At 46.1% G+C, this 288358-nt stretch overlaps 1 protein-coding gene across 1 annotated transcript; it reads right to left on the bottom strand.

Annotated features, from left to right (window-relative positions):
- Positions 1 to 59752: 59752 nt before the first annotated feature.
- FBXO2 (F-box protein 2) lies at positions 59753 to 273922 on the bottom strand. Its single transcript, XM_086921312.1, has 6 exons — positions 273643 to 273922; positions 117609 to 117873; positions 86617 to 86743; positions 84954 to 85049; positions 69748 to 69886; positions 59753 to 60322 (listed from the first exon to the last, which is right to left on the bottom strand). The coding sequence occupies exons 2-6, from the start codon at positions 117856 to 117858 to the stop codon at positions 60188 to 60190; spliced, it is 747 nt and encodes a 248-aa protein (XP_086777438.1). The 5' UTR covers positions 117859 to 117873; positions 273643 to 273922; the 3' UTR covers positions 59753 to 60187.
- Between the last annotated feature and the right edge of the window lie 14436 nt (positions 273923 to 288358).

Below are 288358 nucleotides of genomic sequence, written 5' to 3'. Positions count from 1 at the left end.
CCACGTTACTACCTCTCCTTTTCTGCTAAATATGGATGAAATTTAAATTGGCCAAAAGGAAAGGGACAGGTAAGATGACTAAGGTTCCCTAAATTTGACCCACAGTCAGGGAGCTATTTGTCAGTGGCTTCTATGATAAAAATGTGTCTGTGGTAATGCGACCTTCCCCATTCCAAATTGTCTCCATACCCCAAGCAGTAAGAAATGATCGAGACACCCCCGTCTTCCCAAAATGCCCCCAGTTTGGTATCAGCTGCCCTGAACGAGAATCTGAAAAACGCCCCTTGCTCCAATTCGCTGTGTTCCTATCGTTTTCCATAAGATCCCACCCGCCCCAAGGATAAGTTTAATAATGATCACAAGCACCCCCGAGTTTTTGTAGTAACCAGGTTGCGAGAATTTATATAGAAAGTTAGAAAGATGTGTGCAAAGTTAAAATTAGATCGAAAACCGAAAGAACTTGTTGCAGTAAACCTTGTTGAAAATAGGATGTTTTGATGTAATGGAGAGTCGTTTAGCCTATGTTCATCCCTCAGAAGGATGCCTATCAGACTATGGTGAATAGCACGTTGCACTTTTTCGTAAGATACAAAGCCCTGAAGACCGGCCTAGCCTTGCAAGACTCGTACTAGGGAAATGGGTCTCTACCAGAAGAACTGACATCTACTGTAGTAGACGAATGCAATGAATGGGTACCAGACCTCATACCACGACAAATGAATGTGATAACCAACAAAACGCCAAAGAATTAGCCACAAAGGGAAGTTGTAGGAAATCCAGCAAACCCATCATCAATTGTTTATACGTTGACTGCAAATCTCAAATGTAGCGGGTGTTTACCCCAGTTGCTTGGTGTTGGGAGAGAAATAGATTTATGTAATTACCTTCTTCTGCAAAATCTCTAAAGACTGTCTTTTCAAACTCATTTAAGGGTACCACTGTCGGAGGAGAAAAGAGACCGGATGTGGGAGCACGCGGCCTGACTGCGGATCGTGGAACCTCAGCGACGGAGGCCAAGGCGAGAACACAGCAGTAAAGAGTCGCAGGATGAGGCACTGTTTCAGACAAAGCTAAGGAAAGGGCTGACCTGAAGCCCCTGCCCTATGATCGACGTGTGCCAAAAAGTCCCCGCTCTCTGAACCTGGTTATGGACCCGCCTGTCTCAAATTCTCCGTCCCCCTGATCTGTTCCCGACTTGGCCCTGCTCCATCCCCTCCTCCTCCGACCTACCATAAGGACTGTTCACACACACACCTCTCCACCTGAACTTCCAAGTTCCTCCAAATCCTACTGAGCTATCCAGAGAAGGGTATTCCCTGCGTCAAAAGGGAGGGAGCTCCGACTAAGTAGACCACGAACTATGTTAATCTCAGAACGGTGACCTAGAACTCCACCAAGGGTCGCCCCTAAAGAGAAGATGAACGAAGTATGTGGTTCTACCCGCTGCTGAACGCCTCGATGATGATGGAAGCAACAGGAAATACCCACCACAGAGACTCAAGAAACAAACAGACCCCACAACTCAAAGACAATTGCACTTTTCATCACAATCCTTCCTCTGCCTCCTAATAACTATGCTCTGGGTCACGGAAGAAAATGCACCTGCTCCAAAACCGTAACGCATTTCTCCTATGAGGTCCGGCGAAACAAAACAAAATGTACCCCTGCCCGCAGACCTCCAACGGCTCAATCCACATGAACATTCCTGTTGACAGAACGAATTGTAATCCGGGTGCTTAACAGTGCCAACAGAAGACGACAAAGACACTGTGAACTCTGATTTTTATTTTTATTATATCTCATTTCTCTCCCAACCACCATTGGACTGACTATGCTCTCGCCGAGTACAAAAAGGACTTACTTATATGATAACTTACCAGTTCCTATTCCAAATGACTATAAGTATCTATGATCTGTACCCAACGCCCTCGCTACATAATTCTAGTCTGATATTGCATTACGATGACTTTTTCTGCAACCAACTTAACGATGAACCCACCTACTAGACGATGTGATGGTTATAATGTGATGTTTATGTACAGTTCATTTGCCTAAGTCCCCTCTCCCTTATTTATGACCGCTGCAATAGGTATAGATAAGAAATAGGCCAGCAAGATGTCTTGGAAATGTTAAAGGGAGGACTGTGGAAAATTAATACAATTTTGGTGAACATTATCTACTCCATCTTGCCTTTCTCCGATGCCACACTTTCCGTCATGCACATCTGCCATATTTTAGCCGTCACGATCAGAATCACCCTCACGTAAGACCCCCCCACACCGGTCATTCCCACTCTCACATGCCTTGCGCATAGGCAGCAGACATTTTTGAGCATCATGGTCTCCCGGCCCCTCGCTGATAGCCAGCGCGTCTCTCTCTCTCTCTCTCTCTCTCTCTCTCTCTCTCTCTCCTAAACCTCGCAAACATCCCCCGCACGTTGACAACCCCCGCTCTCTCATGCCTTGGGTCATAAACCCCTCTTCAGCGCAGCTCCGCCACAGAATCCCATCCTGTCCCCAGCGCGACACCTCCCTTCATTCCTTTCATGGTCTCAGATCCTTTTGATGCAAACCCCCTTTTCCTGTGTCCCCGTTTGTCTTCCTTATTCCCAGGCCGCCACCTGGTCCTGCGGATACTGTTTATTACCCCGTACAGTAGGAAGCTTCCCCTCCCCATCAAAAGACCCTCGAGCCGATCAAAGCCCCCACCCTATGAGATCCGATCAACCCCATGCATTCCGTGAATCGGCGGAATGCCCTGCTGCGTGACAATCATCACCTGTTGTGACCGGGGTGGGGAATTCAACTGTAAATGTATGTGGGAACGGGCCTGTAGGGGAGATTCCGAGGATGTTCTTTCAAATATCAAAGTGTTGCGAGAATGTGTTACGTGCAATAAAGGTCATAAACCCTAGTATAAGAGGCCAGGCCTCAGAAATGTGGTTAGAGCACCTCGTGACGATACTTGCTGTCTGAATTGATGTGTTCTCCTCCGGAGAGAATAAAATCCTCGTTTCCTGCCTTCCAGTCTCCAGCGCCTGCTTCTTCATTGATTAATATTGGTGGGTCATAGAGGCGACACCGCCGGGCAACAGAAAAGGGTCTTTGGTTACTGGTTGTCTTTGAACCCCTTTTTACAATGCCCGAAATGCATTGGATTAAAAATAATGCCGCAGTTTGTAAAATGAATTGAATAGACTGCAAATGAACAAAAAATAGACATTTATTTGAGAAGAGTATAAAAGAAAGTTGAACTGATAATATGTGAATAAAATATGGAAAACATTTAACTAACATGGTGACAAGAATCCTCATTTCGCACTGAGGAGTGAAAGGTGTGCCCACGGGGATGCTTCTAGTGTTCCATTAGAAGCACGTTCTTTTCTTTATCAATTCAAGCGCCTCAGGACGTCAGGCGCCTCCTACGGAGCACCCAAACATTAAACAAAATATTCCACAAGTTTGGGAAACCACAAAGTGGTGCACTTGCCTCAAATATTCATTGTACATTCCCAGATTCACCATTAGGGGTAGACCTGGTAATGCGTCTAAATGCTACGCCTCCCCAGGTGAGGCGTAACGTGGAGAAAAATCTTTCTTGGTGTGCTGCATTCTGCAGCACAAGCAGAAAGAGGAAATTGCCTCTCAGTATTGTTTTTGTGCAGGTCGGTGTACCTTCCTGCACAAACATAATCCGGGCACCCTTGCACCATGACACAAGAGTTCCTGCGTTGGCGCTAGGCAGCTAGGAAAGGACAGGAATGCACTGTTTTTTAGGTTAATGTGGCACAGTTCTGCCATTTCACACAGTGCAGTGCAGCAAGGTGGCTTGCAGCTTTGCGCTACGTGAGAAAATGATAAAAATGGGCCACTGTGTTTAGAAATACACTATTTGGTTATAATGTTTACAAAATCTTCCTGTGGGGATTAACAGCGTGCTCTCGAACTTCACTCCTTCGCTCAAACTGGCTTTGGGCATTTTCGTGCACATACCCTTAGCTGGCCATTAACTTAATTGGGTTAATGTGAACTTTTTAGTTAGTCCCCTGCTGGTTTCAAACTGCTTTGCTGTAGTTATTCTCATTTATTTCTCATTAGCATTTCTGAGGTAAACACTTTAGGTGCCACAGCATTTCATTCACATCAACCTTTTAATTAAAAGGCTGGCACCTGTGTGCCGCTCTTACAGTGTGAGGCACATCCTTGCAAGGACCCTGAGACTTTACAGCCTTGGCTCACACCTTTCTAATTGCCAGAGTGCTATTGTTTACTTTGAGCCCCATTAAATTGTCAATCACACCTCTAGTGGTCCATGTGATGTATATTGAGCACCTCTGATCTACACAAACATAAATTCTTGATCCAGGCCTCCCAGTGCTTAATATCAGCCGGTGAGGTGCCACCAGCACTCATTTTTGGAATTCAGCATTTTGTCAGATCAAGAGAGGGAAAAACAGCCAATTGGAAAGACGAAGACTAGAAAGATGGAAAAACCGCCGCAAGGGGAGAAAATAGGAACCTGCAAGAGCAAGATAGAGGGGCAGGGAGTCTCTGGTAGTGGATTAAAGAGGCATAAGGTGGATTGAAGACTATGCAGACATATATTACGGCCGGCTGCTGGCTTTTGAGCAGAGCTTTGGGCACTGGCACTCATTCTTTTTCAAATGAAGAACTGGGGTCTCCTATAAAAAGAAAATAGACCCCTCACCCACACTAGGTGGCATGCTTCACCATAGGACATAGGTCTTCAAAGTGTGGGGTGCACCCCCCATGGGGGTGCCGAAATCACCCCCCGTTGGGGGTGCCGAAATCACCCCCCGTTGGGGGTGATTTCATTTCACCTTCCATTGTAGCTTCCCACATTGGAAGTACGTTTGCTGCCTGTGTTGTAGATCCCCATCTCGAGTGAGGGCTCTCTCTGATTGGAGTAGTCATTCAGAACAGCCAATCAACATGTAGTTCCCGCAGCACTGACATCAGCACTGATGTTCCTCCAATGAAAGGGCCAGCATTACAGATGCTAGGAAGTGCTGCAAATGTTCCATACATAAAGCTGCAAAATGCTTCTACTTTGCTGATAAGGCAGTGCTTCTTCACTGCTGCCTTTTGCCTCCTGGTTGCTGAATTTCATATCCGGTTGCTGCCTTTAGCCATGGTGTGGAAGCCTTACCTCTCAAGGTTATCGTGGTTTGCAACCTCGTAGCTCCTGCCTTTCACTGCAAGGATTTGACAACAGGTGCATTCTTCATGAGGATTAATTCACTAGCAGGTAAGTGTGAAGAGTTTTTTAGATTTTTAAAGTCTCCCTCCTATGTCTTTCTTCCCAACACTAGTGGAAATGTGGGTTCTTTTGAAGAGGAGGATGTAGCATTAATGCCAGAGCTGCTGACTTTGGTTTTGGGAATCTGGGTTTGAGTCCCGCCCTCAGCTCAACATCATGTGATCCTCTGCAAAATCACTTGATGTAAGGAAAATAAATGTGGCCTTGATTAAAGTCACTGGTGCTTGTTTAAAGTGACCCAATATTTTAGAGCGGAGTAAATAAGCGTGATATAGCAAATGTCATGAAATATGCCATCTGTCCTCACTTTTTTCGTAGGGCAAATATAAATGCTTTCTTGTGCAGCTGGTTCTAAATCTTTGGACTGCTATCTTATTTATAAACCAACTATGTTAACAATGTTAACAATGGAATGGCTCTTGATGCTGCTAGAAATAAAAGGCATATATCCTCTTGAATCACTTATATCACATATGGGTCTGATGTAGATGTCCCCTAGGCCTTCTTGAAAAACTGTGGATGGCCTTCTACTGGCGACACTCCACATACTCACTGATCCTTTAATTTATGTCAGAAAGCATGTTTTGTGGGACCCTTTTCCTGATATCTTATCTGGGGCAATGATGTGGTGCAACAGCCAGACCTGCTAACTTTTGGAGCTGGGGAACCAGGTTCAGTTCTTGGGCATCTGCTCAACGTCCTGTGGTTCTGGGCAAATCACTTATTCTCCCCGTTCTTATAAAAATTAATGTTTCCTTGTGTAACGTGAAATATGCTCCTGTAAACTGTGTCAATACCTTTTGGGTCATGTTTGTGGTATATAAAGTTGCCCTAAAATACATTGCAAAATGTTGTGAGCACTCTGGTTTCTTTGTACCACTCAAAAATGGAAGTGGAGCCTAACCTTAGGATGGCAGTAGCAAGAATCCACCGACATACTGACCATCTATCTCTTTTGAAAAAAAACAGGCACACCCGTCACATTAGTTTAAAATTGTTTTTATTAATCTATGCAACATTTTTCTTGGAGACTTTTCATTTGAACATATTAATAAGTATCTGTTACGTAACCACAGGCAGTATAAGATCTTCAACCTACTGAACACTCTTACTTTAATATTATTTGCAATATACGACCTGGACTCTGCAGGTGGGAATGGCCAGCAATGATGCAGAGTACCCACTTCCAGAATGTTTTGTCAGGTGGTGGTGGGAGAGGGGCGGGCACGACGTCTAAAAAAGTTTAAATGAGGGGGCTCAGCCTGAAGAAAGTTTGAAGGCCTCTGCCATAGGGATTGCTCCTCACCAGAAAGCAAATTCCTTGCAGGGCTAACACAGAGCTCATAGATATGTACTATTCTCAGTAAAGTTGGATGTGTACATCCTATCCTGGTCACCTACTCAATAAAATTGTATCTGGGGATCCTACATCGTAGATTTGATTTCTTAGTTCACTAGTACAAGATCAAAAACTAGCATGAAGGAAAGGCAGTAAATTACGTAACCACCCTCCTCACTCTTCAATGGTAGATATTTTTCTGTACCCATTGGCCTAGCTTAACGGTCACAGGCCTTCATCAGGACCAATGGGACCTCTTGCCATAAGTCTGTCACAACATCTAACTTCTTTATGTAACGTATAATACAGTGATAGAAAACAAGGTAGAGGAGAACAGTAAACCTGCCTGCCACGGTATAACAGAGTCCCTCTTGCAATCTACTCCTCGAACTACTGAGTTGGTGATGCAGCGAGCGCAAGGTAAATAGGTTTATTTATTCATTTACTTACTTTACTCCCGGCCGTCGTATGTCCGACCCCACCCTGCCCCTTCCCTGCCTGCTCCCCCGCCCTACCGCCCGCAGTACTCCCTCTGCGAGCCGCCACTGCTGTCATCCACATTCAAATAAACCAAGAGATATGAACTAGGAAGAACTCGGAGAGGACTTTTGAGGCCTTCCATAAGACACAGCTAAGGTAGGAGCCCTGAGCGAAGATGGAAACACTGCTTTTTGGCGGTCTGTGAGAAATGACGTAGTTCAGTCAAGAGCTGTTCAATTCACAGCAATGTTCTCAAGTCTGGCTAGCAGTGTGCAAGGATTCACTGTATGAAAGCCCACAGAGATACCCAATAGATCAACACGACCACACGCCCGCTATCCACAGAGAGATGTAGTTGACATTGGAGGGCAAACAACACAGACTCCAGTCCCCTCATATGAGGGTGTCTAGCCTAAGTCTGATATCTCGCTTTTCTAGAAAAACCAATAGCTGCTCAGCAGCATGCTTTTCAGTGACCTAAGAGCAGAGTAGAGACTCAGGGAAAGGTGATAGCGTTCTTCTACTTATGTGGAATAGGCTACAATGTCATCATTAAGAGTGCCTGCATTTTGGATGGTAATCCTGCACATGCAAAAAAAGTGATACCTCAGGGTGGGCCATTTACCAAGTACAGTATTACCACTCCTGTCGAGTTATTCGCCTTGGCTGCACATTCTCAGAATGTTGCAGTGTTTCTAAGCATGGGCGAATTTTGCGGATCTCGCGTTCGCGAATTTTGCGGATTTGCGAACTCGCAATCCGCAAAATCCGCGAATTCCCGCGAATTTGCGGATTTTTTTTTTTTGTGTGTTCGCAATTGTTTCTGCCAGTTCGCGAGGATTTGGTACTAGTTCGCAATTGCGAACTTACTTGTCGGCTCGCAACGGTCGCGACTATGTTGTTTCTACGTCTGGTTCATCATCACAGCCTCCCAGCACCCTCTGTTTTACCACTGGCACCCTCTCTTTGACCCATGCCACCCTCTGTTACATCAATGCCACCCTCTTGTTCATCATCACTGTAGAAGATGGGGGGGAAAAGCAAGCCCACCTGCCCTGCTTGAACTGACATGAATTAATTTGGGGTTAGTTTATTAACAACACCTGCCCTGCCCCAACTGACAATAATGAATTAGGGGCTAATTAATGTGTCACTGAAAGAATTTAAAGTTCCAGCCTGGCACCTGCTTGTCTGCTCCTTTAGCTGTAAATCAGGACCTTTGTGGCATACAGTTAAGGTCAGAGCAGGGTCACACAATAGTTGCAAGCAGGCAACCGAATTCTGGAGGGCCCCCTCAGGAAGCACTACAAAGAATCGTTACAAATCATGAGGTTGACCTTTTGCACCTGCTCATTGCTTTTGCTTTTGCTGAAATCGTTTTTCGTTTTTTTTCGCGCTATTCGCGGGGCGCGGCGTCGTGCGAAACCGACCGCGGAAGCCGCCAATTCGTGCGAATGAGCATTTTATTTTTTTGCGGCTTGTTGTTTCGCGAGTTTTTTTGCAGTATTCGCGAGCCGCTTGCAGCGCAACACGCGAATTTACCCCAAGGTCGAGTACGGGCGCGGCCATTTTGTTTGCGTGACGTATTTCCGTTTCCGCCGGCTATGTATAATCTCGCGCAGTAAGCGCATTGCGAGTAGAGGTTCGCACGAGATCGCGCGGGAAATCTAGAGGTTCGCACGAGATCGCGAGGAAAATCTCGCGCGAACTTACTTTCGCGCTCGTGAACGGGCGCCGGCCATCTTGTTTTTCATTCATTTCCTGTGTCTGGGCATGGTGTTTAATCCTCTTGGTATCTTTGCCATCCTTTGCTTGTTTTCAGTTTTTTTTTTACGATTTTGCTTCTTATCTATCCCTCTCTTTTCCTAGCTGTATATTTTTGTCTTTTCTGCTATTTTTCTTTACTTTTAAACTACTTTTTTAAACTCTTTTCTTTTCTTCTTCCCTATCCTATTCTTTCTTAATTTTCTACTTCTTCCTACCTTACCTGCCCAGACCATGGTCAAGCCAGGCGCCGTGAAGCTGCCCAGGCACTTGAGGGCCGCAGCGGCGGCGGGGAGTAGTGCTGGACCCAGTGGCAGGACAGCATGCGGGAGATTGAGGGGGGAGCAGGTGACGCGACGGGAGATATTCAGCCCGGAGGAAGTGGGCGCGCTGGTCTACTTCGTCCAGCGCCGCCTGCCCAGGACCATCGCGGGAGGCGGCAGGATCGCGGCCGGCGGCTACAACATGCGGGAGCGCCGGAAGCGGTGGGAGAAGGTGTGCTGGGCCATATCCCACCTCTACGGGGTCCAGCGCACCTACAGCCAGGTCACCCATCGCTGGACGGACCTCCTGGACCGCGAGCGCGACCTGCTGGACCAGCTCGGCTTGGAGATCCCCGGGCTTGGTGAGTAGTAGTAGCCATTTAATCACTCACTACTATGATGTTTTCTCCTGCTCTGTGTTGTTGTGTTGCAAATATTTGTTTTTTACATGGAGCAAGCCAATAATGCCGCTGATGACGATTACATTGTAGTTAAATTATATTTCAAAATCTTCTGTGCATTTCAGGTGCACTGCTCTCCTTCTCAGTGGCGTTGCTACTATGCTTATTTGTTTTCTATTTCGTGGTCTCATTGGCCTGAGTAACTATTATGTATGAGTGTACTTTACAGAACTGCGTAATGCTAGACACTAGGGGGCAGATTACATTTACAAGCCCCTTGCGCCACGTTTACGTTGCCTTGCGTGACGCAACAGCGGCTTAAACGTGCCGCATCCCTGCGAGTCATTTACAGCATGACGCATCTAGGGAGATGCGTCACGTTATAAAGCCATGGGCCTGCACCACAATGGGTGCGTTCCTAGTACGCAGGGTGGGCGGTCCAGCGGCTGTGCGCCTCGCAAAATTGCCTGCGTGAAATGTACAAGATTTAACGCAGGCACTTCTGCGACGCTGCTACGTCAATTCAATTCCTTATATCTGCTCGAAGCAGGCGAAAGGACTGACACAGCATGTTAAGTATTGGGTGGCCCTGAGCATTACTGGAGTTGCATTGCGTTGGCGACGTGACTCCAGCGATGCGCCGCTCTTACGTGACGAGATGCGTCACGCAAGTGCCTACCCTTGCGCCAGGGCGCGCCGCATTGTAAATGAGGCACATCTGCCGTGTCGCAAGGGTAGTTTTGCGTGACGCATTTGATCTGGCGCATCTCTGGAGATGCGCCAGAACGCGTAAGTAAGTATGCCCCTAAGGGGCAGAATTGCAATTACCGTCGCATCCCTGCAAAGTAGCAGGGATGCGCCATTAATTGTGCGGCCCGCTACCACCACCAAACATGGTGCGCCGTATTTGCAATGCGGCGCACCATGGGCCCAAAACGTCACCGAAGCTTTACTGCTGTAGTTGCGTCGCAACAATGGCGCAGCTCCATCAATGCTCTGGGGTACCCTATCTCCCCAATGCTGGGTCAAGCCGTACGTCTGCTTCAAGCAGGTGCAGGGTTTGTGTGACGCATCATTGTCCTAAAGGTGACTGATTGATATTTTGTAGATTTCCCTCAGCCACTATTAGGATGTGTTCCAGCGCAGGAATGCCCTCCCTTGCGCCGGAACGCCCCCTGATGGCGCAGGGCTTTATAACGGGATGCATCTCCCAAATGCGTCACGTTGTTATAATATTATACGCCGCACCATGGCGCCCTTTTTTGTTTAGCTGCTGCGTCACAAAAGTCACGCAAGAACGGCGCAAAAGAGCCGCAAGGGCTTAAATCTGCCCCTTCCTTTGTACCCCTGACAATAAGAAAAATAGTGGCGGTGGATTGATAGTTTGACTATTTAAATGACTGGTAATGTAGCAGGCAACTGTTAGTGTTGTCACTGATCTGACTGAAATCACAATGGAGTTTGTCTGTCACTTTGCGTCTTGCCTGCGGACTGCTGCCTGCCAGTCCTAGGTGAACGTTTCAGTACTTTGTTTAGTGAGTTACGTGACTTTCGAAGTCACAGGTCCGCAAATAAATGAAAAGTAACCATAATCAATATAATTTCGCAGAAATATTTTGTTATTGTTCTTTTGAAATGTTTGATTTGGTTGACATTGACAAGCAACAATCATCCATGTTTTCTGTTCTTTCTTTCATGTTGTACGTCAGCTCCCCCCAGGGGCGAGAGGAGGACACAGGAGCAGCAGGCGGCGGATGCTGTTCAACAGGGCCACGATCGGGCAGGCGAGGGCTCCTCTGCTGGCCCCAGTAAGTTTTCATTTTAGACTAGTACCTATTTTTCCTAGCGTTCCTCATTTGACTTTTTTCAAAATTGTCTTTGCTCTTCTTGTAGACTGTATCTAAATTCTTATCCTGCCTCTACTATGACTCCCTGTGGTATTACTATATTATTCTTATTAGTCTGTCTGTGTAGCTAACTAAGATTGCACGGTTGGCGAAACTCCCATGATTCCAGTCAGCAATAGCTCTATCAACTTAGTGCAGTCCTCTGGGATTGTCCATAATGTCTTTTGAAGTGTTCTATCTGGACTCATGCTTGCAAAAATTGCAAAACCTTTCGCTCAGTCACTCTAGTCTGGACCAAAAAACACAGATTGTATTTAAGTTTAAAAGCTTTATTAAAAGTAAACACATTTATTAAAATGAAGTCATAATAAAACTAAACGTTTAACTGATAATGGAAAAGTGGTTAGTGCTGACGATTAATTGAAGACATTTCTTGTGGTCGAGCCGAGCTCTCACCTGGTTTCAACTTGATCTTGTTGTTAGAAGTCCATCTTCTGTCTGTGTGGAGAAAAATGGTGCGTGTTAAAAAAACAGCCTTCATCAGTTGTGCCAAAAAGTGCAGCAAGACAACCTTCCCTGGAAAAAGGGACATTTTTTTTAACTTTCACGTAGACAGTCACAAATTACATTGTTTTCACATGTCTTCATTCCTAGACCAAAGACTAGTGACTAGTGAGTGCTTTATTCTAACATTCTTAAATGTACTTTGTAGGTGGAACATCTGGTGGCGGGCCAGTGTGGAGGTGGTGGTGCTCGACACGGAGGCGGAGGGCGATTCTTCAGGGGAGGAGGCGGCGGCTGTGAGAGTTGAGACGGTGGTGGTGGCGGCCAGAGGTAAGCTCTTATATATTCCTTACTTATTGAGATTGAAGACTAGCTGGGAAGGCAAGAATATGAGATGCATGGCTGGGTGAATGATGAAGCAATGATGGGTGGAAGGACAACAGCCTGGGTGGGTGACACAGAAACTGTATGTGTCCATATACCTGGATCATGCTACTATCTGACTCTTAGATAGCATATGTGTATCTAGAGCAGGGGTACTCCTAGTACGGCCCGCGGGCCGGTGGTGGCCCGGCAAGCCTTCCTTGGCGGTGCGCAGACCTTGCAGACAATCACTGCTCCCCCGGCCCCCACAGAGCAGAGGCTTTTTTGTATTTCACCTGTTAGCGCCCCTGCATCTCCACTCTGACAATCACTGCTCCCCCGGCCCCCACAGAGCAGAGTGGAGATGCAAGGCCACAAAGAGGTGAAATAGAACAAAGCCTCTGCTCTGTGGGGCCGGGCAAGCAGTGATTGTCAGGGTGGAGAAGCAGGGGCGCTACAACAAACAAAGCCTCAATAATATGTTAATGGTCTTTTAAAGACCTGTTAAGTACTTTGGTGTTGTTGTCTGTGTGTGCGCGTTGAGGAAGCGGTCTCAACCCGGGCTGAAGGCTGACACAGATAGACACACACACAGTGAGATGACAGAGGGGGAGGGAGAGGGAGGGCAGGAGGGAGAGAGAGATGGAGGGAGGGCAGGAGGGAGAGCAGGAGGGAGAGAGATGTATGTAAATGCTGGGTCTGGTGGCTCAGTGGATGAGGGCATCTGCTGCAGGGACCTGTGTGCAACCTCATGGTCACAAGTTATCGTTTTGCTTTAGCCCCGCCCCCTCTGACTCCGCCCCCACCAGTGCGGCCCTCGGCCCCAAACTACACTGTAAATGTAGCCCCTGAGAGAAAGTTTGTGAGTACCCATGATCTAGAGAGAGTAGACGGTCAGTGGATGAACTAAGTGTAACTTTGAAGAGCATGTAACACTGCACCCGCACGTCCGTTCCAGTGTAGGAAAGGCAAGGAAAAGAACTTTTAATTTTGTCCAAATACTACCATAAATAGTAGCAGTAGTTTGTATTGCAAGCACTGCATAGATCCGGTTATTATGGTGGCCACTCCCTACCTCTCTTAATAAGTTTAGTAGTACTCAGTCATTCATGTGTGGATGTATCACTGGTCACTCAATAAAAAGCAAAGCACCTAAAGTCATCCCATATATAAGCAAAAACATCCCATGTGAAGTGATAGATAATCAGATTATTTATCTTCTTCAATTTTCCATTTCTAGTACTCATTTCCACTGTAGGGTGAAAGTTAAATTAATTAAGCAGTAGCCCTTGAGTTGTAACAGAGTATTCTCAGTGCCACCCGTAATAGAAAAGTAAGAGCTTCACCACCTGCATGTACTGGACGGGTACAGTAACGCAACGGCAACGCAAGTCTAGGTCACTCCTCATGGCGTGCGTCTCTTTTTCTCGGGTGCAAGTTTACTGCGCTGGCATTATGCCGGCTTGCAGAAAATAACGTACCAATTTTCCAAAACAAGAGATAAGAAGAAGAATAAGACTGGTGTACTTTCATAGTCGACTCCAATGGAAGTCCACAGTGCTCGTAGAATTTGTTCCTTAAACTCCCACTAATGTTAGAGCAAGGATGAAGAAGTGTGAGGTTAGATAGATACTGGCCTCAATAGTTATGTAATGCGCTTGCAAGTTGCTAGTTGTAGTGCAACACAAATTTCTGCTGAATGATTGAGTTAATCTTAAAGAGCATTGGTTACAGACTATGTCTTTCTTTCTTCATATAGGTTCTCCTTCCAAACGAACAAGGAGGAAGGAGCTGGCTAGAGCGGCCCGGCAACGGAGGATCGAGGCCACTGTTGCGGAATATCGGCGGCTGGTGGCCCTGGAGGACGAGGAAAGTGTGCAGTCGACAACAACAACAACGTCGTCTGCATCGGCCTCCGTGGCCCCACGGGCTGCCACCCAGCACAGTGGTCCACCCAGACTGAGCCGGGCTGCCAAAGGCAAACGCCACCGCCGAGCAGCAAGGCCAACAGCTGCCTCTCACAGGCATTGCACCTGCAAGGCAGTGAAGGCACGCCTGCGCCGCACTACCCTGATGGTGTCCCGCCTTCAGCAGGAGCTCGCCTTGCTCCGCGAGGAGCATGATGCCCTGGCCCAAAAAGTTAACAGCATCCACCCATAGTGTCCCTTGCCCCTTTTTTAGAGACTTTTGGGGGGTGGGAATTGGGAGTTGGGTTTTTGGGGACTTTTGAAGGACAATCGTTGGGGTTAGGGAGGGTCTTGCGGGAGATTATTTTGTTAGGGATATAAATATACTTTTTCAAACTTTATCTGAGCATACCTGTTTTTTACTGCTTGCCTGGTGGGTGGGGGTAACCTGACAGAAGGTATAGTAGATAGAAAAGGAGAAATTGCTTTTTACCTGAAGACGCGTGAAGTCCGTCTACCGCCAAGGACAGAACACGGAAGCGCTCCCCACTGAGCCTCAGGGGGGGGGGGGGGGAGGTGATAGTCCACAGGAGACACGATAGAAAAGCATGCAGAGCGTCCGCTCTCATGCCGGTGCAGAACAGAAACCAGAATAACGCGCAACAGGAAGCGCGTCTGTTCCCCAGATAAACTTCCTGCAAGTCTCCCGCCTACTCATGGGAAATGTAGTTTCATAGTACGGTAGGCGCTTAGGGGCTGCGTAACCTGACAGAAGGTATAGTAGATAGAAAAGGAGAAATTGCTTTTTTTCTAGGTGTCCCCTCACTCACCAGGGTTGCCCCTTGGTGACATGCTTCATCATTGGGGCCATCCCAGTCCTCTACGGCCTGGGGCGTGCTGCGACTTGCGAATTACGTAGGAGCACTTACAAATGACTATGTGTGGTGCAGATGTGATAGTGGAGTGGACTAAGTGATGTGTTAAGGGATCAATGTAGAAGCCGAGAGAGAGCCAAGAAATGCAGTCACAGTCAGAGAAAAAGGCAAGGGATACTGTATCTATGTGGTTGTAGTGGTCCTGTTGGAAGTGGTAAGTAAGTTGCCTGCAGAAAAAAAATCCTACTATTAGCGGCACTCCTCCATTGCAGCCGACGCTTCGTCCGACGATGTTGGTCACCAGAAGACACCCTGTCCACTGCCTGCCTGATGCTGAATTGTGGCTCGCTACTGTGAAGCCTGACTCCATCCTTTTTTCCCCATTGCAGAGACTGAAACCCGGCCTGTAATTATTCAACGAAAAACAGGAAGTGATATAATATTACAACACCACTGATAAATAAATATAAGGTATGTAGGCTGTGGAGTGCAAAAAGTCACAATTTGATTTTCCTAGTAGACAGTACAATATTTTTGAAAGTGCGTACTCTGAGTCACCTTTTGAAGGATAAATAAGTATGGGCAAATTAATGTAGCGGATCTTGCCCCTCAAGCTAGGTGTACTGTAAACTGTGTTTTAGAACAAAATTAGATCTTCCTAGCAGTGCTCCCACCCAGACCCTTACTAAAGCCAGTCGCAAAAATGTAGAAGACCCCCAATCAAATCTCAAAAAACGAGGCCTAGCAGAAAACTGGTGACAAAACTTACTTTGAAAGTAAAAGTAGGCCGAAGTACCCCCTTCCTAATTACCCATTACCCACCGTGGATTGCATTCAAACCACTTGCAAGCAACCAAGCAAAAGTAGCCATAGCCAGCATCGCTCCAAGACTCGAAATCCCCCCCACTCAAACACATGCAATAGAAATACTGCTAACCCTAACGAACCCTAAGTTAAGAATAGTGGCAAAGGCTTTCTTTAACTATGCCAAATCCCCCCTTTCCCACCATGGATTTTCTTCAAATGACTTGCAACCAAAATTCTCACGAGTGCTCTAAGACCCCAGAACTCAGTTGGAAAAATCTAGAACACCCCGAAACACATGCAATCCTGCTGCTAGGGCTAACCCTAACGAACCCTAAGTTACAAAAAGTGCCAAAACTAAAGGCTTTTCCGCGCGGATTTTGTCCCAACCACTTCTACCCGGTATTAGACCTTCCCAGGAATGCCCCAAGACCCGGCAACCCACCCGCCAAGAAGCATAACACCCCCAAACAGGCCAAAAGCAAAATCTCATACTTGCAATATTTCTGGGCCTTCGGTCCAAACGCGCTGCGTAGCTAGGCCATAAGTCGGGGTTGGCACAACGGATTTCCTGAAAAGCAAATGCAATCAAGATTAGAGTGTCCCAGCAATGCTCCCAGACCACGAAACTCACCCACAAACAGACGGAACCCCCCCTAAGAGCACCTCAAAGGCAAGCAAGTCATCAAAAACACAAAAAAAATTCTGCCTGGGATTTGGTCCAAAACACTTTTATCCGGTATTAGAGCTTCCCAGCAATGGCCCCAGAGCCGTCAACCCAGGAGAAAACAAGTAGAAGACCCCCAAACAGCCAAAGAGCAAAAGTACAAAAATGGGGACTTAGTCAATTTTTCACAAATTTCCCAAATCACTCCGCGCGCGCTCTGCAGCTAGGCCCTAAGTCCCCTCTGCCACCATGGATTTGCTTCAAACCTCTTGCAAAGTAAAGTATATATAGCCAGCAGTGCTCCCAGACCACGAAACTCACCCACAAACACCAGGAAGCCCCCCAAACAGGCCCCCGAAAACGCTACATAGAGCAAAATGTCAGAAATAGCCCAAAAAAAAATCGGCCTGGATTTTGTCCCAACCACTTCTACCCGGTATTAGACCTTCCCAGGAATGCCCCAAGACCCGGCAACCCACCCGCCAAGAAGCATAACACCCCCAAACAGGCCAAAAGCAAAATCTCATACTTGCAATATTTCTGGGCCTTCGGTCCAAACGCGCTGCGTAGCTAGGCCATAAGTCGGGGTTGCCACGACGGATTTCCTGAAAAGCAAATGCAATCAAGATTAGAGTGTCCCAGCAGTGCTCCCAGACCACGAAACTCACCCACAAACACCAGGAAGCCCCCCAAACAGGCCCCCGAAAACGCTACATAGAGCAAAATGTCAGAAATAGCCCAAAAAAAAATCGGCCTGGATTTTGTCCCAACCACTTCTACCCGGTATTAGACCTTCCCAGGAATGCCCCAAGACCCGGCAACCCACCCGCCAAGAAGCATAACACCCCCAAACAGGCCAAAAGCAAAATCTCATACTTGCAATATTTCTGGGCCTTCGGTCCAAACGCGCTGCGTAGCTAGGCCATAAGTCGGGGTTGGCACGACGGATTTCCTGAAAAGCAAATGCAATCAAGATTAGAGTGTCCCAGCAGTGCTCCCAGACCACGAAACTCACCCACAAACACCAGGAAGCCCCCCAAACAGGCCCCCGAAAACGCTACATAGAGCAAAATGTCAGAAATAGCCCCAAAAAAAATCGGCCTGGATTTTGTCCCAACCACTTCTACCCGGTATTAGACCTTCCCAGGAATGCCCCAAGACCCGGCAACCCACCCGCCAAGAAGCATAACACCCCCAAACAGGCCAAAAGCAAAATCTCATACTTGCAATATTTCTGGGCCTTCGGTCCAAACGCGCTGCGTAGCTAGGCCATAAGTCGGGGTTGGCACGACGGATTTCCTGAAAAGCAAATGCAATCAAGATTAGAGTGTCCCAGCAGTGCTCCCAGACCACGAAACTCACCCACAAACACCAGGAAGCCCCCCAAACAGGCCCCCGAAAACGCTACATAGAGCAAAATGTCAGAAATAGCCCCAAAAAAAATCGGCCTGGATTTTGTCCCAACCACTTCTACCCGGTATTAGACCTTCCCAGGAATGCCCCAAGACCCGGCAACCCACCCGCCAAGAAGCATAACACCCCCAAACAGGCCAAAAGCAAAATCTCATACTTGCAATATTTCTGGGCCTTCGGTCCAAACGCGCTGCGTAGCTAGGCCATAAGTCGGGGTTGCCACGACGGATTTCCTGAAAAGCAAATGCAATCAAGATTAGAGTGTCCCAGCAGTGCTCCCAGACCACGAAACTCACCCACAAACACCAGGAAGCCCCCCAAACAGGCCCCTGAAAACGCTACATAGAGCAAAATGTCAGAAATAGCCCCAAAAAAAAATCGGCCTGGATTTTGTCCCAACCACTTCTACCCGGTATTAGACCTTCCCAGGAATGCCCCAAGACCCGGCAACCCACCCGCCAAGAAGCATAACACCCCCAAACAGGCCAAAAGCAAAATGTCATACTTGCAATATTTCTGGGCCTTCGGTCCAAACGCGCTGCGTAGCTAGGCCATAAGTCGGGGTTGCCACGACGGATTTCCTGAAAAGCAAATGCAATCAAGATTAGAGTGTCCCAGCAATGCTCCCAGACCACGAAACTCACCCACAAACAGACGGAACCCCCCCTAAGAGCACCTCAAAGGCAAGCAAGTCATCAAAAACACAAAAAAATTTCCGCCTCGGATTTGGTCCAAACCACTTTTAGTGCTTCCCAGCAATGGCCCCAGACCCGTCAACTCACCTGCAAAGAGGTAGAACAACACCCCCACAAGTGCTGAGTCTTTCTTCATTGGGCGTAAACCAGCCCTCTGCTTTGATGGAAATAGGAGTCTGGAGGAGGAGGATAGAGGAGCATGTTCTTCTGAACTTGTGAACCTGAGGAATGCAGACTGCGGCACCTTCAAATCAATTAGCAAACAAGTGAAGACAGTTCTGCTGATGGGCTTGTTTTTGTGATTATCTGATTAAAGTTTGAATTATATTAACTGTGCACAACAAAGAAAGACAGACACAAAGGAATAAAAGTGAATAAGGATGAAAAAGAAAGTTATTGATTTGTTGTCTCATTTTCAGGGCTCGGTATCACGGTCCAGGAATAAGAATAAGGCTTCGTCATCATACTCTGCGAATTCACGCAGGGTGAGCTCAGTGTCACCTGACAGAGTAGAAATTCCCTCATCTATGTTGCTGCCCACCTCCTCTTCATCCGGCACGCTCTCTCGTACTCTGAAATCTGGTGGTATGAGGTGCTGATTCATCTTGATCATTGTTAACCTCTCCACATTTTTGGGCGAGAGGCGGCTCCGTTTGGGAGTTACAATCCCACCAGCCGCACTGAAAACCCGTTCAGAAGACACGCTTGCGAGTGGGCAAGACAAGTAGTTTAAAGCCAGGTTGGTGAGCTGTGGCCACAATTCTTTTTTCCCATGCCAATACGCCAATGGGTCAGAATTAACATAGACCTCTGTTGAGTCATTCAGATAGTCCTTCACCATCGACTCAAGGTCCTCATCCAAGGTTCCTCCACTTTGCTTAGCTCTTGCTGTGCCTCTGACCTTTTGAGAACCAAACCCACGCAGAGCTAGCCAATCCTCTTCAGCCTCCAATGTTTCTGTTGTCTTTCGTGCAGATGATCCGGTTGCCGGTGTCTTTAACGGCTGAGAGGTCACTTGTGCCACAGCCACAGGTGCAGAAGTGGATTGTTTTGACTGGGGATGGCCTGCTGATGTACTGCCATTTCCTTCAATTTCCAGCCGTTCTGTTTCAAACTTCTTGGCTGACAAGGCTAGCCAACGTTTGTACTTTGGAACATGTTCATCATCAAAAGGAAAGAATGCTTGGCCTGCCAGCGCCTTTTTGTAGCGTGGATCCAGAATAGTAGCACAAATGTAATGCTGTTCTGAGTGGATCTTTTTAAGACGTTCATCACCTTGTAGGAGCTCTAATAATTGCTCAGCCAGAAGCAAAGAGTCTTGGTTTTTATCTTTTCGAAACACAGAACACACCTCCTTCAGTTGGTCCTCCAGCATGTACAACAATGGGATAGCTTTTCCCAAATTAGAGTCCTCCTTGCTGACTGCACGCGTGAAGAACTCAAAAGGACGAAGCATGCGTGTCAGGCTTTCAACTATGTTCCATTGCGGCCCACCCATCCTCAGCTCCTCTGCTGTACCCTCTTTAAGGAAATATTGATTGAGTTCCGCATACTGCTCATACAGACGCTCAAGCATGTAGAAGGTTGAGTTCCAACGTGTTACCACCTCCTGGATGAGTGCTTTCACTGGCATTTGATGTTGATATAGCAGGCTCCTCAGCTGCTTCCGGGCCTTAAAAGAATGGCTGAAATGCTTGCACATTTTTCGGCAGGTGTCCAATACACTGTACGCTGCACTGCCTTTATTACCCAAGAATTTTTGGACAACCAGGTTTATACAGTGCGCCAAACACGGCACTCTGAAAGAGTAACCGTCCCTCATGGCCTTAACTATATTGGCGCCATTGTCCGTGGAAACATAACCAACCTTGCGTTTTAGTGGGGACAGCCAGTTAAGGACCTTTGTGTTAAAGACATCCAAAATGTTTTCTGCTGTGTGACGTTTCTCCAAACCAAACATGGCTAGTGTTGCATGTTTCCGAGCAGCTTTAAAAACAATGTTCGTGTCAACACCTGCGTTTAGCTTTGATTTAGCCCCTGAAAAAGAGACCCAGTGTGCAGTGATGCACATGTAATCAGCGCCTGCGCCACTGGTCCACATGTCTGTTGTCAGATGTATAGTGTGAACAGCACTCTTCTGCAAAGCTGCCCCAATCACCTTCAGAACATCTTCATGTAGTGCTGGAACCGCAACTCGGGCAAAATAGAACCGGCTAGGAACCTTCCATTTAGGGCAGAGCGCTGTCACTAATTCTAGAAAACCAACCCCTTCTACAAAAGAAAAAGGGAGAAGGTCCAGAGCTAGCATTTTAGCCAGCTTAGTGTTATACAGACGGGTCATTGGGTGGTTGCGTTCATATTGCGCTTCTGTAAACAACATCTTTTTAATGTTGCCCTGGACCAATGATTTACGGGATGATGATGATCTCTTCGACCCAGTTACGCTCGCTGATGAACTTTTCCGCATTGATGTCTCACTCTCTCCCACACTCTTAGTGTGGCTCCCATGGGGTGTGCTGCTGACATGGGAACTGGGTGTAAGTGAAGTGTTTGAATCGTCTTCTTCTACCTCCTCGTCATCAGCAGATGAAAAATCAACGTTTTCATTACGTGCAATTCCGGCTTTCTTGACCGCCTCTAGGTGCGGAAACCATTGGACAGCATGCCTTCTCTCAAGATGACCTCTCTGGCCTCCGGTACCATAGTTAGAACCAAGCTTACCACGACTAAATCGAAGCTTACAAAGGCTACAAATGGCTACGTTTTCCATTTTTGGGCAAACACTAAAGAAGTCCCAAACTGGAGACTTGAAATGTCTTCGGGGGCCGGAGGAGGCGGCGATACTGGTGGTGGTGGTCCTGCTGCTAATGCCAGATGAAGTGGAGGATGTGGATTGCCGAACTTCAGTACGTTTTGCACTTTCACCACCACGAATTGAGGTCGAGGACGAGGTGGGTACCTTCTTGCGAAGAAATATGGAAGCGGTAGGTTTTGGTGTACTACTTAACTCCAAATCTAATGATTCCATTTCCATTGCCTCCTCGCCGACATCATCATCACGCTCAGCAGCTTCTCGGGATAGGGTCAAAATGTCTCTTTGCTGCATGCCCGGTGGGGCTGCAGTGACCTTTGTGATGACTGGCTCGTCGTCATCGTGAGAGGCTTCATCACCAGCAGTATCTGTCACTTCTTGTTGAGCCTCATCACACTCCATAGGTTTGAGTTTTTGGACGACCTTCCTTTTACGCTTAGGTACCGGTGTCAGATCATGGTGTGCCTCACTGTCAGACCGCAGTTGTGGTTCCCAAGACAGATCACTTGCATCAGAACGAGGTGGGCTTGAAGAAGATGTAGACACCCCCCTTGATCTTTTCCTTGCTAGGGATGTGGAAGACAATGAATGATCATCAGGAGGAGTGGCTTCCAATGATACCTCGGCTTCATTGTCGATTTCCTGATGTGCCCCTACTTCGGGAGGAACAACTATTGTGGGCACTTGTGAACCTCCATGCACCTTTGCTTGCGCATCTCCTTTTGCTGCCTCTCCTTCCACATGTACTTGGGCGTGTACTTGCACATGGTGTTGTTGTTGCGGCTGTGGTTGTTCAACACTTGTCAGATGAGTTACAACAACCTGTGTTGATTCAGGGACATTGCTGCTACTTTCTTGCGATGAGCCAACATCACTGGTCGATGGTGATTGGAGAAGTACACTGACTGCCTCTGAAGCACTCAAGGGCTTTGACTTAAGTTGGCGTGGTGGTGGAGGCACTGAACCCAATGGAGCAGGGGTGCTGCTCCCAGCTTGGTCCCCAGCAGATCCTGCTGCTGCAGGCGTACTTTTTTTTTTGCTCCCAAAAAACGTGGCGGGTGGCACACCAGCCTCCTTGGTAACTTGCTTCTTCTGCTCCTTACTAGCAACTTTCTTGCTAGAGGAGCTACGGAGAACTTTCTTTGGGGGCGGGGCCATCTTCTTCAGAGCAGGTCAGACAGCAGGCCGCAGTTGCACGAATTGTAGAGTTGTCTGAGGCCAGACGTGACGTCGCGTGACGTTATGCTGCACACACACACCGCTGCAGGACTTCTTCCTGGCACTGGTGGTTCTCTTGAGTCTTGTGCACCTAAAAAAAATGGAAGACAGAGGAACATCAGTTCAGTTATAGAGCACAAAAAAATCGAAAAACACTGCAAAATCAGCACAATCCCAATCCATCCATGCCCTCCATAATGTTTAAATTCAAGACAACCCACAGAAAGACTAGGCCCATGCAAGACTCACTACCCCTGGGCATAAATAAAGGTTGAAAAGTAGGCAAAATGGTTGGAGGCCTAACAACAAAGCCTGCATTCAAAATGGCCACTTGCCTGCCAGCACATGGCCAGTGCCTGTAGCTGCACTCAAAATGGCCACCAGCCACATGGCATGTCCCTCCCCATGAACACCCCCAAAAATCGAAAAACACTGCAAAATCAGCACAATCCCATTCCATCTATGCCCTCCATGATGTTTAAATTCAAGACAACCCACAGAAATACTAGGCCCATGCAAGACTCTCTACCCCTGGGCATAAATAAAGGTTGAAAAGTAGGCAAAATGGTTGGAGGCCTAACAACAAAGCCTGCATTCAAAATGGCCACTTGCCTGCCAGCACATGGCCAGTGCCTGTAGCTGCACTCAAAATGGCCACCAGCCACATGGCATGTCCCTCCCCATGAACACCCCCAAAAATCGAAAAACACTGCAAAATCAGCACAATCCCATTCCATCCATGGCCTCCATGATGTTTAAATTCAAGACAGCCCACAGAAAGACTAGGCCCATGCTAGACTCAAATACCCCTGGTGAAAAGGCCACAAGTACAGGCCCAAAAAACGAAAATCACTGAAAAATCTGCACAATCCCATTCCATCCATGGCCTCCATGATGTTTAAATTCAAGACAACCCACAGAAAGACTAGGCCCATGCAAGACTCACTACCCCTGGGCATAAATAAAGGTTGAAAAGTAGGCAAAATGGTTGGAGGCCTAACAACAAAGCCTGCATTCAAAATGGCCACTTGCCTGCCAGCACATGGCCAGTGCCTGTAGCTGCACTCAAAATGGCCACCAGCCACATGGCATGTCCCTCCCCATGAACACCCCCAAAAATCGAAAAACACTGCAAAATCAGCACAATCCCATTCAATCCATGGCCTCCATGATGTTTAAATTCAAGACAACCCACAGAAAGACTAGGCCCATGCAAGACTCACTACCCCTGGGCATAAATAAAGGTTGAAAAGTAGGCAAAATGGTTGGAGGCCTAACAACAAAGCCTGCATTCAAAATGGCCACTTGCCTGCCAGCACATGGCCAGTGCCTGTAGCTGCACTCAAAATGGCCACCAGCCACATGGCATGTCCCTCCCCATGAACACCCCCAAAAATCGAAAAACACTGCAAAATCAGCACAATCCCATTCCATCCATGGCCTCCATGATGTTTAAATTCAAGACAGCCCACAGAAAGACTAGGCCCATGCTAGACTCAAATACCCCTGGTGAAAAGGCCACAAGTACAGGCCCAAAAAACGAAAATCACTGAAAAATCTGCACAATCCCATTCCATCCATGGCCTCCATGATGTTTAAATTCAAGACAACCCACAGAAAGACTAGGCCCATGCAAGACTCACTACCCCTGGTCATAAATAAAGGTTGAAAAGTAGGCAAAATGGTTGGAGGCCTAACAACAAAGCCTGCATTCAAAATGGCCACTTGCCTGCCAGCACATGGCCAGTGCCTGTAGCTGCACTCAAAATGGCCACCAGCCACATGGCATGTCCCTCCCCATGAACACCCCCAAAAATCGAAAAACACTGCAAAATCAGCACAATCCCATTCAATCCATGGCCTCCATGATGTTTAAATTCAAGACAACCCACAGAAATACTAGGCCCATGCAAGACTCACTACCCCTGGGCATAAATAAAGGTTGAAAAGTAGGCAAAATGGTTGGAGGCCTAACAACAAAGCCTGCATTCAAAATGGCCACTTGCCTGCCAGCACATGGCCAGTGCCTGTAGCTGCACTCAAAATGGCCACCAGCCACATGGCATGTCCCTCCCCATGAACACCCCCAAAAATCGAAAAACACTGCAAAATCAGCACAATCCCATTCCATCCATGGCCTCCATGATGTTTAAATTCAAGACAGCCCACAGAAAGACTAGGCCCATGCTAGACTCAAATACCCCTGGTGAAAAGGCCACAAGTACAGGCCCAAAAAACGAAAATCACTGAAAAATCTGCACAATCCCATTCCATCCATGGCCTCCATGATGTTTAAATTCAAGACAACCCACAGAAAGACTAGGCCCATGCAAGACTCACTACCCCTGGGCATAAATAAAGGTTGAAAAGTAGGCAAAATGGTTGGAGGCCTAACAACAAAGCCTGCATTCAAAATGGCCACTTGCCTGCCAGCACATGGCCAGTGCCTGTAGCTGCACTCAAAATGGCCACCAGCCACATGGCATGTCCCTCCCCATGAACACCCCCAAAAATCGAAAAACACTGCAAAATCAGCACAATCCCATTCCATCCATGCCCTCCATGATGTTTAAATTCAAGACAGCCCACAGAAAGACTAGGCCCATGCACCACTCACTACCCCTGGTCAAGGCCCCAACAACAGGTCAAAAATCGAAAAACACAGAAAAATCAGCACAATCCCATTCCATCTATGCCCTCCATGATGTTTAAGTTCAAGACAGCCCACAGAAAGACTAGGCCCATGCACCACTCACTACCCCTGGTCAAGGCCCCAACAACAGGTCAAAAATCGAAAAACACAGAAAAATCAGCACAATCCCAATTCATCTATGGCCTCCATGATGTTTAAGTTCAAGACAACCCACAGAAAGACTCAGTCCACCCACCACTGAGTACCCCTGGGCAAAAGGCCCCAAAACAGCCCAAAAATCGAAAATTCCAAAATTTTAGTTGCAGCAACTGTAATGCCCCAAACAAACTTACTTGTAAAATTTCTAATCCAACAGTGATCCAAAGAAAGTCAAAAAGGCCTCAAATCCAAAGATCCAGCAGCATCCACAAAAAGTAATCCTTCCAGCTCCACATCCAAATGAAAAGTGACCAGGAGATGGACAAAGCACTGGGAGGAGCCTGCTGAACAGGAACAGGAAGTTGAAGACTGTGGGGCACTTCCTTCCTCCCACCCCCCTGCCCCCCTCCCCAAAATGGACTCCTCGCTAAAAAAGTGCAGGCAAATGTCAAACTAAGGAGTTATTCACATAAAAATCATCATTTCTAGAAGGTTTATGCTGCTTGCTGGTGGATTTCTTGTGCAGAATTGCAAATTTATATTTTCGCTCGCCGCATCTCAAATCTCGCAATTGCGAAGTACCGCGAGACGTGATCTCGCCGTACTCGCGTTGACAAACTATCGCTGGCAAGCCGCGATGACGTAATCGCGCTCGCCAATTCCCGCGGGATCACACAGCAAGATCCAAAATGGCGCAGCACTCGCAAACTATCGAAAAAAACAACTCGGCAAACGATGATAAACGCCGCGCGCCGCAAAAATTGTATCACCAACGCCGCGCGCCGCCAAAAAAATCCGCTGCGTGCGAATTTGCGGATTTTGCGGGAAATCCGCAAATCTCGCGGATTGCGGATTTCCCGAAAATCCGCAAAATCCGCGAGCGTAACGGATTTTCCGCCCATGCTTAAGTGTTTCCCGTATACATTTCATCAGGATTTGAGTGGCGAAATTTGTGAGGGGAAAAGTGTGGTATTGTCACACTACTAATCCTGATTCTGACACAAGCTCCAATTAACACCCAAACCATAACTATCACAGTACTGATAACGAGGTTCTAAATTGTTTTAAAGAGATATTTGGAATAGTGCAACATTTTGTTAGGCAGAATATTTCGAATTTTGAAATGGAAGGAGCATGATGACTCCTCACAGGTATCTGGGATGCTGGAACACTGCTCTCTTTCGGTGCTGTAACACCTTTCACTATATCAAAACATTGTCAGTACGAAGGTTCCATAGCGATTCTCCAGAAATCGCTATTCAGGAAATGCAAATTGGTATGTACATGATTTACAATCCCCTAATAGCGATTCCTATGGAGTAGGAATCGCTATTAGGAAATCCTAAACCATTTGTTCCTATGAAACTGAAGGCCCATAGGTACGAATGGTTTTGCATTTCCAGGTACGAATGGTTTTGCATTTACTGAATTGCGATTTCCTAATAGAAAAATTTCAATTTAGGTAATCCAAACCCAAGAGTGCCTCTGGCCTTAAGCCCCCTCCTGGAGGCACCCCAAAATTCGTAATACACATGTAAATGCATATATGTCCTAAGGGCTTATGTGCGTTTCATGTCACATAAAAAAAATGCATTTATAAATGCATTTTTTAAATTTTGCTCATGGTTACCATCGGTTTTGAGTTGATGGTAATAGCATTACCTAAATGTCTAATTCACATTTAGGAAATGCTTTGTACATGTGCTTTAGGAATTGCAAATAGGTAATCCATATTAGTGATTCCAAAATCGCGTTCGCAATTTGTGGTTTCTAGCAGGAAGAAGTCGCAAATTGCGACTGATTGTGAGCCTTTGAATATATGAAAAGGCTATTTAGCATTTCTTAATGGGCCAAAATTGTGATTCGGCCCATTACGAAACGCTAAATGGGTTCGTACATCTGGTCCATATTTTCTGCCTAAGATGCTAGAGACATTTCTGGCCCTCAACGGAGCAGTGCATGGTACTACTGACACATCTCATCCTAATTTCTGGAAATAGTGGTGATGCTCAGCAGACGGCCAATAGGTGGTAACCAGATTACCAGACATGTTAAATTTTCTAGAGGATTACCACAATGTTTGGAATGAACGTACAACATGGTACTGGAAGTAGCACTGTGTGCGGAAAAGGCATAGGATCAGGTGAGATTAAACACTTACTGCTCTCAAAGTTTTTGGCGTGTTTATTTATCTAACTATTCGCATTTTATGCAGTGAAGACTACAGTCAGTAGGGACAGAGGACTACACATTGGATCAAAGCTACAAGAGCAATAATACTATTAATACAGATAGAAGATATACTTTCTAAGGCATTTTTACGCAAGTACCAAATTATATGCATTTGGATGTCCTAATGGGAATAAAATAAAGAGAACACTCAGTGTAAACAAGTACATACTTGTGATAATAGTATTATAGGTTAAATAAGAAAATCCCAGACTAAATCAAGGCCCTCACAGGAGGAAGTGATGTAGGAACAACACACATTTCTGCCCTTTTTTTGAAGGTTTTATAGAAAGGGGTTCTCCTGGTCTGTGGTGAGCTTGAGCTCCATGAAAAAGTTTGTATTAGAGTTCTTCTTTGTAACGGACTTTCAAGAAAAAGAGTTTCAGGGCTCCCATGATGGTGTTGATAGCCTGATAAGACCAATTCATTGACAAGATTGTTTTGTGTTCCTAAGTATATAGCTAATGGAGACAAGTTTAACATTACTTCAAGCCTCAAAATTATGTAATTTAACTGTAAGCTGAATTGCTTTGATGTGCCATTTGAAAAATGAAGAAGGAGCCTTTTGAAACTGCCACTAATTCATTTAATTTCTTTATTTATTTGAAAAGTTTTATACAGCGCGAACATGACCCGTACGGGTATCAGAGCGCTGTACAAATGAACGGAAGCGAAGGGAGGTAAAAACATGAGTACAACACAAAGGAACTTAAAACAAGAACAAGCAACAACCCATCTCGTGGTACATGTGAGGTATGAGGTGAAGCAACAGGTCTTATTGGGCACTTGGAAGACACACATATCAGCATTTGGAGAACCGGGCCTTTAAACCCAGCAGCGTCAGGGTCACGCCTGCAATCTCCGGATTCACCTGCCTTGGTATACAGAGACACGGAATACTTCTGGGTGGCGTCAGAGACCAAGTTTATTAGCTGCAGCTGGTTACAGTGGTCCTAGAAGTACAACACGGTGTAAGTTCTCAGGAGACTGCTCACTTTACTAAGGTGAGACGTCTCTTTTTATGCAGAAAAATCACATTATAAATGCACACCCACTGCCCAAAATTCTGACCAATCGGTAACATGTTAAAACAAAGTATGACAGCAAAAACTCAACTTACAGTAACCCAACCCAAAAGTTAATTATTAGGAATGTCTTAAATTCATTTTCCAAAAGCTGAACAAACCCATAATTGAAAGCATGACCCATGTAATTGAAGAAACATAGGAAAGAACAGTTATAACTGATGAACAAGATAAGGCAGATTGCAAGGGAACTAAAAGTTACCGATGTCCTGAACATTGATTGGCAGTTTCAAACCGAGATCGATCAGGGAAATTGGCTTTGCGATGTCAGTTTCAGGTGAAGAGGTCAGTTTCTATAGTTCACTCCAGTGTCAGAAGAAAACTTAGTTAATGTGTACATGAACCAAGGAGGCCAGGTCACTTTGTTCGTCAGGCTGCCTTCGTGAGCCTACGTGAGGGCAACACAAATTGACAGCCACTACAAAATGGAACCCATATTTTAAAATGAAGTCGTGCAGTCTATTGTCACAGAACCTCAGACCCTCCTTTTGCCATTACGTAGGCAATAACCTAATACTCACTTTAATCTGAATCTAGATCCATATTGATGTTCATTAGGTCATCAAGGTGTCGCTGTAGCATCATCTTATTATTCTCTACTTCTCTCGGGACAGGTCTCCAAACACACATAGTAGCACAAAGACTACAAATGGCGGGACCACACTGGATGCAAAGGCAACAAGAGAAGAGAATAGCTAAAACCATACCAAGGAATGTCAGGATCTTCCATCCCCATTTGAACAGTAGTCCCCAAAACCATCCTGTCAATGACCAGTCTCCTTCGTCTACGTGAATAGACTCAGAGATCCTATGCAATCTAGAAATGGCCTGGTACAATGTTGGGGCATTATCTGGTATGTATACACAGCAACTAGATCTGATCAATTTGCATACTCCTCCTCGATCTGCAAGTATAATGTCTAAAACCATACGGTTCTGCAGAGTCATAAGGCAGTCCGCTTGAAACTCCGCTGTAATATTACTTAACGCTCCAACTGTCTCGTTAATGGTAGCTTCAACAACGCGGACAAGCTGTCGAATATGCCCACTATTCACCATAGGACCCCAGAAGGGCAGGAAACCCTCAAAGAAGTCTCCTACTTCCTGTGCAGCAGTATCTTCCTGATCGAAGACACCTCTACCATATCGCGTTCTATGAAAGTCTGAGGAGGCAGTATATGTCGGGGAAGCAGAAACGCCACATAACACGTTCCTAAACAATCAGGTGGCAACCATGTGTAGGCTCCGTTGTGACAAACAAAATGTGTACCTTTAGCTGGTACAAACGGTGGAGAAGTCCGGGATGGATAAATATAGGTTTGAGCACACACACTCTTACCTAGCTGAGCTCTCGGATTCCTGCCATTACCTTGCAGGCAAAACTGACCTTGATGGGGCACAATCCAAATAGGAGGAGACCTTTTTCGTCTCTCCTTCTCTGTCAAACTAGCACTGTATCCAGTCACGTTCCAACCAACATAAGCTTGCACCTCATCCTTAGGAATAGCATTATATGCATCAATATCTCGAATCATATCTACTATTCCTCTGATCAGGGCACTATTGTTCGGATTGTCTTTAGAGGAACGTAAGGGGTATACCTCATTTGCATAGATGAACATAGTCTGGAAAGCCCACACAGACCCATTAAAAGAAAAAGGCAAAACCAAATATGGCATACCTTTATCTGTCGTATGAGGCATAAGGCCACAAACCCAACAGTTAGTGGTATTCACTACCAACTGATGCTGATGCAACAACTGTATGAACGAGTTGTTGACAAATTCTGATCTCCTTATCTGTTCATGTTCAGGCAAAGTATGAAACTGGTGCAAAGAAACAGTAGTGAAAGAAAGCATAGGTTGGGAAGTAGGTGCAGACGTCAATTGTGTAGCAGAAACAATCCAACCCACACAAGCTAATATGACACTTAAAAACACTAAAATACACATTGCTATAAAGCAGTTATGTAATAATACATCACATTTTGATCTAGGTTTCAACTTAGAAAAACTCCTTCTCTCAACAACAGACTCCATCCTCTAACCGTGCTGTTCGCGGCAGTTGTTCCTCTTCACTCAAGTGTGCGTCTGTAAGTCCAGGGAATGCCCTAGAACAAACCAGAACCGCTGACCTTGCGTCCACACGGCTCACAACCTTAAGTCTTTATACCGCGACCCGACAGCTGAACCCGGATGGTGGTTCGAAAAAGCAGCAAACAAAAAAAGTCTGTGTTTGGAAGAAGTAAAAAACCATAAAAACTCAAATGTATTTGTACTTATTAGATCTGAGGTTATAGCGGTCTTTGCCAGGCACAGTTTGATCACGAAACAATAGTTCAGGTTCTGTAGTGTCCAATCTCAAATGTGGAGGCACAGCTGCTTGTAAAACATCATAGTCCTCTCGTTCAGACCGAGTCCATCAAGCTGTGCATCACTAAAAGGCACAAATCTAGGCACTTTCTCAGTCTCAGAATCGCCAAGGCCTTCACGAACCCACTGGTCGTATGGTAGGGGTAAAGGTACCCTCTTACAGTGTACGCCGCGGATCCAGTTCTTCTTGCCCAACACCTTCACAGCTGTCCGGGTGGTGAGAAGAACTTGATACGGTCCGTTCCAGCGGGGCTGAACGTTCTTGGTCCATTGAAAATTTCAGACGAGCACCCAATCACCTGGGTTGATAGCGTGGCCTGGGTCTACAGATGCTGATGCGAGTTTATCATGAACCTGTTGGTGAAGGACACGCAGTTTAACAGTCAAAGCGTGTAAGTAATCAATTAACATAGGATGTTCAATGTTGCTATACTCTCTGGGTCTAGGGACACCCCAGACGTTAGCGGGGCGTCCAAACACGATCTCATATGGGCTAAGTCCCACACGAGAATGTACTGTAGTGCTTGTTGTCCAAAAGTGCCAACGGCAAAGCGTCAGACCATGTAAGGCCAGTGCTTGCTTGCACTTTTGCTTGCTTCAGCTTCAGAGTGCCATTATTGCACTCAACCAGGCCTGCTGACTGGGGGTGATTCGCAGCATGACATTTCTGTTTGATACCCAATCCCGCACACACTTTCTGCATAACCTGACCCACAAATTCACTTCCGTTGTCACCCCATACAATTCTCGGCATTCCATACCTAGGGAAGAATTCTTTGTGCAAAACCTTGGCTGTAGACAAGGCAGTATTATCTTTTGGGGGTAGGCCTCTATCCATCTGGAAAAGGCACAAACAACCACAAGGACATACTTCAAGTTATTGCATCTTTCCATGTGAATGTAGTCTATTTGCAACACCTCGAACGGATACTTAGGAGGAGCAAAATGACCTGTAGGAGTTGGGGTTCCCTTTCCAGGATTATGCATCAGACAAATCATGCAATGCTTAACCAAATTCTCAGCACACTTAATAATCCCACTATTCTACCATACCGGAGCCAACAACTTGCATATCCCTTTCGAACTAATGTGAGCCAACCCATGAGCCATAGTAACAACCGGAAGCACATACGCATCTGGTAACAACTATCGCTGGTGTTCTGACAACTCAATCCAACATCCTGTAGAATCTAACATTCCCCATACTCTCTCTCTCCACGTACTCAATTCTTTCTCAGTGGCTTCTGCCTGAATCATCTTCACACTTTCTATTGTGTCTTCACACATACCACCTTCCGCGATCCAATTAGCAGGGCCTGCAACATACATTCGACTCGTCACATCTCTCGCTGTTTCTTTCGCAACCTCATCCGCAAACGCATTTCCTCGACCCACATCATCCGTAACTCTCTTGTGTGTGCTACACTTCACAATCGCAACTTGTGTAGGCAAAGTAAGTGACTCAAGTAGTTCATTCACCAACTGTCCATGCTGAATCTTAGCAGCATGCAAAGTCAAAAATCCTCTTTCTTTTCACAAACGACCAAAACTGTGAGCCACGCCAAATGCATACTGACTATCCGTATAAACATTCACTCTCTTTCCTTTCGACAACACACACGCTCTGGTCAAGGCAATCAATTCTGCTGCTTGCGCTGAATTCTGCACGATACATGCTGTTTCAACCACTGTTCGCAAAGTCGTAACCGCATATGCTGCAGTCGTTTCACCATTCGGCAACCTAAAGCATGATCCATCCACCCACAAAGTACCATCAGGATCCACGAGTGTAGTGTCCTTCAGATCCACTCTACCCTTAGTTTCTGCCTCTGTCCTAAAAACACAATCATGCTGTTCTTGATCATCCATCTCAACTGAAATCGGTAACAACGTAGCTGGATTCAATGTGTTGCACCGCTTAATGTGCACATGGCTAGCCAAAAGCGTCAACTCGTAACCTGACAAACGCTCACTAGTAAGATGCTGAGTTTTCGTTCGATTCAATAGGGTATCCACTGCATGTGGAACCATCACAATCAATGTATTATCCAATACCAAACCAGCAGACTGTCGGATAGAAACAGCCGCTGCCGCTGTAGCTCTCTACAACTAGGCAATGCTCTAGCTACCGGATCTAAAGTAGACGAAAAATACGCACATGGGCGTTGCTTATCTCCAAATTGTTGTGTCAACACTGACAACGCACAACCTTCTCTCTCGTGCACATAAAGCGTAAAAGGCTTACTGTAGTCAGGGGTACCCAACACAGGAACAGAACATAATGCATCACGCAATTCAATAAAACTCTTCTGACATTCGTCAGACCAAGGAAGAGGGTGTGGTGTATCCTTACGAGTAAGTGCCAACAAAGGTTTCGCTAGCAGAGAAAAATTCGGAATCCATTGTCTACAATACGACGTAATACCCAAGAAAGCATGCACTTCTCTCTGCGTACGTGGCACAATCATTTGAGCAATTGCTTGAATACGCTCTGGGGTCAATCGTCTTCCCTCCTTCGACAAGAGATGACCTAAGTAGGTCACTTCTTGGCGGCAATACTGCAACTTCGAAGGTGACACTTTGTGATGAAGGTCAGACAAGTGTTGCAACAGAGAAAGAGTAGCTTCTTTACAAATCTCTTCATCATCAGCAGCAACCAACAGATCATCAACATACTGGATAAGAGTGGCACCAGAAGGCAAGTAAAAGGTATCAAGCTGAGTTTTCAACGCCTGACTATAGATAGAGGGACTCTCACAATAACCTTGAGGAGCGCGTTTGAACCGGAAGCTTCGGCATCCTAAAGAGAAGCCAAAAATATCCCTACTCTCCTCAGCAATCGGAATACTGAAGAAAGCATTCTTCAGATCAATGACAGAAAACCAGGCAGCTGAGGCAGGAATCATAGTCAGTAAAGCAGTAATGTCCGGAACAACAGGAAATTGTGGCACAACAATCTTATTGACCTCTCGAAGGTCGATCACAAACCGATACACAGGTGGCTGGGAAGAGTCAGTACGCTTAAGGACAGGCAGAACAGGGCTGTTACACACATTACCTCTAGTTTCTTCAACCACACCTTTCTGGACCAAATCATAGATAATCGCTAAAAGAGCTCTTTCGCCATCACTAGAGATCTTGTACTGAGGAATGCGAGGTAACTTAGCATTCGACTTGAGGGTAACAACGTAGGGTGGAATCTGCAAGAGACCAACATCTTGGGACCTGTAGCCCAAAGTGTATCAGGAATAGAACGCAATTCAGGTGGAAGCCGATCCTTAGACAAATACATTGGAGAAATCACTTTCTTACCAACTGTAAGATGTACTCCTGAGATAGAACAATGTAATGTCGCATGCAATCTTTTCAACAAGTCCAAACCCAACAGATTCTCACCACAACCAGTCGTTAGAATAAGGGGAGCTTCCAAATCACAAGGGCCAATAGAAAGGGGCAAAGGACAAGAAACCGGATTACGAACTGGGGCGCCAGAGAATCCTACCGAAACATTCGTCAAGCCAGACAAAGGTGCGCCAGGGAGTTTAGAGAGCATAATAGAACTCTTCGCCGCACCAGTATGCACAAGAAAAGGTTCTGTCACACTAAGCATGGGCGGAAAATCCATTCCGCGAGATTCAACTAATTTCCAGCAAAATCCGCGAGCGGAACGGATTGGGTCAAAAGTTGAAGCTGACTTTTGTAACTATTTTAGAATGGCGCCGGCAAGCTGCCAGAGCCATTCTAAAATAGTTACAAAAGTCAGCTTCAACAGGAAGCACTAATAGATAAAGTAAAGCAGGTGCTCGAATTGAAGCTCAAATTCAGTTACACAATAATTAATCACCCCAAACTTGGGGTGATTAATGATTGTGTAACTTAATTTGACCTTGTACCAGTACCGCTTATAGCTAGCCGGCGGGCGGCCGGCTAGCTACAAGCGTTTCTCTGGGGGCGACCAATGTGTGCGGCTCAGAGGAGAAGGAGGGGGCAGGATGCGGGCGGCCCAGCGAAGCGGCGCGGCTCAGGGGAGAGCGGCGCGGCTCGAGGCTTGGACGGGCGGCTGGACACGAGCTGCCGAGGAGAGTGAGTGAGGCACACTTCAGCGAGGCCCCAGTGGTCCAGGGAGATCAGACAAGTCCCAGCAATTTGTCAGGGAAGGCACAATAGAGTCCACTGGTCCTGGGACTCTGGTCAGGGGGCGAGCTCAGTATCAAGCCCTTGGAATATCACTTAGAACATAACATAGAAATCCCCTGTAGCACAAAATAGCACACAACCAGTCACTATTGGTAATCAGGTAAGTACCACCTACGCAATCCTAACCACCTTAGGAACAGGTCACGCAGGGAACCAGGACCTCACTAGCACCACCTGTACTAGCAAGAACAACCACCTAAGTATCACAATACCTGTAGGGGTATAAGCATATCACACATGATGTATCACAACACATTCAGAGGTGTAGGGAAGGAAAACACATGATGCAGAAACCTACATTCAGCGGTGTAAGGAACACATGACGCATCAACACACGTTCAGCGGTGTAAGGAACAAGGCACATGATGCATCAACAACACATTCAGAGGTGCAGAACACAGGGTGCTCAAAACATACAACACGCAGTACATTTCCTAACACCCAAAAGCAATAGGACATAGATCATAACAGCATCTAAACCACAGTTAGCGCAGGAATCATAATAGCACATGAATCACTTTAAAGTCCAGGTTGCGCCACTGCGCCAACACCTAAACGTAGCAACTGCCCACTACTTGCTGGGCAGCTGAGGGACAGAACAGGGCCTAAACGCTGCAGCTGGCACTAAGTGCTGCGCAGCGGGGGAAGGCCAGGGTAGGGAGGAAGGAGTGCGACTCACTCCTAAGTCCAGAACATGTCCCTAGAAAAGAAAGACCTAAACGGTGCAGCTGCCCACTACTTGCTGGGCAGCTGGAAAGAATCTGTGACAGGGGGCCCTCACTGGCCCTCTGTAGAAAAGACTGCGCACATTGGGAGCCCTCTGGGCTCATAGACATGACTGTGAGTATGGGAGCACTCTGGCTCCTTGAAGAAATCAATGCCCCCATCGTTGGAGCCATGGGGCTCAGCACGGGCTCCTCAGGCCCTTTAACTCGAGGCTGGCACTGGGAAATCATTAGGGAAACATTTGGGCGGCCCTCTACCATCCGGGGCCGCCCTTAAGGCACCTCTCACATGGGGGAGCGCACGTACTCCTGAAGACAACGTTATGCCCCCACCGAGCCCTCTAGGCTCGAAAAACAGCAACTGTGGGCCGTGGGAGCGGCCCTCTGTCAAGTGGGGCCGCTCAGCGTTGCCAGGGAATCCTTCACGCACTCTCACCACCCCGGGGGCAGCCCTACTCACCGGCTGCTCTCCGGAGGCGGTGGGGGACGCAGTCGTCGGGTAGCAGTCTGCCGGGGCTCTCCCTCACCTCATGGCAGCCCCGCCCGCTCTCTTTCTCATCTTCACCCGGTCCCCCATCGTTGGGACAGGGACTCAAGGGGGAGCTGCAAGGCTCCGGACCAAACTCCTCTTCCGGGCGGTGCTGGCCAATCACAGCGTGGCGGCGGGCAGGACTTCCTCCGGTAAACCGGAAGTCCCGTCCTGTTTTACGGCGCGAGGGCCGCGGCGGTGAAAACTTGGAACAATAGCGAGGGGTGGGCACCCTCGAGGCGAAAAATAAACGTAGCAGCGAGGTGGGCACTCGCTACCCTGATAAGCGGGGTGAGCACCCGCAGTACAAATACTGAAAATGGGGCATAAGGCAGGGTAGCACCTGCGAGGAGCACGACCAGGACAGAAGCAGCTCCACGCTGCCAAGCTCAAGTAAAGTGCTCCCAGAGGGGGACAAAGCGCAGGGACAGCTAGGTTCATGGAAAATTAAAAGTCAGCACCCTCAAGGTGCAGAGGCAGCCCCCAAAGTCTCCTCAAGGTCCTGGGAATACTCCTGCCAGGCAAAAGGGGTCCAAAAGAGTCCTCCAGCATCCAGGGGCTGGGCAGGGCCCAGGGAGGCAAGCCTTCCCTCGGGCCCCAGCAGCAGCATGCCCCTGGTCAGATTCAAGTTGGGAACAAGAACCTTTTCATGGGGTCACAGCCCCTCTTTTATACACCTTTTCCCTTTGTCTTTAGGTGCAGGGTGGGGGGGGGGGAACCAGTCGCAGCTGGTTTTGGAGCACCCTTGATGGCTCAACCACCCCTTTCATTCACCGGGCAGGCTAGGGTCATCAGTCGCACCACAGGGGGTGGAGCCAGCATTGTGTGGGGAAAACCCAGCCTCATTCAGGACACAGGTGCAGCCCCTCCCTCACATCAGCATGCTAATCTCTCCATTCACCATCGGGGCAGACCCACACAGACTTATGGAGCCTGGCATCCCAGCCAGCTCCAGCCAATCACACGCCAGGCATATTTTACACTAATATGCCAACTCCTAGAAGTGGCATTTCCGCACAAGACACAATCATGCCACATACATCATTGCGAAGCATTCAACCACACGAGTTTGCACATACCAAACTCGACCATGCACACCTCACGCATCAGGAACTACCAGGGACACAGACATTCCCCATGCATTCCTATGGGAGGGCAGGCCAATCTCACACACGCACTCAGGGAGCGCATGCACTTTACACTGCGCCACAGTGTCAAAGTGCGCAAAGACCAGAAATCACTATAACTATTTATTAACACCAGGCAAAAAGTTCAGTGGTGAACCTGCCAGAACGGCCAAGTCCAACACCTAGTGAAGAAATCAGACACACTCTCGTCTTTCTTTTGTTTGCATGCTGCTAACTTGTCCCAATTCACTCGCAAAGCAGGCATCATGGTCTTCATCAATGTGATTATCCTACCAGGTAATTCCGTAATCAAGGGTTCAGGTTTGGCACCTCCTACCTGTCTACCATCCACAGCAGTAATATTAACCCATGAGTCGCCTAACTCTTGCGCATGATCCTCGTGACGGATCTTCGCCCACAAAGGTTGAGGGACTACATTACCCAGTAACATATCTATGTCAGCTAAATTCATAACACACACATCAACTGTCTGAGACAACTCCTTGTAATAACCAGCAGGATTTTTACGGGGGTCCGGCAAAGTCTGCTTAAGAGCCAGGACCTCAGCTCTCTTCCAAGGGACATGTACCCACACTCGCTGAAAATGAGCCGGTGCAGCCACAATACCATGAGCAGCATCAGCCACAACTGCCTCTCTCCATACAGGGGGAACCTCTCTCATGGGATACTGCTTCACTCTTCTCCTAACAGAAGGATCAGGGTCGAACAATGACTGGGAAGGAAGACCAGTCCTAAAAGTAAGGAGCGGCTGTACCGCTTCATCAACATCAGAACCCACTATCGTCCCTTTAGCAAATTCAGTCTGAATTTTAAGCAATCCCATAGGGACTGACTCCAACTCATTATCTTCCCATTCCTCACGGAGAAAGGTACACATGGTATCAAACACATACCTTTGTTTTAGTTCCTCCCACTGTAAAAAAGTATCTAGGACCACTTGTGGACTATACTTAGAGGCATTCAAAACCCATCTACGAGCAAGAAGATCCAACACTGCCCGTTCCTCGGGACCAGGAACCTGACTACGTCTTTGTTTTCGTTTAGAAGCAGGGGTCATAACTAGCGACCCAAGTAAAGGAGCCAGAAAACTAGTGACAGAATCAGTCATTCGCTGACGAGTAGAAGGAGAAGCAGACATAAGAACAGGAGAAAAACTGTTTTGGGGCGAAAGAGGCGTAGAGGCAGACACAGAAGTAGTTGAAGATAAAGGGGTGTAAAGCAAAGGAGCTTGAGGCAAAGGAGTGTGAGGCAAAGCCGGCGGCCCTAGAAGGGGCGGTGCCGGAGGAGCAAGAACCAACTGTGGAACAACGGGTGGCTGAACAACAACAGGAGACTGAACAACAGCAGGGGGTTGAACAACTGGAGGTAACAGAGGTGCAGTAGCACCCTGCACATAAGGGGGAGGTAATCTCAATAAATGAGACATCAAAGGATCCTTTTCAGGGTCTTCAGTCACATTTGAAAGGGGAGGTGGCAAAGTCGGATAACATTTGTCAATGGCCATGCAATGTTGTCTATCTGACACTTCAATCGCATGATCTTCTTCATCTTCCTTAAACTCCCTAGCAGCTTGCATTACCGATATATTCCTTTCCTTCCTATCTCTCTTAGCTTGCTTAATTTCTCGCTGTTTGGCTTCCCTACGCCAAAGGCGGGAAGAGTCAAACATTGCCGGCCGGGCTTTCTTCTTAAATAGCTTAACTTCTAGATTATCTAAAACATCTGTCTGAAAACTACCATTTTGGGGCCATCGCAAAACACCATCTTTCCTGGTGTAGCTTCATTAAAGGTAATAGGACCCACACCATGCTTTGAATAGAGCTCATAAGTTGGAGTTTCAACCGGAGGTATCGGACATGAGTCCTCCAATCGGAAATCCCTGTTACAACCAAGACAAAAAATTTTCCAAATTTGCGAAGACCAGGCATTTTAAGCTCACTAGTCTCGCTTCAAACTTCAAGGGGTTATCTCTATTGATACACCCGCAAAGATACGAGCCCCTCGGCTTTGACTATTGCAATGGCCGAATCAAAACCAAGAAACCAAACAAAGTAGTGGGAGCGACCCACTTATACTTAACCAAGATGTCTGTCACGCCACCAGAAGACAGCCTAGCGTCTCGCCTTACAAATCGTCACAAAAGGGTCCAAGACAGGGCGACAGTCAGAGCAGCAGTCCTTCGTAGCCATCAGAAGGGGGAAGCCTCGCAGAAAAGACCTTCGGTCCACGTGGACATGCAGGGGTCGATGAAGTGGCGGCCTTCCTCCAGAATTTCCTCACGAAGCTCCTCGCGATCTTCGGGCTTGGACCTCTACCGCTGAAGTCGCCCCACGTTGGGCGCCAGTTGGAGAACCGGGCCTTTAAACCCAGCGGCGTCAGGGCCACGCCTGCAATCTCCGGATTCACCTGCCTTGGTATACAGAGACACGGAATACTTCTGGGTGGCGTCAGAGACCAAGTTTATTAGCTGCAGCTGGTTACAGTGGTCCTAGAAGTACAACACGGTGTAAGTTCTCAGGAGACAGCTCACTTTACTAAGGCGATACGTCTCTTTTTATGCAGAAAAATCACATTATAAATGCACACCCACTGCACAAAATTCTGACCAATCGGTAACATTTTAAAACAAAGTATGACACAGCAAAAACTCAATTTACAGTAACCCAACCCAAAAGTAAATTATTAGGAATGTCTTAAATTCATTTTCCAAAAGCTGAACAAACCCATAATTGAAAGCATGACCCATGTAATTGAAGCAACATAGGAAAGAACAGTTATAGTTGATGAACAAAATAAGGCAGATTGCAAGGGAACTAAAAGTTAACGATGTTCTGAACATTGATTGGCAATTTCAAACTGAGATCGATCAGGGAAATTGGCTTTGCGAGGTCAGTTTCAGGTGAAGAGGTCAGTTTCTATAGTTCACTCCAGTGTCAGAAGGAAACTTAGTTAATGTGTACATGAACCAAGGAGGCCAGGTCACTTTGTTCGTCAGGCTGCCTTCATGAGCCTACGTGAGGGCAACACAAACTGACAGCCACTACAAAATGGAACCCATATTTTAAAATGGAGTCATGCAATCTATTGTCACAGAACCTCACTTTGAACAAAGGTAACAACCCATCTTGTGGGACAAGTAAAGAACCAGAAGAGCAGCGAATCTAAAGGTCACATAGAGAGATAAAAATTAAAACTTATAAACAGAGGTATAAAAGATTGTCAACAGGAAATAAAAGTTAGTGAAGATGGCTTCAGGCCTTTGGTGTGGATGGTCATTCATGAGTAACCATTTGACTTGTTTCTTGAATGAGGAGGGAGAGGGGTTTGATTGATCTCGGGAGGAAGAGCGTTCCATATTCTTGGTGCAAGACCAGAGAATGCACAATTGTAGGTTATTTTCTTTTTTAATTTGGGGGGTTTTAACAGTAGGGAGTTAGAGCTTCTTAGGGTCCGATTTGAACTTGACAGTTCAAGTGTTTTAGCCAGTTAGACTGGGGTGTTGTAATGTATATATTTGTGCGTCAGGCAGGCAATCTTTAAATGGATCCTTGCTTCGATAGACAACCAGTTTCCTGGAATCAGTGATGAGTCTGCAGGGGGCGTGGCTTGGACGCCGATGGCGATGGTCGCCTGAGAGCTCGGCTCCGAGACTGAGCCTGCATTTATCCTGAATTCCGAGGGTTTTTGGGCGCCCCGATCCCCACAAATCGAAGATCAAGTTGAAGCCAACTTGGTGAGGCACCTGAGTAAACCCGAAAATCGACTGTTCTTGTCGAAAAGCGAAGTTGCGGAGGGAGCGGAGCGGAACTCAATATGGCGCCCGGACCTGCTCGATAGACCTGCCGAGACCCTCGGCCCGGAAGAGCCTGCCAGCTCTGCACGTGCCTTCTCCACGTCTCCTCTTTCGGAGAGACGACTATCCACCAGACGACCTGGGAGTGTCTGGACACCGTAGACATCCCCGGAAGATTGATAGTCGATTTTTCGGCGTCGAGTGGACCCCGGCGACCGGAGGTCTTGGCCGGAAAAGCGGAGCCACCCGAGACGATCAGCTGTACTCCGCTGAGATCCTGTAATCATCAGGCCCCGAGGAACTTTATAGGTGACACTACAACATTGCCCTGTGGGAGACCCGGCTGTACTGGTGACCGCAGTCCGAGGCCTCACTTGATCCTACGGGTCCACGTCGATTGGCGGTGACCGCCCCCACTTACCCCCTAGTGGCCTCCGGGGACTCAGCGGTGGTTCATCCCGAGAGATCGGAGTAGTGGCAGAACTCTGCGCCACTGCGTTGGGAACGATTGAAGGCCCACACCACCGCGGCCGATCACCGGGAAATCAACAGCCGACGCCCATATTTGGCGGGTCGCCTGCCGAGCTTCATACTGCAGGACACGTCCGCCATGGGGAAACCAAGAGGACCTAAGGGGACCACTCCGGCCGCCTCGGATACGGAGGCACCGGATAAGGACGATCGACATGACCCGGAGAGTTCTGGAGGCCCTCACCTACAGCAACAATTCGATAGGATCCTGGAGGCGATCGCAGATACGCGATCGGCCCTACAACAAGACATCGCCCAGGTTGCGACAGGCCTAGGCCTCCTCAGGGCGGACCATGGTAAGCTCGCGGACAGAGTCAAAGAGGTAGACAGCTCGGTGAAGGTCCTAGAGCCGGCGCAAAAGACTCTGGCCGCTGCGATGAAGGATGCCCTGACCCGGATCGGTGACTTGGAAAGACGGGCGGAGGAGGCTGAAGGGCGTAATAGGAGGAACAATATTCGTGTAGTGGGCCTACCGGAAAAAATCGAAAATGGTGACATGGTGGCCTATCTAGAATCTTGGCTCCGAACTGTAGTGGCGCCGGAGGGTCTGTCCTCCTTCTATACCCTGGAGCGAGCACACAGGGTACCGGCCAGACCTCCTCAACAAGGCTGCTCCCCGCGCCCGGTGGTGGCGCGATTATTGCATTTCCGAGACAGGGATCTGCTTCTCAATGCCGCCAGACACAATGGCCCATACCAGGTGGAGAACAGCCAAGTGAACATTTTCCCGGACTATACCTATGAGACCCAACGTAAGCGGACCTCCTTCCTAGCGGTCAAACGTGAGCTGCGGAGCGAGGGTATACAGTACTCCCTCCTCTTTCCAGCGAGACTCCGCATCATCCTTGATGATACGACTCAATTTTTTGAAACCCCGGAGGACGTTTGCAATTGGCTTGAACTGTACAGGGCTGGCAAAGATGGCCGATGATCCTCCTTCATGGGGACGTCGGAGCCTGGACAGCAGCGGCGATCCAAAAGACTTCGGAGCCGCTGCGGTAAACCGGGCAAGCCCTCGACGGTAGAGACTTTGGCTGAGTGGCGAGGAGTGTTGGAAATGGTTTCCAACTTATCTGGCTCCCAGGGCGGTCCCATCGTCGAAGAATCGGAACCTGGCGGAGAGGGGGCCCACTCGGACACTGAGGACTCAGAGACTGATAGTGTAAATTTACCAGTGGTTACTCCGGACTCGGCAGAGGGCATGCTGGATGGGCAGGGATGAACTCGGGTGAGCTGACTCCATTTGGGCGGGGGAATGTCGCGGGGGGTGAGGAGGTTGTGGGAGTTGTTGCTAGACCATGTATCACAGGTGGGATTGGGGGGCCTTGCTTTGCCTGATACTTATGATTTGGTGCTCGGTCTAGTCTCGGTAGCCTGAGACTCGGTGGCCCGTTGCTGGCGCCCGGCCCGCGCTCGGCCCTTAAGGCATACCTACGGTGGCTACCATAGGATCAGTTGGGGGAAGGGAGTTTACTGAGGGTACAGTTTGGATGGGAACTGGATGGTGCTATTTGGGTCCTATTCTGGGGTGGGTGGGAGGGGGTTTGTTTCAGGGGGAAGTTTTGTTGTTTCTGGGGGGGGTGGCCGCCATTGGTGCTGAATCGAATATTGAACGATCCATGACTGAGCATTGCTGGGGGAACCTGGATGTGACAATTTGGGACAATGGCTGAGATCACTAATGTAAAATGCGTCACTTGGAATGTGCGGGGCCGTCACACTATGTCCAGACGGCACAAAATTCACGCTTATCTGGTGCGTAGAGGGGTGCAGATAGCGTTGCTACAGGAGACACATCTTACTAAGGCGGAAGGGGCAGCGCTACAGCGTAAGTGGAGAGGGCAGGTTTACTACACCACATATTCAGCTTATGCGAGAGGGGTGTTGATCTGGATAAGGGCTGGGATACCCCTACAGGTTTCCAAATCTGTGGTGGGTCCGGAGGGTCGCTACGTGGCTATCTCTGGCACATTGGGGGGTAGGGCACTGAATATTTGTTGCATTTATGCGCCTAACGTGGACCAGCTCGCCTTCCTGTCCGGGTTGTCGGGCTCTTTGGCCCATTTCCTGTCGGGGACCCTCCTGCTGGGACGAGATTTTAACTCGGTGGTGGATGTTGACACCGATCGTTCAGGCAGGAAGGACTGGCATCCTCAATGGGGGCTGACAGACATTTGGCATGCGCAGCACCCCTATACTAGAGATTATTCGTACTTTTCTGGTATGCACGAATTACATGTAAGACTGGATGGGTTTCTGGGGTCGACGGAATTGGTGTCCGCGACTGTGCGATCTGAATATTTGGCTAGGACCATCTCGGATCACAACCCCCTATTAGTGGATTTCAGATGGTTTCCCGGGGTCCCCAGCGTACCCACTTGGAAACTGCGCCCCGAGATATTGGAGGATATAGTCTTCAATGCGGACCTAGAGGATAAAATTACTGACTATTTTGCGACCAATGGGGGCACTGCTGGGTCGAGGGCCTCGGAGTGGGATGCTTTTAAGGTGGTGGTCAGGGGCTATTGCATATCCAAGAAAGTGGGAATGCGACGTGTCATCCTTGATGACCTGGCCAACGCGGACCGGAAGCTCCGCGAGATGGAGCTTCGCCGCCCCGGCCACTCAGAACTTCAGGAACGTACCGCTGCAGCGAGAGAGGCAGTGGCGGCGGAGGTCGAACGATTGCGATGTTTTGATTATAAGGCCTATGTCGCCAGATCGCTCACGGAAGGGGACAGGTCGGGCGCGCTCTTAGCTTGGCTGGCCAACCCCATGCGCCGGGCCTCCCCGACGGTGTCCATGCACACCGCGGAGGGACTTGAGGTGCATACCCAACCAGAGATACTCGATTGCTACTTGCGCTACTATGAAAGGCTATACCGTAGTAGACTGACCCGTGATCCTACCTGATCGACGATTATTTACAATCCTTAGAGATTCCCGCACTGGAACCTGACATAGCGAAGGCCTTGGGTACAGATATAGAAATTGGGGAAATCCGTAGCGCCATAAAAGGGATGGCGAGAAACAAAACCCCGGGCCTCGATGGGCTCCCGGTCGAATTCTACTCCACCTACGTGGATCTATTGGCACCCCGGCTATTAGTAGTCTACAAGGAAGCAAAACGCTTGGGACGCCTCCCCGGCTCGATGTGTGAAGCCTTGGTAGTCCCCCTCCTCAAACCTGGTAGGGAGTCCGATGACCCGGCGTCCTATCGACCGTTATCAATGCTAACGGTCGATTATAAGATTCTGAGCAGCATATTGGCGTCGAGACTGCTGGGGCACATGCGTTCCTTAGTACATGAGGATCAGGCAGGATTTATCCCTAAACGCAATACAACTATGAATATTTGTCGCTTATTCCGTCTACTAGAGGAACCACACACGGAGGCCCTGTGCCCCTTGGTCCTTTCGGTTAACCTGGAAAACGCCTTTGACAGCCTGGAATGGGAATATTTACGTAGAGTACTACTGCGTTTCGGTCTGGGGGAGGGATTTGTCAGATGGACCATGGTACTCTATGCCTCGGCGGCGGCCAGGGTGAGGGCGGGCCCGCTGGTCTCTCAACAATACCCAGTGGAACGAGGCACGAGACAAGGATGCTCATTATCCCCTCTGCTTTTCGCGCTCGCGGTGGAACCACTAGCGTTATCGGTCCGGACCGGAGCCCACTTCGGCGGACTACGGACTTTATCAGGACAGCAATACATCTCTCTGTATGCCGATGACCTGCTGCTCTTCCTTAAGGACTCGAGTAATGCTCTGGATGGGGCTGAAGAGGCTCTCACGGCATTCGGAGAGATCTCGGGCCTTAAGGTGAATTGGGCCAAGACTTGCCTATTCCCGGTTCGAAAGGGGGAGCCCAAACCAGACACCGCTAGAGAGATTAGATGGGAACCTAGCTGCCTCAAGTACCTGGGGTGTATGTGTACCATGACCCTGCCGATCTTTTGGACGGCAATATAGCCCGCTGTATTCGCGCACTGCGAGGCAGCATGGACTTCTGGGCCACCTTGCCGCTTTCGGTGGCTGGGCGTATAGCACTGCTAAAAATGGTGGCATTACCCCGGCTGATATATTATTTTAGGGCGCTCCCGATTTGGGTTCTGCCGGCCACCTTCCGGCTCTTGAGATCTATGGTGGTGGGGTTCCTCTGGGGGTCAGGCCGCCGAAGGGTGGCACTCAAGACCCTGATGAGACCAAAATCGGAGGGCGGCCTAGCGGTGCCGGATTTCGAAAAATACTATCTAGCGGCTCAATTGCAAACCTTCACCCAGGAGATAGCGAGAGAGTTCCGAGGCCCGGAGGATGGGAGAGGCAGGGGAATGCCCAGACACGTTATCTCCTACGTAGCATTACGCCAGCGCTTAGCTCTGCAAGACCTTATGCTCGAGGAACGGACTATACGGCTGTGCTGAAATCACACCCACGCCCGGGGGGAGCTGAAACTCCCATATGCTCCGAAGATTCCATTGGGGATGTTAACGGCCTTGCCGCACGGTGGAGACTGGTCGCGCTTAAGGCATTGGGAAGATGCAGGGTTGCAGTTAGTGGGAGATCTTTATGAAGATGGGGTGTTACTGCCCTTCCAGGAGATTCTGGACCGCTTTGACGTTCCCCAAGGCGACTTCCTCCTTCATACAGCTATAATTAGAGCAATTCAGACGCACTGGAAGAGGGGTATGGAGGAACCACCAATATCATCGGTGTGCCAATATGTTATGATGTCCTCGGGGACGGTCAAGGCGGTCACGTGTTTATATAATAGATTAATTAATGAGGGTCTGCCCCCGCTTGACGTACTGCGGAACCGCTGGGAAGCCGACATAGGGAAAGATATACCGGAAACGACGTGGGTGCAACTATTGCGTCGAGCCTGGAAAGGCACGCGCCACGCCTGGTTTCAATTGGTTCACTTTTATGTACTTCACAGGGCCTACCTGACTCCGGCGAAAATCCAACAATACTTCGCCACAGACACAGCGGCTTGTCCCAGATGCCGAGCACCGCGGCGGACCTCATACATATGCTGTGGTCCTGCCCAGCGCTGTCCTCCTACTGGCTCCTGATAGAGGACACCCTCAACGGGGTCACTGGGAGAGCCTTGACTTTTGACGCGGCGGTGGGGATCCTACACTGGTTCCCTCATACCCCTAAAAACAAAATCTCTAGTACATTTATTGACCTGGGGCTCATTCTCGCAAAAAGGGAGAGAACCAGGCATTGGAAGGCACGAGCTGGTCCAACGGGAGCTAAATGGCACAACGAACTCCTGAAGTGGGCCACGGGGGAGAGCACCCTGCGATACCAGCTGGCGAGGCGACAGCAGAATGAGAGGGCGCTGGAAGTTGCATTGGAATGGGAGACGTCAGTGCAGGCCCTGCGAGATTACAGCGCTTCCAGCGATTCCGAGAGTGATGACGCAGCACAAACTGAGTCCCGTTAGGTGCCCATAACACTGATCTCTACGCAGATAATTAAGGTCTCTTTCCACGAGCTCTTCTTACACATACAACACACTGATGGCGGGGCTGGGCGGGGGGAGGGGTTGGGTTGAGTGGGTGTTGGGGTTTTTTTTCTTTTAGGATGATTTAGAAAAGCAGATGAAGATCGCTCGTTTATCTGGATCAACCTCAGCAATATGCCGGATCCCCATATGCGACTTTATAGCAGACGCCGCCCGACCCTTGGGTTGTGGGCTGAATGGCTGTGTATAGAAGGTGTTTCCTCATGGGGGATCTGTTGTTTTTCTTTTCCACTGAAGTTAGGTCGCTGATCTGTCATGTAACTTTGGCTAATTCCTGCAATAAAAATATATTTAAAAAAAAAAAAAATCAGTGATGAGTCTGCCGCTGATTTCAGAGTGGCTCTTAGAGGTACCAAACTAGTTTTAGGTAACCCCGCCAGGGTCACCATTCCATACTCCAAGCGTGAGATAACTAGGAATTGGACTGCAGACTGAATATTCTCAGAAGTCAAGAACGGCTTTGTTTTCCTTAATATGCTGAGCTGATAATTGGCTCCCCTTGTAGTTGCACTGATGTGATCTTGCATATTCAGGTATTTGTCCAGAGTTATGCCTAAAGATCTTGCAGAGTCAACAACACGAGGGATGCAGTTGAAGGCTGTAAGTTGTTTTAACCAGTCTTGAGTGGACGCAGAGTGATTGCGAGGGGCAATCAGGAGGAATCCTGTCTTGAGAGTATTTAGCATAAGATGATTATGAGTTAACCCTTGTTCATTTTTTTGTAGCGCACAGTTTAGAGTTTTTATGTCATCTGGCGAGGAAATTTTCAAATACAATTGATGTCATCGGAATTCCTGTGGTATTGAATGTTAGAGCGGTTCAGAATTTCAGAGAGGGGTTCCATGAAAAGGTTGAAAAGCATGGGGGAGAGTGTGGTGCCTTGAGGCACTCCAATAGAGATCAGGGTTCTGGTTGCAAGGGAGTAGTTATCTTTGATTCTATGTGTTATGTTTTGTAGGAAAGAGGCAAACCAATTTAACCCCTTCGGTGCTCATGACGAGCTAAGCTCGTCATGAGGCACAGGGCTCGTGTGCTCATGACGAGCTGAGCTCATCATGACCACACCCATTTCTATTAGGGCCCAGCACAGGAGAGGAATCTCTCAAGCAGCCAAGGTGTTAAGACAGGGCCTGATAGCCCCATTCTTTTTGAAGTAGACCAATCAGGTTTTCATGTTTGATTGTGTCAAACGCTAAAGAAAGATCAAGAAGGATCAGTAGACAGGGAACATTCTGGTCAAGGGATCACAAGGCATCATCATCGATGTGTGGTAGGGCAGTTTCAGTACTGTGACCCGCTCTGAAGCCTGACTGGTATAGGTCAAGGAGCTGAAACTTTTCAATGTGGTTGCTTAGCTGTGTGTGAACACATTTCTCAAGCAATTTTGCCAATGTCATGATGTTGGTAATTGAACAGCAATTGTTAGGATCCGCTAAGTCTGCATTTGGCTTTTTTGAGATGGGAGTAACTTGACCCATCTTGAGGCAATCAGGAATTCTACCTTATACGAGAGATTCAAGAATAATGGTGGACCAGAGGTGAAGAATAGCCGGTTTGAGTTTTTTTAAAAACTTGGCCGGTAGCAGATCGTTGAAGTGATTGGAAGGTTTTAAAGAAACCATAGATTGGAGCAGCTCCCCATCATATGTGAGTAGAAAGGAATTCCAGGATGCATTGCTTTTTGGAGGGTAATCTTTGGGGTAGGAAGTATGTGCTCTCGCTACCTTTGGCCAAGATGATGGTGAGAGGCAAATCAGAGGTATCAGATTAGGTGAGGCACGTTGCAGTTCAAGTTCAATTTTTCTAGCCGCATTTGTGAAGTGTGCTGAGAAGTCCTTCCCACTAGGGAAAGAGATCTTGGGTGCAGAGAGTTGGTTTGAGGGGTGGTTAGCTTGTTGTTTGATGATTTTAAATAGTTTTTTGGTCTGTTTTTAGCGCTGTCAAGCTGTGCCATGAGGTGATCAGCTTTGGCACTAAGCATATTCATATTATATGCACTTCTAGTCATCCTCAACTGTTTGAGTTTTGTGATGGAGGGTGAGTTTCTCCAAAGTCTCTCCATAAGCCTTAGTTTGCAACATTCTTCATTACGTGAACCATTGAACCAGGGTTTAGACTGTTTGATTGGTATCCTTCTGAGTTGCTTCGGTGCAATTGTGTCGAAGATATTTGTCATGGTGTGTATGTAATGATCCATAAGGTGATACTCCTTCAGCTTCACTCGATCAAAGACAGGTATGTCCTTTTGCCCACCTATGCAAATGTCCAAGGAGCAGGTCCCATTCTTCAGGACCTTTGGACTAATGTAACAGGACTGTTGCATTGGATAGTGACATTCCCCATGCAGCTCACACCAAGTTGTTGCTCTATGGTATAAACAACCATTTGAAAAATAACTGATACTTCTCTACAATAATGCTATGGCCATTGGCACCTGCCTACGTTAGTGTGTGAGCTGTTTTTGTGGATGTTTGTGGGCCTGTTTTATGGACTGCTGGACTAGTTTTTACTGTCAATTTCCCTGATATTAAAAGGAACTTGTGCAGCAAACTCAGATCTGTGCAGTCTTCCATAACTTGCAAAGCACTTATACAGCGTGTCTTTACAAATTAAAAACTGCCCCTTATTTCATAACATGGGCCACATTTTTAGCTTCCTAATTCACTAATAGCAGCAACTTTTATTGAGGTGCACAAGCCTATTTATTGTCCCAGTCTGACTCTGCACACCAGGATATATGTGAGAAAATATATGTATAACAGGAGTTTTTCAATGGGGTGGGCACATTTTTGTTTCCTGCCCTAGAGCCCCCTAACAACAAGCTGGAAAATGTCCTGATGGGTGAATTTTATCAGGATGAACTTTCAGACTACCATTTATTGATGTGACATATTTAACTGTCTCTGTGAGTTCCAGTGTCTTATATGTAATGTTTTGTAGTTAATGTTTCATATTTTTTTCAAACCACTTTGATGTTCATTCAGTAGTGAATGATTGGTAACCAGTTGAAATTCAATATGGATAAAACTGAAGTTATCATAACTAAAATAGCCTTCAATACAGGACTGAGTCATTTTGGCCTGTCCAGTTAGGAGTTCAACCCTCGCCAAGGACTAAGGTAAAAAGCCTTGGAATCACAGATTTCTCTCTGATACCTCAAAATGGATCAGTCATATCATCTTCTTTTCTAATGCTTCGGAGAATAAAGAAAATTGCCAAATTTCCTACCTTTGTGGCTCTTGTCCAGGCTTATATTGCCCTGGTGCTGTCAAGATTAGATCATGCTAATTCTTTATAATCTGGCCATTTTAAAGGCATTATTATAAAACTGCACAAAGTCGAGAATCCAGTGGCTCGTCTATTCTATAAACAACCTAACTATTGTCATCTCACCCCCATGTTGAAGAATCTTCATTGGTTACCTATTGAACAAAGAATAACTTTTTAAGGTTGGCTACCTCATTTTTAAATCTTTGTATTGTAAGTGACCATCCTTCATTTGTTCTCGGATTCAGAAGTACACTCCTTTACGTTTCTTACGTTCTGCCAATTTGAGCTTGCTATCAGTTTCCAAATTCAAGAGCAAGTGTTTGAGCCTGGCAAGATTCTCAGTAGTTGCTCCAAAACTATGGAACACCTTTCCTTAAGAGATAAGATCTGCTAACAGATATCCATCTTTCAGGAAAGCACTGAAAACCTGCTATTCAGGCAAGCTTACAACAATTAGGTTCTGGCTAGTTTATGTCTCCTTGGGTTCCTCTAAGCATCATGAAACCATCGATATACGAGCGCTATCTAAATTACAGTAACAGAACAGTAACACAACATTGTCCATTGGAAGAAAGGTGGTAGGCGTGTCGACAATTGGGAAGGAGCTGTATAGAGGAAAGTCTAGCCTAGCACACTATCCCTGGTCCTCAAACTTGCAAGCAGTATGTATGCCTGGTAAATGAAGATGCAGTGTATCCACTAGTATACATGAAACAGAATGCGGGTTCATCTCATGTTAGTAGACTTGGGTTACAGGTAGAAGATGGTGGTAGAAAACCAGGAAGGCCCCACTGGGAGCAGCATCCTTGCTGCTCAGTCCATGCATTCCAACTGACACTCACTCAAAACATGCACACATCAGCAGTCTATATCTCACACTGGCTAAGCAGCAGGGGAAATATAATTAAGGAGAGAATGCATGGCATAGACATGAAGATACCACAGTATGTTATTCTTTTCCAAACTAGGCTTTTTGATCTAATGATGGATTTCAGAGATATAGTCCAATTGAATTGGGCTCCGGTGAGAACGTTTTGATGGTTCCTTTTTATTATGAAAACCAGAAAAGTAATAAGAACATTTAAAGCAAGCATTGGCAAAGTCAATAGGTTTGACACTTGCACTCGAACAGAACGCTGACAAAAGCAATGAAAATAAGCCTTCTTTGGATTCAATCCATGGACGAGATAAAGAATTAAGAACCTGATTTAGCATTTGATGAGAGTACTCGGTCCGTCAAGGTGGTGAAGGACATTAACGCCACCGTCCTGATGAACTATTGTCTGTCAAATTTAGAGCTGACTTGGCCCAGCTCTAATTGCAATTACTTTAAAAGTACAAAATGTTTCGTGAACAGCTGCTGTTGATTTTGAAAGCCATTCGCTAAAAGTTTAATATTTTTTAGTTTTTCAGAAACTCCCAAAGCATGAGTTCAATCAATCAATCTGAATTTATAGCGCACAGCTACCTCAGCAGAGTTTTCCGGCGCTAAGTTGCTGATGACCAGTTTTGGGGCATCACCCCTCATCAGTCAGGCTAGCTTCAGAAATACAAAAAACTCATGAGCCTTCACACTATGAGCATAAACTCCTAGGGCATGGGAAGGTCATTGTTTATATCCCTCACTGTCAGGTTTTTCCTGATGGGGACAAACAGGAATAAATTCATCTTGACCATCCACCCTTAATAGGACGGGTGGTGTAATAGCTTTCCTTCAATGGCTCCTACTCCGGTCCGTCTTCGGAAATTCCATCGACAGAAAACCTAATGTCCACCCATCTCCAAATAAGGGGGGAAGACCAAAGGTTTGACAGACAGGGTACTCCCTTGTGTTTGAGATGGAACATCATGTTTGCAAAAATCTAAATCAAACCTGAAATCTGTGATGACAGAGAGTACTATTCGGATCTAAAATAGCCCATCATGCATTACAATCAAGGTGTGAGAAGACACACAACAGTCAGTAGAAACAATGTGAGAGTAAAATACTCCAACTGGCTGATCCAAGATGTGATTGACAATGCCTAAAGTCAATGGAGGAAAGTTCCTGAGCCAAAGAAGTCAATGGCGAAAGAAAGCTGAACCAAAGCTGATGAGAGTATGTATAGAACGCAATATGTTTGTGTTGAATAGTAAAGACCCTTTTACAAGTCAAACTTAAACAAGCATTTGCAATGCAATAGATCTCGCATTAGGAAAGTTTGAGCTATTGGTATTGTAAATGACATTTTTTTTATTTATGTGTTGGTTTTGAAAATAGCGAAATTAATAGCTTTGTCATTTACAATGCCAATAGTTTTAACTTTTGCAAATGTGACACCTATAGCATTTGTAATGCAATATGTGTTGTATTTACGTTACTTAGATGTATTGATATTACAAATAACAATGGCTTTTATTTTTTTTATAATTAATACTTAAATAAAAGTTATTGTAATTTATAATGGCAATAGCTTAAACTTTTGTAAATAACTTTTGTGAAGATTATGTTCAGTGTATTTTATTGTGACAAAAATCCAAGAACAGAAGTGAAATATGAACATATTTTTGTGACATTTGTAATAAAACTTGAAACATTGAGAGAACATATTTGTTTTTTTAAACACATTTTGTCAAAACGCTCATATATTGCATAGCTCCGGAATCCGGAGTCAGCTGCAAACATTAATGGAACGACAAAAGCATCTTAGACTTTTACAGAAAAAACAAACGCCAACCCCCCCAACCCCTCCCCCCGTTTGCGCTACTGCTGCCACTGATTTACAATAGAATATTTGAAAAAGACATGCCAAGTCTATCGAAACACTCCGCAGTCATTGCCAATGATCCATCTGTCAAATTGTCGGGAGGGCGGCCCTCTCATGTGTAGGGTCCAAGTCCAGCCCACGGTAGTCGGCTCACCTCTTCCAGATCTAAAAAAAAATTGTGGGGGCACCCACTGGCCATGAATATAGGTTGCTCAAGACCCATGCAAAAGTCCAGGCGGTCAATGGTGGAGCTTGAGGTGCCTTCCAAGCTTTGGCAATGTCTTGTTTGGCCAAACACTACCTCTTTAGCACTAATTTAAGAGATTTTGACTCTACCCTACTTTCTAATGTAGCGCATTTGCCTATGCATCACTTGCTTAGCTAAGCACTTGATTGTCAGGAGCAAAAATGCCTCTCTCTTCTATTGGCATGTGTGTCAAATTGATTGCTTCAAGAACAATGAAGTCTTATGCTATCTATTTTCCCATAGTATGGAAAGCAGTTGTGCAAGTGATCAAAGCTTGGGGGACAGATATGTACTATTGGTCATGACCACTCTTTGTAGTGCTGTCCAATGCATGGGGTTGCTCCTATGCAAGACCCTCCATTGTTTGGTACCACCTCAGGTATAGTGCTATGGGCAATCTTTTTGATCCAAGTAGGCAGAGATCAGAATCCTGCTCTAATGTGAGTGGGATGATTCACCACTGGCAAACCCATCCTGAGTCAAACATGCCTATGCCTTGGTTTCTCCAGAAGCATAAGATTGATGCGTAGTACCAACTAATGTTTGCTTCTTTCTCTGCCATATGCTGATAGCAAAGTTTAGTTATGCCCACTAGTGAGATAAAACTATCTCAGACAGCTGTTCTAAAAATTGTGATAAATATAAAGCCTATGTGCAGTTAACACAATCAAGTTATATAAGTCTACACACTAACATTGGGGAGTAAAAAAGGAATACATGTTGATTGAGCACTGGAGGCATACATGAACTGGAAGAAATGTACACACACATATCTGGTCAATTGAGGTCATTGCTGGAAGTTGGGCCAGTTGTTCAGATAAGGGCATGAGCTGCGTTCAAGCCAAAATGGAATTAGTTAGCAAGTGAGAGGGGTATCCTGCCTTAATTGCACGAAAGGTACGTCTCTATACCCTGGACGTGCTCGACAAAAATGCCAGAGGTAGGTGTTCTGTAATGGGCGTCACATAATTTGACCCCAATGACAAAACAGAAGGTGCCTCAAATGTCAAAAGTGTCAAAAGTGAATACTAATTCTACCACAGAAATTGCACACAAGATGATGCCTACTTGGCACATAATTTAGCAAATCACATCGCATAATTTGGGCCTCCATTGCTTCATAATGTCAATGGCCTGCATAGAGGGCATTAAAACCTCATGTAAGCAAACAGAAAATATCACACATAAGCAAAGCGAATGTATGGCACTATAAGGGAACACTATTGCAAATGAAACTAATAAATAAAATAAAGCGGCCCTCCCGAAGTACGTGCTAAAGTGCCAGGTCACCCAAAATTAATGCAGCCCAGGAAATCGGGTCACACCAATTAAACAATACTGCACAAATCGCAAAGCTCTTACTCGTGAAAGCCTTTCAAGTGGCCATCGAACTGTCATTTTATTTTGAAAAATGAATGTAGGTTTGGCGTTTTTGTGTACGTTTACCCAAAATTACAATATTACTGGAGATGGGCGAGGTGTTGACCTAACGGCTAGGGCGCACGACCTCGGACCTGGGGATCGGGGTTCGAGTCTCTGTAACGACGCCAAACATGCTGTGATTCAGAGCAAATCACATATCTCCCTGTGCCTAACAAATACAAGTCAATGTTAACTAGAAATAAAAACTTTCCTTCAATAAAAAAAGCTATCCACCCTGAGCTAAATAGGTTCAGGTCGGGTTTAAGTACATTAATATTAGCCTTTAATGTGGGGACTGAATACATAGAGGAGAAATGAGTAACCCAACCTCTAGCGAAAGTAGCGTTTTAATAATGCGATCACTAGATTAAACCAGGGAGGTGTCGTTTTTGCAGGTAGACGACACTGAGCATCCGAATACAGAATTAATGAGTAAAAGGCTTTGTGAATCGGGCTCAGAGAAATTAGAGGAAGTTCTTCTGTTTACAAGCAAAGTATGCAGAGGCAATTGTTAGTGTACACTGATGTGTTTTAAGCCAGGCCCTTAATTACACTGGCCACGCCCCTTTGAGAGGTCCCCCTATTTTTTTCATCCCACTTAAAGCCCTGCTCCTGAGGGTATTCATACTTAAGGTATGATTTGGTGAACTTGGATTGCCCCAGAGATAGGGAAAATCAGTGCTTAGTCAGTTAGTATAGTGTATGGTAGAGTCACCGTCATTCTGTTACAGACTATGTGGGTTGACAAAAACTGCCATGGGAAAAACAATTAAAACTGTGTTGCTGTAAGGGCGGACGTAACTTACCCAAGCGTGTTGTAGTCTGCGGAAGGAACGGACGCAAAACAGAGAGTAAAAAGTCTAATATGGTCCTTACCCTATAATTAACAGTAAGTGATTGTACAGGTGTACAGTGAATTGTGGCAATCTAACCTGAAGGTGCAGAGAACACGCACAAAAAGTGCTGCGAGATAGAGAAGAAAGGTAGGGAGTGCAAAACGAAACGTGAAAATCTAATGTTGTCAGAGAGATTGTAACTCCTAATGCATCCTGTCTGCGTGAGTGCTTTCTTTACAGAAGTGCTTCCGAATGTCGTGAAAATGAAATTGTTTCAAACAGTAGATATTAAAATTAAAACTGGGAAATAGTGGTGGCAGGGCGGCCTTCATGTAAGGATGGTTGGTGTAGTAGTGCATCCTTGAGATTTTGGTGTGCGATGAAGTTAGCCTAGACTGGGCCCGAGAAAAACTTCCTGTTGTGGTTTGTATCTATCCAAGATACGGGAACGGTCTCTGCTGTTGTATTTATAAAGTAGTGAACACGTCTCATGGTGCATATAAATAATAATGTCTACGATCAAACCCAGAAACGAGGGGCCTGGCATGGTATGAAAGAAGTCATATTTAAGACAAAGGGAGTTGCTGTGTGTGAAAGTCGTGTTGGAGACGGGGGATTGGGTGAGACCGAGTGGTTGTATGGGTGTAGCATGAATCATGACACAGGAGTTGGCCAGGTGCGTCATCGGTCATGAGTGAAGGGCTGGCTGTGGCAGGAGTCGTGGCACAGGAGCTGGCTGAGTGTGGCAAAGGTCACGACAGAGGGGCTATTTGGTATTGGAAGACGTGATGAGGGGTGGGGTGTGGCACAAGGCATGAGAGGGGCTGTGGTGTGGCAGGTGCAATGAAACAGAGGGGCTATCTGTGCATGGCAAAAGTCATGAGAGAGCAGGCATGGTGTAGTTGGAGTCATGACAAAGACGGGCTGCGCATGTCTTGGGTGAGGAGGATAGTATGCAGGCTCGTGGGGTGGATGAGCTGGTGCGGGGGGGTGGATGAGCTGGTGGGGGGGTGGATGAGCTGGTGGGGGGGTGGATGAGCTGGCGCGGGGGGGTGGATGAGCTGGTGCGGGGGGGTGGATGAGCTGGCGCGGGGAGGTGGATGAGCTGGCAGGGGGGTGGATGAGCTGGCGGGGGGGGGGTGGTGGATGAGCTGGCACGGGGGGTTGGAGGTGGATGAGCAGGCGCGGGGAGGCATTCACAACTTTCAAAAAATACTTATAAGGTCCCAAAAGCGAGACCTATTGGCTATGCCAATACGTGTTCTTTATGCTCCTGAGTGTAAGCATAACACCCTGTTAAACACAATAAACAACAAACAAAAAAATTGCACATCCTGGCAACTAGAAGCATGACCTCAAGTTGCTTCTCCAGCTGTTAAAACTGAGCTCTGCACTTCGGTGCAACATGCATCATGCATGTTAAATGCCCCATCCCGGCACATATACACACACCCACTTCCCTTCCTGAAACACTGAGCCAAGTGATGCATATTCTGACCAACGACTGAAGGGTTTATGTAAGGGCACCAATAATTGGATAGAGCTTACGATCCAAGAGTAGGAAAGTTGCCATAAAGGTAACATTTATCCTAGCCCTCACCTTGTCTGAATTAGTGTGTAGATTCCATGGAAAATGAAAATAAGAAAGAAAGATAGCTCTGGACAGCCAAGATGTATCTTGCATCACAGCATCGAGTGTGTATGTAGTGCTGGCAGAAAGCTTGTGTGTACAGTCCATGCAAGTGCTGTTATGTGCCTCCGACAGGTAAATACCTGGTTTTGATTTGGAACTCCCGCTGCAGTGGAGGAACAGAGTGGTGAGATTTATGGGTATGAAAGATGAGGCATCCTGTGATTCTAGGCAAATCACTTAATCTCTCGGCCTTAAAAATGTGAAATGCTGTTCGGTGCTCGGTTAAGGTGCTATATAAATCTGAAACAAAAAAATGATAAATATGGGTTCGCAGTATACAGAGAGATGGTGAATGGGAATTATGGGTCTGTGATTCCCGTCAATAAGGGGACATACACCACTGATCAGTATAGTGCTGCTGCCTCAGCTTCTGGGTATGTTTATTAATATTCCAATATTGCCGACACACACATGCTATGGGCAGCCCATACAGTTAATGTAAACAACAAAGCGTAAACTGGGGAGGCACACTCACGGTGTCTTACCGGGTTTGGGCGGGGAAAGCGGCACTGGCAAGTAGCACTGTCAGTAGTGTGTGCTCATTTTTAGTGTCTTTCTGCTGTTCCGCTGCCGCTTGTGGAGGTGGACAGACAGAAATGAATATTACACTGAATACAGTCTTGTCTCATCCTGTTCCCAGAATCGAACAGTATATAAATACAGAAGCATGCCCAAAGTGGGCCTCATACCGCTTGTCGGTGGGAGGGAGGGGGGATGCACTGACCTGTCCTCTCCATAGCTGGGTTTGTGAAAGAGCACCTACGTGCCCCAAAGGCAGAACCCACAGCGCACCAGCAGCTGGTGAAACCCGAACGTCCATAATTACTAGAGCTCAGTAGTTTCCAGATGCCCGCCTGGGATGAAAGGGCTCTGTGTCCGGTGTCAATGCTCCCCCCCCATCGGGGGCTCCCGGAAGCAGAGGCATGCAGGTATCACAGGCAGAGCTCGGGTTGTGCGTGCTGCGGACAGTGCACGTGCTGCCAGAGAAACGGCATTCATGGAAGCACTGCACAGGAGACTGTATTCAATATAATGCTAGTGAGGGAGGCAGCAGAAGGGTGCCATACTTCTAAAACAAAAGGCGCATGGCCACCGCGCTGGAACAAGAAGTGTGGCGGCCATGCCGCTTTCTTTTAGCAACAGGGCGCCCGCTTCACACAGAGCAATGGAGAACAAACGGAACAGAGGCCCGGCGAAACAAACAGGCATGCAGGGGCAGCTGAGGGGGGGGGGCGGCAACATGTGAGGAGGTGGCAGCTACGGGCACCGAAGGGCAAACCGTATCACACGCTGAGCCAGGGACACAATGTTCAGGAACTTAAAAAAACAAGCCGTGAGCGTGCACTCTCCCGAACTTCCGGTCTCGGGATGTGCACGCTCACGGCAGTCGTGGGGCGGGACTTCCGTCTTTTGGAGAAGCCCGCGCCCACTCTCACAAAGTGGATGGTAGCAGAAGTCAGGAGAGGCGGCTCAGGCGGTAAGTGGGGCTTGGGGGGCTTTGCACCTGTGTGTCAGCGTGTGTGTATGCAGTGTGTGTGTGTGCGCGTGCGTGTATGCAGTGTGTGTGTGTGCGCGTGCGTGTATGCAGTGTGTGTGCGCGTGTGACTGGAGAGGCATGGCTGACCCTGGCAATCGGCTTCTGGAGATGTGCACGGCTCGGGGGGGGGCGGGGCATGCGCGTCCACGCTGTGAAATCGCCGCGCGTGCCCCTGCCAACGTCCCTTGAGAGCTGACTTAATCACAATAGGTCTCGAGCGAGACCTAAAAAAGGAACAAGATAGGCATGATAGAGACTTTAGAGTAAGCACAACAGGTAAATGTGAAAAAGGCATGACAGACACAAGACAGAAACCAGCAGAGAAATGTGATGCAACCATAAGAAAGCCGTTTACAAGAGACTTTACTGTCCAACATAATAGAGACATGAGAGGAGGCCTAGAATACAGATACAAAAAAAACAAGTGAAAAACCTATGAGGCGGGAAACACACGAAGCAGGTTTATTTAGTTTTGTTGGACAGAGGCAGCTTCTGAAGTAACATGTGTTAAGTGCCCAGTGGGCTAGCAGGAATGGAAGCCTCAGCCCCCTCGTAGCAAGCCAGCACACACATCAGCAGGCACTTCATCGGTAGTGAAGGCTGGAGCATTCCTTCAGGACCCTTATGCAGGCATCTCCTGGGCACTGCAGCATCTGGAGGGATCAAAGCGTGCAGAGGGATTCAGGCAAGGCCCAATTCATCCACAGGACATTGGAATATTCACAGGGACCTGTTCACTGCAAGAACCAAAGGTAAGGAGGGCTAAAGGAGTGAGAGCTTGGTGAGCAATGCACCCCAGCACTGGAGGTAGGTAGGGCAGCCCCTATAGCAGCAAGCATTAGTACCTTGCCTGAGTTCCCATCTGGGAAGTCTATGGTTCAATAGTCACGCTGCTGTTAGTGATGCGGACTCCAAACCATCCTTTCCAGTACAGCGAGTCCTGGCCCCCATGCTGGAATCGAACAAAGCGCACTCCAGGGCCATAACCGGAGAAAGTGTGTGAGATCTGATGGGGAGAAAAGACAGAATACACTGTTAATCCCAGCAGCATTAAAACCCTGAGCTCAAATATGCAGGTAATACCAGCACCGTCGGATCCCAAAGCACACCCTTACATGAAATTGGTGGCGCCGTAAAGCTAACATGATCCAAAGTCTGAATCGGAATAAGCATGTTATGCCACCAGCACTTTCTTCTTAACCATGAATGGTGGCCAAGCTACATGCACAGTAGCTGTTGTAACCTCAGTCAAATTGTGACAGCCAATACAACATAATGAATGGGGAGTCTCCGACAATGCATCATCTCACTGAAAAGCGAAAACAGTGTTTACTTTAGGGACAGGTTATGGGAATGGCTTACCCGGGTAGTCCTTCTAAGCCTTAGCTTCTCGCTCCGAACCTCTATATCCCATGCCCTGAAATTTGAAACCTCCCCTCATCCACACACTGAATGCATTTCTCCCTCTTCTTTTAAGATGTGACTTCTTCCTCTTCACCTCTTATTTTCCTTAGTAACACATTTCAAGGCTTGGCTCCACACTTCCAAACTTGCATGTCCCTCTCCAACATATTTCAAGGCTTGGCTCCTCTCTCTCTATTCCTCACCAACACCCAGAGCTTTAAGTGGGCCGGGTCTCACCGGTGCTGAGTGTGGCATCTTGAGCATCTTGGTTATGCAGCCTGTTGCCAGGTTGCCACATGCATTAGAATGCTCTGTACAGATTCTGTAGTGGTGATGTTTAGAGTATCTAGGCAGTTGAGCTTGGACCTTGCTACTGGTGACTCTTTATCCTGTGGATGGGATCCTATTCTACAATAAATACTTATTTCATCTATAATCCACGTTTGAACTTCTTTACACTGAGCACCGGCAGTTTTTTAAGGGGGCTTCGAAGCGGGTCTCTATCAGTCTCTGTTTTGTGCCCTTGCAGAGGGGGTTCGCTTGTTTCCTGACTGCAGGAACAGCAGGCACATCGATGTGCACAGCTCACACTGCTCACCTCCATTAGTGGAGAAGTTACGGCATGACGTCATGCCAGGTGAACGTTGTAGAAGGGAAATCTTTTCTCTCTGGATTTCCCTTCTCTTTTTAAAACTCATGAGCAGCAACATTGTCGGGTTGTCACCAGGGCTTTAAGTGCACGCTTTTTCAATATCATATGCAAGCCATAGTTGCTGCTTATTTAACTTACGCAACTAACAGCCATTGACGAAGCCAATAGTCCTGGCTTGTTGTACGTATGATGTTACTTGTGCCCTATATCTGGATGCAATGACAGAAACAGCAAAATACAAGTCGAGCGACATACTATGCTAAGCACAGATTTTTAACTTGCGTGTTTTTAAGCCACGCCCTTAATTACATTGGTGACACCCCTTTGAGAGACCCCACAGTTTTTCCATCCCACGTAAAGCCCTGCCTACACCTGCTACTGCTTGGCGCCTTACTCCTAACCCTGAATATTTCAACAGGCCCCCCGCTAAGGCTTGACTCTTTACTCGCATCCTTGAATATTTCTTACCAACACCTACCAAGCCTTGGCTCCTCTCTCCTAACACTTTACATCTCTCACAAATACTTGCCAACGCTTGGCTCCTCACCTGGGCCAGCAGGTGCAGCGGCACTGGGTGCTCACCTGGATGGGGGCACTGACTTCACGGGGTGGGTGGGGGCACTGTGTTTGTCACTAACTTGTGATTTAAGGTACGATTTAAAAGCACCTGCTGCCGAGTTCCTCCTGTACAGCTTTCAGGCAGCAATTAAAATGTCAAGATAATTCTTATGATTAATGTTCCTGCTACAGAGTTTTGTCTAGGGTTAACAGGGCTGCTACAAAGAACAAATCTGTATTTTATGTGGATAGCTGAGTGGATTAGTAAAACCAGCCTTTAACCAGTGCTTTTTGCTTTTAAACAAATAAAATGTATGTGAGAAAGGGGTTATGGAGAGATGAGGGGCACATTTGCCAGGTGGTAGTGAGGAAATCTGAGGAGGATATCATAGGGGTGGGGGCGCCAAAATAAGATTGTTGTACCAGGCCCATCAGTGCTAAAGCCAGCCCTACTCCTCACTGCCACCTTCTACTTTGAACTGAAACTGCTCATTCTGGAGTATGTAGAAATTATTTTTCCAGGTGTGTATCTCCGTTGAATACAAATTATGCAAAAAAACTGAAATGCTGCAAAATGTAAGACACACCGAGCAGAGATACACAGCAGCATAATATGATTGCTATCCTTGTGCACTAATTGCTATGCCTTCCACATATTTTTGTTGTCAGTTTGTAAGCACTACTTTGTATGCTTCTGCTATGGCCCTTTGTATGATGGGGTTCAGTTTGTGCCAAGCCAGGTTTTAGGCATGAATAGTATGTCTATGCAAGCTGTGCTGAGTAGCTCTTCCAAGATGCGTTTGTTTAGCAAAGGATAGTATGTTAATAAGTATGCATGCAATGCAGTTGTGTTGTGTGCTTGAGTGGAGGAATGTAGGAGGTTGTTTGCATGTGTACTGGCTGCTGATTGTATGCACAGGTTTTTGGAATGTGGTGCAGTCATAACTCTAAGTTGAACGGATGCATGTGTATTTATTATTCATCTTCTTTCTGGAGATGTGTTGCTTCAGATATTGGAATGTCTAAGGGGGGAGGTGTGGCACTCTGTAGGTAAATTGCGGTTAGCAATGCTTCTAGTCTCTTAGGTGCTGGCCGGTTAGTTCCCTCTGACCTTAAGGGAGTTCTCAATAATAACAAGTGAATGCTGCCAAGCTTGACAGGTTATCCAGTCGCACTCTTCTGGGGAAATCAATCCCTTGTCAACATAGTTCAACTAAAATAGGTAATAATAATAACCATATGCCAAGGTAAACTTTCGGTTGCACGTATTTATTCACTTGTAGTTTGGATGCTCTATCCTTCTTTCAAGGTGAAGCTGTTACATCACAGCCATATATCATTTCAATATTTCTCAATACACGATTATTCATCCACAAAATCAACCTTGGACCCAATGCATTTCGTGCTCGACAGCACTTCATCAGGGGAAATACATTTCTGTGGGGTAAAGCCAAAGGTGAGGTGTAATCAATGATAGGGAAGCAGCCCACAGTCATATTACAAAAAACATACAAATGGTAAGAACAATAATTATCGGGAAATTTCTTTGCAAGCATGCCATCTCATTAAAACGTGGTGAAAAGGGGTGCAGGTTCCAGGAGAAAATAAATGAACATCAAGATAGTAAACTCGTTTAGTGAAAAGTCCAATCTCATGCAAATGTGAATGAAGTATTAAAATGCTGGCGTCGCGTAACCCAATACGTTAAAGGTGTAACAAACACGGATTTCTCAAAGCTCGTAAAGTTATCAATAAAGTGCTCGGGTGCGGATAGCCAGTGAACTTTTAACTTCCATCAGACCGGTAAGACTCAGTGAGCTCTTGACTCGTATTGCATGTAAACAGGCGTTCCTTATACGCGCGCTTTTATCGGATGCTCGTGAGCTTTGAGACACACGCCCTTGTGGCGCTTTAACCGCACGAAATAAGTTAAAAGTTCACTGGCTATCCGCACCCGAGCACTTTATTGATAACTTTACGAGCTTTGAGAAATCCGTGTTTGTCACACCTTTAACGTATTGGGTTACGCGACGCCAGCATTTTAATACTTCATTCACATTTGCATGAGATTGGACTTTTCACTAAACGAGTTTACTATCTTGATGTTCATTTATTTTCTCCTGGAACCTGCACCCCTTTTCACCACGTTTTAACGAGATGGCATGCTTGCAAAGAAATTTCCCGATAATTATTGTTCTTACCATTTGTATGTTTTTTGTAATATGACTGTGGGCTGCTTCCCTATCATTGATTACACCTCACCTTTGGCTTTACCCCACAGAAATGTATTTCCCCTGATGAAGTGCTGTCGAGCACGAAATGCATTGGGTCCAAGGTTGATTTTGTGGATGAATAATCGTGTATTGAGAAATATTGAAATGATATATGGCTGTGATGTAACAGCTTCACCTTGAAAGAAGGATAGAGCATCCAAACTACAAGTGAATAAATACGTGCAACCGAAAGTTTACCTTGGCATATGGTTATTATTATTACCTATTTTAGTTGAACTATGTTGACAAGGGATTGATTTCCCCAGAAGAGTGCGACTGGATAACCTGTCAAGCTTGGCAGCATTCACTTGCTTCAGATATTGGGCCACATGCATCATTGTAAGGTTTTGCGATTCCTTATTTGCGATTTTTAGGGAATCGCAAATAAGGAATCGCAAAATGGGATGCATGATTTTATTCGCATAACATTTGCGATTCGGTAAAAATCACAATTTTTACTGAATCGCAAATATTATGCGAATTCCTAATTGCGATTTCGCAAATACCATTGATTCCTATGGGCCAAAAGGTCCATAGGAGTCAATGGGAAGGCATTTACAAAATGCGAATTTGAAAATGTGATTCGCAATTTGTTAATGCATTCCAAGGGTGCAGAGGGGGGTCGAAAAGCCCCCCCCTGCACCCCTGAAATGTATTTTAAAGTGCATGTTTCACACACACATGTCCTAAGGACATGTGTGTCTGTAACATGAAAGTTAAAAAATTGCATTTTTGTGCATTTTCATAACTTTTCGCAAATTACCACGAGGTTCAACCTCCTGGTAATTTGCACCCCCTAATTGCTAATTCACAATTTCAAAAACAATCATGCATTGCTTTTAAGGAATCGCAAATTTGCGATTCCTTAAAAGCAATCGCATTTTTGGAAATTGCTAAAAATAGCGAATTTCACAAAAATGTATGATGCATCCCAAAAACTTATTTAGGAATCGCAAACGGACGAATTTACCGATTCGCACAGTTTGCACTTCCTAAATAGGTTGATGCATGTGGCCCTATATGCTGTACCTTCAGAATAACTGTGTATTCCACAATCAGTGGTAGGTTATTGGCTCACAGATGTGAATATTAAGTGGGGTATTGCTCTGTGTGTTTGTTGTTGTGTAACGTGACTGATGTTGTTAGAAATAGGGTCTCTACTTGACAGTGATTTGTATCCTGTCCAAAGAGGGACCCTTACTCTAGTCAGGGTAAGAAAGTTACATCCTCAGGCTAACCCATACTCACTCCATTGATAGCTTGGCAAGAGGAGTCAGGATTATCCTCAGAGGAAATGTGTATAGTATTTGTACATACACAAAGTAATACAGAAAGTTCTCTACAACCTTTTATAGAAGTAGTCAATATTAATCTGATTAAAACATCCAACATCCACAAGTTAAGATACTACATTTCAAGGTAAAATAAAGTTATAACTCTTAGAAATCAATGGTTGGCCTTGACTAGGACAATGTACTTTGATGCATCAAAAATCAAAGATGATGCATGGTACAGGGGAGGTGAGGAATCATTAAAGCTGGTGACACGTCGGTACCTTACTGCTACACAGGTCATTGGCAGGTAGGCGCTCGGTGAAGGTGCGCTGCACAAATGTGGTGATGCATTGCTTGTAATGACTAATGCATCAGTTCCTGGACGTGGTGCAGGGTCATTTAGTTGCTAACGCCCTGTGACGATGTGAGAAGTGGGGGGTGATGCATTGATTGCGAGTGTGATACCTCAGTTCCTGAAGGCTAAGTGGTGTTAGTGATGCGTCGATGTCACAGCACGATGTGTCGATCTTGCGGCATCGATCTCAAACCACAGGCATGGCTTTGGAGCTGTGAATCACGGATGTTGGTGATGCGGTTCTCTAGATTCATGCAGCGATGATTCGTCGGGCCCTGTGGCAAAGTCAGAGCTTGCATAAACGGGGACCATAGCTTCGGTATAGGCAGTGCTAATGTGGCGATTCTTGCAGGGGTGCAACAATGTCGAAGTGACGCTTAGAGGTGATGCATGGTTTTATTCTTTTAGCATCAAAACTCACTTCCAAGGGCCCAGAACTGGAATTGACACCACTATGCAGAGCAGGACTCTCAACAGAGGAGCCCAGGTGCTGGCAGAGGAAGTCTTTGGTGGCCCTGAGACTTCCAACAGGAGGCTAGCTCAACTCAAGCCCTTGGAGAAACTTGGAAAGCAGGATGTAGAGAGCAGAGTCCAGTCCTGTCACTTCCAAGCAAGAAGCAGCAGGCGGCAGGCCAACACAGCAGAGCAAACAGCAAAGTAGCAGTCCCTCCTGGCACAACAATAGCTCTTCTTCTTGGCAGAATGTCCTCAGTGCAGAAGTGTTCTGAGTATATGATGTCAGAGGTCCAGTACTTATACCCATTTCAGCCTTTGAAGTAGGCAAACTTCAAAGAGAAATCTTTGTAGTGCACAAGACCTTGCCTTTCATGGCCCAGGAGCTGGAGACTTCTTTGTGCGTGGGCAGGCACAGCCATATTCAGGTGTCTGTGTCAACTCCTCCCACCACTCTAGCTCAAAAAGGCCCATCAGCCTGGTGATAGGCCATCAGGATATGCAGGGCACTCGTAGCTCCCTTTGTGTGACAGTCTAGAGTCAATGCACAACAGCCTATCTGACACGCTGACCCAGACATGTATTCAGAGACAGGTGAAGTGTCCCTGTGTCCCAACACTTTCCTTCAAACCAAATAAATGTCCCGGTTTTTGGATAGTGGCTGAGATGACCACAGAATGTCCCGGATTTGGATAGTGTCTGGGGTGCGCACAGAAATGTCCAAGTTGTGACTGTATGCCACTGTTGTTAAAAAGATGTGCGCATATTCACTTTTTACTACTGCAGATGTTACCATGCAACATCCCTCCAGATGAGGTTGTTGTGGGAAGGGAAATCCTTTAAAGAAGGACATTTTCTCTCTGTATTTCCCTTCTCTTTCTACAAAATATCAAGAATGTCCTTATGCCAGCCATCGGGGCAACAGCGTGTCCGAACCACCAGCATGACCCTGCTCACTGGAGTTAGAGGACACTGCCTGCAACAAGATCCAGCCAGCCACCAGTGTAAACTGTAGTCCTACTTTTACCTTTATGACCAGTCCCGTTTTTTTGTTTTGTGAATCTGGCCACCCTACAGAGACACCAAATTTCAATTTTCCATCTGCTCCCAATGGGAAATTATACTTAAAAGATGTTTCAAGGTAATCCACATGTGTATCTATTGGAGAGATAGGCCTTACCATAGTGAAATATGAAGTTGGCAGTTTTTCACTACCAGGACATGTATAACATAACTGTACATGTCCTACCTTTAAAATACACTGCACCCTGCTCATGGGGCTGCTTTGGGCCTACCTTAGGGGTGATGTATATGTAATAAGAGGGAAAGTTTGGACCTGGCAAGTGGGTATACTTGCCCGGTCGACATGGCAGTTTAAAACTGCACATACACGCTCTGCAGTGGCAGGTCTGAGACAAGTTTGCAGGGCTACTGATGTGGGTGGCACAATCGATGCTACAGGCCCACTAGTAGCATGTGACTTACAGGCCCTGGGCACACCTGGTGCACTGTACTAGAGACACACTAGTAAATCAAATAGGCCAATCATGGATTAACCAAATACCAATACATTTTTGACATAGAGCATTTGAACTTTAGAACAACAGTGGTAAAGTGTCCAGAGTCCAAACACCAGCAAAAACGAATTTGAGCACACAGTCAAAAACAGGAGATCAGAAGCAAAAAGACAGGGGAAATCACACTAAAAGATGACAGGTCTAAGAGCTGTTGAATCAGCTGGTAATTTGTCTGTCGTGCACTGAGTTTCAATCTGTAGATCAAAACTACAGGCAGGTAAAGCTGTTGTCAGATTGTTTATGTGTTTTTATGTGTTGTTTGGCTGATGTTCTGGGTTGACAAGTATACTGTGTGTATTGCTTCTGCTTTGGACAAGTGTAACGGAGCATGAAAATGTTGATTGCCATAGTCAGTTTGTTGTGAAAGGTGGTGTGTTTTTGCAATTGGCCTGACTATTGAGGTCGCTTGTAGGGATGTAAATGGTCTTGGATTTGATGATTGAGACACACTGTTTAGCTTTAGCTGTTTAGCAGTTCAGCTTTAGCTCTCTAGAAGACTTCATGTCATCAATTCTTTAACAAAGTTCGATAATAAGTACACAGAGAGACAGCAGGCTTTTGGTCGGCCCCTATCAGCCCTTGGCTTTCATGCATTTTTCATAATTTGACAGGGCTTGAGTGTGTGGATGGGGTGTCCATCAAGGACATGGTATTTTGAGGATGGTTACTTTGCCCCATTTTTGCACCCATTCGATTTTGATGTTAGGGCACAAGTAGTACTTTTGTAGACTGTAAATGCTAGATTACAAGTAGCCTGTAACTAAAAGCCAGTATGTGTTCTTTGAAGGATTCACTTTGCTGATCAAACATTAATATTGCTGATTTATGGGGTTTTGCTTAAGGAAATACTGCAGTTATGATGCCTTTGCACTCACCCTTGCACGGTTATTTTACTTTAGGTACTTTGCATGATAACATATTGTTGTATGTTCTGCTTTTGTTACCTCGCAGAAGAAAGACATCTACACACAGGCTTTCTTAAAGATACAATGAAATTACTGACCCTTTGTTGAGCCTATATCTCAACCCTGTTAATGCAGTGTGTTGAGCAAAGCTTACTCCCACTGTCCTATTATTGGAGCCTATGATGTAAATTCAGTATAGGATCTTATATCCAGGGAATCTGGGACAACGACAGCTATTACCAAGCATGTCTCTTTAAAAAAATCCAGAGCTTTTGTCTTTGCCTGTGCTTTTTTTCATTCATTTGCAGTGATATTTGCGTGTAGGTGGTGTTGGACGTGACTGTCGGTGATCGACCCAGGAACCACTTTTTACCCATCTAAGACTGTTCTTGATTTGTGTACTGTTCCTATGTGTTAGAAAAATCCCTTTAGTCTTAATGCAAGTAAACCAATGTGTTTTTTTGTTTTTTTTTATATTCAAAGCTTGCAGAACTCTAGGGGCCCAATTCACAAAGGTAAACTAAAACCAAAGTCTAACTTTACGACTTTCGGTATTCACAAAGTGCATTTACTAGTAGTAAAGTTAGACTCTTGTCTCAGTTTAACTTAAGTTTTGGTCTTAAGTTTAACTGAGACCAAAAGTCTAGCCTGAGTTAAACTTGAGACCAAAACTTTAGTCAAACGGAGACAAAAGTCTAACTTTAATACTAGTAAATGCCCTTTGTGAATACCCAAATGTCTTAACGTTAGATCTCGTTTCTGTTTATCTTTGTGAGTTGGGCCCTTGGTTTCCCTGTTTCATGGCGTAAGGCTGTTGTGTACCATGGATCTATTGTATGCATTGTCTCTCTGCTTCTGTGCTGCCAGAGCATAATGAGAACTAAAAGTGTCCTTGGGGGATTCTTTTCGGTAAGTATGGAGAAAGTGTAAACTCTCTGGTGATGTGCTTGCTGGCTCTGCTGATGACCTATTTTGCTTACCTTATTCCAGCTGCCGTCGCTGAATTGTTCGATGGTGATGGGCCCATCGGGCCTGAATTCTGCCAGGACATCGTGATTCTCTCCCAGCAGCTGCACACACAGCTCATACAGGCAACCCGCGTCAGTCCGAGCCGCATACCTGCGAATACAGCAGCACCGGTATGTACATACAGCACGGGGAACCATGTCACTATGTATGCAACGACAAGTTGATCACACATCACACTGCTTCGTCACTGCGCACACAGCCACATTGTGATCAGAAATCACCCAACGCCAGGTAACTGCACTCACACCAACATTCTGACCCTACAGAGCCTGGTAGGTGCAAAAACACTACAAACAGTGATATCATCAATGTCTGACCATCATGCTCTTCGGTGCCTCACCCACGCATTGCTAAGGTACGACATTAAATGGAGAACTTACATGTGCAGGGTTAAGTAGTTCTGTAGTGCAACCATAACTATAAATCAATGGAGAGTTGTTTTGCAGTGGGAGGAAGGATACAATAAACATGAAGAAAGTCACTTCACAAAAGTGTACTGAAGCCATAATTGCCATTACAGAGCGCAACGTGCACACTCTGATCTATTGCTACTAGTCGCAAGGGTAAGGGGGCAGCCAAAGGCTTTCCTTCCCCCAGGCGAATCGCTGAGTCTTGCATGAAAGCTTCTGACCATTTTTGCAGTCACAAAGCATGGAATGGTTGGCACCTGCCAATGGCAGGCAGCAACCAATCGCAAAGTGAAAGCTGTCGGTATTTGTGCGCTCTGGGAACACCGGTAGGAGCAGACGGCAGTCCAATAGACCTCGCTCCTCATTGTCAAAATCATAATATTCTGCATCAGGTGGCATTGTGACCCATGTGCTCTTAAGGGATATGGAACACACATAAAGCATGAAAAGAACACAAATTAATTTTTTTTCGCGTAAAGTCTGGTCCAGACTAAGGCTTTGCACGAAAAAAGACATTCATTTAAGCCGCAGTCATACATTTTTGGTTTCTGGCCTTCTATTTCCCTTGTACATATTTTAGTCACTTTGTACATAATACGCACCACTTCTGTATCACTGAGCACAATATGTCACTTGGTCTCACATCACATTATATTTCACCTTGTGTTTGACAGCTTTTAAATTCACTTTGGGTATTTATAAATGACACAATTTATATAAAATAACTCAATACCTACCAATTTGTGTTCTTTGCATTCTTTATGTGTGTTTCTTGTATTTAAAGTGATTTAAAGTGGAGTAGTTTGATGAATAACTCACTGAATTGTTCCATTTTTAAGAAATAGTTTTTATAACTGACAGAACTACTGTTTTCTTTACATATCCATGCCCAGGTTCTAAGGGACAATGGATTGCCCCATTGCTAACTAACTTAAGGGATATGAATCACAATACAGACAAATGTAAAATCTAGGATGGAGGTCTGATGTCCCATGCAAGCGTCCGTCCCAGCATTCGTAGGTGTTTGCTATGAGTCGCAAGCTGATTCCCACCCCAGGGGCAGCTCCTCCGATGAGGTGGAGGAGTGTTGCTCCACTAGTTAAAATGCCCCCACTGAAAAATAAAATGGTAATAAACATTATTACATTGTTATTTTTCATTGACTCTGCAAACCCCTGTCTCGAGCTGAGGCTCAGGATGGGGGTGCGACTGCTGCTGACTGGAAGCAGCAGAAAGGAGTATATGGCAGGGCACCTTAAAGTGCGCATTTCCTTTTGGCTGGCCAGATATGCTCACTTTAAACCTCTTAACTCAGCTGGGTTGAGCCCGAGCTCTTTGGAGCGCTGAGAGAATCTGCTCCATCCAATCCTGTCACTGCTCTCACAGCATGAGAGCTGCGCCACGGTTGGTTAGGGGACTTGGCTGGGGCTCGCTGGATGAAAGAAGAACACCGGGACCGGAGCAAGTGATTTTTAATTCCTTTTTTTTTCCCAATGTGTTTTTTGTCTGCATGTATCCATAAATCGCCGACATACATTACATTACTGTTTTAAAGTTAAACATTTTAACTTGAAAACTATAATGTAATACATGTGTGCGTGAAGTTAATGTAGTTCACTGTTTTGCCCACCCCACCACTCTCCCTCGCAGGCAGCCGTCACTGTCCCGCCCCATTAATAGTAACGAGAGGGGCAGTTTTTGAAAACAATTCTGTTGCTCCACAAGGGCATGAGACTCCCTCAAGTCACAAAGCTTGGGTGTGGTCAGAGTATAATGTATAGAATTGCACTGGATCCAGACTGTGTATCAGGCCCATGATGTTTGTTAAAGACTTGAATCTTTTGTTCCTTCTGAATGTGGTTGAGGGAACACTATTGTTGACTGTGCATCGGGCTGGTGCATAGTGAAAAGAGAAGTGATGTCCTCAAGTCTTGTGCTTCTTGCACATTTGTGTGACTCACGCTTGCTGATTTTGTTGTTGCACCTATTGTTTAGATCTCTGGAAGTCATGCTCTGGCTTGTCAGGTATAATGGCATATTTAAGTTTACAGTCCTGAACAGGATGCTGTAGCTCTTGAAGGCGATGTAGGTGTGATGAGGAAGTAAGCAATGTCTCTTGAAACGGAGGGGTTGATTCCATCATATTTCTGAGTCACATGTGGGTCATGCCATTATCTGAAGCATGCTCTTTAGGGCAGGTACGTGGCAGTCTAGGATGCCAGCAAGCAAGGCGTGGCTTGCAAAGCGCAAAGCATGTCGTCCTACATGACATACAGAAATTACTCCCTTAGATACCAAACCATGGACAAAAACCCCAATAACCACATTTCCCCGTGAGGGCTGTCACCCTGCTCAGTGTCACAGCTTCAAGGTACTGTGTAATACTGTCCAAAATTATGTACTTGTTCTGTGAGATTGTGGGTTAGTCTGTGTGTCCCATGTTGTCCATCAATACCTTCTGAAAGATAAGATGGTTACTGTAATAATGCTCTTATATCATTTGAAGCTTTGCAAACAAAATGTATTTGACCTCCTTCTGATTTTTATATAATTCTATTTTAGATTAATTTCCTCATAATATTCCTTCTAATGTTAAATCAGATTCAACAATTCATATTCAAACAGTCTCATCTCAATCTCATGGAGTTTCTGTATTATATAAAAAAAAGTCTATCTCTCAAGGATCTAATATTAATATGATCTCAACATTTTGGAGTAATGAACTTTCAACCTCTTTTTCAATTGATATATGGAAAGTTATTTGGCTTAATGGTATTTCTGGTTGGTTTCCTGTTTCGCTCTATCAAACAAATTCAAACATTGTGTATAACTGTGGACTCCACTACGTTTATTTCAAGCAAAACTCCTGCTGTCTTCAATTTGTTGGCACTGTAATCTACTTACCGGTTCGTTACAACAATTGCTTTATGTTTGTCCTATAGTTTTTAAATTTTGGACCGATGTTTGGGATGTTATAAAAAAAAAGTTCTTCATATTCATGATGATATTTCACTCAAACTGTTAATCTGTAAATCTGTTGTTCTCTCACAAAAAGTAAATAAATTAGAAGGTAAACTTTTTGATTTTTTACTATCAGCAGCTTTTAAATCAATTACAGCATGTTGGAAAGATGTATCATTATTATCTGTTCATGTTTGGTGGTCATGGGTTATCTTTACTAGAAAGGGAGCTCAGTTATCTTTAAATGGTATTAATTATAATTCTATTCCATATCATTCCTTTTGGAAACCTGTTGATTTATATTTATCTTCTTAAATATGTATTTATTCCAGTTATTGTTATTACAATAATCTAGTCGGTATATTATAGTAGCTTCGATAAATTTTCTCATTATTATATAGCTTCATTCTTTGCTCCTTTCCCTCACTTTTTGTTTTTCTAGGAATATTATGTTCAATGTTTTTACCTATTGTAATTTAATGACTGCTCTTTTATTATCTCTTAATTGTAATTGGGTATTTTTTCGGTTCTATTTTTCGTATTGTCTCTTGTTTATTGTATATTATGAAAACTCAATAAACTATTTTGAACACATACCTTCTGATAGAAGTCCCCCACCTAAAGACATTATAACAAAGGGACTCTACTTGCTTCAGCCAGAGGAAAAGGGGTTATCAGCAGTGGCTGGCTAGCATTATTGGGGTCTGCAAGGACTTGAGGGCTTGTCAGAGGCTGGAACTGTGCCCAGATCCTCTGAATCTTCTCACGGGGCACCTTCAGAGCTCTTTCTAGCAGATGAACAGAAGCTCAAGGAGGAGCGGTCAGCTTCACTAAACCCATGTTTCAGATTTCGAGGGCAGAGTGTTTTTTATGTGTTCCTCTGTTGGCATGGATCTGAAAACAGCTTCCCTAATCTCCATTACTGGGCCAATGAAAGCAGCCCTCCAAAGGTGTATGGTTAGCCTTTATAAGATGTGCTGCTGTGTTTTTTGGGGACTGGCTATAAGATCCTCAAAAGACACACAATTGATGGACGGAATGCAGAACAAATCAAAACATTCACCCCCAGTCAAGAGATCTGGGTTAAATCCATCATTCTTTTGCTCACCATGCCACCCCACTTTAGACTGGTCATATGCAAATCAGCCTTGACCCTGTGCCTCATGGGAACAGTCCAGCCCGAACTGCCAAGCTAGGTCTTCCCTGGACCGGAAACAAGCCTCCTAGGACCGGTTTCGGGGTTTCAACCCTCTTCAGCCAGGATAGCTTGCTTCCAGTGGCACAGTGAGCCCAGGACCCACGTCTGGGCATACCTGGCGCACTTAGGGCGAGAAAGCAAAAGACACACAATTGATGGACGGAATGCAGAACAAATCAAAACATTCACCCGCAGTCAAGAGATCTGGGTTAAATCCATCATTCTTTTGCTCACCATGCCACCACAGTTTAGACCTGGCCATGTGCAAATCAGTCTTGAGCAAGTGGCACCGTGAGCCCAGGACCCACGTCTGGGCATACCTGGCGCACAAAGGGGGAGAAAGCAAAAGACACACAATTGATGGATGGAATGCAGAACAAATGAAAACATTCACCCCCTGTCAAGAGATCTGGGTTAAATCCATCGTTCTTTTTCTCACCATGCCAACCTAGTTATGCAAATCAGTCTTGACCCTGTGCCTCATGGGAACAGTCCAGCCGGAACTGCCAAGCCAGATACTCCCTGGACCAGAAACAAGCATCCTAGGGCCGGTTTTGGGGTTTCACTTCTATTCAGCCAGAATAGCTTGATTCCAGTGGCACAGTGAGCCCAGGACCCACATCTGGGCATACCTAGCGCACTTATGGCGAGAAAGCAAAAGACACACAATTGATGGACGGAATGCATAACAAATCAAAACATTCACCCCCAGTCAAGAGGTCTGGGTTAAATCCATAATTCTTTTGCTCACCATGCCACCCCAGTTTAGACTTGGCCATATGCAAATCAGTCTTGACCCTGTGCCTCATGGGAACAGTCCAATCCCAACTGCCAAGCTAGGTCCTTCCTGGATCGGAAACAAGCATCCTAGGACCGGATTTTGGGTTTCACCCCTCTTTAGCCAGGACAGCTTGATTCCAGTGGCACAGTGAGCCCAGGACACAGTGGGACACAGGTATTTTCTGCATTCGCAGCACTGAGCCTACATGACACGCTTTTAGCGCATTTTGATCGCGTTAGACGCGCTTTTTAAAAAATTGCTTGTTGCCTTTTTAAAAATCGTTATTTTATTATTTTCACATTTAGCGCTCACTCGCATTATAAATTGTAAACTCACCGCTACTTCGGGCGGGTCACTTAGTGCCACAGACTTCCTCAGCCATCTTGGTTGAGGCAGGGACACATCGCAGCGCCATTTCGGTGAGCGCTCTAGTCTTTAGGCGGGCTGAACACGGCCCTATTTAAACCTGCCATTGTTAACGCGCAGCGGTTAAGCGCAGCGGTTACGCGCAGCGGGCAAGGCGGACTCACGCCGGAGTCCAGCCAGAGTCCTGCCCGCCTGCGCTCGTCCGCGCTAGAACGGGCCCAGGGGCCATGACCCCAACATTTAGCTCCTGTACTAGCCCCCTTCCATCAGTAGCCTACTCATATACTGGTGAGGTTCTAAAATCCTTACACCCTATTCCACATCTTAACTGTGATCCCTGTTCTCTACCGATTCATAATTTTCAATGCAATGGATGTATTTCCATACTGGCAAAATGTCTAACTGTAAGGCAATGCGTCAGGTCCGCACACGAGGTAGGCGGACGAGAACCACTACAAAATCTCCTAACTGCTCTATACTTCAGTTTTAGAGTATTAATTGTAGATCTCTTTCAAAGCACAAACAAAATATCTATGATTTTCTTGTTGACGAGCAGCCCGACGCTCTGTTTCTCACCGAGACCTGGCTTCATGAAAGCTCCGGTCCTGACATTGCTACTGCAATTCCTATAAATTATGTCATAGTGAGGTTGGACAGAGCCTCTGGAAAAGGGAGAGGTAATCTTTAAGTCTACTTACACTTGTAGGCTTGAATCCTTTCCCCTGCCCGGAAGTGAAACTGCTCTATTCAAATTAATAATTAATCCTCAGTTCACCTTATCGGGCCTATTGGTCTATCGCCCCCCTTGGTAATTCTCTCACTTGGATATCTTCATTTGCTGAGAGCATAGCTCCCCTACTTCTTAGGGCAGCAAATTTCACCATCTTGGTGATCTCAATTTACATCTAGAAGATCCCTTGTGTACTACCAGCAAGCGTTTTCTATCGGATCTGGAGACTCTCAACCTTTCGTTGTGTAATTCTGGACCCACTCACTCTGCTGGACATCAATTGGATCCTATTCTTTCCAATCTTCTGTTTGATTGTTCACAGAGTGCCCGCCCGCTGGAATGGTCCGACCATTTTGCTGTCCACTTCTCCTTATCCTACAATAAGAATTTGGTTGTGAGTGGCTGTGGTAAGGGCGAATGAATTAATCGGTGGGGTAAACTTGATATTACAAAGTTGAACCAGCACCTTTTGAATACCCGCCCCGAAGACAGTGATGCTTCAGTTACGGAATTGAATATGGTCGTGTCTCATTGGCTCACCAATGCTGTAACCGCCCTCCTTCCTTTAACCCCGAAACACTCTAGGTCACATCGTTCCCCGGCTCCTTGGTTTTCTCCTGACTTGAAGGTCTTATGAACTGAATGTAAGGCCCTAGAAAGGAAATGGAGGCACTCTTATTCAGATTCACAGAAGACTGTCTATAAAGAGGCCCTAAAGCGATATCACTCACAATGCAGAAATGCAAAAGCTGCCTACACTGTGAATACTGTGACGCAAGCTCAAAATTGCCCACGTACTCTCTTCTCCGTTGTTAAAAAACTGACAGGAGCGGATACTGTTCCGACACCCCCAGCTTTGGACGAAGTTCAATGCAATTCTATTGCGGAATTCTTTATTGCCAAGGTTGAGCGCATATACGATTCCATGAGCGCTCCCTCAACTGTTAATGAACATCAGTCGGAACTGGCAGAAGGGATGGAACAATCACTCCCAACGGCGAAGGTTACTAATTGGCAATTGTTTGACGATGTTTCGTTCCTTTCTAGTCTGAACAGTATAAGATCGGGTTCTCCTCGTGATCCTGTACCAGCCAAAATCTTAAAGTTACTGGATCCTGAACCACGACGGGTCCTTATGAGACTTTTAAATGCATCCCTAACCGAGTGCCTTATGCCCCAGGATTGGAAGCACGCAATGGTTGTTCCTCTTCAAAAAAAGGCCGGAGCCGATAGGTCAAACCTTGCGAATTTTTGACCCATATCCTTGCTACCTGTTCTCTCAAAAGTGTTGGAAAGACACGTTAATACTCAGTTAAACCATCTTGTGGAAAGTTCGGGATTTTTACACTCTTCCCAGTATGGCTTTCGTGCGCACTACTCCACCGAGACGGCCCTACTGGGGGTGACGGAGAGTTTGCAGCACGGTATCGACCGCGGGGAAACATCAGCACTCATCCTTTTGGATTTGAGCGCGGCGTTCGATACCGTGTCCCACTCCATTCTTTTGAGCTCTCTCCGGTCCCTGGGAGTGGATGGTCCTGCGCTAGCCTGGATTGCCTCCTTTTTAAGTGAGTGCACTTTCCAGGTCTTTTCTACAAAAGCCTCATCTGACATCTGTCTATGGGCGTATGGTGTCCCGCAGGGGTCCATACTCAGCCCCCTATTGTTCAACATCTATGTCAGACCCCTGGCTACTATTGCGGAGGATACTGGGCTGACTTTTTTTTCATACGCCGATGACACCCAAGTGGTTTTCTCCCTTTCCAGCAGTGAGAGTAACAGTGTATCGACCCTGAAGTCCGGATTGTCTGGTATGGCTGAGTGGATGCAGAGGCATTTGCTCAAGCTAAATGGTGACAAAACCGAGGTTATCATCCTGGGGAAGCATAAAGATCTCTGGGGTCCACAACACTGGCCCAGTGATATGGGACCCCTTCCCCAGCCAACATCTGTGGTTCGAAACCTCGGATTTCTTATAGATGATAAACTCTCCATGAGGCAGCAGGCCACTAAGGTGGCCGCCATCTGCTTTGCCACCCTGCGTTGGCTCCAGAAAATTCTATGGATGCTGCCCCATGCCACCAGGAGAACCGTAGTCCAGGCGTTAGTAACCTCTCGCCTGGACTATGAAAATGTCCTCTACCTCGGTGCAGACGTAGCAACGATTAATAAGCTTCAGGTTGTACAAAACTCGTCGGCCGGACTTCTTCTTAACATCCCGAGGAAATCATCGGCCCCTCAGGCTCTCCGAGATTTACACTGGCTTAGGGTCTCTAGCCGTATAAAATTTAAAGCCCTGTGCTATCTCTTTAAAATCAAACAGGGCACGGCCCCAAAATACTTGCAGAGTCTTGTTCAACCTTACAAGCCTAGTCGCACATTAAGATCTTCCGCAGATTGCGACTTTGTTGTTCCAAGATTCAAACTTGCAAGGATGGGGGGGGGTCGAGCCTTTTTCCATCTAGGTCCCAAATTTTGGAACGCGCTTCCAATTGCTCTGAAATCTGAAACCAACCTATTTTGTTTCCGGAAAAAAATGAAAATTATGCTTTTTTTAATAAATATATAAGTTGCTGCTTTTGTTCCTTGGTACTGTTGCGCTGTCCTTTTTCTTCTTCAGTCTTTCCCTTGCGCCGGGAAACCCACTGTGGGTAGCTTTTGCGCATTATAAATTCAAATTTAAAAAAAAAAAAAAAAAAAAGGACTCACGTCTGGGCATACCTGCCGCACTTAGGGCGAGAAAGCAAAAGACACACAATTGATGAACGGAATGCAGAATGCATCAAAACATTCACCCCCAGTCACGGGATCTGGGTTAAATCCATAATTCTTTTGCTCACCATGCCACCCCAGTTTAGACCTGGCCATATGCAAATCAGTCTTGACCCTGTGCCTCATGGGAACAGTCCAGCCCGAACTGCCAAGCCAGGTCCTCCCTGGACCGGAAACAAGCATCCTAGGACCGGTTTCGGGGTTTCCCCCCTCTTCAGCCAGGATAGCTTGAATCCAGTGGCGACAGTGAGCCCAGGACCCACGTCTGGGCATACCTGGCGCACAAAGCGCGAGAAAGCAAAAGACACACAATTGATGGACGGAATGCAGAACAAATCAAAACATTCACCCCAGTCAAGAGATCTGGGTTAGATCAATCATTCTTTTGCTCATCATGCCACCCTAGTTATGCAAATCAGTCTTGGCCCTGTGGCTCATGTGAACAGTCCAGCCCGAATAGCCGAGCCAGGTTCTCCCTGGACCGGAAACAAGCATCCTAGGACCGGTTTCGGGGTTTCACCCCTCTTCAGCCAGAATAGCTTGATTCCAGTGGCACAGTGAGCCCAGGACCCACGTCTGGGCATACCTAGCGCACTTATGCCGAGAAAACAAAAGACACACAATTGATAGACGGAATGCAGAACAATTCAAAACATTCACCCCCAGTCAAGAGATCTGGGTTAAATCCATCATTCTTTTGCCCACCATGCCACCCCAGTTTAGACCTGTCCATATGCAAATCAGTCTTGACCCTGTGCATCATTGGAACAGTCCAACCCCAACTGCCAAGCCAGGTCCCCCCTGGACCGGAAACAAGCATCACCCCTCTTCAGCCGTGATAGCTTGATTCCAGTGGCACAGTGAGCCCAGGACCCACGTCTGGGCATACCTGGCACACTGAGGGCGTGAAAGCAAAAGACACACAATTGATGGACGGAATGCAGAACAAATCAAAACATTCACCCCCAGTCAAGAGATCTGGGGTAAATCCATCATTCTTTTGCTCACCATGTCACCCCAGTTGGCAGGGTTTGCCCAGATGTGGGTCCCTTGCTCACTTTGCCACTAGATTCAAGCTAGCCTGGCTGATGACAGCTGATTAGCCAGAAACCGGTCCCAGGATGGTTTGACAGTTCGGGCTGGACTGTTCCCATGAGGCACAGGTTCAGACTGAATTGCATTTGGCCAAGTCTGAACTGGGGTGGTGGAGTGAGCTAAAGAATGATAATGGATTAAACCCAGATCAGCTGACTGGGGGTTAGTGCTTTCAATGTTCAACACTCTGTCCATCACCCCCTTTGGTTTTGCTTTGTTCGCACATAGTTGGCAGGGTCTGCCCAGACGTGGGTCCCTTGCTCACTTTGCCACTGGATTCAAGCTAGCCTGGCTGATGATGGCTGATTAGCCAGAAACCAATCCCAGGATGCTTGTTTCCCATTCAAAAAAGACATGGTTTGGCAGTCCAGGCTGGACTATTCCCATGAGGCACAGGGTCAGACTGATTTGTATATGGCCTTGTCTGAACTGGGGTGGCAGAGTGAGCTAAAGGATGATGATGGATTAAACCCAGATCAGTTGACTGGGGGTGAGTGCTTGCAATGTTCAACACTCCGTCAATCATCCCCTTTGGTTTTTCTATAAGATCCTCAAAGACTGTCATCAATGATTGGCCTTTTCTTCACGTCCTGGGGTGGAAAAAGAGTATAGAAAGTAACAGTGTTTTTGAAAAAAAAACATTTTATTTTTTTATCCAGGAAACAACAAAAAGTGAACCGTTGAGTAGGTACGTTTACAAAAATAATTACAGTCAGGGGATTCACTGTGAGTTTATCTCTAAAAGCAGAAAGATTAGGCAGTATTATCCCACCCCTTCATTACCGGAGGGCAACATTCTGAGACACCCATAACCCTTTATGATGTCCCTATTATCTCAAAGGTAACATAACTATATAGGTCAAGTTATGGAACGCACGCCATAAATTTCAAAATTGCAGGGATGTTCCCCACTTTTGTAAAATACTCATTTAATCACCATGCGCTTGTGAGATTTTTAACAATGGCTGCAATTGATATACCCTAAACTACTTTCATCCAGGCACGGCCAGTTAAGGTAAGAGCCGTGGGGCAGGGCAGGGGCGGTTCAGGCCGGGCGGGGAAGATGTCGACATAGGTCAGGATAGGGAAAATAAAAGAAATATATAAATAAAGCCACTTACCTAGCGCTTGCAACATCGCCAAGTTGGCAATGCCTTGAGTGCAACGTAAATGGTTTTATTTATGTATTTTATTTTCCCTATCCTATTGTCAGTTTACTTGCCCATCTGCCCCACCCCATTCCTCTTACCTGTACTGGCCGCACCTGCTTCCATCATCAAAGTAAACAGTGTCATCGGGTGAACTGGCAGATCCCAGTAATATGAATAACTTCCCAGGGTTGCTATTTTGCAAACGGAACATACGTTTAATCTGGCCCCCCAGTTTTTTAGGATAATATAGTTTTTCTATTTACAATGCACATTTTCACAAACATAGATTTGCACCAGTTTTTTACACCAAATCGGCTCGATTTTAGCAGTCATTTTACTAATAAAGATATAGTTATATCGTTACAAGGTACGCTCGCACTTTTTTCCTTCACCTATCCCTAATGGAATGGTATGAAGCAGTCTTTGTAATTGCAATATTGTTATGGATTTAATTAACTGAAACAATAAAGCATTGGATTGAATTTCCATGCACCAATCTATATTCTTCTGCCACACAGCAAGTCCTGTGAAAGCTCACACCCTTGCACAGCTGGGCAACCCTTCTCTTTACCAGAATTATACCAATACCAAGCACGTTTTCTTGCAGGTATTGCATCACCCCAAAACCCTAGCAATTCAATCTTGGGGAAATATTCCTTAGTCACCCAACACCATCACCGAATAAGGCAGTGTTGCCTTTAGAGGGCATTGCCATATAATGTGATAAAAGGAGCCCTCTTGTCCACATTTCTTCAAACACAGTGAATCATACACCCACGGTATATGATTAAATGTATTACATTTTATTAAATTTAATTTATATAAATTTAGTGAATCAATCAATCAATCAATCAATCAATCAATCAATCAATCAGTGACACTTATATAGCGCGCTAACTACCCGGTCTCAAGGCGCTGGGGGGGGGGGGGGGGGGGGGGGGTGCCGCTACTGCTCGAACAGCCAGGTCTTCAGCTTCTTCCTGAAGGAGAGGTGGTCTTGGGTCAGGCGCAGGTCGGGAGGGAGGGAGTTCCAGGTCTTGGCGGCCAGGTAGGAGAAGGACTTTCCTCCCGTAGTCGCTCTTCGGATGCGGGGGACGGCGGCGAGGGCGTGGTTGGCTGATCGGAGGTGGCGATTGGGAGCGTAGAAGTTGATTCGGCTGTTGAGGTAGCTCGGGCCCTGGTCGTGTAGGGCTTTGTGTGCGTGGGTGAGGAGGCGGAAGGTGATTCTTTTGTTGACGGGGAGCCAGTGGAGGTCTCTCAGATGTCCGGTGATGTGGCTGGTTCGTGGGATGTCGAGGATGAGTCTGGCTGAGGCGTTCTGGATCCGCTGGAGTCTCTTCTGGAGCTTGGCGGTGGTACCGGCGTAGAGGGCGTTGCCGTAGTCCAGTCGGCTGGTGACGAGGGCCTGGGTGACGGTCTTCCTGGTCTCGGAGGGGATCCACCAGAAGATCTTTCGTAGCATGCGTAGGATGTTGAAGCACGCCGAGGAGACGTTGTTGACTTGCCTGGTCATGGAGAGGGAGGAGTCCAGGATGAAGCCCAGGTTGCGTGCATGGTCTGTCGGTTTGGGTGCGGTGCCCAGGGCGGGAGGCCACCAGGAGTCGTTCCAGGCGGAGGGTGAAGAGCCCAGGATGAGGACCTCCGTCTTGTCAGAGTTCAGTTTCAGGCGGCTGGTCGTCATCCACTCGGCTACCTCTTTCATCCCTTCGTGCAGGTTGGCTCTGGCGGAGGCGGGGTCGTTGGTCAGGGAGAGGATCAGCTGGGTGTCGTCGGCGTAGGAGATTATGCTGAGGTTGTGTTTGCGTACGATGGCCGCGAGGGGGCTCATGTAGACGTTGAAGAGGGTGGGGCTCAGAGATGACCCTTGAGGGACGCCGCAGATGACTTCGGAGGCCTCTGACTTGAATCATACATACGCCGCCGCCACTACCTACCCACCTCAGCCACATAACAACCCTCTGGTTCTACCCATGTATTTCCATATGAAAATTGAGCAAAGTTGCTAAAGAGAGTCTCCCTGCCCTCGATACTGCAGTAAAGCCTCTATGAGTCAATATTGTGTGATGTAGTAAGTCCTATAAACCCACCTCTGTTGCCAACGGGATGGGCCTCCTAAGGAACAGCACAGGCAGTGTATATCCTGGGTCCTGTATCTCTGGATTGCCTGGAACATACCTCTTTCAGTCTTACTTCCAGCTCACTGACATTCCATGTTAGGATTTTAAGAAGATCACGTTGCCTTTGTGTCTACTTGCCTTTCGCCTCCAGCATCCTGAGGCATAGATCGACAAACCATTTATGCATATTGTGCATATTTGTCGAAATATTTAAAAAGTAACCATTCCATTTGTTTCTCTAGACTTGGTAGAGCAGTTTAAGTTTACAACTAGTGTTTGAAAATCTGAATTTAATGTGTGAGATGCGTTAATACATATATTCGTCATTTAAAAAATAAGTAGATCAACAATTATTAATTTGAAGGGTTGCAGTGTCCTTTATAATATTTTTAAGTCTTGAAAAATAATTAGTTGCAAAACAGGCAACAGCTGATTTTAATTTTATCAGCCACTGAAAACAGATGTTTTTATCTAATGGGGTGAGTGTCTGGACGCATTACTTGCTAAAACTGGGAGACACAATGTAAAATAGAAACAGGTATTCAATTATCGATGCCCTTTTCTTTCTTTCATTTGTTTTGGGCTGTGACAGTCTTTGGTACTGACATTATCTTTATTGTGCCAAGTCACAGGGTGCTGTTCTTGCAAAGGTTTATAAAGTCTCCCTAAAGTTCCTTGACTCACCAGCTGTAGCTATGGCCGAGCAGTCAAGCCTTACTCAATGAGTTAGTAATAGGTTTCGATGAAGGTATAACATAACAGAAGGCAGCACCCTCAAGAAAGATGCAAGTCGGCCAAATCCATGTCTTTGATAATGATTCTTTAAAATAAAAATAACAAAATAACGCAGTTAAACCTAACTAAAAAGTTAAAATCTGAAGTGATGTGCACCTATGGTTAAGGAGACACCCAGGGTGATCCGATAGCTAAACTTAGAGGACACAACACATACCTAGTAGTTGCCAGGCGCTCATGTCAACAAGTCACTACATTGTGCATTACAAAACCAGCAGACAATAAATGAATAGAAGGTCTCGCTAGGTAATCATGCCTCCGTGTTGGTCCCAAGGAGGACTCACGGACTCACAACCAATGAAGCCAGAGGCAGACAGGTGTCGCCTTTTATTCCATGCAGCACAGATGTCAAGCGCGGGCGCTCTACGTGCTGAGGCGCCTGCAAGGCTGGACTCTGAAGGAGGGCTCTACTTTGAGTTCAAGGATCTCAATGACAGAGCTGGCACCAATAGTGAACAACTTGATACTGCGGGAGATCTTCCCTTCATGTGGTGTCTCGCCATCGAGGAGTGCAGCACCGTTCAATGTTTTGTGAGTAATCAACATTCAATGATTGTGAGAATGTCACCAATGGTGCCACAAGCCTGAGATCACCGAGAGTGTTGGGTGGAGGTCCAGGGGCGCTAGGAGGTTCACAGGGTGCCAGGTAGATGGAAGAGACCTCCCCTAATGCTTAGGCCGGACTGGTACCACATACTCACACACGCACCTGCACACACGCACACACACACATTCACACGCACACCCTCTTTTCCAGGCACACAAACCTGGCTGTACTCACCAATCCTCTACCACAATTTTAGGCTGAGTGTTGTCCATCAGCTCTTCCCAGAAACCCTCAGCCAGGAGATCTATGGTCTGCGATTTGCTGCAGTTTCTGAAATGCAAGAAGAAGCTGGTTATACTCTCCAGAACTAGCAGAAGGCTTAAGAGTGGAGAAAATAAAGCAGGTTTTATTACAACTCACAAGGTGAAGGAGAGACCTACCTCACAAAAAAAGGTGTGCTAGCAGGTGGTTGAACCTCCTCTCAGGATAGAGAGAGACGTGTGTCTGGTGGCATTACTCAGAATGAGCAGGCTTGGGGTATGCTCACAGTCAGAAGATACGGTCAATCTTGTGAGTAGAGTGTGAACTTAGGGCATCATAAGGATGGCGGGCAGACGGTGAAAGGGACCACCCGCCATAAGGGCGGGGGTCCCGTGGGGGCAATTACCACAGTGGCGGGTGAATCCTGCATTCCTGGCATTGTGGCAGACGGTGCACTCAGCACCGCCCCCCACAATGCCAGGAAGGCATGTTGTGCACGGAACTGCTGGGGGGTACCATAGGTACCCCCATGTGCTCCCGCCACCCCACAGAGTACCTGGGGGCCCACAACGGGCCCCCGCAGTCCATTACCACATGCCTTGCTGTCACGGAAAGGCCTCTCTCCGCACCCATGCTAATGTGGATGGCGGTGTCTAGCATCCACCGCCACCATATTAAACCCTTTTCCACCCAGTCAACTTGTTGACCGGATGGAAAAGCGGCGGACGGTCTTTCCGTCCGCCGCGGTCCCCCCGCCATGGTAATATGGTGGGGGGAAATGGGTGGCGGGCGGGGTCGGATCACGGGCGGATCGCCACCGCCATGCGGGCGGTGGCGATCCACCCATGATCCTAATGGGAACCTTAGTCTCCGAGACTGAAGACATTGTTTTATTCCAAGTGAGGGCAGCTGTGAGAATCTTAATTCCATGTGGGGAGAAGTTTACCCCTCGACGTCTTAAGGTGAGGGGTAAACTATGCTCTCGGCAGTAGGGACATGGGCATTGCTTCCAGCAGGCACAGACATGCCATTCTTACACTGAGTGTAGGATATAACCAAGAGTGCAGGCATCGGGTAACTGTAGGTGAATCCTTACTCATGGAGGGTGGGCATGGGATTTACACTCAGAGAATGGGGACATTAGAGGTTATTTTCAAAGTGCAAGCATGGGTGAATCATGCTAATTCAGGAATTAATTTATTGGGCTTCGACTGTGCTCCACACATATTACAGAAAGAATTCAAATTTTCAAGGTGCAATTACATAATTACAACTACATGATTATATACAATTGATCCAGAGTCAATGTTGCACATAAAACATCAGTTGCAAAGCCTGAGTTATGATATACTCAAGAGTTACCTACATATCAATGTTTTGTAGACAGCAGTGTGCAGGTGGTACTCCGGGCACTACTACAATACTTTTCAGAAGTAAATACGGATAAATCTTGGTTTCATGAAGTGTGACCATAGGAAAAACCCTAAATTCAGGGACAGGGAGTCCATGTGTTCAGGCACGGGTAACATAACTTTCTTTGCCTGTTGGGATGGGGAGAGGCTATTTCTAGGGCGCACAGACGAAACAAGACAGAGGTGATGTGCTCCTTGCTATAGACACATGAATTCAGTCTTACTCGAAGGATGTGGCAAAGTATTTCTGGACTCCACCACTCGGAAATTCAACCCCGTTGTCTCCTGGAAGATCTTCAATTTTCCAGCAATCTCCTCCTTCATCCTCTATGGTCCAGAACTCAAACTCCTCTACAATGTTTGAAAAACAGAAACAGATAAAACAATAATATTACTATTTGGCTGTTCTCCAACATGGGTTTTATTTCTAGTATTCTTTCTACACAAATTTTCCAAAAGTAAATTAGCCAGAAATTGAATTAACATAGATATACAAATACATATATAAGTCGGGGCGTAACAAAGGCCTCCGCAGCAACCGCGGTGCAGGCTTACCCATACTGGAGGGGACCCCCTCAGCTCCTACTGATATATATATATCATATTAGCATGAGAATATTACCAAATCAGAGACGCATTTAGGTCATTATACAGGTATATGCCACCTGATAATACCTTTTGGTGGTTTTAAACAAGCCTTGGATACCACCTGAACAAAGGATACTTTTGTGGTTTATCCTAAGGCTTTTTCAACCAACCAAAAAAATGTATCCAAATACTTTATCCACAAAAAGTAAATAATTTCTAAGAACTCCCTCAGGCTAGCCCACCCACCCTCCCCCTCAAGGTTGAGTCCACCCTGGTAGTACCAACTTTCCAGTGTGGCACGAGGTGGCAAGCGATAAAGTAGGTCACATTCTCTAAGTGAGCCTATCTCCTCCAACTCTTGGAATTGCCCCAGCTCTGGGATTTAGTATTTAGTAGATAGCGAAAAAGAAATTAGGGATTTTTTTCTGCTCGTGACCAAATAGGTTTGGAGCTAAAGGGGGGGAAACATTGTTTACAACACATAGGTTACAACGCGTGTCATTACAACAAATGTTTTACAACACAAAATCCATTACAATGCATGTCATTACATTATTATTATTATTATTATTATTATGTTTGCACTTGTAAAGCGCGCTGCTACCTGGAGGTTTCCTGGCGCTGTGCAACGCTGGGGAACCCGTCCTGGCTTTCCCTGTGGGATGGTCCCTGCTGGGAGTCCCCAGGGTGGAGCCAGGCATCCCCGGCGTTGGGGGGGGGCCGTTGTGGAGATTAGGCAAGCTAATGCCCAGAGTTGCCGAGTGGGACCTCAGATTAGAGTAGGCACCGAAGCGAGAATTATCGAGTCCGCTGACCCAAGTCCACGACCCTGCCGCGTCGGGAATTGAACCCTGGTCCCGGCCGACTTCTGCTCCCGGGTCTGCCGCCTCTAACTGGTGAGCCACACCACTCCACTGAGCCAATGCATTACAATTAAAATGGTAGCACACCCAAAGTATATACATCATAGGGTCCAAGGACCTTATATAGTGGTGCTTGTTCAATGATTATTTAATAAGCTCGTACCTTGTGAACGAGGCAGTCCTGATCACACTGGTTGCTACCACTTGCAGTAACTCAGTGCTTCTTGCCTGCTCATGGCTCCCTCCCTGCTAGGATGCTCTGCCTATGTCTCCGCAGCAGTGTCTGCAGATAGAGCGACAACAAGATCTCTTAACAGAGCAGTGAAAAGGATCTCCTAGTTGGCGCCAGCGCTCGGCCTCCACAGCGCTGCTGCTCATCTGACTGGTGGCGGCAGGGCCACTGAGGATTCCTGGAAGCAATTTAGCCACTCCCCAGTTCTGGCCCATTGGACCCGGGAGCGCGGCAGGCAGGACACACAGCTCAAAGCCACCAACAAGAATTCTGGGTGACCACTTACCGGAATTCCAAAGCCGGCCTCTGCATATTCAGGCACAGCTGCTAAGGGTATGGTGGTATGATTCAAAGCATAGGGCATACTGAACATGTTTCACACTGTGGGTTATAGTCAGTAGACTGCAGTAAATGCAGTTGAAACTGCACCCGCACGGGCCCCACCGTTCCCCCCAAACAACACCACTGTTGTAGTGGTAGGTCTCTTACCAGGATTGGACCAGATTACATCAGCTCTGCAACAAGTACATGAACCCACTGCACATTCTCTCAATTATTTAAACTGAAACAGGAGACTCAGAAAAGTGGTCCATGTTATCGGGTTTGAAAGCTGGGACCTGCTTGGTACACACAGATCTCTGCAATAGCTGCCTTCCTGCGGGGAGCTATCGAGATTGATCATCTACAATGGACATTGTATCTAGTCCTAGATGTGTCGGTGACAGCCTGGTGCCTTCTTGCTTTTGAAATTTTGTTCCATTGAACAAATTAGATTAACACACATGAAATCAATGATTTGTAGGTGATGGTCACTACGGGTCTGATTTAGAATTTTGCAGATGGGTACTCAATCACAAAAGGGAAGAGTATCCCATCCGCCTTATTACCAGTGCCATAGGATATAATGTACTTTTAATCAGGTGGGCGGAATATCTGGGATTAACTGGTCAAGCAAGCTCTAATTCAGACACCAACGTTGTTAGGCATGGGCCACACTGCTACCTCGCCAATAAATATTATGTTCACATTTGATGCAGTGGTTCTCCCTCCGTGGGATTGCTCTTATGTTTTTATGCTATACTGATATTTCAGTTTATTTGTGCAATGCAGCATAGCACAGGTTCATGGGATCATGTGCCACCAAATAAATATGCCTCCATCCCCTGTTTTGATGATAACATCCATACACTAACTTGGGCAAACTGGGTCTATGGACATATGTGGCTCAGTGCCACTGCACCTACAGCACTATTGATAGCCTCCCAGTGTTAGAGCTCTGGTTAGGTTTTAGCAAAGCTAGAAATCCCGGCATGCATAGTGCAGCAGAGAATGTATGAACAGCTCGTTTCTCAGAAGGGACACCTTGATATCCTAGAGGAGGAAACATCAAACAAAGTGTTGGAAAGTGTGTTCATAAATTGATGAAGAGTCACCATACCAATTTAAAAAAATCTTGTGAGGGTACATCACAGTTCACTGAGAAACACTTCTCAACCCTGGAAACTAAGCCACGATCAAATGAAGATTTCTCAGAGAAGTGCATGACAGGTTTAAGACGCTTGCCCCACTTCTGTGTAGAGACACATGCTTGAGACACAAATAAACAAAAGAACAGGAAGGGTATGGGGCAATGATGACTGCACCTATCATATAATAGGGTGATCATTTTGTTCAGGGTGCCAGGGATCTGAGGCTCAATACCCTTAAACCCCCTAGGAGGCACAATCCTACAATTTAAACAATACAATGTGATCCGGCACTCAATGAAAGGACCACGCAACGAGAGCACATTGCATTATTTATAAATCATAATAGGCTTACGCCGTTATCCTCTCAGAAAGTGATGAAGGAAACTGGATCCCCTACACATAGGGATATCGATATTTAGAAAAAACATCTTCTGAAATGTACAAGGAGACTATTCTGGGAGGGAGTGTCTGATCTTGAGTACTTTGTGATAAATTGAAAGAAAGATTCCACACACTATATTTGCCCTGAAGAAGTCCTTAGGGAAGAAACGCGTTGGCTACGGTTGTTTTTTATGAAGATTGAAAATAAAGAGAATAGACTCGAGACCTGCTTAATGGACTTTTAATTTTGTTATACTGAATACCAGATTGATGGACATGTTTTAGACACTTCTGTCACAATGACCTCCCTTTGACATTTCAATATCAAAAGGCAGGCTGTCTCTCTTGTTCTTTGTTTCAATATGTGTTTCTGTTGCATCTTAAATACCTCATCCCAGCTAAGTGGTCAGCGATTGCCCCACGACAATATTTCACCTTTTAGAGGTTGGTGTATTATTTCTTGGCAGCACACATCTTCAAACCTTACTGGGATAAAAAAAAAATACTGCCACTGGAGGGGGACAGTACGATTTCTAAACGCTACATTCCTGCTACATATATCCCAAAATCTAGTTTCATCACTGAAGTAGACTTTTAAGCAGATTTCTAGCATTTTCTTGAAATGGAAAAAGGAAACTGGAAAAATAGGCTATTATTAACAAACAGGCCTTAGATTCACTTTATCCAGTGACGTACATGATGTGGGAGCTGTTTACTGCAGGAACATACTTTTATTTATTATTTAACATGTTCAACTTTTAAACATTAGGCACACTACCCTATGTGTGCACATGGTATACCTAGGAGTGACATAGCTAATTTTTAAAAGTAGTTTGCTCTCCATGGCAGGGCACTTTTCCCTGACATGTGTTACTGTAGGGGTTTAAGCTGCAGCCGACCATGTCACAGTGGTGCCTTGCATTTTGATACCTGTGGGTGGTTTAAATGAACACTACAGCCCATATTTAAATTGCAGGGAACTTTTTTTATTTCATGCACCAATTTACATTGGCCTAACTGGAAAGTTAAATAAACCAATTAGATGTAACCAATTTTTCCTTACTGCAACACAGAAAATGCACCACAATGTAACAGCGCATAGAGCCACATTTGTCAAAAACGAATCCATAAAGGTGCAAAAATCTAGGGAGACAATGCAGTAAAGGCAATACTGGTACACAGCGAATAAGGATACAACGACGCAACACGTATGAAAGTTATTCAAGTAGAAATAGGAGCTAAGCCAATGAAAAGCAGAGCCGGTTTGACACCAACAGATGCATAAACTGTAGCTTAAAGCGGGTTGAGAAATATTGTGGACTCGTGATTTTCCTGAAATTGGGTTACCTTTATTATTTTAAATTGTCACTATGTGTTCTTTGTTGTGACAGACATGAATAAAAAGATACTTTTTGTGCTGAAATAGCAACAACACAGGACTACTGAGGTTAATTAGAAATTGCTTTCATTTCTGAGCAGCAGCGCTGAGGCTGATTAAAACCAAGATACCAAAGAGGTTTTGCTTTTGAAACAATATGTAGATGGCAGCTCTGGGTGCAAATCCAATTTGAGATTAATGAAGTGCTGATCTGAAATCAAGATTATGTTTTGAAACAGGTTTTTGAAAATGTATTTTCAGTGGTGTAGTTAAATGCATCACCTTAGTACAAATCTATTTGCAGATACATGTGATGTTCTGAGTGTGTTTATTGTCCTTGTTCTTCATAGCTCAGTTACATGGGTATGTTGATATTTAAGCATCACTAAATATGCAGACCGAGTCACAAAGGTATTTATGAGTTCAGGAAGTAGTACTACTGGCAGGGGCGACTCGTCCACAATGGCAGAGGAGCGCTGCCCCACTGCCTGGCTCTGAGACAGCTTGTGCAAGGAGGGGCGGGACACAGGAGGAGGAGTGTGTGTGCACTCCCTAAATGTGCATATGTGTTTAGCCGACCATCTCAGGCTGACCAAAACACACATGCGCACTTAGGTTCCTCCAGCCCGGTTGCATTGAACAGCTGGGCTGAAGAAACCCCCACAGACTCCCTGGCTTGAGCGGAGCATCTTTTCAGCCCACTCAGGCCATTCCCCGGGCTGGTAAGTTGTTAAAATGTATTTATATATTTATATTTTCTCATCCCACCCCCGTGTTAATGCCCCCTTGTGCTCCCCCTTCTGCGTTCCCTCCATCCCTCCATCCCCCCACTACCCGTCTTTGTGGCGGCCGCCACTGACTACTGGAGAACTCTTATATATTGCTACATACCTCTCTATTCAGCCCCAAAAAGTCCAACTCTCATTTGGTAAATATGCAAAAGAGGAACGTCATTTCTATTTGAGTAATTGTATAGGAATATTCCAGGGACATTCCCATTTTATTCTCATTTTAGTTATTTTGGGACCAATTCACTAAGCACAAAGGCAAGTATGAGTATGTAAAAGAGTACTACAGGAATACTACATGCCATACTCCAAAAATGCCTTTGTAACTAGGCCTCTCTCTTGGTAACTAAATGCTGCCATAGTTAGTTTTTTTCATTTTCCATTTTGTGGCATAGCTTATTAGTCACAATAGGGAATTTTGAATACTATATGACTGAAACGTGTAACCCTACACAGTATTGTAATTTGCAATCCTGGAACCTGGTAACAACTGTTTACGTCTTAATATTGCATTTTATTACTTCCCACTAAAACATTAGGCTCAATTTCAATATATGTTTTACAACTGACTTACAAAATAATCAAACCTATGCATCGTTGCAGAACTGAACATATGGTTTGACAACCATAACATGTCTGATTCCAGAACAATCCTCAGTGGCCTAGGCACACTCAGCCTACAAAAGGTAATTGCCTAACTCATTTGCATTGCAGGACACACCTTAGATACCATTTTTGGCAACCCAGACCTGGTCTCATTCCAAAGGATTACACCGGTCATGAGGTCAGACCACCACTTGGTTGTCTTCCAACATAAAACATCTCGACTCACCCCAGCCTACTCAATTTGCATGCACCCACTTAGTTCATTAACCCTATAGTTGTCTCCATAAAGCTTCTGATATTTTAATCCCGCAAAAAAACATTAAACAATAACAAACAGCATGCTTGAATCCAGATTTAAAAAAGATAAAAAACAAATCTTCAATGCATATGGCTCAAAACTAACAAAACTCAAAACTAAATACACTCCCACAGATAAAACATGTTGTACAAGTTAACAATCAAAAAAGCTAATAAAGCATACGACTCATGCAGAATCTAGCATGCTAAATACTTCAATAAAGAATTTCGCAAACTAGTCACAGAATTTTACAATTGGTGAAACCCTTTTTACAAGAATTTTGTCACAAACTGGAAATTCATAATACAACAAAGCACACAAGTTATAATTGACACACAAAACAGCAGCAATACCCCTTTTCCAACAAGCCTCTCTAGTGGAAGGCCAACAGAGCCTCTGCACTCCTTCAAAGAGCTTTCATCAACTGACTTTCTGGAACTTGTCAAAGACAGCAGACCAGCTAGATGCCCCTCTGATCCTAATTATTCACATATATTAGAAAAACATTCTGCTAACAACCTCATTACAATCAGAACACTCAAATTCCTCAACAATAGGACATGTTCCAGAATTTCCAGAAGGCTTACAAAAGGCATACATACACCCATTATTCAAGAACAGAAACCTGGAGCACAAGGACCGACAATTGGAGACCTATAGCAATTTAACATTCCTGAGCAAACTTACCGAAAGATCAGCCTTCACTAAGATGTCACAACTAATTGAAGAAAACACCCTACTTTCCGACTTCCAAACAGGATTTCACTCAGAATGAGGAGTTGAATTCGCCCTAATCTCAATCTGGGATGACCTTAATAACATAGTAGGCCAGAAAAGGTTTGCTGTGCTACTTTTCTTGGACCATTCAGCTGCTTTCGACACAGCTGATTATGGCATACTAATCCTTAAATTCAAGGAAGCTGGCATAAAGGGTACCGCTCTTGCTTGGATCACATCTCACCTACACAATATAACAAATATAATCAATATACCTCCTTTCTCATCCAAACCCTATAGCATAAAAGGAGGAGTTCCTCGAGGCCCTATCACCTCATCCCTTCTCTTTAACATCTACATAAAATCATTACTAGAACTGGTAATGTTTTTGAGATCACCTGCTATAACTACACAGAAGACACATAGATTCTTCCTAAATTGGAAAGCCCAAAGTACATGGAAAATTCCAAATTCTTCAGTTGCCTCTGGGCCATTGAACAGTGAACGACATTGAGCCACTTCAAATTGAATGCCTAAAAAAATTATATATTCACCAATAGCAACAAGAAAGCTTAATACTTTCTCTTCGCCTTGAATGATGATCTAGGACCACCACCAAAATTATCGAAAGAGGTAAGAAACCTTGGAGTTACTATGAACTCCAATCTGTCCATGAATGCCTAAATGGATAAAATATCCAGATCAAGATTTCTAACCATAAAAATGCTGCAACAGATATTCCCTCGCCTAGGATTCTCCAAGAAGGTACAAGAGACAATATCTTTTGTCTTATCAACACTAGATTAAGCGAATGATCCATAGCATGGCTCACCTTTATCAACTATAAGATGATTACAGCAAATTCAGAATTCTGCTGCCATAATTCCACTACATGTAAAGCCACAAGCCCAATCTCCCCTGCCACAATACCCCTCCATTGGTTACCAGTTGCCAGAAGAACCTCTTTCAAACTGCTTTGTGTCACCCACAAGGCAATTCATGGCAACCAACCACTTGTCATCACGAAAACAAATCATAAAATTCATCCAACAAAAAACCTATGCACTACACATGCACCCCAACTCCAAATCACATATTTGAAGAAAAAAACATGGATTGAACATCTTTCTCTGAGAAAGCAGCTTAACTATGGAATTCGTTACTCCCAAAAATAAGATTAACTGAAAAACATCTCCGTCTCAGAAGATCTGGGTAATGGGAATTGAAAGTCCCCAGGGTTGACATATTTAGAAAGGTAAGGGTCCGCACTCCCCATCCAACAGCCTTTTAAGGCCGTATGAACCCCATCACCTGAGACCAATATTTAAATAAAGGAGGAGGCGGATGTGCGGACTCTCGACAAGCTGTTTTTGGTCCCAGAGACTACAGCCCCAGGGACCTGGAAAATTATTGAAAAGGGAGGGTCACATGGCCCTACACCCAGAGCTTGCTAAGGCTTCAGGGACCTCATCCCTGGGCCTGTCTCAATGGCTGTGTCCCAGGGAGCCCACCCACGATATACAGTTATTTCCCTGCCTTTAGGAGCACGTGCAGGGAAAACTGTGTGATCCCACCCAATGGGAGCTTTATAAATGCTCCCTCTGGGTGAGAGCTGACTTGTGTGGCAGAGAAACTTCTATGCTCCAGACCCAGTCAAAGCTTTAAAAAAATCTCCAACTGGGTGGCAGCAGTCATGTGTTTCTCTGCCAGTTTTCATGCAGGCAGGGAAGTTCAGATTGCTCCGGCCGGGCAGGAGTAATTCTGGCTTCCACTTTACCTCAGATGGGTGCATGCGGGGAGCCAGCAGGACTGCGTGGGCCATGGGACTGGCCCCATGGCCTCCAGACGTGTGTTCTGTGGGTGTACGCCGAGGCATCCACATTAGATTTTGGCAGATGGGTCCCCAGGGGCCCTACAGTACTAGAGGGCCGTGTGTCCCCCTCTAAACAATAGGAAAACTACCCCAGGGGATGCGAGTTCCTTAAGATGTAAAGGTTGGGGGAGGAGGGCAGCATGCCCCTTCCACTTTGAGAAACATAGCCCTGGGACTGGGGTCCCAGGTGCCAGTAGAGACTCAGGGAGGGGTGCTGCAAATAAAACGGCCACAGGGGATAGAGTTAATTTAAATTCATGTTTAAAAAAAAATACATTTATTTTTAAACAAATTAGGTTATCAAAATATTTTACCATGAAATAATGTTTGTATTCATTTTTTAACATTACAATAAATGTATATAATAACTTTATTTAAAGTTGAAATAAATTAACTTGTTTTAATATTCTTTCCTATGGGATTCTATTTTAAGTCCCTGCCTCCTTTATCTTCTAAGGGAGGGTGTTGCAGTACCAGTGGTTTGCCACTTACTCCAGGTCCGAGTTGGAATATTTTATTTATTTTATTTTATTTAATGCGATTTTATATAGCGCGAACTTTACCCGAAGGTGTCAGAGCGCTTTACATAAGAACCAGTTGAAAAATATAAGGACTTAGGATTACATGCGTCACATAACAGATACACACAGAAAAAATTGCAAATGTACAAGATGTAAAGTCACACAAGGAGGAGATACAAACAAAAAGAAAAATTGCAAATGTACAAGTAGTAAAGTCACTCAAGGAAGAGATACAAATGGATATACTCTAAGAGTCACATGGAATGGTAGATAGTCCAAAGGTCTACTGCATATACTAGTTATTAGAGTTATCTCTAAATACCTAAGGAAGGGATATGACTGGATATACTCTAAGAGTCACTTAGGAATGGTAGATAGTACAAAGGTCTACTGCATAGACCAGTGATTAGAGTTTTCTCTATATACATATATACACAAAGAAGATTTCCTAAGGTCAAGCCCCCCTCCCCCCCCCCCCCCCCCCCAAAAAAAAGCACGAGAGCAGAGTTCCATTGAGTGGGGTCGGAGGATCGTCAAGGGGGAAACGAGGGAAAAGGGTAAAGGACGAGGGAATGGACAAGATGGCAGGTCATAGTCCAGAGAAAAGCGGCCAAGAGCAGCAGCAAAATGGCGGCCAGGACAAAAGAAAAATTAAAGAGTTCCATGAGAGTCCTTTATGGTTTGTTGACTGTTACACTAACTACTGTTTTGTGTCCTTTTTGGTAAAGTAACTTTAGAAGTACAGTTAGCAAATAGCAATGTGTGAACTCTGCTGTGGTGTCTGTCCCTACAGAAACTCACCTTTAACCCTCCCTGAACCACTTCTTACTCCTCCCTAAGCTCTTCCCATTTATTAATAGATATAACCCATTTTCCCGCTATATCCTCTGCTCCTCCCATATTTGCTACTACGGGGGCCAATTACGATGCGGTAGGAAATGGCTCCCACCCTTGGTAGGAGCCATTCCTACGGCATTGTACTCTCCTGTTTGGATTCATTTCCGACCGACCAATTTTGATGGTGCCTGTCACAGGATGCAGGGATGAACTGCACCACAGTTCTTTACAAGGACAGCATGCTGTCCGGTCCGAATGCATGCTCCCATTGTAAAGAACAGGACTGCGACCGAACAGAGTACGGTCGCATCCTACATGTTGGGTTGGAACCGCCGACAGGAGGATGGTCGGTCCCAGTTCCAGATCGATGTTGGATGGACTCGGGTCCGTCGGACATCGACATCGGCCCCTAAGTAGTAAGCTTTGCAGGTGTGAGGATCTCTCCATAGAAATATAGGAGAGGTGGATATTTCCACCTGTAGGTTTCTGAATTGCATTTTGTAGTAAGTAATACTAATGACATACTTAGTTATGTACTACAAAATTAATTATGAATCAGCACTGCAATCTTTTTTAATGAATGAATGTTCTGCAAACAGTTCTGTTTAGAACTATCCATTAGCAAAGCCTTCACTGCACAAAACGGCAAACTTTGCACACGCAACCCCAAGTCTTAATTTTCAAAAAAGGCATTGCAACTCACAAATGAATTCATTTTGAGTCCCAGTTAGCCTCAAGAAAAGCGTGGTTGGGGCATTCTCCTCTGCTCCGTGCAACTTGTATGGAACTGTAGCAGTGCTTTGCAACTTCATTCACAAGCCTTCAACAGTTATCAGGTAAAGATGACAGTCAGTAACCGATTACACCGTGGAGTCTGTTTGTGGCAGACATATTCAAGGGTGTGACAGGCAGCTGAGAACACCTGTAGACCTCTGCGTGCCTCACAATGTCCTTTTGCCATATACCACTTAGTTTGCCAAAATGATCCCTGCTATTTGGGTAATGGGGATGCAATGCCGAACCACTACGAGAGCGAATTGAGAGACGGGCATCTGATGTACCTTACATATCTGCATCACTACTATCATTCCTGTTCATATAATGGCTGTAGAAAATGTAGGAAAAAAGGGGCACCCCTGAATGAGTTTCCTAAATCAGGACGAATAAGCAGTGTGTGCAAATAAACATTTAGGAAACGGATAAAACAGTAGACCTATGCTATATAGTAACAATATGTGACCAGGAAAATGGCTATTATTCCGAAATACAATCTTTTATTGTGGATATTCTGATATATATATACATATATATATATATATATATATATATATATTTGTATAATATATATTTTATAACATCATAATTCATGGATAAATAGACAGAAATGTGTGTAAAGAATACAATGCGAAACCTACAAAAGCAATTTATTTTTACCAATGACAGGTTTGATGCAAATGTTCTACCCACAACATCATTATGGATAAAATGTTCAAAATCAAGAATTTGCACACACATATAATGGCTTTATGTCAGAAGATTGAGCACAAAAATATGGAACTACGAAAATGTGTGATGAAAATAGGGACCACCAAAATATTTTGAAGGCCTCTATGTACAGCTAAGTATAGATTTACTATTCTTAACTCACCATCTATTTAGCTTGATAAACATATGTATTGTTCATCGATATGGAGCTCAGTAAAGTACACCTATATTCTGATCACCGTATTTTTGTAATTCGATATTTAAACCTTGATATTGATGTGTCAAACGTCACATTGAGGCGCAGATGCAAATGCCACCAGACAAATATTAATGATGCAAGATTGGTGCAGCTTACTGCAAACAGCACCTATGATCCGAGCTTAATTGCTACCCCCAGGACTGCATAAATACCTGGCCAGGTGGCAGCACCGGATAACCTGCCCAGATCACACATAGCTGACCGTGAATGGAATAGCTCAGTGCCCCTCTCTAGACTGGCCTTTCTGTATCAGCTCAGCCTCCTTTTCTTTGGCTAATGGAGTTTGCAGATTGTATCGGAATTAAATTACAAAACTACACTGTGGGTTCCACACAGCAAGCACAAAAGGAAACGAAATCCATTTAAGAGGCACTAAATTTAGCAGCAGGCGTTTTAAATTCCGCTAACACAGCAGGAGAGCAAATGCGCTGTACTCGGGGTAAATAGAAGTCAATGAAAGGTTAATAAGTAGAGAAATGCTTTGTTGCTGAAACTGAACCAGCATTACCTAGGCTTGATCCTTTGGGGGTGGCTGCTGATATGTGCTCTAAGGGTCAATTAAAAAGAATATTTATTTTATTCTGTTATTTTTGACGTTTCTTGCAGGCATACATTCACTTCGAGGAGTACAGCGTACAACAGGTTAAATCCCTTATTGTCATGACTGTGATCTATTACTTACATCCATACTAAATGGGAAAACACCCGTGTAAGAAATTGGATAATTGATTTGGAGAGCGGTGGTAGCCCTACACAAACAACAACCAACATGATTGTCAGGATGACACACAGAGTCATCTATATGAACCTGTGCTTAACCCTTTGGCAGCTAGACACAAAAGCTTCACTTAGAGGGAACTTGTAAAGTATTTATGCAGCACACAACCTTTAATAAAGTTAAAATACAATACAAGAAAAATCCCAAGTCAATTTAGAAAAATAAAGTACATTTTATTAAATAAAATAATACCAGAGCAACCAGAGATATTCAATTTTAAAGTTTTCTGTAAAATGGTTGCACTAGAGCGTGGGAAAGTCACAAGTTCTGGCTGACTGCGATGGAGTGTGGGTTAGATACAGGCACCAGGTTAGTCCCACTGAAAAGTTACCTTCTGAGACCAGTGCAAAAAGTTCCATTTGCAATGGAAAAGGACACGAAGAGGAGACTGAGCGCCTCGGCTGGTCATTCTTGTAGCTTGAACAGCAGATCGGCATAGTGGACAGTCTTTGCTATAGCTTCACGTTGGGAGTCATCTTGGGCTGTTGTTGCTGTAGCGTGAAGTTTATCCCTCAGGTTGCCAGTCATCGCTAACGGTCGATGGTGGCGCGAAGAGCATAACTCAACGGAACTTTGCATTGTTGGACAGAGCGTGAACTGGCCTGTTTGAGGTTGTGAAGAGCCCAATCTTCAGGATTGTAACCTTTTCTTTAGGAGGAGTACACTCTGATTCCAGCCAAGGGTCCAGGCTCTGGAGAGGCACCTCTTGAGGATCAGGACTCTCACCAAGAGGTATCTCCCTAGGTTCTGTACCAGCAGAGGTCAGCAGGGCTGATGCCGTTCCAGTTGGAGGTGCAGGCAAGCCCAGTTGCATCAAATCAGCTGGATAGCTACAAGGAGGCCTCTGAAGAGTGTTGTGTCCCTGTGGCTTACATAGGAAGTCAGCCAACAGATCATTGGAGTCAATTTGGGTAGCCTGGAATGAAGACAAGCAGGTCCAACGTTGCTTCCAAGACAGCAAGACAGTCCTTCAAGCTTCAGAGCTCTCCTCGGGCAACAGGACATTCCTTCTGTAGCTTGCACAGGTCCAGGAATATTTTGATGAGTGCCCCTGAGGGTCCAATATGTATAACTGATGGCAGTCTTTGTGTGGAGGAACTCCCTGTTCTACTACCACATCTGGTTCTGGGAACTTCTCTTCCCCTCCCCCTGGCAAGGCTCCAAACTGTCTGTGGTGATCAAATGAAGGGCATACCTGGTTTCAGGTTCCTTTGTGTGTGTAGGAGGCAAAGCCCTTTGAAGTGTAAGCAGGGCTGGGTACAGCCCGTCACCAGTAATCCTGCCAGGATGGTCCATCCTGTCCACACCTAAGCCCCCTTTGTGTTAATCTCTTGAAGCAATACACAAACCCAAACAGCAGAGTCATTCACAGTCATGTGACCCAGGACACTGGCAAAATGCACAAATGGTTGGGACAAGACAACATCAACCTTTTAAAAGTGGTATTGTAACAAGTGTGACTTAACATCCGACTTTACCATTTTGACATTACAATTCATTTGAGTGTAAACTGCATAACTCTATCTGCTCTATATCTAAAGTTAGCACTTATTAAATGTAATAAGGTAAACCAATGTTGGTCACTGGGAGACATGCAACAGTGGAAAAAACTAGACGTTTTTCACCACTAGGACATGTAAAACGTAAGTACATATGTCCTACGTTTGAAATACAACGCACCGTGCTGAAAGAGCCTTAAGGACCTTTCTTATGAGTGACTTATAAGTACTAAAAAGGTAGGTTTAGGCCTACCAACGATTATTTTGCCAGGTCTAAATGACACTTTAAAACTGCACTGCAGCATGCGGTGGCAGGCCTGAGACATGTTTTAAAAGGCTTTTTTAGTGGGTGGCACAATGAGGTCTGCAGACCCACTTGTAGAATTTAATTTATAGCAATTGGGTATACGTAGTACCATTTTCTAGGGACTAGCAAGGAACTGAAATGCACCAACCAGGTAGATGGCAATTATACCACGTTTTAGGAAGAGAGCACAAGCACTTTAGCACTGGTTAGCACCGCACATGCTTCAAATTTGCAGTAAAAAAAGTTGGAACTTCAAGTTGACCTTCTTCAATCCTTAGCAGTATATGTCTCTCTAACAGACACAAGATTGGAACTTAGATCGGGTGTTCAGGGAGTGCCAAAAGCAGATGAAATCTTGGGCTCTCCTCCCTTTGTCCATTCTGGGGAGGGTTAATATAGTAAAAATGTCCATCTTGCCTAAGTTTACATTTCTCTTTAATAGTATCCCTCTGGCTTTCGACATCAAGCAAATAGAGAAATGCCAACGGGAATGAAACTCTTTCATCTGGAAATTTAAAACAACAAGACTTGCGTGGAAGAAGCTCAGGCCGAGGAGGGAAAAGGGAGGTTTGGCTTTGCCGGACCTACAATATTATGTATGGGCCTTTCAGCTCTCGCATTCGTGAATGCTCCTAAAGGTACCTACTAATAAATCAGGCGGAGAATTGTTTCGGGCCATGTTGAAGGGAGAAGGCCTACCGGAAGAAGTTTTTTTGTTTACATTTGGAGATCACATTTTTTTTTTAAAGTTACGTTAAAAATTCAACACTCATTAGCCAAAAGTTGGGCATCTATAAGAAAGAAAGTTGGGCTTAGCTATTTTTTAAACTTTGTACCAATATGGGATTCCCCTGGCATACCCCTTTGTTTTCAGGATAACTTGATTATCCCGGTGAGGGATTCGGGTATCTATAACTGGAGAGATGTGCTGCGTGGACAATCTATTTTGCCCTGGGAAGATCTACGGGGATTAGTGGGCCAGTTCTTTCCAGGTTCAAATATATTCAGATGAAGAGTTGGGCACAGGCACAATTTAGGAAAGATAATCTTTTGGGTAAAGATAGTAACATTGAGGAACTCCTTGTGCTTAGGCCCGGGGGTACGAAGGAGGTTGGCACTTTGGTATTGAGCAATTGAGGAGGAGGCAGAAGGTGACTTCAAACTCGCTGACGAATTATGGGGAGATCAGATAAGCTTACAGTGTAAGGAGGTTTGGGTGGAGTCCTTTAGTCTCCTACAAAAAATAGTAAAACCTGCCTAGCTGAAACGTAACCATCTTTTTACTGCGCATAGGGCATATTTTTCCCCCCTAAAACTATCAAAATTTCAGCCTGGGAAAGCTTGCAATAAATTTAGCCTCCCCGAAGCATCGGATGTTCATATGTTCAAGGATTGTCCGCTAATCAGCTCTTTTTGGGCTGAGGTGAAGAAAACTCTGGATTCTATTTTGAAGACTTCGCTGATCTTCACTCTCCCTTTAATCACCTTCGGTATCGATGACAATGTTATAGGCCAAGCTAGGTCTCTTCTTTTCTACGCAATTCTTATGGCCAGTAATATGTCAATTCTGGGTAGATCGTGTTGCCCCATCTCATTCAGGCTGGCTGACTTCACTACACGGAGTGTCTAGGATGGATCTGGCTAGATCCTGTAGCAGGAAAACATTTGCTTTTTGGGATCTCCTGATATGTTGAAAGTAGGATTTCCGTTTTTTTTTTCCTCGGGTCCTCTGATTATGCCTTTCTTTAGCTCCATGGGCCAGTTCCGTAGGTCTAAACAGTATGGTCCGCAGGTTGCAAAATACCTAGGTGAGTAATATCTTCTACCCTCTCTCTGTGGATGTTCCTCCCGCCGCTTATTCCATTGTATCTTGGTCCAATCTTAACATCCATATAAAAATCCCTGAAATTGTTCAGGATAGATACGCATGGTGGTTGGCGCTTCCTAAAGAGGGCTAAGGCAAATGAGGACAAAAAAAAAAAGATTGGAGCTTTTGAATGAGTTGATTCACTAGGATAAAGAGGAAGCAGACTTGCTTCCTATTAAGTGCACATGTTCTCTAGTTATTAAAAAAATATCTTAGTTATCTAGTGCATTACAATAAATAGTTACAGGAAGAAAACGTTTGAAGGATAGCCAGAATTCACCCTGGATCATAATGCAGATAAAATCAGGTGCATAAATTCATCCACTTTGACATCCTCACACAAGTCCTAAGGAAAATAGCAAAGGGGGCGGGGTTCTAGTTAGCATATGAAAACCACATTGATATCACAGGAAGTGACATCACAATAAGTAATGTTATGCCCTTTTAATATTCTTCAAATACGTGGGGCGCAACTATTTTACAAAAACAAGTTAGCATATAATAATGCTAAAATGTGTAAAAAACATGTTTTGTTTTGTTTTAGTTTTTATAAATAAAATGCATGTCTTCCATATTTCAGTGTGTAATTGAACTTGGAAGGGGCTGAGAAGGACACTATTTGTAAGTAAATAACTGGAACTCAGGATTAAATTTGAAACTGCAGCTAGAGAGTAAACAAAATGACCTCCGTGTATTATTACGTCTCACCTATCTGATAGGGTAAGCTGTCTGTTTGTAGATAAAAAGAAAAAAAAGAACATGTGTCATTTTGTAAGTGCATGCAGGCATTGTGCACTCGCCTATAAAATGACGTGACCGCAGCATCATAGTGCCTTTTCTTTTTATGTTCAGCTTTAGCCATGCTGCACATCATTAGGGATGTTCTAGAGCATTGCAAACATCCATTGGCGAGTCCTATTGGCTTTACCAATGCTTGGTTTAAACTGACATATTTGCTGTTCATGTATGTTCATTTGCTGCTGGTTTCCTGTATCCTGCTACAAAGCACAAAAACACTGCACATTTTCTTATCTTTAGGCAATATAAGGATTAATGGTGTGAAGTTCCTTGTTACTTCTTGGCGGGACTGGGAACTGAAACCAGCCCTGGCAAACTGCTCACCCTGCCCCCCTGGGTGGGGAGGGGGGTTGCGGCCGAGCTGCTTGCTGGTATGATATTGACGGCGGCCCCTAGTAGCAAAAAATGGCCCCCAGGGGCCAAAAAACCGGCCACCCACCCTGGCGGCCACCGCGGAAACGCCCGGTGCCCGCTACGGTTAGTCCAGCCCTGCTTCTTGGATAGGACATTTAAAAATACCCCCTGCTGGGCCTCCCTCACAAATAAAGGGGATGCTACCAGCGGTAAAGAGAGATCCCTGAGGTCAGGTTCCATACACACAGTGGGGCAGATTTACAAGCCCCTTGCGTCACTTTTAACATGGGAAAAGTGAAGCAAAAGTGACGCAAGGGGCTAGTAAATCTGCCCCAGTGTTTGTAAATGCAAGCAGCTGCATTTACGGGGCACAAGGTAATACCTCTCAATGTCCTTTGTCTCTGGTAAAGGGAAAAAAAGTCCTCTGGCTAAAAATAATGGGGGGACTCCAGACACCTACGTCCACCCCGAACTTCTACCCAGCCCTTACAACCTCTGGACCCTGATATACACAAATACAGCAGGCTGCACTGGTCCATACATGTCTGCAATCATTTTAAGCAATAATATCATTATCAGAAATCACAGATTCAATACTTTGTGCAGATTTATTAGAAACTGTGGATGGACATGATATGCATGAGCGGGGTGAGGAACTTATCCTGACTTCATTTAAAAGGAATAGAAAGAAATTTCAACAAAATGAATAATACATTGAAAGAGGAGAGACTGCATGTGAAGCAGAATACGATTCAAAAGCTTCAATCAAAAAAGATCACTTCTGTATTGCTAGGTAAAACGTCAACCCAATCTCTAAAGAAATTGCAATAGCAGGATAGTCAAGATGCCAATTGAACACTCCAGGCAGACCCCCAGGATATAGCGGCATAAAAGTGCAAATTTTGCGGCACAAAAATGTACATTTAGCTGCATTATTGCAGCACTTTATTTTACTCATAGAGTCATTCCTTTTCAGCCATAAATCAATGGAACCTGTTTTAGCATAGTATTCCTCTTTGAAATAGGCATGTTTAAAGTTTCTGCAGCTCTACAGAAGCACAGCTCCAATCTACTAACATTGTGGGAGTGAATGTATTTCTCCCTGGGATTTTCTAGCGCGAATGAGTGCACCCTTGCCGGGGCACCACTTTCACTGCTCCCTGGGTGCAGTCGCACAGCTCCCCTTTTCTCCATGGGTGCAGTCACACAGCCCCCATTTGCTCCTTTGGTGCAGTCACACAGACCCCCATCGCTCCCTGGGTGCAGAGATACAGCCTCCTCTTGTGTTGCGTGCACTGACTCCCTTTTATGGGTAGTGCTGACAGGGCAGACATCTCGCAATAATCATCCTTCAGAACCCGGTTCCCCAGTTCCAAATTCAGTAGGTCTGACCATGGTGTCACATCCTCTCCCCCACTAAACACCATACCGCCTACTGAGAGAAACTCGCACTGCCTCAACCATAACCCAATTGTGCCTGCTATAAACACCTGGATGCGGCTCAATTTAAATTACGCACTAGATAAGAGCAATATGCTGTGTACAAAAAAAGTAACATCATCCTAGAAAAAGCAAATACTCATAGGGAATACAAAATTAAGTAAAGCATGTGAATTGTAAGCAGGAAAAACATGGTTTCTGTAACGCTTTTACACTCACTATTCAGAAATCAATCAGTGCTTTTACCTGAAAAGTTAAGGACATGACTACAGGGCACGGAATGGACCCATTTCAATGTCCATTGCTTATATCCTTACAGAATGTAAGCAGTAGAGTAAAAAGACCAATTCCCTGAACACCGAGATGCAGTACCTCCAGCACTGGTACACTAGTTCCCCCGCCCGGGGGAAAAAAACGCTATTCAAAGAAAGACAAGTAAACAAAAGTAGAGCTTCACTGGCAAACTCTGTAGAGTGGTGCAAATGTGTTTGGGTATGAATAAATTCAATATGCCCACTTTGCTATCACCCTATTTGGCTTTATTTAGTTATCTTTCATGTTTTGAACCTTTTATTCCCACGGCTACACTTTGGAACATTGCTTTCATTGGGCCGGTACTGTCCAGTACGCACTTTTCAGAAACAAGCAAGTACTCTGTTACAGAGTACCTGCACTTCTATTTATCCATTTCAAGCACTGCTTTGGAATTGTAAAATATCACAAAAAGACGTCAATTACAATATGTTTTTCTTTTTTGGATCCATTTCACATGGGAACAAATCAACGAACGAAGAAAAGAGAGGGGAGAACGTTTCTGAAGTCAGGGTTTTCAGTAAGAGAGAAGCTGCTAGACAAAGAGAGAAGAAAAGGGAGGAAGAAAGAAAGTGGGGAAGGCAGTTGAAGCGGCAGAGCAGACACAGTCAGTGTATTCTGTGTAGAAGAAGGAAAAGACTGTAATTTTCCTTATCTTCGCCCCTCCCTTCCCGGGGCAGGAATACTAATTTTTGACATTATTTCCAGTCGAGCCTGCAAGCTGGAGAGAAGAGAAGCGATACTTTGCTTTTCTCGCTCCTCTTTCATAACTATTGTAAATAATCGAGGAAGCAGGCAGCTAATATGGCTGTAAAGCGCCATTTCACGGGGTGACGTATAAGCGCACGGCCAATAAAATGGCATCATTTTTTCATGCCTACCGGGAGAGTTTTTTTCGCGGGCAGTTTGGTTAATATTGCGCCCGTTGCGCTTGCCATCTGATTTAGCGATTTTTTCGTGAATCGCGAAATGCTGGATGGTCTGTCCAGGTAACAAACAAAGCCATCACTACTAAGCCGGTGGTATTAACACACCAGCAAAAAGACATATATAATTGTACTATTGGCAACTTGCAACATTCACATGTAAAATGCCTACCTGATTAGTATTTTTCACTGCCAAAAAAAACTAGTACAAAGCGGTATTCATCATCAGCTTATGATGACTTGTCTGGGCCAACTCCACTGTTGAGCACTCAATACTGTATCCGGATACTTTGATGTTAGGTGTCTGACCAAGAAACCGCATGACTCCCTGTGAGAAACTTTCTTGGTAAGTGCTCTGCTGACAATAGATTATTCTCATGTTTACTTCACACTGATTTTCACTCAAAACAACAGCAAGCTCTCGTATAAGAGTGGCAAACCCCCAGTAACAGGTCCTAATCATAAAATGAGTATGTGGGTTCTTGACCTTGTTGTGTCCTGAAGAAGCCTTTGTACATAGGCCGAAACACCTTTGTATAGGAGCAGAACACTCTACCCTGGAGGATATAAAGGATAACAAGTCTGAAGTATATCTTGTTGCGACATTTGGGCGTTCGTTCACCTTCAGGACTGATTGCTGTGCTTCCTATAAGGCTGCCCCACATGTAGAAATTGTGTAGTGGAGGCCTTTGCAATTAAATTATTGAGCAACATGGCTAAAGGGCACTTAGAGTAATATTTTATATTATGGAAACTTTGAATAATACATTTGCTAGAAAGCAGTGTTGGTAACATGCTGTATGTAGACAAATGTTTTGATGTATGGGTGAAACAACGACTTTGGCTGAATCACATTGTCTTTCAAAAAAGATGGTATTATTGCTGACTAAGTAACATTTGAAACTATCCAGATGAAGAATCCTCTTTGTTGAAGTAACTAATATTCATTAGGCAGGTTGGTCTGCAACTCACTACGATTCGTAATTTTGCTAACTTGCCGATTAGCACATAGGTCAGTTTGCAAAGTCAGATTGGATTTGCTAAAAGTTGGAGCTCATGTTGGGACCACTTCTTGTAAATCCAGTCTTCCTACATCTGGCCCTCTGTAACTACAGAAAGGAGGCTCTTATGTATAAACACATTCTGCATAGCACAGAATACGCAAAACCCTTTGATACATCAGGACTGAAATCATAGCCACTTTCTTTAGGCTAGCTCATCTCTTTGATAAGAGGGTAAAATGTAGCCACATTAATTTATTTAGCTATTTTCCGCCCCCCCCCCCCCCCCCCCTCCAGAATTATTAAGTTCATAGAGGTCGCCTCAGCGCAGTGAAATCAACATGATAAACACCAGAAAATGAGTAATAAAAAAAAAACTACGGTTTTGTTTCTGTAAGGCAGGCCCAGGGTGTCTTTGCTGAAGCTGATCATCTAGATGGCCACTGGCTATTATCAGTATGATTGTATTTTCAATTTAAAGTTTGAAATGGCCTCAGCGCTCCCTGTTGTGCACCAGAGGAAGGTTGTGTAATTTAAATTTTTGAAATTCCTATATTTGTCATAAGGCACTCAAGGCCTCATTTATCGGAATGTCACTTTTTGTGACGTTCCGTGGCGCAGGAGCCTGCTCCATATTTCCCAGGCAGCACTAAGCTACTTTTTCTGGCTTAGTGCTGCTTCGCAAATATTGTTCCCATTAATGCAGTTTTCTGCATTAAAGGGGCTTGCAATGGGTGTTGTTGGGGGCGTTCCCAGCAACACCATGGCATTTTGACACAGCCCCAGATTTATGAGAAATCGTAAATCTGAGGCAGTACCAAAAACTTACGCCTTCCCAGGTGAGGCATAAGGGAGGCACAATGAGGAGAAATATCTTTATTTCTCCTTGTTTTTCATTTTTCTGTGGGTGCTGCATGCTTCCCTTCCTGTACAAAAACAATCATCCCCGCAACGCAGGATCCCTTGCACCATGGTGCAAAAGACCCTGCGCTGGTGCACGGCAGACCATTGTGCACCGGGGCAGGGAAAAAAGACAGGAATGCGCCGTATCTCATAGATACTGTGCATTCCTGCCCTTTTCTTTTGCCGTAGGGCAGCACAGAATGAAGGCCTGCGGCGCTGCCCCAAGGCAAAAATAGATAAATGAGGTAGTAGGGGAGGCCCTTTGCAGACAATGATATGTTTTATAATTTATGGAAGTCGACATAGAGCAGCATGCCCAGGACAGCATTAGTACAGAGAAGGATTCCTGCTTAAGTAGGTGACTGTTGTTATCAAGGGCACAACTATCAACAGTTCAGCAGGTGCAGTGGCACTGGGGCCCATAGGTGTGAGCAACCCAATTCAGCCAATAAGTAGCTGTTTTTCTCTACCGAACCGGGGATAGTGGGACCAGTTCCCTTCCTTGAATTAGAGCCCACTGCGCCCTAGCTATGCCATTGGTTGTTAATATTGCTTTAATAGCACTTAAGCCTTACATTATTGTATATCTGTAATATATACGTGCTTTCATTTCAGTACTACAGGTAGCCTTGACGAGGTCTAGATCTGGCTGCAGGTGGTGCCCCTCCCCAGGCTTATATGAATGCCAAAATAATGGATAGAATTAAGGGTCGGTGAAGTTGTCAGAGTACCACTATGCGGAATTCTACAGAGTTGAAAAAAACCCTGTGACACTCCACAACTCTGTTCCATCTCATCCCAATTAATAAACCAAAAACCTTGCATACCTTTGGTAAAACAACAATTAACTCTATCTTTACATGCTAAAATGCATACAGTCATTTCACAAACATGAAAATGAAAATATTGCAAGCAGTGAGAGAGGTTATGATTTTGAGGTACTCCCTAACCTAGAGAGAGAACCAAGCAGATGCCTTGAACACAAAGAGCACATCATGCTGAATGATTCGGTGGTGGTCCCATCCTTCTAGGAACACCCCAAGCACAGTTATGGGCAAAAATACAATCCCAACCAAAGGCCCTGCAAAGCTTTATGGGACGAGATTCTAGAAGGCAGTGAATAATATAGTATTCAATATCAAAACATTCCTCAAGGGGCAGCAGCTCTCCCGGCTGAGCTGCGAGCTAATACTATCTTATTCACTGCACTCTAGAATCTCGCCCCATAATGCTTTGCTGGGCTATTAGTTGGCATTGTATTTTTGCTCATAACTTTGCGTGGGGTGGTCCTAGGAGAATGGGGCCACCACTGAATCGTTCAGCCTGATATGCTCTTTCTGTTCAAGGCATCTGCTTGGTCCTCCCTCTAGGTTAGGGAGGACCCCAAAATCAATGATCATCACCTCTCTCATTGCCTGATAAATATTTCAAAGCACACTTTTGTGAACTGGCTATATGCTTATTAGCATGTAAAGGTAAAGTTGTTTTATTGAAGGGTTGTGGGTGCAGTAGCTAACTCCACTGCATGGTGGAGTTTTTACATGAATTCCATGTTCTCAATGTAATGCCTAGTTAGCAAATCACTCAGATAAAAATCAGTTTTAGCACTTCTCTAATAGTGATAGACCAATCCTAATTTCAAGTCCATGCACTCGCTGGTCAGGGATATAAGCAACTGTTTCAACCTTGTTGACCCTCATTAGGGAGAAGCACCTTGGATGTTTTGACACCATGAGCCCAAATCTGGATGCACCCCTTGCACTTTAGGTTATACACTGAAAAGATCAAAAACTGATGGTTGAATGCTTGAATTAATATAAATCACTGGTAATTACTGTGGACTGGAACGTGGCCCAGATCCATTCTTTTTGTCCTTTGCTATTATTTTATGATCCATAAGAACAACGGTCCTTGACAGAGAATTGGTACACAAACAAAATTCATATAGACTCAAATCAGTGCTATATTGCTGCTGTCCAGCCAGCCAGTCAAATGTAATGATTTAAAGTTCAAGATAAGAGAAAAAAGTAAATTGGGACACAGTCCTGCGTCCTACACATTACAATAAACATAGAGAAACGAAAACAAACATTCAGGCAGGGCAAATAGCTTGTATGAAGTGCAAAAAATCAGACAAGCAGAATGAAACAACACTGTTACACTTAAATATCAGATTAAATTGTGTATACAGTGTAAAGTGAGTCGACGACATTTCGATCTCTTTGAAGAAATAATGCGATCATCATCAGAACAAAATTAATGCGTGCCTGAGAACCCACCAGAACTTCTACCAGTGGTAACTAATACCCACGAGATCAGACAGAATTCTCTGAAAATACCCATCTTAACCTCTCTAAGCACATTCTAGCTGACCAAGAACAATCACTTCTTAGCAAAGGCCTTTCTTTTGTCCCCACCATCCACCCCATTTTTTTTAACTACAGACTGAATTACTCAGGTTTTGCCGGTGCATTCACCTGCATGCCTACTTTCTTCTTAATCCTGCACCGGTTAGTTCTTCCAACACACATTCACACCCTCCATCCACCTTTTCCCCAACTTCAAATTTGATTAACCCTCTCATAGTGTGTGCATCGGGGCTACGTGGAGGGCCACGGAGTTGGAAACAAACTCTGTGGAACTCCGTGGAGCTCCACTACGCCGCCCGCCTCCACCCCCTATTAAGATATAAGTTACCAGTAATTTGCAAAAACTAAAACCACTTACCTGTTTACCGCTGTGTCCCCGGGCTGCCCTCCACCTCTTCCTCGTCATACGGGTACTGCTCGAGAAAACTGTGCATGCGCACCCACGTCCACGCATGCGCATTTTGAAATGCGTGGACGTGCGCACGCGCATGAGCAGTTTTCTCAAGCAGAACCCGTATGGCGAGGAAGAGGAGGAGGGCAACCTGGGGACACTGCGGTAAAGAGGTAAGTGGTTTTCAGTTATTTTTATTACTGGTAACTTATATCTTAATAGAGAGGTGGAGGTGGGCGGCGGGCCAACTCCTCTCTGCTGTGGAGTGTGCAGAGATTTGCGTTCTCTGCGGAACGTGGAGTAGGCAAATCTCTGCACACTCTGCGAGGGGGACAGAGATCTCCGTCCGCGGTTAAGTATGATCCCTGGAGAAATTCTAACTTTTGAAAAAATGGTCCATTAAGATGTCTCTCAACTTGAAAGTACCAGGCAATATATCCCATACAATATATCACTACAAGAGAAAAAGGCTGTTACCACACTGAAAAACAATGACTCTCTAATCATCAAATCTGCCGACAAAGGTGGAGGGATAATTCTACAAGAGAGAGAACTATACAAATCAGAAATATTATGGCAATTGTCTAATACATACCATTACTGTAAGCTGCCTACCAATCCCACTAAGGAACTCCAACAACCGATCCTTCAAATTACTACTGACACCAAGACACAAGGCTTTCTGAGCCAGAAGGAATTTTTGTTCCTCAATGTTAAATCACCATGTACCCCTGTGATATACACACTTCCCAAAATCCACCCAAATCCCACAGACCCTCCAGGATGCCCTATAGTGTCACGGAGTGGCTCTATCTTAGCTTAGAGCCACTAGGCCAATATGTTTATTATTTGATAGAGGACGTGGTCCCTAAAACAGAATCTATGTCAGAGACAGTATGGCTATGATTAATTTAGTAGAACATTATGCCTTCAATAACGATTCGGACATCCTTTGTACAATGGATGTTGAATCCCTTTATACTAATATCCCTCAGGTGAACCCACTATTAGTTATTGAACATATGCTTAACTCAAGACCACGCCCCCATGCTGTACAAACCATTTTCATTCTACAACTTCTTGAAATATGCTCGACTAGAAACCTTTTTGTTTTCAATGACCAATATTAATAACAGGTCGAAGGCACATCGATGGGTGCTGTCTTCGCCCCCAATCTAGACATATTCTTCATGGACCACTTGGAAAAGACCAAAATCCTCTCCATAAGTAACCCCTTCCTCACAGTGATTACTTTATGAAGACGATATATTGATGACATTTTCATGATTTGGCATGAAAATGAAGACACCCTCTAACAATTCTTGCATTGGCTCAACAATAACTGCTAAGGACTTAATTTACCCTTGTATGTAACAGAACCTCCATCCCGTTCCTTGATCTCACCATTCATCACGCTAACGGTGAATTAATCACAAGTGAATACAGGAAACCCACTGAGCGTAACACTCTTCTCAGATATGACAGCAATCACCCACGCGCCTCCACGACTCTCTACCCTACTCACAATTCCTGAGGATCAGACATAATTGTTCCCTTAAAGAAGACTATTTCCAAGAAGCAGCTTTCCTTTCTAACAAACTTCAGCCTCACAGATATCCCCGCAGACTTGTACACTCTGCACTAAAAAGAGCTTGGTACTGCCCTAAGGATATTCTCTTATTCCCCCAAACCCAAGTCTAATCAAAACTACTTTTTCATCTGTTTCTCACACAGTACGTAAATGTATCCTCAAGCACTGGGGAATCCTTAACGCAGGAATCCTGAAAATTGATCGCCTGCTTTTGGCATTCCGTAAGAGTCAAAACATAAAGGACCACCTTGTTAGAGCAGCTCTTCCCAACCCTAAATTAGCTACCACACTGGATGAACACTGGGGCCTAGATCCCCTCACAAGACATGAAAAATGTGGCAACTGCAGTGTTTGTGATTTGACTGTTGAAGGAAAAGAATTCACTTTTAATAATATCAAAATAAAATCAAAATGTTTCCCAAACTGTTATACCTGTAACATGATTCATGTGATCCTGTGCCCATGTAACAAAGTCTACATTAGACAAACCATTCAAAAAGTGAGAATCTGGATCTGCCAATATCGCAGCCGTATCCGTTGCAAAACTCCCAACGCCCCTCTCGTGGAACACTTCTCTTCTGCAGGCCACAGCTCAGCAACAACAAATCTGGTGAATATCACGAGATTTAAAAGATCTAGGACAGGAGGTAGAGCTTTCAGTCCTGCAGCCTCACAGCTGTGGAACGCTCTCCCCCTAAATATCAGACAAACTCAGGATCTGCTTCAATTTAAGAAGATGAAAGCGTGGCTGTTCCCTAGGGAGGAATAACACAAAAATGCTGATGTGATATGGATTTCTTCAGATGCCTTCTTTTCACTTTCTTCTTTACGTGCCCTTTCTAGTCTTGGGGATAGTCGTCTCTCATTTTGGCACACTGACATCCCAGTAACTCGCAGCGCCAGGATACCCTTTGGGTGACAGTTGCGCTATATAAATACTGTTTACATTACATTACATTTATCAGTGTGGTCAACGCCCCGCCGAGAGGTGCAGACATTGGACAACTCCTATACAAGGAAGAACTTAAATGGATCCTTCACACTGGAAGCATCAGAAATTGACTTAATAGGAATGAGGACTGGACAACTCTACTATAAAGGCAGTTAATGTCTTCCACATAACAAAGTTAATTGATCGCACCAATTCTGTTTTTAAACTGCACCTTCTCACTGCTTTCACTCTTCTTTTTTTTTTCTTCAATGTTTTGCAATTGTCTAAAACCAGTCACCATGCCTTTCTACAAATTAGCGTAATATCATTAAGCATATTAAGTCCCATGTATGAAGTGTCTCTCCCGATTTTTATGCTAATCGTTCTTGAGATCCTCAGTGGGTCTGTCCACTTGTTTTATGCCTCTCTTTTTTATATACTCCTTCCTGTTAGAGCATAACTATCGTTCCTAGATGGTCACCACTTTTACGGTCCTCTTTACCTAAGCTAGTATAATCACTTGGTCTACCACTTCGGTATAGCTCCACTCTTTTGCATGTAAAGTTATGATTTCATGACGCGAGTTTGCATTTTCACCTTGTTCAATCTCAGCTCATTCCATATGAGCAGCCTGAGTTATTTCCCTTAGAACTTGTATTTTTACCACGCTAGCTTAAATCTACCATGCACTGCCACACTACTCCAATATGGCCGCTACCATTTCGACATAGTCAATTGCACCATGTGGCGCTCCATGTGGTATTTAAACCCCATTAGCCGTCATCCACCGCGATACGAGCACCCAGCGATCGAGCCACACTCTGCGTTATCGCACCACAGGTAAGACGTCCATCACCACCCCAGCGTGGGCACTTTAACGCTACTCACTTTCCTTGCATTATCCCCCTCCTTCACCCTTCTGCCCTTGATTATCGAGCCTCTACCACTGGTCATGCATCCGCGGACCAGGTTCACTTTCTCCTCCTGCATTGCAGGTAAGCGGCGTACTTTTCCCGGGCACTTCCCGAGTCCTTTGCCCCCCTTCATAATTAATTCCTCCCTGGTTCCTTTACAGGTCCTTGAATGCCAATCCCCGGCCAAACTCTCATTATCAACATATCGATCCAGCACAAGTGACCCATTATCAATAATCCCACTCCATACAGCTTAGCCTTCATGAGTAACCCTCCCCTCCATTCTCACTTGCTGTAGTACTCATGCACCTATCCCAGCTCATACCCTTCCCTCCCTCCATAGGCTACTGTGCCCTTGGCGCCCCACAGCCACAAATCCTGCTGGCCAACCCAGACCACCACTCTTGTTGCGGTAAGTTCTATCACAATAGTTTCCTCTCAGCTCGGGCACTCAATGCCTTTAATAATTGCCTAATTTAACCCTAGGGACTGTCTGCTTCCCTAGCAATTTTAATTCACCTCCAGCTTCTGTTTAGGCTAGAATTGTATTGGGTATTAACTCACTCACTCACTACTAGTGCTTACTTTGCCCTTTTCACTTTTCGTAAGTTTTGATCCCTAGCACTGTAGTCTTCTACTCACCGCTCGTCGCTCACATAATGCTAATAAGGAAATGTCTTGTACATTGTTTTATTCTTACTCCTTTTTTCCTTCTGACCTTTTTCCCTATTTTTCCATGGTTTTGCAGGCCATATGGTTCTCAGGCCTCCCAGGTGATATGTGAACAGAGGGCACTCATGATTTTTATCCGTTGCAAATATATTGATTTAAGGAAATCCCTACTATTTGGATACTGACCAAGGAATCATCTAATTAATTTCTCCCGAGATGTCTACTTGGATCTTGCTTTTCACTTTCAGATGAAAAGTTACAGGAAAAATGGGATACGATATCAGCCAGTCCTCCTCTGGACAGGTTGTATATCACTATATCAAAGTTAATAATGTTGACCTACAAAAATACTGCATTTACCACACTGCCTACCACAACATCTTCAAAGTAGGTATATACTGACTATTCTTAATGCCACATCTATATAGCAAGACTTACGTTGAAATTAAATGTTTAGGCCGATGTATTGGGTACAATATTTTTGTCAAGCAATATTCTTCATGTGATATGGCAAGAGCTGTCATAGTCGTTTTCAAGAGCGATGAGATATAGTAGCATGGTCTACATTTTTTATGCTGTCAAGAGGAGCCACATGGATGTCTAGATGCCTCTGAAGCCACCATGTGACATCTGATGTCTCAGCAATGAAGTGAGAAATTGTCTGCCTCAGAGTTTCCACTCTCTATGGTGGAAGACAAGACTTTACTGAAGAATTATTGAGCAGGGATCCTGTAAATGAGTAAATAACTGTGTAAACCTAGCGTCTGTAAATTTGTGATGCTCAAAACTACTCCTTCCACGGAGCCATATCTTTTGTGGCCTTTGTCGGCCCAAGAGCGGTTTCTATTGACCAGGTTTCGTATGGATTATTTCCATCTTTTACTTGCTGTTCCGAAGATGAGTCATAGAGGCCAGGTGCTAGCACCCTGTGGCTGCGACAGAGTGTCTCCACAGGAGTTGCTGCACTTTATGTTTTTCTGTAACCTCTATGAAGCTCCCAGGAGGTTCTTTTTAAAACCACTTTTAAAAAAGCTGAATTGTATCCAGGTTCGCCCCGCCCTTTGCTTTCTACAAATGTTGAAGCCAGAATGTATCCCATTTGTGGTTGGTTTTCTGAAATCTTCACTGAGGTCCAGAATCTGTATGGAGAACTGATATATCCCCATATTACAGCTGGCATCTTACTTGCTTTCCCCAATGAGTTTACATGTTTTTTAATGGTGGTTGATTTTAGTCCCATCATTTTTACTACTTATTCTGATGTATATATACTCCTTTGTACTTATAAGCATGGATATCTGTGTACTGTGATCAAGAAATGTATATATGTGCTTTTTCAAATTTTTACAGGAGACTTGTAACTTTTATGTTTTTTTGCTTTTAAAACCGAATAAAGTATTTTGAAATTGAGTAAATAACAGAATGGATAAATGAGGGCAAGATACTGGTGATGGGACCACTAACTAATCATGTAATATGACAGAATCTTCCTGGAAGTTGTCTCCAGTCTTGTCTCCAATTCAGGCATACCCAGCCAGGTGGCAAGTAGGGGCATCCAAACTCATCTGTCTCACATACAGCAAATACTCCAATCACATCACACCAAATAAAGTGACTGCTTTGTTCAGTGTTCTCCAGAACGATAGCATCTCTAGGGTCCCTCAAAATATATGTCAAAGAAAACATCCTCAAACTATAAACTATGTACACCCATGGTCATTGCACACTTTGTTCTACATTGGTCCTCTCCTAGGGCATGTGATTTGAGCCCTATGCAAAGCGGGCAAGAGTGAATACCCCCTAGGGCCATTTCCGCAACAACCCTAGTGGCTGGTCCTAACCCCAGGGAAGAGTTGAGCCTTTATCACCTTCTCCACATGGATTCTTGAGGAGATTCCTCTTCTTTTTGTTCAGGAAGTAACAGGTTTTCCAGTTTCCTGCTTCCAACTCGGAGTCTGAGGCTTCGAACCCTTCTTGCTGACATTTCATTTCCCACACAGCGTCACCATCCACCACGTCCTTCCACTGGTGGCATACTAGACGGCAGACCACGACCAAGTCCTCAGCCGGAACTAAGGCCAGAGTGCGTGTTAGTAAAGGATCTGGAAAGGATTCCATTGGCCCTTGAAGAATCTACAACAACAACAAAAACAAGAATCATATGTGAGTATGTTTCTGCTCACTCAAACTCATAATCTTGTCTATGCACACTACCTGTGAAATAATCTAGTACCTCTGGATCTGCATGGATTTTAGCTATAGATACATGGACAATACATGCATGTGTTGGTGCGCTGCTAACTGGTGTCTGCAAATAGTTTCAGATTCTTAAGTTTCATCTATACCTTTTAGGTCTGTTTAGGACAGCATAGCTGTCGAAATGACCCATTGTTAACTATATACATAGAGTTGTTTTGGGTCTCCCTATTTCGACCACTGGCTTTCTTTGACCAGCTTCTTTCTTGAGAGTTTGTCAATTACATCTTGGCTCAGCAGAGTGGATTATTTATCTCTCAACTAATCCTATTGGTTGCTTGGGTGCACCCTTCAGCCTTCATTTGAATGTTTGCGCTGAACTACTTGAGGGACTAATTTACAACTACAGACCACTCAGTCCACTCCTGCTGGTTCATGGATGTGTTAGCACATTAAATCCAGACCTATTGGCTGTCACAGTGATTGTTTGCCACAGGTTGTTGGTACAAATGTGACCTGGCGAGCCTGTCTTTAGTACCTATGTAATTAATTTAAATCAACAACAGGGCCAAAGGGTGATAGCGGAACAGTGCCAGTTGTGCCAGAAGTAGCTTTAAACAGGCAATGGAAGGTTACTAGAATGAAGGAAGAAAGATATAGAGAGATAGACAGAGAGTACAGTCAAAGAGAGAGAAACTGAGAGCTAAAGAGTGTGGGGGATTGTGATAGATGAGCACATTGGCATCACTGTGGGAACTCGGTTAACAATGTAATTTAATGAAAATATATATTTTTGGTACTTAATATCAGAACCAAAAGCACAGTATTTTTTAAAGTATGTGTGTGTTTGTTTGTGTGTCTGTGGGAATTTCTGTCTGCGTGAGCCTGTATGTTAGGCTGCTGTTGACAGAAGTCATTGTGTATACATTTTGATTCAACAGACTGGAAGAGACAGCTCGAGGCACCATCCATTAAAGATTCAGGCTGGATGGATTAGAGTGTTTGTCGAGCAGCTGCTGTATTAATGGTCACATCTGTGGACTTTCAGAAGGGCTGGATGTGAACACCCAACCACGCTAACAACCTTTCCTCTAAAAGTATCACTTGTACTGTACTGGGTCCTCTCTCCCTGCCTCCCATAATGCTCTTTGTCTCCTGATGTGCCTTGGTCATCCTCGCACCCCCTCCCTAAACCCCTTCATGGAGGACTCCCCCAAACCTTTATCCTGGGCACTCGCGCTTTGTCCTCAGGCACCAACGCCATTGTTGGTATTATCTCCCTCCTTCACAGCCTCCATCTTTCTGAAGAGGATAATACACTGATCTTCTTACTCTTTCTACCATACACCACCCATCTTCAAACTAGAATTTCAGATTCCGTCACCGCCATTTTACATTGTATTGTCCTTTGCTCACTCATTTCATTCATTAGTGTCAACAGCTCCAAATAGTGGAAAATACTTATCAAGAGGAGGGATGGGCCAAGGTAAACCTTTTGATTGTGACCTTGTAAATCTCTCCTTATCAAAGCTGTGGGAACCTTTACAATGTCACCACTTGACTGAGACAAAGCTTCACCACCCACAGCTGGAACACTTAGCCAGGCAAACTGTAACTCGAAAACGTATTGAAATTTGTGATGGGGGTTGGACTGGGGCCTGGATGTTGAACTAGATGGGGGAGGTGGCAATTTTGCAAAGGGACATTGCCGGAAATGTTAGTGCAGACGTAGGGGCTTTTGCCCAGATGGACAACTGTTTTTAGTGTCCGCAAACAGAGATTTGGTCCGTTTGCGACTGCAAAAACGGCTTTTGTAATGTACTAAGCCTATTTTGTGAGTTGGTAACCTAATACCGATTTACAAAATAGGGTTTGCGAGTCCTTATTAGGAAAGGTCATGCCAAGGGTGTCTATTCCTGATAGCAAGTCTCAGTGGGATGTACAATTGTTTTGCGACCAGAATGCGGTCGCAAAACATTCGCAGTTTATCACCTACTTCAAGTAGGTGGTAAGCTAGTCGCAAACAGGAAGGGACCCCCATGGGACCCCTTCTTCTTTGTGAATGGTAGCGAAAACATTTTTTAGGAGTCCATGAGATCACTGCCTAACCTTAAAAAATGAAACAGAAATATTACATTTTTCTTTTTGAAACTCATCCCGTTTTCCTTTTTTAAGGAAAAAGGGCTGCTTTAAAAAAATTGCTTTATTTAAAAGCAAGTACAGACATGGTGGTCTGCTGTCCACAGCAGGCCACCATCCCTGTGTTATTGCCCATACCAAATGGGTCACAAATTGCGTCCTGCCTCATGAATATTGATGAGGCAGGTCATTTGCGACCCCATTGGTAATACATTTCATTTTGTGAGTCTCTAATTGCGAGTCGCAATTAGAGACTCGCAAAGTGAAATGTTTGTACATCTGGCCCCTTAGATTGAGGATGATTGCAAAGCATTTCCAGTCACCAACTGCACTCCTGACCACTGTTACAATTGCCAATTTCCAGCAATTAAACATCACAAAGATCTGCAGTCACATCTCTTTTCTAGGAACTCAAATCAAAATGTAGCCACTAAGTCATATGCACGCGGACTTACTGGGACTCCCGCAGTATTCCTTCTGCCCCTTGGACAAAGTAATCCACTGTTCTCTCTATTACCTTCTCAGACACACACCTGCTTCTCAGGCTGGCTGGTTGTCAGCCATGGGGAGTGGACAGCTGTTAAAATAATGAAAGATCCGTAGTCCATAGGTGTAATTCAGGATCATAGCTTTATTCTTCAGTTTAGATCCATAGTATAAAGATGTAATGTAGAGACCCCACCAGGAGCAGTTAACCACTGCTCAGCCCTTCATACCAACTGACTCCTTCTTACCATTCAACCCTCTCAACATTCCGATGACATCATGTAGGCCAAGCAGTAGAGCAGGGGCAAGCATAGGGAGGATGCATAACACTTGCTATATTATAACACATCCCCCTTTCATCAAAATCACAAAGGAAACATATGAATCATAATGCACGCATACACTATAATACACAATATGTACATGTGCCGAGATGAAACAGCACAACAAGAATGTCAAGAAGCTTCAGAAATAAAATGAAGGTCAAATAACATTATAATTCAACCTCCAAAGTCCTAAAACTTCAAACATTCTAAATCTATTTATAAAAAAGTTTGACAACACTTGGACACACACAAAGGTCCTAATGTATATCCAGAAAAAGTCAGGGACTAGATTTATCCTCACCCAACAATGAGAAAACACATACTCTCGAAACAACCATAGAATAAAGGCAGACATTGCCTACGGGGCGACTAACCTATGTCAACCCACAACCAGATGAGAGAAAAAGATACTCTCAAAACAACCATAGGATAAAGGCAGACATTGCCTACGGGGCGACTAACCTATGTCAACCCACAACCAAATGAGAAAACACCACTCTCAAAACAACCACAGGGGTAAAGACAGGCTTAGTCTACGGGGCGACTACATTGGCAGAAATAACCAATGGGGTGACAGACTTATGTCACCCACAACCAAGAACAGCGGCAGGACTTGGGATAAACCCTCTACTGGATACGCTTGCAGGACTGGGAACACTACATACCCACACTCCCCCTTCTGCATACACTAACTGGGGTAGGGACACCACACACTCCCCCTTCTGCATACACTAACAGGACTAGGGACACCACACACTCCCCCTTCTGCATACACCACTGATACTGACACACACACTTCCCCTTTTCCATACATAAGCAAAACTAAAGAAAAACTTACTCCTAACAGTGTACAAAAACAACACATCAGAGAAGTAAAAACATTCACTCATCCAGAATGCTATCAAATCCAATAACAGGCAGAAAAACAATAAATGTAAAACAGTAATAAAAAAATATATATATATACAATCCACAGAAAAATTATGCTAAAAATAGCTGGTTGACAAGGAGTGAAAACCTTGAGGAGACATGTTTGTAGAGTTTTAGAAAATCCGACGTTCGATTCACCATCCCAAAGTGAAATAATCATTCCCTACCAAACTGGGATGTCGATGTGCCCCAAAACCACTAGATGGCACTGTTGATCCATTTCCAAAATAACCAATGTTGCTCCAACGATGCTCTGAATGAGTTCTGCCATATCGCTGCTGCTGGAAAGATGCCACTGACAAACTTGAGAAAAGTGCGATGTCCCAGAGAATAACGTAGCAGCACATTTTGAAAACGTAGAATCAGACACAATATCCAGCAATCCAATCCAAAATGGTGGCACGTGAGTGACGGCGCGAGTCGGGTGGCTCTTGGCATGCTTCCGCTGCAAAACGTGAATCGGCAGTAATGAACAAGCATTTACAATGCAATAGGTCTCGCAGCATTAAAGTTTGAGTTATTGGCATTGTGTATGACAATGCCAATAGCTATAACATTTGCAAATGTGACACCTATAGCATTTGTAATGCAATATGAGTTGTATTTACATGACTTAGATGTATTGATATTACAAATAACAATGGCTTTTCATTTTTTTAATACTTAAATAAAAGTTATTGTAATTGAGTTGGTGGAAGGGTGAAGTGGGTTGTGTCCCCGAGTGATGTGGTGGTGTCCCGTGTGATGTGGTGGTGTCCCCGAGTGATGCCCCCGAGTGATGCCCCCGAGTGATGTGGTGGTGTCCACGAGTGAAGTGGTGGTGTCCCCAAGTGATGTGGTGGTGTCCCCGATTGATGTGGCGGTGTTCCCGAGTGATGTGGTGGTGTCCCCAGAGTGATGTGGTGGTGTCCCTGAGTGATGTGGTGGTGTTCCCGAGTGATGTGGTCGTGTCCCCAGAGTGATGTGGTGGTGTCCCTGAGTGATGTGGTGGTGCCCCCAGAGTAATGTGGTGGTGCCCCCAGAGTGATGTGGCGGTGCCCCCAGAGTGATGTGGCGGTGACCCTGAGTGATGTGGCGGTGCCCCTGAGTGATGTGGCGGTGCCCCTGAGTGATGTGGTGCATGGCAGTGGTGGTGTCTGTGTGTGCATGGCAGTGGTGGTGTCCGTGTGTGCATGGCAGTGGTGGTGTCCGTGTGTGCATGGCAGTGGTGGTGTCCGTGTGTGCATGGCAGTGGTGGTGTCCGTGTGTGCATGGCAGTGGTGGTGCCCGTGTGTGCATGGCAGTGGTGGTGTCCCTAACTGCATAGGGTCGGTGGAGATGAGAGTAAGTTTGTGGAGGAGGAGGATAGCAACTTCAATATTTCGAGATTAAATGTACAAATCTTTATTAAACAAAATGTATAACTCTTAATGTACAAACACGTTGCCTTCCAGGCTTAGCCAGGTGTGAGGAAAGGCCACAAATAGCTCAGAAATCAGAATACTTCCATAAAACATAATTCACATTAAATCTAACCAACCAAAATTATCAATAAAAAATTAGCATTTTTTCAGAGAAATTTGGCACTATAGCTATTGACTAATATTGCTCAGATCACATACTAAATATATATATATTTTTTTTTTTAAAGGACCGCCAGAGAATAACATCTATTAGAAATTATTAGAACTGAATAAAGAACAAAATGATGCATCCATCCATCGACTATTTTAAAATCATGGACACATTTTTACTCAAAGGTGATGAAGAACCCGAAACACACAAACTATACACTCAAACATACTGGGAAAAAACAAATGTAGCAACAGTACCACAAAGCTCTCAACACATACAACAAAAGCAAGCTAGACGATTTAACTTACCAAAATAAAAATCATGAACGCAAGAAAAACAGCCTCACATCACATTCAGAACAACACAAAAGGTCTACCAGATGAAACCTCTCACAAAGCCAAATGTATCACTCCTCAATAAGTGATGCCTTTACCAACAGTGCTTGTAAATACATCCCGACATATTACCACAACAGCATCCAGTAATCCACCAATGTGCCTTAATTTCACAACTAAACAAACTATTTAGAATTCAGCCACTGACTTCAAAGAAAACGAAAACGGGAAGGGTGTGTGTGTGGGGGGGGGGGGGTGATAGATATAGATAGATATGCATATATCCACAGCCCGAGTCTGGAAAAACAGCATTTATTATCAATAGTGCAGACAGGAGAAGTGATGGCCTTGAAGAGGTTCGACAAACTGCCTTTTTCAAACATAAAGCATCACTTGTGCCGTGTCCCAGGTGATTTAAATAACATACAAGTCACATACCTGCAAGCCACACTACAATTCCCATAATGCACCTCAAGTGTGCAGCGCATTGTCTGTATTGTCCCAGTGATGTTTTGTAACATTGCACACTCCAGCATGGTGTTAAACGTTAAGTACGGCTTGCCAGGAAGAACTGGTGCACCAAAAAGGCTCCTTACTGTGCCCACACAATCTCAAATGTGCGCAGTGTAAGGATCCTGCCAAGGGAAGGAGGTATCAACCTCCCTCGGCTTTCTTTCTCACATCCTGCCACAGCTGTCGCCGGTAAATCCAAAAGCTTGCGGCGGGGCGAGTGGGTCATGCCCCCTCGTTAAACAATCCAAATCAACCGCTGTAGTCGGGGGCCCCCAACCCTGCAGGGCGGCCGTGGCTACGGGAGACAGCACTTCCCATTATTGGCAATGCAACAATATAGCAACCCCCTCCCCCCTCACACTCTAGGGCCACATTTGCTTTACCAAAGTCTGTGAGGAGTGGCACCAGCTTAGAGAAACTAGGAGCGGAATGGCCCGAGAAACTATGACAAGGGCAGTCGGTGTTTTGTTGGAGATAAGGAAGTTCCAATAGCTGACAAAATGGCCAGACCAACCCCTACTACAGGAGGCTGCTATTAAAATGCCCCCGGAATCCCGCCGCGGCCGCCCGGGAGGTCAGGCACGGTCGCCTGTGACGGGGGCGGGGCCACGTCCAGACCGGAAGAGGAGGCAGGCGGAGTCAATGCGTCTCGCGGCCCGGGGCTCCTGTGAGCGGTGTAGAGCCCCGGGGCCGCGCCAGCAGGAGGTTGGGCGCCGCGTGCTAAGAGCAGAGTCCCCGACATTGGCCAGGTAAGTTCCAAAAGGCTGGGGGGGGCTTGGTGCACTTGTGTGTGTGTGTGTGTGTGTGTGTGTATGTTCGTGTGTGTATGTATGTGTGCGACGGTGACGGCGGAGGAGGGGGGCCTCGGTCCACTTGTGTGTGTGCGCGCGCGCGTGTGTGTATGTGTGAGGGGGGGTGTCTCTGTATGTATGTATGCGCATGCGTGCATGGGCGCTTCTGTGTGTGTCTGTGTGTATGCGCATGCGTGTGTGGTGCTTGAGCTTCCCAGGAGACAGAGCCTGGCCACAGCGCGCGTTCCAGTTTCAAATCGCCTCCAAGGCGATGCGCGCGGCCGGCACTGTCTCCTGGGAAGCACAGTCGGCAACAAAAGATCTCTGGCGAGACACAGCGCTGAAGAGCTGTGTTTTCGCTACGAGACCTAAAAACGTCACAGAAGAATCACAGAAGACAGTCTGACATAAGCGCGTGAAAGAGTGAGTAGCCCTTGTTCCCTTGAATTTTTAAATGCTTGCGTAGTCGTTAAATTTATAAAGTCTGCGCTTTCGTTCATCATTAAAGTTGAAATACAAAGTAGACCCAGCCCAATAAATTTACCGCAACAGCACTCCTCCGATGTCACAGCAAGGTACCATGAACAGGAAATCGTCCCACAAAACGTTACATGAGTTATAAGTAGTGCTCCTTTGCTTGCACACTGTCCCTTTCCACACGTCCATGAAGACTTCCCTAGAGTGTGGCAGGTGCTCAAACCCACAGCCAAAAATTAACGAGCATTACATCAATAAGCATTTGGAAATGGCTTTGTTGATTTTGTAGGTGCTGTTAACCAAACATGTGAGGCGCAGCAAACCAAACACTTGACTCGTTTTACTTTTTCCTTCCGATTTGAACAGAGAGACAAACAGTCGATTGTGCCATCCCACAACACCATGACTTGTTGTTGTTTTCTCTTCTCTAGATTTATACAGAGTCAAATTCCTGACACGAAAAGATTGCAGATGTGATACAGTGAGGCAGGCCAGAAATGAAAACCACACGCTCTTTTCTATTGAGTACTGGGCTCAAATTTTCACGTCGCTCCCTTTCCTCTGGAGCAGCAGGGAGCACACTCTCAGCATTAAACACAGCACCCACTCTCCAAACAGCTTGTAGTAAATTACAACAGACCAATGTTGTTAAGTAAAGTCAGTGAAACAGAAACTGGCACTTACATGAAAGGGCGACCGATGATTTGGTCACTGGTGAGGTCTTTGCAGTGCCAGGTTTCTTCAAATCCATAGGTTGTAGTCCTTTAGTTTCTTCAAATCCAGATTTACTTGAGGTTCCTTTAGTTTTTGAAAGTCCATGTCCACAGAAATAGTATGCAGGTTCTTTAAAATCGTCGCCAGTGTTAAAATAATGAAAGATCCGTAGTCCATAGGTGTAATTCAGTATCATAGCTTTATTCTTCAGTTTAGATCCATAGTATAAAGATGTAATGTAGAGATCCCACCAGGAGCAGTTAACCACAGCTCAGCCCTTCATACCAAGTGACTCCTTCTTACCATTCAACCCTCTCAACATTCCGATGATATCATGTAGGCCAAGCAATAGAGCAGGGGCAAGCATAGGGAGGATGCATAACACTTGCTATATTAGAACACAACAGCACAGACTCCTGACTGTGGTTATCAAGGCAGGTCAGGGCACCTCCCCTTTCTGCTTCTCCTAAAATCTTTCATAATGGGGTCCATTCCCAACCTCATGCTCTGCCGACTACATCTTGTAACTGCTCCCAAACTACCCTGCACTCCACTCAGATTCAGATCCTTCGGTTTTTTCGCTTGTCCTTTGAGACATGCGCCCTATCATGCTGCGAGGAAACTCCTCAGCGTTGGTTTCAGACTACCTGCCCCCCATCCCACTCATTGAAAGTTTGTCTGCCCTGTGAACCTCCCCAGACAGGGTCCGACAGGGAGTCTCCCGGTCTCACCATGCAGTCCCTATTGTGAACTGCACTAGGACTTTCCAAGCCAGGAAAACTGTGCCAACTGAAAAGTACTGTAGGTCCACGAGCAGGTGCTGAACTTCTGCTGCTGGAGAAGAGGCGCAACGTTGCCCGCTATAGTGGAGCCCGTGGGCCTGGGATATAAAAACAGCCGAGGTCATATCACAGCAGACTAACGAGCCCAAAGCAGTAGCAGCTCCAGGAGGGAATGCTGCTGGGCAGTGACGCAAGGCGGGGGAGGTGCAGGGTGGGGGATAGTAAACTCCGGATGTAGGGAGAGGTGTGGCGCCCCGGCCAGGGCGACTGACGCTGGAATCTGGGGATCACGGTTCCATCCCCAGTGCCGGCGGCAGATTAGCCCAGCAGCATGTGACTCTGGGCAATAGCTTGCTTAATCTTCCTGACGGCCCCCAGCGCCTGGAGACCCTTACAGGTGATTGTTCGTGCTTTACAAATGTGAATTATGATTATTATTATAATGAGAACCATTGATCTGACTTGAACATGTAACCAGTAAGGGTAAATGGGTTTAAACATGAAGTAATCTGCACCTCTGCCTATTTCATCGTAACCTGGATTAAAACCCTGTCATTTCTATTTCAGTTGGACTGTGCAGTATTTAGCTACTGTGTGACAAAGTATTTTCTTTTTACATAAAATATAAGGACTGGTCTGGACATTATGTAGTTCGAGCTCTGAGCTCTTGACTCCAATACTACCTCCCTGAGAAGCCTGTAACTGCTCACTCTCGCTACACCTAAGAGACAGGTGCAGAAAGGGTTTGCGTTTACCCACTTTGTACAGCCACAGTACATACCCCAGGGCACAGGTGACACATGACTTTAACAACCAGGGTTGGGACCCAGTAGCCCCTGTCTGCCCAGTGGGGGCAGTAGCCCCTGTGTGCCTGTGTACCCAGTAGCCCCTGCATGCCCATGGACCCAGTAGCCCCTGCGTGCCCATGGATCCAGTAGCCACTGTCTGCCCTGTGGACCCAGTAGCCCCTGTGTGCCCTGTGGACACAGTAGCCCTGTGGGCCCATGGACCCAGTAGCCCATGTGTGCCCTGTGTACCTAGTAGCCCCTGTCTGCCCTGTGGACCCAGTAGCCCCGGTCCGCCCTGTGGACCCAGTAGCCCCTGTGTGCCCTGTGGACCCAGTAGCCCCTGTGGGCCCAGTATCCCCTGTATTTCCATGTGTACCTAGTAGCCCCTGTGTGCCCATGGACCCAGTAGCCCCTGTCTGCCCTATGGACCCAGTAGCCCCTGTGTGCCCATGAACCCAGTAGCTCCTGTCTGACCTGTGGACCCAGTAGCCCCTGTGTGCCCATGGACCCAGTAGCCCCTGCCTGCCCTGTGGACCCAGTAGCCTCTGCCTGCCCTGTGGACCCAGTAGCCCCGGTCTGCCCTGTGGACCCAGTAGCCCCTGTCTGCCTGTGGGCCCAGTAGCCCCTGTGTGCCCTGTGGATCCAGTAGCCCCTGTCTGACTGTGGGCCCAGTAGCCTCTGTGTGCCCGTGTACCTAGTAGCCCCTGCCTGCCCTGTGGACCCAGTAGCCCCTGCCTGCCCTGTGGACCCAGTAGCCCCTGCCTGCCCTGTGGACCCAGTAGCCCCTGTGTGCCCGTGTACCTAGTAGCTCCTGTGTGCCCTGTGGACCCAGTAGCCCCTGCCTACGCGTGGACCCAGTAGCCCCTGTCTGCCCCGTGGACCCAGTAGCCCCTGTCTGCCCTGTGGACCCACTAGCCCCTTTCTGTCCTGTATACCCAGTAGCCCCTGTCAGCCCTGTGGACCCAGTAGCCCCTGTGTTTCCCTGTGTACCTAGTAGCCCTTCTGTGCCCGTGTACCCAGTAGCCCCTTGTGCCCATGGACACAGTAGCCCCTGTGTGCCCTGTGGGCCCAGTAGCCCCTGTGTTTCCATGTGTACCTAGTAGCCGCTGTGTGCCCATGGACCCAGTAGCCCCTGTCTGCCCTATGGACCCAATAGCCCCTGTGTGCCCATGGACCCAATAGCCCCTGCCTGCCCTGTGGACCTAGTAGCTGCTGCCTGCCCTGTGGACCCAGTAACCCCTGTGTGCCCTGTGTATCTAGTAGCCCTTGTGTGCCCATGGACCCAGTAGCTCCTGCCTGCCCTGTGGACCCAGTAGCCCCTGTGTTTCCCTGTGTACCTAGTAGCCCTTGTGTGCCCATGGACCCAGTAGCCCCTGCCTGCCCTGTGGACCCAGTAGCCCCTGTGTGCCTGTGGACCCAGCAGCCCCTGCCTGCCCTGTGGACCCAGTAGCCCCTGTGTGCCAGTGGACCCAGTAGCCCCTGTCTGCCCTGTGGACCCAGTAGCCCCTGCCTGCCCTGTGGACTCAGTAGCCCCTGCCTGCCCTGTGGACCCAGTAGCCCCTGTGTGCCCGTGGACCCAGTAGCCCCTGTCTGCCCTATGGACCCAGTAGCCCCTGTGTGCCCATGAACCCAGTAGCTCCTGTCTGACCTGTGGACCCAGTAGCCCCTGTGTGCCCATGGACCCAGAAGCCCCTGCCTGCCCTGTGGACCCAGTAGCCGCTGCCTGCCCTGTGGACCCAGTAGCCGCTGCCTGCCCTGTGGACCCAGTAACCCCTGTGTGTCCTGTGTACCTAGTAGCCCTTGTGTGCCCATGGACCCAGTAGCTCCTGCCTGCCCTGTGGACCCAGTAGCCCCTGTGTTTCCCTGTGTACCTAGTAGCCCTTGTGTGCCCATGGACCCAGTAGCCCCTGCCTGCCCTGTGGACCCAGTAGCCCCTGCCTGCCCTGTGGACCCAGTAGCCCCTGTGTGCCCGTGGACCCAGTAGCCCCTGTCTGCCCTGTGGACCCAGTATCCCCTGCCTGCCCTGTGGACCCAGTAGCCACTGCCTGCCCTGTGGACCCAGTAGCCCCTGTGTTTCCCTGTGTACCTAGTAGCCCCTGTGTGCCCTGTGGACCCAATAGCCCCTGTGTGCCCATGGACCCAGTAGCCCCAGTGTGCCCGTGTACCCAGTAGCCCCTGTGTGCCCATGGACCCAGTAGCCCCAGTGTGCCAATGGACCCAGTAGCCCCTATGTGCCCATGTACCCAGTAGCCCCTGTGTGCCCATGGACCCAGTAGCCTCTGTGTGCCCATGTACCCAGTAGCCCCTTTGTGCCCATGGACCCAGTAGCCCCTGGGTGCCCGTGTACCCAGTAGCTCCAGTGTGGCCTGTGGGCCCAGTAGCCCCTGTCTGCCCATGGACCCAGTAGCCCCTGTCTGCCCGTGGACCCAGTAGCCCCTGTGTGCCCGTGGACCCAGTAGCTCCTGTGTGCCCTCGGAGACCCAGTAGCCCCTATTTGTGTGGAGTTCAATTTCCTAGAATTTTCACCTAGATTGTGAAAATCAGGCAGAGCAGGGGAAGCCAGGGCGATAAGAAGGTGGAAAGAACAGAAACAAGGAAGGCATTTAATCATTTTATAAAACCAGATGGCACTACTTGATCCAAGTCTCACGGTGTGTGCAACTCTATCACTTAATAACATCGTTTTGCCAACTTGAAATATTGTATGTAAAACTATGTCTTCTCTGCTGTGTTTTTTCTCAGGCTATATTGACTCAGTGTGACACTTTCAGTCAGACCTGGCTTTCAAACAACAACTTGTTTGCATGCTTGGAGTGTTTAGTCCAAAAGCTATAACCATCGGGAGAGGGTAGAAAAGCCGTTTGATGCTGAAATGACTACGACGCAAAGACAATAACATTGCACAATTTTGGTTTTCTACGTGCTTTTATTAAAATCCCCTCAAAAAAAGAATTGTAAAAAAAAAGCTCTAAACATCTTTTCTTTAACCAAGCACTAGTCGGATTAGTTAAACTAAACCATAATGGTTGTAAAGCAGTGTGTTCAGGGGTTGCACATGGACAGCTTTACAACCTTGGTGGTTTTGACCAGCCGACCCTCTTTACCAAGATTATCGATTCTTCCTTCCCAAGGTTCGAAATCAGTTTGGGATATTTAAAGTGTTTTTGAGCATTTCACGTGATGTTTATATAACGGCCAATCCACAGATTATAATCAATCTGAGGCCGCTCTGCTCGTGGTTTCATGAAGCCTATAAGCTGGAAAATGGTTAGGGGGTGTGGCGTAATGGTCTGAGCAACATGTTGAAGAAAAAAAGTCTATTTGGGAGCAGAGTTCACAGAGATGCACACTGCTTCGGCAACCAGAAGAACCCAACTGACAGTCAATCAATCAGGTTTTTAACAAAGCGCGACTACTCACCCTTAAGGGTCCCAAGGTGCTGAGTAGGGGTGGAGGGGGTGACTGTAGATCAGTTAAATTCCATCAGAACATGCAGCAAAGAGGCAACAGATCAAACAACACTTTTAAGAAGAAACATTCAGTGCAAAGAAGAGTATTGAAAAGGAGCAAAGGTAAACACACAGTGCAGGCAACTAAAAGGGGCAGATGAGGAAAGTACCAACACAGATGCCTCATAAAAAGATTGCCTTGTGCTTCCAAACATGTTTTTTACCCACTAGGATAGTGAGAAAGGCGAAGAGGAGAAGGTCAGCATGAACTGGACTACATGGCCCTAATCTTCCCTACAAGCAGTCTGGTAAGTGTAAGCAGGTCAAAGCAGGAGGCATGTGGTGACCTGGTTACTTCAGAAAGAACTTACTAAATCAGACCTCTGGGAAATCAGAAAAATGGAAAATTGTAGGCACCTTTTATCCTCCCTTTCTCACCTTCCCTGTCCCCTCCCCTCTATGCTCCATTTATTTTGCCCTCCATGTTATTAAATGTTTCCCATTGAGACTTAGCTATTTGGCCAAAGCCTGGTGGAGCTACCTGATAGCTATAGAGGAGATGGGTTTTGGGACTTCCCCCTCGACCTTCACCTACCCAGCCGGACTTTGAGCATACCTTCATTCGTCTTTCTGTCATATCTCCCTCCCACCCTGTTTTTTTCTGTGAACCTCTTCCCTTGACTCTAGAAACTGAACTACTTTGTCTGATGCCCAATGGAGCTACCTGGTTTAGCTATAGGGGAGATGGACCGTGGATTCCCTCCGGGTCGTCACCTACACAGTCGGTCTTTAGACAGACTTCCTTTTGTCTTTCAACCTTGTCTCTTTCCTTATCCTCTCTTTCTCACCTCCCCTATCCCCCACTTCTTTCTCTCTCCTTTCTCTCCTCTCCTAATTGCTGATTGTTTAATGTAATGTGTAATTGTTGATCTTTTTCTGTTATATTGTTGAACCACATTGTTGCACTTCCTTTTGTCGCTCTTGTCGTCTCCTACCACACCCTCCCGCTATTTATGTCTCTCCTTCTCCCCTCTCTCAATGTATTGAGACAGAAATTTTCTGTCTGATGCCCGATGGAGCTACCTGGTTTAGCTATAGGGAAGATGGGCCATGGATTCCCTCCTTGGTCATCACCTACCCAGTCGGTCTTTAGACAGACTTCTTTTCGTCTCTCCGTATTGTCTCTTACCTTATCCTCCCTTTCTCACCTCCCCTGCCCCTTCACTACTTTTCTCTCTCCTTTCTCTCTTCTCCTAATTCTATTGCCTATTTTTGGGGATTTATTGTGTAATTGTTGAACTTTTTCTGTTGCATTGTTGATTCTCATGTAAAGCGCTCTGATACCTCTGGGTCTAGCCAGCGCTATATAAAACTCTTGAAATAAATAAATAAATAAATAAATACATTTATGAGGACTGGTCCTTTCATTGTTGGTGGGGGCAGGCAGCTGCCCTTTTCTCGGCACTTTGTGAAACTCTGGTTTTGAAAGCAGGGTGATCGGGCACATTAGTGCATACCACTAGACAGTATGCCATTTTCCTTTAAGAAGATGCAGGGGAGATGTTAAACTATATCCTAGGAGAAAACACTTTCTTATTATAAAATTTGTCATGCTTAGCGCCCCCTGCTTAAGTGGAAGTTGTTGCGTCGGTCGCTTGTGGTGGTGGGGGTTAGCCACGCTTCCTTAAAAAGGATGAGATATAGATTAAACATAAGGTGGTACATATCAGTGGTGTCTGCACACTCAGCTTCCCCTACCTCACGCAGCACTGGCACAGCACAGAGAGCCACGTGACAGCTTTAACCTACACATAAAGCCCAGAGAGCAACAGTACCGGACACAGGCACAATTTCACCGGGGTAAGCACAGGGTCATTTGCTGTTTTTGCTGCATCCTTTTCTTTAATCCTGGCATGGTCTCTTAATAATACTTAGTAATATTTCGTACTTGCTCGATTTTGTTCTGTTTTATTTGTTGTAACTCTGCCTTGAAGATTCACTTGACTGAATGTTGTAAAGGTAAAAAAATAGATGAGCCACATAACAAGTACAACACAGGCAGAAATCTGATTTTCCACTTTTTAAGGAAAAGTTCTATCAGACAACATATGGGAAAGCTGGCCTCACAGTACATAGACACACAGACACACAGACACACAGACACACAGACATACACAGACATACAGGCAGACAGACACACACACACACACACACCCACACACACGCACACACGCACACACAAGACACAGACACACACACACACACACACTCTCTCTCTCCACAGGCGCACTCAGGTGCAAGAGTAGCACAGTATGTAGTGTCCTGTGGTAGAAAAGTAACTCAATGTCATGGTGATTTCTGTGTTCGAATGAGGACTCTTGATATGAATGCATTTATATGACAAGGCCATAAAAGCATTAATACGTAAAACAGCACCTTTTTAGCTTCTGGCTACGGACAGCCTTATCTGTCTGTCAAGCTCATAAATTCCATAGAGAACGGGGCCGGGATATGGCAGAAATATATACTACTATTCACTGGGCATTTCATCGTTAGTGATAGTGCTCGGTTATTTTCAACTTCATAACATCAGATGGATGGCATTCTGCTGCCACCATGTGTGTACTATTCATATTACAGACGTGCAAGCCGGACGCATTTGTTGGCATGTTAATGATTGCTGATTTTTTTATATGGAAATCCTCCAACTGTTTTACAAACGTATTAATCATTATAATAAATTCAGTAAAAATGCTAAATAGTGTATTGGGTACACAACACCATAAGTAGCATCATAATAGTTGCTGGTATGCATACAGTAAGGAACGCATGGTACATTTTCTGACTCTTTACCTGCAAGAATGCCATACACTCACGACTGGAGGCTAAATAAACAAGTTAAAGTAATTCTGATTGTAATTAGGTGGCTTTTTAGCTTTGCTTTTATTAGTGTTTTTCAAACTTCCAATGCACTGCTGATTACGTCACATATTACATCACTCATGACATGGTCAGTGACATCACTCATGACATCACTGATGACACCATCCTTGTGACAGAGTGACAGACCTCCTTTCAGTGTAATGTAACCCTTGAAACATATATTCAAAAATAGAAACTAAACTTTTCAAAAAAATGGAGATACCCATACCAGTTACAACAACCAATTCAGTAATTTCACCATCTATATACACATCATATGTAGTGAAACACCTATACATCCTGTTACACACCGACAGTCATCCAAAAGTTACTCACACACATACTCACACATGCAAATAAACTATAGAACATCCATTTATTTGCATATACAACTATACACACACTACTGATGGAGCAGATTTCATCTGCAGTCAGGCATTGTTTTATTTTTTGTGCTTCAGACAGACTGCATTTAAATTGCCACGCACATTTTGGTGCAAGTTAAAAACATGGCACATAAAAAAACATGAAAGTGAGGCCTATTTAGTCTGAAATGCTTCTGCTGAATTAACATGTGTTTTTGCAATGTAGAGAAAAGTGGCCTTTTTAGCTTTGAAGATTAATAGAATATGTTTCTCTCTTCCCAGCTCATCCCATGCAATCTACATTCACTATTTCTGCCTTAAAAGACTTTGACTTGTTGCATATTTTGATAAATATTTTCAGTTAATAACACCTCTTTTTCTTTGTTGTACATTGCACATTTATTTTGCATATTGTACATAAATAATAGAAAAGCTGGTTTACACTAGTAGCTTGGCTAGGTAAACATTTATAAGGAGTATTAGTATGAAGTTGGGAAACATAATGGGCTGATTTACATGAAATTAACATTATCTTTTTGTTTATTTTATTTTTGGGGCCTACCATTAAATGGCTGCCTGTGAAACCATCAAAAGCTATGGCTTGCTTTGAATGAGAAGGGAGCATGCGCAGACTGTGGCAGCTTTCCTCATGCCAAGAAGTGAAGGACAGCTTGAACTGTACATTCTTCTGATTGTGCCAATGTACCAGCTAACTAAAGTATCCGTCCTACTGCGCTGAGAAAAGGAAGGAAGAATTAAAATGAAACATTTTCCCTAGTAAATGTTGCAAATGTTTATAAATGTATTAATCATGTATGCTTCTTTTTGTTAAAACTGTTTTTTTTAATGCGTCAGGAAAGTGCAAACTCATGCCATCATAACTGACCAATCAACATACAGGTTTTCCTGAAATGCAACATTTTGTGTAGTCTGCCAAAATTTTGTGTATAAAAACTGACAGGGGCTGGCTTTTTCAGCTCAGCTGGCTTCTTGCTCATTTTGGCTTAGGCTTCTATGGGTTAGGTACGAGAAACGTCCCGGGAGATTGCTGAAGGGAGGGTTTGCGTCCGAGGAGTATCAGGGGGAGGTTTCTTGCTTCCACGTCATATCTTGGCCACATTCCTTTGAGGTCTCGTGAAGGGCGGGCTATCTCACTCCCTGCTTGCTCTTTAGACACAGACAGATGCAGAAGAACAGCTGATTAAATAGAATTAGATGCTAAACTTCAGTTATGCTTTGGCTAATTAATTAGGTCTGAAAAGATTTTTTTGGACTTATGCATTTATTTCTCTTAATGGGAGATTTTTGCAAACTATTTGATTTTTGATTAGCCTTGCAAGACTATTTTTTCTTAGAAACTCCTTAAGAATTTTGAATGACATTTTGCGCCACATTTTCTATCCTATATGTAATAATTATATGCAGACTGTAAAATGTTCTGTATTAATGCTATTTTTTCTGTTTTCCAAATTCTGTAACCTGATTGATATCTTACTAATGAATAAAGGGTCAGAGAAAAACTTAACTTTTGACTAGAAAATAAAACCCTTTAAATACTCAACAACTCTCTTTATTGGCTTAAAATAATAATTGCATTTTTTACTGTTCATGATTAATAAAGTCTCCTGAAGGTAATACATGGTGTGAAGGGCCCAACACCTTTTGAGCGGTAAATTAGAGGTAGCATGAGGGTTTTGCATTGAGAAATTACCAGAAGAAATTACCGCTCCATCACTTTTTGGTAGCAGAGGATGGTTATTATTGATTAGTTTGGTGATTAATGAATATTGATTTCACCATCAACTACTCAACTAATGGATCATTGACCTTAAGAAGGGAAATAAAATAATTGCCCAAGTTAGATAAATGTCCAAGTCCTGATTCCTGACTCCAATGCTCAGAACCTGAAGACTGGCAAAGCAGTATACTGGAAGGTGATGCAAGAAGTGGTGTGAGTATGAATAGGGTTGTGAAATGTTGTTAATATGCTAGCATGTATGTATTTTTGAAGTGTTGAAAATAGTAAGGGTTTTTACTGTTGGTGACATTTTGCTCATTTTGAATTAATGGTGTTATTGATTATATTGGTAATTTCATAGGACATAATTTTTGGTTATTGATTACATGTTTTAACTCTTCATGTTAAGTTAGTGTCTTGTTCTATGTTGTTTGAAACACGCAGGTATGCACACCTGTGGAATCCCGGGAAGGAATAGCGGGTGGTAAATGGAAGCCACACTGCAGTGAGGTTACTCGTCTGTTGGAATAACACTGAGAAGCTAGGTAGGGCTGGCAGTGTTAAATTAGGGACTATTTTCTGTGTGAGTGATTGTAGCAAAGAGTTCGCTGGTGAAACTTTGGTCTGATATCACCTAGAAAGGGTCACACCAAAGGAGTAGCAGGTTCTTCTGAGCTTGAGTGACAGCAAAAGGGTTCGCTGGTGAAACTTTGGACTAAGATATATCCTGAAGGATAAGTCCAAAGGAGTAGCAGGTTCTTCTGAGCTTGTGTGACAGGGAAGCGGAAGGGATTTACCTTTAGTGTTTGAAGAGTAAACGGAAGGTCTTACTTTGTGAAGGGTAAGCGGAATGTGTTACTCGCAGTGAATATAAATCTATCCTTTATTTAGCACAACAGACAGAGTAGCGAATGTATTTATGTTGTTACTAATAGAGGTATTGATTCAGAGAAATATTGCAGTAAGATTTTGTGGAGGTTCAGTAGTAGGAGTGAAACTGACTAAAATTGAGATTGACAGCTTTGGAGAAAAGAAATTGCATTGAACTATTGCAAAAATGAAATTGTTTGAAGGCTTAAAGAAGCTGTTAGGAGGTAAAGTGAAAAATTCGTTTTTTATTGGTGATGCTCCTGAAGGAACACCTGTGCATTTTATGTCTACCAATTTGGGACAAAATACATGTATGTGGGTTCACCAATGGTGCAAGATTACTGAAAAAGAGGGTGTTTTGAGGTTTCCAAAAGATGGTACTTTTGAATTGCAAATTATTGACAAATTAAGGGAAGTGTTATGTGAAATAAATACACCATCTAAAGCTGCACAATTTGAGGCCTTAAGCATATGTGAAAAGGTAGCAAGAGAGAAAGCAAGTGAGGATAAAAAGGTAAAGCACCAAATGCAGGAGAAGAGAATTAATGATAAAGAGCTTCAAATAAATAATGATTCAGGGGATGAAATAATGGATGCATTGTTAACTGAGTGTCCACCACTTTATGTGGTTCCCATTAAAATACTGAAAATAGTGTACTAGTAAGCACTACAGTGGCTACTGCTTCTGTTGAACAGAGAAAATCACAGATTGAGAAAACTGTGCAAACATTTTATATTGACCCATTACCTGTTGATTCAGCACTGACAGTGATACCTCCAGGTGTTACTGCTTCAAATGTGCCCGATTCAGTCCAAGAATTGCTAACTGCAGATGCACAGATAATGCATAGAAAAATTATGACTGTCCCAATTAATATGGTCCCTACTGAAAAGGTTCAAAGAACTGCAGAAGGAGTGATTATGGCAGAGTTTATTTCAGAAACTCAGAATTCACAGGTTATTGAACAGAAATTACCCCAAGCACTGAAAGGTGAGGGACAAATGGCCTTTAAAAGATCTGCAGCCCAGGATAAAATAAATATATTTGAAAATGGGATTTCTCAAACCTGCTTTGAGGAAGCAGCAGTGATTAAAAAGATAGAAAACATGGGAGAACATATTAACACAGGCCCTGAAAAAGAGAAACAGCTTAGTGTTTTAAATTCAGCACTTGAACATGTAGAAAATAACAGTCCATGCTGTTTAAATAATGAAAATGTGAACCAGTGTCAGGAAAAAGAATTAATTTCCCTGAGTAAAGAAACAGTTGCATGTGCATTAACTACACATAATGGCCTGACAGATTTGGCTCAAAAATATGAAACTGATGTTTCAGGAAGTTTTCCATCTCAGAAAAGTTTTAGGGTACATATGGATGATGAAGCAAATGAGAAAATATGTTCTTCAGAAATGAAATTGCACATTGCAGAAATAAAGTATGTTTTTAAATGCAATGGGTTTGAGAAATTAGGAGACAAATGGGCAAGAAAACATGAGAAGAAAAAGAAACCACCAGACCTTGCATTGAAACTGGATAAGGAAAAGAAGCCACCAGATTTAGTTGAGAAAAATAATAAGTAGAATGAGGGAGAAGCTTTTGCTTACTCATTGAGAGAAAAGGTGGGAGAAGTGCATGTTCCTATGCTACAGAATAAAAGTGAACTTGCAGCATTTCTGAACACAATCCGACAATTGAGAGACAGAATTATGCTGTGGTACCCACAAATTGATGGATTTGATGACATTTTAAAAGAGTTGTGCATTAATTTGGAAATGTTCTTTTACATTGTCATGCAGACTGAATTGTGGTTTGAATCTAAAGTTTTGCAAAGGCCAGGTGAGGAGACAGTGAAAAGGGTTTGCATGAATGCACCATCATTTTCTGTTGTTATGGAGGAAAATATAGCAGTGCTTATTTTCCTGAAGGGTGGAGTGCCAGCAAAGGATGTTGCTTGGGTACAGATTAAAAGAACACAGGATGGAAGTAAAGTTGGTTTGGTTTGTGAAAATTCAGGTATGGATGTTGTACTGCTGGAAAATGTGTCCTTTTGCCATCTTTCTAGCAGATTTGAGCATTGGAAGAAGAAATATAAATTTAAACTTGATGCACAAAAACATGGAGAAATGCAGATGCAAAATATGCAAGCTAAGCAAATGCAAATGTCAGTTCAGAAACAGGTACCTATGGCAGGAATTTTCCAAGCAAAGATGGTCCCACAAAATATGGAAAAAGCTCAAATTAATTTAAATGAGGTGTCCAGAGCAAGAGTGAATTATTTCCAGAGACAAAATCAGAGCCCAGTCCAACAGGTTGCTGTGTTTGAAAATGAGAGTTTTAACCCTCACAATTCAGAATTTACCATGTGCACTGTGAAGGCAGAGGAAAGTCCAGATTTAAATGCAGGAGTTTTAAACAAAGAAATTACAAACCCAGTTTTAGAAGAATTTGAACCAAAATTAGGCCCATTTGAGGAAGATTGCAAAACTGTTGTCTGTGATTCAGGCCTAGCAGAAAAACAATTGTTTTGCAAATTAAACAGCACAGAATACTGTACACCAGATAATGTTATTTTTCAGATTCCTGATGACGATGTACATTTTAAAATGGCCCAACAAGAAACAGCTGTAGCATTATTTTCAGAAAAGACAGTTGAAAAATTACCTTCTGTTTTTGAAAGAATAATAAACACAGAAATAAGAGAGTTCAAAGGGAAGGATGCCAAATTAATAAAATGTGCAGAACATGTCTTATTAAAATTAGAACCAGATGACATGTATTCAGGAACACCATCAGTTGCAGAAATGTTACCAATAAAAGGATTTTTGATGGAATTGATTAGAAGTTTGTGTAACTTTCTGATCACAGTTTCACAGAAAATAAATGAAAAGAACAGAATAGTGCAGGAGATTAAAAGCATATTTTTTTCATGTTGTCCTGTGGTACCGAATCCAGCCAATATATTTTTTCACATTCCATGTGCTGAAGAATGGCTTACTTTTATTGATTTTTGCAAAGTCCATGTAACAGTGCCATTGCATGAGAATAGTCAGGAGTACTGTCAAAAAGAAGATGAATACCTGGGACACAAAATTGGAAAGGGAGGTAGAAAGGTGTCACCAGAGAGGGTGGAAATGTTTTCCAAGAAAAATCCACCTCAAATTCAGAAAGAAGTCAGGACATTTTTGGGAGTGGTTAGCTGCTGTAGAGAGTGGTTACTAAACCTTTCCCTAGTGGCTAAGCCTTTACTGAGGCTGACACACAAAGGTGTGTCTGATCCGCTTCCATTGGACAACAATTGCACAAAAACATTCCTAGAGTTGAAAAAGAAAGAATGTTGCGCCCCAGCACTAGGAATGAAAGTTTATTTAAAAGAAAATATACCAATTTGCAGTGAGAGGGAGGGCTGCACTCTCTCATTGCCTATTCAAAAAGATGACTGTGTTCAAAGGTCTGTGATGTATTGCCCAATGACCTTTGACCCTAACTTCACAGAAATGTCAGCAAATGATTTGGTTTGTGATGAAACTGAATATGAGTGTCTAAATATCATGAAAATATGCATAAAGCCAAATTCAGACTTTAATGATGAATGTCTGAGTCAGCCCAACAATGTCCATTTTGTAGATGGCCCATGTTTGAAAGGTGACACATCAAAAGCAGCACATGCTGTGCTCCTTGTACATTATGTTGTCAAAGCTTCATGGCTTTCAGTAGTTGCCCCAGTCCAAAATTCGAAATTGATTGCCCTTACCATAACATGCAGTATATCTGCTCAAATGAGAGTCACGGTTGTCATGGGAGAGAGAAATGCTAATTCAGTTGCACACATTTGTGTTTTGTTAGCATGTACATTCTATGGAATCTTCACAGGTGAATTAAAAGAGGCTCAAGAAAATGTTTTTGAAACAGCACAACAGGGTTTTATCAGAACTGTTTTTGAGAAAAGTGACAACTGCATAGTGGTAAAAGTGTTATTGCAAAGACTGATGCCCAGGTATAGATTGCCAGTTTCTCTGAAATCAGATTATAATGAGGTCTTAAAGCTAATGAGTGCAGAACAACAGATTGGACAAGGAATGGATTGCAGCTATCTGCCTGAAGTGTCAAGCATAATAAAGCGACACAGTGGCAGCACTGAGTTACCTTTTGCAAAAGACGGTGTCTCACCAACACCAAAGTGGCTTGAAAATGCATATGCAAATGCACTTGTGGAAAACACTGAGGAGAACACTAGCCATGGCTGTGTAGGTCTGGTTGATGTACAGTGTGCAGTTTCTCACCAGATTGCAGCTGCTACACAAGATCTGCATAATGGATGGTGCAACGGCTTTGATCTGAGAGATGGTGTGGTGAATCATCTGAATCTGATCAAAGTGAAAATAAGAGTGAAAGGCATTGGTTGAAAAAGTGCCAAGGATTGATGGTGCTCTGTCCGAGTTTCTCAGCACCTAAGTAGTCTAATTTGCATTGAAAAAGGTACAGAATGCCAATGAGCCATTCTGATGGCAAGCTGATGACAAAGAGAAAAGAAATGCTGAAACTGTCCTGTTGAATTCCTTTTTTATTATTTTAGTTACTTATTTTAAAGAAGACTAACTGTTTCAAGAAGCTACTTACAGAACTCTGCACTAAAACATTTGAGCTTGGCTATATATGATCTGATTACAGATAGGCTTGTGTTTGCCTTAGAAATAGAAGTACAATTGTTATATGCTCAGCTTTTGCAATTTAAAAAAATTGTCACTTGTGAAAATGAAATATATGTGATGAATTATAAATCATTTTATTATGATTTGAATTATCAGAAGGGTGGATTGATGGAGCAGATTTCATCTGCAGTCAGGCATTGTTTTATTTTTTGTGCTTCAGACAGACTGCATTTAAATTGCCACGCACATTTTGGTGCAAGTTAAAAACATGGCACATAAAAAAACATGAAAGTGAGGCCTATTCAGTCTGAAATGCTTCTGCTGAATTAACATGTGTTTTTGCAATGTAGAGAAAAGTGGCCTTTTTAGCTTTGAAGATTAATAGAATATGTTTCTCTCTTCCCAGCTCATCCCATGCAATCTACATTCACTATTTCTGCCTTAAAAGACTTTGACTTGTTGCATATTTTGATACATATTTTCAGTTAATAACACCTCTTTTTCTTTGTTGTACATTGCACATTTATTTTGCATATTGTACATAAATAATAGAAAAGCTGGTTTACACTAGTAGCTTGGCTAGGTAAACATTTATAAGGAGTATTAGTATGAAGTTGGGAAACATAATGGGCTGATTTACATGAAATTAACATTATCTTTTTGTTTATTTTATTTTTGGGGCCTACCATTAAATGGCTGCCTGTGAAACCATCAAAAGCTATGGCTTGCTTTGAATGAGAAGGGAGCATGCGCAGACTGTGGCAGCTTTCCTCATGCCAAGAAGTGAAGGACAGCTTGAACTGTACATTCTTCTGATTGTGCCAATGTACCAGCTAACTAAAGTATCCGTCCTACTGCGCTGAGAAAAGGAAGGAAGAATTAAAATGTAACATTTTCCCTAGTAAATGTTGCAAATGTTTATAAATGTATTATTCATGTATGCTTCTTTTTGTTAAAACTGTTTTTTTTAATGCGTCAGGAAAGTGCAAACTCATGCCATCATAACTGACCAATCAACATACAGGTTTTCCTGAAATGCAACATTTTGTGTAGTCTGCCAAAATTTTGTGTATAAAAACTGACAGGGGCTGGCTTTTTCAGCTCAGCTGGCTTCTTGCTCATTTTGGCTTAGGCTTCTATGGGTTAGGTACGAGAAACGTCCCGGGAGATTGCTGAAGGGAGGGTTTGCGTCCGAGGAGTATCAGGGGGAGGTTTCTTGCTTCCACGTCATATCTTGGCCACATTCCTTTGAGGTCTCGTGAAGGGCGGGCTATCTCACTACCTGCTTGCTCTTTAGACACAGACAGATGCAGAAGAACAGCTGATTAAATAGAATTAGATGCTAAACTTCAGTTATGCTTTGGCTAATTAATTAGGTCTGAAAAGATTTTTTTTTGATTTATGCATTTATTTCTCTTAATGGGAGATTTTTGCAAACTATTTGATTTTTGATTAGCCTTGCAAGACTATTTTTTCTTAGAAACTCCTTAAGAATTTTGAATGACATTTTGCGCCACATTTTCTATCCTATATGTAATGATTATATGCAGACTGTAAAATGTTCTGTATTAATGCTATTTTTTCTGTTTTCCATATTCTGTAACCTGATTGATATTTTACTAATGAATAAAGGGTCAGAGAAAAACTTAACTTTTGACTAGAAAATAAAACCCTTTAAATACTCAACAACTCTCTTTATTGGCTTAAAATAATAATTGCATTTTTGACTGTTCATGATTAATAAAGTCTCCTGAAGGTAATACATGGTGTGAAGGGCCCAACACCTTTTGAGCGGTAAATTAGAGGTAGCATGAGGGTTTTGCATTGAGAAATTACCAGAAGAAATTACCGCTCCATCACTACCACCTTATTTCTAAGGAAACTTACACATACTTACTCTCTTAAACAATCACTTATAGAAACACATACTTATTTAAACAGGAACTCTTTCAATCTCTCACTCTCACATATACTCACTTATATACATCAATACTCACATATACTAGATTAAAACATATGTAGTTACTGATAAAGACACTAGTGAGGCAGGCATTCACTCACTAACACACACATATGCACACTCATCCACCCATACAGACCTGCACATATGCTGTCTTCAAAACACATACAAACAGTGAGTCAGTCATTGATGCATCTATGTGCCAAGTAACACCCCCACCAAACCATACAGACACTCATGCAGATACAAAAAAAACATCTAATAACCCATATACATACACATGTAGGTTATCACCAACCCATGCAGCCACTTATACAAAAAGTGAAACACTGATACATATATTTAAATATTTAAACATTATTCGCTAATACATGTATTCACTAAGATACACTTAATAAGCCAGTTATCCAATCAAATTTTTTTTTTTTTAAAACATCCATTAAGACACTTATTTAAACATTTATTCTTCCATCGACCTTTACATATACATATATAAAACATATTTATTTTTCAGAAAGACACACATTCACTGGATGGTGTCATCAGTGATGTCATGAGTGATGTCACTGACCATGTCATGAGTGATATAATATGTGACATCATCAGCAGTGCATTGCAGGCGCAAGTTATAGTGAGTCCAACTAACTATAACGTGGGAATTTCAATGGTTTTATGTCAGTAAAATTTCCAGCTAACTATAACTAGTGTCAAACCTATGGTTTTTTCAGTGAATTTAATAGGTTTTTAAATGCTAATTCCTAACTATAACTGGTGTGAAACCTATATTTTTTCAGTGAATTTCAAAGGTTTTTTAATAGCAAATTTCTATAGGTATGAAATGTAATATTTTTTATAACGAATTTTATATTGTATAATTGTGTAATAGTTTTAAAAAAATTATTTATTTTTTGCCCCGGAGCGCTCCCGGGGCGCGTGCCGAAGCACTGCGGGTACCGGTGAGCGTCCCGTTAGCGATATTCCCGCGAACGAAAACAACACCGTGACGTATCACGTAGCCGCGTGATGCGTCATATGACGCACTGCGTAAGCGCACCCGGAAGCACCCAAGCGCATACGATCGCGCAACGTAAGCGCCGCCGGGCCCCGGGGCGCACCCCCGGGCACGCACCGGGGCGCGTAGCGTAAGTGTGTCAGGTCATTTGACCTGAAAATAACACTTTTGATTGGTTCGGAACACTTTTAGTTTCCAAATGATGAGAAAGCCCAGGTCATGAGACCTGAAAATAACACTTTTGATTGGTTCACAACAGTTTTATTTTCCAAATGATGAAAGACCCCACCTTTTTTCCTCATTTTCACTTTGTTGTTTGAGTGAAGAAGATCTGCATTCATTCTGTTAGAAATGGCTTCACTAGTAGCAGCTGCAGGTGCATCTGCACCACCACCACCACAAGGACCACCACAAGACCACATTAGTGGTCAAGAAGAAGAGGAGGACGAAGAGGAGCAGGAGGAGATGCAATTTCTGCCTGAGGGCAATCCCCCATACAGACCCAAGAAACATTTTATTTGGGAGTTTTACAAGATGCCAAGAGGTGGAAAAAAAGTGAATGCAGCTAAGGTGACTTGCCTCATCTGTCGCGAACAACTGTCAAGAGGGAACCCAAACAAGAAGTACTCTTTTGGGAACCACACTATGATTAGACATATGCAGAGGAAGCACCCAAACAATTATCCGGCAGCAGGGAACTGACCAAGAACCCTCCCCATCCTTATTCTTCAAGCACCTCCAATCAACCCACTCTATCGGGTGCAGAGGCTAGGGAGATGGTCCCTAATGTACAAACCAGGTTTGCAAAATTAAAATTTCTTTGCATATATTGCAACAAAACAATTTCATATGGTGAGCAAAGCATCACATTACTCAATTCGAGCTGCAGACAACAATCACTGCAGCAAGCAACTTTAATTTTTTTCTATTTTTTTTGCTCCAGTTGAGCTGTTTGCAATTCCCTGTGTTTTGTTTGACCCCAGAAAAACTACAAAAAAAATATAAAATTGTTCAGAAAAGCCAAAAAAATAAAAAATGTTCAAAAAAACAATAAAACAAATATAAAACAACAAAAAGAATTAAAAAAACAGTTCTTTTCAGAACTACCTCCAATTTATATAAAAATGCTACATTTTAAAAAAACTGTCTTTCTTTTTTTCTCCAGGGTACGTGTACCGGTACCGGTACGTGTACCGGGGCGCGCACCCCCCAAAAAAAGAAAAAAAATAATGAGTGTGTGTGTGTGGTGTGTCTGGGTTTTCCCCATGGTACGCTCCCCGGTGCGCGTACCAGGCGCACCCCCCGCGCAAATCGAAAAAAAAATTAAATTAAATATTTTTTTGGGGCCCCACGGGGCCCTTTTATGGCCCCCACATCAAACCTAGGGGGTCAGGGGGGGTCTACTCTGCCCCCTTATGGTCTTTTCCCCCTTTTATTTTTGGCACCTCTTGTGTCTCGATCCTACCGAGACACAAGATGGCGGCCGCTCCAGACTGTTTGGAATGTTTACAGACACCCGAGAGCCAATCAGCTTTCCGCGCGCGAACTCGCGTAGCGCGCTGGAGCGCGCCCCGGTGCGCGTACCGGGGCGGGCTTATAGATATATATATTTTTTTAACCTAAATTACTCAAAATCCACTGGAGCACATATCTTGAGACATAGCAAAGGCACATCGGGCTACCAGTCCCTACAATTTTGCCAAGTTTGGTGGAAATCCATTCAGCCGTTCGGGCTAAAAGTGAGTCCAACCGCCCTATGGAAATTAACATGGGGAAAACACGTTTTGGGACCCCCCTTTTATTTCGGCCCCGCTTGACGAATTCATTTTCAGGGAAGGAGCGGAGCGGAGCGGAGCGGAGCGGGCCATCTTCTTTGAGAAATTCGCAAAGATTCGTCCACTGGCGCCAAAGTTATTCCCAATAGAATGTTGCGGATTTCCTATGGAAAGTAGATCCTAACTATAACTACCTACTGGCAACCGCCAGTAGGTAATATATATATATATATATATATATATATATATATATATATATATATATATATATATATATATATATATATATATATATATATATATATATATATATATATATATATATATATATGTAGAGAGAAGTAGAGAGGTAGAGAGGCAGAGGTAGAGAGGTATGTAGAGAGTAGAAGGAGGTAGAGAGAAGTAAAGAGTAGAGAGTGATTAGTAGAGTGAGTAGTAGAGAGTGAGTAGTAGAGAGTAGAGGGAGTAGTAGAGAGTGAGTAGTAGGGAGTGAGTAGTAAAGAGTAGTAGAGACTAATAGAGAGTGGGTAGTAGAGATTAGTTAAGAGTAGTAGAGAGTAAGTGTAGAGAGTGAGTAGTAGAGAGTAAGTAATAGAGTAGTAGAGAGTAGTAGAGAGTGAGTAGTAGAGATAGAGAGTGAGTGGTAGAGAGTAGTAGAGAATGAGTAGTAGAGAGTGAGTAGTAGGGCATGAGTAGTAGAGAGTGAGTAGTAGAGAGTAGTAGAGTAGTAGAGAGTAGTAAAGAGTAGTAGAGAGTGAGTAGTAGAAAGTGAGTGGTAGAGAGTAGTAGAGAGTGAGTAGTAGAGAGTGAGTAGTAGAATAGTAGAGTGAGTAGTAGAGAGTGAGTAGTAGAGAGTAGGAAAGAGTAGTAGAGAGTGAGTAGTAGAAAGTAGTAGAGTAGTAGAGAGTGAGTAGTAGAGAGTAGTAAAGAGTAGGAGAGAGAGTAGTAGAGAGTGAGTAGTAGAGAGTAGAGTGAGTAGTAGAGAGTGAGTAGTAAAGAGTAGTAGAGACTATTAGAGAGTGGGTAGTAGAGAGTGAATAGTAGAGAGTAGTAGAGTAGTAGAGAGTGAGTAGTAGAGAGTAGTAGAGAGTGAGTAGTAGAGAGTAGTAGAATGAGTAGTAGAGAGTGAGTAGTAGAGAGTAGTAGACAGTGAGTAGTAGAGAGTAGTAAAGAGTAGTAGAGAGTAAGTTTAGAGAGTGAGTAGTGGAGAGTGAGTAGTAGAGTGGTAGAGAGTGAGTAGTAGAGATAGAAAGTGAGTGGTAGAGATAGAAAGTGAGTGGTAGAGAGTAGTAGAGAATGAGTAGTAGACAGTGAGTAGTAGGGAGTGAGTAGTAGAGTAGTAGCGAGTGAGTAGTAGAGAGTAGTAAAGAGTAGTAGAGAGTGAGTAGTAGAAAGTGAGTGGTAGAGAGTAGTAGAGAGTGAGTAGTAGAGAGTAGTAGAGTAGTAGAGAGTGAGTAGTAGAGCGTAGTAGAGAGTTAGTAGTAGAGAGTAGTAAAGAGTAGTAGAGAGTGAGCAGTAGAGAGTGTGATAGAGGGTAGTAGAGAGTGAGTAGTAGGGAGTAGTAGAGAGTGAGTAGTAGGGAGTGAGTAGTAGAGAGTAGTAGGGAGTGAGTAGTAGAGAGTGAGTAATAGAGAGTAGTCAAGAGTAGGAGAGAGAGTAGTAGAGAGTGAGTAGTAGAGAGTGAGTAGTAGAGAGTAAGTAGTAGAGAGTAGTAGATAGAGAGAGTGAGTAGTAGAGAGTAGTAAAGAGTAGTAGAGAGTGAGTATTAGAGAGTGAGTGGTAGAGAGTAGTTGAGAGTGAGTAGTAGAGAGTAGTAGAGTGAGTAGTAACGTAGTAGAGAGTGAGTAGTAGAGAGAGTAGTAGAGAGTGAGTGGTAGAGAGTAGTAGAGAGTGAGTAGTAGCGAGAGTAGTAGAGAGTGATTAGTAGAGAGTAGTAGAGAGTAGTAGAGAGTAGTGGAGAGTAATTGTAGAGAGTGAGTAGTAAAGAGTGGTAGTAGAGAGTAGTAAAGAGTGGTAGAGAGTAGTAGAGAATGAGTAGTAGAGAGTGAGTAGTAGAGAGTAGTAGAGAGTGAGTATTAGAGAGCAGTAAAGAGTAGTAGAGAGTGAGTAGTAGAAAGTGAGTGGTTGAGAGTAGTAGAGAGTGAGTAGTAGAGAGTGGGTAGTAGAGAGTAGTAGAGAGTGAGTAGTAGGAGTAGTAGAGTGAGTAGTAGAGAGTAGTAAAGAGTAGTAGAGAGTGAGTAGTAGAGAGTGAGTGATAGAGAGTAGTAGAGAGTAAGTAGTAGAGTGGTAGAGTAGTAGAGAGTGAGTAGTAGAGAGTAGTAAAGAGTAGTAGAGAGAGTAGTAGAGAGTGAGTAGTAGAGATTGAGTAGTAGAGATTAAGTAGTAGAGAGTAAGTAGTAGAGAGTAGTAGAGAGAGAGTAGTAGAGAGTGAGTGGTAGAGAGTAGTTGAGAGTGAGTAGTAGAGAGTAGTAGAGTGAGTAGTAGAAAGTGAGTAGTAAAGTAGTAGAGTAGTAGAGAGTGAGTAGTAGAAAGAGTAGTAGAGAGTGAGTAGTAGAGAGTAGTAGAGAGTGAGCGGTAGAGAGTAGTAGAGAGTGAGTAGTAGCGAGAGTAGTAGAGAGTAAGTTTAGAGAGTGAGTAGTAGAGATTGAGTAGTAGAGTAGTAGAGAATGGGTCTCCTGGACCGCGTACTAGGCAGGAAAACAGCGCACTTCTCAGCCGCCATCTTGGGAAGGTCGGTCGGCGCTCTAGTGTTGTGGGCGAGTTAGGCCCTCACACTACATATAGGGCGGATTGTCAGGCAGACTCACTGACAGAATTCACGACTCCTGAGGCGGAAGCCGGGAGCCAAGAGCTTTAGTTTAAAATTGTTTGAATTGATACTGCGTGTGACCTATTTTAACTTGTTTGACATTTACCCTGAACGCTGTGTGTGTGACACAGTTTTTAAAAAGCAACCTGATCGCTGTGTGAGTGAGACACAGTTTTTAAAAGCACCCTGATCGCTGTGTGAGTAAGACACAGTTTTAATATAACAAAGCTGATTCATACCGCCAACCTCCTTGTGACTCCCCGATACCCCGCGCTCCAAAGGTGGCCGATTGTGGATCTCCTGGACCGCGTACTAGGCAGGAAAACAGCGCACTTCTCAGCCGCCATCTTGGGAAGGTCGGTCGGCGCTCTAGTGTTGGGTGCGAGTTAGGCCCTCACACTACAAAATGACCCCTCCCCGCCGGACGCGCAGCGGACGAGCGCAGCGGGCACGCTGTTGGCGCGTCGGAGGTAAGCCAGTCTGCGCCCGTCCGCGCCAGGACGGGCCTAGGGACAGGCACCATGGAAGCCTCCCATCAAATGAGGCTATCTTATTCCAGGGAATCCTTGTGCCAACTAAATCAGCCCCTGAGGTCCCCATGCACTCATTCTATTAGAGGTGAATCTCCGTGCACTCACTGTCTCCATTGTCCATTCAAACTCACCCCCGCCAAGATCGGGCATTTTCCCCTGACGGTCATCAACATGGCCCTGATCAATTGCAGATCCCTGCCCAAACATGCCCAAGAAATTCATATGCTCTTTGAAGAGCATCAACTGGAGATTCTGTTTCTAACTGAGACATGTCTCGCCCCGGATTCAGACTCAGATATTGTAAAGGCATTGCCTCAAGGCTTCCTTATACAACACCTGGATCGACCCAAGGGAAGGGGAGGTGGGATAGCTGTTATTTACAGAGATCATTTCTTGTGCAGATTTCACGACAGCCCCCTATCGGACTGCGAAAATGTGCACTTTACCATCCAAATATCCCCATTTATCTCCCTATCAGGAGTTCTTATCTATCGCCCACCAGGAGCTTTGGGTCAGTTCTGTAGTTCACTCCTGGAATTCTCCCTGGCCATGTCCAGTACCCTGCCTAATTTCCTAATCTTAGGAGACCTTAATGTCCACTTAGATAATAGTAAGGACAATAATGCCTCAGAACTGCTCTTAGAGCTGGCAGCCCATCAACTTCATCTACAAAATGACCAACCGACGCATACTCGTGGGCACTTGCTTGATCCCATGTTCTGCAACATTCCTGACATCAAAGTTAGAGCACCCATTCCAGTGCCATGGTCCGATCACCTGCTTATCCCCTTTAGCTGGTGGATCCCGACCACTCTACCTCCCAACCAAGCTCCGGGTAGACCCTCTCGTACCTGGGCCAAACTAGATATCGGCAGTTGGAAGCAGGTCCTGGAGCGTTCTAGGCCTAAACATGAAACCGACCCCGATATAGCGGATGTTGAGTTTTCTTCCTGGATTGAAAACTCCATTGATACTGTCCTCCCCAAGAAAGCCGTATCTAAAACCTAGGAAAAAACCCACCTCTCCTTGGTTTAAACTCAAGGTCTGACTCCTAAAAAAACTCTGCAAGAGATCTGAAAGAGTGTGGAGGAAAGACTTTGACCTTAATAGCAAGTGTCCTTACAAACTGGCAATCCTCAAGTACAAAAAAAGCTCTAAAAACTGCACCGACAGTTTACTTCCATGAAAAAATTAGTACGGCATCCAGCTCGTCCAGAGAAACTTTCCAAATTGTAAAAAAACTCTTAAAAACCCCAGAGCCTATTTGCACGAGTGACCTTTCGGACAATCATTGCAATGAGCTAGCCACCTTCTTTGATCAAAAAATTCAAAATATCCTCCGTCAACTCCCCCCTCTCACCTATGTGGACCCTCCACACCTCTGTCTGATGCAGGCCCATAACATGAATACAGGACTTGACACGTTCACCCTCATCAGTGAGGACACTCTACTTCCTATCCTCCAATCACTTAAAAGTGGCTCTCCGCATGACCCAGCCCCAGTCAAATACTTAAAACAGGTAGCACCCATCACCCTCGCCTCAATGGTGAACCTGATCAATGCCTCACTAGCAAACGGAACGGTACCCCCGAGCTGGAAGAAGGCGGTGGTCAGGGCCTTACTTAAAAAACCTAACCTGGACCCCCGAAACTTGGCTAACTTTAGGCCGATCTCCCTCCTTCCTTGCATCAGCAAGATGGCTGAAAAATGTATTAACGGCCAGCTGTCCAACTACCTGGAAACCAATGAACTGCTTAAACCCTCACAGACAGGTTTCCGCCAGGGTATGGAAACAGCGATGGTGGTGGTTGTCGAAGAGGCCAGGAAAATCATCGATGCAGGTGGATCAGTGGCAGTGATCCTTCTGGATCTTAGTGCGGCCTTTGACACCGTCAACCACCATATCTTGGCTCAGCGGCTCAGAGACCTTGGCATCTCAGGGTCTTCCCTGTCGTGGCTAAAATCCTTCCATCACAATCACTCCTTCCAGGTGGCGGAGGGTGATTACATCTCTAGGGAGACCCCTATACATTGCGGAGTGCCGCAGGGCTCTTAGTTGAGCCCGACGCTCTTCAACATATACATGTCTCCCCTTGAGAAAATTGTCACCTCCCACTGAATTAAACTTCTGACATACGCGGATGACACTCAACTGGTTGTCTCCCTCAGTCAGCAGGAAAATCCTACCACCGATTTGTACTCCTGCCTGGGGGATATAGTCAGCTGGATGGATAAGTCCCACTTGAAACTTAACAGTGATAAAACGGAGATACTGGTGATGGGCAACCAGTCTCACTTCCGTCGGGAGACCCTGTGGCCGCCGTGCATGGGCCCACCCCCAACCCCCAAAGCAGACATCAAAAGCCTTGGGACCTGGCTTGATCAAAACCTCACCTTGAACACCCAAGCAAGGATAACGGCAGGTGTCTGCTATGGACTCTTACGAACCGCCCGTAAGATTCTCCCTTTGCTCCCTTTTCAGTCAAAAAAGCTCCTCATACAGAGCCTCATTCTGTCCAGGCTGGACTACGGAAACGCCCTGTATCTTTGTGCTCCAAAGAAAGTGACAACAAAGCTCCAGGCAGTGCAAAACGCTGCCGCCCGGATCCTTACTGGCACCAAGAACCGTTGTACGGACAAACAAGCCATCAGAGCACTGCAATGGTTGCCCGTTCTGCAAAGAGTGCAGTTCAAGGCCCTCTGCCTGACCCACAAAATCCTCCAAGGAAAAGCTCCCCCTATTCTTAAGGACCTTATTGCCCCCTACACCACCTCTAGGACCCTTCGTTCCTCCAATGCCCACCTAACCCTGCCTTCCAGGATCAAGAAAGCACGCTCCGGAGGCCGGCGCTTTTCTTACAACGCCTCCAAACTGTGGAATGCTCTCCCTCCTGACCTCCGTGCCCAACCTAATCCCTTGCCTTTCCGGAAGCTTCTAAAGACTTGCCTGTTCCTGTAACCTTACTCTCCTGCCTTCGCTTGACCTTCTGTCAGCGCTGGGACGCTCCCGGGCAGCCATGCGCTTTAGAAATCTTTTTTTTAACATTTAGTAGTAGAAAGTGAGTGGTAGAGAGTAGTAGAGAGTGAGTAGTAGAGAGTAGTAGAGTAGTAGAGAGTGAGTAGTAGAGAGTAGTAGAGAGTGAGTGGTAGAGAGTAGTAGAGAGTGAGTAGTAGCGAGAGTAGTAGAGAGTGATTAGAAGAGAGTAGTAGAGAGTAGTAGAGAATAGTAGAGAGTAGTAGAGAGTAGTAAAGAGTAGTGGAGAGTAATTGTAGAGAGTGAGTAGTAGAGTAGTAAAGAGTGGTAGTAGAGAGTAGTGTGGTTCCGTGATTCTGAACCCGTTCAATAAAGGTCGTCAGATATAGACGATTTTGGTATCAGCAGACCGCAAATGACGCGTGCAGCATGTACGAGTGTTTTCGTCATATTCGATCAATGGAAACACTGCGTATACATGGATTTAGTTCGAACCTTTGGGTTCCATTTTGTGTACGGCAGCCATTTTGTATGGTTGCCCTCACATAGGCTGATGACTACGGCCGAACGAGTCTTTGGGACACGTACACCTTTAGCTAACTTTTGTGTGACCTGAACGAACTGACTCCCTTGCCCGAGGCTGACCTCGTTGAGCCAGTTCCTTGTTAGGCAGCTGGTCAGATAGAGATGTAAGAGCAGGACATTGCTGAGTTTATGGTACATGCACACACCCTTCTATCTTGCTTGTCATCTGCTTCTGTTCTTTCCTTTATGGCTTAATCATTGATATGGGTTGAGGTCTTTTATGACGGGTCCGTCCGACCTGTTCGAGCAAGAATGTTGGATTTTGCCTAGTCATTTCTGGTGGGCTGGACAACGGAGAGTGGGACTGTTGTCATGCGATATGTTTGAAATGTCACTGCTCGATTGGTCAGTTTGTATGTAATTGATGCTAGCCAGGAATGTGATTTTTAGCATAAAAGACAATGCGCCACTCAATGAATTTGTGCAGTATCTAGTGAACCACCTGTGTTGTGCTTCGTAGACCTCTGTTCCTGGTTGCAGCCAATAAATTTGGTCTTTGACGTCACCAAGAAGTGTCCTGTGTCTCTGTTTGCCAAGGCAGGGGAACTCGAAGACATCGGGCGTTTTCCCTGGCACCGCTGGGTTCTAAAACCCGGTTCTTCAGTTGGCGCCCAACGTGGAGCGACTTCAGCGGTACCGGTCCAAGCCTGACGATCGTGAGGAGCTTCGTGTGAAAATTCTGGAGGAAGGCCTGCCACTTCATCGACCCCTGTATGTCGTCGTGGTCCGAAAGTCTTTGCTGCGAGGTTCCCCGCTTTCCAACGGCTACGAAGGATTTTGCCCTGACTGTTGCCCTGTCTTGGAGCCTTTTTGATGATTTGTAGAGCGAGACGATAGACGGGTCTTCTGGTGACGCCATCAACATTTCAGCTAAGTATGAGTGGAGCGTCTCCCAGTCCTCAGTTTGTTTTGGTATCCTTCGGGATCGCTTTGATTTGGTACCTGCAGGCCCCAAAGCCGAGGGACTCGTGTATTCACGAGACTATCGTTTTTTACATTCCCTTGAAGTTTGAAGCTAGACTAGTGAGCGAAGATGCCTGGTCTTAGCAGATTTGGAAAGATATTTGGTTGTGGTTGTATTAGGGATTCCCGATTGGAGGATTCGTGTCCGGTTCCTCCAATTGGAACTCCGACCTATGAGCTCTACGTAAAGCATGGAGTGGGCCCCATTACGTATAATGAAGTATGGATTAATTATACCAGGAAAGACGATGTCCTACAGTGGCCCCGTTATGGTAGCTTTGAAACTGAGATTTTAGACAATCTCGAAGTTAAACTGTTCAAGAAGAAAGCCCAGCCGGCGATGTTTGACTCTTTCCGCTTATGGCGAAAGGAAGCCAAACAGAAAGAAATTAAGTTAGCGAAGCGCAATAAACGAGAACGAGGTATGTCAATGGTGCAAGCTGCTATACAGTTTAGGGATAACGAAGAAGAACAAGAAAATGAACAGATGCTTAGGCAACGTAAATTGGTGGTAGACAAGTGCTATCCAGCTTTGCCGCCTCAACAGCCAGAAGAAAAGAAAGATCTTGGCAGAGATCCTTCAATGTTGCATTTATTGAGTTCGCCACCCCCTTATGTGCAGAGTGCTACAGCGCCTCCACAAGCTATAGTTGCGCAACCTCCGGTTGCTTTGCCACCTGCGATTCCTCAACAGCCAGCTCCTCTTCAGTTGGCTCCTACTCCTTTGGCGCAGCCTTCTCAAGGGCGGCCGATTTTGCTACCTTCTTCGTCTGCTACTCCTACGCCTGTATTGTCTACTCCTTCTGTTACTGCTTCTATGCATGTTTCTACTCATCCTGTTTTTCCTCCTGTTCTTTTGTCAACTTCTCCTTCTGTTCGACAGAGAATGACCGATACTGTTACTGATCTCTTTTCTCTTCTTCTTGGTTCATTGGGTATATCTCCTGTTGCAGAGCGTAAGCAATTGCGTAACCAATTGCCCGGTTCTGATGAACGGATAGTGTTGGATCACTTAGCGCGTAAATGGGTTACGTATCCTTTGCATTACGATCTCAAGTGTATTATGGATGTTTTCCGACAATGGGAAGCACCGAAACAGAGATACGTTTTTGATATGATGTGTTTTTTCCTTCATGAAGAATGGGAAAATGGTGATTTAGGACGAGCTCCGCCTGAATTGTTCAGTATACGGTCTGAGTTTGTGAAAGGGACTGTTGTGGGTCTTGGCGTTGAGAAAGAAGTTACGACGTTGTTGTCATTTAGGAGTGAATCTCCTTCTCAGCGATTGTTTGAGCCTGATTCTTCAGTTAGGAGAAAGGCGCGACAATACCCGATGCAAGAGGTTCCCCCAGTTTGGAGACCCGGTGATGCACAAGCTAATCCACCTGTTCAGCCACACTTTCAGCATGTCTGGGTACATGTTCAATGGAAGCGTGCTGAAGTTTTAGCCCTTAACCACATAGCTGCTGTGGTTATTTTTCTCCTGTGCTGGATATTGCCATTTCCCATTGTTCATGACGAGCTGGGCTCGTCATCAGTGTTTGAGGAGGCTACACCATGACGAGCCCAGCTCGTCATCAGCCTCGAAGGGGTTAAGCAGACTTTGCCTGATCCACGTAAAAATCCTGCAGGGTATTATAAGGAATTGTCTCAGACTGCAGATTCATGTATTATGAATCTAGCTGATATAGACATGTTGTTTGGGAATGTTGTTCCACAGCCTATATGGGGATTGATTCGTCATACGGATCATGCACAAGAATTAGGTGATACATGGAATAATCTTAGAGCCGCAGATAATAGACAAGTAGGTGGTGCTAAACCTGAGGATGTAATTGCTGATCTCCCTGGTAGGATTATTGATTATATGAAGACTTTGATCCCTGCTGTGCGCGTTAATTGGGCTAAATTGTCTGCGTGCAAGCAGAAGAAAGACAAAAATGTGTCTGACTTTTTCACTAGGTTCGAAGAGACGTTTACTGACCATAGTGGTCAGGACATGAGTACGGAAGGTGGTCAACGGTTGTTCGTTGACAAGTTTGTCCATAATTTGCTTCCCGAATTGTGCAGTAAGTTGAAGGATTCTGAAAGTGCTTGGGCTGTTTCTACGTCGGCGCAGATCTTGGCTACTGCCCAGTACTATGAGAATAGAAATAAGGATGAGATAGATAAAGCGGATAGGAAGACTAAGGAATTGAAGACTAAAGTTCTTCTACAGCAAGCTTATCCGCCTCGTAGTAATCAGCGCGATTATCAGCAACCTCAGCAATATCAGAGAAACTCACAAAGTTTTGAGTCTTCTCAAAAGCGTTTTCCCATAGGCCCTAATCAGTGTGCGTATTGCAAAGAAGAGGGTCATTTCAAGAGTAGTTGTCCGGTTTAGTTACAGCGCACGAAGGGTGTTTCTGGTGTGAGAGGTCGAGGTGTTCAGCAAGCTCCTAGAGGTAGAGGACGTGGTGTGTTTCCTCAGAATGCACGTTCTTTGCCTCCACAGAATTCTATGAATGGTTTTGATCAGCAGAATGGTGCGTCTAGTAGGACGGCACAGTATTATGCGGACAATTACTATGTTGAAGGTGGAAACGCCGACAGTAATGATTGCTAGGACAGCCATAGACAAAGGGAGGGAGTTGTTTCAGTTCCAGTAGATCAGGGTGGACCTTATGTTGAAGTAATTGCATCAGGTGTGTCAGAGCCTTTTCTGTTGGACACTGGGGCTGCAAAGAGTTCTATTATGCACTCTAAACTCCCTGGCGCACCTTTGTCTGGCTTGACGAATGTATCAGTAGGTTTTTCTGGCGCCCCGGTTAGTAATCCGATTTCTAGTCCTTTGTCTCTTTCTGTTGGACCTTGTGATTTTGAAGCACCCGTCATTCTGACGACAGGTTGTGGTGAGAACTTGTTGGGATTGGACTAATTGAAGAGATTGTATGCAACGCTGTATTGTTCTCCTTCAGGAGTACAGCTTACATTAGGTAAGAGAGTGATCTCTCCGATGTATTTATCGAAGGATCGACTTCCACCTGAATTGTCTTCTCTCCCTGATTCTCTTTGGGCTACTGGTCCTAATGATGTGGGTTTCTTGGAGATTACGCCATATGTTGTGACGTTGAAAGCGAATGCTAGATTGCCTCGTATTCCGCAATATCGACTCTCCAGTGACGGTGAAAGAGCACTTTTGACGATCATCTAATATCTGATTGAGAAAGGTGTGATTGAGGAAACGAGAGGTAATGTGTGTAATAGTCCTGTTTTGCCTGTTCTGAAACGAACTGATTCTTCACAACCTCTTGTATATAAGTTTGTGATTGATCTTCGCGAGGTGAATAAGATTGTGGTTCCGCAATTTCCGGTTGTACCTGATATCACCGCTTTACTGACTTTGATTCCGGCTACAGCCACGTGGTTTTCGGTGATTGACTTGAAGAATGCTTTCTTCAGCATCCCGATTGCCGTGGAGAGTAGAGATATCTTTGGCTTCTCTTTAGGAACCGAAGTTTCGGGTTTAAGCGCGCTCCCCAAGGCTATTGTGAGAGTACATCGATCTATAGTCAGGCCTTAAAGACACAACTCGATTTGCTTGTTTTACCTGATGGTGCTGCTCTTATTCAGTACGTTGACGATCTGTTAGTTGCTACTGACAATGAAGAAATTTGTAGAGAGGCTACTTTGTCGTTGTTACGTCACTTGTCTGATTTCCATCATAAGGTGTCTCTTTCGAAGTTGCAATATTGTCGACAAGAAGTTACCTATTTAGGTCACCTCTTATCGAAGGAGGGAAGGAAATTGACCCCAGAAAGAATTCAAGCGATTGCGAAAATGAGTGTGCCTACGACACAGAGAGAAGTACCTGCTTTCTTGGGTATTATGTCGTACTGTAGACAGTGGATCCCTAATTTCTCGTTGCTTGCGCAGCCTTTGATAGCTCATACGGTTAAGGATATTCCTAATCCTATTCCTTGGACTGACGAATTTCAGAAGAGTTTTTCAGAATTGCGTGAAGCGTTGTGTTCGGCTCCTGTGTTGGGTACTCCCGACTACAGTAAGCCTTTTACATTGTATGTCCATGAGAGATAGGGATGTGCATTGTCAGTCTTGACTCAACAGTTTGGCGATAAGAAGCGTCCATGTGCGTATTTTTCGTCGACTTTGGATCCGGTAGCTAAAGCATTGCCGAGTTGTCTGAGAGCTACAGCAGCAGCGGCTGTTTCGATTCGACAGTCTGCTGGTTTGGTGATGGACAATACATTGATTGTGATGGTCCCACTTGCAGTGTAGACCTTGTTGAATCGCACCAAGACACAGCACTTAACTAGTGCTCAGTTGTCGGGTTACGAATTGACACTCTTAGCGAGTCATGTGCATATAAAGAGATGCAACACATTGAATCCAGCCACGTTGTTGCCGATTTCAGTTGAGACAGATATTGTTGAACAGCATGATGGCTTCCTTAGGACAGAGGAAGAAACGAAAGGGAGAATAGACCTTAGGGATACTCCTCTTCCAGAGTGTGATGGCACCTTATGGGTTAATGGTTCGTGCTTCAAGCTTCCGAATGGTGATACGACTGCGGCATATGCTGTTACGACTTTGCATACGATTGTTGAAGCTGCACGTATCCCACACAATTCAGCACAAGCAGCGGAGTTGATTGCATTAACGTGTGTTGGCCAAAGGAAAACGAATGACTGTGTATACCAATAGCCAGTATGCGTTTGGTGTGGATCATAGTTTTGGACGTTTGTAGAAGGAGCGTGGGTTCCTGACTTAAATGGGACTAAGATCCAGCATGGTCAGTTGGTGAATGAACTTCTTGAATCACTTACTTTGACGTTGCAAGTCGCGATTGTGAAATGCAGTGCGCATAAGAAAGTTACTGATGATGTTGTTCGGGGTAATGCGTTTGCAGATGAAGTCGCAAAAGAAACTGCGAGAGATGTGATGAGTCGAATGTATGTTGCGGGTCCGGCGAGATGGGTTCCGGATAGAAGTATGTGTGAAGATACGATTGAGAGTGTGAAATCCATCCAAGCTGAGGCTACAGAGAATGAGTTGAATGAATGGAGAGAAAGCAAGGGTAAATTGGATCCGAATGGTTGTTGGATTGAATTGTCAGAGCATCAGAGATGGTTGTTACCCGATGCGTATGTACTACCAGTATTTACGATGGCTCATGGATTGGCTCATATTAGTGTGAAAGGGATTTGTAAGTTGTTGGCTCCAGTATGGCAGAATGCTGGTATTCCTAAGTGTGCAGAGAATCTGGTTAAGAATTGTATGGTGTGTTTGATGTACAATCCTGGTAAGGGAACTCCAACTCCAGCTGGTCATTTTTCTCCTCCAACGTATCCGTTCGAGGCTTTGCAGCTAGATTTCATCCACTTGGAGAGGTGCAACAACCTGAAATATGTCTTAGTGGTTGTTTGCTCTTTTTCTAGATGGGTGGAAGCCTACCCTTTGAAAGATAACACTGCCTTGTCCACAGCGAAAGCCCTTATTAAGGAATTTTTCCCTAGGTATGGTTTGCCGAGAGTGGTCTGGAGTGACAATGGGAGTGAGTTTGTGGGTCAAGAGATGAAGAGAGTATGTGATGGATTAGGAATCCGGCAGAAGTTCCACGCTGCAAATCATCCCCAATCAGCTGGTCTGGTAGAATGCTATAACGGCACCCTTAAGCTTAAATTGGCCAAAATTCAGGCGAGCTCTGGTTTACAATGGCCAGATGCCTTGCCATAAGCCCTTTCATCCACTAGAATGACTGTGCATTCACGACTGGGTCTGAGTCCGTATGAGGTCATTTTTGGTTGCCCGGCAAATGTTTGGGGAGTGCAGCGGCCGACAAAAATTCAGCGAGATAGAACACCCTGTATTGCTTGACTACCTGTACGAATTGACGGCTAAATTGCGTGTTTTACATCAACAGGTTCACGATACACTGCCACAAGCTTCTGAAGATCCAGGACATGGTATCGAACCTGGATCCTAGTCAAGAATTTCCAGCAGGCCAAGAACGATCAGCCCCGCTGGACCGGCCCCTATCTGGTTTTATTGGCCACCCGTTCTGCAGTCGGAGTGCATGGTAAAAAGAACAAGATCCACGGCGTACATTGTAAGAGAGCCCCTTTGCCTCTGCCGTACGACCGGTGGGTCCAGAAAGGACTTCCTGATTCTGAGACCGTGCCTCGGTTTTTGCCCTTTAGCGATGGCCGTTTGATTGGAACGAACACTGAGCGAGAAAGCGACGATCTCCTTCAAGAAGCTGTGCCTCTGTTGAATCATTTGAACACTGTTGAACCTGAGCTACTATTTCGGAAACAGACATTGCCTGGCAAAAAGCGTTATAATTTGTGGCCAAGAGTCGCGGGACAAATAAAGTGAAATTCTTTCTTTTCTGATTTTTAAGGTTAGCTCTCCTCCGAGGAACTATTTTGATTTTTGTTTTTCGAACCACCTTCCGGGTTCAGCTGTAGGGTCGGGGTGTCAAGTCTTTGGAGTGCAAGCCGAAGACGTTAGGTCGACGGTTTTGGTTGGTCTAAGGGAGTTGCCCTGGACTGACAGACGCGTTCCTTAGCACAGAACACCCTACCGCCGCGAGCAGCAATTATAGAGGATGGAGTTTTTCAAGATTGAGAGACCTGTTGAAAGAATAAGCTTTAAGAGAAAAATATGTATTGTAATAAGCAGAAAACGTTTTTTAATATTGTGTTTGTTTATGTGGTTTAGCTTAATGATGTTTTTAATTGGATATGTGACATTCTCTTTTCAAATGATGTTTGCACCCACTATACAACCTATATCTTCTTCCACTGTTTCCTCGCATTCTTTTCACCCTCTGTCTGAACATGAGTCCATTAGGAGAATGGAATTCGCTAATAATTCCTTTGTTCAGCTTTTGCACCAACACCAGCTAGTAATGAACACGACTAATTGTTGGGTGTGTGGTCTTATGCCCCATACTATTGATAAAAGTATTCCTTACTTGGTCCTGCCATTCAGCTACAATGGTTCTGTGTGGGCATACAGAACGATGTTCATCTATGCTTGTGAAGTCTACCCCCTACGTTCTGTGAAAGATAATCCAAAGAATAGTGCTCTAGTTAAGGGAATAGTAGATATGATTAGAGGAATAGATTCCTATGAGACTATCCCGAAAGATGAGACGCTAGCGTATATTGGATGGAACGTTACTGGATATGGAGTTAGTCTGAGTGGGAACCAGCGAGCGAAAAGATCCTCTCCGATTTGGATAGTGCCCCATCAGGGTCATTACTGTCTGCAAGGTAATGGCAAGAATCCAAGAGCTCAGTTAGGAAAGAGCGTCTGCACTGAGACTTATGTATTTGCGTCTCAGACTTCTCCAGCATTCCTAGCAGCTAAGGGTACCTATTTTGTCTGTTACGATAGAGCGTACACATGGTTGCCCCCTGACTTCTCGGGCACATGTTTTGTCTCGTTCCTGTTGCCTCCGACTTTTTCAGCTGCGGCAGATTACCACAAGACGAGAGTTGCTAGAGGTGTCTTCAGTGAGGAATATACCGCAGGACAAGAATTGGGAGATTTTTTGAAGGGTTTTCTGCCGTTTTGGGGACCTATGGTTAACAGCAGGAACATACGACAATTGACGAGAGTGGTTGAGTCCACCATAGTTGAAACTGCCGGTGCCCTTAGTAACTTGACTGCTGAGCTCCAGTCGGATCGCCTTATGACTCTTTAGAACAGAGTTGCGTTAGATGTCATACTTGAAGATAGAGGAGGGGTATGTAAATTGATTCAATCGAGCTGCTGCGTTCTCATTCCAGACAACGCTCCGACAGTGTACCAAGCCATTTCCAAGCTACATAAGATCTCCGAGTCTGTGCATGTGGACAGAGGAGATTGGTCGTTGTTGGGATGGTTTTGGGGATTGTTATCCACGTGGGGATGGAAGATTCTGATGGTCATTGGGATGATTTTAGCTATCCTTTTTCTGTTCTGTCTTTACGAAGTGTGCTCCTGCTATATGTGGCCTTTGTGCTACTTCATGTTCGAGAAGACCTATCCAGAGAGAGTTACTAAGAACTAGGATGATGCTACAGCAACATCTTGATGATCTGATGAATATAGACCTGGATTCAGACTGACATGATTTTGGGTTATTGCCTATGTAAGGGCAAAAGGAGGGTCTGTGGTTCCGTGATTCTGAACCCGTTCAATAAAGGTCGTCAGATATAGACAATTTTGGTATCAGCAGACCGCAAATGACGAGTGCGGCATGTACGAGTGTTTTCGTCATAATCGATCAATGGAAACACTGTGTATCCATGGATTTCGTTCGAACCTTTGGGTTCCATTTTGTGTACGGCAGCCATTTTGTATGGTTGCCCTCACATAGGCTGATGACTATGGCCGAACGAGTCTTTGGGACACTTACACCTTTAGCTGACTTTTGTGTGCCTGAACGAACTGACTCCCTTGCCCGAGGCTGACCTCGTTGAGCCAGTTCCTTGTTAGGCAGCTGGTCAGATAGAGATCTAAGAGCAGGACATTGCTGAGTTAATGGTACATGCACACACCCTTCTATCTTGCTTGTCATCTGCTTCTGTTCTTTCCTTTATGGCTTAATCATTGATATGGGTTGAGGTCTTTTATTATGGGTCCGTCCGACCTGTTCGAGCAAGAATGTTGGATTTTGCCTAGTCATTTCTGGTGGGCTGGACAACGGAAAGTGGGACTGTCGTCATGCGATATGTTTGAAATGTCACTGTTCAATTGGTCAGTTTGTATGTAATTGATGCTAGCCAGGAATGTGATTTTTAGCATAAAAGACAATGCTCCACTCAATGAATTTGTGCAGTCTCTAGCGAACCACCCGTGTTGTGCTTCGTAGACCTCTGTTCCTGGTTGCAGCCAATAAATGTGGTCTTTGATGTCACCAAGAAGTGTCCCGTTTCTCTGTTTGCCAAGGCAGGGGAACTCGAAGACATCAGGCGTTTTCCCTGGCGCCACTGGGTTCTAAAACCCGGTTCTTCAGTAGTAGAGAGTGAGTAGTAGAGATAGAGAGTGGTAGAGAGTAGTAGAGAATGAGTAGTAGAGAGTGAGTAGTAGAGAGTAGTAGAGTAGTAGAGAGTGAGTAGTAGAGAGCATTACAGAGTAGTAGAGAGTGAGTAGTAGAAAGTGAGTGGTTGAGAGTAGTAGAGAGTGAGTAGTAGAGAGTGAGTAGTAGGAGTAGTAGAGTGAGTAGTAGAGTAGTAAAGAGTAGTAGAGAGTGAGTAGTAGAGAGTGAGTGATAGAGAGTAGTAGAGAGTAAGTAGTAAAGAGTGGTAGAGTAGTAGAGAGTGAGTAGTAGAGAGAGGTAAAGAGTAGTAGAGAGAGTAGTAGAGAGTGAGTAGTAGAGATTAAGTAGTAGAGCATAAGTAGTAGAGAGTAGTAAAGAGTAGCAGAGAGTGAGTGGTAGAGAGTAGTTGAGAGTGAGTATTAGAGTGAGTAGTAGAAAGTGAGTAGTAAAGTAGTAGAGTAGTAGAGAGTGAGTAGTAGAAAGAGTAGTAGAGAGTGAGTTGTAGAGAGTAGTAGAGAGTGAGTGGTAGAGAGTAGTAGAGAGTGAGTAGTAGCGAGAGTAGTAGAGAGTGATTAGTAGAGAGTAGTAGAGAATGAGTAGTAGAGAGTGAGTAGTAGATAGTGAGTAGTAGTGAGTAGCAGAGAGTAGTAAAGAGCAGTGGAGAATGAGTAGTAGAGAGTGAGTGGTAGAGAGTAGTAGAGAGTGAGTAATAGAGAGTAGTGGAGTGAGTAGTAGAAAGAGAATAGCAGAGAGTGAGTAGTATTCCTTTTTACATCAAAATTCTCATGGTTTTTGCAGCACTGGGGCAGGTGGTAGTGGTGATGAGGGGTGTGCAGCTGTCTCACCCGCCCCTCCCTCTGCCTGTCCCGGCTACCGTCTCCCGGAACAGGAAGTGCCCGGAATAAGAAGGTATTTTGGGATTTGCTAATTACAGCTCCTGGATTTCTGACCTGGGGTGTCACAGAATGAGCAAGGATTGATGGGAGAGAGAATTGCGGGTGCTTAATGTGACCTGCCTCCTCTTCCCACCTCATTTCCTGTACTTGTTCCACGGCCTCCCTTGTGCCTGTGGTTATTCTTCCAAATACGTATGCAGAGGTCGCCGCCGTGCCTGTATTTAGTTCTAAAGTATACCCTCAGCAGAACTCCCCTGTTCATGTTCCTCCTCTGTAATGTGGCTTCCGCTGTACCCATAACTGGCTTGTCGGTGCAGGTCTTTCTGGTCTGTAAGTGTGCCTGGTCCTTTCCTGTACCATGCCGCTCCTTGCCTCTTCTCTGTACCTGTGCTGTTGTCCACCTCCATACCGGTGTCTTATTATCTGCTGCGTCACGGTCTTCCTCAATGCAATGCCAAACTATCCTGTGCGCCTGTGTCTGAGCCTCCTCTGTAACCTAGCGGCCTTCGGTGTGCCCATGCTGAGCACTCCGTGCACCTATGCCAGCCGTCTGGCATGCGCTTTGAATCTGTGCCGGAGAGTCCCTGTACATCTATGCCAGCTCCCCGCCTCCTTGTGCCAACGCCAGCGCCCACCAAGTCCCTGAGTCCGGCCCTCTAATGTGCCGATACTAGGGGCGGTGCTAGCAGTGAAGAGAGTACGGGTCAGAGCTTTTAATCCCTGAGGTCCTGTCTTCGACTTTTCTTTTCCCGCGCCATCAGGGGTTTTACCCGAGTGAAAGGCAGAGATCTCCGAGCTGCTGCTGGCTATGGGGTGTCTCAGAGGAAGTGGCCTGCCTGCCTGTCATGGTTAAAGGCAATCCTGTCTGGTTTGTGGCGGTCCATCAAGTACCTGGGGTGCAGCCTTTTCTCTAAACAAGCTGGTGTAGTTCCCATAATCGTGCCTTTCTTTCTCCCATCCCTGATCAGTACACAGCTGAGGGCCTGTTAGAGGAAAGAATGCCTGAACAAGCCTCGATCTCTTGTCTTTATGGGGCCATGTGTTTAAAATACATGGCCCCATAAAGATAATAAAGCTTTTGCGATGGGAGGAAGGCAGGTGAGGCCGTCCCAGTGAGACGGCCAAAAAAGAGAAAAGTATACATCAGACAAACTTCTTTCCCAATGGCTAGCCGCCGTTTAGCATAAACGGAGACGCAGGCCAATGGGAAAGAGGGGTGGGGCTTAAAGCCCTTTACAGAATGCCCCTCTAAATCATTAAATCTCTGCAGTGAGACTGTGCAATGGCGCAGCGCACGCCAGCTGAGACCCAATAGACTAAGGGCTTGATTTAGAGTTTGATGGCCTTGAAACTCCATTGCAACGCCAACAGAGTACCCCGTCCACCAAACTCTCAGTCCGCTGACCCAGTTTTGAGGGATGGACCACCAGGTTTATGCCAATGGAGTAAAATGGCTAACATTTACTAAACGTTAAATCTTTCTCCAATGTCCCGAGGGAGAACAGGGGGTTGGAGATACGCCATCCAACCCTCCACCCTGTTTTGAGTGGAACGGTATAATTACTATTTTTTTTTTTTTTTACTGTCCTTCACTGTCAGTAATATCCTGGAGCGGGGGAAAGTAAAAATAAAAACATGACCCACACACAATGGGAGAAAACTGCCATGAAGTTGGGGGACAGTATTTTTTACTTTCCCAAACCCAAACTCCACTTTGGGAGCTTGTTTTCAGACAGTAAAATCTTTTAAAAGTTTGGTTTAAGTGTTTGTCCTAGGTGACAGACGCATACCAAACTTTGAAATGGCTGTGTATGAACTGCTGTGACAGCGGTTCATACAAACCTAAAGAGCTCACTGCAGGACTGAAGGTGACCCTTAAATTGGGCGGGTGAAGTTAAGGCAGAGTGGCATACATAAAATGTCCTCCGCCACCCTGACTGACTTGACTCTGTCCGTCAACTGCTAAATTTGACCATAAGCCATGTTTCACTAGACTCCACTGTGTTACATGCATTACCCTCAGATAATAAGAGAATAGTGGGACAAATTATCAGAAAATTTGAAAATGTATTATTTTTATGAGCTCACAAGGGATTTTTTCTTCATTCCAGTTTACGGTAATGCAGAAGATGTGCTCTGACCAGTACGACTAGATGATTAACGTATAAATAATACGTGTATTTGCTCTTTCTTGATGTGGATACTGATACTTTAATTTGTAGGTTAATGATAGTGTACTGACTTTATGGAGCCTTGAAAATACTATTAGCATAATTGCCCCAAACCAGAACTGGTAGATATCCTTAAGCCACTGATTTGGGTAAATCAGCCTGTTATCATGTGGAGACATAATAAAGTCAGCCTCTAGGGGACCATTTCTAACATGATACGTAGCAAAGTGTGTATTTGAGAGTGATGCAAAGTAAAACAACACATGCTCAAGTTAATACAAAAAATGGCATGAACTGCAGCTATTACTTCAAAACCCCCAATGCACCTTAGTACACACCTGAGCTTACAGCTAAAAAGTGCCACTGAAAGGTTTTGCCAGGCATAGTCGGCACAGGTAACAGCTGTGGGGCAGTCAGGCGGGGAAGAGAGGGAATGTGGAACAAACAATGGGCTAGTTAAATAAAAGAAAAAAATTCAATTACAGCATGTATGGAGATGATTTCTATGTCAGGACAGGAGGCTCCGATTATGCTTTCTCATTTCTTTAATGAAATGCTCAGCAGCCAATAAAAAACAAAACTACATTTCCCATGAACACCAGGGAATGACCATAGAGATGATGCTATAAAAGGTCCAAACATTAGTCTTTCTTCCTCTTTCTTTGCTGCTCCGCAGCCAGTTAAGTCTCTTTAACTTTATTCTGCTTCGATTGCTGTTATTGCTATTGCTTAATGCTGTTATTCCTACACTTGCCTTGTCTTGCGCAGCTTTGATTTTAGTGCGCGTTGCTTGTGTACGGTTCTGGTCCCGGTTCCTCCTGCGGTGTGTACCGGTGTTTGTTTCGTCCGTTAAGCGGCGTGTTTCTTGGGAGCGTGGGTTCACCTCCCTGCACCTGGCCGTTTGTGCCCGGTTGCTGTTTGTGGAGCGGGAGCAGGGGTCGCCAGCTCACACGAGGAGCGCGAGCGCTCTCGAGCCGGTGTTCAGTAGCGGCAGTGTCGCGCATGCGCACTGCATTATTTCCGGTTTGAGGCTCTTTTTCCTCACGCTGGTTGAGTGAAGGACCGCTTTGACAGCGCTCACGCCCACAGCTCTGAACTTTCGACCCCGTTCGACGCCAGAGCACAGGAAAGTGTTTTGGTTGTTACTTGTGCATAGGCTCTGCCTAGAGTGATATTTTGTGGCAGGCTTGTCTCCCTCCACGTGTACTTGTTTTTCCTTGAGTTTTACCTCAAGTTAGCCTGCCTAGGGTGTTCACTCCCCCTTACTTGTATCTTCGATACTCCATATTGTTCCAGTCATCTAGTGGGCTCTGAATATCTGCACACCTGTGCAATGGCGGAATATTATGAGGATGACGATGAATGCTTCTATCATGAGGAAGAGGAGGACACTCTTGAATATGATCTGGTGGAGGAGTTTGATAAGGGTGTGCAGTTGTCTGTCAACAAGGCTCTGGTCAGGGCTATCAATCCCCTGAAGCGCCACCTCAACCAGTATGCAGTGCAACAGGGTTGGTTGCCTCCTTCGCAAAAGACCGCGAAGTCTCCACATAATCCTCACAAGACGGACTTTCAGAGACTGGCGAAGACTTTGAATGCGGAAGCGTCCAAATCTTCCGTTTCTCGTCTTGAGGACTCCGACCATGCTCAAGCCTCTTCTGGTACGGACTCTCCTCCCAAGAAGCGACTCCGCAAGGAGCATTTTGTCGACGCGCCTGAGCGTCCCATCGTTTTGAATTTTGAACCTGAGGACATTGTTCACCCGAACTCCTCGTCATGGTTGCCTGCTCCGGCAGTAGCCGCTTATTTGGAGGCTCATGTTCGTCAGCCTTTTGATGCGTCGGTTCGGGCCAGGCTCCGTTCCGAATGCCCTCGCCCTGACCTTGTGGACCACCTGGCCGAGACCCCTGAGGTGGATCCGATGATGGTCACTTACCTCAAGAAGTATGCGAAGGATCCGAAGAAGGGTCTGGACTGTTCCTGGCGGTCCGTCCAGGATAAATTGCTTGACTTACTTGGTCCCCTGTCCAAGATTCTGGATTTAGGTTTCAAGGCGAAGGGAGCTTCGGCTCTCGTAGACCCGGATGAACTCATAGAGTGGGCGCAGAGGGCAGTCTGCCAGCTGGGAAATGTTAACTGCACAGTTTCTGCGGAACGGCGTAGGTCCATTCTTCTCAAATTGGACCCAAAGTTGGCGGAGTTGGCGACTTCGGAGGCGGGTCCTGAGGCACAGGGCCTTTTGTTTGGTCAGCCGTTCCTGAAGGAACTAACGAAGTTTGTGTCCGCTTTCAGCGGCATTGATAAAGCCCAAGCCTCCTTACGCCGGGCCATGCGTCCGTTTTTTACCAAGGCCGGACGACAACGGGGACGATCGTTCGGCCGTGGGTCGCAGCAGCAGTCCCAGAGAGGAGCCTCACAACAGCGAGGGGGCCACTATGAGTCTGGATACTCCACTCGTGCCAATTTCTACCCGTCACGGAAAGGAAAAGGCCAATACGGAAAGGGACGATCTGGCTGACAACAGGGCCATTACCAAGATGCCGGCACTACAGGTGAGCCTAATTCAAGCATGCGATGTAATGCTGGGGGGGAGAGTGCAGTTTTTCCTAAACAATTGGCGCTTGATCTCCACAGATGCCTGGGTGCTAGAAACCGTACAAGGTTTCAAAATAGAATTCTATCACCCAGTACATCAGACCCGTCTTCCCCGTCCTATTCTTTTTTCCCGTCCCGCTCAGGTTTGTCTCTCAGAGGAAATCGAGGCTCTCCTCAAAAAGGGAGCGATTGTTCCAACCGAACGCCATCCGAAGGGCTTTGTCAGTTCAGTCTTTCTGGTCGAGAAGAAGGGAGGCGGGTCTCGCCTGGTTCTCAACCTGAAAGACTTCAACAGCGGGGTAGTGTATAGGCACTTCAAGATGGAAGGCATCCATCTCTTACGGGATCTCCTTCGGGAAGGGGACTGGATGGTCCGTCTGGACTTGAAGGATGCGTACCTTTCAATCCCGATTTACAAGCCTCATCGTCGATTCCTCCAGTTTCAATGGCTGGGGCAGTGGTACGAGTACCAGGTTCTCCCATTCGGCCTTTCGTCAGCACCATGGTGCTTCACGAAATTACTCAGACCAGTTGTGGAACATCTACGTTCACGGGGAGTCAGAATGATCATATATCTGGACGACATTCTCCTTATGGCGGATTGCCCTCTCAGGCTTCTGCAGCATCTGGAGTTGTCCATCGAGCTCTTACAGTCGCTAGGTTTTCTAGTCAATGTTCCGAAGTCGGTTTTGACCCCCCTCTCAATCCATAGATTTTCTGGGCTTTCGGATAGACTCTGTGACTTGCCAACTTCTCTTGCCAAATCAGAAGCTTTGCTACATCAAGAGGGAATTGACTCTGTTATTTCCAAACAGACTGTGTCGTTGAAGTCATTGGCTCGTGTGGTGGGCCTTCTAGCGTCCTCCGTTCAGGCGATTTTTCCGGGTCCTCTGCATTACAGAGCGATGCAGCGCCTGAAGATTCAGCATCTCCGCAAAGGTCTCCGCTATTCAGATCAGATTCCTCTTTCGGAGGAGGTGCGGGGGGAGATGCAATGGTGGCTAGACCACATGGAGGCCTGGAAGGGTCGAGCCCTGTTCGGTTCATCTCCGGAACTAGTGATCGAATCCGACGCCAGTCAATGGGGTTGGGGAGCCCGTTGCGGTCCTGTCTCGACGGGGGGACGTTGGTCACCCCAGGAATTGTCTCTCCATATAAATTGTCTGGAACTCCTTGCGGGTTCCTTTGCGATAAGGTGTTTCTCTCCCCTTCAGACGAATTGTTGCATTCTTCTTCAGATGGACAATGTGTCTGCGGTCCGCTATGTCAACAAGCTGGGCGGGACTCGGTCCAAGGTGTTGGCGGAGATAGCCAAGGATTTTTGGCATTTTTGCCTCCAACGGAAGATCACGGTTATTGCAGAGTATCTTCCGGGGCGCAACAATCAGATTGCGGATTGGCATTCCAGACATCTTCGGAATTTCAGCGACTGGAGGCTTCATCCTCGAGTCTTCCGTGCCATTCTTCGGCTATGGGGCCAGTGTCACTTGGATCTGTTTGCCTCTCGCCTCAACGCGCAACTTCCCCGGTTTTTCAGTTGGAGACCGGATCCCCTGGCTCTGGCCACGGATGCTTTCCTGCAACAGTGGCCATCGACGCTCTGTTATGCATTTCCCCCATTCCTGATGCTTCCCAGGGTGTTGGCTTACACCAAACGGTTTCGGTCAGAGTTGATTCTGATTGCTCCTCTGTGGAGGGCTCAGGCGTGGTTCCCAGTTCTCCTGGAGATGTGTTGCGCGCCTCCACTCCTTCTTCCCCTGAAGTGGAATCTGTTGCGGGATCCTCTCGGGGAACCGCATCCCCTCATTCTGGCCGGCTCTCTCCGGTTGCTAGCATGGCGAATCTCGGGGATCGCTGGTCGATCCCGGGCATTTCTGGCGACGCTGCCAACTTCATTAATAACGCCTGGTCTCCCAATACTCACAAGCGATATCGAGGGGCCTGGAAACGCTGGTGTGATTGGTGTGTTCAACGGGAGGTTGATCCCGTTTCAGCGGATGTCAGTATGATTATTAATTTCTTGACCTCTTTGGCCACTTCGGGTCTAGCCTATCAAACGGTGAGTAGTTTTCGTTCTGCTATTTCTGCTGGACACGTCCATATTGATGGTAAGCCTGTTGGTGAACATCATTTACTTTCAAAACTGCTTAAAGGGATTCGTCTGGCGAAACCTCCTACTTCTAAATATGTTTCTTTATGGGATGTTTCTGTTGTCCTGAGGTTTTTGGAAGCCTGGCCTTCGAATCTTTTACTGTCTCGTAAACAATTATCTGCGAAATTGGCCATGTTACTGTGTCTAGTGTCTTGCAAGCGCGTTTCTGATATCCGCGCCTTAGACCTTGCGGGTCGCAGTTTCACCCCCGAGGGTGTTACGTTCACCCTCTCTAGGAGGACTAAGTCTAATACTTCCTCCATTACGTATCCTTCTTTTCCTGATCATCCCAATCTTTGTGTTGTCCAGTGTTTGAAGGATTATGAGGTGAGTACCGCTTCTTTGCGTACGGACATGCAGGGTCAATTGTTGATTGCCTTGCAGAAGCCTTTTCGCCCCGTTACGCCAGCCACTCTGGCTCGCTGGGTGCGCTGGCTTATGTCTGAGGCAGGCATTGATGTTTCTGTGTTCGGGGCACATTCTGCGAGAGGGGCAATGGCCTCTAAGGCTTTTTCCATGGGTGTCACTCTATTTGATATTATGAAAGCTGCAGATTGGTCTACAGACTCTGTTTTCAAAAAGTTTTATTATAAACCTATTGTTAGTGTTGCTTCTGTTGTGGTGGACCAGCTTTGAACAAGCATAATCGGAGCCTCCTGTCCTGACATAGAATTCAAAATTTGCAAACATTCGTGACAAGAATTTTCAATTCTATTAAGGACTAGGAGGCGAGGATTATCCCACCCATTGTTATGACTCTGTTACATTGCTGTACTGTGTAATATTTGCATACCATTGCAGTTTTATGCCTCTTTGTTTTTTTCCCACCCCTTGATTTGATTTCTCTCCATTATTTGGATGTTACGGCTCTGTATCTTTTTTCAGGTTCAGACCAGAAATGATCTTGTGGATCTTCTTCGGGAGCCTCCGATGTTTCCTGCTTCTCGGACCCGAGATATCTCCTTCCTCTGTTACAAGTTCCTTTGGATTTCGGCAGCGTGCTTGGAACTGTTGTTGCTGCTTTACTTAGGATTGTTTTTCGATGTTGACCTGTTTCCACAAAGAAAGAGGAAGAAAGACTAATGTTTGGACCTTTTATAGCATCATCTCTATGGTAATTACCTGGTGTTCATGGGAAATGTAGTTTTGTTTTTTATTGGCTGCTGAGCATTTCATTAAAGAAATGAGAAAGCACAATCCTCGCCTCCTAGTCCTTAATAGAATTGAAAATTCTTGTCACGAATGTTTGCAAATTTTGAATTGTTTCCTATCTTGACAAGGCAGCATGTAAAATAGCTCACAAAAGGTACTAAGAACTCTTCAGATAGACCTGCTGCTCCTACTACTTAAAAAGGATAGGCCATGCAAATTCTTCCTCAAGGAAACTCTTTGCTATTCTTAAAGAATATCTTTACTCAAAACGATGCAGTAATTCTATTTATAGTTTCTAAAAACTTTGCTCTGAACTTTTTGAGCACTTCTCTGATAACCAGTGCTTAATTTGAGCCTGTGCTTTCCAGTGCTGAGCACCGGCACTTAATTGGTTTCTGGTGTTCTGCACCTAATTGTCAACACCACACTTAGGGCAGTCTGACACATGGTGGCGCTGCTCATGTATTTAGAGATGATCAGTATAACAGTTGTTTAGAAAAACAATAGTCATAAAAAATTGCTAATACCTCCCTTCCCAGCCATTCCTTTAGCTTTGGGGACCTGAAATAATCTGAACTGTCACATTTACATGCAAGAGAGGTGGTTAGTAGTTGTTTTGGCAGCAATGACAAGGGCGGTGGGTGGTGCAAGCTGCAGTGGCCTCATGGTCAGATCCCTGGCACTTAATATTTTACAAATTAAGCACTACTAATAACATTGCTTGTATTCAGCTTAGCAGTGATCCTGAACCTCTTCGCGACTCTCTTGACTTTCTTGTAGTTGATTCTAATGCTCCCAATGGCACCTCCTTGAGGAAATTCAGCCCCATAACGCTGGACAAAGCCTTTAAGGTACTCTGTTCAATCAAATCTTGATACCTCTCTGGACCCCGTCCTACTCTCTTTTACTCTCTAGCTTTGTCCAAACCAAGTCTGCCCTTCCTGTTCTTTGCAACAGGGGCGGCTGGTGACATTTGAAAGTGGTGAGGTGTAAAATAATTGTTGTATTGCACTGCGGCGAGAGAGCATAGCGAGCAAGCTCGAACAATCTATGGAGGGTTCAAGGGGGAATTTTTGAAAAAAGGGTGGACAAATGGAGCATGAAGACTCCTGCCAAGTCAGGCTGAGACAGAAAGTGTATGTCCCTGAGGAGAAAATACTCCATACGTCATAAATGACGGGTAAAACTTAAAATGGCTGAAAAGTTACTCTTCGTCTCTCTGTATTGTGCATGAGGTCTGCTAAACACCTAAGCAGTCTCTAGCCGGAACAAAGAATAGGTTTCATTATTACTGTGGATGGAAAGTGTAGACACACAGCAGGTGCCTGAATACAAGGAAGCAGCTATTCCTCTTGTAAGGACATAATCACAACAACAACCTCACAAAGGCATGAATATTATGAGTTTCTGTCTCAGAGAACCGTGCCCTATCCTTCACCACAGAGAGTTGGGCCCTGACAGCAGATATTATATGGAGAACAAGTGTTCAGGTTCATTAGGAGACTGTGATGGAGATTCAGCCAATGTGCTTTCAAATATGCTACTGCATTGTTTCATCAAGTATACCACCATGAGAAAAGCAGCTGCCCTGTCACTGCCGTTGTAGATAAACCCCCATTTGTGTTCCTTCTACAAGACACCCCCATCTCACTTGCTGACCAGACTAGGATATGTTGCACGGATTTGCAGTTTGTAGATAATAAACCAAGTGTAAATAACAATGCTGGGACCTATATTACCCTGAGGCATGGGCTGTTTCGTACTTATGAATTCTGTCCATTTGAATGAGCTCATCGTTTTCAAAGAGCATTTTCTCAAACTAGTTGTGTACATTGTTTTGGCTCATTTTGTATCTTAAGTCAATTTTGCACTTTTGTAATTTTCTATTAAAAAGTTAACGAAGCTTTTATAACACACGTTTGTCTAAATAAAGCATATACTACTTCTAGTACTACTACATCTACAAAGAGCACATGTTTTAAAAGGCCAATGTGTGCAAATTAATTACAAGACACATCTGGAGCATATAGTACAGTCATATTAACCAAACATCATGCACCCATCAAATGTTAAAGCATTGTTTAAAAACAGGTTTTTTTTAAATAAGGGCCCTGACTCCAGGAATGACACCTTACCTGAATAGGCCACAGCTAACAGAAGCAAGACACCTCACCTCAAAAAAACCCTGGTGATAGTTATCGAATACCTTCCCTCAACCATTGCCTCACAGACACATATTGATGGACACGAAGACCTGCATCCATTTAACACCAATCATTGGCAATATTCTCCATATCACAATAATGTGTTATGCTGCATTTGATTTTTAATGCCTAAGTGTCCGAAACATCCATTCCACGCTACATTTTCCTCCTCAAAACCGAGGTACTGAAGGGATGAATTTATAAGCAAAAAACAGATGTAATATTTTTTCTGCCTAAACCATGTGCCTGCCTTGATGATGAGGGTGTCAAGCTGCTGCGAGGCTCTACTGATATTTCCATTGTGAGTGGGAAAATCACAGGGACATTTTCACTGGCTTTATTATCAGGGAGCCTACTATTCTGCCACAGAATTCTGAGGCATGATTTGGGTCAGTTGGCCGAGAGGCTGGACTTGATTCTCTAGGAGAATATTGCTGCCATGGAATTTGGCCTAAGATGTCAACAACTGTCCCCTTGGCCAGGCATCGACACTGGATCACCAAAATGCCAGGGTAAGCAGAAGTTACATCATTCACTTTTTGCCCCCTGCATTAAGTCAAGAGAATTTCCGAGTTATATAAATGATTAGCTTGCCGATACTTGTTTTTTTTGGGTATGGGGTTGTTTTAGTCTGAAATCACGAACACACAGTTTATTATTGTACTGTCCATAGAAATGTCTCCCTTTGTTTGATGGTCATTTTAGGCGTGAGCTGCTGGTCTCTGCTCAAGAGTGAGGGGAAATGAGCGCGTATTCGTCATTTTTCTAAGGACCGATTTGTCAGAAATGTTTTGCTGCTTTGAGAGCCAAATTGCCGCCCGTCTTCACATACCTTGGCAAGTGATCCTTGATTCGCTAACATGTTAACGCTGGTAGTAAATTATTGTAAATTGTATTTAAGTTTCTTTGTATGATGCGATTTTAAACATTTATACTGCATGTTTGGCAGCTTATATGGACTGCTCTGTCTTATTAAATAAAGTTAAGTTTGGAAATTAGATTACCTGGAAATCTCACGAACGTGGTATCAATAACGAAGTCCAGGCTAATTCAGCGCTTATCCTTGAAAGCTTGATCTGGGTGGCAGCTGTCTGCCACTTTGGCATCTTAGATGTCGGTCTTAGCGGTAGAAGTAAAATGCAGGGGCCCCTCCGTGTGCTGTTAGTTGTCCCTGCTTCTCAAAGTTGTGCAGGTGACTTACAATCCTTCTGCTCGCTCATCCTAGTATCTGATGCTGCTGTATAGTCCCCATGAGTGTAAAAAGTACATGTTTTCTTAAATGTTGCTCAACCCAGTCACAGCGAGTACCCTCGTGAATACCTTAATGTCAAACAGATTGAGAAACCGCACATCCAGGCACGAGTTATTTATGTAGCTATGTTTTCCAGTTGCTGAGGGGCTTGTGCAGTGCAGTGTTTTGGTTTCTTTTCCTGTACGCTGTACTTTTGTGTATTACTCACACTTACGACGAATGCCTCCGACGTCCAGTTATAAGATTAGTACAAAATGTGCCTAAGTTAAATCAAAATGTAAACGGTCCACTTGCATACACTTTTACCGCCACAAAAGAGTCTTTCAATGTGGTCAAATATTTCATTAAGTCATTAGAAACAAAACACACGCGCCCCAAGCTGTCCTCATGACATGTTGCAGACAAGGAACGCGCCCTTTTGAATCCTGAATGTGGCAGTGAGCGTGTGTGAATCATACATTTTTTACATGTTTTCCGAAGCCTCACTTTAGTAGTTGTAAAAATGTGTGAAGGTCAATATTCAAGACTATTTCACCAAAGAGAATATCTTCACCAGTGGTTAGTTCATGCATGCACTATTAGTAAAGCTTTTAAGAATCTAGAAAACTCCTCTGTGGAACTCATGGAAAACCAGCGATTTTTACGAATATGTGTAATTGCAATCTATCAAACTCTTGATTGGCAAACAATACGCCAGTTTATGGTTTAGATGCAAATACACCTTCCGATATTTTCCTTTTTCTTCTCCATATAGAAATTTATTTTGTTATATGTGGAGAATAGCACCCCCCTAGTCCTCGGAAACCATAGCAATGCTAAGGCCTTCTTTTTTCGTAGTTTAATATAGCACCATGACCAACTTGATCCAAAACCGAAAATATCAGGTGGCTTTACACGAGCATCGGTTATGTTACACAAGGACACATTATTTTTTGTTAGGCACGAGGAGATTCAGTGATTTGACCAGAATCACAGGATGTTGAGCTGTCAGCGCCGAGACTCGAACCTGGTCCCTCAGATTTGAATTCCACCGTCCTAGCCGCCAAGCTGCATCCTCTACCCTAAACCGTCCTAGACGTTAAACTTATAGACGTATGTCAGCAATTTATTCACCAATTTCAAGGGTACAACTTTGGTATGCCAATATATGGTAATGTTTGTGAAAAACATAAAAATCATGCCTTTCTCTGTATTCCCCCTTTCCCAAAGGCCCCAGCGACCCTCTCCCATGATCACTTGTGTTGCTGCTCTTTCCCAAATCGTTCAACGGCAGAAATGTTGCCTTATTGAAAAATTCAGAAATTTAGTGTAAGGAATTCCACAAATACCGATTTTGTGAAACAGGAAGGGGAAGTTGTGACCACCATTTCATTTCTATGTTGTGGCAAATGTAATGCTTGAGACAGTTGGGGGTCGCGGGGTGGGGGAAGGGGTCGCGCAGGGGGGGGTCGCGCAGGGGGGGTCGCACAGGGGGGTCGCACAGGGGGGGGGTCACGCAGGGGGGGTCGCGCTGGGGTGGGTGTCAGGGAATTAAATAGGAAAAGTAAAACTTACCTTACAGCCGGTCCACGCCACCTCTGTTCCCCTGGCTTGGCACCTTCACGAATGCCCCTGGAGTGGACTGGCAGCCTCTCAGTCAATCCTGGCGCTTAGGGCACGGTCAATTTTCGCCCGCCGACTGCCCATTGGGAGGCCGAAGGACATGGGCATGCGCAAACAGGTGAAAACACAAGTGCGCATGACTGGGAACAGGCTAAAAATTCGCCCGCCGTCCCCACTCCGTCCCCACTCATGCGCACTTGTGGTGCTGCCTGCTGCCCATAAGACAATCATGTCAGTCAACATGACGCTGGACCGCCCACCGCCTTCAGACTCTGAAGGGGTGGGCAGTCCGACGTCATGCTGACTGACATGATTGTCAGTTCTTCCTCGGCGTCTTTGAACATATGTAAACTGATTCATTTTACTTAAGTCCAAAGACGCTGAGGAAGCTGCGGGGGGGGGGGGGGCTACGCCCCCATGCCCCAATGGACGCACCGCTTTGATGTTTATTTCCTTCCAGCTGGAAGCAAGCAGTTGTTGTTATAATGAATGTAGAAAATGAAAAGGCTCACTCATGTCAATGCAAGCATCAGCAGAAAGAAGTGTACAAATGTCCATGTTAAAGGAGAAATACAGGCCTAAGCTGTCTTCGTTTCAGAATAAAAATCATAAATGGACTCAGGACCTGAGAGCAGAGAAGTAGATACGAGCTTTAGTAGAACAGAGAAATATAATTAGTCACAGCAGGAAAGCAAGGCCACAGACCCGCATTGCAAGAACATGTGTCCCAGAAAATATGTAGATAAACTAGCACAGAGGTGCAGAATAAGTGGAAGGGTAGGCCTGCAGAGCAGTAGACGTGAAGGAAGTAGAGCTCTGCTAGGCTTCAAAGCATGAGATAAGCCATGGACACTGGTAGTGCAGCTGTGGTGTGCAAATGTAACGACAACACATGCACATGAGTTGTATTTCATAAATGTGTGATTAGATGTTTTTGAAGAAAGTATGATCTTTTGAAAGATAATGTTGTGCTTGCATAAATGTTGATTTAATATCAAATGTATGACGTATTTGCAGTTACAAAGGTATCAAAGAAATTGTCCGCCACATTGTAAGTTGAAGTTCAGATTTCAGTTCCCCGTAGCTGACTGACCTTCCGTGCGCTTTTATAAACTCTATGTTATACTGCCAACAGAAGTCGAGTCTGCTTTTTCTTTTGTTGAACACATTGTTCTCCCTCTTCTGAAATAACCCTCTGTGGCCCACTGGACTCCACCAATGATCACCCTATCTCATTTCTGCCTGTGCCTGCCATACTGGTGGAGAAAGCATGGAACAAACAAATTACTAACCACCTCAAATTCAACTCCCTACTTGATCCACCTCAGTCTGGCATCCAAACCTCAGTAAAAACTCTTGGACAACACAGATGATCTCCCTATTATCTGGGACTAGGTAAGATCGACAGCCCTGATCCTATTAGAACCCTCCACCGCCTATGCCGCTTTCCTACTCAATTTTGTTAAGGCATTTATTTGACTATAGCGCCTGCAAGAAAGCTGTACATTTAGGGCCAGATGTAGGTGGCCAAATACCGGTCGGTAACGGCCGATTTCGGCCGTTACCGACTGGTATTTGGAGTTTTAGATGTAGGGGGCCTTAAAAATTACCGATTCGGTAAATATACCGATTCTGTAAATGACTGAATCGGTAAATTTACCGAATCGGTAATATGAGATGTAGGTGGCACTGAAAACAGTGCCACAGGGCTTTAAAGATTTGTTATTTACCACCAACTATTAGTTGGGGGTAAATAACGAATACCTGTATACATGCAAATCTGTGCATGTACACCTGTGCCATGTGGCACACATACATGCCCTAAGGGTGTGTATGTGTGTCACATGGCACACAAGCCTGAATCAGGGGTGTAACAGGGTGTCAAAGTGCCACCCTGCCACCCTTGACTATTCAGTAATTTTACAGAATCGGTATTTACCGATTCGGTAATTGCCATTGATTCCTATGGGCCTCAAGGCCCAAAGGAATCAGTGGCAATTAACCAATCAGTAAATATCAATTCGGTAATTACCGAATCTTAACGATTCGGTAATTGTTACAGAATATTTACCTACATGGCTTTTACCGATTTGTAAATAACGAATCGGTAAAATTCGGTATTTACGAATCGGTAAATGCCATTTACCTACATTTAGCCCTTAGTCATTATCAATCTTCTGCTAGATCCCCCTGCTAGAAAGTACTCTCACTTTAAAACTCACTACTTTACATATAAGGCCTTCTATTAACCTGACCTACCCTAATTGAACCGAAAACTGAAACCTTTCAACCCCAATAGGACCGTTCACTCTGCTACTCTAGATTTTGTCACAGTCCCATCCACCTGTACATACTGTGTCGCTGCCATTCCTATTCGTCAGCCAGGAATTGGATTCTACCTCCTACCTCTATCTGCCTAGAGCCTAACTTAGGGCTGTTTCAAACAAATCTGAAAACGTGGCTATTTCAGTAGTCATATTCCACTGGTTTTCCTCACTTTAAGTGTCCTTCCAGCACCAGGACAACCTTTCTGAGTCACTGCTTATGCTCTACGAAAAAACTAAATAGATGTCTCGAAAGGGGATGACGAGACTTCAATCATTCATTTTGTAAAAAGGCAAGAATCTATGGTGCCCATGCATCAAGCTAGGCAATTGTGATTCCTTAATAGCGATTATTAAGGAATCACTATTAAGGAATTACAATTGCCTATGCATGTAGGTTTCACTAAAATATTAACGATTCCTACATATTCCTTAATTGCGAATCGCAAATTGTGATTCGTAATTAAGGAATGCCTTCCCATTCATTTCTATGGGCCTAGAGGCCCATAGGAATGAATGGGACAGCAGTCGCAATTTGCCAGTACCAAATAGGTACTCACAAATTGTGAATACAATTTCAAGGGTGCTAGGGGATCTAAAGGCCACCCTGATTCACCCCAAAACATGCATGTGTGCACATGTGGCGCGCACACATGCCCTAAGGGCATGTGTGTGCGGCACATGGCACTTAAAAAATGCAATTTTATGTATTTTTCTAAGGAATTGCAAATTACCATCAACTTGAAGTTGATGGTAATTTGCGATTCCAAATTGCGAAAACGCAATTTGTGAATGCATAATGCATCGCATTTAGGGAATCGCAATTTGTGTTTCGCTAAATGCACATTCGCAATTGAGGTAATCACAAAAAATTGTGCTTGCCTAATTTGTGAATGCAATTTGTTTGATGCATCGCAAATTGCATTTTACCAGTCACAAACAGGCCAATTCTGCGCATCGGCCTGTTTGCGACCGGTAAAATGCTAGACACTTGTGCCCCTATGTGATTTAAATCTACATCCCTAAGTAAGAAAGTCCTTGTGCTGAAGAGAAAATATCTGTTACTTGCCTTCCTAGTAGTGCTCTGGCTTTCATTCTGCACACTGACCAACAAAGAAATAGAGACTCTGCTCCAAGAACAGGAGAAACTCAATGATTCACAGGCAACATGGCCCATTATTGAGACTGTTAGAAATGGGATCTCGGGTTGGCTAAGGCTTGCGCCAAAGCCAGGCGGAGACCAGCACTCTAGTCAGGGCAAGGGAGTTACACGCCAAAGATAACCCCTGCTCACCCCCATGGTAGCTTGGCACGAGCAGTCAGGCTTATCCCAGAGGCAATGTGTAAAGCATTTGCGCACGCACGCACCAGCAACAACATCCCAGGCATACTACAAAAGGAACTCCACACAAGGTTATATCAAAAATAGCCTTTGTATTCTCAAAACACATTAGAATAGTAAACACATACTGTACACTGTACCAACTGGCACTGGGCAATATTTACAAGGGATTATGTACATCTGACAGGGCCACATGGACCACTGTCAGAACTATCACAAAGAGAACTTGGTAGAAGTAAAAAATAAATCATAAAAACGTACAACCAGTAAACACTGGTAATCACTGTACCTTGCATCAGACTGTGATATAAACTACATTATGCACAGTATCACACAAGTCTAAATCCATTAGACCCTAACCTCCTAAGTATACTCACATTAGGGGCGTAAATCACACAGTGAAGTATAATCTCACTAACACAAACCATAATCTGCAAAACAACCTCATAATCATAAACCATATTTAGAGTTATCAAATGGGGTGCGTATAACATACTATACACAATACATTTCCTAGCACCAAATTAACACTGGCACATAAATCACATTAGGGCCTGGCGCCCTATAAATGTAACAATCCCCCTGGCCAACTGCCCATCTCAAAATAGGGGGCTCAAATGCCCTATGTCCACAGAGTCAGGGCTGCTGCCTAGGTAGCGAAGGGCCACTGCACAAAACCTAAAGACTCTCAAAGGAAGGCCTAAACGTAGCAGCTGGCACTAAGTGCTGCGCAGCTGTGGAAGGCCTGGCACCTCTGTGCCACTTCTGTCCCTCTCAGGGACTCTCTCAAGAATTGCGCCTAAACGGTGCAGCTGTCACTAACTGCCGCGCAGCTGTAAAAGTTAAAATGCGGCATGGGCTTTCACTGGCAAATGTGCCGCACGTTGGAGCCATCTGGCTCTGAAAATGACTATGCCCATGAAATGTGGCAGCTGCCCTCTAGCAAGCGGGGCAGCTGTAAAGGACACCAGGGAACCGGCACACGGTGCCCTCTGGCCCCACAGGCCTTTTTTAAATAAACTTGTCCCCTCGGTGAAGCCACGTAGGCTCTGAAGACAATGGCACCCCCACGTTGGAGCGGGCCGCTACGGCGGGCCCGCTCAAGAACAAGGGATCCGGCATTGTGCCTTACAAGGCATAACGATGTGTGCAGGGAGCTCCACCCCACCACGGGGACTCCCATCAAGGTTGCCTCCCCATCGGCCCCACTCACCTGGCCTCGGGCAGGACTTCCTGTGATCAGCGCGGAGGGGCAGTCACCGACAATGTGCCTTGCGCCCCCTCCGCAAGACAAAAGGCTGCACTTCTTCACCCGGGCCCCCTCTTAAACATAACATAACATGAGTATTTGTAAAGCGCACGTTCACCACTACGGGCATCTTGGCGCTGAAATAACAGATGTTTATTGTTACCCAACTCAATGGTACTCATTTTATCGACCCCAAATGGATGAAAGGCTGAGTGGACCCGCCGGGATTTGAACCTGTGACCATGAGGTCGAACACAGGCCCCTGCAGTAGACGCATTAGTCCACTGAGCCACCAGACCCGGACCAGGGACTCTTCTCTGCCGGCGGCTGCCACCATAGGGCTCTCCCTCTCTCAGGGGAGCTCCGCATCGCTACCGGCACCGCATTCCTGACTCGCGGGGCTTCCCTTCCGACCCAGAAGCCCCGCCCACAAAGACAAAGACTTTCTCGCCTTCCGGGTCGCTTTCAGCAGCGGCCCGGAGGAGATTGCTCCCGTGGCTCAGACCGCGACGGTGAGACGCAGGGTGGGCACCCGCTGTAAGATACAAATACGGGCAAAGTCGTGGGGTGGGCACCAGCGCACTTAAATATCAAAATAAGCACGGCGGCCATGCGGGGTGGGCACCCGCAATAGACTCAAATAAGCTGGGTGGGCATCCGCATTAATTATAGAATCAAACGAAGACGCAGGGTGGGCACCTGCGCACAAAAATCCACACAAGCAGCCATAATGCAGGGTGGGCACCTGCCACCAAGTATAAACATAAGCGGGGTGGGCACCCGCAAGGCTCACAAGGAGTGGGGGAATCCCTACACTGGGGATTCCCTCCAAAAGGGGGGCTGCATGATCCAGGGCCGGTCCTAGGCATGGGCGGTATGGGCAGCTGCCCAGGGCCTCAAGCTCAGGGGGCCCCCTGCCGGCCCCGCAGAGTAGGGAAAAGCGCACTCTCGCAGGCAGTAAGGCACTTAGAGGGGCCTCACATCTTCCCTTTCGCCCGGGGCCTCAGAAGGCCTCAGAAGGCCTAGGACCGGCTGCATCATCAGGGCTGCACAGCCCACACGCTTTCCTGGGTTAAAAATAAAAGAAAGGCAGCACAGCACTTCTAGGGCGCAAAAGGGGCTACCAAAGTCTTTCCAAGGTCCTGGAAATAGCAAGCAAGGCAAAAAGGGTCCCAGGAAAAGAAGTACTCCAGGCATCCAGGGGCAGGGCGGGGCCCAGGGAGGCAAGCCTTACCCTGGGCCCATGCAGCAGCACACCCTTATTAGTTTCAAGTACAAGAACAGGAACATTTACTTGGGGTCACAGCTCCTTATTTATACAGCTAAATCCCTTTGTGACACAGCACAGGGCTAGGAGAGAACCAGATACAACTGGTTCAGGAGCACTTGAGCACTTTTTAGTGCTCAGCTCCTCTCCTCTATCCACAGGACAGGCCAGGGACATCAGACGCACCACAGGGGGTGGAGCCAGCATTGTGGAAGGGAGTCCCAACCCTATTCAGGTCCCAGGTGCAACTCCTCCCTCCCATCTACACGCAGATCTCCCTATTCACCACCGGGCAGACCCATCCTGGCTCCTGGAGCCAAGAACACCAGCCAGCCCCTGTCAATCAAAAGCCAGACATGCAATTCACATCAGGCAGGCAGACACTGCACACAAGAATGCCAACTTCTAAAAGTGGCACTTCTCCACTAGTCACAATAAATCTGCGCACACCATTGCGCAGCATTAAATCTCACGAGTTCGCACATACCAGACTCGCCCCTGCACTCCTCTCACATCAGGAATTACCATGGACACTCATATCACCCATGCATTCCTATGGGAGGGCAGGCCACTCTCACCACACGCACTCAGAGAGTGCACGCACTTTATACTGGGCTAAAGTGCGCAGAAGCCTAACCTAAAATCACTACCATCAGGTCACATTAAAAGGCAAAAAGTTCAAGGGTGAACCTGCCAAAAGGGCCAAGTCCAACAGAGACCATTTTACTCGTTGCCCAAAGCATAACAGATTGTTCATTCATCTATATACAGATGTGAGAGATGTGATTGAGTCTTGTTGAGCAAAAAAGCATTGAATGGCTGTTTACAAGACCCATAGTGATCATTTCCAAAAAAGACACTGAAAAGATACTTATTTATGTAGATGCATTGTATTTGCGGGAAAAACAAGGACCCCCTGGGTATCAATACAGACTCCTAGGGCAGGGTAATCACCTATGTGAGTAAAAAAACCTAGGACATCAGCAAGGAAAGTGACCAATTTTTACATAACCAGTGGTGTGAAGAAGGAACGAAAAATGGACTGTATGTAAATATATATTTAATAAGTATGAATAAAAAATCATATAGAAAACAAACTATATGATGGGATAAAAAGTATAATTCATAAAAAGACAGACATAGGTATTATAGATCAATACATATCCTATAAATCATACACATTACAAAAAAACAATACATTCACATGGGTCTATGGCATAAAAAGTACTAGAATTTTTAATCATTAAAAACTCGACGCGCGTTTCGGCAGAAACCGCCTTCTTCAGGAGTCTCTGCTGATATTCTGGAAATACATATACAGAAAAAAAGAGACATATATCAGATCATAGTTTTGTGTTTATATACCTAAACTCTTATTTGGTGTTACAGTCCATTTTTCGTTCCTTCTTCACACCACTGGTTATGTAAAAATTGGTCACTTTCCTTGCTGATGTCCTAGGTTTTTTTACTCACATAGATGCATGGTTATTGGACACGGCTACTACTCACAGAGAAACACACCTGGGGCAACCCATCAGCAGCAGGATCAGCTGTCTAATGGTCATCTCTCTTTCTATTTTCTACGCAGCCATCAGATTAACCTTTATGCCCAGTAACAATGTAGTGCAAGATTCTTGTGCATGTGTGGCTGTACTGGTACACACGATGGAACCTTGATACTTATTATCAGAGGCAAAAATATTCCAGGAAGCAATAAGACAGAGGTTTCAACTGGTGCAAATTATTGTAACAACAGTGGTGACATACCAGTATTTAGGAAGGCAGGGGAAAACGCGATAGTTAGATTAATGAATGTGCACAGCCATGAATACTGTGGGAATCACAATGAAACCTAAAAATTTAAGTGTGAGAAAGGTAAACTTAAATGTTTCAATGACATTTTCTCTCACTTAGGAGACTAAGAATGTTGACATTTCAGAATTCTGCCCACACTTTTGGATGCTGGTGTTCTCAGAATGCTTATGAGGCTGGCCATCTACTGCTACTGATTTTTAATAACTTTGCCACCATTCACTGCCAGGATGGCATTGTGCATTTCAACAATAAACTATGTACCAAACTCACAATGGATGCCCCCCCCCCCCCCAGAAGGACTGGGGGCTAGTCTTAAGCAACACAAGCGCATTGCAGAGTGAGCAAGAAAAGTGACATTACAGAGGCCCCCAAGTCAAGGTGTGTACACCTACTCAAAACCTGCATAGGAAAGCTTGCAGTAGTGTGGGCCTGTGGCCATCATCACATTATCGTATCATAGAATGTGTAATGATACATCAAAAGCCAATAGTGAGAAAGAATTACTCCTCTGAGTGAAGCAAACCTGCACTCTATGTACACATATTTAAGAGAATTGTTAACAAAAGGTACTCAGACACCTGCTCTGTCAAACCAGACCTAAAAACAAACAACGAGCCTCTGCTTGATGGGTTAAATTCACTCGATTCCGAGTGCCCCACATGAGAATAACAGTGCAGCAGCCTCAGGTAAATGGCCTTGATGCATAATTCATTTCGACATTTAAGGGAAGGGTTCTACAAGCTGCATCGAGTAAGAGTTCCAAAAAGCAAGCTCTGTACTATGTCCTCAGAGTTTACAGAAACACCAACCCAGCTCCAGGTGATAACACTCCTCAGAGCTAATTTTATGACTGCAAGTGCAAATACACCTCCCTCTTGTGAAATAAGAAACATCAGAAAGGCATGACTGCATTGCAAAACAAATATTGGCCCAAGAAGAAGATGAACAATTACACAGATAAAATTATGAACATAAGAAAAGACTTGCTGTCTCCTTCGAGACCTTAGCCTCTAATAAGGTCTTAGTATGCCAGTTATTGGAACCATGAAAAGTTCTCTGGATAGCTCTGGAGAGCATGCACCCTGAATTTCCCCCTAGAAGCTCAAGTGTTGTGATCCCCACCTCAGTACACACGACAATCGTGCAAGCGCACTAAGGCCTTTACCCAGGGCCGGACTGGCTGTAGCGGGCATCGGGGATTTCCCTGGGAGGCTGGAAGGGTGGGGCCAGTTTTGCAGCGCTGAAGGCCAGTTTTGTTACTGGGGGAGGGTTTTGCAGCGCTGCTGCAATATCGGCCACCAGTAGGAAAAGTAGCAGTGCTTCACGCTTGTCCTCTCCCTTCCGCCCTCCCTCCCCGGCCACTCTAGATTTCGAGGGTTGCTTTGTTATGTTATATTATATGATTTTTATATAGCGCAAATCACCAACCTGTCTCTAAGCACTTCTAGAGAAAAGTGAGCAAGTTACTAAAGCCGAAATTGGTTTCCCAATCCGGCCTGCCTCTGCCTGACATGGAGCAAGACCTAGAGTGGAGCTCTGGTTAGTCAGACATTGTAAGTGCAGTTACTTTTAATGAGTGTGAGTACTGTCACCTCACCGGGCTCAGGAGGACCCACAGTGGTGGCAGCAAAATGATTAGAGTAGCAGGGCAGGTCTTTTTACCTGTTGCCTAGCGCGCCACCTCTCCTGTGTTTTTAAATTGTTCTGCCAGTCTCCTGCAACCACATCTTTCATCCACCCAGGTGAGACACGGATGTCAAGTGTATGTGCATTACTCAAGAGTATGCAGAGGATGATGCAGAGAGCATGTAACTAATATGACTGCTGTGGCCACAAGGGGTTCCATTTTGTATCAGGCATACTGTAATAAGAAACCTTGAGGGAAGAGCCCAAAGGCAGATTTAGATTGCAGGGCTGCCTCCTAGAATATGCCTGGCATCCTTTACAGTGGAATAGACTGAGGAGTGTTGGAGAAGGAGACGGAGAGACTCTTTCAAATTAGGGAGCTTCCACTTGCCCCTTTCTGGACCACTGTTTTCTGGCAGATGCTACTCCATGGGTAAACTGTTGGTTAAATAGGGCAGCATCCCACTCCTTTGAGCTGTTTGTTTGGGTTGCTCTGGACAGGTGTGAACGTGGGGTGGCGGCGGGCTGGAAAAACAGGCAAGGAGGCCGGATGTAGTGGGCAATATCTGTTCTTTTATTGCAACACAAAGTCGGTTTTCAGGGAAAATAGGAAAACAGAAACGAGGCTCCAAGGTACGGCGTCTTGATCCTCTCGAGGTGGGGCTGGGTCTTGGGTCCTCGGGAAGTCGGGATGTGCGGAGAAGGGGGAAGGTGCTCGGAGGTCAGGAAGAGAAAATAAATAAGGAGCCGTTAGTCCTGCTAGGCTTGTTATAGTCACAACCGTTACCAACACCAGGGTTCCAGTGAGGGGCTTGGAAGACGACCGTGAGGGAAGGGAATTGGGGAGGAAACTTCAGGGGGAAAGAAAGAAGGGTGTCCGATGAAAGGCGTGAAGGAGATGGAGTAGTTCTTAGTGTATTACAGGGGGCCAGGTGCTTTACAGGCTTTCACAGTGCTACCAGGTCTGTGCCTAAAAGAGAGGGACTAAATATATACCTAATGTGCTACATGAAAGGGGAGGTTTGTTGGTACTCACACGCTCCGCCGCAACTCTCCGATGAGTTGCGGCCGCTCTTCAGCCAACTCCTGGGGACTCCACCAGTCTTCCGTCAACACGTCTGCTTCTTCGTTCGTCTGCTCCTCCTCTGCTGCGGTCCGAGTCTCCTGCCACGAGATCGCTGCTCCGATGGTGTCTCTCTCTCGGCTTCCATATTTTCCCTGTTTCTGTGCTGTAGTCGAGGCGGGATTTCCGGGGTCAGGGCGATGTGCTTCCGGTACGTGTCCATCTCTGATTGGTTCCTGCAAGAAAGAGAGGGGCGGGGATCTTGTTGTCAGGTTTGTTTCCAAGGACGCCTCGGGATACGTTTCCGAGAAGGGCAGTCGTCCGAGGGGAGGAAGTCCAGGCGGGGTGGGTAACGGGGTCGCATCACAACAGGAAACTCCAAGTTCCCCCTCGTCTTCCTGCTCACATTTATAACAACATCCATAGCAGCGCCAGTCTGTGTGGAAATACTAAAAATGTAGAACTGTCCAGAACTGGTCACACTACTGAACTGCTGGAAAACCCACATGGTCTGCAACTTGGGTATTAAGGTGGGGCAGAGACTTTCAGTAGGTGTGCCAAGATCTTCTGACCAGAAGCCTGTGAGGCGAGCCTTAAGAGGCGACCAGGAGATTCCTTTGAGCTCCAGGGTTCAGGTAAGGATGCCAACCCTCCTTGCCAAGTTCTGGACCAGTTCCCCTTGACCAGAGCACTATTCTTCGGATTGTCCTTCACTGAACGTTGGGGATAGACACTATGGGCATAGATAAACATTGTTCTGTAAGCCCAAATAGAACCATTTAAGCTGAAAGGTAGAACAAGGTACGGAATACCTTTATCGGTCGTATGGGGCATTAGACCACAAATCCAACAATTCGTTGTGTTCATCACTAACTTGTGTTGGTGCAAAAGTTGAATAAAGGAATTATTGGCAAATTCCAATCGTCTAACTACCTCGTGTTCAGGCAAAGGGTGAAAAGAATGAGAAGAAATAGTAGGTGGAGGTGTAGGTTGCACAGTGGGAATAAACCTCACTTTAAAAGAGAATGTCACATAACTTATTAAAAATATCATTAAACTCCATAGCAAAAATAAACACAATATTAAAAATCTTTTCCGTGTGATTAACTTGTATGTCTTATCCTTAAAATTCATTGTCCTTACAGGTCTCTCCAACTCGAAGAAATCCATCCTAACTAAATATGCTGCTCGCGATGGTAGGGTGTTCTATGCTAAGGAATGCCTCTGTCAACCCAGGGCAACTCCCTTAGGCCAACCAGAACCTTCGACCTATTGTCTCAGGCTTGCACTCCAAAGACTTATCAACCGCGACCCTACAGCTGAATCCGGATGGCGGTTCGAAAAACAAAAATGAGTAGATCCTCGGTGGAGAGTTAACCTGTAAACTGAAAAATCATAAAAATCTCATTTATTTATTTATTTGTCCCACGACTCTTGGTCGCAAATTATAACGATCTTTTCCAGGCAATGTTTGTTCTTTGAATAGAAGGTCAGGCTCGGTAGTGTTCAATCGATTCAAAGGAGGCACAGCTTCTTTCAAGAGATCATCACTTTCTTTCTCAGAGTTTGTTCCAATCAAACGGGCATCGCTGAATGGCAAAAATCATGGCACAGTTTCTGTTTCAGAGTCTGGGTGTCCTTCCTGGACCCACCAGTCGTACGGTAAGGGCAATGGAGCCCATTTGCAGTGTACGCCGTGGATCCAGTGTTTCTTGCCTTGCACTCGAACTGCAGAATGTGTAGACAGGAGAACTAAATGTGGTCCTGTCCAGCAGGGCTGATCATTCTTGTTCCGCTGGAAGTTTTTGATAAGAACCCAGTCACCGGGTTTGATGGCGTGACCTGGATCCTTAGAAGCTTGTGGCAAACTCTCATAGGCCTGTTGGTGTAAAACACGCAATTTAGCCGCCAATTCGTGCAAGTAATCAAGCAACACAGGGTACTCAAGGTCACTAAACTTTGTTGGTCCTGGTACGCCCCAAATATTCTCCGGGCGACCAAACACAACCTCATACGGACTCAAACCCATTCGCGAATGCACAGTCATTCTTCTGGACAGGAGCACTAAAGGCAAAGCATCTGGCCATTGTAAACCAGTGCTCGCTTGGATTTTGGCCAACTTTAACTTCAGAGTGCCATTATAGCACTCGACTAAACCAGCTGATTGGGGGTGATTTGCAGCGTGGAACTTCTGCCGGATTGCTAATCCCACAAATTCCCATTGTCACTCCAGATCATTCTCGACAAACCGAATCTTGGGAAAAATTCCTTGATTAGGGCTTTCGCTGTGGACAAGGCAGTATTGTCCTTCAAAGGGTAAGCTTCCACCCATCTAGAAAAGGAGCAAACAACCACCAACACATATTTCAGGTTGTTGCACCTCTCCATGTGGATGAAATCTAGCTGCAAAGCCTCGAACGGATACGTAGGAGGAGCAAAATGACCAGCTGGTGTTGGAGCTCCCTTACCAGGATTGTACATCAAACACACCATACAGTTCTTAACCAAATTCTCCGCACATTTGGGAATTCCCGCATTCTGCCAAACCGGAGCCAACAACTTACAAAACCCTTTCACGCTAATATGTGCCATCCCATGAGCCATTGTAACAACCGGAAGCACATACGCGTCAGGCAACAACCATCTTTGATGCTCAGACAAATCAATCCAACAACCATTCGAGTCCAATCTACCCTTACTTTCTCTCCATTCCTTCAACTCTTTCTCTGTCGCTTCAGCTTGGATGGATTTCACACTCTCAATCGTATCTTCACATATACTCTTCTCTGGAACCCATCTCGCCGGACCTGCAACATACATTCGGCTCATCACATTTCTCGCAGTTTCTTTCGCAACTTCATCCGCAAACGCATTTCCGCGACCAACATCATCCGTAACTTTCTTATGGGCACTACATTTCACAATCGCTACTTGCAATGGCAAAGTAAGTGATTCCAGAAGTTCATTCACCAACTGTCCATGCTGGATCTTTGTTCCATGCGAAGTCAAAAACCCACGTTCACGCCACAAACGTCCAAAACTATGAGCCACACCAAACGCATACTGGCTGTCAGTGTACACATTCACTCGTTTTCCTTTCGCCAACACACATGCTCTCGTTAATGCAATCAACTCTGCTGCTTGCGCTGAATTGTGTGGGATACGTGCAGCTTCAACAATCATATACAAAGTCGTAACAGCATATGCCGCAGTCGTATCACCATTCGGCAACTTAAAGCACGAACCATCAACCCACAAAGTACCATCACACTCTGAAAGAGGAGTATCCCTAAGGTCTATTCTCCTTTTCGTTTCTTCCTCAGTTCTCAAAAAACAATTGTACTGTTCTGTGTCATTATCTGTCTCAGCTGAAATCGGCAACAACGTGGCTGGATTCAACATGTTGCATCGTTTAATGTGCACGTGACTCGCTAACAAGGTCAACGCGTAACCCGACAACCGAGCACTAGTTAAGTGCTGTGTCTTGGTACGGTTCAACAAGGTATCCACTGCATGTGGAACCATTATGACTAACGTGTTGTCCATAACCAAACCAGCAGACTGTCGAATCGAAACAGCCGCTGCCGCTGTAGCTCTAAAGCAACTCGGCAACGCTCTAGCTACCGGATCCAAAGTCGACGAAAAGTAAGCACATGGACGTTGCTTATCGCCGAACTGTTGATTCAACACTAACAATGCACATCCTTCTCTCTCGTGGACATACAATGTGAAAGGCTTACTATAGTCGAGTGTACCCAACACAGGAGCCGAACATAACGCATTGCGTAATTCGGAAAAGCTCTTCTGACATTCGTCAGTCCAAGGAATAGGATGTGGACTATCCTTAACAGTAAGAGCTATCAAAGGCTTCGCTAACAAAGAAAAATTAGGGATCCACTGTCTATAGTACGACATAATACCCAAAAACGCACATACTTCGCTCTGTGTTGTACGAACACTCATTTTGGCAATAGCTTGAATTCTCTCTGGGGTCAGTTTCCTTCCCTCCTTCGATAAGAGGTGACCTAAGTAGGTTACTTCTTGTCAACAATATTGCAACTTGGAGAGAGAAACTTTGTGATGAAAATCAGACAGGTGGCGTAACAATGACAAAGTAGCTTCTCTACAAATCTCTTCATTGTCAGCAGCAACTAACAAGTCATCAACATATTGAATAAGGCAGCACCATCTGGAAAAACCAAGAGATCAAGTTGTGTTTTCAAAGCTTGGCTATAGATCGATGGACTCTCACAATAGCCTTGAGGAGCGCACTTAAAGCGGAAACTTCATCCTCCTAAACAGAATCCAAAGATATCTCTACTTTCCACGGCAATCGGGATGCTGAAGAAAGCATTCTTCAAGTCAATCACCGAAAATCATGTGGCCATAGACGGAATCAGAGTCAACAAAGCTGTAATATCAGGCACAACAGGAAACTGTGGAACGACAATCTTGTTCACTTTGCGAAGATCGATCACAAACCTATATACAGGAGGCTGTGAGGAATCAGATCTCTTCAGAACAGGCAAAACGGGACTATTACACACATTACCTCTTGTTTCCTCAATCACACCCTTATCGATCAGATCATAAATGATCGCCAAAAGTGCACGCTCACCATCACTCGAGATACGGTACTGTGGAAAGCGCGGTAACTTAGCATTCGCCTTTAGTGTCACAACATATGGTGGAATCTCCAAAAGACCCACATCGTTCGGACCAGTAGCCCATAACAAATCTGGTAAAGAAGACAATTCAGGTGGAAGTCTGTCTTTTCGATATGTACATCGGAGAGATCACTCTCTCACCCAACGTAAGTTGTACTCCTGACGGAGAACAATACAACATCGCATACAATCTCTTCAATAAGTCCAATCCCAACAAGTTCTCACCACAACCTGTAGTCAAAATGAGGGGTGCTTCAAATTTACGAGGTCCAACAGAAAGAGACAACGGAGTAGAAATCGAATTCGTAACCGGGGCACCAGAAAAACCTACAGAAACATTCTCAAAGCCAGACAAATGTGCGCCAGGGAGTTTAGAGTGCATTATAGAACTCTTCGTAGCACCAGTATCTAACAGAAAAGGTTCTGACACACCGGATACAATCACTTCAACATAAGGTCCACTCTGATCTACTGGAACTGAAGCAACTCCCTCTCTTTGTCTATGGCTGTCCTAACAATCGTTACCATCCACTTCCTCACCTTTAATGTAGTAATCGTCCGTAAAGTACTGTGCTGTCCTACCAGACGAACCCTGCTGCTGATCAAAACTATTATTTGAATTCTGTGGAGGCAAAGAACGCCCATTCTGTCCGCGACCTCTACCTCTAGGCGCTTGTTGAGCACCTCGACCTCTCACACCAGAAGCGCCATTCGTGCGCTGTAACAAAACCGGACAACTATTCTTGAAATGGCCCTCTTCTCTACAATACGCACACTGATTAGGCCCATATGGAAAACGCTGTTGAGAAAACTTGTTCCTTCGCGAGTTTCTCGAATATTGCTGATTCTGCTGATAATCGCGTTGATTATTAGTACAGGGTGGATAAGCTTGTTGTAGAAGAACTTTAGTCTTCAATTCCTTAGTCTTCTTATCCGCCTTCTCCAACTCATCATTGTGCCTATTTTCATAGTACTGGGCCATAGCTAAAATCTGCGCTGACGTGGAAACAGCCCAAGCACTTTCAGAATCTTTCAACTTAGTGCACAACTCAGGAAGCAAATTATGCACAAATTTGTCGACAAACAATCTCTGGCCACCCTCAGTAGCCATATCCAGACAGCGTGTCCCAATTAACACGCACTTCAGGCATCAAAGTCTTCATATAATTAATTATCCTACCAGGGAGTAGAGTAATGATATCTTCAGGCTTGGCACCTCCTATTTGTCTATCATTCGCAGCACTAATATTAACCCATGTATCACCCAATTCCTGTACATGATCCGTGTGACGAATCGTACCCCAAATAGGGTGTGGAACAACATTTCCAAACAACATATCTATGTCTGCTAAGTTCATGATACACCAACCCACAGTCTGAGTGAGCTCTTTATAATATCCCGCCGGATTTTTACGCGGATCAGGCAAAGACTGCTTAGTAGCCAAAACTTCAACACGCTTCCAAGGAACATGTACCCAAACACGCTGAAAGTGTGCAGCAACATTTCCATCCTGAGGTCTCCAAACTGGAGGAACCTCTTGCATCGGATATTGACGCGCTGCTCTCCTAACTGACGAATCAGGCTCGAACAGGCGCTCAGAAGGGGTGTCACTATGGATTGACAACAACGTCGCAACTGCTCTCTCAATGTCGAAAAGACTCACAATGGTCCCTTTCGCAAAATCGGAACGCCCTCGATACAACTCATTAGGAGCTTTACCTACTTCCTCAACCCATTGTTCATGGAGGAACACACACATCATCTCAAAGACGTACCGCTGCTTTGGTGCTTCCCATTGACGGAAAACATCCATAACACCCTCAAGATCATACTGAGAAGCGAACGTAATCCATTTACGAGCCATGTGATCCAAAACTGTACGCTCATCTATATCAGGCAACTGACTACGTGATTGTCTACGCTCATTAACAGGAGACATACCCAACGGTCCCAACAAAGGAGACAAGAAACCAGAAACTGCAGCAGTCATTCTCTGTCTAGCAGAAGGAGAAGGTGAAAGAATAAGAGAAGACGGAACAATAGTAGAAGAATCCAAAGTCGGAACAGAAGGAGTATTATAGATAGGCGTAGGAGTAGCAGACGAAGAAGGAGGCAAAGTTGGCGGCCCCTGAGGAGGCTGCGCCAAAGGAACAGTAGCCAACGGAAGAGGAGCTGGCTGTGGAGGATTTGCAGGTGGCACAACAACCGGAGGTTGTAGAACTACAACTGGTAGTGGCTGTGCCGTAGCATTTTGTGCATAAGGGGGTGGCGAACTCAATAGATGCGACATTAAAGGATCTTTCGCAAGATCTTTCTTTGCTTCCTGCTCTTTAAGCGGCAAAACTGGGTAGCACTTATCTACCGCTAACTTCCTAACCCTAAGCATCTGTTCGCTCTCTTGCTCTTCCTCATTATCCCTATACACTATAGCAGCTTGCACCATTGACAAACCTCATTCTCGTTTATTCTTCTTCGCAAATTTAATTTCTTTCTGTTTGGCTTCTTTGCGCCATATGCGGAAAGAGTCAAACATTGCCGGCCGAGCTTTCTTTTTAAACAGTTTAACTTCAAGGTTATCTAAAATCTCAGTTTCAAAACTACCATAACGGGGCCACTGTAGGACACCGTCATTCTTCGTATATTTTACCCAGATATCATTATAACCAATGGGGCCCACACCATGCTTCACATATAGTTCATATGTAGGAGTTCCAATCGGAGGAACCGGACACGAATCCTCTAACCGGGAATCCTTAGAACAACCACAGCCAAATATTCTTCCAAGTCTGCTAAGACCAGGCATCTTGCTCACTAGTCTAGCTTCAAACTACAAGGGAAATCTCAAAACGATAACCTCGTGAATACATGAGTCCCTTGGCTTTGGGGCCTGCAGGTACCAAATCAAAGCGATCCACGAAGGGATACCAAAACAAACTAAGGACTGGGAGACGCTCCACTCATACTTAACTGAAATGTCGATGGCGTCACCAGAAGACCCGTCTATCGTCTCGCTCTACAAAGTCTAAGGCTCCAAGACAGGGCGACAGTCAGGGCAGCAGTCCTTCGTAGCCGTCGGAAAGCGGGGAACCTCGCAGCAAAGACTTTTGGACCACGACGACATACAGGGGTCGATGAAGTGGCTGGCCTTCCTCCAGAATTTCCACACGAAGCTCTCCACGATCTTCGGGCTTGGACCGGTGCCGCTGAAGTCGCCCCACGTTGGGCACCAACTGAAGGACTGGGTTTTTAGAGCCCAGCGGCGCCAGGGAAAACGCCTGATGCCTTCGAGTTCCCCTGCCTTGGCAAACAGAGACACTGGACGCTTCTTGATGACGTCAAAGACCAAAGTTTATTGGCTGCAACCAGGAACAGAGATCTATGAAGCACAACACGGGTGGTTCGCTAGAGACTGCACAAATTCAATGAGCGGAGCATGGTCTTTTATGCCAAAAATCAGGCCTCAAGCAACATTCCAGACTTGCATTGATTACATACAAACTGACCAATCATAGAGTGACATTTCAAAAGTAGCGCATGACGACAATCCCCTTTTCCGTTGTCCAGCCCACCAGAAATGACCAAGCACATTCCATTTTCCTGTTCGATCAGGCCGGACAAACCCATCATAAAACCTCAACCCAAATCAGTGATTATGTCGTAAAGGAAGGAGCAGAAACAGATTGGAAGTAAGATAGAAAGGTGGGTGCAGTGTGCTGTAAACTTCGGCATGTCCTGCTCTTTGATCTTTATCTGACCAGCTGCTTAACAAGGAACTGGCTCAGCGAGGTCAGCCTCGGTCAAGGGAGTCAGTTCGGCCAGGCCATTCAGAAGTCAGCTAAGGTGTACGTGTCCCAAAGTCTCGTTCGGCCGTAGTCATCGGCCTATGTGAGGGCAACCACACAAAATGGCTGCCGTACACAAAATGGAACCCGAAGTTTCAAACGAAATCCCTAAATACATAGTGTTCTCTTTGATCGATTAATGCGAAAACACTTGTACATACCGCACTCATGATTTGCAGTCCGCTGACACCAAAATCGTCTATTTCCGACGACCTTTATTGAACGGGTTCGGAACCACCGAACCTCAGACCCTCAAACTACGGAATCACAACAATGGCCCACCCTTTACCAGCACAGAACTGTCTGAATATCTTTTGTCCCACCAGATTAAGCACCGCCGAGTGACCCCCAGGTGGACTCAGGCAAACAGAGAGGTGGAACGGTTGATGCGAACACTAAACAAGACAATCCAGATAGCCCTGGCCGACGGCCAAACCCTGGAGCTGGCACTCTACCAGTTCATCCGAGAGTATCGCCTGACTCCCCACTGCACCACCGGCATTCCCCCAAGCCGCCTATGTTTCGGCAGAACTGTGACGGATACCATCCCACACCACCCAGCGTGGGCAGCGTCTCCGACCCCTCCGAACCAGTCAATGGAGCGAAGAACCAAGACCAACCAAGAAGCGTCCCGAAGAAGGAGAGCCCAGGACAGCGCCCTTGCTGTCGGCAAGCGGGTGCTAGTACGAGACCGCCATCAAGGTGGGAAATTCCGGGTGCCTTTTGATGTAGACCCATGGACCGTGACCGAAATCAAAGGCATCATGGTTACCGCCTCCCGGGGAGCTGAGAGAGTCACCAGGAACATCTCGTTTTTCAAGAGGATTCCCCTGGACGACTTTGAGGAGTTCCCAGCACTCGATGAACCCGACCACGAGATGCCCAGAGGCTCGTCTGTAACGGGAGAAGATTGCAGCCCTCGCCCAACCCAGAGCGGAAGCGGCGACCTAACCACCTCAGAGCCGGAAGAACCGCCCCAGCAAGGAGCGCGTAACAGCCAAGAGACCCCCGAGGCAGGCTGCTCGGAGGACATGTTCCTGTCCCCTCCTACTAGAGACAGTCAGAGCCGGTACAACCTGCGGCCCCATCCGCGGCCGTCCCAGAGGTACCAGGACTTTGTTGCCCGCTGCCGACCGTGGTGAACTGGCGAGATGATGCACCGGGGAAAACCAAGTAAGACTGTTCCAAATGTTTAAGTTACAGAGACTGAGTGATGTTGTTCGAAAAGTTTGCAATGTATGCTGTTTATCATGTTTTGCATTTTTGAGTAAAGGAGGAATGTAATGTTGCCAACCCACATACACCCGCTGAAGGGGGTGGCAGCTAATGACCCCGGGAGCGTGAAGATAATGAGCTGGCCCAGCGTCCGCGCGGGCCGTACACGCTACAGTTAATAAATAGCCCAGGGTTCTGGGCGTGGTTTTAGTGCGTTGCTGGCCGCCACTAGAACCTCTGGTGTCCATGTCCCTATGTTGGCAGCCCTGCCCCCACAACACTACATAGCCCACGACTACCCCAGGGTGACACTTGAAAAAGACTGACACCACTTCCACGCAGGTCATCACTCCTGGTAAAGGAACCATGGTATTCACCATGGTGTGGCTCACTGGTTAGAGGCGGCTGACCCGAGAGCGGAGGACGGCCCGGGACCAGGGTTCAATTCCCGACGCGGCAGGGTCGTGGACCAGGGTCAGCGGACTCGATAATTCTCATCTCGGTGCCTACTCTAACCAGGGATCACACTCGGCAACTCTGGGCATTAGCTTGCCTCATCTCCACAACGGCCCCCCACATACGCCAGGGATGCCTGGTTTCACCTTGGAGATACCCAGTAGGGACCATCTCACAGGGAAAGCCAGGACGGGTTCCCCAGCGGTCTACTGGGCAGAGATACTCCTTCGGGAGTCGATTCTAGCGCATTACAAACCCACAAGTAATTAATTAATTAATTAATTAATTAATTCACTGCATCACTCAGTCACCCAAATGCAACTCATATATGAAAATGTGAAAACGCCACTCTGATAATGCTTTGAATTTTCTATTCCAAGAATTAGATGACAGAGACTAATGCAGAGTGTCCAAGCCCCACTGCCCCCTCCCCCAATCCCCCCACCCCCACCACCACCACCGCCACCATTCATCGCAAGTCGATCACACTGTCTTGCGCAGGTCAATAAAACATATCACAACACCACGAGGACTCCTTTAAGACATATATGCCACTTTTGTCATAAAAGGAGACAGAAGTGGAGGGAGGGAGACGCCATGTTTGAGATAAGTGGCAGCCACATATTGATTTCATTCTCAGGTAGCGTGGGAGGCGGTAATTGCATCTTCCAGCTTGGAGGCATGGCAGCTGGCAGAGCCTGCATGGCGCCACCGTCACATGGCTGACTTTTATCAAGAAGTCCCTGCTCTTGTTTTGTTCAGAAAAGACCAAAACAATTGCCTGCAGCCTGTGCTGCAGATGCAATTTGCAATTGTTGACACACGTGCTCCATCTGTTGAAGTTTACCATCTGTCCATGTTCTCTGTTGAAATCGTGCTGCACGCGCGCGAGCTGAGGTGCCCATATTTTTATTTTTTACACTCTCCATTGGGCAAAAGTACAGCAACAATACCGAAATAAACTTTCTTCAAATCCTCTAGTTCGGAGGGGGGGGGAGGGTAGTAAATTATCCTGTCCTCGAATATATGCGAGTATTTCTCGCGCTCTCCTCCAGTTGTGAGGGGAAGCAAAGAAATACAGCAACTGCTAAGCTGTAGAGGCGGGTGAGCCCATAAATTAACAGGGAAAGGCAAGCCACGCCCAGGGCCGGCTCTAGCCCAAATAGTCCGCGCACGAGCCGAGCCATGTAAACCATGCTAGAAACATCATGTTGGTATACCGCGGTATATGATAATGATTTCCAAATTAAAAAATAGAGATTTCTTTAACATGCAAACGTGTTTCACGTTATTACAGTGGTCTTCAAACGTTTTAATATTTCCCCCCCACACACCCTCAGTGGGGGGGAAAATAATCACTGCCCGCCCCCGTAAGTTTTCATAAATATTCTATTAAACTGTCCATGCTTAAATATGTTAAATGTGTATAGACTAATTTAAACATTGGAGTTATGTTACTGTTTTACAAATGCAATTAAATACATGATTACGAAACCCTATTCTGCTGTGGCAGGCGTTTCTAACATGTAAAAGTATCCACAGTGTAATTATAAGAAAAGGGGGTTAGCGTTTTGAAGAATATTTGGAGTACCTTTCCTTTTTACACCTTCTCCTAGCCAGAATATAAAAGACAAAAGTTGTTAGTGATGGCCCACTACAGAGCAGCTTACTGACGCTTGTTTTTTTTCTGCTGAAATCAAAGGACTGTTATCAGCATAATGCTTCTATTAGGCAGAGCCTGGCACCCTCCCTGGGATCACTTGAGGCCACCCCAGTTTGAAGACCCCTGCCTTAGTATTTGAGGTTACATCTCTGCATTGAGAATTGTTTATTAAAAGTAAGAGTTTTTAAACTTGAATTGAGAAACATTCCTGCCCCGACAATGCTATTAATGAATAATAAACAACTCAGTGGTAATGAATACTCTATATGTGTCCTAGATTTCTAATGTAGATGTGGATCTAGCAACATTATAGGTTATTAAATCAAACATGAGAGGTTTTTGTACAGCTCACATCCTGAACTGACGCTTTTTTTTTTTACAGTTTTATATAGCGCAAACTTAAAACGAAGGTATCATAGGGCTTTATATAAGCACCATTTGCATTACAGAGGGACACATTCATATTTTTTTAGGCACAGGGAGATTACGTAATTTGTCCAGAATCATAGGAAGTTTGAGCCTCCCGCCATACTCGAACCTGGTTCCCTTGCGTCAAAGTCCGCCGCTCTGGCCACTGAGTCACATCCACCTATATAAGGTTCTCTCATATGTGATGGTGAAAAAAAACGAGGCTCAGTGAAATAAATATTTGCTTAGGATAACACAGTTTGGTCAAGCATAGAAGCCAGGATTTATCCCAGATTTTCCAGTTTTATACTGCAATTCAACCATTAAGTGGATATCTTTCTCTTATTCCAAAGATTAATGCTTTGCCATTCATACTTTAAGGGTGAGATTAGAGCGTGGGTTATGTTTTTAACTATTCTCCATATCCCGAGCCTGCCCAATGGCTGAGCTTGATTTTTAAAATAATGACTGCCAGTGAGAAAAGGGGGGGCCAATCGGCCCCCACGCAGGCATGGCGGGGCCCGGCCCCTCCCATATCCCGTTCCCTTCGTGGTGGCTTGCCCTCGCCCCGGAAGTAGTTGTGCACTTCCGGGCCGAGGGGGCGGGGCCGCGACCTCGAAGGGGTTAAGAGCCTGGGGAGCGCGGGTAGCGACCTCTTTGTGCCCGCGCTCCCCAGGCTCTCTCCTCGCCCCACCGTGGGGCTGTTGAATGAGTAAATGAAAAGAGAACCACAACAGGGGTATAACAAACATATGTATTTGTTCTAAACACATCACTCTAGCAGTAAACTTATTTAAGCTTTGATCTCACTAGTACCCTCAGTTTTTTAGAACTCTTATACACCCTGGCCCTTTATTGTACCTTCAAAGGTATCCCGGCGCCCAGTTGCAGTATCAATTGGGCAGTGGGAGTTCGGTGTCTAAACCCCTGGGCTCCACTGTTGGTAGTGCGCTTTGGTAGCGTTGGTAAGTAGTCATGAAAGGGCTATGACATTCACTGTGGCTACAGGTTTATTCTTAGGCAAGGTTATACTAATGGGCACACCACGGTAGCATTTAGTTGAATGCGCTACATGTCACACAAGCTGATGCTATGCTGACCACTCGCAAGTGGCGAGTAAGGAAGGGAATACATACGGGGTTAATGCCAGCTTGGGCTTAGCATTCTGAGGACAATGAATGCAGACACTGGTGGGGCAGCTGTAGTTAGGAAGCCAGGAACCCTACCCATCGTACAGCGCTATTGCACGGCATTTCACACTGTGTATTGTCCTGAAGTAATCATTAATGGGCTATTGCATTTACGGTGGACTACAGGTCTGGGCTTTCATGAAGGTCAGATTACCGGGCACCCTCACGGAACACTTACAGTTGGAAGTGTTAATGAGTATGCATCGGGCGCTAATTTTATCTAAAACTTGGCATGTGATGGCAATGTAAGACAAGCACGTGTACGGCAGTTATCGCCAGAAACACTGATGGTTTGTGTTTATCTTTTCCATTTATGTATGGCTGGGCCCATGGTGGACATCCGGGAAGTGCTCCACACCACAACGGCGGCAACAGGTGGACAGCCCAAGGGATGCGTACGTCAGGTAGAGGATGGTAAGCAACAACGCAAGTGTGGTGGCCGAGCGAGCAAGGACGCAGGAGGTGCCAGCACAGGGTTGATTGTTTTGTTCCTCGGGCCTGCGACGCAGGACGGAAACTACCCATGGATCATCACAGCAACTCATCAGCATCACGGAATTGCCAGGAGGACGTAAAGAAGACAGTGGTAGTATGGGTAGTAGGACATTCATAAGTAAAGCACGCTAATCCTATTTCGTGCAGGATCGGGTAGACGGAGGGCGGAGAGTGGGGGGTGCACGGTCTCCTTCCACGGCAGGGGGGGGGCTTCGCCTCAGTCAGTTCAGGGATTATATGTCGGATTTACTAAGAAGACATACTGCACCTCCTTCGGCGGTGATCCTTCATCTGGGGGGGAATGATCTGGCAGGTCTGGCTAGAAGGGTCCTCCTGGAAGAGATTATATCAGCAGCAGGGTGGCTGGCAAAGCGGTTACCGGGGAGCGTGATTGTATGGTCACAGCTGATACCAAGAATGCAGTGGAGAGGGGGGGACTCAGCGCGTTGAATCACTCAGTAAAGAGGGTCAACAACAAGCTGGACAAGTTATTCAGAACTCCGGTCTTACAGACCATACCTCATGGGTGCATCTGGGGGGAGCACTTCTAACTGCGGGACGGGGTCCATTTAGCAGAGGCGGGAAATGCCCTTTGCATAAGGAATATCTTGGCATGGGTTAGAGATCATATCAGCAGCAGGGTGGCTGGCAAAGCGGTTACCGGGGAGCGTGATTCTATGGTCACAGCTGATACCGAGAATGCAGTAGAGAAGGGGGGACTCGGTTAGCGCGTTGAATCACTCGGTAAAGAGGGTCAACAACAAGCTGGACAAGTTACTCAGAACTCCGGTCTTACAGACCATACCTCGTGGGTGCATCTGGGGGGAGCACTTCTACCTGCGGGACGGGGTCCATTAACAGAGGCGGGGAATGCCCCTTTTCATAAGGTATATCCTGGCATGGGTTGAGGTCTTTGGAGGTAGGTTATGACCTTTCTATAGGTAGGTGCGGGGGGGGGGGCCAGATAGTCGGTCAACTATGCTGGCCTGTGGCGGTAAGGTCATAATCGGTGAGCAGCATTTTAAGGTCCTTAGGGGGGGGCGGGCCCATTCACGAAAGGGCCGCCCGTCGGGAGGGATTGGTCTCTCCCAGAACTTCAGGGGCAGGATATGATATCCATTACTTAGAAGGGTGCGGGGGAGGGAGTCCACGCTTTCCTCAGGCTGGTAGCCACCCCTCACAGACACTATGACGTCATCAAGGTGCGCAAGTGTGGGCCCTCCTGTTATGGTTTAATGGAGTTCAGAGCGCACGTGGGTGAAACGTGCCCTGGGTTGCGCATGCGCCATCTCGAACGTGAGAGCGTAGCTGTAAAGGATCTGACACCGGTTAGCGACCTTGCCGTCCGACTTAATTATTAGAATGCATTTAATTTTCAGGATGTTTAGATTAGGTTAGGAAACACGCTGTACTAGATATTTGTTAAGGTTAGCCCATCATACAATGTCAAAATGGATGTTAAATCTAATGTTCTGAAATGTGCATTTAATAATTGTCAAAATGTTTATTTTATTAAAATTTTCATTTTATTTCATATTTTAATAAATACGGCCAGGGGGGCCCTGTCCCCCTGACTTCCAAAGACCCATGTCTTGACTTGTTGAATTAAGTAATGCATTTTTGTGAAGTAAGGAGGGGGGTGGCCGGTAGTCCCAGACCATGAGAAAAGGGGGGGCCAATCGGCCCCCACGCAGGCATGGCGGGGCCCGGCCCCTCCCATATCACGTTCCCTTCGTGGTGGCTTGCCCTCGCCCCGGAAGTAGTTGTGCACTTCCGGGCCGAGGGGGCGGGGCCGCGACCTCGAAGGGGTTAAGAGCCTGGGGAGCGCGGGTAGCGACCTCTTTGTGCCCGCGCTCCCCAGGCTCGCTCCTCGCCCCACCGTGGGGCTGTTTAATTTTCCCCACCCTCCATCCCCTTGGTTAGCGGAATTGGGGTAAAGACAATGGTAGGTATACTGTCTAGCGATGTCCAGGATTATAGGAAAGGAATGCTTGCTGCCTTAGGCCTTTTTTCCCCGTTACAGGTGAAATGTGCATATGTATATGCTTGGTGCTTTGCTGTGGTTTTTTAACTAATTCTTTCCTTAGGCTTTTTTCCCGTTTACAGGAAAATGTACATATGTAGATGTGTTGTGCTTTGCTGTGGTTTTAACTAATTTTCTCCTTAGGCCTTTTTTCCCTCTTAGATAGCAATGTCGTATTTATTATGTGGGTTTGGCGGTAAGGTCATAATCGGTGAGCAGCATTTTAAGTTCCTTAGGGGGGGGGGGGCCCATTCACGAAAGGGCCGCCCGTCGGGAGGGATTGGTCTCTCCCAGAACTTCAGGGGCAGGATATGATATCCATTACTTAGAAGGGTGCGGGGGAGGGAGTCCACGCTTTCCTCAGGCTGGTAGCCACCCCTCACAGACACTATGACGTCATCAAGGTGCGCAAGTGTGGGCCCTCCTGTTATGGTTTAATGGAGTTCAGAGCGCACGTGGGTGAAACGTGCCCTGGGTTGCGCATGCGCCATCTCGAACGTGAGAGCGTAGCTGTAAAGGATCTGACACCGGTTAGAGACCTTGCCGTCCGACTTAATTATTAGAATGCATTTAATTTTCAGGATGTTTAGATTAGGTTAGGAAACACGCTGTACTAGATATTTGTTAAGGTTAGCCCATCATACAATGTCAAAATGGATGTTAAATCTAATGTTCTGAAATGTGCATTTAATAATTGTCAAAATGTTTATTTTATTAAAATTTTCATTTAATTTCATATTTTAATAAATACGGCCAGGGGGGCCCTGTCCCCCTGACTTCCAAAGACCCATGTCTTGACTTGTTGAATTAAGTAATGCATTTTTGTGAAGTAAGGAGGGGGGTGGCCGGTAGTCCCAGACCATGCCCAAAGCAATGCTCAGAAGCCCGCGGCTGGTGCTATTAAATGTCAGCACTCCGAATACCAAGGCGGCATATTGCTAAATCCACCTCTGGCCTCTCTAAACAACTGCCAGACACTCCCCCTTATCTAACTCTTGCAGGTTCCTGCTTTCAGTTTTTGTGATGATTATATCCCCTTTCTGTTCCCCTTTGTGTGTTTTCCTCCATCTTACTCGCGAGAAATGTCTGTAAAGGAAAAATACGTGTAGGTCCCTAAAAAAAAATTAGTGCCAGTGGCCCCCACTGGTAAGTGGTAACAATCCAGGTCAAACTAGGCACTGCCCAAAGGCAAAAGAGAGTGTCACTACATCACACGTGCACGTTGTTTCGTTCAGCACAGGGACATTTGATGTGATTCACAGGATGCTGAGTCAAGCCCGAGCTTCAAACCTGGGTCCTCATGATACAAGGGCAGTAGCAGTAGGCCCTTGGCCACATCGCATCCCTTCAAAGTTCCGCTACTTATGGGCTTGAGGTTCCAAGAGGACCTCGAGCTGAGCCTTAGTAAGACATCTAATGCCCAAGCCTCACTTGACCTTTCAGTGGCTTGGCCTACTAAGAGGATAAAAAAAGGGAGCATTTAAGAACATTGGGCTCTGCCAGACCCCAGGTTCAGAACTCAGGGAGCAGGACGAAGGGGGAAGTGGACAAAACATTTTGGAAACTGTTGAGCAGCATTTAACACAGGCCTTAATTTTAGGGATTTTGTCATCATTTGTTGTATGCATTTTGTAGGATTCATGCTTGAAATTTCTTTTTTAGGACACATTGATGTTGGGCGCTAAACACCTCTGCCGACATATTGGCAAAGAGGCTTTGAGGCATATTTACAAAGGATGTGGCGGAGTGATGTGTTAGCCTTCCTGGCTAAACTCCTCGATCCGCCACTTCAGAAATGAAGGGCTGCACCATATTAACAAGAATATGGTGCAGTCCTCGTTTCCCCCTGCGCTGGCGCTACACTTAGCAGCCTAGCGCCACGCAGGGACCCTTACACCATAGTGCAAGAGTGTCTGCTTGCAGGGGAAGAATGTTTATGTGCAGGAAGGTCCCCCTTTCAGCACATAAACAATCTTGAAATGCTGTTTTGTAACTTCTATGTGTGCTGCTTAATGCAGCACACATAGAAGTTGCAAAACAGCATTTTCTTTCAATGATTGTTTATGTGCAGGAAAGGGGACCTTCCTGTACGTAAACGATTGTTAAGAAAGGCGATCTTAGGGGGGAGGCAGAGGCTATCTGGCCGACCACCCTGAGACCCACCTCTCCTTATGGAACTGGCCGAGCGCCGTCGAGAGGCCTCCTGGCGAGGTTCCTCTCCTAGGATCGTACAGGCGAGCAATCACACCACTACAGAAGGACACTACACAAGGATAGATTCTTAACGTCTTTATCAGCAATCAAGGCAGGTTATCTCAGCAATATGTACAAATAGATCGAGAGATCTTCAAAGTCTTAGTAACGGTGGGAAGGGGGTAGCGGGACAGTCTTAGTACCAGCCGGGTACGGGGATACCCTACGCTCAGCTCTCAATCCTCGAGCTGGGGGGTTCCTCAGGGTCGGGCAGCGGCAGTGCCAGCAGGGCTCCGAAGGTGGTTTCAGCGAGGTCGGGCCGCGGCAGCGCCAGCAGGGCTCCGAAGATGGTTTCAGCGAGGTTGGGCCGCAGCAGCGCCAGCAGGGCTCCAAAGATGATTTCAGCGAGGTTGGGCCGCGGCAGCGCCAGCAGGGCTCCAAAGATAGTTTCAGCGAGGTTGGGCCGCAGCAGCGCCAGCAGGGCTCCAAAGATGATTTCAGCGAGGTTGGGCCGCGGCAGCGCCAGCAGGGCTCCAAAGATAGTTTCAGCGTTCGAAGTAGGCGAGTTCTTCTCAGGGTCTCTCGACTCCAGGATACAACTGCCAACGCATTTCAGAGCTGCCCCAGATATAGGTCTGAAGTCCTTTGATGTCCGGACCTTCGCACCTGGGGGGTCAGAGGGGCCGGGATGAGAGTGTCTAGACACCCAGCAGGGGGGTGGAGCCAGCGCCCAGGGAGTCCGGGGATGGCTGGAGGGCCATCGAAACTCTCCTCCTCCTTGATCCGTCAAGTGGCCGCTTTACCACCTGGTCGGATCTTGGTGCCTCGATGTCGGGGCTTAGCTGGGGCCGCGGCCGGGCCGAGGCCACGGGGCCCGGACGTGGAAGGCCCAAGATGGAGTCGGGGCCTGAGAGGGTGGACCGGGATAGGGATCGGACCAGCAGCGTGGGGCGAGTAGGGGTCGCCATGAGTGGTGGCTCTCGTGAAGGTTGGAAGGGGTAGCCTCAGGCCGGAGGACAGGGGTCGATGTCGTCCAGGGCACGCCATGCGGGAGGAGGGGGACCACGCCACGAGGCCGGGTCCAACACACGTCCCCCCCAGCTGAAGGCAGGGAGAGTCACCCATCTTCTTGGGGGTTCTCCTCGCCGAGGCGGAAGAAGCGGGACAGGCCGTCAGCGTTGGCGTGGTCGCTGCCGGGGCGATGCTCCACAGTGAAGTCCATCCCTTGTAGGGAGATGGACCAACGTAGCAACTTCGGGTTCTCCCCTCACATCTGCATCAACCACTGCAGGGGCGGTGGTCCGTTTGCACCCGGAAGTGGGTGCCAAAGAGATAGGATCGGAGTTTCTTGAGGGCCCACACCACGGCGAAGGCCTCTCGTTCAATGGTGCTCCAGCGTTGCTCTCGGGCCAGCAGACGTCGGCTGATGAAGGCCACCGGCTGATCAACTCCTTCGGCGTTGATTTGGGACAGGACCGCCCCTACACGGTGCTCGGAGGCATCTGTTTGGACTGCGAACTCCCGGCTGTAGTCGGGGGCTTGGAGCACGGGGCGGTACACATCGCTGTCTTAAGGGTCTCAAAGGCGACCTGACACTCAGGTGTCCAGTGTACCTTCTGTGGCTGCTTCTTGGAAGTGAGTTCAGTGAGGGGGCCCACAATGCTGCCATAATCCTTCACAAAGCGCCGGTAATACCCAGTGAGCCCCAGGAAGGCTCGGACCTCTGTCTGGGTGACCGGGGGCTCCCAGGCCAAGATGGCGTCGATCTTGGGTTAGAGGGGGGCCACCTGGCCGCTCCCCACTTGGTGTCCCAGATAGGTCACGGAACCTTGACCGATCTGGCATTTGCTGGCTTTTATGGTCAATCCGGCCCGGCGGAGGGCCGCCAAGACCTCCCGGAGGTGCTGGAGGTGTTCGGCCCAGTGGAGGCTGTACACCGCGATATCGTCCAGATATGCGGCGCTGAACTCTTCTAGCCCCACCAGTACCTTATTCACCAGCCTCTGGAACGTTGCGGGGGCGTTTTTCATCCCGAAGGGCATCACCCTGAAGTGGTAGTGGCCATCGGGGTTGAGAAAGCGGAGCGCTCTTGGGCGCCTGGTGTGAGTCCGATCTGCCAGTAGCCGGAGGTTAGGTCGAATGTGCTCAGGTAGCGGGCCGCCCCCAGGCGGTCGATCAGTTCATCAGCCCGGGGAATGGGGTGGGCGTCGGTCCGGGTGACGGCGTTCAATCCCCGGTAGTCTACACAAAACCTTAGTTCGGGAGAAGCGCCAGGGGCGGCGGCTTTGGGGACCAGGACGACAGGGCTGGCCCATGGACTGTCAGAGGGTTCGACCACCCCCAGAGCCAGCATCTTGGAGACCTCCGATTGAATGCAGGTCCGAACTCGATTGGGAACTCGGTAGGCCCGGTGTCGCACAGGCAGGCTGTCCCCGGTGTCGACATCGTGGACGCACTACGGGGTGACTCCTGGGGTGAGAGAAAACAAGTCTGCAAATTGTCCCAACAGCTTTTGGCAGTCTCTGTGTTGTTCTGGGGTCAGGGCGGAAGAGAGGTTGACTCCCTCCACGGAGCCGTCTTTCTCGGAGGCGTTCAGGAGGTCCGGTAGGGGCTCGGAATCGTCTTCGGCCCCGCTGTCCGTAGCCAACAGGAGGCTAAGTTCTGTCCGGACAAAGTGAGGTTTGAGCCTATTGGCGTGGAGGACCCGGAGGGGGTTCCTGGGGGACTCCATGTCCACCAGGTATGTGACAGGGCTCTTGCGCTCCACCACTTTGAAGGGGCCAGTCCACTTGTCCTGGAGGGCACAGGGTTCAACCGGGGACATGACCCAGACCCGTTGGCCCGGCTCGAACTCAATGGAAGAGGCGTTTTGATCATACCAGCGTTTCATCTATTCTTGGCTGGCCTCAAGGTTGTTTTTGGCGAGTTCCCGGAACCGCCGAGTCTGGTTGCGGAGGGTCAGGAGGTACCGGTATACGTCTGGGGGAGCATCTTGTGCGGCGACCTCCCAGCCTTCTTTGACCAGGCTTAGGGGGCCCCGGACGGGGTGCCCATACAATAGTTCGAAGGGGCTGAACCCCAGGGACTTCTGAGGGACTTCCCGGTAGGCGAAGAGGAGGCAGGGCAGCAGCACGTCCCATTGGCGTCGTAAGGGCTCTTCTAGGTCCATGATCATCCCCTTGAGGGTTCGATTGAAACGTTCCACCAGGCCGTTCCCTTGGGGGTGGTAGGGAGTCGTAAATTTGTATGTGACCCCGCATTGTTGCCACAGGGACTTCATGTAGCGGGAAATGAAGTTCGTACCCTGGTCACTGACGACTTCTCGGGGGAAGCCCACCCGGGAGAAGATCCCCATTAGCGCCCGGCCCACCACGGGAGCCGTCACGGTCCGGAGAGGGATGGCTTCGGGATAAGAGGTGGCATGGTCCACCAGGATGAGAATAAAACGGTGACCTTGAGATGTTCGGGGCTCCAGGGGTCCCACGATGTCGATCCCCACTCGCTCGAAGGGGGTGTTGACGACGGGGAATGGTTGCAGGGGGACCTTGTGCTTCCCGCCGCCCTTCCCGCTGGCTTGGCAGGTGGGGCAAGTCCGGCAGTGATTGCTTACATCATTCCTCATCTTGGGCCAGTAGAAATGGGTCACCAGGTGGCTGTATGTCTTGTCCTGCCCCAGGTGCCCAGCGAGGGGCACATCGTGTGCCAGATTCAGGAGAAATGTTTTAACAAAAAAAAGGGGTGACCCTGTGTCCCTCAGAACCTGGGTATATATGATTAACAAACAATTGGTTCTGTTGGGTGACAAATAAATTGCTTTAAGTAAGGCTGAAACAGCTCAAGAGACAAAAAACAAAAAACCTCTCTGAAGCAAAGTTGTTTTATATAAATTAAAAAACAAGGAAAAAACATACATTGGAATTACTTCATTCCACTAAATTCATGATAGATATTTCAAATTCGTGAATCGTGACTGTGGTGATCAAAGTGACTAGTGCAAAGCATATAGTGACACTTATATACACAATATATATACAATAAAATCACAAGGGGGAAGGAGGGGGCAGGACAAAACAAATTGTTCTTTGTCGTTATGTGGCCAGTATTATAAACATGAATGTTGAGCGTTTTCCTCGGACAGCTTGGTGTTGGCTGCCACATCGGGACCGCTTTTTTCCGTGTGAACTAATATCACATAGAGGGTTGACCGACGGGCTACTCTTTGGATTAAATCATCATTTTACCATCCCTTTCCTTTCCCCTCCACCTTGTCTTGATAAAGACCCGCCGCGACCACCAACTGGGGCGCTATCAGGGTCGAAACGTCGACGCTCTTTTCTGGCCAAGTTAATTCCAGGAACGTGGACATCAACCATTTGCTTTCCTTGGAACATTCATGTTTATAATACTGGCCACATAACGACAAAGAACAATTCGTTTTGTCCTGCCCACTCCTTCCCCCTTGTGATTTTATTGTATATATATTGTGTATATAAGTGTCACTATATGCTTTGCACTAGTCACTTTTATCACCACAGTCACGATTCACGAATTTGAAATATCTATCATGAATTTAGTGGAATGAAGTAATTCCAATGTATGTTTTTTCCTTGTTTTTTAATTTATATAAAACAACTTTGCTTCAGAGAGGTTTTTTGTTTTTTGTCTCTTGAGCTGTTTCAGCCTTACTTAAAGCAATTTATTTGTCACCCAACAGAACCAATTGTTTGTTAATCAGATTCAGGAGGAAGTCTCGGAACCGGAGGGGGACCACCAGCACCCGGCTGGCCCCCAGCTCGGCAATCTTTTGTTCACTGTAGAGGAGATCGTTGTCCCAATAGACCCAGTGGGACCCCGAGGGGTCTCCAGCGGTTTGAGCGGCGGCTTGCTGTCGGATCCCCTCGAGGGAGGGACACGTTTTCTGTTCTTGTCGGAACTGCTCCTGTGTGGGGCCACCTTCTTGGCGCCATTGGGCCAGTTCCGGGAGGTCGCTGAGCGGGGCAATTTCTTCACGGTGGGGCCCCAGTGGACCGGGCTCAGGATCGGAGTCTTCGGAGACGGCGGCCGGTGGAGGCTCGGGCCACTCTGGTTCTTCGGTTGGGGTGGTGTCCCGGGTGGCCATGGATCGGGTGGTCGCACAGACCCACTCAGGGAGGCCTAGCATCCCCAGATGCTCTCTCCGCTCGACTTTGGCCCAGGGGGAACTCTCCAGGTCGTTCCCGAGGAGGCAGTCCATGGGGGCATCGTCCCGGACGGTCACTTTCAGCATGCCCGACACTCCCCCCCACTCAAAGGGGATTCGGGCCATCTGGCACAGGCTCTCTGAATTGTCCGCACACCACACCGGGCATAGTACATTGGGCAGGATCTGGTCGGGGGTCACCAGGTGGCAACGGACGGCCGTCATGCTGGCTCCCGTGTCGCGGAGGGCCTCGGCCCGGTGCCCATTAATGGTGACCCACTGGCTGTACTTCTGAGTGTTTGCCGGGATTGGGGCCCGGGGGACCATGTCTCTTTTGCCCAGACATACCAGGGACATGGCGGCGGGCTCCCACTCGGTCTGGTCTTAGTCATAGTCCTCTTCTTTGCCTCTCTCCTCTCCCAGGGAGGTGGCGGCGATCTGGCGGTTTGGCGGACCGGTGGTGCTGGATCGCTGGTTCATGGGGCAGTTGGGGTCATTGGCATAGTGACCGGGTCGCTGGCATTTGTGGCAGATAACATTCGAGCGGGGCCCCGGCCGTGCTGGGGGGCCCCTCTTCTGGCCAGGGAGGGCGAAGTGTTGGTCGGGGGAGGCACCGCGGGGCGTCCCGGTTCCGGTTCTGAACTCCTCCGCCGCCTCGCGGATGGTGGAGCCCCGGGGTGGCTCGGCCGTGGTCTCCCATCGAGTTCCGGGGGACCCGGGTGCTCTCCCAACGATCGGCCTCGACGGCGAGTTTCCGTGGCTCGGTCAGTTTGCTGTCGAGGAGATGCTGCCTGAGTTCGACAAAACAGTTGTTGGAGAGGTGCTCCCACACAATGAGGTCGAACAGCTGCTCATAGGTGGTGACTTGGCTGCCTTTGATCCACCCCTCTAAGGCTCTACTATAGAAGTTCACATACTCCACCCATGTAGTACCGGGGATTCTCTTACAGTCTCGGAATCGCTGTCGGTACATCTCGGGGGTGAGTCCGTAGCGGGTAAGTATGGCGGCTTTCATGTGTTCGTAAGAGGTCATCTCGGCGTCTGGGAGCTGCAGCAGGGCGTCTCTTCCCTCGTTGACGAACTTCCCCCACAAGCCGGCACCCCAGTCTTTTTGCGGCACCCGGTGCGAGGTCATGGCTACCTCGTAGGCCTTAAACCATTGTTGGATGTCGTCGTTTTTATAGTACTCTCTGACAACATCTTTGGGGATGTGGACCTTTGTGTCCACAGGAGGAGGTGGGCTCCGGTTCCCAGAGGCGCTGGCCTCCCCGCTTTTAGCCATAATTTCAAGTTCTTTTAAACCACGCTCGTGCTCGTATGTGAGCTTCTTCACCTCTAAGTCCCTCTGCCTTCGTTTCTCCTCCAGGTCCCCTTGTAGCCATAGTTGCTCAAGGGCTATCTTTTTCTCGGCCAGCTGTAGTTCTCCATCCAGACGGAGTCGGGCCAGCTCCAATTCGTGGAGTCGGCTCTTTTCTCGCTCTCGGGTGTCTTCGTGGGAGAGGCCCGTGTTTATATTGGTATTTCTTTCCTCTGCTGTGGTTGTGATGGTTTCCGGGTGCCTATCTGGGATCGCGATATCCTCGTTCTGGGGCATCGTTGCTCCTGTCTCTACCCATGATTGCAGGGCCTGCTTGAAATCGTCCTTGGTGCTTAGTCCAGTGGTAGCGATGCCCAGGTCCTTGCAGAACTGTTTCAATTCTTTGTGGTTATAGTCTTCCAACCGTTCCTTCTGGAACTCTTCGGTCGGTCTGGTTTCCTTGGTAGTCATGGTCCTAGTGTGTTTCTGTCAGTAGTGGGTGAGTCACTCTCTGTACGATTTGCGTCGGCTCGGATCGCACCGCCTGCCACCAATGTTAGAAAGGCGATCTTAGGGGGGAGGCAGAGGCTATCTGGCGACCACCCCGAGACCCACCTCTCCTTATGGAACTGGCCGAGCGCCGTCGAGAGGCCTCCTGGCGAGGTTCCTCTCCTAGGATCATACAGGCGAGCAATCACACCACTACAGAAGGACACTACACAAGGATAGATTCTTAACGTCTTTATCAGCAATCAAGGCAGGTTATCTCAGCAATATGTACAAATAGATCGAGAGATCTTCAAAGTCTTAGTAACGGTGAGAAGGGGGTAGCGGGACAGTCTTATTACCAGCCGGGTACGGGGATACCCTACGCTCAGCTCTCAATCCTCGAGCTGTGGGGTTCCTCGGGGTTGGGTCGCGGCAGTGCCAGCAGGGCTCCGAAGGTGGTTTCAGCGAGGTCGGGCCGCGGCAGCGCCAGCAGGGCTCCGAAGATGGTTTCAGCGAGGTTGGGCCGCGTAAGCGCCAGCAGGGCTCCAAAGATGATTTCAGCGAGGTTGGGCCGCGGCAGTGCCAGCAGGGCTCCAAAGATAGTTTCAGCGAGGTTGGGCCGCGGCAGCGCCAGCAGGGCTCCAAAGATGATTTCAGCGAGGTTGGGCCGTGGCAGCGCCAGCAGGGCTCCAAAGATAGTTTCAGCGTTCGAAGTAGGCGAGTTCTTCTCAGGGTCTCTCGACTCCAGGATACAACTGCCAACCCATTTCAGAGCTGCCCCAGATATAGTTCTGAAGTCCTTTGATGTCCGGACCCTCGCACCTGGGGGGTCAGAGGGGCCGGGATGAGAGTGTCCAGACACCCAGCAGGGGGGTGGAGCCAGCGCCCAGGGAGGCCGGAGGCGATCGAAACCAGGCATCCGGGGACGGCTGGAGGGCCATCGAAACTCTCCTCCTCCTTGATCCGTCAAGTGGCCGCATTACCACCTGGTCGGATCTTGGTGCCTCGATGTCGGGGCTTAGCTGGGGCCGCGGCCGAGGTCGGGCCGAGGCCACGGGGCCCGGACGTGGAAGGCCCAAGATGGAGTCGGGGCCTGAGAGGGTGGTCCGGGATAGGGCTCGGACCAGCAGCGTGGGGCAAGTAGGGGTCGCCATGAGTGGTGGCTCTCGTGAAGGTTGGAAGGGGTAGCCTCAGGCCGGAGGACAGGGGTCGATGTCGTCCAGGGCCAGCCATGCGGGAGGAGGGGGACCACGCCACGAGGCCGGGTCCAACAACAATCATTGGCCTTTTGCTGTTTTCATGTAAGCTGCACCACACAGCATACATGAAAACAGCAAAAAGGAGGTGAAATGAAACATTTCTCCTCGTTACGCCAGGGTAAGACCAGGTTTTCCCTGTTCTTAATTCTGGCGCTGCCTCCTATTTACACCTCCCTTGTAAATAGGAGGCAGCTTCAGAATCAATGGGTGTTGCGGTGGAACACCCACAGCAACACCCATTGCACGCCCCTTTCACACTAAGCATAGCGTGAAAGGTGGCCTTATTTACAAGGAGGCGTTAAGCCACTTTAAGTGGCTTAATGCTGCCTTGTAAATAAGGCAAAGCCCCTATCGCCAAAGGAACATCATAAAAAGTGACGTTCCCGTGGCGATAGGGGCTTGTAAATATCCCCCATTGTTTTTAATGTAACTACTCAGTTAATTTCAAATACCACTCACCTCAAAATAAATTTGGCAGGCAAGCGGAAAAGCACAAATTGCTCCGCCTAATGTAACAAAAGTCTTCCTTAAAAATAGGTAACTTATATTTTCTTGGAAGAATGACTGTAGGAGCAGTAAAACAGATACTGCAGGGTCATTGGAGCCCTGACAGTGATACTGGCGTAATGCACCGCCACAGACATATGGACACTATTTCTGACCTAGAGTCATGTTGGGTTGTGGAATTGTATTTCTCCTATGCGTATAGCACTCTGTCATTGTCTTGTCTTTTGCACGCGCTGGAGTTATGCATGGAATATAGAAATGGAAGGGTTCTGGAATCATGGTGAGTGGGCAGCAGTTTGGCCAGCGGTTTGGTTTGAAGCCGAGGCTATCACATGTCCTGCTGTCATATGAATAAATCTACTTACTAACCTGTGCATTTGCATCTTAATACTGGCGAGTTACAGGCAACAGCAGGACATTCCACATGTGTTCCAGGAGATGTTCCTGATGTGCCTTGGTTAAGATTCTGTGTTCTTGAAGGACGTGCCTTGGTGCTGATCCAGAGTTCTTGACGGACGGTGTCACTTTCACAGTGGTACTGTGAACATTCCTAGGCTGCTGACACAGTCATTCTTCCAGTATAAAGACCCAACCGATCATCTCCTGAGACTGATTGGCAACAATGGAAAGAAGGCTTTGAGGCATACCTAAATGCTCTTGAGGGGGAATCCTATACGCAGAAGAAGAAGTTGGCTATCTTTAGTCAATGTCTCGGTTTCGGGGGCCACAACATTTTGAAACATATTTTCAAAGTAGTGGTATTAACTGTTGATGGTGAAAGGGGCGTGGCAGAATATGAGTATGCCACAGCATCAAATATTCATATACATGGTTCAAAGTGTTTAAGAATGTGACATTAAAGTGACACACATTTTACAAAAGGATACAAATGCCAGGGGTATCCACTTCAAGCTATGTAGGTGTGTTATGCATCTTAGCGGTCTCGTGTGAATACAAATCGTTTGAAGGGGAAATTATTAGAGGACAATAAGAGGAGAAAACAAGCAATAGGAAGGTACAGGAAGCCTTCTTGTCCAAAACAGACTTAACGTTGCAAAAAGCTCTAGAGGTAGCAAGCAGGATCGAAAGCATGACATCATACATGAACTAGTATCTGGGTCTAAGACACAGTAAGAAAAACAAAGAGAAAAATGATCAAGAGAACGTCAACAGTAAATCCTCATTCAAACGCTTGGAATGTTATAGGTTTATAGGTGTACTCCTCACCTTGGTAATGACAAGGTGTGTACAGCTACTGATAAACTATGTAACAAATGTTTGAAAAAAGGAACAATATGTACAAGGGGACACACCGTCTAGTGAGAAAGATGAGGTCTTCACCATCACATAAACTAATGGACAGAAACACATAGAGGACATTTGGGGTGTGGCTTCACAAAGGTCTAGAAGACCTCTTTGTTTAGTGAACAGTAATGGGGTAGATCTAATTCACCCCTATGAGTAAGAAAATATGGAAAGAATTGTTCCAGGATCAGGGTTTAGATTTGAGGTGTTACTCCATTCACCCAGTGGGTTATGAAGGTAAAGCCATCAATGTAGTGGGTGAAGTTGAAGCAGACTTAAGCTTCAGGGAAAATAAGTCTCATGGGTTTTGTTTGAGGGAAGAGATGATACATGTCTGTTGAGGTGGTATGACCAAGGACATTTGAGAATCATACTGGACTCCAACACTCCTCATCAAGTTGTAATGAAGAAAGATTATACCCAGGTTCTAGCAGTTCAGGCAAATATGTGACAATTGACATATCCTGAAGTGTTCAGAGATGAAATAGGCTTATTCAAAGGGTTTAAGCACACAATATTTTTTGAATGAAGGAGCTCATGTGGTTGTGCATAAGGTACGCAGAGTACCCTTGGCCTTGCTGGTGTAATTTAAAAAAAAGCTTAACAAGCTGTGAACAAACAATGTAAAAGAACCGAATGACTAACTGTGGGCCAACAATCTGTTCCGCTCGCTGAATTTGCGGATTTTCGGCAATTTCGCGATCCGCAAATCTCCCGAAATTGCCGAAAAATCCACGAATCCGCTCGGGGCGGATTTTTTTCTGGCCCACAGAAAGCAGTTACAGTTAAGGCAGGTGCTCGAGTTGAAGCTAACATTGTAACCATTTTAGAATGGTGCCGCCAAGCTGCCAGAGTTGAAGTTGCAACTTGCAAGTTGCAACTTCAACTCTGGCAGCTTGCCGGCGCCATTCTAAAATAGTTACAAAGTTAGCTTCAACTCGGGCACCTGCCTTAACTCTGTAAGTGCTTCCTTTGGGCCAAAAATTAAACCTCAACAGGAAGCACTTACAGATATAAATAAAGCAGGTGCCCAAGTTGAAGCTCAAATTCAGTAATGTTTTAATCAGCCCAAAACATTAGTGAGCACATTCGAGGCTGGGCAAGTGTGCTTTAACCCCATATCTGACGTCGAAAATTAGCTGTAATACTCGAGGGAGGCCTTTGAATCCATGAGTTTCTCGAGTGCAATCCCCGTGTAGTTCCTGTGACCAGGAGCCTGCTTTCTCCTCACATGCTGCACTGCTCGCTCTCTGACCCTTTATACACAAGAGGCATGTTGACACGCATAGAAGCCCTGCACCACACACTAGCGGTATCAAACGTCTTCCCGCCCTTTCCCAACTATGATGGATAGCTCACTCAAGGGACCTCGGCGCCTTTTGGCGCAGTGGCAAAGTTACAGGCACACATGGTCAGTGGAGACAAATCATCTGGCCCTTTACGCAGCTGCAGTGTAGGAAAAGCACTTTACATTTACCCAATGAGGTAGCACTTACTGGATTAGCCAGTAGAAAGTACTCCAGTGGAGTAGAGGTATCGCACAAAACTGTGGCATCTTCGTGGATAACTATGAAGGACAGGATTCATTCTGGCACGAGGCTCCTGTCACAAAAATTAAACCTCAACAGAAAGCACTTACAGATATAGCAGGTGCCCGAGTTGAAGCTCAAATTCAGTAACGTTTTAATCAGCCCAAAACATTAATGAGCATGGTCGAGGCTGGGCAAGTGTGCTTTAACCCCATATCTGCCGTTGAAAATTAGCTGTAATACTCGAAGGAGTTCTTTGAATCCATGAGTTTCTCGAGCACAATCCCCGTGTAGTTCCTGTGACCAGGAGGCTGCTTTCTCCTCACCTGCTGCCCTGCTCGCTCTCTGACCCTTTATATACAAGAGGCATGTTGACACGCATAGAAGCCCCGCACTACACACTAGCGGTATCAAACGTCTTCCAGCCCTTTCCCAACTATGATGGATAGCTCACTCAAGGGACCTCGGCGCCTTTTGGCGCAGTGGCAAAGTTACAGGCACACATGGTCAGTGGAGACAAATCATCTGGCCCTTTACGCAGCTGCAGTGTAGGAAAAGCACTATACATTTACCCAATGAGGTAGCACTTACTGGATTAGCCAGTAGAAAGTACTCCAGTGCAAATCGCAAACAAATCCATGATTTCTCTGGAAAATCCACAAATTCGCGGATTTTTTTGCGATTTTACGCGAATTCGCGGACCGCAGATCCGTAAAATTCGCCCATACTTACGAACGACTCATCACATTGGGTGTCTCCTGTAGTCCTGGCCAAGAAGGCTAATGGTTCTTGGCACATGTGCGTAGATTTGCGTGATTTGAAAGATCAAATATGGGTGGACCAATACCCTTTACCTAACATCACAGAGATGACTTCTAAACTCAAGGGGGGAAGATGGTTTAGTTTGCTAGATATGACAACAGCATTTCATCAAATTAATTTGCACCCAGATTCTAGGCACTATGCTATATTCATGACTCCAGAAGTGCTATTTGAGTTCAAATGCATGCCCTTGGACTTGCTTCTGCGGTTTTCCAGAGGATTGTGGAAGCATGCTCAAGGGGGTGGCCGGTGTGATGGCCTTCCAAGACGATGTTCTGGTGCATGGTGCTAATCAGAAGGAACATAAGAAGGTTACATCAAGTGTTGTCCATTTTAAAGAGTAAAGGTGTGAACCTTCATCCGGAAAAATGCAAGTTGAACATGCCCACAGTAGAGTATTTAGGTTACAAGTTGTCCTCGGGGGTGTGTAACCCAAGGCTAGCTTGGTAAAAGCGATAATAGATTTTTTCACTCAAGGCGATAAGGACCAGTTAAAGTCTTTTATGGGACTCATTGAATTATATGCTAGATGTGCCTAATTGTGCTGCAAAAACCTATAATATGAGACGTCTTCTCAAAAAGAAAACCAGACTTATTTGGAGTACCTTGTGTTCTAAAAATGTTTATCAGATAAAGAGGGAAGTTATGCAAGTCATTCCTCTCAAGCCTTTAGATACCAGGGATCAGACAATAATCATGACTGATGCCAGTCAAACAGGTTTGGGTGCTGTGCTTTTGCAGCATAGAGAGGCCATGGAACAAGTTGTAGCGTTTGTCTCCAGGAATTTAAGGGGAGTCGAGGCAACCTATTCTGTTATTGAATGGGAGGCACTAGTCTGTTGGAGGAGCGTTGTCCAGTTCAAGCCATAGTTGTGGGTCTCAAGGTTCACTGTGCAAGTGGACCATAAACCTTTGGTCCAACTGTTTACCATCAAGGGAGGAGAGTGGGCAACACGTAGGATTGCCAAATGGCAATACAGACTTTAGGATACAATTTTAAAGTCGATTGTGTGCCAGGGAAGAAGAAGGTGTTGGTGGAATGTCTGCCCAGATTAACACTTAGTGAAGACTATGAGGGTCATGAGGAAGGGAAGGACGGTGACACTGAGGTTATTTGCAGTGTAGAGAGCTACTCAGAGAGTGCCATATCAGAACAGGAGTGGGAGGATGCAAATGAAGGGCACCAGGAAGTAAAGGAGGTTATGAGGTGCATAAGCAGGCGTTGGCCAAGATAGAGTTCTGAGGATAGTTCATGCATAAAGTACAAACACGTTTTGAGGAGCTCTCTGTTGTTAATGCTTTGTTGTATCATGACACTTTTCCTGCAGTACCCAAAACCATGAGAAACAAAGTACTCACTTTGGCTCATGAGGGCCACAAAGGCATTTGAGCTATGAAAATGAGGATCAGGGAAAACGTCTGGTGGCCTGGCTTAGATAAGCATGTGGAGTACTTTGTAAGGGACTGCATGAGTTGTTCCATAAGCGTAAAATTACAGGTGACTGTGCCTAACCCTGTTGGGGCGATCAAGGTTCCCAGAAAGGTGTGGGCTAATGTGGCAATGACATGATTAGCCCGATTACATTGTAGAGTGGAGTTCCTGAGCATGGCATTGTAGTTATGTATTTCTATAGTCCTTGGCCAGAACTCAAAATATATGATAGAATTCTTAGAGTCCTTGTTTGCTAAGGAAGGGATTCCAGACAAAGCGCTTTCCGGAAATGGATACCAATTTCATCGGCACAATTTGAGGAGTTTTTGAGGAATATGGCTATACATCACACTAAAACTTCTCTTTATCACCCTAGGAGCAATGATCTCATTAAGAAATTTATTAGAATCATCAAAGAGAATGTACACTTGTCTAAGGCCAATGGATTGAACTGGAAGCTAGAACTAAAGAAACTGTTGTGAGCTGTGCTCAACACAGCTAATGCAGACACTGAAGTGTCAGCATTCATTTTGTTGAGGGGAAGTGTGCCTGATTCTAAAATGTTAAGGAAATGGATAGGAGACTTTAAGATTCCTGAAAGGAAAATTAAGGATATGTGCAGGAAGAGAGTTCAGGCACAGTATAAATATGATCAAACAAAAACCAAGCCGGGTACCAAGGAACTAAAGGTGGGCGTGGGTGATTTTGTAAGGGTAAAGTATTCCACAATCGTACCCAAGGGGGAATCGAAGTTCACCGAATCCAAGAGGGTAGTGAGGATGAACAAAAGTGCTGTGATATTGAAGGATGGCAGATGGTGGAACAAGGAAATATTTGCGGTGGCTAGTTGGTACCGGTAGAATCTATCCAGGGAACATAGACCGCAAAGAAATGTGAATGACAAATAGGTCAAGTCAAGTCAAGTCAAAACATTTATATAGCGCACTACATACCCAGAGGGTTTCAAGGCGCTTAGGAAGGGGAGGAGGATTATTTGTCAAATATCCACGTTTTAAGCTGCTTTCTGAACGCTAGGTGATTCTGGGTGAGGCGAAGGTAAGCGGGGAGTGAGTTCCATGTTTTGGCAGCCAGGTATGAGAAGGATCTGCCTCCCATGGTGGACTTGTTGATGCGAGGTACAGTGGCGAAGGCTTGGCTTGAAGAGCGAAGTTGGCGGGAGGGGGTGTAGAAGGACAGTCGAGAGTTGAGGCAATCTGGTCCGATGTCGTAGAGTGATTTGTGTGCGTGGGTAAGCAGTCGGAAAGTAATCCTCTTATTGACTGGTAGCCAGTGGAGGTCTTTAAGGTGACCAGAGATGTGTTCGTTGCGTGGGATGTCTAATATGAGCCTGGCTGAGGCGTTTTGGATTCGTTGTAGTTTCTTCTGGAGTTTAGCGGTGGTACCTGCGTAGAGGGTGTTTCCGTAGTCCAGTCGGCTCGTGACTAGAGCGTGGGTGACTGTTTTCCTTGTTTCGGAGGGGATCCAGTGAAATGTTTTTCTGAGCATGCGAAGAATGTTAAAGCAGGAAGAGGATACGGCGCTGACTTGTCTGTTCATTGAGAGTGAAGAGTCCAGGATGACGCCAAGGTTCCGTGCGTGGTCTGTCGGGATGGGTGCATTTCCGAGGGCTTCCGGCCACCAGGAGTCGTCCCATGCAGAGGGGGATTTACCTAAGATGAGGACTTCTGTTTTGTCTGAGTTCAGTTTCAGACGGCTTTGTTTCATCCATTCGGCGACTTCTTTCATTCCTTCGTGTAGGTTAGTTTTGGCGGTGCTGGGGTCCTTGGTGAGAGATAGGATCAGTTGAGTGTCATCCGCGTAAGAGATGATGTTGAGGTTGTGTTGGCGGGCGATGGCCGCGAGGGGGCTCATGTATACGTTGAAGAGGGTGGGACTGAGTGAGGATCCTTGTGGTACGCCGCAGATGATTTCAGAGGCCTCGGACTTGAATGGTGGGAGGCGGACTCTCTGGGTCCTTCCGGTGAGGAACGAGGTGATCCATTCTAGTGCCTTTCCTTGGATTCCGATGTTTCTGAGGCGTTGTAAAAGGGTGCTGTGGCAGACTGTGTCGAAGGCTGCAGAGAGGTCGAGGAGGATGAGGGCGACTGTGTCTCCATTGTCCAGTAGAGTTCGAATGTCATCTGTTGCTGCGATTAGGGCGGTCTCAGTGCTGTGTTTGGCTCGGAAGCCAGATTGAGAGGGGTCGAGTGATTTGTTGGCTTCGAGGAAGGCGGCGAGCTGGTTGTTGACAGCTTTCTCGATGACTTTGGCCGGGAATGGAAGAAGCGAGATGGGGCGATAGTTTTTGAGTTCGGTGGGGTCTGCTGTTGGTTTTTTCAGAAGGGCGGTGAGTTCAGCGTGTTTCCAGTCTTCTGGGAAGGTAGCGGAATTGAAGGAGCAGTTGATGACGTCTCGGAGGTGCGGAGCTATGACGGAGTCTGCTTTGTTGAAGATGTGGTGAGGGCATGGGTCTGTGGGGGATCCAGAGTGGATGGAATTCATCAGGCGGATGGTGTCCTCAGTGGAGATTGGGTTCCAGGCGTTAAGGGTGTTAACGGGGAGAAGATGGTCAGCTGATGGTGGGGTGGGTTGGCTTCCGGGTTGGTTGTCAAAGCTGTTGTGGATGTCAGCAATCTTGTTGTGGAAAAAAGAGGCTAGGGAATCGCAGAGGGTTTGAGAGGGGGTGATGTCGTTGGAGTTGGCCGAGGGGTTGGAAAATTCCTTGACGATGTTGAAAAGTTCCTTGCTGTTGTGGGCGTTGTTGTCAAGTCGATCCTTGAATGCTGTTTCCTATAGGTCTACTAGACTACCTTCCAGGTTATGTGATTATGTCTTTCAATAAAAATAATTAAATAGTCATGTTGTGAGATTGAAAAACCTATGAGTTAAGAGTATATACTAAGCCTTGGTTTATGTGTTGTCTCTTATGCTGTGCATTTACTGTATTGAATATTGTTTTTATTTATTTATGTATTGTAATGTGGCAGATGTGTTGGGTTATGGAATTGTATTTCTCCAATGCATGCTGCGCTCTTTCATTGTCTTGTCTTTTGCACGCGCGGAGGGTATGCTTGCAATATAGAAATGGAAGGGTTCTGGAATGTTGGTGAGTGGGTGGCAGTTGGGCCAGTGGCTTGGTTTGAACTTAGTGGAGGCGTTCTCATATCCTGCTGTCATACGGATAAACCTACTTACTTACCTGTGCGTCCGCATCTTAAGTCACTATCTAAACACATCAGTGCACTGACACAGCGATTCTGACATAGATCCACAAACACTGAACATATACTAGCTGAGAGGGAAACCTGTATACTGATAATGTCCTAGTGCCACAGGATCACTGAATCAGGAACTCTTAAAGGGGGATAATGACATGAGGACAATGCCACAGGGACATCGACCTTGATTGGGGCGCACTGATGTAGAGAGAGGGGCTTTAATATGGGGACAATGACATTGGGACACAGAGAGTCATGCACACTAATGTGGAGATGGGCACAGAGATACTGACAATGAAACAATGACCCATTTACATGGGCACTAACATTTGGGCACTGACTCTGGGTCATTCATAAGTAATAGTGACAAGACCCTATCACAGGAACACTGACTATGTAACATAGGCAGTGGGTAATGACACTGCAATAGAGTCCATGACATAAGGACCCTGATATTGCGTCTGAAACTAGAGCCTTGACATTGACAATGAGACCCTGGCAAAGCTCCATGGGTGCTGAAATGGCAACCCTGGCAAGGAAAATATGGCACAGAGTCACTGGAACGAGGATATCAAAACTGGGGCAATGACACTGGACAAATGATTGACAATGGGGTTTTGGAACATGAAAATAGGGAGCATCCACAGAGGAACTGACCCAGATTCACTGATATTGACAAAATTATGCTGACACGGAAAACCTACTGAGGAACTCGAGGGTGAGGAGAGCGGCCCCAGTAAAGCGTTATGGAGGCTGGCGGGTTGAGCGGGAGCCCGCTTGGCCACTGCGGCAGGAGGGAGGGAGCAGTGTGAGTCCTTGTGCGGCCCGCAGTTAAAAGCGGCAACTAGCATGCAGGGTACGGCCAGAGCAATGTCAAGGAAAGGGAGGGGCAAGGTGGAGCCGAGCTCTGGGGCCGTGAAGGATGCAGCGCTTAGAAACGCAAAAACTTGAATGGGAGGAGGGGCGGGGCAAGGTGGTGCTGAATGGGCTGAGTGGGTGTTAGAACTCCCAGAGGCCTCAAAAAAGGTGAAAGAGTCCGGCGTGGGGGCCCCAGCAGCAGCAAGAGCAAACAAGCCTTTGCAATGCAATAGGTCTCCCAGTAATTAAGTTTGAGCTTTTGGCATTGCTAAATATTGCAACACTAATTGCAACAAAAGTTAATAAATTGTAGGCCAATAAAAAGTGTATTTATTTTTGTAGCAATGGTGGCATGCTGCACTTTAGATGAATATGTTTAAAAGTAAAGTGTGCCATACTGCGATTACTGCAATAGTTAATTGTGGATGCGTTAACAATTATGTGTGCAGTGATGGCTAGTGGCGTGTGTGCATGTAGAAATTGTGCACTGATGGCTGGTGGTGTGTGCACTGCTGGCTGGTGGTGTGTGTGCCTGGTGCAAGCGTGCACTGACAGCTGGTGGTGTGTGTGACTGGTGAAAGTGTGCACTGACGGCTGGTGGTGTATGTGTGCTTGGTGAAAGCGTGCACTGACGGCTGGTGGTGTGTGGCTGACTGGTGAAAGTGTGCACTGACGTCTGGTGGTGTGTGCCCGGTGGAAGCATGCACTGGTGGTGTTTGTGCCCGGTGAAAGCGTATACTGATGACTGATGGTGTTTGTGTCTGGTGAAAGTGTGCACTGATGGTGTGGTGGTGTGTGGTTGTGTGTGTGTGGTTGTGTGTCTGTGGTTGTATTTATGGTTGTGTGTGTGGTTGTGTTTGTTGTGGTGTGGTTGTGTGTGGGTGGTTGTGTGTGTGGTTGTGTGTTGTGCGTGTCGTGTGTGTGTGTGTAGTGTTACTCCATTGAACCTAAGCATTTCTACACAGTAACAATGATGCATGCTTGCATAAAACTACAAATATGTATAAGATGACAGTTGGTAGTTGACACACCCGACATTAGTCTTGCTGTGGGCTTATGCACTAGTACTTCCCCCCGGAATTCCTTGCCTAACCACCTCATACTGGAAATGCATCACTCCAAATTCAGAGGAGTCCTAGAGTCCCAACTTTTGGCCATGCCACTCGGATAATTATGTGCTTCTTTTGACTGCGCAAACATCAGTGCTTTAAATGGCCCGGTACTCAGTACCTGCACTTCTTAATTTGAAAGGGAGAGTACCTGCACTTCTCAGCACTCCTCAGTACATTTAATGGGAGAGTACTGGCACTTCTCAGGAGCAAACATGTACTCTACAAAGTGATACCTGCATTTTTGTATTTCCATTTAAAGCACTGACAAACTTCCTGTCCTTATTCAGTCAATCAGATGCCTAACCAGTACTTCCTAGCACCTGGGCGTGACTACCTCCCCACCATGCTTTATTCTCTTTGTCGACCTAGTTTTAACTTAGTTTGGCCCACCCTACCCCACCTCGGACCTTTCTTGGTTTTATACTGCTTCACGTGGTATGCACGCCGTTACTTCCATTCGGAGTCTTTCTTGCAATACATCTTGGAATAAATAAATAGGTTCTCATAGAAACTAATCCTTTAGTGTGTGGGTGCAGCGTTCAAACCGGGCTCCATTCTTTCTGAAGAGGCAGTGGACCTGGGCTGAATGAAGGAACTTCGGACATAGTTTGGGAATAGCATCCCGTTCTTCAGTCCTGCACATAACCCCTGGTTGCTGCTGCGAGTGCTTTCCGTGTTATCTTTGAATGCTCCCGAAGGCGCTGATGCAGCTCTTTTCACAGGCGCACCTATTCAGAGCCGCTGCTTTTTCCATTTCAAGGAAACGCATCTTTGACCCTTCACATGACCCGAGCCTCGGCGTCACCACGAGCCAGGAAAGCCCCCGCAGGCCCGGCGGAGCCTGTCCCCACGGCCTGGCTGCCTCTGGATGTGCGTAAATCCAGCACTACCCATGCGGCTGTACGTGGGCTCTTGTTCCGAGGCTACACAGCGAGGCCGTTACAGTGACTGCTTTGACAAGGAGCTGTGCTCAGCACCACTAGCTTGTTAATTGTTCCTGGGTCCTGTTCTGTGGTGGTGGTGGGTGGAGCGTTGAAGCGCCGCGAACGATGCGCAGCCTTACCGGAAGTCAGGCAAGGTCGCCTGTGACGGGGCGGGGCCGCGTCCGGACCGGAAGAGGAGGCAGGCGGAGTGAAAGCGTCTCGCGGCCCGGGGCTCCTGTGAGAGGTGGAGAGCCCCGGGGCCGCCAGAAGGAGGTTGCGCAAGTGTTGCACATGCCCGGTGCCTGCCGCCTGCGGAGAGCGGAGTCCCCCGAGATTGGCCCGGTAAGTTGAAAAAGGCTGGGGGGGGGTGTCTAGGTGCACTCGAGTGTGTGTGCGACAGGGGGGGGCTCGGTGCACTTGTGTTTGTGTGCTGCGTGTGTGTATGCGTGGGGGGGTGTGTCTCTGTATGTATCTGCGTGCGTGCATGGGCGCTTGTGTGTGTGTCTCTGTGTGTGCGCATGCGTGGGTCTTGGAGCTTTCCAGGAGAGGAGACAGGAGCTGGCCACAGCAAGCGCGTTCGCGTGCGCGTGGCCCGCTCAATTCTCTGCGCGTGGCCAGCTCCTGTCCCCTCTCCTGGGAAGCAGAGTCGGTCACAATAGGTCTCTGGCGAGACCGCGGTTAACGCCGGAGACCTAAAAAGGCATGAGGGCAGGCTGAGTCAGGAAGGACAGGGTACACTGCACACCAGTATCCCTGGACAGGGAAGGGTGGATGGACGGAGTGCCTGATGGCGTCAGTGCCATGTGGGAGTCAAAGGATCCTGGTGGATGGGGCTTATCAGCCATGGGCCATTGGGGGGAAGAAATGAGGAGTTATTGGGGCTCTGGATAAACCAGCTGAAACAGTAGCCCCTAAGGGCACGGCACCTGCCTTGGTGGTTGCAATGCTCAATTGGAGCGAAGAGGAGGAACTGGGTGGTGAGGAGGACATGGGGGTGGGCCAGATAGAGTGGGGGATGAGTCTTTCCACCGATGCAGGAGTGCTAAAGCTCGGGAGGGTGTACTCTAGGCTTGGGCACGGTGTGCCAGAGTGACCTGATATGGCAAGTGCGGTCAGGGGCACAGAAGCAAACCGGGCAGGCCCAGGAAAGGGAGTGGGGATATCCAGGTGGAAGCCATAGCTGGTACGGGGCACTATGCAGGAGGAATGGGATCGGTTACCGGATGTGGGGGGAATCAGGTGGGGTGAGAGAGGTTGAAACCAGCACTCTAGGTCTATATTCTTCTTTTTCACAGGTTCTAGCAGGTGGCTGGGAAGCGAACTCGGGAGAGCTCAGTAGGACTCCTGGACCGCGAGGTGAAGGGAAGGCAAGGCACAGAGCGGCCTGCCAGACAGCATCGCTGGACCACATGATCAACAGCCTAAGAAGGTCCAGTATGGCCTCACCACTGCAAGCAGCAAGAGGGTTAAGAATGACCTCCAGTGCAACTCAACACAGGACACAGCATCCTTCATCTACAGACTGGTTGTGAGGGCAGGGTAAGGACCCCCAGCAGACAAGGTTTACAAACTCATTGACAGGATGAGACATACAGCCAAGTAGGCAGGCTGCGAGCATGGTGCTTGGTAATAGCATTGAAGATGATGAAGGCACGGAGGTTACAATGTTGGATTATGATGAGGAGAGCCCAGAGGAGAGCGTTTTGCTAGAAGAGGATCCAATCTCGGGGGAAGCTAGCTGATGGCAAGGGATGGGCCATGCGGGGAGGGGGCGTCTAACCAGCATGTACAAGGTGTTTTTCTGAATTCAAGGGCTGGTCAGCAGTGAACTGAAGGAGATGGAGCCCCTGGACAGCGGGGGCAGCTGGCAAGGCAGCAGGATTCGGAGTGAGCACCGATCTTGGCGCCAGGTAAGGATGTAGCTGTTTGTGCAATAGCCCCTAGGATGGTGTCAATTGGCGTAGATGCGAGAGAAACATTGGGCAGAGGAGACACGAGGCTGAGGAAGGACCTCAGTGCCCAGGAGTGGACGCCTCACAGGGAAAGCCAGGATGGGTTCCACAGCGGTATTCGTACAAGCGCCTTTAGACCCTTGCGGGTGAGTAGTGCGCTATACAAGTATCAATTTACAATTTACATTTAGGCGACAGGATGCGGCAACAGGTGGTAGGGTTGCTGTCATTGTCAACAAGGAGCAGTTATGCTGAATTCTTGAACAATGGGGGCCATACGGAGGCAGGAGAACGAGGCCAGGATAGAGGAAGTAGTTCAGTTCATACTCTCACAGATTGAACTGTGGCTGTCTAGGGTCATGATCTCAGGGAAACTGGCAGAGATTGCATTCATGGGGAAGATTTGCTGGGGTTACGGTCCTTCAGCAGGTAAACTGGGTAGAAGGATGCTGGAAGGCTGGGTGAGGGAGGAAGAGGAGACCACTGTCTTGGAGTATGTTCTGCGAGGTAATGTGCTGCCTGCCAGCTGTTTGTAAGGGCGAGGACGAAGCTGTGTTGTTTTCCACCTTGATGTTGTGATTGTTTTTTGGCGAGTTTTGAGTATCTGAGCTCGTAGAGGGTAGGGAGAGTAGGGGCCTGGTATGGGAGGAAGTGAAGAGGAGTAGGTCAGGGTTCAAAGTCTGGCTACACAAGTCAAAAAACAGATCAGAGGGGGAAGGGCAGGGTGGTGGTGATGTGTTTTATCTAGGAACCCGATTCAATATTGTGACTTTATGCCCCTGTACGGCTATAATCAATATTATCCCTATAATGGCATAAGAATCAGATCCATATTTCAGTAAATCGCCCTTGAAGCCCAAGGCATGGCAAAAGCTACTTCCTTAGATTCCTAGAAAGCACAACGAGTTCTTTCCACACACCAAACCTCCAGCAACCTGGGAAATCCCCGCTTGCTTTGTTTTGATTTGTAATAGAACTCCTGCGAGCACTGAAAGAACAGCCAGTTCTTAGTGACATCTTTATTGACGACTTATGTCCAAACCTTACGTCAAACTCGGCACCTTTCAGGTATAAATATACCAACGTTGCCTTAAGCAAACACACGGTGGTGGTTTCGGAGCAGAGCAGCTAATCTACTTGCCGAGAGCCCAGCAGATGCGGAGAGCCCACGGACGCTGCCCCTCCTCTTTGACGTGCTGAGAAAGGCGCTGTCTTTTCTCCTGCCGAGAAAATCCAGCTCCGTCGTTTCCAGCCTACCCTTGCGGGTGACTGGGATATCGAGTCCTGAGAGAGAAATACCAGACCTCCTACATTCTATTCCCAAGGTACAGTGCTGACTAAACCCTTAGAGAGAATTCTTGAACAGATCCTTGGCAACAAACCTACTTAACTTAAACTGCTACTTACTTACTCCTTCCCACGTATTAGGCTTAGGTCAGGTACACCGGGGTAGGCGTATTTTAGAAGCACCAGTTGAGCACGTTAGCCTTTGTATATATGTATATATATTTTATCCATTTTAAAGTGTCTTATGACTAAGAAACTATATCAATGCTTTTACAGTATTATTTCATAATACTCCTTTTACTGTACGTACTTTACTTTACATTAAGTATTGCAATTGTGGCAATTCATTTCTCTTGCATGAGAAGGAAGACTGCTCAATAAATAATACCTTTTTTTGAAAACGCCCGTCTCTCTATTCTCTGCACCCTGGTGAAACTAAGTATGCACATCTGACTGAGTGAAATAACTGTCTATTGTTTCACACGACTCTAGAGATTGACTCTTATTCTGAGGGAGCAAAGTTGTCAGGTTTATGCGGTTGTCGGAAGCTGAATCCCTTCTTGTCTGAGCCAGGGAAGCTGATCACTTCCTATTCAGTCAAGAAAGTTTCCAGTGACCTCTGAGCTAGCTGGCGCAAACCTAAATTAAGTCTAACATAGTCAGTAGAGACCTAGAAGACCTCAGTCCTACGTCTACACTGCTGTTTATGTTATTCCAATGCGCAGGGCCTATAGGGAAAATAGGAACTACACTACATGGCGCCCAACGTTTGGTAAGGCGATAAAACTAACGCAAGACGTTAGAGTAACTCAGTCGTGCTATTTCACACAGACCCTTTCTCCCGTAAATACTCCAATAGACGTCTGGAGTGGGTGAAAGGTTAAAATCCGCCGGAACTTAGTAGGAAGAGATTCCTATGTAGAGTTTTTGGTTTAGTCAACGTTGAAGGATACAGTGTTCCAAAATATTGTGCACCTAATCTTTTGTTTCCTTGAAACCTGATCTGCAACACAAAAACCTTTCTGCCAGTAAAAATGCCAGATAGTGAAGACGAAAGGGAAGCAGCTAGATTAGCAGCCCAACTAATGGAGGATGACACGAGTCTCCTACAGAATGACCGGAATGCTATCCTCCTTCCGGTCAACATAAGAAAAACTATAACTTTAAAACTTATAGAAAACGGACTGACATCACGAGGTGGTACAGTCATTTTCGTGATAGAGGCACACGAATATCGGCAGACAGAGGTATTCTATGCATGGATAAACTTTCCAGCGGCAAACCCTACAACACACAAATTCCACTATTACAAAATAGAGGAACCACCGGAAGAATATACACCTTTCGAGGATATTGAAATACCACTAAATTACCAAGAGCACCTGCTCTGGTTTAAAGGCGCCCTAAAACATAATGATCACATCACCAGACTCAGTCCACTAGGTAGACCAGGAGCAACGTGGCCGGTTCTAGCCAGCTACACACCACATCCTGACATCGAAAACATGTCAGACAAAGAACTTTTAGCACAGCTAAAATGACTAATTAAAATTCACAGACAGTTAGTCCAATATGTAATGCGGACTGCAACAGTCCAACCAGCTGTTAATATTCCACAGCTGACCCCTCAACAAGGGAACACAAATAAAATTACACCACAGAACATACAATCATGTCTGGGAAAAACACCCGCAAAACGGGAACAAATTCCATTCTGGCTAGCACAGAAAATAACTCAAATAGAGGCAGTATTCCCGAATACTACCCCTATTGAGAAACACAGAATTCTGACTATCTGCCTTCCAATGGCGGTCGCACCACATGTGGAGGACTGTGACACTTGGGGCACAGTCTTTGCTTCAATTTACACAAAAACACATGGTGTTCCGTCTCTGGCGGTGATACCAGATGTACTAAGACAGATTCAAAATGAATACGGTCCAGAACCTGCTGTAACTCTTGGTATGAAATTACTGAAAGACTTAAAGCAGGTCTCGGCTATATTATTAGCCAACATAAAAAGAGAAGCAGCATCTGTGGCGATCCGCCAAAAATTGAAAGAGACAGATATAACAGATCAACCAATTGAGCTTGCCAGAATCATAGAAAAATGCTATGAAGAACTAGGTAGAGATAGTTTGGGTGGGAAACCAGTAAAACCCCAACTACTTGAAAATAAAAAAAATAATCTAAACACTCCTAAAAAGAGCTGGGATGGAAATAAACAATCCACTCCCAAAGAAAAAGGTTTCCAGTCCAGAGGAAGGTCTCCTGAGCAGAGAGAAAGAACTCCGAGCCGGGAACACCAGTCTCCCCAAAGGGAGCCCTCTGAAAAAAGATACAACCTTAGAAATAGGGATAATTTGAAAAAGCCTGATAGATATCAAGATATTGATACACGTCCCTCTCAATCTTTTTCGCAGAAATCGGAAAGAAGAGGACGGTCAGAACAAAGGGAAGAGCACGCCAAGTCCAAAGACAAGGAACCTGCTCAAAGTAAAAAATTACAATTTCCAAGAAAGAAGGTAGCTAGTATTAAAGTAATCAAATATGCCGAGGATACTGAGTACACAGCTGAAAAACGGAGAGTGGGCACAGACAATGCTAGACAGCGCAGCAGAAATCAGCATAGCCAGAAAGATCCTGATGAATCATCTGGAGACAGTGGACACGAATGAATACATTCAAGTGGAAACTGCAGATACCAGAGTTAGCGAACCTCATAAAATATACGAAATAACATTGCGTATAGAGGGAGATAAGGCTAGGAAAATAAGGGGTCTATTTTGGGATAACCTCTCAAAAGGCTATGACATCCTGTTAGCCGAGAAAGACTGGCCACCAGAGTTTGTCAGGGAGTGCCCTCATGGCGAAGAAATGATTATGCCTGCCTTCTCAAATCATATTCCAATTCACAGAAAATATATATATGCAAGAATATGGGCAGTAGCTCAAGCACCTGCATTATATAAGAATCATGTAGGATGGGATGAGGACTCCCCTCCTCACAAGACGACGACTTGGATACTCACTTGAAAAGAGTGAACACCATAATACTTGGGTTCGCAGGAGAGGGTTACAAATTCAACTTAAAAAAAAAACGAATTGCCCATCTAACGGTCCTGTTTTTAGGATACAAATTATCAAGTGAAGGCAAAAGCCTAGCAGACAACTTCTTAGAGAAGTGCGCTGTACTCCAAGCACCAAAAATGCTGACGAACTTACAATCGATTCTAGGCTTCCTGAATTTCGGAAGAACTTACATTCTAAATTATGCAGAGAGGGTTAAACCTCTGTACGAATTAATAAAACCTGATTTTAAACCAATAAATTGGACTCAGAAACACACAGAAATTTTGAGATCATTGCAAACAGACATGTTAGCTAAAACAAAATTAGAAACTCGTGATAATACACGCAACCTTGTAATCCGAGTCATCCCAGGAAGATGCGGATTCACGTACCTGACCTCTAATGAGGGAGAAACGGTACCAATAGCTTACAAATCACACTTGTATACAAAAGCTGAAATAAAACTCAGTTCAACGGAAAAAATTCTAACTGCGGTTCAGACTGCTGTAGCAAAAGAAAGGGCCCTAGCACAAGGTAAACGAATAATAATCGTTACACCAATACCAGCCCTAGAGGCGATAATAAAAGCGAGCATTCCAAATGCTAAAGCTCTGCATCCGAGATGGATCCAATGGGTTAATTCTCTTGCTGCAACAGACGTAGTATATGAATTTGATCCTAATCTGAAAACACAAGAATTTTTACAATATGAATATGAATGTCCTCTGCCAACTGAAATCCTGCCTCTAGAACACTACGGATGTATAATATATACAGACGGATCAGCACAACTCGCAGTTGGGGGTAAACAAGCTTACAGTGCTGCGTGCACGATTGTTAAAGGTCGTTGGCACAAAGGAAAATTTAGACCACTGGTCACTAAAACGCAATCTCTAGGAGATTGTACAGCTCAGCGAGCTGAACTACTAGCATTTAAGATGGCGCTTGAAAATACCGATCGCGAATTCCCCACACTTATAGTGTGCGATTCATATTATTGCGTTCAGTCTTATAATGAATACTTGCAGAATTGGGTTGAAAACGGGTTCAAAGATGTAAAAGGTGGCACAATGAAGCATAAAATGCTTTGGGAACAAGTAGTTCTTTTACAGAAAGAACTACAAAAGACTCACGTGATACACACTCTGAGTCATCAACGTGATGGCGTTCACGTTGCGGGGAATTCCTTGGCTGATGAAGTCGCGAAGGCAGCTGTGCAAACGGCTTCCGTAGCTGCTATCACCCGGTCAAAAACAAAAATAGACAGCAATATACTACAAGCTGTCAGTGCGTCAGTAAAAGATGATAGAAAAACACTCCCAAAAGGCTTTCCAGAAAAGTACTCATACATAACGGATACGAATAATGTTCCTTTTGCTCGAATCCCTGGAGTGGGGGATAGAGTAATTCCAAACATGGAACACAGGTTAGGACTAATTACAGCGGCACACGAAGGGCTTGCTTCTGAACACGCTGGTGTTTCCGCCTCAATATCATTATTAAAACAGAGATATTGGTGGCCGCGCATGAGGATACAAACGGATCACTGAAATAATATCGAGGGACAAAATATCGACTTGCAAAAATATCGTGGACAAAATATGGACAGTCAAAATATCGAGTTTGTATCTACAAACAGGTAAGTACAAAAATATTGAGTACAAAATATTGTTTACAATAATATAGTTGTAAATAATATCGACTTTATTAAAAACAGTGTTAAATTAAATTAATATTAAAATTTAATTACTAAAATATACTTAAAAATACTGAAATTAACTTATAATAATTAAATAATAAATGAAATTAATAAAAATAATTTTTTACAATCTTATTTGTTAAAACAAATATATATAGTAACCTACTATAATTAAATAAGATACTATTATATTACCTTACGATATCAGAAGTGTAAAAAATACTATTCCCACTCCAAAGAGTGCAAGCGTAGGGAAAGCATTGGATAGCGTAGGGGTTAAAATTACTATTCCAACTCCAGTGGGTGCAACAGTAGGGAAAGCGTTGGATAGTGTAGGGGTTCAAATTAATATTCCCACTCCAGTGGGTGCAACAGTAGGGAAAGCGTTGGATAGCGTAGGGGTTAAAATTACTATTCCCACTCCAGTGGGTGCAACAGTAGGGAAAGCGTTGGATAGCGTAGGGGTTAAAATTACAATTCCCCCTCCAGTGGGTGCAACAGTAGGGAAAGCGTTGGATAGCGTAGGGGTTAAAATTACTATTCCAACTCCAGTGGGTGCCACAGTAGGGAAAGCGTTGGATAGCATAGGGGTTAAAATTACTATTCCCACTCCAGTGGGTGCAACAGTAGGGAAAGCGTTGGATAGCGTAGGGGTTAAAATTACTATTCCCACTCCAGTGGGTGCAACAGTAGGGAAAGCGTTGGATAGCGTAGGGGTTTAAACTACTATTCCAACTCTAGTGGGTGCAACAGTAGGGAAAGCGTTGGAAAGCGTAGTTGTAATAATTAAATTTTTAAAAATCACATATTAACAAATTAATCAATTAATATAAATTTATTAACAATTACTATTTAATTAATTAACACATATAAATTAATTATCAATTATTTATTAATTACTATCAATAAATATATTAACATATTTAATTATTATTAATTAAATTACTTCCCACCCTATTCCCCTATAATCCCACAACCCGCTACTGCATTAAATTAGTAAAATTTACATATTTACCAATTAATCAATTATTATTAATTAATTTGCAATTACTATTAAATTAATTAACACATATAAATTAATGTACAATTAATTTTAAATTAATATCAATTAATTAATTTACATATTTAATTAATTATAATTCAATTACTTCCCACCCTATTCCCCTATAAACCCACAACCCGCTACAGAATTACATTACGCAATTATTATTATTAAAACAAAATTCTTTTAATAAAATTATTTATTACATTAATACACACTTTTCACACATATTATTACATAAAAATACACTATAAAATATTATATATTATTAAAAATTCGATATTTTTGCTATCTATATTTTACACAGTCGATATTACTTCACTTACCTTAAAAACAATATTTTTGTAGTCGATATTCTGTCCTGTCGATATTTTGTCCAGTCTATATTTAAAAGTTGATATTATGTCCAGTCGATATTTTTGGAGTCGATATTTTGTCTGTGCACCGGTACAAACTAAGAAATATGTGCTAGAATGCGAAATATGCCAAAGAATGAAAGTATCAACAGTGAAACGACCGGCGCAGACACCCCTTCTCATCTCAGATAAACCATTAGCATGTGTTCACCTGGACCACTGTGGTCCCTTACAAACGGATGGTAACTATAAATATATCATGGTCGCAGTGGTTTCCTGTACGAGATTCATTTGGATGTGGCCCCAGCGCTCGGCTGGCGCCAGAACTGTTATAAAAGATTTGCGAGTCTTTATCGGCATATACGCAATTGCCATGCTTCATTCTTACCAGGGTCCTGCTTTTAGCTCTCGAGCTTATAAGGAGGCCATGACCAGCATGGACATTGAGTTGCGGTACTCTTGTCCCTTCCATCCTGAGGGAAACGGTATTGTGGAAAGAAAAAACCGAGACATAAAGCAATCAATAACGGCAAAGGTATTAGGTTTGGGTGATGGGTGGGTCCAGCATTTAACAAGTGTCCGACGTAGTCTTAATAATCTGCCAAGAAATTCTCTAAAAGGTTTCAGCCCGTACAAACTATTGTTCGGAACTAGAATGTTTATTCAGGATTTAGATAGTCAAGCTTCAGTGGTAGAAGATAAGAAAAAATGCTTTGACATCAAAGATCGTTTGGCTGTTTTACAGGACTTGAAAGAAACAAGAAAAGCCCTGAGCAACATAAAGTTAAAACAGCAGCCAACAACCACTGATGACACACCACCTGTCCCAGCAAGACCTGTCTGGAATCCAAAGATTGGGGATCTGGTCAGAGAAAAGATCGCGGTTAAGAAGGAATTTGGGCCTTCTTACAGAAAAGCAGTACCTGTCTTAGCAATCAACGGAACAAGATCAGTTGTACTACCGCCCCTTGCTGGAAAAAAGGAGAAACGAGTTGTATCAATCGACCTGGTAAAACCACAATCATGTGGCCAATAATAAATAGTAGGCCCAGTGGACTCCCAAGAAATAGCAGAATACCAAAATTTGCTACTATCCAAGAGGTTCAAACTGAGAGACTAATCACATTTGATAAACCTGCAGTGAATAAAAAAGGACTATGCAACAATGCCATGGAACTTGTGCCTCTTGAAACCCAAATTGAAACAGTTCGTCAAGAAACACCAATCTTCAATGATGTAGCATCAGAATGTGCTGATAAAAGGCAAAGTGAAAAAACAATCACAACAATTGACAGAATGGAAAGGGGCGACCTTTCGGTCCCCCCGAACGTATGGCGGAGTACCACGATCCCCCCGGGAAGCCATCTTGGGCGGGAGGCGAGTCTCGGCTGGTATGCCCGAAGCGGCGTAGCCGGGGCGCGCCTTTTCCCGCCCTAGAGTGGGTTGGCCTAGACACTGACGCGGGCCGGCCACGCCCTTGGGGCGGGCAGGGGCGGGTTCACGCCCGCCCTGAAGACGGATAAAAGGAGCAACAAGCCAAGAAAGCATCCTCTTGTTCCTGTGCTCTGAAGCTGCACCTCCTCGCTGCACGTGAGCGCGAGACGGAACGAAGAGCCAATTTTGAGCGTTATAATCGTTCTTGTTTATTTTCCAGATACTCTGTTGGAGAATGCCGAAGAAGGCGGGAAAGCGAATGACTACCGACCAGATGCTGCGCGTTCTCATGAAGGAGGTGACCGACCTAAAGAGGCGAATGGCGGACAAGGATGAGGAAGGGGGGCCGAAACGTCCTTTGGCGGGAGAAGCCCCGGGAGGAAAAGGCAAGAGGCCCAGGAGGGGAGCAGCTGGGGGAGGCATCCCGGATCCCAGTACACCGCTCAAAGCACCCACTCCCGTGCCGGAAGAAGGGAATCCGATTCCCGTTGTGGTCACCCCCGTGTCCGGGGAAGATATGCCGCCCGAGCTGGCAGCACAATTAGCAGCGTGGTTGGGGAAAGGTAGCGAGGACGCCACGGCTGTCGACGCGCAGGTGTTGATGAAGCAACTGCGTGAAACACGGGAAGCAGCGAGGGCATCCACGCCGGCTGCGCCAGTGGAGAATCCACAGGGGACCGTTTCAGTCGCAGGGACAGCGTCCGGTTCAGGTAAGCGGCCATTGCCGATTGCGAGGGATGAGTCGGCACCCTCTCGAAGGGAAAGGTTAGGTCAGCATGTCCCTCTAGCTATTAAAGAGAAGATTTGGGCAGGAGAGTATATAAACATCTTCTCGTTGCTTACTGATCATTATGAGATGGAGCATGTTAAGGGCCAGAAGGACCTCATGCAGCCGAGTGTTTGGCGCGCAAAGATGGCCGCCTTTAAGGTAAATGAAAACATTGGCAATTGGGGCAAAGCGTGGGGGGTTTTTACATCCATCTTGGGTGAACGTAGGCCCGAATTGCTACCCGAATTGCCGATTTATCAGTCACGGATCATGGGGTACTCCGTATCACACGAGGGCAATCATTGGTTTTGCTATGATAATATTTTCAGAAAATCAAAAGAACATGATAAAAGCTTAACTTGGGATTGTTATGATTCTGTGTCCTGGTCCAAAATGGAGGAGACTGGTATGTTGAAATTGCCATTGATAGGAAGTAATGTTGGCGAATCCTCCCACCAATATGCGGGGACGCCCTTTCGATCAGGTACGAGTACCGACAATCACTCGAGGCCTGCCGGCAACGCAGGTAAAAGGGGGGTGTGTTGGAACTTTAACAGGGGTAAATGTACTAGGCCTCAGGGGTCATGCAAATTTAGACACGAATGTAGCGGGTGTGGGCAATCATCCCATCCTGAGTCCACGTGCAGAGCCAAAACGGGTGATAACGGGGGTAGAGGAGGCGCCAAACAGGTCTAATATTGTCCGAGGGGCGCCTTTACCTACCCCGATTGATACCCTGGCAATGATTCCCTGGCTCAGCGAATACCCGGATCGTACTTCCGCTGGGGTGTTGCGGAACGGGTTTTCATATGGTTTCCGCATCCCAGTGGGGGATTTTCAGGGTGTAGCTAAATGTAAAAACCAGATGTCGGTCTTACAGCATACGACCGTAGTACAGGAAAAGATCCGGAAGGAGGTTACTCGAGGTCGAGTCGCTGGTCCGTTTAGTGTACGGCCAGTTGCTAACTTTGTTTGTTCCCCTTTAGGGGTGGTACCCAAGAAGGACCCGGGCGAGTTTCGGCTGATACATAATTTATCAGCCCCACGTGGTCTTTCCGTAAACGAAGCGATAGACCCGGAAGTGTGTTCGGTGCGGTACGCATCCTTCGATGAGGCCGTAGCCATTTTGAATCGCCTGGGGCCCGGTGCGCTGATGGCAAAATCTGATATCGAGTCAGCGTTCCGGTTGCTCCCGGTACATCCAGACGATCAGCGTCTCCTGGGTTTCATGTTTCAGGGTCATTATTACATGGATAGGTGTATGCCGATGGGGTGCTCTATATCTTGTGCTTATTTCGAGAAATTCAGTAGTTTCCTACAATGGGTCTTCACAAAGAAGACGGGTTTTCAACATGTGATGCATTATCTCGATGACTTTTTGTTCCTGGGGGCAGCCGGGGATCCGGAATGTGGGCAGGCTTTGGCTGCATTTTGTGTCTTAATGAATCAGTTTAGCGTGCCATTGGCACCAGGTAAGACTGTGGGTCCCTCGACTTGCCTCGAGTTTCTGGGGGATCGAGTTAGACTCCGGGGAAGGTTGTTTTCGTTTACCGGGTGACAAAGTATTAAGGTTCAGGGCATCCTTGCAAATGTTTATCAGTGAGTCCAAGGTTAAGCTGCATCAATTACAGCAGTTGGTGGGACAGTTGAATTTTGCCCTAAGAGTTATACCAATGGCCCGCCCCTTTTCCCGCTCGATCGCTCAAGCCATGGTCGGCCTGAAGGAGGGTCATCATCGCACAAGGCTCTCGGCTGAGGTTCGCCAGGACATGCGCATTTGGTTGGCATTTCTGGCGGATTTCAATGGTCGAGTTGTCTGGAACAAACCGGCTGTGTCCTCTGAGGAGCTAGGGCTGTGGACAGATTCGGCAGGGAGCGTAGGTTTTGGTGCCGTTTTCGGCACTCGATGGTCTGCTCAAAAATGGCCGGCATGGTGGCATGACAGTGGACTGACAAGTAACATTGCTTTCCTGGAACTTTTCCCCATTCTGGTGGCCCTGAGAACGTGGCCAGAAGGGCTCAGAGATCACTCTGTGGTATTCTGGTCTGATAATATGACCGTGGTTGAGTGTATCAATAGCCAGGCAGCACGATGCAAATGGGTTTTGAGACTACTCAAGGAAATCGTATTACTGTGTATGCAATTGAATGTGCTATTTAAAGCAAGACATGTCCCGGGGGTGATGAACCAGGCGGCTGATGCCCTTTCTCATTTTCGTATACAGGCCTTCTGGGGTTTTCTGCCCACAGCGGACCCGGAGCCGGCACCCTTTCCCGAAGCTCTCTGGTCTCTCGGTGCCCCGAACTTCGTAACCTCGTGGGAGAGAGTTTAGCACCCAGGACGAGGAAGGCATATGAAGGGGCGTTCCGTTCCTATTTGGCCTTTTTGGGGACTGTTAGAAGGGAGCTTTGGGGACAGGAGGAATGGGTAGTGGAATTTCTGATGTCTTTACATCGGGCGGGGAAATCGGTGGCTACGGCCCAGAGGCATCGGGCTGCCATTTCCTTTGTTGCTAGGGCTCATGGGATCCAGGACCCGACAGCGTCTTTCGTTGTACAAAAAGCGCTACGGGGGTGGCAACGCCTTGAGGGTCGCAGAGTAGATGAGAGGCGCCCGAAAGGTTTGGATAGGTTGGCCCTGTTATTATCCAGACTCCCTGCAACATGTTCATCTCAGTTTGAGACAGTGTTATTCCGAGCCGCTTTTACGCTGGCATTTCATGGTGCTATGCGGGTAAGCGAACTAGTGGCGAGGAACAAGCAGGATGTGACGGGAGGACTGTGCGAAGAGCACGTTCAGATCAGAGGGGAGACATTGACTGTCTCGTTTGTCAGGTCCAAGACCGATCAAAGTGGGAAGGGTGATTGCATAATCATACACAGGATTCCCGGGTCCTCCATGTGCCCGGTGAAGTGTTTAGAGGATTATTTAGCACGAAGGGTGGCATCATGGGGGGGACCTTGTTGAGACACGCTGACGCCACCCCACTGACAAGGTTTCAGTTTCAGCGGGTGCTTGCGATGTCGATTACCGCTGCGGGCCTGAACCCGGGCGACTTTGGGACTCATTCCTTTCGGATAGGGGCTGCTACAGAGGCTACAGCCAGGGGTCTGCGTGTCGAACAAGTTAAACGTGTGGGGCGTTGGTCCTCCAGTTGTTATAAAAGGTATGTGCGGTTGCACATGTTGTGAAGCTGTAATGATGTACTCACGCTTCTTGTTTTTGTTTGGTTTTCAGTTGCGCAAGCCTACGAGGCGGGGCGGACTATGCAGCCGACCCAACACCGGGCCAGCGGTCAGACATCACCGGCTGTGAAAAAGGAGGTGTGGGTCGTGGGCCACTCATACGTGAGGCGTGCCGCGGACGTATTCAAGGCAGGTGACATGATTCACGTGGCTGGGGAATACGGGTACAGTGTGTCCTTCTACGGAAGAGGCAGTCTCTGTATTGACCAGTTTCAATCTTTTTTCGAGGGTTTGCTAGGGCGGACGAGGTCACCGCCGTCTGTAGTCATAGTACATCTTGGGGGCAATGATTTGGTCACCACTGGTAGACGACTTCTTCTTGAGGCGATGCTTTCCACTGTAAGTTGGTTAGCGAGGAGAGTTCCAGGGTGCACAATTGCATGGTCCCATATGATCCCACGAAAAGTGTGGCGGGGGGCCTTTTCTGTTTCTGCTTTGAATCATTCTGTAAGAAAAATTAATAACAAAGTGAGTAGGTTGTTCCGGTCCAATACACTGCATTCTATTTCGCATGGTTGTATTAATGATGACGGTATGTATTTGAGGGATGGTGTTCATTTGTCTCGGGTGGGGAATGAGTTACTCATAGGAGACTTCATAGCTTGGCTGAAGACGTTAAAACATGACCTTTAGGTAGGAGTGTTGTGGGGGGTCCGGATAGCCGGTCAACTATCCGGCCTGTGGCGGTAAGGTCATGATCGGTGAGCACTAATTGGAAGATCCCTATGAGTGGGCGTCACCCATTACGGATGGGAGCGCTCGGGGGAGGTGGCCATTGGCCCCTCAACGGGGAGGCGGTCCCTTCTAAGGATGGGTCGCCGAGAGGAAAGGAAAGGCGGTCAAGGCCCCTTCCTGGGTAGGAGGGGTTACAGCCCCCTCCTGGGGAATTTCCCGGGGCCAGGACGTCTGCGACGGCAGATGTGGTAAGTTGTGTGGGGTTTGGGGGGGGGGTCTACGCTACCTTCTAGATACCTCACACGAGTCCTCGTACGACCTTTAAGTGGCATCGAGTTTTTGGGGCCCCCGTCAAGTCAAGGGAAATTGGTAGTTGCACTTGAGGTACGCCTCTGTGCGGTCGCCCCTCACAAGTGAGGGGGTTATTTCTGGGTTAGGGATCTTGACACCGGTTACGACCTTGCCGTTGGCCCTTAAACGTTAGGATGTACAATTTCAAAAATTTCAAGTACATGTTTTGTAGGATGTTAGTTCGGCTAGGAGAACCTTTGTATTAGAGAATATGTTAAGGTTAGCCAAACATCGCAATGTGGTAATGAAATTGTACATAATATGAAACTGTTGATTTAATGTTTTAATTTTGTTTCATATTTTAATAAATACGGCCGGGAGGGTCACTCCCTCCCGTCTTCCAAAAACTTCAGAACTGTTTCCGGTTTCCCATCCTTGGGGATTGTGTTGAGAGGGGGTGGCGGGTATCTCAGCCATATGGAAAGGGGCGACCTTTCGGTCCCCCCGAACGTATGGCGGAGTACCACGATCCCCCCGGGAAGCCATCTTGGGCGGGAGGCGAGTCTCGGCTGGTATGCCCGAAGCGGCGTAGCCGGGGCGCGCCTTTTCCCGCCCTAGAGTGGGTTGGCCTAGACACTGACGCGGGCCGGCCACGCCCTTGGGGCGGGCAGGGGCGGGTTCACGCCCGCCCTGAAGACGGATAAAAGGAGCAACAAGCCAAGAAAGCATCCTCTTGTTCCTGTGCTCTGAAGCTGCACCTCCTCGCTGCACGTGAGCTCGAGACGGAACGAAGAGCCAATTTTGACCCACCCACCAGCCCCTGAGGACAGCAAGTTGTTTTGAATAAAGTTTGATGGATAACTCTGATTTTCGTTTACAGGTTGTGGTTATTATCGTGATGATTTTTGAGTATGCAATAAAGAATGGTAAATCTGTGTTATTTTGTGTGAAATAAAGTAATTCTGCTTTAGTGTTCATCAGTAAAGCATGCTGTTAATACAGTTGTGTTTTCTACTGTCGTTTTCATAATTTAGTTATTTAGTAATTTAGTTAGCATTGTCGTATTTATTTTGGTCGGGCGGTAAGGTCATGATCGGTGAGCACTAATTGGAAGATCCCTATGAGTGGGCGTCACCCATTACGGATGGGAGCGCTCGGGGGAGGTGGCCATTGGCCCCTCAACGGGGAGGCGGTCCCTTCTAAGGATGGGTCGCCGAGAGGAAAGGAAAGGCGGTCAAGGCCCCTTCCTGGGTAGGAGGGGTTACAGCCCCCTCCTGGGGAATTTCCCGGGGCCAGGACGTCTGCGACGGCAGATGTGGTAAGTTGTGTGGGGTTTGGGGGGGGGTCTACGCTACCTTCTAGATACCTCACACGAGTCCTCGTACGACCTTTAAGTGGCATCGAGTTTTTGGGGCCCCCGTCAAGTCAAGGGAAATTGGTAGTTGCACTTGAGGTACGCCTCTGTGCGGTCGCCCCTCACAAGTGAGGGGGTTATTTCTGGGTTAGGGATCTTGACACCGGTTACGACCTTGCCGTTGGCCCTTAAACGTTAGGATGTACAATTTCAAAAATTTCAAGTAAATGTTTTGTAGGATGTTAGTTCGGCTAGGAGAACCTTTGTATTAGAGAATATGTTAAGGTTAGCCAAACATCGCAATGTGGTAATGAAATTGTACATAATATGAAACTGTTGATTTAATGTTTTAATTTTGTTTCATATTTTAATAAATACGGCCGGGAGGGTCACTCCCTCCCGTCTTCCAAAAACTTCAGAACTGTTTCCGGTTTCCCATCCTTGGGGATTGTGTTGAGAGGGGGTGGCGGGTATCTCAGCCATACTGCATCTGGCTACTTCATCAATTTCAATAACTTTTCTGAAGATCAAAGCGACCCTGAAGTAACGCCAGCAACAAAGACTTTTAAAGACAAAGCAACAGAACTCTTTCATCAGCTTAAAGAAACTTATCTTGTTTCTCCATGGTTAGAATTTTGGATTGTGCTAGGTGTACTTTTCCTCCTGACCTGGCTCATCATGGTACTTTGTTTGGGAAAATTAATTGAGGGAAAATACAGTACAATGGACACAGCAAGTCAGAACATCAACTTAGTTCTGAAGCCACACAAGTCATCTCACATCGAGAAAAGAGAACTATCATCAGTGAATGTCACAGCCATTCCAATACCCGGTGGGGTAGTTTGGGACAAAACGGATTACGAAATATATGGACCGGTCGAACTCTTGAAATATCCTCATCAGTTTAAGGTTTCATTAAGTGACTTTGTAAAACCAAGTACATTCTCTGATGATTGGGACTTTGAAAGCATAAATAATATGATGTCAGATTTACTAATGTCAGCAAAATTTACAGAACATGATTATTTGCAAGGTTCATCAAATTATGAACAGATGTATTGCTATAACCACTATGCAGACCACTATTTGCATAAATCTGCTCAACCTAGAAATGTTTTTGAATATAATCAATGGGAACATTGTGCAACTCCACCTAAAAGCAGTTCAAAAACATTGTATGAGAAATGTCCATACTTCTCAGGGTTTAACACAAGTGATGCTGAAACATTCTATTACAAACTGTTAGATAAAACAGGGACAAAAAACATGCTGACAAATGCCAAACTGATTTATTCTGAAACATTTTATGAAAAAATGATTACATTTGGTTTTGATTTCTGGAATAAGAACATTGAAACAAAAACCATCTGGGGTACAAAGGAATGGCAGGTACAAGGCCTAGAAGCATTATTTCGAGCCTGCATGATCCCAGAACAAATAATGTTCTTGAATGACACCATTCAACAAACTACCTGTTTTGGCCTAGCCAAGATAAAAGACTTAAACAAACCGTCTATTCCAAAGCCAATACCTGATAACGCAACCACAGATATTGAGATAGACGTATCCCAAATTTTACATCAAAATAGAACACATCCTGATTGGAAAAAGTGGTTAATCTGGCCAACAGACACAAATAAATGTCAAGATAGATTCCTGAACAAAATACAGGGGTTAAAAATGACCAGACCAGACCCTAGATACTCCCAGAGACAACATCCAGGGATAGTAACAACATACAGTGTAGGGAAACTATGCCTTGAATGGCTACAAACATCCACACTGGCAGAAATTAAGCAACACTTGTCTTTACTTAAAAATGGTGCTGACTTGCGCGATTTCATAATGGGACCACGCAAACAGCGTCAAAAACGTTTCATAGCGGCCAATATATACGCTGCATACAACGAAGCTTGGAAAGTGACTCAAATTGAGACAGCAGAGAAAATACGAGAAATTGATCGTATTAATTTGGAAAAATCACTTTCTGTTGTGGACAATGGGTTAATGACTCTGTCCTCCAGAATATATTCACTGGACAGTATTGTATCATCTGCTATAGATATAATAGATCAGGACTTGCTAATGTTACAACATGGTCAGTCCCAATTACGTTCTATTGTACAGCTAGGCTGGACGTTGCAAAATCTGCGTTCAGGCTATGTGCCTTGGCGTTTAATCAACACAACGTCATTGTTCTCCATCTTTAACCTTACTGATAAACAAACCAGTTTGGCACAAAAAGGAGCAGACTATACGATTCTGAGCATTGAAAAACTTGAGAGATTACCATTGACAATGTCAGAAAGACCTGTCATTGAATGGATAATACACGGAATTATCACAATTCCGATAACAACTTTCCAATTTAAAAATTGCCAAGAGTATATACCAGCAGGCCAGTATGAAAGGTTGGGTAAAGGGTACATTAAGTCATCATGGAAATTACCTTATACACACACATGTTATAGTGACAAAAACAAGAGTGTATTTCTTAGTGGTAATAATTGTAGACGTTCACTAAGCGGTATACTCCTGTGCCAAGGTATTAATTTGCATGGGGCCTGTGAGGGGACTTCAAATAACCCTTCATACCACCAGCATGGCACACCTGCAATACAGATAGAGCCATTCTTTAGACAACTTTCTAACGGGAGTTACGTTCTAATAACGGACCACAGCTGTTATGGAATGGTGCCAGGGAAAGCATATCTCGTAAGCGTTAGTTCTATGGTCACTTGCTGTATGCAAGCATTGTATCCAAACGGCCCTGGAGACTCAGCGGCGACGATTTGGCCTCCGTTGAATATCTCTTCTATACGAATTGATACTTTAAACAGAATGAAGTCTGTGCTTTTACAGACAACAGTGCCCATCACGTCATTAAAAAAAACGTATGATCTCCAAGTTGCAAGGACAACAGCAGATATATATACTTTTATCAACAAATTGTCCCGTGCATTTCGTGGAAATGCTAAGCCAAATCCTAAATATGTCAGATGCCAGTGATATCGCAAATGTATTTAAGACAATTTTTTCGGGACTGTTAACACCCTTCGAAGCAGTCCTGGGCATCTTTCCCAATTTTGTCCATTCGGTTTTTGGTGGTCTACCACTAGTTTTGGGTCTCGTAGCAGGAATTCTATTTTTGACTCTTCTGCTCCGATATGGCAAGCCAAAACGCAGACATGACTCCAGCAACGATGGAAGAAACGATCCTAGCTATACGCTATCGGGACCGCATAACTAAAGTCCTTGGATTAGCCCGGCTAAGAGGTCTGAATATGACCTGGTTTCTTTCATTCAGACCTATATGGCAGAACTGCATCTTACCTGTGCTTCGATGTATGCTATGCGGAGAAGAATGCGTGTTAGACACCTGCTCACACTACAATCAGCAGTACCAATGGATATCGATACTTTGCTAAGTCCTGTAACGGCTCATCCATCGTGTTGTCCCCAGCGGTTACCAATCCTGATGACAGCATTCGTTGAGACTTCTCCACTACGATTAGGTGGTGGCAGTGAAGCAAGAAATGAGAGCAACATCACCCAGGTACGACCTTCTGTGAGCATTGCTGATCCAGACACCGATGATAGCAATCATTCTCACGACTGCCCAGTTACAGCATTATCATCCTTGGTCGAACTTTCACCTGAAGCTGTAGACTCATCTATCTGAAGTAATGTTCTCCCCTGAACCAAAAGAATAACTTTTAAGCAAACCGGCACACAGTGTTCCAATGAACTCTGAATTCGGCCTTCAGCTTTGAAAAACAAAAGCTACTGAAAACATTTGGAAGTATTTTTTCCCCTGGAAACGATATTATTATTTTCAGAATTCCAAAATATTTACCTTTTTTTGGCACTTGTACTAGGCATAGAAGCATTATTTCGAGCCTGCATGATCCCAGAACAAATAATGTTCTTGAATGACACCATTCAACAAACTACCTGTTTTGGCCTAGCCAAGATAAAAGACTTAAACAAACCGTCTATTCCAAAGCCAATACCTGATAACGCAACCACAGATATTGAGATAGACGTATCCCAAATTTTACATCAAAATAGAACACATCCTGATTGGAAAAAGTGGTTAATCTGGCCAACAGATACAAATAAATGTCAAGATAGATTCCTGAACAAAATACAGCGGTTAAAAATGACCAGACCAGACCCTAGATACTCCCAGAGACAACATCCAGGGATAGTAACAACATACAGTGTAGGGAAACTATGCCTTGAATGGCTACAAACATCCACACTGGCAGAAATTAAGCAACACTTGTCTTCACTTAAAAATGGTGCTGACTTGCGCGATTTCATAATGGGACCACGCAAACAGCGTCAAAAACGTTTCATAGCGGCCAATATATACGCTGCATACAACGAAGCTTGGAAAGTGACTCAAATTGAGACAGCAGAGAAAATACGAGAAATTGATCGTATTAATTTGGAAAAATCACTTTCTGTTGTGGACAATGGGTTAATGACTCTGTCCTCCAGAATATATTCACTGGACAGTATTGTATCATCTGCTATAGATATAATAGATCAGGACTTGCTAATGTTACAACATGGTCAGTCCCAATTACGTTCTATTGTACAGCTAGGCTAAGCATGGGCGGAAAATCCGTTTCGCTCGCGGATTTTGCGGATTTTCGGGAAATTCGCAATCCGCGAGATTCGCGAATCTCCCGCAAAATCCGCAAATCCGCGAGCAGCGGATTTTGCTCGCACTGCTCGCACTGTTCGCGTGAGTTCGCGTGAGTTCGCGCCCCGCGAATAAGTGCAAAATTGCAGAAATACGATTTTAGCAAACTGAAAGTAACTACTTACCAGGTTCAAAAGTTCAGGCTCATCATTAGTAGCCATTTCCTGTAGTGCTTGCTGAGGGGCCCCTCCAGAGTTCAGTTGCCAGTTGCAACTATTATGTGACCCTGCTCTGAACCTCAGAATAGTTACACATATGCCACAAAGGTCCTGAATTACAGCTAAGGGAGACAAGCAGGAGCCAGGCTGGCAGTTCAAATCCATTAATCAGCCCCTAATTCATTATTGTCAGTTGGGGCAGGGCAGGTGTTGTAACTAATTTTGCAACAATGAAAGCACTTAGCAAGTGCAAAAGTTCACTAATCAGGAAGCACTAAGGAAGCAGGTGCCAGCTAAAAAAATATTCTGTGACACATTAATCAGCCCCAAATTAATTCAGGTCACTTGAGGCAGGGAAGGTGTGCTTGCGTTGCCACAATAATGTACACTGACTGGACAACCAGAGGGTGCTGTGATGAAACAGAGGGTGGCATGGGTGGGCCAGAGGGTGGCATGAGTAGTCAGAGAGTGGCAGTGGTGACAGAGAGTGGCAGTGATGAAGAAGAGTGTCCCAAACAGGCTGGACACGTAGAAACAACAAGTTCGCGAAACTTGCAACCCGACAGGTAAGTTCGCAATTTGCGACATTGTACAAAACCCTCGCGAACTGGCAGAAACCCGCGCAAACACACAAAAAAAAAAATCCGCAAATTCGCGAGAATTCGCGGATTTTGCGGATTGCGAGTTCGCAAATCCGCAAAATTCGCGAACGCGAGATTCGCAAAATTCGCCCATGCTTAAGCTAGGCTGGACGTTGCAAAATCTGCGTTCAGGCTATGTGCCTTGGCGTTTAATCAACACAACGTCATTGTTCTCGATCTTTAACCTTACTGATAAACAAACCAGTTTGGCACAAAAAGGAGCAGACTATACGATTCTGAGCATTGAAAAACTTGAGAGATTACCATTGACAATGTCAGAAAGACCTGTCATTGAATGGATAATACACGGAATTATCACAATTCCGATAACAACTTTCCAATTTAAAAATTGCCAAGAGTATATACCAGCAGGCCAGTATGAAAGGTTGGGTAAAGGGTACATTAAGTCATCATGGAAATTACCTTATACACACACATGTTATAGTGACAAAAACAAGAGTGTATTTCTTAGTGGTAATAATTGTAGACGTTCACTAAGCGGTATACTCCTGTGCCAAGGTATTAATTTGCATGGGCCTGTGAGGGGACTTCAAATAACCTTTCATACCACCAGCATGGCACACCTGCAATACAGATAGAGCCATTCTTTAGACAACTTTCTAACGGGAGTTACGTTCTAATAACGGACCACAGCTGTTATGGAATGGTGCCAGGGAAAGCATATCTCGTAAGCGTTAGTTCCATGGTCACTTGCTGTATGCAAGCATTGTATCCAAACGGCCCTGGAGACTCAGAGGCGACGATTTGGCCTCCGTTGAATATCTCTTCTATACGAATTGATACTTTAAACAGAATGAAGTCTGTGCTTTTACAGACAACAGTGCCCATCACGTCATAAAAAAAATGTATGATCTCCAAGTTGCAAGGACAACGGCAGATATATATACACTTTTATCAACAAATTGTCCCGTGCATTTCGTGGAAATGCTAAGCCAAATCCTAAATATGTCAGATGCCAGTGATATCGCAAATGTATTTAAGACAATTTTTTCGGGACTGTTAACACCCTTCGAAGCAGTCCTGGGCATCTTTCCCAATTTTGTCCATTCGGTTTTTGGTGGTCTACCACTAGTTTTGGGTCTCGTAGCAGGAATTCTATTTTTGACTCTTCTGCTCCGATATGGCAAGCCAAAACGCAGACATGACTCCAGCAACGATGGAAGAAATGATCCTAGCTATACGCTATCGGGACCGCATAACTAAAGTCCTTGGATTAGCCCGGCTAAGAGGTCTGAATATGACCTGGTTTCTTTCATTCAGACCTATATGGCAGAACTGCATCTTACCTGTGCTTCGATGTATGCTATGCGGAGAAGAATGCGTGTTAGACACCTGCTTACACTACAATCAGCAGTACCAATGGATATCGATACTTTGCTAAGTCCTGTAACGGCTCATCCATCGTGTTGTCCCCAGCGGTTACCAATCCTGATGACAGCATTCATTGAGACTTCTCCACTACGATTAGGTGGTGGCAGTGAAGCAAGAAATGAGAGCAACATCACCCAGGTACGACCTTCTGTGAGCATTGCTGATCCCGACACCGATGATAGCAATCATTCTCACGACTGCCCAGTTACAGCATTATCATCCTTGGTCGAACTTTCACCTGAAGCTGTAGACTGTTTTTTTTGCGCATCTATCTGAAGTAATGTTCTCCCCTGAACCAAAAGAATAACTTTTAAGCAAACCGGCACACAGCGTTCCAATGAACTCTGAATTCGGCCTTCAGCTTTGAAAAACAAAAGCTACTGAAAACATTTGGAAGTATTTTTTCCCCTGGAAACGATATTATTATTTTCAGAATTCCAAAATATTTACCTTTTTTTTGGCACTTGTACTCTGCTTGAAGTAGAACTATTCATAAAGAACAGAGCTTCTATTTTTAGCAAATCTAGAGACAATATGTTACCACAGCCTCTAGCACACTCACAAGCAATTTCCTTTATATGTGATGATATAGTCTCGACCTTCTTTTCTGTAATTAAGAAACATTTCATGTGTAATTTTCGCAAATCGTTCAGCTAAAGATATATGCAATTTTTTTGAATGATTACACTGCTTAAAAACGTACAGTACCTATAACGTTCCGTGTATTTCGCATACACCATTTCAAATGCAAAATGTATTTTGGGGTGGGTTGGATTACACATGCTATTGCTTAGTTTTTAGTAGTTGATGGACATAAAATCGTGGAGTGGGTGATGTGTTTTATCTAGGAACCCGATTCAATATTGTGACTTTATGCCCCTGTATGGCTATAATCAATAATATCCCTATAATGGCATAAGAATCAGATCCATATTTCAGTAAATCACCCTTGCAGCCCAAGGCATGGCAAAAGCTACTTCCTTAGATTCCTAGAAAGCCCAGCGAGTTCTTTCAACACACCAAACCTCCAGCAACCTGGGAAATCCCCGCTTGCTTTGTTTTGATTTGTAATAGAACTCCTGCGAGCACTGTAAGAAAGGCCAGTTCTTAGTGACATCTTTATTGACGTCTTATGTCCAAACATTACGTCAAACTCGGCACCTTTCAGGTATAAATATACCAACGTTGCCTTAAGCAAACACACGGTGGTGGTTTCGAAGCAGAGCAGCTAATCTACTTGCCGAGAGCCCAGCAGATGGGGAGAGCCCACGGACGCTGCCCCTCCTCTTTGACACGCTGAGAAAGACGCTGTCTTTTCTCCTGCCGAGAAAATCCAGCTCAGGCGTTTCCAGCCTACCCTTGCGGGTGACTGGGATATCGAGTCCTGAGAGAGAGATACCAGACCTCCTACATTCTATTCCCAAGGTACAGTGCTGACTAAACCCTTAGAGAGAATTCTTGAACAGATCCTTGGCAACAAACCTACCTAACTTAAACTGCTACTCACTTACTCCTTCCCACGTATTAGGCTTAGGTCAGGTACACCGGGGTAAGCGTATTTTAGAAGCACCAGTTGAGCACGTTAGCCTTTGTATATATGTATATATATTTTATTCATTTTAAAGTGTCTTATGACTAAGAAAACATATCAATGCTTTTACAGTATTATTTCATAATACTCCTTTTACTGTACGTACTTTACTTTACATTAAGTATTGCAATTGTGGCAATTCATTTCTCTTGCATGAGAAGGAAGACTGCTCAATAAATAATACCTTTTTTTTTAAAACGCCCGTCTCTCTATTCTCTGCACCCTGGTGAAACTAAGTATGCACATCTGACTGAGTGAAATAACTGTCTATTGTTTCACACGACTCTAGAGATTGACTCTTATTCTGAGGGAGCAAAGTTGTCATGTTTATGCGGTTGTCGGAAGCTGAATCCCTTCTTGTCTGAGCCAGGGAAGCTGATCACTTCCTATTTAGTCAAGAAAGTTTCCAGTGACCTCTGAGCTAGCTGGCGCAAACCTAAATTAAGTCTAACATAGTCAGTAGAGACCTAGAAGACCTCAGTCCTACGTCTACACTGCTGTTTATGTTATTCCAATGCGCAGGGCCTATAGGGAAAATAGGAACTACACTACAGTGGTGCGTCATGAGTTGTAGCCTATTTGATTGTTGTTGACAGCATTAATCCAGGCCCAAAGATAATGGGGGACAAGCTCCCACCTGGATAAGGCAGAGAGTTAAGTTCATTAGGAAATTAAGTTAGGTAGAGGTAAATAGTTGCAGTTAAACTGGTTGGGAGGTTAAAGGTCTCAATTGCTGAAGTTCACCCAAATAAGATTTAGAGGCTTGCAGGATTAAGTTGTGAGGAGGGAATGGACATTTAGGGGTGGGGCGTAGTTTGAAATAAGCAAACATCTTTGTATAGTGACTTTCAGTTTTGTAAGGCGTTAGGTCTAGGGTTTTTAATTGTTATGTGAATCTGTTTCATTAAAGCAGCCTTTTACACTGAAACCTGGTGTCAGTGGTCTGTGCCGTGCTCCATCTCCCCCAAATGTACACGAGTGTCTAACAGAAAGGTGCTGACAAAGGGGGTGCAAAGAGATCTCTTTTCCCCTTTTTCCCAAAAAAAGGGAATCCTAAAGGTTATGTCTGTTCTCAAGCTCCAGCAGCATCTTCCTCACTGAATTTGCATGCAGAGCTGCCTCTTGAGAAAAACACAGGTGCTCAAGTACAAAGCACACCCCCCTTTCTGGTTAGAAGACTCCTCCTACCTTCTCAGGATGTCACGTTTGTACACAATAAACCTTAAATAAATAAATAAGTCAAGAGCAGTAAATGCATTAACACCAACCAAGGGTGTGCAAAATCATGTGACTTATTCCAGTAAAATGGAACTTTGAATGTGGTGAAATTTAACTTTTCACATAATGGTATAACTAGCATTAAAAAAGCATTTACAATGCAACGGTCTCGCCTTTGCAAATGTCAGAGCTATTGGCATTGTAAATGACAACATTTTTATTTATGTGTTGGTTTTGAAAACAGATAAATAAATGGTATTGTCATTTACAATGCCAATAGCTTAATATCTCGCAAGTGCCACACACAAACACACAGACCCACACAGAGCCCCACACACACAGACCCCGACACAAACACACACAGACACACACACACACAGAGCCACACACAGAGCCACACACACACAGAGCCACACACACACAGAGCCACACAGAGCCACACAGACAGCCATACACACACACAGAGCCACACACACACAGAGCCACACACACACACACAGAGCCACACACACACATACAGAGCCACACACACACATACAGAGCCACACACACACATAGAGCCACACACACACACAGAGCCACACACACACACACAGAGCCACACACACACAGAGCCACATACACACACACAGAGCCACACGCTCAGCCATACACACACACACACACACACAGAACCACACACACACACAATCTCCCCAGAATAATGCCTATCAATGCAGGCACACTATCATAGCGCTAACCTGTGCACTACAGATCCACATAGTATGGAGGGCCTGATAACCAAGCATCGCTAATACCCTTCAGTGGCTCAGTTGTAATGTAAAAGGAATATTGCACGTTGTTTTAATCGCAGCGCCTCCACGCGTTATGTGTTCCCTGGCCGTGTCGTGCAGGGGGGCAATGGGGACTGCCTTCTTGCCCTGCCTTGCATCCAATGGCAGCTTTGCCCTTTCTCAATAAAGCACTGCTGATAAAGGGAATTTGCTATCAGCATTGGGGGCCAGCGCATAAGTGTGGTAATATTGGGGCGCTCACGGCTGGTCGCGTTGCACTGGATGGCCTCCGGTTGCGCAGCTGGGGTTGTTTATATTGGCAGAAGGCGATTTCAAGCAGCAATGTACAGGCCTCCCAATACATTGACAAAGGCACAAGGTCACAGCAGCTGTAGGCCCACACCAGCCGCCACAGCGCAGACTGGGGGTGACAATGTTGATATAATAGTGAAGTATGTGTGAAGGATGTAATAATGCTTTTCCCACATGCTAACTAATATTTGAACTGATTTACAATGTTCTGTTGCATTATGCGTTCGGGCCTTTTATCTCAATTGGTTACGGTGTGGTGCGAAGAGTAACAGGGTTGCAGGTTCGAGCCACATACAGGTCAGTTATTTTACTACAGATTCTGTATCGTCAGGACAATGCTTCCCTTCCCTGGATTGTCTCGCCCACAATTTTTAGCCAAATGTCCATGCAGCAGTAATGGCGGCCGCCTCGCACGGGGTTGCGCATTTATGTCGGGGCTATTGCAGTGCTTTACGGTAAGGGGCGAGCTCAAGTCAACTGATATATGGCTTCATGGCAGCTTATTTTAAGAGGAACGTTTATTTTATGGTCGGTGCGATTACATGGGTGGGTGCGCAAACATGGGTCAGCCAGCCCCTTAGCAGGTTACGTCCCAAAACTTGGAGTCTTTCGGTTTCAGAAGCAACAAAAAAGCAAAGCACAGGAATCATACAAACGGTGGAAGACTTAAGCCAAAAGCAACTTGGCGGTAAGAATAAGGGGGAGAACAGGGTGGAGAGAAGGGTCCTGGCACGAATCAACCAGAAGTTAGCGAAAGTGGCACCAGGGGACTACGGAGGGAGGTATTGCACGAACCGGACAGCCTCTTAAGCTGATTTCTCTTTCCAGACAAAGGCGTACATGCATACCGAGCGAAGTGAGCCGCCGAGACGTATTACAGGCTAGATTGTTGCAAGTGCCGGCGCATGAGCAAGGACAGCTAAATAGAAGTCAGCGTTCACTTCACCACGCAGAACCAGTCCGTACTGGAGGAGCAGAGCTCACCAGCCCTATTCTCTATGGATGAGACCCCCGATCGGACAACGTACACATTTCAATTTTAGCCCCGTCCTTTTCAGACTGGGCTCCCGGACTTCCTGCTGACTTAAAAGGTTTCTTATCTTTTTATGGGGCCATCTGGACCCATAAAGAAGATAAGAAAGCTTTTACCACAAACTTAAGGCAAGGAACCCAGTCTGAAAAGGACGGGGCTTAGAGAGAAAGAAGAACGTCACTAGGACCTCTTCTCCAATGGCTGGCCACCGTTTAGGAAGCCAGCCAATGGAGAAGAGGGGCGGGGTTTAACCCTCGCTAGTGAAGTACACTCTAAAACATAAAATCTCGCGAGCTCGACTGCGCATGTGCACAGTACGCCACGCAAGACCTAAAAAATGACATGCAAGATAAAAGCAAGAGACTGGTTCGAGAAAAAAATGTTTCTCGGCAAAACAATTTCTACTCAAATCAGTCTTCCTTCAACCACAAATGGCATGGAATTGCATATTGCAAAATTCCATTAATTTTACACATTGCAAGTTTGGAACATTTGCAAACACCTAATTATTATCTTGCCGATGCCTCTGTGACGACCTGTTGCATAGAAACCATTCACATGTTAAGAAGACCTATTAGTCCCTATTACTCTCGTCAATTTTTAGTATAGGACGGGAAGGAACCAGTGACTTGCAAGTTAAGTTGGGTCTCTCAGTAAGTACATTCACTTTCAAGCCTTTTTAGGTCTCGCCTGAGCCAGCACGTATGCACTGCACTGCAAGGCTTTTAGTATGGGCTTTAGAACTCTGAACATACACTTGTGCATGTGCTTTTTATTTATTAACCCGCAATTGGCCTGTGCATGCGTCTTTCTAAGAAAGACAGCACGCAATTGGTCCAAGGTGGGTGCATGTCCCGCCTTGTCTGTCCCCTGGTCTAGGGTGCTCCGGAGCGAGCAGCAGGACCATCTGTTTCCAATTATCGTGCCTGCGTCTCGAGGTCGCGTTAATTGTAAACAGAAGGAGTCTTTAGACTGCTCTCACATACAGAATGTACTTTTGTTCACCCAGCCCGAGTTTTCTGCCTCAGGTATTCTTGCTTACAAGTTCTGGCTGGTGCTGAAAAGCATGTGCCATTTGCGAGTTAACTTAATTAAAACTCTTTTGCTAACAGCTTTGAAACCGGATGTTGGCAATCTTTTTTTTCAGCCAAAATTTAAGAGGCATGACATTCTTAATTTCAACATAACAATTTTTGCACCGAAAGTGCCATGAACCGCGGGTAGTGATTGCAGTATTTGCAAGAATTATTTTAAACTTGAGAGAGGAAACGTCACAACTTAGCTCGCCCGTAAACAGCGCTGCTCGTGCGTGCACGGTATCAAAGCTGCATGCACGAACTGCGCATCCTGCATTAAGCAGCAGCTGGTGATCAAACCCTTACTGGAATTTAAAATGGCGAACTGAGCAGGAACGTAAAATTAATCTGATGCATTTTGTCCAAAGTCTAGGCTTGTTTACATCGCGTAAAGTTACACGCGTTATGTAGTGCGAATTCTGCCATTGATATTGCCTCGGAGCGCTATATTACAGCAGCAACTGCAGAAGAAATTGGAGGATGTTCGACGCTGCTTGCAAAGGTTTGCAGTTAATCACCCTCCCTGCCGATCCCGCGGAAACACACTTTTTTGTGCCTCTGCTGTTCTTCATGTAGTCATCAAGGACCACCCAGGTCGGTGAGTGCAGGGGCGTAAAGTGGGGCACAAAGCCTGACATCAGATGCTGGGCTCACATCAGCAGCACTCGGTCTGTCCCTGGGCCCAAAGCCCCCTTTCACGTAGCCTTACAGAGGTGCACAGCTGGCCCGGTCATTAATGATCTTTAAAACGTGTCCTCCCCCTGAAGAGGCTTTGGTCTCAACTGAAAGGGCATTTGTTACAATTATTAGGCCTTCTGGGGGAGCGACAGAGGATAATGGAGTCTGCCATGCTTGCTGGTAGTGCATGAAATGCTCAAGCCTGCACCTGTGAGGCGGGTGGCGGGGGCACTTCAGGAGGGCTTTTTAAGGAGTGCCTGTGCACAGAAGCACCAGCTCCCAGAGAGTCTCCAGATTAATTATTTGAGGGGCAGGCCTGCTCTTCACTCAGCCGGCCGAGAACAGCTCATGTGGCTCGTGTTTGTGAGGCGCTTTTCACTCGAGGGCCCGCGCCACCCCTCCATCCCCAAGCCTCACTTTAGTTGTGTGTTATCACTGGGATTTCTCTTGTCCTCTCCCCGGCTAACCTCTATATCTCTATTCCTTTCCCCAGCCCTGCCCTCTCCTCCTCTTTTTCGCCCCTTCATTATTTCCATGCTCTCTCCTTTCTCCTCCTCATCATCTAATATTTTTACCCTTGAACCATGATGTCTCAGTTAGTGCTGCTTATATTCGCAGTTTCGCCCCCTCTTTCTTTTTCTTCCCGTGATTATACTCAATACAGCCCATCTGACATCTATCTGACCATGAGTACTAACAATTATTTCACAATACATTAATGCACTTCTTAAAGTGGATATTCTTTATTGTCTACACAACTCTATTCTGTTGTAAACAACACAGTTCACAGGGGTCTTCTTTAAATCTCAGATATTCTCACTATTATAACATTAACTAATGTTCTGCTACACCATGAATACACTCTCAGGTGTATTCGACCGCATAACATTTCACAAGGTCCTGTCAGTGCCACATAATTACACACCACATAATTACACTCAATGCCACATAATTATACACCACATAATTATACTCTACTCAATGCAACATAAATAGACTCCACATAATACCACTCAGTACCACATAATTACACGGCACATAATTACACTCTATTCAATGCAACATATATACACTTCACATAATACCACTCAGTGCCACATAGTTACACGCCACATAATTACACTCTACTCAATGCAACATAAATACACTCCACATACCACTCAGTACCACATAATTACACACCACATCATTACACTCTACTCAATGCAAGAAAAACACTCCACATAGGCGCACTCTATGCCACATACCACCAATCAACATAAATGCACTCCACAGCATGACACAATTTCACTAAGCATAATTTCACTCAACACCACAGTTCCAGGCCACACAATTCAACTCCACATATTTCCAATACACACCACATAATTACACACTAAACAACATATTTCAACTCCACAATCCACAACATAACTCCAATCCACAACATATAGTGGCACCACCTGAGCTCCAAACATCAGTCACCACCACCATTTCTCACCAGCACACCACCTAAGCATCACCTAAGTATCACCTAACCATCACCTAAGCATCACTTCAAACCGCCCTCGCAATCTGGCATCTGTTGATTCTCCTCTAGTGTCCATTCGCTGCTCATGTTCTAATTAAAGTACTGTTTTCCAACTTCCACTCCACCTTCTATCACATGCACTACCCCACACTTCATGCACACCTGGTCCTGAAGAAGCGCAGCGGATCCTCAGGACCTTATAGGCGCGAAACATGTCGACCTTTTGAGTTACCCTGGCACATTACACTTTGTGGGTAACACTTGACCTACGGGTTTTTTACTTTGACAAGGCTACCGCCATATTAAAACATATACCTCTGGTATCCCTTAGTAAATTTTAACTACTGCACGCATTTCGCACACTTCCGACTTGGGACTCCCCCTGCACACCTGCATGCACCAAACGGCAGGTTGCAGAAGATCTCCGACAAAGTGAACCTTGGGGGGACCCGTAGGGCATTGCAGCACCGCCCCGATGAGGAGCAACTGCCCGATGATGAAGCATGACATCCTTCGATGAGTGTGAGGGAAACAAGGAGCAAGACTTGTTCTTCCCTTTCACTATTGAGTCCAAGGCCTAGGACCCCTATTTCTCTTTCTCTGTCTGTTTCCTCTAAAGGAGTGAGCAATAGTCTGCACACCTCCCTAGGAACAGTGTCCTCACCCTTGTGCATTTACATCGGGCCATTTTTTCACTAATGAGTTATGCTTCAAAACTATCACTTGTAAGTATTTCTTAGTGCAGTGGTGTGAGAGAAAGGCACTTTTTTTAATTTTGAGGTGATTTTGTCATATTTTACGTGATGTTTGTTATAGGTTTTACATATCAAGCATTCTCAGTGCTTGGCTCATGCTACAGGCCCTGTCACGCCTGATGCACCTCTGAGAAGCATACACACTGAGTGCCAGCACTGGGCCTAGCTTCAAAAACATAACAATAGAAATGTTTGTGACGCTAGGCCCTGCTGACACATAGCGTGTATATTGCTCAGAGGTGCATGGCACTGGCAGGGCCTAGCTTCAGAAACATTTCTATCTACATGTTGTTATATGACATCCCTTTATTAATGTAATAACTGCACTTTCACAATTGCTTTATTAACCTTCTTGCGTCTCAGATTTGCTTGAAAATGCACCATTTACCCACTCCTTTTTCAAAATGTTCTCAGGGGGAGAAGCCCCCTAAAGATGTTCAGGCTCGCTCGCTGCGCTCGCAAGCCACGGTGCGCTCCAACAGAAAGTTTACACCTCACCACTTTCAAATGTCACCAGCCACCACTGCCGGTGATCCATTTTGTGTTACGCCTGACCCGTTTCATGTTATGCGTTATTCAGGTCTTTCCACCGACGCATATTTCTCCCTCTTATCAAAGTTGAAATGTTGGCATATATGCATAACCTCTCAGTGACCTGCACATTAACCCGTAAGGTATCTGATTGTGACCCAAAGCTGCACTTACAGGTTACACTAAAAGTCTTTGAGGGGAATGGAAAATTCCACCTACCTATTGTACTGATGCAGATAGATGACACCTTTAAGCTACACACACACAAACACACACACACATACAAACATCTGCAGCCGGTGCATTAACCTAACACGCTACTTTCCATGCTGTTTATTCACGCTATTTTCTTCGGGTCACAGATATCGACAGCAGATGCATTAACCCAGCAGCAAACAATGAAACTGGCAATACAACGTTTGACCTGCAAGTTACACACAGATCACTCCACAGCAGATGCTCAACCATCTGAACTACCTGTGGTTGTAACCGGCTGTAGGTAACGCTGTTTAAAGTGAACTGGTTCTCAACTCACTGATTTACCAACTCATCCTTACCTCCTTGTATAGAACACGCAGGCCAAAATGTTTAGTTGAATGTTGGGGGCGTGTTACCCCTTTGTTGCCCTCTCTAATCAAAGACTTGCCTAAGTGTTCGAGTAGATAGATGACATAGACAATATTTGTGTATCACATTGTGGTTAAATTATTTAAAAGTAGTCAATGGCAGATGCTATGATTGCTATTGGCGATCGTTCTAATTGTATCGATCTCGAAATGATGAAAAGCTGAGTTGGATCTTCTGGGATTCGAAAATGTGATCCTGCAGTTTGAGAAAACCTTTGCAGTAGCACAGCTGTACCAACCCTATGAACGATCGTTGAAGGAGGGGCGTGTTTCAGCTGCCGCCGGAACGTATTGTACCAAAGGCATTTTTAGGCACACACTGCAAGTCAGAACAGAGGCCCTGGGCGAGAGCTCTTTGGGTGAACCAATGCCGAGAAAGAGCAGAGTGTTGAAAACACCAAAGAACAACATGACACAAGATTTGTAAATATGTGCTTTCTTTTTTTCCTTGTAGATTTGTCGAGGTAGGTACGTAAAGAGTCGCAGTGTTTGGAGACACGGGCATGATAAAACCAGTACATGTGTCGTGAGAACTTCGTAGATGTCTCAGGACTGGGGTATGAGGAGCAGAAGAATTAATGAAAGAATGAATTAAAAGATGTCTAACGTGCCACTACCCATCGGCCTCTTAGGCAGGCAATGTGTTACAAAACCAAGTTATGGATTCCATTTTACAATCCGGCACTTGAACTTTTATTTTACTGATTATAAATGCAGGACTTTATTCACTAGAATAAAAAAAAGGAACAGGGTTTAGATGAAGAACTTGTCATGTCTGGGATTTAATCGTTTTGGAGACAGGGGTATCTGCTCTACAGAATGGAGAACAGGGTCTCCTCTGTGAATTGCCCACTACAAAGTGCGTCACTTCATGCGTCTGGCGGCCTCATCTAATTCTGGTTTTAACTTTATATTCTGATTATAGATGTGGTACTTCTTTTTGCAGACTACAAATACCAGAATGCTACAAAAGACGAGGTGGGGGAAACACCTAACCCCTGTTGAACAGTTTAGGGGCCCAAGAGAAATTCTGCTTTGGGGTCGGCCGACAGGGGGCAGTGTTGGCACATCCTGTGCTAGGATGGACGGCGAGCTAGCAGGACAAGACCGGGGCCATACAAGCAGTGAATTCATTTTCGATGCAGAGGAGGGGGAATTAAACGTAATTATTTACTTAGGTTTCTCGTATTATACATGCAAAGGGGAAGAAGAGAACCTTAACTGCATAAGCAATACCCCTTCCCGAAAACAACATCATATCCCCTGCTTCTAAGCTCCCAGACCTTAAACTATTCTAACTAACTCCTGCAGGCTCTCACTGCTGTTGGTGAGTACCTGCCAGTAGGAGGTGTAGACCCTGCCCCTCTTTTGCCATTGAAAGCCCTGGGCTTGAGCAGTAAATAGATTTCTCCCATGCTTCAGTGATGAATCCGTCTCTCTCTTTATCAAGTGCTTCAGCTAGGATTCTGCGTTGAGCTCCCCTAGCTCCTTAGCTGGTGCTTCTCCCAGGCTTCTATGATGAGCTCCCCAAGCTCCTTAACTAGTACTTTTCCCAGGCCTCTGTGATGAGCTCCCTCTCTCCTTACCTAGTGATTCTCCTAGGCTTCTGTGAAGAGCTCCCTTAGCTCCTTAGCTAGTGCTTCAAGGCTTCTATGATAAGCTTCCCTAGCACCTTAGCTAGTGCTTCTCCTAACGAGTCTTACTAAGTCTCACCCATGACTATGGTGATAAATCTCCCTCTCTCCTTAGATAGAGCTTCTAGGCTTCTGCGTTGAGCTCCCCTCTCTCCTTTGCTATGTCTTCTTCTACGCTTTTGTGATGAGGTCATCTATCTCTTTAGCTAGCGCTTCTCCTAGGCTTCAGTGATCAGCTCCCCTCTCTCTTTAGCTAGCACCTCTACCAGGTTCCTGTGATGTGCCCCCCTCTCCTTAGTTAGTGCCTCGGCTGGGATTCTGTGATGAGCTCCCCTAGCTCCTTAGCCAGTGCTTCTCCTAGTTTTCTGTGATGAGTCCCCCTCTCTCCCTAGCTAGTGCTTCGCCTAGGCATCTGTAATGAGCTCCCCTAGCTCCTTAGCTAGTGCTTCTCCTAACAAGTCTTACTAAGTCTCACCCATGACTATGGTGATAAATCTCCCTCTCTCCTTAGATAGAGCTTCTAGGCTTCTGCGTTGAACTCCCCTCTCTCCTTAGCTATGTCTTCTTATAGGCTTCTGTTATGAGCTCCCCTAGCTCTTTAGTTAGTGCTTCTCCTAGGCTTCAGTGATCAGCTCCCCTCTCTCTTTAGCTAGCACCTCTCCCAGGTTCCAGTGATGAGGTCCCCCCTCTCCTTAGTTAGTGCCTCGGCTGGGATTCTGTGATGAGCTCCCCTAGCTCCTTAGCCAGTGCTTCTCCTAGTCTTCTGTGATGAGTGCCCCTCTCTCCCTAGCTAGTGCTTCTCCTAGGCATCTGTAATGAGCTCCCGTCGCTCCTTAGCTAGTGCTTCTCCTAGGATTCAGTGAAGAGCTCCCCTAGCTTAAGAGCTAGTGTTGCTAGGCTTCTGTGACAAGATTCCCTAGCTCCTTAGCTAGCGCTTCTCCTAGAGAGTCCTACTCTCACCCTTGACCTCGGTGATGAGTCCCCCTCACTCTCCTTATCGAGAGCTTCAGCTAGGAATTTGGGATGAGCTCACCTAGATCCTTAACTAATGCTTCTCCTAGGCTTCTGCGATGAGCTCTCCTAGCTCCTTAGCTAGTGCTTCTCCTGCACTTCTGTGAAGAGCTCCCCTAGCTCCTTAGCTAGCACTTCTCCTAGGCTTCTATGATGTGCTCCGCTCTCTCCGTAGCTAGCGCTTCTCCTAGGATTCTGTGATGAGCTCCTCTCTCTCCTTATCTAGTGCTTCTGCTAGGATTTTGTGAAGAGCTCCCTTAGCTCCTTAGCTAGTGCTTCTAGGCTTCTGTGAGTGAGCTTTCCCAGCACTTTAGCTGGTGCTTCTCCTAACGAGTCTTACTTCCACCCTTGACCTCGGTGCTGAATCCCCAGCTCTCTCCTTATTGAGTGCTTCAGCTAGGATTCTGTAGTGAGGTCTCCTAGCTCCTTAGCTAGTGCTTCTCCTGGACTTCTGTGATGAGCTCCCCTAGCTCCTTAGCTAGCGCTTCTCCTAGGCTTCTCTGATGATCTCCCCTCTCTCCTTAACTAGTGCTTCTCGAGACTTCTGTGATTAGCTCCCCTCTTTCCTTAGCTAGTGCTGATTCCGGGCTTCTGTGATGAGCCCCCTAGCTCCTTAGCTAGCGCTTCTCCTATGGTTTGGTAATGAGCTCACCTCTCTCCTTAGAAAGTGCTTCCACTAGGATACTGTGAAGATCTCCACTAGCTCCTAGGCTAGTGCTTCTAGGCTTCTGTGATGATCCTCCCTAGCTCCTTAGCTAGTGCTTCTACTAACAAGTTTTGCTCTCACCTTTGACCTTGGTGATGAATCCCCCTCTCTCCATAGCTAGTGCTTCTCCTAGGCTTCTCTGATGAGCCCCCCTAGCTACTTAGCTAGTGCTTCTCCGAGGCTTCTGTGATGAGTTCCCCTCTCTCCTTAGCTAGCGCTTCTCCTAGGCTTTTGTGATGAGCTCACTTCTCTCATTAGAAAGTGCTTCCACTAGGATACTGTGAAGACCTCCCCTAGTTCCTAAGCTAGTGCTTCTAGGCTTCTGTGATGATCCTCCCTAACTCCTTAGCTAGTGCTTCTCCTAACGAGTTTTGCTCTCACCCTTGACCTTGGTGATGAATCCCCCTCTCTCCTTAGCTAGCGCTTCTCCTAGGCTTCTCTGATGAGCCCCCCTAGCTACTTAGCTAGTGCTTCTCCGAGGCTTCTGTGATGAGTTCCCCTCTCTCCTTAGCTAGCGCTTCTCCTAGGCTTTTGTGATGAGCTCACTTCTCTCCTTAGAAAGTGCTTCCACTAGGATACTGTGAAGACCTCCCCTAGTTCCTAAGCTAGTGCTTCTAGGCTTCTGAGATGATCCTCCCTAGCTCCTTAGCTAGTGCTTCTCCTAACGAGTTTTGCTCTCACCCTTGACCTTGGTGATGAATCCCCCTCTCTCCTTAGCGAGTGCTTCTCCTAGGCTTCTGTGATGAGCTCCCCTCTCTCTTTATCTTGCGCCTCTCCCAGGCTTCTGTGATGAGCTCCCCTCTCTCTTTAGCTAGTGCTTCTCCTAGGCTTCTATGATTAGCTCCACTAGCTCCTTAGCTAGCGCTTCTCCTAGGCTTCTCTGATGAGCTCCTCTCTCTCCTTAGCTAGCGCTTCTACTGGGCTACTGTGATGAGCTCCACTCTCTCCTTGGCTAGTGCTTCTCCTAGCCCTCTGTGATGAGTTCCCTAGCTCCTTGGCATGCGCTTCTCCTAAGATTCTGTGATTACTTCCCCTAGCTCCATAGATAGTGCTTCTTCTAGGATTCTGTGAAGAGCTCCCCTCTCTCTTTTACTAGGCTTCTGTGCGGAGCTCTCCACTTTCCTTAGCTAGTGCTTCTGCTAGACTTCTGTGATGAGCTCCCCTAGCTCCTTAGCTACTGCTTCTCCTGCACTTCTGTGAAGAGCTCCCCTAGCTCCTTAGCTAGCACTTCTCCTAGGCTTCTATGATGAGCTCCGCTGTCTCCGTAGCTAGCGCTTCTCCTAGGCTTCTTTGACGAGCTCCCCTCTCTCCTTAGCTAGTGCTTCTGCTAGGATTTTGTGAAGAGCTCCCTTAGCTCCTTAGCTAGTGCTTCTAGGCTTCTGTGAGTGAGCTTTCCCAGCACTTTAGCTGGTGCTTCTCCTAACACGCGCTAAGAAGGCTAGATGGGGGAGCAAGGCCTTCTCCATTCTGGCACCCCAGTTATGGAACACACTTCCCCTGGAGATCAAATCACAGCCTTCACTTGATCTCTTCGGGAAAGCGTTGAAAACCTGTTGTTTCATTAAAGCATATCAGTAAGCTCCTTTATCTGATTGCCCTCAGCTAGTTATTTGAGTTAGGCGCCTTGACGCCCATTGGGCATAGTTGCGCGTTACAAATTCCACTTCATTCATTCATTCATTCAACAAGTCTTACTCCCACCCTTGACCTCGGTGCTGAATCCCCAGCTCTCTCCTTATTGAGTGCTTCAGCTAGGAGTCTGTAATGAGGTCTCCTAGCTCCTTAGCTAGTGTTTCTCCCAAGCTTCTGTGATGATCTCCCCTTGCTCCCTAACTAGTGCTTCTCCTAGACTTCTGTGATGAGCTCCCCTAGCTCCTTAGCTACTGCTTTTCCCAGGCTTCTGTGCTGACCTCCCCTAGCTCCTTAGCTTGTACTTCTCCTAGGCTTCTGTGATTAGCTCCCCTAGCTCCTTAGCTAGCGCTTCTCCTAGGCTTCTCTGAAGAGCTCCCCTCTCTCCTTAGCTAGTGCTTCTCCGAGGCTTCTGTGATTAGCTCCCCTCTCTCCTTAGCTAGTGCTGATTCCGGGCTTCTGTGATGAGCCCCCTAGCTCCTTAGCTAGCACTTCTCCTATGCTTCTGTGATGAGTTCCCCTCTCTCCTTAGCTAGCGCTTCTCCTAGGGCTAGGGTTTTGTGATGAGCTCACCTCTCTCCTTAGAAAGTGCTTCCGCTAGGATACTGTGAAGACCTCCACTAGCTCCTAAGCTAGTGCTTCTAGGCTTCTGTGATGAGCTTTCCTAGCTCTTTAGCTAGTGCTTCTCCTAATGAGTTTTGCTCTCACCCTTGACTTGGTGATGAATCCCCCTCTCTCCATAGCTAGTGCTTCTCCTAGGCTTCTGTGATGAGCCCCCCTAGCTCCTTAGCTAGCACTTCTCCTATGCTTCTGTGATGAGCTCCCCTCTCTCCATAGCTAGTGCTTCTCCTAGGCTTCTGTGATGAGCCCCCCTAGCTCCTTAGCTAGCACTTCTCCTATGCTTCTGTGATGAGCTCCCCTCTCTCCTTAGCTAGTGCTTCTCCTAGGCTTCTGCGATGAGCTCCCCTCTCTCCTTAGCTAGTGCCTCTCCCAGGCTTCTGTGATGAGCACCCCTCTCTCCTTAGCTAGTGCTTCTCCCGGGCTTCGGTGATGAGCCCCCCTAGCTCCTTAGCTCGCACTTCTCCTATGCTTCTCTGATGAGCTCCCCTCTCTCCTTAGCTAGTGCTTCTCCTACCCTTTTTTGATGAGCTCACCTCTCTCCTTAGAAAGTGCTTCCGCTAGGATACTGTGAAGACCTCCCCTAGTTCCTAAGCTAGTGCTTCTAGGCTTCTGTGATGATCCTCCCTAGCTCCTTAGCTAGTGCTTCTCCTAATGAGTTTTGCTCTCACCCTTGACCTTGGTGATGAATCCCCCTCTCTCCTTAGCTAGTGCTTCTCATTGGCTTCTGTGATGAGCTCTCCTAGCTCCTTAGCTAGTGCCTCTCCCAGGCTTCTGTGATGAGCACCCCTCTCTCTTTAACTAGTGCTTCTCCTAGGCTTCTGTGATTAGCTCCACTAGCTCCTTAGCTAGCGCTTCTCCTAGGCTTCTCTGATGAGCTCCCCTCTCTCCTTAGCTAGTGCTTCTCCGAGGCTTCTGTGATGAGTTCCCCTCTCTCCTTAGCTAGTGCTTCTCCTAGACTTTTGTGATGAGCTCACCTCTCTCCTTAGAAAGTGCTTCCGCTAGGATACTGTGAAGACCTCCCCTAGTTCTTAAGCTAGTGCTTCTAGGCTTCTGTGATGATCCTCCCTAGCTCCTTAGCTAGTGCTTCTCCTAACGAGTTTTGCTCTCACCCTTGACCTTGGTGATGAATACCCCTCTCTCTTTAGCTTGCACTTCTTCTAGGCTTCTGTGATGAGCTCCCCTAGCTCCTTAGCTACTGCTTTTCCCAGGCTTCTGTGATGAGCTCTCCTAGCTCCTTAGCTAGTGCTTCTCCTAGTCTTCTGTGATGAGCTCCCCTAGTTACTTAGCTAGTGCTTTTCCTAGGCATCTTTGATGAGCTCCCCGAGCTCCTCAGCTAGTGCTTCTCCCAGGCTTCTCTGATGAGCTCCTCTCTCTCCTTAGCTAGCGCTTCTACTGGGCTACTGTGATGAGCTGCACTCTCTCCTTGGCTAGTGCTTCTCCTAGCACTCTGTGATGAGTTCCCTACCTCCTTGGCATGCGCTTCTCCTAGGCTTCTGTGATTAACTCCCCTAGCTCCATAGATAGTGCTTCTCCTAGGCTTCTGTGAAGAGCTCCCCTCTCTCCTTAGCTAGCATCTCTCCTAGGCTTCTGTGCGGAGCTCTCTTCTGTCCTTCGCTAGCCCTTCTGCTAGGCTTCTGTGATGAGCTCACCTAGCTCCTCAGTTACTGCTTATCCTAGGCTTCTGTGATGTGTTCCCCTAGCTCCTTAGCTAGTGCTTTTCCCAGGCTTCTCTGATTAGCTCCCCTTGCTCCTCAGCTAGTGCTTCTCCTAGGTATCTGTAATCAACTCCCCTAGCTCCTTAGTTAGCGCTTCTTCTAGGCTTCTCTCATGAACTCCCCTCTCTGTTTAGCTAGTGCTTCCAAGCTTCTGTGATGAGCTCCCCTCTCTCCTCAGTTAGTGCTTCTCCTAGACTTCTCTGATGAGCTCCCCTCTCTCATTAGATAGTGCTTCTCCTAGGCTTCAGTGATGAGCTCCCCTAGCTTCTTAGCTAGAGCTTCTCCTAGGCTTCTGTGATGAGGTCCACTCGCTCCTTAGCTAGAGCTTCTCCTAGGCTTCTGTGATGAGGTCCACTCGCTCCTTAGCTAGAGCTTCTCCTAGGCTTCCGTAATGAGCTCATCCCTCTCCTTAGCTAGTGCTTCTTCAAACGAGTCTTACTCTGACCCTTGTTCTTGGTGATGACTCTCCCTCTCTCCTTAGCAAGTGCTTCTAGGATTCAGTGATGAGCTCCCCTAGATTCATAGCTAGTGCTTCTCCTAGGCTTCTGTGATGAGCCTCTCTCTTAAGCTAGCACTTCTGCTAAGATTCTATGATGAGCTCCCATCTCTCCTTAGCTAGAGCTTTTCCCAGGCTTCCGTGATGAGCTCCCCAAGCTCCTTAATTAGCGCTTCTCCTAGGCTTCTCTGATGAGCGCCCCTCTCTGATTAGCTAGTGCTTCTAGGCTTCTGTTATGAGATGCCCTAGCACCTTAGCTAGTGCTTCTCCTAGGCTTCTCTGATGAGCTCCCCTCTCTCTTTTGCTAGTATTTCTAGGCTCTTGTTATAAGCTTCCCTAGCTCCTTAGCTAATGCTTCTCCTAGAGTCCGGCTATCATTCTTGACCTAAGTATGGGCGAATTTTACGGATCTCAAAAAAGTCAGTGAATTTGCAGATTTTCCCGCGAACTTGCAGATTTTTTGCGATTTCCATCTACTCAACTGGAGTACTTTCTACTGTCTAATCAGTAAGTGCTACCTCGTTGGATAAATGTATAGTGCTTTTCCTACACTGCAGCTGCGTAAAGGGCCAGAAGATTTGTCTCCACTGACCATGTGTACCTGTAACTTTGCCACCGCGCCAAAAGGCGCTGAGATCCCTTGAGTGAGCTGACCATTATAGTTGGGAAAGGGCGGGAAGACGTTTGATACCGCTAGTGTGTGGTGCGGGGCTTCTATGCGTGTTCACATGCCTCTTGTGTATAAGGTCAGAGAGCAAACAGGGCAGCAGGTGGGGAGAAAGCAGCCTCCCGGTCACAGGAACTACACGGGGGTTGCGCTCGAGAAACCCATGGATTCAAAGACCTCCCTTGAGTATTACTGCTAATTTCCGACGGCAGATATAGGGTTAAAGCACACTTGCCTAGCCTCGACCGTGCTCACTAATGTTTTGGGCTGATTAAAACGTTACTGAATTTGAGCTTCAACTCGGGCATCTGCTTTATTTATATCTGTAAGTGCTTACTGTTGAGGTTTACTTTTTGTGACAGGAGCCTCGTGCCAGAATGAATCCTGCCCTGCATAGTTATCCACGAAGATGCCACCATTTTGTGCAATACCTCTACTCAACTGGAGTACTTTCTACTGGCTAATCAGTAAGTGCTACCTCGTTGGGTAAATGTATAGTGCTTTTCCTACACTGCAGCGGCGTAAAGGGCCAGAAGATTTGTCTCCACTGACCATGTGTGCCTGTAACTTGCCACCGCGCCGAGGTTCCTTGAGTGAGCTGTCCATCATAGTTGGGATTGGGAAAGGACGGGAAGACGTTTGATACCGCTAGTATGTGGTGCGGGGCTTCTATGCGTGTCAAATGCCTCTTGTGTATAAGGTCAGAGAGGGAGCAGGGCAGCAGGTGAGGAGAAAGCAGCCTCCTGGTCACAGGAACTTCACAGGGGTTGCGCTAGAGAAACTCAGGGATTCAAAGACCTCCCTCGAGTATTACTGCTAATCTCCAACTGCAAATATGGGGTTAAAGCACACTTGCCCAGCCTCGACCGTGATCATTAATGTTTTGGGCTGATTAAAACGTTACTGAATTTGAGCTTCAACTCGGGGACCTGCTTTATTTATATCTGTAAGTGCTTTCTGTTGAGGTTTAATTTTTGGCCCAGAGGAAGCACTTACAGAGTTAAGGCAGGTGCCTGAGTCAAAGCTAACTTTGTAACCATTTTAGAATGGCGCCGGCAAGCTGCCAGAATTGAAGTTGCAACTTACAAGTAAGCAACTTCAACTCTGGCAGCTTGCCGGCGCCATTTTAAAGTGGATACAAACTTAGCTTCAACTCGAGCACCTGCATTGTTAACTGTGCTTCCTGTGGGCCCCAAAAAAAAAATCCACCCGCGAGCGGATTTGCGGATTTTTTGGCAATTTCGCGCGGATCGCGAAATTGCCGAAAATCCGCAAATTCCATGAGCGGAACAGATTTTTGGCCCACACTTACCTTGACCTCGGTGATGAGGCTCCCTCTCTCTTTATCTAGTGTGAAGAGCTGTCATCCTAGGCTTCTGTAGGGAGTCCCCCTCTCTCCTTAGCTAATGTTTCTTCTAGGATTCTGTGATGAGCTCCCCTGGCTCCTTAGCTAGCGCTTCTCCTAGAGAGCCCTACTCTCACCCTTGACCTCGGCGATGAAGCCCTCTCTATCCTTCGCTAGTGTGAAGAGCTCTCTTCCTAGGCTCCTGTGATGCAATGTCCTCCACTTTGGTACCCGAGGAGCTCTCCTGTGCCGATAGTCAGTGTTACGACCTCTCACCTCACCTTTAGTCTTCTCTCTCTTTCGGAAGCTTACAGAGCTCTACTGTCACTCTATCTTCAGTGATATAGTTTCCTTCACCCTAGACCCCGTGAAGAGCTCGCCTTTGATCTTGACCTCTTTGAAGAGCTCTCCTTTTTCCTTGTCCCTCTGAAAAGCTGGACACTCACCTTGCCTTGTCTGCTTTCCACCAACCTATCCCTTGGAGAGTTCTCCTGTCACACTGGCACCTTTCTTCTCACCTTCTCCCATACAGGGTGGGATTGGTAATGCGGGCACTTGGGCAATGCCTGAGGGGCTGGTATCTGAATTCCAGCTACAAGCTGCTTTTTTGAGCAAGTTATTACAAAAATGCTGAGCTGTTCCTAGAGAGGAGAGATATGCGTCAAGGGATGTGGAGAATGTTGTAGGAGTAAAAAGAGATTACCCCTGGGTATCCATTTTGTTGGATTTAATGCCCTCACACACCTTTGCAGGTGTCATGCTTCATCATTTGGGCTTGCTCCTCGTTGGGTCGGCGGTGCAATACCCAACGGGCGACACCTCAAACAGCCGTCTGGTTTGATTTTAGCACTCTCTGGAAGGTCCCTGGAAGCATAATATTCCAGACTCACCCTCTAGAATTTGATTTTAGTTAAAGCAGCGGACCGCCAGAATAAATTATTCCTTGGTACCCCTAGCTTTATTTTAACCACCCACAATACGTCTACAATCCTTACTGGCCCCACACCCGCACTTCATCCAAACGGCTGTTGGAAAAAGATCTCCGCTAAAGAGCCGCTCTTTGAGGTGTCGCCCGTTGGGTATTGCACCGCCGACCCAACAAGGAGCAAGCCCAAATGATGAAGCATGACACCTGAAAAGGTGTGTGAGGGCATTAACCCCTACCATGCGGCCGCGATTCCCCTGGTGTGCTGTAAACAACACGAACAGGGGCGGCTGTGACGAACCCCAGCCGTCATCAGCACATGAGCACCGTAGTGCATGACGGCTGGGGTTCGTCATCAGCATGGAAGGGGTTAAATCCAACAAAATGAATACCCAGGGGTAATCTCTTTTTACCCGTACAACATTCTCCACATCCTTTGACGCATATCTCTCCTCTCTAGGAACAGCTCAGCATTTTTGTAATAACTTGATCTTGCGGGCAGTAGCTGTAGCTGGACCTTCTACTTACCTTTAAGTAGTAATAGCCCGGTCCTCCTCTCTTTGTACCCATATGCTTTTTTGAGCTCCCTGGGGGGCGATTTAGGCTGTTTCTGTGTTGTTCGGATACCACCAGCGGCACCAGAGTGTGCCAGAGTGGCCATTCTGGAGGTAAATGGGCATCCATTAACTCCCTTTTACCAACGGGGCAGAGGTGCTACTCTCTTTCTCTCGCTGGGCAGGCCCTTTAATCTATGCATATTGAGCGGGACAGGGAGCCTAAGCAAAAGAGGCCTCACTTGTTTTCAGGTGTGTTTCACCAGTGTAAACTAATTTGTGCATTCTTTTTACACCCCCCCACCTTTTTTTATAAAATCGCGCTGAAGCAGTGTTTTCTGGCATGTTATAAACCCTCATTTCCCTAAATGTGGTAAGCTGTCCTAGATTCACATTCCCTTTGTGGCGAGCTCTCCTCTCACCAAGCCCCTTTGAAGAGCTCACTTCTTTCATTGGCCCCTGTAAAGAGCTCACCTCTTACCCTGGCCCAGGATCCGACTATAATTAAAAATGGGCCTTGACATGGGTCCTTATATGGCCCTACATTCATCTCCTTAACTTAACTGGCACAAACGCTGGCTGACCTATTTCTGACGAATGAATGTAAAAAGCTAAGGTAGTCCATGTCCTTGATTTAGTTCATGTTTATATTTCACATGTTTAACACTCATAGGGAATACACGGTTAAGTAAACTATGTCCACGATGTTGTTTCTGTAAATCCTCCCAGGGGCGGCTTTAGGCTCATGGCGGCCCTGGACAGGGAGCGTAGGTAGGGGACCTCGGAAGAGGGGTTCCCGGCAGGGCAGACCCCCCCTCCCGGAGCTCAGGAAGGTGTTTGGAAGTAGAACAGAGCCAGAGGTACCAAATCCCTGCCAGGGGCCACCAAACAAATATGCATCCATCCTCAGAGGATTATTATATTAAGGATATATATTGGCGTGGTGGCCCCTGGGGTTTGGTGGCCCTGTGCAGGTGCACTGCTTGCACATGCCTAAGGCCGCCCCTGATCCTCCTGTAGGATAATGCTGATGTATAGTTCATACTCTGAATTTACTCGACTCCAGGTGTATAATGCGCCACAGCTCTGGAGTTTAGCCTGGAGGGAGCTTGAGTCTCTCACAGTGCATGTCAGTTGGTTACAAAAGTCTTCAGATTACATAGTCATCCAGTCTTTGGCCTCTCTGCAGCGAGAACAGAGCAATGGTCACGTATTTCTGTTGCAATTGTGATAATGTGAAAATGTGTGACAAGGAGGTACACACTTGTCAAACTATTGACAAGGCGAAAGTAAAAGAAAATATAGCGCTTGCATGTGAGTGTGTGCGCTGTGTTTAGGAGGTGGTGAAGATGTGAGGAAGCACTTTCAGGAGAGAGTGAAGGCAGGGTGCTGAAGATGAACGAGATGAGGTATAAGATATGCAGATGGACTAGATGTGGAAAGAAAAGGGGTGCACATGACCAACATGAGGGATTAATACACTCTGATGGTCACTACACCTTCTGCATACCTCTGTTTAATTCACTGCCTCAATTTCAGAATTGAAACATTTTCTATATTATTTGAAACAAAATCATACTTGTTAGTCATTTATCTTAAAGAGCCAACAACCATTGACAAGGCAAATAGTTTTGACTTTTGTTAGGAAAATGTCTGTTGTCTACTATATCTGGGTGCAATACAGAAGGCTCAGATAGGAGCCAAAATACTGGCCAGGTGGCACACACTACTGCAAATCTCAGAATTTTAGTTTATGTGTTTAAGCCACGGCCGTAATTACAGAGGCCACGCCCCCTTTAGATACACCAGAACACATGCACACTTTTCATCCCCTGCTCCGACCCTTGTTATGCACTCTCATCTCTTTGATGTGCAAAGCTCTCCTCGTTTCTCCCTGCCTCTGTGATGAGCTCTCGCGCACCTTTCACCTGTCAAGGGCGCTCCTCTTACCTTGCTTGTACGATGACCTCACACTGGCACTGCCTCTAGCCGTGAAAGGAGTACCCCTCTCTCCTTAGCTAGCGTGAAAAGCGCCTCTCTCGCCTTGCCGTCTTCGAGCAGCTCTCCTCCACGCCGGCTCCTCCAGGCTGCCGCAGCTCTCTCCCTCCCGCCCCTGTCTGCAGCAGAGCAGGCGCTGCTCTCACGCGCCGTGACTCTGCAGCTCGGCCTCCGACGTCAGGTCCTGGCTGCCCTCCAGGGGCTTTGCAGCACCATCACTATCGCCACGCCCATCCCTTTCCAGCAGCTGTCCTGAGTCATCATCTGTGCGGTGTCCCCCGGAAGGATGAAGTTAGGAAAAATTCGAGGCAGATTGGGAATGGGATATCGTCATGGGGCATGAACATGGATCCCTCACAGACTTCCCAATATACAGCGCTTCCAGCCACGGCCACGCCCTGTGGCATCAGGATTCTGTGCTCTAGTTTAGAGTGCCAGGAGAATGGGTGGAGGGGATTGGTGCAGGTAAGTAAGTAAAGGGCAGGCTTGCAGAGCTCCGCATGTCTGTGAGTCCGCAGGGACTAAGGGGGCTGGGGTGGGGGCACGGTGACAGTCACCTTGGCAGGGCCCCCTGTACTTGGAGTTCAGAAGCAATCAATCAATCAATCATAGCATTTGTAAAGCGCACTACCTACCCGTGAGGGTCTCAAGGCGCTAAGGGGAGGGGGGGAGGGGGGGGATGCTGCTACTGTTCGAAGAGCAAGGTCTTGAGGAGTCTTCTGAAGGTCAGTTGATCTTGGGTCTGCCATAGGCGGATGAGGAAGGTGTTCCATGTCTTGGCGGTGAGGTGGGAGAATGATCTGCCGCCGGCGGTCACTCCTCGGATGCAGGGGACAGAGGCGAGGACGCGGTCTGTGGAGCGGAGCTGGCGGGTGGGGGTGTAGAAGCTGAGTCGGCTGTTGAGGTACGCTGGTCCGGTGTTGTGGAGGGCCTTGTGTGCGTGGGTGAGGAGCTTGAAGGTTAGGTTATCCTCTTGTTGACGGGGAGCCAGTGCAGGTCTCTTAGGTGGGGTGTGATGTGGCTGCAGCGATGGATGTCAAGGATCAGGCGTGCGGAGGCGTTCTGGATGCGTTAGAGCCGTTTCAGGAGTTTGGCCGAGGGCCCTGCGTAGAGGGCGCTTCCGTAGTCCAGTCTACTGCTGACGAGGCCCTGGTTGACCGTCCTTCTCGTTTCGGTGGGGATCCACTTGTAGATCCTGCGGACATGCGGAGGGTGTTGAAGCAGGAGGAAGAGACAGCGTTGACCTGCTTCGTCATGGAGAGGTTGGAGTCGAGGATGACCCCTAGGTTGCTTGCGCGGTTGGTGCGGGCATAGGGGACGTTCCTAGTGCAGTCGGCCACCAGGAGTCATCCCAGGCCAAGGGGTTGGATCCAAGGATGAGGACCTCCGCCTTGCCCGAGTTCAGCTTCAGTCGGCTGTTCCTCATCCAATTGGCGACGGCCTTCATTCCTTCGTGGAGGTTGGTTTTGTCTCTGTGGGGGTCCTTGGTGAGGGAGAGAATCAGCTGGGTGTCATCGGAATAGGAGATGATGTTGAGGTCGTGCAGTCGGGCGGCGTGGGCAAGTGGTGCCATGTAGATGTTGAACAGCATTGGACTGAGGGATGAGCCCTGGGGTACACCACAGATGATCGCGGTGGCTTTGAAGCGGAAGGGGGGGAGGCGGACACTCTGTGTTCTGCCGGAGAGGAATGAGGTGGTCGAGTCCAGGGCCTTCTCTTGGATTCCGGCATCGTGGAGGCGTGTTCGTAGTGTGCGGTGGCAGACCGTGTCGAAGGTGGCTGACAGGTCCAGGGGGATGAGGGCCGCAGGTTCTCCGTTGACTAGCAGGGCCCTGATGTCATCGGTGGCGGCGATGAGGGCAGTTTCGGTGCTGTAGTTGCTGCATGACCGGGACTGGGAAGGGTCTACGATGCTGTTCTCCTCGAGGAAGCTGGTCAGTTGTTTGTTGACTGCCTTCTCGATGACCTTCGCCGGGAACGGGAGCAAGTCTGCCTTGGGTTTCTTGAGTAATGCGCTGATCTCTGCGTGCTTCCAGCTCTCCGGGAAGGTCACTGTCTCGAAGGAGATGTTGATGGCTTTCCGGAGATGGGGTGCGATGGTGGTGCTGGCTTCGTTGAAGATGTGGTGTGGGCAAGGGTCTGACAGGGATCCGAAGTGGACGGTGCTCATGATCTTGATGGTGTTGTAGTCATTGATGTTGGTCCAGTAGAGCAGGTGGTTGGTGCGGGTGGTGGTCGTGGGGGCGGGGGTCTCAGTGGTTGCCGAGGTGTTCACGACATTGAAGCTGTCATGGATGTCTGCGATCTTGCGGTGGAAGAAGGTGGCCATTGAGTGGCATAGGTCTTGCGAAGGTGGCATGTCGTTTGTATTGGAGCTGGGGTTGGAGAGTTCCTTTATGATGTTGAAAAGCTCTTTACTGTTGTGGGCGTTGTTGTCTAGGTGGACTTTGAAGGAGGCCCTTTTGGCGGATCTGATGAGGTAGTGGTGTCTGTGGGTGGCGTTCTTGTGGGCTGCGTTGCTTTCCGGTGTTCGTTCACGGATCCATTTCTTCTCCAGCTTTTGGCGGGTTTGCTTGGACGCACGCACTTACCTCTAGCCACCTGTCCACGATCACACAAGGAAACGGAATCAGCAATGGCAAGTCATTGAGAAGAACATGAATTCAGGTCAGGCGGCTCTAGAAAGTTGTAAAGCCAATGTTATGTAGGATTGAATGGCACACAGTGCATGCATGCACACACATGCACCAGTGGAGTCACAATTTCTAAACAAGCATTTAATATGCAATAGGTCTTGCCTTTAGGAGAGGAGTTTGAGCTATTGTAAATGACAATGCCTTTTATTTATGTGTTGTTTTTAAAACAGGAAAATAAAAGGCATTGTCATTTACAATGCAATAGCTTAAACTCTCGCAAATGCTAGACCTATTGCATTGGAAATGCATGCTATAAAAATTGTAAAAAGAGTTAGGAGAGAGAATTTTCTGCCAGCAACAGCAGACCAGACAATGCTATTTGAGAAAATAGTGCTCAGAGGCTGTAATTAAAGCCTACTGAGCAACAACACACATAATAGGGGGTGTCAAAATGGGAGGTTACAAAATGAGACAAGGCGGTACTAAGGAGGGACTACTAAGCCTTTTGATCAATGAACAGCCACAGTTTACAGTGGACAATGACGCAAGCCAATGAAAAATGTGGTTGGAGCTTCAAGTCCCTTACTCAATACAGCATGCCTCACAGAGCAGTGCATGCGCTACCCAGGCTCCACCTAAAAAAGAAGTGGGGGGACTAACCAAGGTAGGCAGTATGCAAGTGACATCACGGCACGTGACAGCCCAGGTGGCATCACAGGAAGTGACATCAGGAATTAAGATGGAGCTGCACACCTATTTGTACAACCTTTCGGGAGAGTAGGACAGTAGCGGTCTGTCGTGGGAGTGCTGCCGGGCGGTGACGTGGGGAGGGGCACAGTGGGATATAGTAAATGATGGATTACGGCAAATTACAGGGAAGTAAACATAAAAATAAATAAAACTAATTTCATTGCGCACACTGCATCGCCAAATGCGATGCAGTGCACGCAACAAACTTCATTTTATTTATTTATATGTTTACTTACCTGTAATCTGCCGTAGTCCATAGTTTACTACCCCCCACCCTGCCCCTTCCCCTTTCCACGTCACCGCCCGCCAGCACTCCCACGACCGACCGCTACTGGAGTAGGACTCCCACTATTGACTGCTTCTACCTTAGTCTTTGATTGCTTAAGTGCCGGGACACTCCTGGAGTAGCTGTGCGCTATATAAGATTAATTCATTCATTCATCTTAAAACCTCAGACATATGTTTAGCAGTTCTATGACAAGTACATTTGAGCATATTACGAGATTTAAATAGTGAGATTTTGCATTGAGGTTGTGCCAAAAAAGTGACGTAACTCAGTCACAAAATCTGAGCCTCAATTTATACCTTTATTTTTTTTAACTCTGCCACTAAGAAATTGACAGCAAGGAGAAATGTGGAAATATATCTGTTCTGCTTAATTGGTTGTAAAGTCTGCATTTCAACATATCTTATGGGGTTATTGCACCTGCTGCAGAGATCTTTGTATGTCCAGTAACTCTCAGGGAATAATAATAATATTAAGATAACTCTTGAGGCTAACACATTTGCTGGAAAGATCTGCGTTTTGTCTATTCTAAGTTTTGAATCAAAGTAACATAGAGGGTAATGTTTTCTCCTGCAGACCAGATTTTGTAACACGCAGGTGACAGATTTTTATTTTACGTAGCTGGGTACTTCTTTTAACACAAAGATCCTTTTGTTACTTAGAGTTCATAAAATGTAATCCTTCTAATATAGCACAGTGAGCTATGAAGGGCATATGACTCCTACACTTTGCGACACTCACTGTCTTATGAAACACATTGTGGACAATGATTTACACACATATGATTTATTGTCAATGTATAATGTTTACATATGATCTAAAGCGCTGTAGAACCCTACATTGGGATAAATAGCTTTATAAAAGAAATTATACAAAATATTGGTATTTACATTGTTATTTGTGTAAATATTGGGAGAGACCAACACATTTGACATTCTTACATTGCATGCATATCTTCTATACATACAGGGACTGAACAAAGTCAAAAGCATGCATCTCTTAAGTACCTGTGAAGTGATAAGCCGTGCACCTTTGCTTCCACTCCTTTGCCTTTAGGTGTAAGACTACAGATAGGTCCCAGCTAGGTTACTCGAACAAAAGACGACAGGATCACAGCTTAACTTTGGCCTTTGTCTTGGCGAAGCAGAATGTAAAATAAAAAATCCCTTTCCCTGCCTGCAAGTTGATGCTAAGAATAAAAGCAAACAACGGCAGGCGCTGCTGAAAGTGTCCCAGTCTTTGAAACCTACACCGGGATAATTTAGCATTTTTCAGCGGGCCCACATTTTTGGCAGGGCGGAGGATGTCCACCCTGTGAATATAGTGGGTGGACCCCATCTACACATGTATACACTTGACTTGTGCCCTGGATGTGTGTGTAGGGGGAATGTGTGTGTGTGTGTATGTTAAAGAAAGAGCACATATATAAGATGAGTGAAAGAAAAAACAGGGCGAGAGAAGAATTGGGAAGGAAAGGAATAAGGAGGTAGGACGATTCTGGTTGCTAGTATGTCTGCTGCCCTCTCTAATAGATTTATGCTTTATGGAGTCTCCCTGTACAATGAAGGTATGTCAGAGAGTAGGCAGCAAGAGATTGTGTCAAATAAAGTTAAGGGTAGGGTTAAAGAAAAGGAGGCAGTGAGAGAGTGGAGGGTGCATGAGGGAGGAGTTTCATTGAAATAAGATTATGTGAATGTGTGAGAGAGAAACTGGGTAAATGAGCAGAATTCACAAGGGAGTGGGGGCTATAAAAAAAGGCAAGAGTGTGGCAAGAGTGTGTGAAGAGTGGGAAAGAGGAGGATGCAGGAGAGAAATGGTTATGTTAGAAGTTTTAAAAGGTGAGACTAAAATGTATGTGAAAGAAAGTTGTAGGTGAGGGTGTTGAAAGGAGGGTGAAGGAGAGTGTAAGAGCTAAGTTGAAGGAAAGTAAAAATGAGAGGAAGGGTGTAGAAGATGGATGGAGCTGGGGGGCAATATTAGAGGGTAACATTTAGAAGAGTGAGTTGAGGTTCTGTGAGACAGAGAAAGGGCATTAGATGGAAGCATGGTTGTGAGAAGAGAAAGGAGAATGAATTGTAGAAAAGAGTTCAAAAGAGAAAGTATGGAAAAGAGAATAGTGTGTGAGGTAGAGGAATAGATAGTGTCATTTACTGCATATGGGAATACTAGGTAAATGCCTACCGGGCCACTAACATGGTATTTCCTATTGATCCCACATTGATAGAGGGGTATGCTACCAAAGAAATGCGTCTTAAGCTGGGTTGGCAAACTCTTTTAAATGAGCTCTGGGGTGAAGACCAGGGGGATAAAACCGGCAATTTACTAGTTTTTCTGATGTGCACTATGCACTGCTGTGCTGTGCATGTTGAAGTGCTCACACAACAATGAGATGGATGGAATGTTTAAATACATTTCAGCCACGACAGTCACTCGGGCCGCATCCATTTCCATTGTTTTTTTCCCATCATGCCACCTCAGTTCGGACCCAGCCATATGCAAATCATTCTTGACCTTTGACAGCGTGCTGCTACTTACACAGCAATCAATCCCTTAGTGGAATTGACAAAGATTTTTCCACATTGGTCGTATGGAGCTTTGGGCCATATGTATCAAAAAAGAGTTTTGCGATTCTCAAATTGCGATTTTTTGCGAATCGCAATTAGAGAATCGCAAAATGCAATGTGTATTGGATTTTCTAAACATTTTGCGAATCCTACATATTCCTTATTTGCGAATCGCAAATTGAGATTCGCAAATAAGGAATACCATCCCATTCATTCCTATGGGCTAGGAAGTCCATAGGAATGAACGGGAAGACATTCTCAATTTGCAATTACCAATTAGAGAATCGCAAATTGAGAATGCAATTTCAAGGTTGCAAGAGTGCCTAAAGGACACCCTGTTGCACCCCTGAAATATGCATGTGTGCACATTTTGCGCACATACATGCCCTAAGGGATATATGGCACTTTTAAAAAATCAAAAAAGTGCCATTTTAAACAAAATCGCAAATTACCACCAACTTGAAGTTGGTGGTAATTTGCAATTCCTTAAGGCCAAATAGCAAATTTCTGGTGCTTCCAGAATTGCATTTAAGGACTCGCAATTTGCAATTCCTAAATTGCAATCGCAAAATAGAGAATCACATATTTTGCAATTTTCTATTTTGCGATGGCCTTTTGGGATGATACATCCCAAAAGACTTTTTCCAATTCGTAAATGGGTCGATACTGAGAATCCGCCCGTTTGCAAATTGAAAAAAGGCTTGATACATATGGCCCAGAGTTAGTTAACTTGAAGCACTGTAGGGCGTGGCTAAGCCGAGCTGCGGAATGGCCGCTTGCTGAAGCAGCTCCGCCGGCCAAGCCTAATTATCCAACATTAATCCGCACACGAGGCAGCTGCGGACCGACCCCTGCCCAAAGACTGACTGCTGACACCCCCCGGCGACGATTTGGCCGCCCGTGCCTGAGACACCACGGAGGATCCGGCACTGGATTGCCGGGGCGCAGTAGAGGCCTAGCAGCGAGGGCGGAGCCCGGGGCCTCGAGTTGCCGCGATCCCGTTGACCAGCCGAGTGTGCCCCTGGGGACGGCGCGCGTGTAGGTACGCTAGAGCGGCAGAGAGCTACTGGAGGCCTGCTACTATTACTTCTAAAGCCGTGGTGGTGGCCGCAAGACAACCCTGCACCCTCATTGTGCGGTCCAAGCAGGGGACACCAGGCGCAGACCGAGGCCCAGGTGAGAAGACTGACGGAGGACCCCTACGTTGGCCGAGGGTGTGGCTTTGGACGGGGCTGGTCTCATAGCCCCGACTGCGCTCGCGACCGGCTCTAGCGGATGCAGTGTGCTGAGGGTTGGGTCCGGGGAGGCCTGACTCACCCGACTTGCAAACTAAAGGCCCGGGAAGGCCGCCATTTTGCTGAGGTTGCCGGGGCTCATTTTTGACTTTGCCACCCATTCGGCCGGGCCTGCTTGAATCACACAGACCACATCAGAGACGTTTGTTTTACCCTAAGTGGGGTGGCAATTGGAGGCGGTCCCCTGGACAACCCAAAGGGTCCCCACTGGGAGCGGTCATTGGAGCGGAACTGCGCACATTGACTGGAGGTGAGGTGGCTGGTGGGGGGTCAGATCTAACCACTGGTGCTTTCCCTTTGCCCCGCCGGGTCGATGCTACCCGATCTGGCTAGGGAGACAGGCTAATATCGAAAGGTGTGTCGGCCCACAGTCGTGGCCGATCTGACTGCGCACTTTGCGAACACTGGGCCGTTGGGACTGTGTACGGACTGATTCCCTGGGCGAGGTGGACTCCAAAATGGACGCCCTGGCAGATCGCATGGACAAAATCACCCAGCGCATGGATAAGCAGGAGGGACGGGTGAGTGTCCTTGAAACCCGAGTGATGGAGACGGAAGAGGGGCAGGCCGGAGTAGGGAAGAAAATCCGGGGTATGGATAAAGTACTAGAGCTCATGAGCCAGAAGAATGAAGATTTGGAAGCGCGCTCGCGCAGAAATAACGTGCGCATCACGGGCATGGCAGAATCCACGGACATTTCTAAAATGGAGCTCTATGTGGAGGGCATGATGAGAGAACTGTTTGTCCCTGGCCTGTCCCAAATGTTCCTCATAGAACGTGCACACCGAACCCTGGGCCCGTGGCCCAAGCCAGGTGCACCTCTAAGGCCTATCTTGGCCAGAGTGCTGAACTATAGAGACCGAGATACGATACTCTGGATGGCACGTGAAAAGGGAGCCATACAATATAAAGGCAGGACAGGCTCAGCGATAATGACTGACTTTTGTCATTATGTAAAGCCGATGGTGTAGCTGATACTGCACGCAGGTATTGAATGCCTGGGACTGAATAAGTTGGGGTATGGCATTTGCTCTGATAATCTATATGGACTGTGATTCTTTGCAATCTGCTGGGGGTTGGTGGGGACCGCTGCACATTGACATTGCTGATGGGCCGGGTGTGCGAGTCCGCTTGCTCCTGTTGCGGCTTGGTCACCCTGCCACAAGCGCAGGGTTTGATGGCAGCAGACCCAACGCACCCACTAGGATGATTCCCCTTGTTTGGATATGCCTTTTGATTTGCGGAATGTTGCGGGAAGGGGGTGGGGGGATGCACAACCTGAATGGGGGGGTTGGTGTGGGCGGGGGGAGAGTAGGGGGTTGTTGTGGTTGCAGAATTTGCTGTCCCAAGTTTTGATGACACGTTGGATTACACTTCTTGTGAGCCAGAGATGCGGATATATATCATGGTCGCACTGTGCTAGCCTGATTTCATACCCATATAGGTGTTCGAGGGTTGTTGTGGTAATACGGCTATCTATGTCACTGAACTACATGTAAGATGACTGCTGTGGCTAACTCAGATACTTCTAACACTCTGACCTGTCTAACCTGGAACGTGCGAGGTCTCAATGACCGTAGGAAGGCTAGGCTCATACATTCCTATCTTGCAAGACATGGGGTGGATATCTGTTTTTTACAGGAAACACACCTTACCGGCTCAGCGGCTGGTGCACTCTGATCCAGACGATGGGCGGTGGTGGAGGAGGCCGGCTATTCCACTAATTCCAGGGGGGTTGCAATACTGTTGCGTAGGGTATTGCACTGGCGCACACACAACACCATCTCAGACGGAGAAGGCAGATACATAATACTACAAGGGGAGCTTTGTAACACGCCTGTAGCGTTGGTAAAAACCTATGGTCCAAATGTTGATAGTCCGTACTTTTTCAGGCACATATGGCACAAATTGAATAACTAGGTCCTATTGCTGTCCTATGGGGTGGGGATTTTAATGAACCCTATCCACAGACCTCGACAGGCAGGGCGCATCCCGATTACACCATCCAAAGGTGGCAGACATGCTTCACGGGATTATGGACGACCTCTTCTTGGTGGACTCCTGGAGGGCCACCCACCAGACAGCTAGGGAAGGAACGTGCATTACTCACCATAGGAGCGCATGGTCGAGGCTAGACTATTGGCTGCTGACTAGGGATATGCATGCTTGGCTGATTTACGCTAAGCACCTCCCCCGTTCTTTTTCGGACCATGCCCCTGTCCAGATACGACTCCGTCTCCCCCCGCGTACGCACAGCCCTTTTCTTGGAGATTCTCTATGGGTGCTCTACGGGACCAGGTGTTCCGGGAAGAACTCTGTGTCCGAATTGAGGGGTATTTCGACACAAACGAAGGTTCAGTCGATTCCCCAGGGGTACTCTGGGAGGCATTTAAGGCTGTAACCAGGGGTGAGTGTATAGCACTTAAGACTGGAGTGCTTCGAGATATCCGTATCAAGCTGAGCAGGCTTGAAAGGGAGATTGGGAGATTGGGGAACTAGAACGGTTACAGATGCAAAATCCATCGCAGGATACTGCGGCTAATATACGGACTAAACTCACAGAATATCAGGGCGAGGCCGAGAAAGAGACGGCATATTTGCACAAATACACGCAGGCCTGGCGTTATGGCGAGAGGTAGAGGCCCGGCAAGACGTTGGCGGGTCTGCTGAGTGCTCCTAGAGTATTTACAACAAGGGGTGGTGAGGGACAGAGTCTCTGAATTAAGCAGAAAGCTCTCACCCAGTCAAGAGATCAGGGCTAGATCCAACACCGTTTTTTAGCTCACTGCACCATCCCAGTTTCAGAACCTGGCTGTATGCAAATTAGTCTGTTCCTGTCCCAGTGCATGATGGGAACAGGGCAAACCAAACTACAAAAGCCAATTCTTACACTGGGAAGGAAACAAGCTCCCGGGGACCGGTTTCTGGCATTACAGCCGTCTTCGGCCCGGTTTGCTTGAATCCTGATGGTGCAATGAGCAAGGGTCTCACATCTGAGAATACCCTTCCACGCTTAGGGTGGACAAAAATATTTACAACAAGGGGTGGTGAGGGACAGAGTCTCTGAATTAAGCAGAAAGCTCTCACCCAGTCAAGAGATCAGGGCTAGATCCAACACCGTTTTTTAGCTCACTGCACCATCCCAGTTTCAGAACCTGGCTGTATGCAAATTAGTCTGTTCCTGTCCCAGTGCATGATGGGAACAGGGCAAACCAAACTACAAAAGCCAATTCTTACACTGGGAAGGAAACAAGCTCCCGGGGACCGGTTTCTGGCATTACAGCCGTCTTCGGCCCGGTTTGCTTGAATCCTGATGGTGCAATGAGCAAGGGTCTCACATCTGAGAATACCCTTCCACGCTTAGGGTGGACAAAAATATTTACAACAAGGGGTGGTGAGGGACAGAGTCTCTGAATTAAGCAGAAAGCTCTCACCCAGTCAAGAGATCAGGGCTAGATCCAACACCGTTTTTTAGCTCACTGCACCATCCCAGTTTCAGAACCTGGCTGTATGCAAATTAGTCTGTTCCTGTCCCAGTGCATGATGGGAACAGGGCAAACCAAACTACAAAAGCCAATTCTTACACTGGGAAGGAAACAAGCTCCCGGGGACCGGTTTCTGGCATTACAGCCGTCTTCGGCCCGGTTTGCTTGAATCCTGATGGTGCAATGAGCAAGGGTCTCACATCTGAGAATACCCTTCCACGCTTAGGGTGGACAAAAATATTTACAACAAGGGGTGGTGAGGGACAGAGTCTCTGAATTAAGCAGAAAGCTCTCACCCAGTCAAGAGATCAGGGCTAGATCCAACACCGTTTTTTAGCTCACTGCACCATCCCAGTTTCAGAACCTGGCTGTATGCAAATTAGTCTGTTCCTGTCCCAGTGCATGATGGGAACAGGGCAAACCAAACTACAAAAGCCAATTCTTACACTGGGAAGGAAACAAGCTCCCGGGGACCGGTTTCTGGCATTACAGCCGTCTTCGGCCCGGTTTGCTTGAATCCTGATGGTGCAATGAGCAAGGGTCTCACATCTGAGAATACCCTTCCACGCTTAGGGTGGACAAAAATATTTACAACAAGGGGTGGTGAGGGACAGAGTCTCTGAATTAAGCAGAAAGCTCTCACCCAGTCAAGAGATCAGGGCTAGATCCAACACCGTTTTTTAGCTCACTGCACCATCCCAGTTTCAGAACCTGGCTGTATGCAAATTAGTCTGTTCCTGTCCCAGTGCATGATGGGAACAGGGCAAACCAAACTACAAAAGCCAATTCTTACACTGGGAAGGAAACAAGCTCCCGGGGACCGGTTTCTGGCATTACAGCCGTCTTCGGCCCGGTTTGCTTGAATCCTGATGGTGCAATGAGCAAGGGTCTCACATCTGAGAATACCCTTCCACGCTTAGGGTGGACAAAAATATTTACAACAAGGGGTGGTGAGGGACAGAGTCTCTGAATTAAGCAGAAAGCTCTCACCCAGTCAAGAGATCAGGGCTAGATCCAACACCGTTTTTTAGCTCACTGCACCATCCCAGTTTCAGAACCTGGCTGTATGCAAATTAGTCTGTTCCTGTCCCAGTGCATGATGGGAACAGGGCAAACCAAACTACAAAAGCCAATTCTTACACTGGGAAGGAAACAAGCTCCCGGGGACCGGTTTCTGGCATTACAGCCGTCTTCGGCCCGGTTTGCTTGAATCCTGATGGTGCAATGAGCAAGGGTCTCACATCTGAGAATACCCTTCCACGCTTAGGGTGGACAAAAATATTTACAACAAGGGGTGGTGAGGGACAGAGTCTCTGAATTAAGCAGAAAGCTCTCACCCAGTCAAGAGATCAGGGCTAGATCCAACACCGTTTTTTAGCTCACTGCACCATCCCAGTTTCAGAACCTGGCTGTATGCAAATTAGTCTGTTCCTGTCCCAGTGCATGATGGGAACAGGGCAAACCAAACTACAAAAGCCAATTCTTACACTGGGAAGGAAACAAGCTCCCGGGGACCGGTTTCTGGCATTACAGCCGTCTTCGGCCCGGTTTGCTTGAATCCTGATGGTGCAATGAGCAAGGGTCTCACATCTGAGAATACCCTTCCACGCTTAGGGTGGACAAAAATATTTACAACAAGGGGTGGTGAGGGACAGAGTCTCTGAATTAAGCAGAAAGCTCTCACCCAGTCAAGAGATCAGGGCTAGATCCAACACCGTTTTTTAGCTCACTGCACCATCCCAGTTTCAGAACCTGGCTGTATGCAAATTAGTCTGTTCCTGTCCCAGTGCATGATGGGAACAGGGCAAACCAAACTACAAAAGCCAATTCTTACACTGGGAAGGAAACAAGCTCCCGGGGACCGGTTTCTGGCATTACAGCCGTCTTCGGCCCGGTTTGCTTGAATCCTGATGGTGCAATGAGCAAGGGTCTCACATCTGAGAATACCCTTCCACGCTTAGGGTGGACAAAAATATTTACAACAAGGGGTGGTGAGGGACAGAGTCTCTGAATTAAGCAGAAAGCTCTCACCCAGTCAAGAGATCAGGGCTAGATCCAACACCGTTTTTTAGCTCACTGCACCATCCCTCCTAGAGGGCACGCATTTATCTCTGAACTCCATGCGGAAGGTGGAGAGGTGCTTCGTACCCCACCTGTTATTCTAGGGGAATTTGCCCAATACTACTCTAAATTGTACACCTCCCAAACATCCCCCTCGCAGGCGGACATAAATGAGTATCTGGACGACATTAGGCTGGCTTGGTTCAATGACAGGGCCCGTAAATACATGGATCAACCGATCGCTGTAGAGGACGTGAAGCAAGTAATTAGCGCCATGCCTGGGGACAAAGCACCGGGGGCGGATGGCCTGACGGCGGCCTTTTACAAAGAGTATGCTGATATCCTGGCCCCAAGGCTCCTGCAAATGTTCCTTGAGGCTATGGAGACTGGGAAGCTGCCGCCTACATTGCGCGAAGCGACCATTATCACTCTCCTAAAGCCAGAAAAGGACCCCACTAGGACAGACTCGTATCGCCCCCTGTCGTTCATCAACCTAGATGCCAAAATCTACGCTAAGCTGTTGGCGAACAGACTGCAGCCTATGTTGCCACAGATAGCGCTGACGGATCAGTCGGGTTTTATACCGGGCCGCTCCACTGCACACAACTTACGCACTCTCTTCGGTATATTACATTATTTGGCACCCCATGTGCAAGCAACGGCTGCCCTGCTGAATGCCACTAAAGCGTTCGACTCCTTGGAGTGGACTTTTCTCTTTTCTTTATTGTCGCGCTTAGGTTTTAGCACATTGTTTCTCAAACAGATAGAGGTCCTCTATGCTGACCCGATGGCTAGAGTTTGGGTTAATGGCCAGATATCCCAACCCTTCCACATCACCAGGGGTACAAGGCAGGGGTGCCCGTTGTCCCCCCTGCTGTTCGCTATCGCCACGGAACCGCTGGCGGCGAAACTGCGCCAATATCACACTAGCAGAAGCATAGGGTTCACCACAAGAGGCATACTTGTGTCAATGTACGCAGATGACATCACAGTGTACATGACCAACCCCCGAGAAAACTTTGATATTTTGATGAGGGAGTTCATGCAATATGGAGGACTGACGGGAGTGCAAATAAACTGGAAAAAGTCCACGATGTTGTCACTGACGGTCGACACTACACCCTTCATATCAGAGTTCCCTATCCAGTGGGCGGACAGCGAGGTGCGCTATCTGGGCATATACATCAGCAGAACAATGCAGGATCTCTAGACAGCAAATTACGGCAGGGTTATGGATTGGTTAGAGGGCAAGATCTCGAGGTGGAAAAATCTCCCACTGTCTCCGACGGGGCGCATCGCCATCGCGAAAATGGTAGCCCTTCCTAAACTCCTTTATTTATTTGTTAACATCCCTATACCGCTCAATACACACTTTTTAAGCGCTTGCGCACCAACATTCTTTATTTGGTTTGGGTAGGCAAACAACCTAGGGTTTCATGGAAGGTATTGACCCTACCTTTTTCACAGGGAGGCTTGGGAGCCCCAGATTTTGAATTGTATGCCTACAGCGCTCAGGCTCAGTTCTTGCACTATTGGCACCATCCTACTCCATTTCAGCCACACATGGCTATAGAAATCGACAGGATTGCAC

The sequence above is a fragment of the Lissotriton vulgaris genome, chromosome 5 (genome assembly GCF_964263255.1).
Source record: "Lissotriton vulgaris chromosome 5, aLisVul1.2, whole genome shotgun sequence".
In the NCBI taxonomy this organism is placed as follows: Eukaryota; Metazoa; Chordata; class Amphibia; order Caudata; family Salamandridae; genus Lissotriton; species Lissotriton vulgaris.
This window is presented reverse-complemented; position numbering and strand designations above follow the sequence as displayed.

What these genes read in the sequence shown, in the direction of transcription:
- FBXO2 (XM_086921312.1), bottom strand. Translation starts at nt 117,858, where the DNA reads ATGGAATCCTTTCCAGATCCTTTACTAACACGCACTCTGGCCTTAGTT. An exon ending in CAAGAATCCATGTGGAGAAG is followed by an intron (nt 86,744 to 117,608) that starts GTGATAAAGGCT and finishes CAAACATTGTAG; the next exon opens with AGGAGTTTGAGTTCTGGACC. An exon ending in TACTTTGCCACATCCTTCGA is followed by an intron (nt 85,050 to 86,616) that starts GTAAGACTGAAT and finishes CTTGCATTTCAG; the next exon opens with AAACTGCAGCAAATCGCAGA.